The sequence below is a fragment of the Hydra vulgaris genome, chromosome 10 (genome assembly GCF_038396675.1).
Source record: "Hydra vulgaris chromosome 10, alternate assembly HydraT2T_AEP".
Lineage (NCBI taxonomy): Eukaryota > Metazoa > Cnidaria > Hydrozoa > Anthoathecata > Hydridae > Hydra > Hydra vulgaris.
The window spans coordinates 18,705,725-18,947,500 of record NC_088929.1 but is presented as its reverse complement, the minus strand read 5'-3'; the positions used below and the strand labels follow the sequence as shown (position 1 = coordinate 18,947,500).

The 241,776-nt window shown below is 28.2% G+C and overlaps 8 protein-coding genes across 16 annotated transcripts in view; 4 read left to right on the top strand and 4 right to left on the bottom strand.

Moving 5' to 3' along the window:
* LOC100198840 (calcium channel flower) overlaps window positions 1-15,724 on the bottom strand; it is a 26,554-nt gene extending 10,830 nt beyond the window's left edge. Inside the window, exons 1-2 of one of the 2 annotated variants that reach the window (XM_065807418.1) lie at window positions 15,636-15,724; window positions 14,339-14,472 (exon numbers count right to left, since the gene is read on the bottom strand). In XM_065807418.1, the coding sequence (XP_065663490.1) occupies window positions 14,339-14,426 (88 nt within the window). In that variant the 5' untranslated portion in view covers window positions 14,427-14,472; window positions 15,636-15,724. Of the gene's footprint in view, window positions 1-14,338; window positions 14,473-15,409; window positions 15,549-15,635 lie in introns of those variants that run through there. The other variant, XM_065807416.1, reaches the window with a different exon arrangement.
* Window positions 15,725-38,946: 23,222 nt separating this feature from the next.
* On the top strand, window positions 38,947-40,800 carry LOC100209463 (transmembrane protein 180). The gene has a single exon (XM_065807415.1). It carries the CDS (start codon window positions 39,239-39,241, stop codon window positions 40,715-40,717), a length of 1,479 nt encoding a protein of 492 aa, XP_065663487.1. The 5' UTR covers window positions 38,947-39,238; the 3' UTR covers window positions 40,718-40,800.
* A 2,418-nt stretch (window positions 40,801-43,218) lies between these two features.
* LOC100210640 (calponin homology domain-containing protein DDB_G0272472) lies at window positions 43,219-63,318 on the top strand. 2 transcript variants are annotated; one of them, XM_065807413.1, is made up of 10 exons: window positions 43,219-43,628; window positions 49,295-49,560; window positions 49,668-49,733; window positions 52,627-52,826; window positions 52,924-52,960; window positions 53,979-54,257; window positions 56,359-56,699; window positions 59,708-59,896; window positions 62,537-62,696; window positions 62,800-63,318. In XM_065807413.1, the coding sequence occupies exons 1-10, from the start codon at window positions 43,381-43,383 to the stop codon at window positions 62,916-62,918; spliced, it is 1,905 nt and encodes a 634-aa protein (XP_065663485.1). In that variant the 5' UTR covers window positions 43,219-43,380; the 3' UTR covers window positions 62,919-63,318. The 2 variants fall into 2 exon arrangements, with proteins under 2 accessions (XP_065663485.1, XP_065663486.1); XM_065807414.1 differs by having other exon boundaries at window positions 43,247-43,628; window positions 62,803-63,318.
* An 8,226-nt stretch (window positions 63,319-71,544) lies between these two features.
* LOC100214226 (putative leucine-rich repeat-containing protein DDB_G0290503) lies at window positions 71,545-111,539 on the bottom strand. 4 transcript variants are annotated; one of them, XM_065807409.1, is made up of 8 exons: window positions 111,367-111,539; window positions 103,093-103,165; window positions 88,129-91,503; window positions 83,948-84,105; window positions 76,933-77,077; window positions 75,191-75,304; window positions 74,434-74,706; window positions 71,545-73,380 (listed from the first exon to the last, which is right to left on the bottom strand). In XM_065807409.1, exons 3-8 carry the CDS (start codon window positions 91,480-91,482, stop codon window positions 71,728-71,730), a joined length of 5,697 nt encoding a protein of 1,898 aa, XP_065663481.1. In that variant the 5' UTR covers window positions 91,483-91,503; window positions 103,093-103,165; window positions 111,367-111,539; the 3' UTR covers window positions 71,545-71,727. The 4 variants fall into 4 exon arrangements, with proteins under 4 accessions (XP_065663481.1, XP_065663480.1, XP_065663483.1 ...); XM_065807408.1 differs by lacking the exon at window positions 103,093-103,165; XM_065807411.1 differs by lacking the exons at window positions 103,093-103,165; window positions 111,367-111,539 and adding an exon at window positions 91,716-91,874.
* A 14,989-nt stretch (window positions 111,540-126,528) lies between these two features.
* On the bottom strand, window positions 126,529-159,125 carry LOC100205919 (MIF4G domain-containing protein B). Of its 4 annotated transcripts, none has more exons than XM_065807403.1 (4): window positions 158,892-159,125; window positions 149,425-150,152; window positions 148,768-148,948; window positions 126,595-126,720 (listed from the first exon to the last, which is right to left on the bottom strand). In XM_065807403.1, the coding sequence occupies exons 1-3, from the start codon at window positions 158,953-158,955 to the stop codon at window positions 148,775-148,777; spliced, it is 966 nt and encodes a 321-aa protein (XP_065663475.1). In that variant the 5' UTR covers window positions 158,956-159,125; the 3' UTR covers window positions 126,595-126,720; window positions 148,768-148,774. The 4 variants fall into 4 exon arrangements, with proteins under 4 accessions (XP_065663476.1, XP_065663475.1, XP_065663473.1 ...); XM_065807401.1 differs by lacking the exon at window positions 126,595-126,720 and adding an exon at window positions 148,100-148,418; XM_065807404.1 differs by lacking the exon at window positions 148,768-148,948 and having other exon boundaries at window positions 126,529-126,720; window positions 158,892-159,063.
* Window positions 159,126-172,737: 13,612 nt separating this feature from the next.
* On the top strand, window positions 172,738-173,952 carry LOC100203936 (uncharacterized). The gene is made up of 2 exons (XM_065807400.1): window positions 172,738-173,452; window positions 173,599-173,952. The coding sequence occupies exons 1-2, from the start codon at window positions 172,792-172,794 to the stop codon at window positions 173,889-173,891; spliced, it is 954 nt and encodes a 317-aa protein (XP_065663472.1). The 5' UTR covers window positions 172,738-172,791; the 3' UTR covers window positions 173,892-173,952.
* Window positions 173,953-222,900: 48,948 nt separating this feature from the next.
* Window positions 222,901-226,468, bottom strand: LOC136086188 (uncharacterized). Its single transcript, XM_065808469.1, has 3 exons — window positions 226,413-226,468; window positions 225,202-225,448; window positions 222,901-224,708 (listed from the first exon to the last, which is right to left on the bottom strand). The coding sequence occupies exons 1-3, from the start codon at window positions 226,466-226,468 to the stop codon at window positions 224,328-224,330; spliced, it is 684 nt and encodes a 227-aa protein (XP_065664541.1). The 3' UTR covers window positions 222,901-224,327.
* A 231-nt stretch (window positions 226,469-226,699) lies between these two features.
* On the top strand, window positions 226,700-227,424 carry LOC136086187 (putative nuclease HARBI1). The gene is made up of 2 exons (XM_065808468.1): window positions 226,700-227,094; window positions 227,148-227,424. The coding sequence occupies exons 1-2, from the start codon at window positions 226,700-226,702 to the stop codon at window positions 227,422-227,424; spliced, it is 672 nt and encodes a 223-aa protein (XP_065664540.1).
* The last annotated feature ends 14,352 nt before the right edge of the window (window positions 227,425-241,776 follow it).

Below are 241,776 nucleotides of genomic sequence, written 5' to 3'. Positions count from 1 at the left end.
TTTTATATCAAGCTCACTTACATCTTCAGCAATCCCTACCCACCAAAATCCATCATAAAAACATGCAATATAATCCATTTTTTTAATATTTAATGAAATATCTACATAATGTTTGCTTTTTGGAATGATATCAAATATTTCAGTGCATGCATCAGTACTTATTTTTTTATAACTTATAGTGTTTGGAGCTATTGGAATAAAATGATGATACATCCTTGTGCCAGGAACTGTTCTTCCACCTCAATATCTTTTTTCTAATTGTGCTCGTGTTTGATCAATTTCTTCTTTTGAAAATAACTTAAAATAAATTCCATTTATCTTGGCTTTACAAAAGGAGTACATTAAATCAACATCTAAAATCTGCCCAGTAGTTATTTGTTTTAGACTTTCTTGACATACTACTCTTTTAACAGTCCCACCAATACCATCACAGGGGGATTTACCATGACTGGTAGCAAAAAATACCCATTCAGCATTTAAATCAAAGTCTTTACTGTGATGACAAAGATTGATAAAATTTTTAAAATTTTTAAATTGTGCTGCACAACCATCGGAAAAGTATTTCACACTTGATACATCAGGTAGATTTTCTTTGATATATCTAGTTATATCTTTCTGAGTCTTGTAAATAAATCCTGTGTCATGATCAACATCTTCTGAAAGGTAACAAAAAGATTTATGTTTAAGAAGTTTGTTCTCTATAAAATAAAGTACAATTGTATAAAGTGTGTATTGACTTTTGCTCCAGTGATAACTTTGAACCTCATCCTGAACAACATATTGATAGTTTTCAGCAAAATCTCCTAAAATTAAGCATTCGTTTTGGTTAAGATTTTCTTTACAGTTTTTTAAGTATCTACTTTGTATTTTTGCAATATATGAATGAGTGGTAAGGTTGTAAATGCTATCACATAATAAATCATTAAATTCATCTAGTGGCAATGACTGTGAAAGTAGTGTTGTATGATCGGTACTCTGCCATTGCTTAAATACTACATCTTCTTCATGCTCATGGTCCATAAACTTCTGCACTAAAAAACTTTTTAACACTTTAATACCAGGGCATTGGTTACATCGATGCAACATACATTCTGCATTTTCAAGAGAGCAAACAATCGATGCCATGAAATCTTTATAACTTTTATTCCACCTAATGGCATCAATGAGAAATTTTGTATTTTGGTGATGTATGCAAACACATACATTGTGGGACCTGACGCATTAGTTGCAATACACCATTTAGGTTTAAGAGTACAAAATTTTGACAAACTGACTTTGACGTTAGGGTAGTCTTTTTTAAATGCAACATGTAATTCATTAAGATTGAGTAGCAATAATCTTTTTTGAACGTGTTGGTTTTTCTTAATACTTACATAATTTTTTTTTCCTGGCATCATTCTTGAAAATTCATCACTTTGATAAAAGTTAATCACTAAATTAACTGTTTCTGGTGAAAGTGGGTTTCCAGTTTTTTTTCCGGGTAATGATAGAATTCCATTCTCATTTCGAACTTTTCTTGCTGTTCGAACAAGATACTCAGACACTTCAAAGTAGCTTGATATCTTTTTACGTGTCCACGATTTTGGTGCGAGTGTTAACATTTGCACCTTATGGCAATAAGAGTCAGTCTCTGAAATTTTATTTTTTATTTCATACATTAAAATGTCTAGATCATGGTCATTGTTAATGTTGTTGTTTAAAATGGGGCTTTTTATTTCTGTTGTTAAAAAAGTTTCTTTAATATTATATGCTAATGAGACCATTTTTGCAACTCTGTCAATACTGTTCTCAAACTTTTGTTTTGCTACAGGCAATTTGCTGTGTTTTGAAAGACTAGTTTGACTGGTGATATTTCAAGCAATTCTATAGTGGTATCTAACTTAATTTTTTTCTCACTTTTGGATTCCCATTCCTCCTGTGAATTTAAATCTTCATCAGTTTCTATTGCTTTTTTGTAACATTTACTGCAGAATTTCCAACCTGGGGTTACATAAACATTTTTTTTTGCAAATAGTTTGCCATGTCTATGGAAATCTTTATATTACCTAAAAAACAAATTTAGTTTTACGCGGTTAAAATAACTGAAATTATCAAACATTTTATAAATAATAAATTGTTTTCTTTTAATTTCCATATCAATTCTGTTGTAAATAAGGTAAGATTACCTTTTATAGCAACTTTTTTACTTTCCTTGTGTGTTCCAAAAGGATTGCAACACTTTGTAATTTTTCTCTCAAAATATTTTCCATAGAATTGCTCATGATAACAACATATAATTCTTATTGAACTATATTTTTCCTTTAAATTTGCTCGCCATATTATTTCTTCTTGTTTTTCACAAGGAAGATCTTTAAATTGAACAAAACCTTTCTCATATTTCTCCATATTAATTATTTTTATGATTTATTACCTAACAAAATAATATAAAAACTATAAAATTAAAAGTAATTCTTTAAGAAAATACAAACAAGTAAATACCTTAAAAAAGAACAAAACAAAACTTATGTTTGTTTTTTATATAAAAGGAGGTTTTAAGTCACCAATATGAAATAATGAAAATTTTTTTTTTTTCAAAATTAAAATTAAATTGTATGTTTTTGCATTATTTATTCATTTTATGCAAAAAAAAAAAAAAAAAAAAATCTAGGGAGATTGGGGGAGGGGCGTAGGGGCCTCCCGTGGGAGGGGAGGGTATCTCCCTTGGCCCATGACTATAAATGTCCTAAACTAGTCAATAAATGACACTATTTGATGTTTTATTCAAATAAATGTTTAAAAAAATATTTTAATTGCTTTTGTTACAAAATTTAAATTTTTCTAAAAAGACACCATTTTTGAATGCAAATTTTGATCACGTATTAGAGAGACAATTGATGAATCTAATTTTTTTCAGTAGACCTAAGATGAAATAATGATATACAATTAAACTTTTTACTCGGGATTTTGGGCCACAGTCTTCATTTTACCTCCAAAAACCACTAATTTACAAGTCAATAATTTTGAACAAAATTGGATAAATGAGGCATTTTTTGAGATAATCGAGTCTTAAGAGTGCTATTTTTGGATTTCTCAAGTTAAAATCTATTAGAGTACCAAATTTTAGGAAATTTCCCCAAGCCATTATGAAGATACTGTATGTCAAAGTTATTATTTTTTTGATATGGACTGCAAGTGGTGTAAAAATAAACAAATTCTGAGACGTAAGGGTGTCATGGTCTGGATGATTTCATATATTTTTACCCTGATATGATTTTGTGTTTGTTTCGGCAGAAGTAAAGTAAGATAAAAAATAAATGTAATGGAGGAAAATAAAAATGTAAAGTACATCACAGAAATAGATTTATTCACACAATTTATTAAAGCTGACAAAACTGTTAAGTCAAATTCAGTAACATATTCAGCCATTAAAGAAATACTTTATAGAAATTTTGAGCTATCAGTTAATTCACTGAAGTTTGAAAATGTGTGAAAAAACATGGAAACGTTATAAACGCCTGGTGGAGAAACATTTCAAGAAAAATGGATATGCATTTATACTTTCACAAGCATCAAAAGATATTATTTATAAAGTAGAGGATGCTTACATGACAAAACCGTGCTTATGAAAACAACAAAAATCTTTTAAAGAACTGGTGATAAGATAAAAAAAGGAGAGGACACAGAAACTTCTCAATTATATAAACAACTTTATCACTAATTTTACAAACCATGTGGAAACAACAGATATCTTTAGCATAAATGACTCCATTGCTTTAATGCATTTCCTTACATTAAGTAAAGAGCAAATGAGAAAATTAAGATTTATTTTTGCTTCAAAAGGCATATAATTTCCAACAACCAATGAATTGTTTGAAGGAAGAAAATAACTGTGCCCTTCAATTAGTAATGTATTGACTGGAAGAGGTATTTTTGTTCAATACAAAGAGCATGTAAAAATGAATTGATTCTGTTTTGAATGTAATTAAAGATTCTTTTATTCCAGTAGGTAGCGATGAGTATCAGATGTGTTTTAAGGATGGTGCAGGTGTGATGGAGCAGGACAACAAGTATCAATAAAATCAAAAGAAATGATTGAAAGCAAGCAAATATGTTTCAATATGATCTTATTCTTCTGAAACTAATATGCCATTGAGATAGTAAAATTATGACCCTGTGGCAAAATTATTCACCAAATGCATCGAGATCATTATGTCCTGTACTTTTGATAAAACTAATCAAGATTTGCTAGATCTTATTGTCCCAACTACTGATAACGCACAAGAAGAGTTAAATGCTGAAGGAATGTGTTGTCTGTTTGGCAAAAATTATATCAATGTCAAAATTTATATATAAGATACAATGAAGAATTCAAAGTTTAAACAACTCATCAGCGGACTAGGAGGTGCAAATTGTATACTTTGCAAAACAAAAACTACTGAATGGACAGATATTAGGAGATTTAGTGAAGGATTTCCGATTTATCGATTATCAGAAGAGACTTGAATGCTGTACGAAAAGCTAGTTGAGGAGGATGGTATCATTCCTACTAAAACTGGAGATTTTGACACACGAAAAGGACTGACTAAATAAACAACAAACCAACTCTGATCAAAAAAGCATATGTTTTACACATTCATATATAAATAGCACTACCTGGTTTTGAAAACTACTTTGTCTGTGTCATACAGATTATAGACCTTAGGTTAAAAAACAGGACCACTTGGTGAACCAATATATAATGCAAAAGACAGGGTTATTACTAAAATAAAATAAAACACTGGACTGCAATTAAATGTGTGTTATAACTCTGAGGAGAAGGGAGGGACATCTACAACAGGGTCACAAGGCCGTAGATTTTTTTTCTAAAGAACTAATTTCTACCATAAAAGATCTATGCTCTCCTATGTACAAAGATAGCATGCTACTACTACATTCTCAAATCAGTATAATATTTCGTATAGTTTCTTGTCAGCATAAAATTAAAATGGACAAATTTCAGGAGTTATGTAATAATGCTACATTTAACATTATTACAAATATGATATGAGCACAAATAAACAACACTCTTCATGAAAAACTTTAACTATTTATTCAGCTATTCGAATACAAACTACAATTTTTTCTTCATTTTTTATAACAAAATTTTAAAAAGACAAGAACTTTAAGTGACTCGTCGGACAAACGCGATCTAATTTTTGTGCAAAAATTTGTGCAAACTGAAAAAACAGGCTCAACGTCAGTTGATGTTGGTTTAATACTTAAAAGTGCATTGAATAATTTTTGAAGGTTTTCTGTACGTTGTCCAGTGTTCTTATAAAGAGTGAATTTCGATTTTAACCATTTGAAATCTGATCCAGCTGTTGTTGTTGTATGTTCTTTACGAAGAAGCAAGTTTAATTCGTTGTTTAGTGATAGACTAACATTTTCAGATTCGGATTGTATCGACTCATCTATTTCAGTTTTTTCATCAAATCCAAACAATCGAGAAGCAAGACGACCGGCAAATATCAATGTTGCTTTTGTTGGAGTGTTTGAAGGATCTTTTAAACTCTTTTAAAGATTCATAACATCCTTGTTCAATCTTTCGTCAGTACGGATTTTCAAGTTATTGTACAATTCTTCACTGATTTTGCTGCTGACCATTGACAATTTTTTAAACATAAACTCCAAAATTATTTCAGCACTTGCTAATGTTGCATCTTCCTGACTTAAACGTTGAACTGCAAGTTTTATCGGTTCCATAGCATCATAAAGATAACGAAGAGCAATAAAATCAATTGAATCCAAAATGTGTGTCGCATTGAACTCAAATAAAGTCTCTCGAATTGCCATTTCAGTCTTAATAATCGAGTCCAACATGGTTGGAATTGAATTCCAGCGAGTTTTTACATCAAGATGTAGTTCAATTTCACATCCTGTTAAAGCTTTCACTTTACTCAAAAAATGTTGTTGCGAACTGTTGAATTTTTTATGAATTTGACAAGCTTTCGAGAATTTTTAAGCAAATCGTGATAACTAATTTCAGATTGTTCAATGTCGCCATCATTTAGCAAATCAAGGCAATCATCAAAGCAATCACTTTCATCAGATTCATCGCTATCAAAATAGTGTTCCTCAATTTCATTCTCTTTCTTATATAAAGTATCGCAGACACCCAAATGTAGAGCATGGTTTAGGCAAAACTGGCCAATTATATCCACAAGTCTAATGAATTTTTTATTCACTGCTGCTCCATCCTGAGTTGAGCCAACAATATCTTTGTTCATGTCAATTCCAAATTCAGTTAAATGTTGTTTCATAGCGACAACCATGTCTTCAGCAGAACAAGATCCAACAATGTAAACAAGACCAGTTTTAATAGTGACTTTATCATCGCTGCTGTGTATATTAATTCCAAAGAATCGTCTTCCTCTTGATGTTTTATATTCGTCTACGCATACACTGAATTTTGCTCCATTAGCAAGTTTTTCCTTAATTATTTCAACAACTTTTGCTTTCTTCTCGTTAAAATCTTCAATAATTAATTTCATGACATCACGTTCATTAGCTGGAAGTTTGTAACCATCTCGTGATATAGATTGACGAATATAATTGTTTCTAGTTATTGCTCTAATTAAAATACCATCAGTTGCCATATCTGTAACTATTTCTTTGAGGGATTTTCGATTGAAAAATTTAAAAAATGATTTTTTTCTTTTCTCTGCTGTTGGTTCTTCGTTGGATGTGCCAGCTGCTGACCAACAAAATCAATTCCATGTGTCTTAAGATGTGCTTTCAATGTAGTTGTAGAATTTCCAGAACAAACAATGATTTTGTTGCATCGCGAGCATTGTCCTTTGAGAGATTTTGTTTTTGGATTTTTTCGTTTTGTAGCAAAATCCCATACTGACGACATTGCTGAAATATATAAGCATTGTTATTGTATTCTTAAATCAAATTATATAATTTAATACGTACTGTTAAATGTGTTACTTTTAAAAACACCCAAGATTTTACTTTCTTCTCTTTGAAAAACACAAGGAAAAACACTAACTTATCACCAATACGTAATATTTTTTAAACATGAAAAAGTCGTTAAAAACAGTAAAAACAGTTCTGAAAAAACAGCTGTTTACTGTTTTTCATTTTTGACCAAAAAACAGCTGTTTTACTGTTACTGTTAAACAGTAATGAAAAACCCTATTCTTGAATGAAGGTTTGCGCTCTTCAAAATATTTTTATTGATGCTAAGGTTTTGATAGTTGAAGTCATTAATTTTTTTATATTACTGCAATAATATTAATCACTGCAAAACAAGTTAAATATTATTTACCTAGTTTTTTTATCATTACTATTAGGGAATGTTTATTTTCTTTCAACTTTTTTTTATACTAAATAATAAAATTTAATATTACATTTAAAAAAATGTTTGATATAAACAAATTTCTTTCTTCTCCTGACATTTATAATAAATAAATGTCAGGAGAAAATTATTAATAATGAATTTAAATAATTATAATTAATAATAATTAATTATAAATAAATGAAAATATATTAAATTTTTAAAAATGATTATTACTTATATTTCTAATTGTGGCTTTGAAACTAAAAATGATTTTTTATTTTAAAAAGCGAGTAACAAATAAAAAAAAATATGTTAATTTATTTACTCTTTTATTAAAAGTTTATTATTTTATTAGTGATTTTGTTGTGAAAGCAGAGATTATTTTTCCAAACACCATTAATTAAAATTATATCACTGTACATATTATTTATTAAAAAACAATTGCAGAACTTTAATTTCCGTTATAAAAAAAAGTTAAACTTATGTTTTGTGCAAATTTTTGATGCAGCCGTTTATTTAACACATTTATTTAAAATTTAATTTTGAAAAAAAAAATGTTTAGAAAGAAAGCTAAAAAAACAATTGCAATAAAAATGAGCTGATTTTTTTTAAGAATAAATAAAATTTAAATATTGAACAATATTTAGTAATATTTTAAATAAATTTGATAGCTATGTTAAACCCAAGCATTAACTTTAATTTTAATAAACTTAAATATATTTTTTTAATCAGAATTAAATTATATATTTTTTAAATCAAAATTGAATTATATATATTTATACTTTTTTTATCAGAATAAGTTATATATTTCTATTAAATTAGTTTTAAATTAAATCATATATTCTTATCAGAATTAAATTATATTATTATGACCTTTGTGTTGAACTTGTGTAAGATGAATTTGTATTGTTCAAGAACAGAAAGAAATTGGTTGGTGTCTTTAAAATATGCTGGAAGTGATTCAACAAGGGGTTGTATAAGTTTGGTGATAAAATGCAATAAAAAGTCTAATGAACCCTTACAAGTTGAAACTATTGGTTTATTTTTGTATTGGTGTATTTTTGATAGATCATAAAAAAGTGATATACGTAAAGGTAAATTAAGTAGTAAATTAAGGTAAATTAAGTTGTACACAGGTGGCTGCTTCTTTGCCAATTTGATTTTTTTTGTTTTCACTTTAAAGTTGGGATGTATGGTAGTGGGCAGTAAGTTTTGTCATTCCAAAAAATGGGTTAGAGTTGGATTGTTGTTGGGTGACAGGTTTCATTCTGATTGGTATTTTTCTTTTTTGTGGTACAGTGATATTAGGATCTTCATCAGTAAAAAAGTACCTTAACTTCATTTTTTCTTTAAATTTCTTGAGAGCGTCTAAATAGGTTTTATTTGGTATATATTGTCCATCCAGGCTGTAACCAAGCCTCATGGCCAGAACTTGTGTTTCAGGTTTAATGAGTAAATGATTGGAAAGGTTTACAATCATTTTATCATTAAGAGCTGAAGTTGCTAAAGATAGCTCCTCTATCATACGCCTAATATACTCACTCTGTGTGAGATGCTCATGTCGATTAACTGAGAAAACTGTTGTATGCAGTTTTCTCCGTTTGAAATTAAATGCCAGCGCACAAGAAAGCGCTGGTAGGATGGTCATTTTTAGGTTAGCCTGCGCGATTTTAAAAATTCATTTTTTTCTGCCATTTAAATTAAAATTAAAATAAAAAAAAGAATGTTTTGAATAAATACTAGATAAATTAATTAAAAAAAAAACTGGTAAAAAAAAGCCATTTTTCATAAAAGTTGAAAAAATAAACAAAAGAGTTTTGTTGCAATTTAAAACAAAATAATTTCATTTTTTATGCATATCTAATTGAAACAATGTCGTCTTTCTGTAATAAAAAATGATTCAAAAAAAAAATTGTAGCATCTCAAAGAATTGTTCCATAAATGGAACCATAGATCGTTAATTGTTAAATAAGTTTAATTTTGAAGGAATGTAAAATATTTTAGCAACTTTTTTTGCTTATAAAATAATTTTTTTCTTTATATTGGCTACTTTTTTTTTATGATTGTTTTGATTTTTATAAATCAATACCATTAGAAGTTCTTTTAACATAAATGTTATTTATAAACAAAATTATGTTTACAAATACCTGCTTGGTAACTGATAAAATCTATCTATAAATGGTTTATAAATGGTTTATAATCTTTATTAAAAATAGTTCATTAAATACTCATAAAAATAAAACAAAAAAAAAACTAAATTGTGATAAAGCAAACAAAAGACATGTATTAGTTTGTTTTAAGAAATAATTAGTAAGAAAAGTTTATTTCATGCAACATTTGTTATTTCAGGCTCTTAACAACTGGGAGGTAGGTGGGGACAGCAGGGGCATTTGCCCCCCTAGAAATTTTTCAAATAAATAATTTTGAAGTTAGTTTTTAGAAAAAAGCAAACAATTACAAATTAAAAAAGGAAAGAAAAAAAAGGATAGAAAGGACCTAGTTTATTAGCCGTATTTTTGGCATAAGTTCCTTTGACAAAAAAGTTTGACCTACTACTATTTTACCTACCCAGTAGTATTGCCCCCTCCCCTTATTTAACAACCCCCCCATTATAATTTTTGTTTCTATGGGCCTGTAATTATAGTTTAAAAGATTTTTAATGTGGTTTAAAATTAAATTTAATTTAGGGTTGCCAGATGTCCTGGTTTTACGAAGGAGAACTAAGTAAAAAAAATATTTTTACATATTTGGCGCAGAATTCTCCCTCGTAAAATCGGGACATCTGGCAACCCTATTTAATTACAATGCGGTACTTCAAAATGCATTAATGAAAAAATTTAACTTTTAAAGATTTAAATATATTAGCTTTGTTAAGTCACATTTACATGCTTTTCTACAATAGGCTTTTCCGTTATGCAACAAAATGTGTGTGTACAGGGCTCGAATTAAGCATATTGCAATCACAATTTTGCAATAGTTTCTTTTTTATACTATTTATTCTAAACAATCATTAGAAGTCGTTTGTTACTTTATTTAATAAAGTAATATATATATATATATATATATATATATATATATATATATATATATATATATATATATAAACAACCCTCGGAATTAAGGTCAGCATTAAAAAGTGTTTGAGGACAGCAAAAATCCACCAACCTCATTTCTATGTTTTATAGTAAGACCTTTGTATCAAATTTTTTTGCCGACCTCTAAAAGATTTAGGTCGGCAAATTGTTGTCGACCTCATTTTTCATAATTCTGGCGGTCTATATATATATATACATATATATATATATATATATATATATATATATATATATATATATATATATATATATATATATATATATAAAAGTAGAAAATCACTTTAGAAATTTTTTTTTCATTTTACACTGTGTTTCATCAACAAAGATTCATCAGAAATGAATGATCAAATTAATAAAACCTCAATTTATACCAAAAATTAAATTACAGGAAGTCGCAAATGCCTTAACTATTGTGGAATTTGCTGACACTATTGTAAAAAGAATTCTTTAGAAATGATTACTTATGCTTTTTTAAAATTTTTTTTTAAAAAGGGTGTTTAATGTAAATATTATTTGAACTCATTTATTTTTATAGTTTTTAGGAGAAACTTATTTTCATGCCTACATTTAGAAATTAATTCTAATTTTTTGTTTAATAAGCATTCTTGATTTGCATGTGTAATTATTTCAAATTTTTCTTGTTGGCATAGTATGCATTTTTTGGAAAAATTATATGCAGGCGCTGTTTTAAGGATGGACCAATTCAGTATAAAATCATCAATATTTTTTTCTTTTAATTCCCATATATATAAGATAAGAAGAGATATAGAGAAAATATATATATATATATATATATATATATATATATATATATATATATATATATGTGTATATATATTCATTTTATTTATAGTGATACCAGGATTAAACATTTTTAAAAATATGTTTTTAGGAATTTATTTTAAAAAGAAATCTATTTGAACATGAGAATTTTAGTCTTCTACTCTTCTCTTATTCAAATAATCTTGAATTTGAAATTAAAAATTAAAAAAAATTTTAACGCCTGCCGTCAATAATTTCAAATTTAATGGCAGCAAAGTCTGTTAAACGCAGTGAAATAACGAGAATCATTCCTAAAAGTAGATCTAGCTATAGTAACAATATCTGATTTAGAAGATAGTGCAAGTAAGCAAAGTTTTATTTAAAGCAGAAATATTTTTAATAGTTAAATATTTTTTGTAAAGATGCCATTGTTTTTTGTTTCTGGAAAATGGTTTAAAAAGTAGAAACATTCTATTGCAAACATTGAATGAGTGATAAAAATTAAATTAAAAAAAATTTGAATAAATTATTCTACTTCTGTTCAAAATAATTTTTTTTCAAAAAAATTTTTTTGAGCATATACTTAAACTTATGGAAATATAATTCAACTTATTAGACCAAATTTTTTTTTTTTACTGAAACAATTTGAACAAAAAAATTTAATGAAAACATCTATAAATGAAAAAATTTATTATATTTAAATTTTTATTAGTGCGCTAGATTAAGAAGCAATGAACTAGAAAAATGTGGTATCTAATAAGTTAAGTATTTTTTTGAGTTTAGACATTTGTTTTTTTAATTTTAACTTACTCATTTGGTCTCTAGCATGTTTTTGCACAAATAATAAATTAAAAGTTTTATACGAATCATGTTTTAATTTATTAGAAAAAATATAGTTATTTAATTTCTTTTATTTTGAACATGTTTTATGTTATTAATGTTATAAACTCTGAACTGTATAAAACAACAATAGAACAATGTAGTAAAGTTGGTTTAAATTATGACTTAATAATTAAGCCCTTTACAGAACAAATTCTCAGTATTATTTTGTTGTTTTATATAGATTTTAATAATAACAACTTCATATGGTTCAAAAAAAAACATGTTTTATCGTCAGCATGAATGGGGTATTAAATAGCTTTATTATTACTGTTTAAATTAATTTTTGTATTTTTACTTTTACTTTTTTAAGTATCATGTTAAGTAAAAACAAATATTATGAGATATTATTTAAATATGAGAGATACGTTTAAAAAAAAATAGCAAAACTTGAGGCCTAATTAGGGACATTAACTTTACCACAGGAAAACAACATTTTTTCCTCTGATCTGAAAGCACAGTTGCTGTTGTTTTTTTGTGCCGAATGGCATTGAACTTTACTGTGAAAAAGATAATAAAAATAAAATAATATTTAAAGATAGCTCAATGGCCTTTTAGTTTTACAAAAACAGTATTAGACTTGAAAAATTTGTTGATTTTATCTCATGTTCTGATTTTAAGAAAATATTAAACATATTTGATATACCTTTGTTCTTTATTAGCTACCTTATTAAATAAAATAACTTCTTTAGTCATGTGATAGGCAGCCATCTTGTTGTCTGCTGTTTTTGTTTTAAAAACGTATGCTTTTTCATTAATTTTAATAAGTATTTATTTTAATCCTATAAAATGATAATTTTATATTATATTATTTTATATTATAATCTACTATGAATATTACTTTATATTATATTATAATTTTATATTACTATTATACCAAAGAATATATATTAATATATATCATAGTTTTCTACGATATCTTGCTTATTTGAGCTAAATATTATTTGGTGACTTAATTTTAGTATTTGTAGTTTTTAAACCATACGACAATTTTATTTCAACCATGTAATCGCTTTGATTCCATCACAATCATATTGACCATTTATTTTAAATTATCTTTGCAAGTTAATATTTAATTTCTTAAGTTAAGTTTAACTAGGATATAATTTAATTTTAGCTTGTTGCTGAAAATGAGTGAAAAGTTCTTCAAATTTTCTTTTGACACATAATCAAACGGCAATATGGTTTATTAGTCAACCTGAAAAGAATCTACCAAACAATGTTCTTCCAACAATAGTTAATGTGCTAAGAACGTTTTTCCACTACCACAGAGCCTTTAAACAAACAGTTCAAGCCAGTGCAAATGCTACTTTGAATGATTTAGCTCATCTGGAACAAGGCTAGAATTCTAATGACTTACCAGCCCCATATTGTATCAAAAACAAAAACATGTATTGATGAATGTAATTTAATTAAAAAGAATAAAGGAAAAGCCAGTGATTCGCAGGTTACTAGAGAGAAAGATTTTAGTATCAAATTAGACTTACTGTTTTTATTTCACACAAACTAACTAAAATTGATGAAGATATTTCTGACCAACAGAAATGCTTGTATGATAAAGATTTAAAATTATCACAACAAAAAGAGTGAGCAGCAGAGCGCTGACAAGCAAAACTTCTCAATTACAATGACTATTATGAAATGGAAATTGTCACAAGAAACTGTTAACCAAACCGACTGATGGTGAAAAAAGTCCTGAAAATAAAGCTACATATTCTCAATGACATTTTATATGGTACAGTACATTAATTTTAAACTAATGTATTTGTTTAGTATTTTTTTATGGTTGATTATTTTTGATATGGTTGTCGAGACTATACAGAAGCAAATCATTTACTCAATCATATATAGTTAGATCTGTAAAACAATAACTACACCGAAATCAACATCGAAGCAAAACAAAAAAAATTACTAAAAATAGCTAATTTTGAAATCACCATATCTTTAAAACTGATTTGATAAAAGTGCTTTCACAAGGTAATGAATGTGATATAGGTGACATAGATGATGTAGACAAAACAAAGTATGAAGAAAATCTAACATGGTATATTATATACTTGGAAAACTCATCCCACTTTGTTATGGAATACACTATTTCATAAGAACATATTCAGTTATCTTATGACTATGATGATTTTAAAGCGTATAAAACTTGTCTTTAATTAGTGACAACTCAAAAATAAAATTTCATAGTATTTTTTATTTACTTTACAAAGAATTTTATAATTTTAAACAATGCAAAATAAATTATTTTGGAAAACTTCTTAAATATTAAAAAATAAGAGAAATCGAAACATACTAAAAGCAGCAACTAATCCATATATGCGTACTAAAAAACGTAAGGTCTTTGGAGCATTCTCACTGCGTTGTTGATTTTCCCCTGCCATTAATATTGCTTACCATCACAACAAAAATGTTTGTACTTTTACCATTCTAATAGATAATTTTAAAAATTCATAAACTGTTTAAAAATTCACCAAATGATAAACAAAAATAAGTTAAACTTAACAACTTTTTATCTTGGTTTTAGCAAATTAAGAGATTTTATTTACAGTAACTAATAATAGTAATAACAGTAGTTACTTTTTACTCATAATATAAAGATGCTTTTGTTTTGTAACTGTAATTAATTTTATTATCTTAATTATTCTTCAATATTATTATTAATAATAATTTATTGATAATAATAATAATAATAATAACAATAATAACAATAATAATAATAATAATAATAATAATAATAACAATAATAACAATAATAATAATAATAATAATAATAATAACAACAATAATATTCTATATTATTATTATTATTATTATTATTATTATTATTATTATTATTATTATTATTATTATTACATATTATATATAATATAATAATTATTATTACTATTTTAACTTTATATAATAATAGATTAATTATTAAATTTTATATTAATTATTAATTATGTATTAAATTATATATTAATATATTAAATATAACATATATTAATTTTAATTATAATAATTATTCTTTAATATTATTGTTATTATTATTATTATTATTATTATTGTTATTATTATTGTTATTATTATTATTATTATTATTATTAAATAAGTGAAAGCTGTATTTAACGAGAAATAGATGTGGAGTACAATAACATAAGAAATATGCACTACGACATCTATTATTAGTTTTAGAAGTTGTGTTTCTTTATAATATCGTTAATAATATTGTTTCTTTTAAAGAAATAAAGAATCTTTATGATTTCGTTTGTCAAGTTATTCTATGGATTAATTACTTTTCATATAAAAATATTTATACTTTTCATATAAAACAAAATGTAAAAAATCAAATATAATCATTAAAATAAAATAATTTTAACCTTACAAGTTTGAATAATATTATTATACTCATTGAACTGTGTATTTAAATAAACACGCATCGTTTTTCAAATAGGATTCTATATTTAACTAAATTTATTCAAAAATTTCAAAAAGTTATTGAAATGCCTCTGTGCTTTTTATATGATAACATCGATAATTTCCTTTGATAAAGCTTTTACTAAGTCATATTTTTTAATATATATGAGGTAAAGAAAAAAGAAAAAAAAAACCTTATAAAGCAGGTTACACTTGAAAATTATTTACGGTGTTAATATCAACATAGGAATGTTTATATAATGAAGAAAACCCACGGGTAAAAATTTTACCAAACTTTCGTCATAAAACTGAATTTGCGTAAAGCATACGTTTCGTTTCTAAAGTGCCCGACGAAGCGTGTTGAGACTAAACGGTATGTATAAAATCCATATTGGTGGTTCCAATAATTCGGATGAATTTATGGAACCACCAATACCAATTGCTTAAACTATGTTTTAAATTAATTTAATGTGTTTTTACTTACCTCAGAGTAAATTTGCGAGGCCATTTCATGACCTAAACAGGGTTTGTCACACACAAATATGCACAAACACAGAGACAGAATTGCTACCCCATGGTTTATTATATAAAAAATAAGAGTTTCAAATAGCCATAAAACAGATGCCAGTTTTTTCCTTTATTTTGTTGTTGTCAAAATTGAAGAAAAAAAATCTTTCTTATATTATATAAACACATCTTTGTTTTTCGAAAAAAACTATCTAATAAAAGAAAGTAAAAATTTTTACATTAAAACTTAACTTTTTGACGCGCAACTTCTAGATCATAGCAATTTACTTTGTTTAAAAATTACTTTTATAATAAAAACTGGGAAATACTCATAAATAAGATTAAACTTTCCTTTTTCGAATATAGGTTTAGTTTTATAAATATAGGTGGAGTTTTTATAGTAAAAGATTTCAATGAAAATAATTGAAGTAAGTAAAACAATGAAAACCCATTTAAAAACAAATGCAACAAAATTGAAGTAACGAAGTAACAAATGTTTTCAAAACAATCTGTTTAAAACCTTAGCGACTATGCCAACTTTTTTGATGTTTGAGAAAGATAACTTTTAGACATGCAAACATCAAACCTTTCATGGCTATAACTTTTTTTTATACTAATATACTATCAAATGAAACTAAAAAAAATATAGAAAGAATTTTCAGAACAAATTTTAAAGAAAATTCCTTATGCAAACTATTTTTTGTGAAAAACTTGTCATAACTTACATTTTCTATGTTCAATAATGATTTGCTCACAACAATTTTGTTTTATTCAAGCAATACTCTTATACGTTATTAGTTACGTTAAAATGCTACGTGGGTACATGCACGTGGGTATATGATGATAGAATATAAAAGCTGATGGCTGCAAAACAGCCTTTTGGCTACGGCTTGGGTTTTTATGCAATAAGAAATTTGTTTTTATACTCATTATAGTCGTTAATGCTCAACATTGCTCACAACACATGCTCAACATTGCTCACAACACATGCTTAACATTGCACAAAACATATGCTCAATTAACATTTTAATTCAAGAGTGTCTGTTTTTAACAAAAAAAAATTTAATCATACAGCAGCTATTATTTCAAGAACGTCTAATAGTGAGGCGATTCATAGCGGGAGTGATCAGAATATAAAAGCTTAAACAAAAAGAATAAAACATTGAGCTGAAATTAATAGAATATTTAGAAAAGAGAGAGTTTGATCAAAATACGAAAGCTTAACAAATCAAAGTAAGAGTTTGATCAAAATGTCGAAGTATATAATACAGGGGAAAAAATTTAGGCCAGAACTTAATCAAGGCCGGCAATGGTATCCCCTCCCCACGTGACACCTACTGGCGCCGCCTTGAGCCAGAGTATTAACTCAATCGCAATGTGAGAGCTTTTTTCGGCCATAGTGAGAGTAAATCAAATTGTGAAAACTGCAAAGATCAGGCCAGCGTGTAATCACTGTGAGAATAGTGGTGCAGTGGTACAATCACATAATGCTTATTTCTCTACAATCTCGTACAAAAAAATCTAATATATATATATATATATATATATATATATATATATATATATATATATATATATATATATATATATATTTATATATATCATGATAAATTAATCTTTGATGTTAAATTGTTGTTACCTACAATGTTTTTTTCTTTTTGAAAAAGATTTGAAAAAATTTGGAAAAAGTTTTGAAAAAATGCACTTACGGTCAAACACAAAATTTTAATGACTCAACAATGTTATATGGTTCACATGCTCAAAAAATATTTTTATTCATTATATTTATTTGAGTTAGGTAGTGATATCAGCTGCGTTATTTTTTAATGAGGGAACTGCTAATGTTCTGAGAGTAACGAGTCACCTCAACCATGAGAGTGGTGTAAAAACCGCAGTGTTCTCATTTTTTCAGGATCAAAAACGCATTACCGATATAACCAAAAAACATACTCAGAAGAAAAAAGTAAAAGATTGCAACTCAAAGTCGTTAATAACGGTTGGCAAGGTAAAGAACAACAAAACTTATAAACCTCATTTGGATGTTTTTGATATTTTTTATAAGTTATGTTTGTTGCTATTTTTTAGCTTTCGCTTTTTTGTGCGATTCTTCATTTATAAGTCATAACTTATAAATGACAGAAGGTTTTTGCTTCAAATTTTTAGGGTTTGTTCTATATATAATGATAGAGGGCCTGAACTAGAACCGACGTCAAAAGACAAAGTACTTCGTAAGTAATTGACATTTTTCTGTTTCATTTCAATAGCCAATCCTCCAATTTTTGATTTTCCCCCAAAAAAACAAAAAAAAAATTTAATTTTTACCACGCGTTTTGGCAATGATTTTGGTTCAGGTCTTTTATTTTATGCATATAAAACGTTGTACAAAACATTAAGCTCAAGTTTCTGGTAGTTTTTAAGTTTTCATATTTCAATTTCATATTATACTCTAATACCGTATTTAATTAGAAATAATGAAATCTAAGGATATTTTTTTTTACTGATGGTTACCGACAAAATGTTATAAAAAAATATTTTTAAAAATCTTACAAAACAAAAAAAAAGAAACTATACAATATTTTAGGGGTCATTAAAAGAATTCAACTATTCAGAAAAGTGTCATTGACCGGGTTAATCTCAAAAAAAGTTTGTCCTTATTATAAATAGAAGTTGAAAAGAAAGGCTAGCATTGCACAAAGGTTGCATTATACCTTGTTGATTTTCAAAATCTATTAAAACTTCATGCTTTCTCAAAGCATGAAGTTTTAACAGATTATCCCTTATAGTTATAATTCAAAAGACGGATGGCACAAGCAAGTTAGTAAAATAACTTTATGTTGTCCTCTATACCACACGTTTCCTAAACCTCAATTTTACAGTCGCCAAAGGTTTCTAGGAAGTTAGACATAGTTGCTAATCAAATCCTGTAAAAAGAAGTACTTAATGGTTGAAGAATCAATCCGAGAGCTTATTATCCAAGACAAGGCGAAAAATGCAATCCAGCACACGGGTGCTGGGAACTGATATACTTGGGTTAGGTGTAATAGTGGCGTATCTAGCACCTGGGGCGGACGTCGATTGTGTCACCCCTTGAAAACGGTTAAAATTAACATTATGTAAAAGAAAAAAAGCCAGATAAGCTTGAAGTATAATTTTAATTCAACAATTTAATTAAACATTACATCAATCACATCATCAAAATCAATAAATTTTAACATATCACTTTCAATTGGTAATATAGCCAGATCAGAAAGTCTTGACTGTATTATGATTGATTACAAATAGTTCTTTATAAGTTTCACTTTGGAAAAACTCCTCTCACATGAAGCCACAGACACATAGATTGTAAGAAATAACTGTAGGCATAATGAGAGTATTGGGAGAAATTCAAGGAAATCCTAGTCAACTATGAATTTTAAAACATCAAATATTGGCCAGTCTTTAGCTTTGTGGATATCAACATCTGCTGCCATCATGTGTCTTCTCAGCTCGGGTATTTCTTTTAAAAGCTCTACTTCGGATAGCGTATTATAGAAAGTGGTCAATTTTGAAACTGACACCTTCAACTCTTCTTCAGTTGCTGATAGAAGATTTGGCTTATAGCCTCAAACATATTTGCTACTTCCTTTATCGCTGTTGATCTGGTCTGCAGTTCAGAAATAAAGAGATCAATACACTCCATCACCGCCCTATTGTTTTCTTCTTGCATAGTGAGTCCAGGATCTCTGAGTTGTTCCCTGTCATTCTCTTCTTGAACCTTAATCTTTTTTCTACTGTTATTCCAAATTGGTCTGCTTTTAAAAGTGCCTCTTAAATTGCATGCTCCACTAAATGACTGCGCTTCTTCTGCAGAAAAGTTCTTAATGCCTCTAACTTGTTTACTACTTTGTCAGGAGCTAAGCCTTTAGTCTGCAGATACTGCTGTGTCAAATTAACTTCACAGACAGCAGGTAAAATACCTTGTGCTGCACCTCTTGTTTCCACATTTTCACAAAGATCACAGCTTCAATCGCCGCGACACATTCATCAAGCTTATCTTTCACCGGTTTAACAGCATCATGATTCGCACTCCAGCATGTTGTTGATAGCCATTTAACCGACATTGCAGTGTGTTCAATTAAAACATCCCATCAATGGGTGGAAGCAGCAAAGAAGGAATACATTCTCTCAAGAATTTTAAATAATGTTACACATAAGGCATTTTCAGAAAAAGAATGTTGACCAAACAAGTCAAGCGAATGCTCTACGCATCCATTAAAAATACCTTTCTTGTTCTTTCTTTTCAGAATGGCTTAAACACCTCCATGAATTCCAGACATTGTGACAGCATTATCATAACCTTGCACTCTGCACATTATTATGTCAAGCCCATCACTTTCTAAATTTTTAAAAATGTTTAAACAGTGGTCATTTTTTACTCTCTTAAGGAAAAAATCTTAGAAACACTTCTCTCACTTCAACTTTCCCGTTGTGGATTTTCATATATCTGATCAGCTCAGACATCTGGTCAGTGTGTAATATGTCAGGTGTGATGTCAAACATGATTCCAAAATACCTTGCAGTCTTTATATCATTTAAAAGAATTACCTTCACATGATTTGCCAGAACAGTTAAAAATTCATTCTGAGTTTCTGGTAAAAGATAAGATACAGCCACAGATGCTTTTACTGTTGCAGATGTACTTTGCTTTAATATCATTAAGTGTTTTTTCAACACAGGGTCATATTTAGAAAGCATCTTAACCATCTCAAGAAAGTTTTAAAGAAGATCTTTCTTATGGCTGAAAGATGCTAGATTTTGCTTAGCAAGAAGCAATGTGATATCAAGCAACCTGTGCAAGATATCCCTCCATTTTTTTTATCTCTATTCATTACAGCAACACAGTTTCCATCAATTGTTTTGCAAAGCCTAAGGCCTGCTGCCAATATTTTCCTTTTTTTAAGGCAATCTAGATGCTTATCTGATATCTCATGATTATGCAATTTTGGGTTCAGCTTCCGCCACTGCTGAAACCCAGTGATAAATTTTGATGTTTGTTCTGTTACATTAACAGTAAAGAGTCTACAGCAAAAACAGTATAATTTCTCACTGATGAGAGAGTAAACCATCCATGACCGCAGTATCTTCTTACCATTTGGCATCTTCTTGTAGAACCATTCTTTAGACAGATGATTTTTACTATTTTTGATAAAATTATTCTTATTAGCTACCATGACAAACAGGGTAAAGCTCTTTATTTTAACAGGGTGAAGCTCTTTTTAGATGACTATTTTGTCAAAAGAACTAAAAATACCAATACAGGACCATGCTGGTCCTATTGTTTTGCCTTTATCTTCGGTGTCATCATTCGAACGATTTAATTGTGCATTTATTAGCGGGGCTGGAAATAATCAAATTACAATAAAACTTTGTCCTTTTTCTCCAGAACCTGGTCTTGGTATAGAAGCTGATAATTTTACAAGTAAAACTAACGCAGAAATTAATAAAAAAGATTCGATACCCGCGACAAAAAATGATACCTGTTTCCCTATAGACATTGGGGCATTTTAACATGTCAAGTAATGCAATTGGTTTCCTGGTCCAAATTACAAATATCCATATTTTGTGCATTTAAAGAAGGATAGGAGTGTGTTTTTTATTTTTTTTAGGTGCCCCAAAAAGTCCTAACGGTCTTGTCACAGAGCACCGCGGAAGTGCATTTAACCAGGAAGTTCACGCCTCCTTCCTTACCGTGACGCAAAAATAATGCTAATTACTTTTTGTCCAAACATATACATAAATTTCCGTGGATAATGATTTCAGAATGCCTATACAAAATTTTTTGTAAGTGTTGCTTTCTTTTTTCAAAAGTTGGGGGAATACACGGTCAAGTGCAATTACTCAAGCTAGTTACTTTACCTCTTAAAAGTTATTCAAAGCTTTTGTGTAAGGATGGAGACTTACAATTACGTGATTGCAAGGCGTATCACAAAGTTGCTATGTTGGCAGCATCAGACTTCATCAGAACATATGAATGTCCGTCTTCAGATGTACGTAGTTTAGTTAACGAAGGAAGACTTAAACAGGCTAAAGAAAATCGAGAACGAATAAAGCCTATAATTGAATCTATATTATTTCTTGGTCGACAGAATATTGCTCTGCGAGGTCATCGATATGATGGTCAGATCTTTAAAAAAATCAAAACTCTTCAGTAGTTAATGATGGTAATTTTCGGGAATTGCTTCGCTTTCGAGTGAACGCTGGGGACAATATTTTAAAAAACCGTTTAAATAACTGTAATTCCAAAGCAACATACATAAGTAAAAGTATTCAAAATGAAATAATTGAGCTATGCGCTCAACAAATTAAGGACTTAATTGAAATAAGAACTTTTTAGGAAAATTTTATAGCGTTTTATTTAATGAAACAACGGAAACGCAATAAAAAGTCCATGTTACAACCACACTTTAAAATTATCTATTTACCAATGTTCGTCTGTGCAAGCTGTAAGAAATACAAATGGCACAATGAAAGAAGTAATATCATTTTTTAAAGCTTCGCCAAAGTAACGTTCTTAAATATATAAATAAAAGAATGCTTACAAGCTTATGCGAAACGAGATTGAACGACATGATTCTGTGTTAAGTTTTAAATCTTGTTTAATAAATATAGTAGAAACACTTGATTTGATATCTCAGTGGAATGAACGGGATTCTTCAATAAAGGCCGCATTCCAAAAAAATGCAGCATCTGAGCCCATATTTGTAATAACACTTTCATTAGCCAATGTGTTAAATACCACAGTCTCTTTAAGTGAGACTCTTCAAAAAAAAATTATTGGATAAGGAATATGCTAAAACTATTCTTAAACATGTTATAAAGATATTAAATAAAAGAAAACAGAAGGAAGAATACTTTATTGCTATATTTATGACTGCATCAAAGTTACTTGAAGACTTAGGTTTAAAAATCAAGATTCCACGAATTACAGGAAAACAAACTAATCGCGCAAACCTAAATACCAATGATCCTCTAACTTACTATAGATTTGATGTTTATTTACCGTTACTTGATAGCATACTTCTAGATTTACAGTTCAGATTTTCTGATGAAACCTTGAACTCTTTTGAATTAAATGTAGCCTAGAAATTTAATAAATAAAACAAAGACAGAGTTAACAGCATAACTAATAAACTGAGTTTTATGACAGGGCTGCCCAACATAAATTTTGTTGATGAGAATGTCCAATTAATGAAAATTTCTTCAGAATTTGAATTTTGGGAGCTAAAATGGAAAGACGCAATCAAAAAGCAACAAGACCTACCTGAATGTGCACTGGATAATGTCTTCCCTTTAATTAAATTTATTTTGCAACTGCTTTGCACCCTTCCTGTTAGCGTTGCTTCATGAGAACGAAGTTTCTCGGTTTTAAAAAGACTTAAAACTTGGTTAAGATCCAACATAGGACAAGCTATGATGCATATCCATAGAGATTGCATCATAAATGTCGAAAAGATTGTTGATAGTTTTGCATCTTCGAAAACTAAAAAAATCAATTTTATATTCTAGTTTGTTAAATTTATAAAAGTATTAAAAAAAAAGAATATACTAAAGATATTACTTTATTTTTTGTTGCACATTACAGACAGGGCCAGGTTTACCTAAAGGCAGAAAGACTGCAGCCTGTGCACCATGATTTTAGCGGGCTCAATTTTTAAAGGGGTATCGTTGAAAAAAAAAAGTTGTATTTAGGAGTGTTTAAGGCTCCCCAAATTTTTTCTGCCTAGGGCCCTCGAGGATATGAATCCTTTCCTTATAACAGACCAAATATTTATTTTCAACGTTTAATTTTTTCAAGATTTTTCAAGATATACAGATACATTAATTTTTTCAAGATTTCAAGATATACAGATGCATTCAATATATTTATTAGCAAATATTTCTAAAAATAAATTAAAAAAAGTGATTTATCTGAAGAAGAAGAAGAAAGCGGATTTTTTTTTGTTGGTCAAATTACCACCCTAGGACAATGACCTGGATCCAACACTGAATATATATATATATATATATATATATATATATATATATATATATATATATATATATATATATATATATATATAATTAATTAGTAAAAAACACTTATCTAACTTTTATCTTCGACTTTAAGTTTCACCATTGCTGGATCATCAGGAAGAACTCTTCCTGATGATCCAGCAATGGTGAAACTTAAAGTCGAAGATAAAAGTTAGATAAGTGTTTTTTACTAATTAATTATTGCTCTGTTCTTTAAGAACATTGAGCACTCTATTTGTAAAATACACTAACATAATTTACATATATATATATATATATATATATATATATATATATATATATATATATATATATATATATATATATATATATATATATATATAATATGTTGGTAATGATGGCTATTTGACAAACAGCCAATTCTCAGTTGAATATGATTAGTCAATGCTATGATCAATTTTAAAAAGATTTTTTGCAATCTTGGTTGTTCTTTTAATCTTAAAATAATAATAATTAATGGATTTTATTAATAAAGTATATAAATTATAATTTATAAATATATAAGATCAATATACCTTAAATTAAAAGTGCTGCTGAGCTGTAATTGAACAAATTTAAGGTAACCACGTGTTAATTTAAATTAATTAATATTCAAATTAATTTAAAATAAATGTTTATTTTGTTAGATTTTTTGAATTCCTTATTTTTAGAATTCGATTTTAGAATTTGTTAGATTTTAGGTGTATTTCAGTAGATTTCGGTAAAATAAATTTAATTTTTTATTATTATTTCATGTCACCCCTTGATGGTGTCACCCGGTGCGGCCCGCACCCCCACAACCCCTAGCGACGCCCCTGGTGTAATTTTTGTCATAAAAACTTAACGTAACCAAGCAAAAATTATGTTTTCCAGTTTTTACGTTTGCTGCGTCGACAACCATTATTAGAATGGATACCCCAGGTTGAATTGTAATATGTTAACAATCTATTTAGATTTGTAATTTTGATATTTACATATGTATCAATCTATTTGCATATGTAAAAAAATTGTTAAACGGATACATAATCAGAGTTTATATTTTTCAATATAAATTTGAGAAAAACTGCTCAATTTTTTATTCAACAATGTACTCCAAAACGCTGAGTAATTGCTCAGCTTTACGTGAATAAAAATTTGAGCAATTACTGAGTAAAAGCAATTGCTGTTTTTTATTCACCCGGCCTTATAATATACCTATAATAATAATATAATAACCTGATTAACAACAACACAAAAATAAGAGCTAATACAGCATTAACGTTGAAGCGAAAACCTTAAGCAAATAAACTGTCATTAATCTGATATTCAGCAGCAAAATTATGTTAATAATACTGTAATTTTGAAGTTATATTAATTTCTTTAAGACTAAAAGACAAAAGGTACAACAAGCCATAAATGACAGTTTTGAAAAAAATTAAACGTTTTCAAAACGTTTGTTATCTTGCCCCGTCATTTCCTAAGCATTATAGACTTCAAAATGAATAAATAATAAAACCAAAAACCTTGAATAGTCAATGGATGACCAAAAGGCTTAGAAAATCGAATAAAAATCGAACAAAAATTATGTGTAAAATATTTAAAAACAAGTTCAGCTAGTAATCAACAAAAATGTCAAAATTATTCACATTTATTTGAAAAAATACATAAAAATTCAAAGAAAAAAATTATTATTCAAATTTAATCACTAAATTTAAAAAAAAATCAAAAAATTCTTGGAGAACCTTAAAAGAAATAACAGGAAAGCAGAAAAGACAATTAAACTAAATGGTACAAATATACATGAACAAAGGGAAATTGCGAATGAATTCATTACATTTTTCACTAATAAAAGAACTAAACTTGCAAATAAAATTCCTATAACAACAACAACAACAACAATTTATGATTTCTTACAGCCTCTTTGTCAAGTAACTTCTTTACCATTTTGTTAAATTTGCTATTAAATTCCGTTAAAGTTATGTTTTTTAATTAAACTTTATGATCTACCTTATCGAATGCTTTTGATAGATTAATGAAAATACTTAGTGTATGTTATAATTTGCCAAATGAATCGGATATTTAACGAATGAATTGTTTTAACTGCTTGTTTAGTTAAACTATGTCTTTTAAAACCGAATTGATTTTTATTAAGAATATATTCAATATATTCATGTAAAGGTATTCATATGCTTTTATGTATATAACTCTTTCTAAGATTTTCAAAAAAGTTAAGGGCAGAGATATGTCGATAGTTACTAACGTTTGATTTTTTGCCGTCTTTGTAAATTGGAATAGCTTTACTAATTTTTATTTGATTTCCCATGGAGATGATTTCCCATGGAGATAATTTCCCTATTTGTCAATTTGTTTTCTATGGAGATGATATTCAAAGCAAAAATAAAATTGAAATAAAATTTGGTGTTCCATAAGGTTCTATTTTAGGACCACTTTTGTTTTTAGTTTATATAAATGAATATAAATAAAACTTCTAGCCTTAAGAGTTATGTTTGTGGACGATACTAACTTGCTCCTGTCAAACAGTGACATTTATGACCTTTTTTCAATTATGAATAAAGAACTTAAACACATCTCCAAAATGGAGTTTGTTCAACTCCTTAACAAATTTTTTTATTGATAAAATTGAAATAAAATAGAAGCCGTTTGTGAAATACTTAGGCATTTACCTAGATGAACAAATTACATGAAAATATTATATTAACTATATTTCTATAAAATTAGCCAAAAGTATTGGGATTCTAGATACTATCTATGTAAAGAAAATTTAACTTAACTCAACTACTCATTTATTTGTAGCTATTAAAAACTATGCAAATATTTGTTAATAAATATTTTAAATACCTCTTAAAGTAAGTTTCAACAAATTAACTATCGTCAAAAAAATGCAATACAATCGTAATTTATATTGAAAATCGTCTTTCACATTTAAAAGGTTTACTAAAAGATATTAAAGCACTAAACTTTTACGGGCTTAACGTCTACAATTTATTATGTTTTATATTTCGTTGTACAAATGACCAATCATTGTTTGTTTTTAAAGATATTTTTATTCTGGAATCTATAAATATATATACTTTACGAAATAACTTATCAATTGAACCCTTTTTTCAAACAAAGCTCGATTATTTTTGTATCAACAATCGAGCACCTTATCTATGGAGCAAAAATGTCCTACCTAATTTTAATTTTTCCCGTTTTCCGTTTTTACAGCTAAGTTTAAAAACTATATTCTTTCTACTGATAATATATAAAAATATTTTTAAGATTTATATATATTATCAAAATTTATTAATTTCATTTTAATTAATTTCAGCAGGGGCCTGGAAAGCTTTTACAAACTGGGGGGGGGGCAAACTGAAAGGGGCGCATTCCTTTGGTGTTCCCCCAAAAATAAATGTTGTTTTATATGTTTCTTTGGAGTTATACATATTAAAATTACATATTATTATTTTTTATTTGTTGAATAGAGAATATATGGGTACTATAGTACATATTAGATTCTATATAAAATGAGAATACAAAAGGCTGATAATAACCAAAAATAATTTATAATAGTATAAAAAAGTTTAGGTTGTAGGTACATAAAACTGTATACACATGTAGTACTATAATTCAAGTTCAAAATAAAGACACTAAAATCCGAATAAATTTGTTCTATAAGGATGATCCCTACAGAATTCTGTTATCACTTTTTCTGGATCAAGTTGGTTGGCACAGTTTGAATAGATGTGTAACATTGCCAAATTATTCAGCCTCTGCTGTTTCATCGTCGTTCTCAGAAAAGTTTAGAGTCTTCTCATTATTAAAAATGCTTGTTCACTAACGGCATTTGTTGCTGGAGTAACTAGAATCAGCTTGAGCAATTTGACAACTTCAGAAATAGAAGGTAATTGAGATAAGGAAAACTGTGTGAGATGTGAGACAACATCACTGACATACCTTGGAATTTCATCAAACATTGTTCTGTATAGCCCAAGTTGCACATCTAGTAAGTCCGTGTCAATATCTGAGTATATCTTCTTTATCCATGCTATGGTATCTGTGACATCTTCAGAAAGCAAATATTTCTCCAGCTTTTCAAGTTGTTTCTGTCCTGCTTGATCAAAACGATATTTGATAGTGTCAACAGAAGAATCAATTACATTGTAGTTTGTGGCACGATAGTACTGAATGGCTGTCTCAAAATAATGATATGTGTTACTACAACCCTCATATCCTCATACCGTGCTGGCATCTTCCTTTTTCTCGGAAGATTGGGTTTCTCGAGGTCCGGGAAATCATTAACATGCTTCTGAATTTTTTGCCACCACAAATTGAACCACTCCTCATTTCGCATACCCATGAGTGTTTTGACAGTCAACATTGCAATGTCCCTTCCTTCAGAAGCAGACATACGTGTCTGTTGAAGGGTTTTAGATAAGTTACCAGTAATCATAAAAATACGACAACTAATCAGACAATTCAGCTTTCAGTTTGTTTAATAAAGCATCTCATTTTGGTGGTTTTTTTATTTGTTTTTTTTTGTTGTTTTTTTTTAATTTTATTTTCGTCATTTTACACATTTTACAATGTTATCTATAAATTTAAACAAATATATATAATTACAAGCTGACTGGGGCAAGTAGAAGTCAAAATGACTTATCATCAAGCCCCTTTGTGAAATACAAAAAAAATACAATTAAATTTTACATCTTCCAATATTATATAAAAGAGTGAAATTAATAAGTTTAAAAAAAAATAAAAATTTGGTTAGAAATTTTAGAAGGTTAAAAAAGAACTTAAAGTTAAAAAAAGAACTTAAAGTTAAAAGAAGAAGAAATTTAAGATAAAGTTAAAATATAAAATAACAAATAAAAAATTACAAATCTGTACATATTCGAATACATATTAAAGACAATAAACAAAAAAATACATATTCAATACAATATTAAAATTAAATAAAGTACATAAAAAATTAAAAATACAAAATTATTTCGATTTTTTTTAAAAAAATGAGAGAATGTACGTAATGTTTAAATTTAGTGTTTTTTATAGTTCTTTTAAATGTAGCAATAGATTTTATTTTTTTCATATTTTCGTCAAGAACCGAATTCCACAAGCGTGATCCCCGGCATATAGTCGAGAAGTTAGATTTTTTGAGTGATGTTAGTGGGATGTAGTAATTACTCATTGAATGTCTTGTTTCATATTTATGATTAATTCGAGTGAAAATTTTGAAAAAAATATTTGGAATCATTTCATTTTGAAGTTTAAACATTAATAACAATTATGGTATATATTTAGTTTGTATACGTTTAGAGCATTTATTTCCTTGAGTAACGGCTCGGCACTTTCGTACCTACTTGCACCCAAAACTAATCTACTTGCTTGCTTTTGTTTTGTATAAATAATTTTTAGGAAAGATAAATGATTGTTTGCCCAGGCAATATTACAATAGTTAATATGACTATGTATAAATGAAAAGTATAAATTTTTTAAACATAAATTATTTAAAAGATGTTTTGTCTTATACTTAATCCCCAGGGTCTTTGAAACTTTGTTCTCGACTAGCTTTATTTGGCTTTTCCAATTTAAATTCTCATTGAAATTTATTCCTAGTATTTTCATTGAAAAAACTCTTTTTATTTTAATATTGTTAATTGTTAGTTCAGGTAATTTGAGTGGAAGGTTCTCAGATTTAGATGACTTAGCAAACAAAATACATTTCGTTTTTTCAATATTTAATGAAAGTTTATTTGCTTCAAACCACTCATTAAGATATATTAATTCTGTGTTTACAATATAAAAAATATTTTTTAAATTTGAGTCAGAAAAGAAAACAATTGTGTCATCAGCAAAAATAATATAATTAAGTATTTTTGAAGACAAATAAATATCATTAATATAATTTAAAAACAGCAGGGGTCCAAGTATTGATCCTTGGGGAACTCCGCAATTTATTGATTCAAATGGGGAACATGTTAAGTCATATGGTACTCCTTGTTTACAATTTTGTAAATAACATTGCAGCCACTTTAAATTGGAGTGAACTACTCCATAATTGTGTAGTTTATAAATTAGAATCTTGTGGTTGACAGTATCAAATGCTTTTGATAGATCTAGAAAAATTCCGAGTGTGTAACTGTCGTTATCAAAACCAAAAAAGTTTTGATATTTCATGTACAAAATCAAGGCAATCAGATAAAGTGGGATTTTCCGTTTTCTTGAAAACATCTTTCATAGCAAGGCTTAGAGAGTGACCATAACAATGAGAGAATGGAGCAAGCCCTTCTGCTTTATCATTTAAACGCTCAGCGACACCTGTTTTTAGTCCACTCATATTAGCTGCACTATCAAACGAAACACCTCAACAATTCTGAATGCCAATATTGCATCTTAAAAGGCTGTCCATTATAGTATTAAAAATAGTCTCTGTTTATGATACTCTCAATTTCATAGAATCCAATGAAATTTTCTGATACCTCAAGTTTGTCACTAACCGACTTCAAGCAAATCACCAATTGTTCCTTATTGCTGCTCTCAACGCATTCGTCTGCCATAATGGCATACCAGATGCCATCCTTCACTTTTGATATAGTTATGTCTCTGAAAATCATAGTAGACATTATTTTCAAGATTTTATTTTGTATTGTGTGAGTAACATACGCATTTCATTTTTTTTATAGCCAGTCTGCAAACAGTGGATCATCTTTTGCTCGCAATAGACAGAGTCCATAAAAATTGCTAGTATCTTCAACTTTCCCTTGAATTGCTTGTCCATGAGAAGATAAAAATTTAAGGTTTTCAATAACTTTTTGTAGCATTTTCCGATTGTGGACTTTATGTTCTGAATGTTGACTGGATAACATTTCCCCCACATCTTGCTTAGATTTTGATGCATCAGACTCAACAGCGGTTCTATGGCATGCAGACAACTGATGATTTTTAAAAGCTTCAATGCCTTTCTTCTTCCAGTTAATAAATCCTTTATTGATGAACAACATATCAACTGAATGTGTTCCGATAAGTCTCTTCTCATTATATTTAGACATGCACATGTAGCAAAGAACAGAATCATTAGCTTCATTATAATGAAGCCATGGAAAGATGCCAAACCAATGTTGTTGAAAACATCGTCTCTCGTCCTTACCAAATGTTTTATATGGAAACTTGAATGATTGATCTGGTTGATTTTTAGGGCCTGAAAAACCTTGTACACACAGCGACTCGGGGAATGCTTCGGAAGAGGCCGAGGGTTGTAGCCAGACACCATCACCTTGAACACACTGCGACTCGAGGAAGGTTACGGAAGAGGTCGAGGGTTGTAGCACACCCTTATCTTGAACACACTGCGACTCGGGGAATGCTTCGAAAGATGCCGAGGGTTGTAGCGAGTAATAATGAAGAATGTCTCTCGATTTAGATGCTTCTTTAGCTAACAACCGCCTATTATTTGCTTTTTTCACTTCTGCACCCGAAAGTTTGCGTCTTGGTAGCATCTCTTGAATATAAATAAAAATTTTAAATAATTAATTTGTTATTAAATGAAATGGGGTCACAAGTTCGAATACAACAACAGATTAAATTATTTTTTTATTTATAATTAAAAAACAAATTTATTTTTATTAAAATACTAATGATGTATGTAATATTTAATACTTTGATTATATAAATAAATATATACATAATCTATCAAAATATTTATTTTTTTAATATAGATAGCTTGGCCTTTGGCTACCATTATATAGTCTAAATGCTAGGCATGATAGCATATAGTAGTTACCTTTTCTTTAATAGTGACATTTAAAAAATAAAACTTAGTCAATATATAATATAATAAATACTTCTATTATATAATTATAATATATATAAAGAATAAAATCATGATTAGAAATTTTTTGCTTTAATATTTATATATATAGGAATTTTATATTACCTAAGAGCAGTTAATTAAAATTTGATTATTCAATTCAACAAAACAATATTGATTTTTAAATAATAATTTCCATCATTAAATTTCTTATTTTTAGCCAATTTTGGAAGGACTCTGATAAAAAAATAGAACAACATAATCTTTTGAAATATAAATTACTTCCGGGCATATTAACATATGTACCAATTTTGGAATATATCTTTATAGTTACGTTGCCAAAACAAGAGACCGAATGGAATGGAAATTAACCTCGTCCAATATATCAATTATAATCTCTAAAATAATAATGTAAAGCGTTTTAAAAACTTACGTTTAAAAACTGCTCGTTTTTGTTCAAATTTGAAACAGCGCAATTTTTAAATAGATTATTTCCCTATTCGAAAATAAACGTATTTCGAATCGAATAATTTTTACTAACCATGAACGAATAATTTTTACTTTAGTGTGCATGTGTGGTTTTTTCAGATAATCGGCTTTTTGGCGCTATCAAAACAATGTTACTTATCGGTAAATATCTTGTTAATCAATTGTTAAAAAAAAACAAGAAGACCAAAAAAAAAGTAAATACAAAAATGTATATATATTTTTAAATAGATATATTTTAAACAATTTGTTTTAACCATGAGCGAGATCTCGTCTCGTTCTCGTTTTTCGTGAGAAATGGGACTTCTCGTGAGAAACGAGAAATAGAAAATTCTCGCGAGAAGTAGAACGAGACTTAAATATTATATTATTTTCCAAATTAAAAATTATTATAATTGACAAAATGCTTAATAATTTGTTTTTTTAATTAATTAATATTTTGACTCCGTGATTTTAATAAATCTAATTAAAAATTTAATTTGTTTTTGACAAAAACAAATTAAAATTTTGATTAGATTTTTAATTAGATTTTTTTTTTAAATCTAATTGAAAAATTTTAATTAGATTTTAAATATTTTTAATTAGATTTTAAATACAAAAACTTTTTGTATAAAATTTCACTTTCGACTTAATTTCATTAGTTTACCATTCAAAAACAGTTTGACTCTGCAATGCTGTATTTCTTTTGCACTGATCTGGCATCCTTTTTAGCAGTTGAAGGAAAAGGTTTCAAGAAACTGTTTGACATTGCAAACCCTAAACTGAGCCTTCATCACAGAACAACATATTCAAGAAAACTTTCAATTCGGTCAAGAGAAGTTCAAGCTGGAATGAAGAAAATCTAAAAAGTGCTGCATTTACTTCTGACCTTTGGACATCTAGAGCCCAGGACAGCTACATCTCTTGGACTTTTCATGTTATTGACGAAAATTGGAGACTACATCACTGGACACCCCATGTCCAACAGTTCCCAGGCAGACACACAGGTATCTTAATTGAAGGAAAGCTGGATTCTTTCTTAAAAGAACTAAATTTGCCTGCTGATTTGCCAATGTAGTGCGTGAACGACCAGGCAAGAAACATTACGCCAATCTGTTGACACAAGATGGAATAGGGAACTGGATTGCATGGCTTCTGTCCTACATCTAAAGAGTGCAATTATCAGCTTATGTGCAAATGAAGATATTTTTTCTTCAAAGACCATCAGTGCATCACAGTGGAAATCAATCGAGGGAGCAGTAGAAATTTTGGCACCACTTAAAGAAGCTACAGAAACACGGTTGGCTGAGTCTATTCCAACAATTAACACTGTTGCCGATTCTCTTTATTTAATCCATGACAAAATTGATCAATTTATTGAGACGGATGAAAAAAATGGCTACGGTGTCTTGTATGCAAAAAACTTGAAAAGCTGCATAGAGAAGAGATTTCAGAGAGTGCTGCAGCAAACTACTTAAATCCTGCTTTAAAAGGACTTCACTTGAAGCTCTTCATTAAATTTCAAACAACAAAAGAATGGTTAGCCTCACAGGTTAAGGATAATGTTGAGTGTCAACCTGTTGCCAGAGTCCTTTCAGCAGATTTGCCCCCTAATTCAAAGCTGAAGCGCAAGTTAAACGTCAGACTTGAAACACAAGAGCCAACATCTGAACTGAATCCTATTTTGAGCGAAATGTGCCAGTATGAATATCTTCCTGATGCCAAAAAAGACTTTCCAATTCTTGATTGGTGCAAATTGCATTCAAATACATTGCCAGAACTCTCTTCATTAGCTAGACAAATTATAGCTATTTCAGCAAGTTTAACTAAATCAGAGAGAGTTTTTAGCTCAGGTGGAAATGTCGTCCGATCATCTAGACACAACTTACACCCAGAAAAAGTAGAACAAATCATCTTAATCAGAGAAAACATTTTCTTGTTGGAAAAGTTTGGCAAAAAAATTCTGAATTAATATTTGAAAATGTTGTTTACATTTGACAAATGTCATTTGTGTCTATTAGTCAAAACCATGTTTACATTTTTTTTTTCTTCTTGGATTTTAATAAATTTGTTTTCAAAAATTGTTAAATTTCTCGTCTCGTCTTGTTCTCGGTCTCACAAGAAGTACTAACTTCTCGTCTCGGTCTCGTCTCAGTTTGAAAAAACCTAGTCTCGCTCATGGTTAATTTTTTTTTAACAATTTAAAAAAATATATATTTTTTTCAGGGGCAATAATTTTTTAAAGGCACAACTAAAAAGGGCGCCATCATTTTTTTCTCGGGGAGCTCTGGCCCACTCGGACGCCCCGGTTCCGAGGCTCATGTTAAATAAATAAATAAAAATTTATTAGAACAAGTTTAAAAAGAAAAATACATGTTCTAAAGGACATACAGGTCCAATAAATAGACACTGACAATATGCCCTTAAATAAGAAAACAAAATACATAGGAACAAATATATTTTATAATAGAAACATTCAAGATTTCATTCATTTACTTTATAGTTCAGTGTTTGTTTATATCGATTATATATAGTTAAATATATTTTAAATTAGTTGTACTTTTTTTGTATATTCATTTTGTTTATTTTATAGGTTCTAGAGACAAGATGTGATCTCCTCTTAGATACCAAGTTTATATATTGTTACACTGTTATCCCAGAAAACATTTGATTGCCGAATTTTAGTGGACCTATATAGGTATTTTGAGCCGTCTACTGTAGTTTTGCTCATTAGTTACCTAGTAGACCATTTGTGGTAGTAGCTAAAAGTAGCTAGCCGATGAATAGCCATTATAGCACATGTTGGAAAGTTATCGGTTGGACACTTGTAGCTGATGCAACTAATGGTCCACTAAGTTAGCAATAAGCAAAACTCCAATAAACCGCTTAAAATGGCTATATAGATCCACTGCAAATCCACTACATAAATGTTTACATAAATACATAAATATTTTTTTTTTTTTTTTTTAGTTATAAGTTTGCCGTTTAAAATAATTACAACTCTCGTATTGGTAAAATGTACACATTGGGGGGGGGGGGCAAGAAGAAGACAAAATATTCTTATCGCCAAGCTCCCAATAATCCGTAAATAATATAGCTATCAAATCTTGTCATTAAAAATATTATCAAATATAAAAAGAAAAAAAAGCAAGAAAATTTTTTTTTTTTTTTAAAAAACAAACAAAAAAAAACAATAAAAACAAACAAAAAAACAAACAAATAAAACATACAAAAAAACAAACAAACAAACAAACAAACAAAAAAAAAGACAAAAAAATAAAGATAATAAATTCTAAAACTTATTTTCAAATATAATTGAACACAAAGCAAAAATAAAAAAGAAACAAACAAACAAAAAAGATATTCGAAACTATATTAGATATTCGAAACTAGATAAGATATTCGAAACTATATACATAAATGTTTACATAAATATATGCATAAATGTTTACATAAATACATAAATGTTTATATAAATATATAAATGTTTCCTGGGATATTATGATTAACGATGGTAATATAAAAAATATGTATTTAACACATGATACTAGCACAACTCTTAAATCAGTATGGCATTCAGTACTGATAAAGTCTTAGAACAAAGAAATGACCCTTGAAATATAGCATTCTGTGTATTTTTCTTTTTCTGTGTTTAAAGGTTTGGATAGGCAAGGCAAAAAAATTTTTTTTATACAAATTGTTTTAAAAGTTTGATACTTTAGTTTTTGATATGTAAAACATCAAGTTTGTAATTTTATTAAATGATTATTTATCGTTTTAATTATTGCTTTAGTGCCACCTAAAGTTTATTCTGAAAAAAAACAAACAATTAGAGCTATGCCAAAAATGTTGTATATACATTAAACAACAAAAATCTCAATTAGCAAGATATTACAGTAGTAGAGCTTTTTTCTAAATTCTTGTAAGAACCAAAATTTGAACTTATATTTTCACAACAGATTCAAATTTTAACTTTGCTTAAGAAGTAGGAGAGGATGAGAACTTTTTTGAGGAAGTACGCGAAGAAACCCAGTCTCTTTTGAGAAGAAAAAAGAAGACAGACAGACATAGTCGTAAGCGAGTTGCCCGTCCAGAACTAAACAAAAAAAATATTATGAAATAAAAGAAGTTAATAAGGGAAGGATATGTTACAACAAAGGATAAAGTAGTTGAACCAAAGATTTTTATTGACAAAGATTATGGTTGCAATCTAGTGTAGCAGTAAAATATCAGCTGCTAGACGAAGTTAAATTTTCTCTCACTCTTACACCATGAACTGGGATTTAAAAAATGCCTTTGTAATGGGTTCTGTGGATGTAAAAGATAAACACAGGACGTATACTGCATCGAACAACTCTCGTAGGGTATATAAGGGCGTCCCGTAGTTTATAGGTGTCAAAAATCTGGTTTACTTGATAACAAAATGAAGTATTTTTTAGAGGGTGAAGAAAAAAACACTGTTATGAGGGACCTTATTTTTTATGAAGTCATGGCTGAAACAGCAAAGAAAGTATGATACATTAAATACATGCAAATCCAAACAAGAGAGTATTGGCTTTTGACTTACATAGAATTCAACAAACACCAGTATTTAGTACTGAAATAGCCTACTATAAAAGGCAAATGTGGGCTTACAATCTTGGAATCCAGGATAAAAACTTAAAAACAGGACTTATTTATGGAATGTGAAACAAGCACCCAAAGGTACTCAAGAGATTCATACCAAAAACTGTGATTCATTTAATATTGTATAGCGATAGTTGCGATAGTAAAAAAAAATTTAAGGACTAAAAATCTTTTCCGGATCATTGGATAGACCTAATTAAAAATGCAAAGAAGAGGACCACAAAATTTATTGAAGGAAAAATAAATAAACGAACTTCTCAGTACAAAATCATTAGAGTGTAAGCTAGCCAATAGAAAAAAATTACTTAATGGATAAAAAGTTTTATGGCTAAAGACATGCTGGATAAAATTGGAAAAAAGATCACCACACTCATTTCAAATTAAGCAAACGCATTTAGAAAGTAACATTTTGCATTGATGCTGGACGTATAAATGCAAAATCCTGGACGACCATTTAGCACCATTATTTTCGAACTTGAGCCCTTATATTCCCAAAAAGAAATTAGTAGAAAACTCACAAAAGTGATATTTTTGAGCTCATACATTTTGTCCCGCCTGTCTATCAAATTATCTTGCTCTTAAAGCTAACGATGAGGCAACTGATTGTCTAACTGATGATTGTGATGACGAAGACACAAAGTAGTGCATGTTAAATATATAAAAGAATTATTAACAAATCATAGACACAACATCCGTTTAGCCTAACCAACTCTATTAAAAATAATTTTAAAGACATAATCAGGCAAAGTTGCCGAACCTTCGATTATTGCAAAACACAGTAAAATGGTGCCTTTATTTTTAGTAGATATAACAATGTATTTTTTCAGCTGACTTCATAATAGAAACAATTCTTTTAAAAAAAACTTTTTCCTGTTATTTTTTAAAAGATCCTTAAAATCTTTTCCAGTTTAGGGATCGCCAATACATTACGCAAAGCTAAATTTCACTACAAAAATAAACTAAAAAGATCAAAAGTTTTCCCTCGCAGAGCCTTAAGTTATATAAAAAATCAAATAAGCTATTGTATACATATATATATATATATATATATATATATATATATATATATATATATATATATATATATATATATATATATATATATATATATATATATATATATATATATATATATATATATATATATATATATATATATATATATATATCTTCTATATATATAAAAGGCAATGTGTGTGTGTGTGTTTGTTTGTTTGTTCTCTATAGAAATCCAAACCGCCGGACCGATCTCGATGAAATTTGGCATGGGGGTAGTCCTCGAGGAGGAGAAGGTTCTTAGCTGGGTTTTGACCCCGTACCCCAACCCCCGGGGTCAAGGGGGCCAAAAAATGGGCCCCCCTGACCCCGGGATCAGAGGGGACCATTTTTGGGCCCATTTTTGTGTACAGATATCAGGTAAGCCAGTTTAAATATTGGCCCGGGCAACGCCGGGTAACTCATGCTAGTTTATATATATATATATATATATATATATATATATATATATATATATATATATATATATATATATATATATATATATATACATATATATATATATATATATATATATATATATTGTATTTAGCTAAGTATAATTGGAATCGCCGCGTAAAGGAGCCTAAATTCTCCGACTTCTGTTTCTTAAATAAATATAGCGTTGCGTAAATTATGGATGTTTCCATACTAAAATTGAAGTAATTGTGTCTAAGACCACTTTTTCACAGAGCCCCTCAATTAACCTTGCATTTATTTAATAAAATCAAATCTATTAAAAGAAATAGGTACCAAATTTTAAATAAAACATTTTTACAAATTAAAAGCACAAAATGCTCAATTTATGAATATGTTCAAATAGTGTGACCTTTTAGGTGACCCCCTCCCGCAATACTACACCCCTCTCGCTTCACGTTGAGCTTTGTTGCTTTTTTAAAGGTAGATAGGCTTTTTAAAGGTAGATTGATCGATTTGAGTGCGCAAAATTATAAATTGATCTTTTCATAAGTTTACAAACAACAAAGTTAGCGCGCAAAAAACGTTATGCTCAAATAAGCATTGTTTTACAGTTGCAGTGAAAAATTAGTTAGCTAAAGAAAAGAAAAAAAGAAAAGAGGAAAAATGGAAGTAACTTTAAAACAAACAGTTTATAAAAAAACAACAAAGAAATACTTTTAATTGAATTGTACTTGAATTGCAGTGATTAATGTTTACTATCTCCAGGGAAATTATTTTTTTGCGCGTAGTAATATATGTTAGTGTAATTATACCCGTACAAAGTTAATACTTCATAATTAATACGTTAGATACCAGGATATAAAACCTACTTTTTCACTTAGTTTACATAAGTGTTACGTGAAAATAATGTTACTGCTTCCTGTTCATATTGCGTATGGAGCCTTATCAATGTTCATATCACTTTTAAATAATGTATTCATATTGTTCTATGTTACAACTTTTACTAATGTTTTTAAAATAGACAGTGGATCGTTTTACATTGGGGAAACAATATTTCTCATTTGGAATTCAATCAACGATCCCTTGTTTGGTTGGATGAGTGATGGCAGCACACTTTCTGGTAAAAAGAAAGTCCATAATGATGTAGTATTAATGCGAATCAGGGCGCTAGCATTTCATGGTCCTTTGTTTGCTTTTTCATTTTTGTTTTTTTGGTTTAGCATTTTTCCAGTTGGGCTGCAATTTTCACTTGCTCTTTGTTTATATGACAGCTTTCTCACTATGGTCGATTTAAATCATCAAGCTTTACTTGCCGACTTGACAGTGAAAGCAAATGATAGAGTTACATTAAATTTTTTTTGTTCGGTTTTCAGTGCAGCAGGTTCTTTATCTGTATTTGTTGCTTTTGCTTTATGGAACGATAAAAATATTGGAAACTTTCAAATATACTGTGTAATATTGTCTTTTTTTGTCTGCATTGGATTTCAAATATGTTGTAAATCTATGGAATCCCATTATAAGAGTTTTTCTAAACAGATATTTGTAAATTCTTCAAAATTAAAAGACCAACATAGTTCAATTTTTGCTGCAAGAACTTATATTCGTCAAATACTAAGACACAAAAACTTTTTGGTGTTTACAGTGATGAATTTGGTACAAGTCTTTCACTGTCACTTCAACAGCAACTTTTTCCCATTATTTATTCAATATTTACTAGGACATGCACTAACTCCAAGTGGTGGGGCTATGTTACTTGGTTTGTCATTTTTAGCACCTCATATCAACAATCTTTACTTTTTACAACTATGCAAAAGATATGGAGTTTACAAAGTTATTCAAACTCTTTTTATAATAAAATTATCTTTAGCATCATTAGCATATTATCTTGGAACTAGTAATTGGTACTTCCTATGTTTTTTTATTGTCAGTAATCGTGTGTTTACAGAGGGAACATGCAAACTATTAAATATAGTTATATCAGATCTTGTTGATGAAGATTTTGTAAAATTTCAAAGGAAATCACCAGTATCTGCGCTTATATTTGGAACTTCTGCATTACTTTCAAAGCCAGGACAAACTATAGCCCCTCTTCTGGGGACTTATTTGTTGTATCTTAAAACAGGAAAATCAATATTTATACCTGAAGGGACCCCATCTGAAACTGTTTCTAAACTATCATACAACATTGAAAATACATACAACACCAATGAGAGTTTTTTAACATTTCAAGATGGGTTTTTTTCACTTATTGTGTTTATACCAATTACAGTAGCTTTAGTTCAGTTATTTGCATGGCACTTCTTTACATTGCATGGGCAATATTTGCAAAAAATTAAACTCAATCGCCAACAATTTGAGAGTGGTTATAGTGAGTTGAACATTTAGAAGTTTATTTTTTGTTGTGAGAAAAGCTTTTATTTTGTAAGACAAAGAATTATTCAAATTTCTATTTTTATAATTATTTTCAATTATATGTTTTTTTTTTCAAAAGATATACTGAGAATATAGAAAAAAATATTTTGTATTACATTAAATTTTCATATTTATGAATGAATATTTATTTGATTATTATTATTTTTTAAAGTAAGAAGTATATTATAAATTATATTTTATTTTTATTATTAGCATCATTTTGTAACTGATGAAATTTTATTTAAATTTTAAGTATCTTTTGAGTATCTATTTAAAAAAATTATAAATGGTTTTTGCATACATTAGTATAAATTTGTATATAATAGTTGTACTTAATTGATACTATATTAACTTAATTGAAGTTATATTAAAGGTATGTGACACTCATATACACACATGTTAAATATATTATAGTTTTCATGTAACATATCTAATGTATCATGTAACAAATATTATCTTGTAACAAATTATCAATTTTTTAAACTTTTTTTCTCAATGTTTTTTGTTAGTTTTTTAAAACTTATTATATTTCAGTTTTTATAGTTTTTAGAAACTTTAAAATTCATATTATGTGTTTACATTTGATATTTTCAGGGCTACTAAGAGCCCATGCCAGCTAAATTGTTGTTCCCAACTACATACTTTGACTTAAATAAAAAAAGAATTGAAATTGAAATTAGTGTTTGGACTAATGATGTTGTCAATATGGTAGTTGATCGTATGTCGATATCGTAGTTATGTGAAGTTTTATTGGAAATCAATGACTTTCAACTCTTGAACATTTAATCAAACCTTAAAACTGATAACTATCTTCCGAAATGTTGTGATTACTCTTTTTTTTTTTTTTACATTTTTAGTATTAAAAGATCTTTCAATTTGTTGAACAGGTTAAAAAACTTTTGTGTTCTACAATGGCTTAAAAACGATTAACAATCTTAGGAGTTTTAGAATATGAACTAGTCAAACATTTGAATTTTGACAAATTCATTAATGAAAAAAAATCCTCAACTTAAAAAGTATGAAAGTGTTGTAATAAGTAATCAAGTTGCATTTTAAACACACAATTATGCTATAGTAACTTTACATTAGTATATATATGTTGTATAGTATAGAACTAAACAAAAATTTAGTTACAGTTTAAATTCTTAATTGTAGTTGCAGTTAACAGATTGAAAAAATAAACTCATATTTCTATTAAAAAAAACACACACAAATAAAACCAACCTATAGCTTAATAGCGTTAAGAACGTAAAATAACAGATTTTCAAATATTTAGTTTTCGAACATTTCTTTACACCGACTTCCCCCCCCCCCCTCATCCCCCTACCATCATCACCCCAGGGCCCGGCCTGGGTCTTGAAAGCTCTAAGTTTTTTCTAATAAAAAAATTTGTCTATTGTCTTTTTATATACCTATTTTTATTATATATTTACACATTTATAGATAATAATTTTTTTTTCGATAATTTATATACTCTAAGAAAGAAAAATGACCCTAACCAATTAGTTTGATGTAAAGGAATCTGTTGCACCTTTGACCGCGTTTGATTCCATTATTCACGTTACACTGTTGGTCTACTACTACAGTAGAAACTTATTTTATTCTAATATAATCGGTATCATTAAATATTACAACACAAAAAAATAAACGTCATGTAGAAAATTTTATTACATTTTGATCGGAAGATTACAATTAAAATTATTATTTTTTAAATTTCTTTTAAATAAAATTGCAACTTTAATAAAGCCAATAACAAATAAATAATGATAATAAAGATAATGAAATAACATCTTTAATAAATTTCTTAATACTATAAAGACTTTATAGTATTTAGCAATTAAAATGCATCGCATCTAATTTAAGTTATGCTCGTATCCTATTCTAGATGAAAGCTGGTCAACCAAACTAAGATTATTTTTGCTACATTCTTGATTAAAGAAAAGTTATTATAAAATAGCTTTAATAGTTTAAAAGTTATGATGGTATAATTAAAATTTATAATGGTTTAGCGCAGAAATAACTTGATTGAAATCAATCAACTAAACACATTTATTAGTTAATTAATTTTATTAATTTCGAAATCAATGATCTATACAAAACTTATTTTTTTGAATACATTATTACAGTTTGTTTTTGATAACTCGTAATACCAAACCTATATTTTAGGTTTATAATAATAAGTTAACTACAATAAGTTGACTACAACCATGAGGCAGCTCATGGTTGTAGTCAACTTATTGCCGACTATTGACTGACATTTGCCGACTGTCAATAAAAGGTACAAACTTGCTGACTACTGAGGTACAAATTCGCCAACTATTTTTTTAATAAGGTTTTTTTAGAGAGGTTACACCCCCTAGGGACGACTCTTATTGTTGAGTCCGTTCATCTCTCAGTTAATCTTTTGTTCAGTTCGTTCTAATCGTCCGTTCATCACTCAGTTCATCTTAAACTACCTAACCTCTGCGGAAGATAGTTTTTGTACTTAAACGCCCTCCTCAATGGTGAAAATAATTATTTTGACAACAAAATGGCCGACATCATATTTCTAACAAAAGTTACAAGTTTAATTTATATGCATACAGTATACCTATGAATTATTATTACTTTGCATTTTTTTTAAACATAATTTTAAAATGGACGATGCAATTGAAATTTTTCAACTCGATGAAAAAGAAACAGTTATAGATCTTATATATAGCAATTTTCAGACAGAAGAACTTAATGGTTTAACTATTAAACAACTTCAAGTACTTTATAGTCGACTGAGAGAAGGAAATTTATCTTTATCTCAGATTGAAGCTTCTACTAACTATGTATGTGCTTTTCCTTCACTTTGTGATAAAGAAGAACTTTTAGATGTGTTAAAAGAAATGGATCGAAGGTAATTTGCTGAAAATAAAAATAAACTTTTACAATAGTAAACATTTATATTTTGAATTTTGTTTTCAATTTTAATGAAGTTATTATAAATTTCTACTACTATAGAATTATTATTTAGTTTCTCAATTTGTTCAAAAATTATTAAGTTGAGACATTGTTATGTTCTTAATAGTGCTCTTGAAAATTTTAAAAATTCAAAACTGTTGAACTTTTACAAAGTTTTTTTTTTATAACTATGATAAATGTATATATATATATATATATATATATATATATATATATATATATATATATATATATATATATATATATATATATATATATATATATATATATATATATATATATATATATTTATGCTACTAAATATCTAAGTTTTATTGTTTATTAACCATGTGATTTGTTTTATTTATTGTTTTACAAATTGGAATTATATGGTTGTACCTAAAAGCTGGTATGTTCGAACCTGGCCCGACCCAAAAATCTAAAACCTGGCCACGATAAAAAATTTTTCTTTAGTAAAAAAACAAACTAATATAGTTATTATACCAAGCTCACAAATAATAGAAACATTTATTGTTTGAATTTTTTTTTTTTACAAAAATAAATTAAGTTATATACAGTATAAACCAGTTGTATAGCATTTTTCTATTGGCTACATAAAAATGCCATGTGAGAAGACTGCTAAGGTGCGCAGGCATTATGGCAACAATGATTACACTGATCTCATTGTAACTATTTTAAACGAGGACCACAAGGTTTAACACAAAACAGGATATCACACATAATCAACGTTAGCGCACATGAATTGTAAAGTCTAACACAAATGTATTGAAGATTTTATAAGTTTTATATAAAATCCACACACCTACATAATAGTTTCAGTAATCATCTTGTCACTTCCTGGATAATGAATTAAGCGTACAATTTTATAATATTGACACTCCAAAGAATTTTTTTACTTACTATTTTCTTTTACATAATATGTTAAAGAAAGTAGTTCATAAACAAAATTCTAAAAATCAAAAAACTACAGATTTTTAAATATTTTTGTAAAATCTTTAACCAATTAAAAGATAAACAAATGTATTTCTTTTGCAAAAACAAAGACTTTTAGTAAAAGAAATAAAAGTTGGCTTTAAGGTTAAGCCAGATCAGGTTTTAGCTTTTTGGACCAAGACAGGCTGAGTTTTAGGCACAACCAAATTATATTGCCCAAAATTTTTTCATGATGATTTTCAAGTAAAGCCCATATATTTTGTTATTATTCTCTATATTAATGATGTTATGTTTGTATGTTACATAAAACTTTCTGTTTTTAATCAGATAAATATTAGTTAATTATCATTATTTAAATTATTTTCATAGATTTTTTATTTTTTTATCTATACCTTTTACAAATTCAGATAGCTTAATGATAAATTAACATAACGGTGTGTAAAACTAGTTACTAAATACATTTCATATATTGTCATTTTTTAAGCTTAATCCACCAATGTTTATAACTTTTTTTACATATTGATCTCCTGAGGCTGAGATCAGGGAGGTAGGTATGCATGTTTAAGCATTTTTTTATTGTCTAAAGATGACTTTTAATAATCATAAACAGTTAATTTCTGGTAAGTTGACCATCAGTTAACTCAAACTTTTAAATACCTCAAACTGTTTTCTATAGTCTCTTGAAAGCAAGAACAATTGTTTTACTTTGTTTAACTCAAATATTTGTTTATTAGAATCATTTTTTTAGGATTACCCTTAAAGGTTCAAGAGTTATAAAGTTAGTTTCAAAGTTACCAGGATTTTAATATGTATATATTTAATACTCAAACATCTTTAAAACAGACAATATTTGAAAGAGTATAAAAATTTTTGAAAATAATGTTTTTTTAAAATATCTTAACAATTATTAATAATAATTGTAATAGTTTTTTTAGTAATTATTAAAGAACACTGATTTAAAATTGCAACCCTGTCTTGCATTCCAAAAAATCAAAATCAAAAATGCAACTGCACATGTTTAATTACTACATATATTGAAGCATTATTAGTTAACAAAATAATTTTCTTTTGTTAATCTATAAAAATAAATCAGATTTTTTTGCATCTAAGTAATATTTAAAAATAATCATGTGACACGAAATATCGTTAAACAAACATTCAGTTAAGCAGTGTTTTTTTTATTTTAAAGCAATTGATAAAAAGCTTGTTTAATACTATTTTCAAATTTGTAAAAAATGGAATTAAAAAGTTATTTATAAATATATATTTTCAACCTCACCCTTTGGCATGAAAGATTGTGTACAGTTGTTTTTTATGCGTGTTTTAGATCAAATCAAAAAAAATAGTTTGTAAACTATTTTGAAATGCATCAACAGCTTTTATAAAGAAAAAATATGTGGAGCAGATTTTATAAAGTAAAATTTTTAAAATTATGTGTTAAAAAGGTTGATGTCTATGGCTATTTTTATAAAGCAGTCATTGTGTTTTCCACAGCGTGGAAAATGAGAAATCGAATGCGGGCAGTTATTTAATTGGCTAGCAATCAAATAACCTCCCGCATTTTTTTTAGACAGTCGAAAAAAAAATTTTTTTCGTTCATTTTTTTTATATTAATAGCAGTTCTTAATTACAGTAAAATTAAGTAATCGAAATAAGAGAAGCAAAAAAATTAACAAGTATAGTTTATGTCATTATAATATTTGTCAACGAAATGCATTTTGTTTAAATTTTTATATTTATAGTAGTTCTTCATTACAGTAAAATTAAGTAATTGAAATAAATGAAGCAAAAAAATGAATAGGTATAGTTTACGTCATTAAAATATTTGTCAACGAAGCAAATTAAAAAAGCATATTGTAAATCATAAAACTATTTTTAACGTTTTTTCAAAATTTAAATGTTTTTATGAAATTTTAGAATATGCATTTTCTAAATTGATCTATACTGACTATTTGTCAAACCTTGTTTTTCAAAACTCTGATTTTTTTCAACCAGTCAACCATGACGAGCAAGAATTCATTTTTGGAGGTCAAAATAGCAGTTTTAATCATTTCAGACAGTCATTGACAATTGAAAGGCCGTTATTTTCCACGCTGTTGAATTATAATCATTGTTTGTAACACAGTTTGTAATCCTTTTAAGGATATGTAACAAACTTTTGTAAATAATTCTCAATTTCATTTTGAATTAAACTAGAATTAGTGAGTCCAAAAGTAATTCCATTCAGCAGAACATAATGTTTTAAGTATAAAAGTTGCTGAGTTTTATTAACAATTTGCCTTAATTTAGGGCTAATGGAGGTTTAACTCTATAGAGTGATATATCACATGATAACACTCACTCTTCGTTCAAATTGTAATGCACTAATATTTTTTCAGAACTTTGATTTAGGATACACCCATTTCTTTTACAACCAGAAAGCCTTTAGCACCTTTAACGCCTTTTCTAAGAGAGCAGCATAATAAGCATAATAACTAAGATAATTGAATCCCAAAGTTACACATCTTAAAAATAAGTTAAAAACAACCAGGAATACTTCTTAATCAATTGATGGATCAAGAAAATCTTACTTTATATAGTCTCGACTTATTCAAAAAAATACAAAGACATTTGTTGTCATTTTTTTCTATTAATACTAATAATAAAGTATTATAAATTTCTCATTTTTCGAAAAATAATTTTTTAAAAAATTTTTATTTTCAGTTTACATAATCAGTTTGTATTGCATATATATAATATAGTTGTTGGTACTGTCATGATTCTGTCATAATATAATATAAATATAACATAGTATTAATATAAACTAGGTTTCAAAGAAAACGTTGAGTGAATCTTTATAAGATGTGTGCATAAGAGACAAAGTATTGTTTACATTTTCAAAAAAGTTTTGCTCCCAAAGGAGAAACAATAATTGTTTTTTAAATTCTTTAAATTCTTGCTAGAAGTTTTCATATTACTTTATTACTTTAAATTTAGTTAGAAATATAAGAAAATAATCTGACACATTTATTTAAGGATTCTTTTTTTTTCATTTTTTGGTGTCTTTTTAATGAGTCGTTTAAAATAATATTATAAAAGTCAATAATAGTGCTGTTGTAGTTGTGACTCAAGTTTTTATAATTAATGGCAGCATTATAAAAATTTCTAGGATTGCTTCGAAAATATAACCTAGATTTTTATCAGCTAGATTATTTTTAAGGTACTAGATTTTTATCAGCTGATCAACAGAAGTTAACAATCTTGAAAATTCCTAATAGTTATTGTTTAATCGTTATTTAGAGTATGAAAAGTAATACAAGACCAAAATGGGCAATCTTAGTGGTAGTGTTGTAGTGGTAGAGAGCTCGCTTTGTAGGTAAGAAGTTCCAAGTTTGACCCCACACCATGCCCCTGGTAATACTGAGCTTAACTTATTTTTCTGCACAGTTGCATTTCATCAAAGCTTGTATTTTGGAGTTAACAGATTGAAAAAGAATTGTAACAACAATAAAAAAAGAATCTCCCTTTATTGTAATGGGTCCCTTGCATTGGGAAAGTAAATACATTAAAAAAAAAATCTGGAATTCTTGTCAAATCTTTTTTTCTTGAAATGATTACAATGAAGATAGACTGCAAAATTTAGATAAGTCTTGAAATTTTGATAGGTCTTGAAATATTTCAAGAGTGTTGATTTAATTGTTATATTAGTTTTAAATGAAAATTACTTCCAGATGCAGATGCTAAGTAACCTTAGACTTAAATTTATTATATTTGATGTTTTGTTCCAGGTCATTTTGCTATAACTCTGGAAATCAATTTATATTAGTTTTTTCTTTTGAAATTCTTTAGTTTTTGCTGGAAAAATTATTTTTAATTAATATATATATATAAAAAACACATACACACACACACACAAAACTAAAAAGCCTCATTCAAACTGATGGGAAAAATGTCAGAGGGCTTGTGTTTGGTGGTGAGTTTGATGTATATTCTGTTAAAGTTTATAACTTTAGTAAATAAATATTTTTTTTTTAGTAAATAAATTATTAATTACAATATAACTTGATATAATATCTAAAAATATAATAAAATACAAATTAGTTTATCTGAATCAAAAAGAAATCAGATTATACTTCAAAAACTACTTTAGTAAAGTAACTATGAAATATATAAGTAATAAATACAAATATATAGAAATATGAAATGTTAGTTTTATTTTAGTAGTATTATAGTACTACTATTTTATTCATTGTTAGTATGTAACTTTTTAATGTTTTTTTATTGTTGTCTTATTATTGTTTTATTATCCCTTTCTTAATCCTATAATTTTAAAATATTTTATGCACAGGACTTCCAGGAATGTTGTGATTTTGAACTCCTTACTATTTGCTCACAACTCAAAAGCTATACTACTGCACACTGCTACTACACTCCTAGCCACAGTATATATAATATATAATAAAAGCATATGTAATAAAAGTGCTGCTTAGATAAATAAGTTATTTTTTTATGCCCTATATATTTTTTAATGTTTAGTAGAAGACACCCTAAAGTAGTTTTAATATCCAAAAAGAGGAATATATATATTTTTTGGCACACACATCCTGTTGATACAAGTGACTTTACTGATTCATACTGAGTGTGACCAGAGATATATTAATTTATTTTTAATTTCATTTTTGTGTAAAGGTATTATCTTGCTCGTGACTTACAATGGGAGTTTGCTATGCTTGATCGTCAACGGAAAGGTGCAATACCCAAGTCTGATGTCTTGTTCCTTTTTAAGATGGTTCATGGAGAATTTTTTTCTATGCATAAATTTGATCTATTTATAAAGAATCGACCTGTGCCAAATTCAAATATAACCTTTGAAGAGATTGAGGTTGATTTATGCAATATACCCACAAATGATTGGCTAGAGGAGTTTTTCATTGCTGATGATAAGCATCTGAAAGGTATGACATTCTTATAAATATGATCTTATTTAGTTCTGATACTAGGGTATTGTTAGTTTTAAACTTTGATAATGTGTATGAAAAAGTTTTCTTATTATTTTTTAAAGATAGTGATGCACTTCAAGTGGATGCTATGCTTAAGCAAAAAGAAGAGGAAGATCTGAAAAGACAAGGTAAAACACATACACGCATAAATACATACATACATACTTTATGTACTTGGTACAGAAATAATCATATTTTCATATCTATTCTCTTATAACATCATGTATAAAAATTCTTGTTATAAGGCAGCATTGAGTAATACTACAAATATTGACAGGCACAATCAACACCTTTCATAAACATTTTACAGTTTTTCATTGGCTCATCGCTTTGCAATAATATACAATTGTATTTTACAATTTATTTTTACATGATGTCGCAAAGAAGTATGATATAATAAATATAAATAAAATGTCTTATATAATATAATAAAAGTTTAATATAAAAAGTATTATTAATAAGATATAATATATATATATATATTATATATATATATATATATATATATATATATATATAAGTATACAATATATAAATTATACAATTATATATATAAGTATACAATTTGCATCAAAGTGTTAAGCTGTTTTTATTACCGGTTTTAGCTGACTATAAAATTGTGATGTAATTTTTAGCAAATAGTTTCTTTTTAAAGTTATGAAAAATAATTCTGTAATAAAATTAACTTTAACAAATTTTAAATGGTTCGTTGTGCAAAGCGCTGTTTATTAGCAGTTCGGGTATTAGTATCCATTTTTATTTTTAAAAAATTTTTAGTTAAAAAAACCATAATAAAAATTTATGAGTGTTATAAGAATTTTGAGCTGATAATGAAACATAAGCAATTATGTTAGAATACAAATGTTTCAATTTCAAAGAATTTTATAATATTTTATTTTTAAAATTGTGATTTTTTTAATTTGAAAAGTTATATATTGTTCTATATAAAAGTATAAATTTTATGTTTAGACTTTTATATAGAACACTGTATAATTTAGTTCAACTAAAACTTGTTTTTTATTTTTTTCAACAAGTCTTGTTAAAAAAATTTTTCAAAGAAATTTTTTTAAATATCCATATTACATATGTTGTTGAGCATAACATACATAATTTGTTTTTTTTTACAAAAATATAAAAAAAGAAACGAAAACTAAAGGATGTGACAATCGAAATATATACAATCCGTCAACTCAATTTACTTACTAACAAAAAAATGGGTATTAATTAAATCTAAGTTTAAATTATATACTTAAGTTTTGCGCAGCACAAAGCATTATATCAAAGCTGTTTGTAGTAAAATAATATATTATTATATTATATCTACACATAAGTTCATAAAATTTGGTTTAATAGAAAATAAACACTTTAAAAATATTTAACAACAACAGCAACAAGTTTATTTATTTTTTATTTATAATCATTTTTACAATAGTAGTAAAAATATAATAATAATAACAACCATAAAAATAATTATGATAATAATAAAAAGTTATTATAAAAATGTATAAGAGAACAAAATTAAGAGTAATACAAGTTATATTTATAAAAATAATAAATTGCAACAGTAATAACAACAACAAAAATATTTATATATATTTTAATAATCGTTATAAGTATAATATTTATATTAATAAGTTGATGATTTATAGGTCTCGAGTCACTTATACAGAAGTCTTATCAATAGGGTGATACCAGTTTTTATATATATAACTAATAACACTGATCAACAAATAAAATTTTATTGTGCATATCTTGTTAACTAGGTGGTTTTTTAAAACAAATTAAATATGCTGATTTCAAATATGCAAACCATTTTTCACCATCACGTCAAGTTGTAAAGATATTTGGGTTCTTTAGTATTTAAGGTAAAGTCCCTAATATTGTCGAAAAAAAACTTATTCAAAAGTATGTCAACCTGGGTCTCAAAAGAAGCGTATATTCATAGAGATTTTAGAAAAGATCAATATTTTTACTTAAAATTTATTGACAAAAAAAATTATGTGAAAAAATGCTAAAGACTTTTAAAAAAATTTTAACAAAATGTTTCTCAGCAATAATACAAAAAGTACTTATTTTTATTACAAACAAATACCATTTTTAAAATCTCTATGAAAATACACTTCTTTTGAGACCCAGGTTGACATACTTTTGAATAACTTTTTTTTCGACAATATTAGGGACTTTACCTTAAATACTAAAGAACCCAAATATCTTTACAACTTGACGTGATGGTGAAAAATGGTTTGCATATTTGAAATCAGCATATTTAATTTGTTTTAAAAAACCACCTAGTTAACAAGATACGCACAATAAAATTTTATTTGTTGATCAGTGTAATTATTATATAGACATACAATATTATTATACAATTATATAGACATACAAAAAAAATAAACATGTAGAAATCATAATTTGCAGGTAATAATAGTAAAAAAGAGAAAAAATACACAAAGTACTATTAATAATTGTAGCAATAACGATAAGAAAATTAAGAGTATATTTTAATAATAAGAGATAATAATATCAAGAAGTTAGAATAATTAACACACACATATATATATATATATATATATATATATATATATATATATATATATATATATATATATATATATATATATATATGTATATATATATATGTGTATATATATATATATATATATATATATATATATATATATATATATATATACATATATAAATATATAAATATATACATATATAAATATATATATATATATATATATATTAATATATATTAATATAATATATTATATATACTATGATCAAGCTTATAGTTAACATTTTTTAAATGTGTACAATGTTTGTTGCTTTTCCACTATAACTATCCTAGTTTGGCTTTTTGGCATTTTGAAAGCAATCAATGTAGCATCAGCCCTTTTTAGATAAATTTTGCATAATTTTTATTGAGGCAGCACAACAACATAATATTTTTGTTTACAGCAATACAATAAAATATTATTGTTTAATTAGGATGATCATGTTGTTTTATAATTTTAGAATCAGAGGCAGAATTACTATTTAAAAGACGTATGGAACAGCTAGAAAAGAAAAAACTAGAGGAAGCGGAAGCTGAAAAAATAAGGCAGGCAGAATTAGAGAAACAAAGGGAACTTGAGGAGAAACTAAACAAAGAAAAAGAACTTGAAGAAGAAAACATTCGAATTGAACAGCTCAGGAAAAAGCAGGAGTTAGAACAGGTGGTTTTTTAATTTTTTGAAAAGAATTTCATGATTATTGTTTAGTTTATTGAACTTTGAAATAATTGAAAAATAATTGTTAAATTTTTAACATCAGGAAAAAGCAAGAAAAGAAGAAGAACTCAGAAAAAAATGTAATGTCCATATCTTAATATATATTTTTTTAATTTTGATTTTTTTTATTATTTCATTTAAACAGCTAAAGCCAAAAACTCAGAAATAAATGTTAGATATACAACTTATTATATATTTTATTAAAAAAAGAAAAAAAAAATGTTTGTATCTTATTATATATATTCTCTTATTCAGATATTTTGTGTAAAATAAAATAATCTTTTCAAAAAATTACTTTTTAAAAGTCATTATTTAAAGAAAGTACCTTATAAAAGTCATTATTTAAAGAAAGTACCTTATAAAAGTCATTATTCAAAGAAAGTACTTTATAAAAGTCATTATTCAAAGAAAGTACCTTATAAAAGTCATGGTTCAAAGAAATTACCTTATAAAAGTTATTGTTCAAAAAAATTACCTTAAAAAAGTCATGGTTTAAATGTTTTATAATGGCATTGGTTGTTCAATTTATTTTTTATTTTAAGGTTTTTAAAGGTTTTGAAATCTTTTTCAAAAAATCATTTTCAAAAAAATAAAAAATATGATGCAACAGGCAACCATCTATTTTCTCTGATTTATTTCTACTTTTTTTTTAATTTCATTTTTATAATAAAATAGACTTACCAGATATGAATAATCTTTGGTTGAAAAAATGCAGTTGCAACAAACAAAAATCATATGATAGAATAAAAACAGTATATAATGGTTTGTGCCAAACAGTATTATGGTAAACACTGTCTTTAAGAAGAGAGTATTTTTTAGACAATTATAAATACTATGTTTATTTTTATATATTAACAATAAAATATTAAATTGAAGCATAAAAATAAAAATAAGTCAAATTTTAAAAGTTAATTATTTTCCTCTAACAAAAAAGGTTTGTTTTTTTTTTCGTAAATTTTTCTGAAATAGTAAATATAAAGTAAAATATTCTATATTGTTTGAAAACAATACTTTTTTGGATATAAAATTTAAATGATTTATTTTTAATTAAAAGAGTTTACAAATATAATATAAACAGCTTTATATGTATCTTTTAAGTGGAAGAGCAAGCAAAAGAAATAGAAAAGAATGCTATCTTGGCTGCAGAAGCTGAAGAACTTGCTAAAAAGGAAGCTCATGAGGCAGAAATGCGAATTAAAAATGCTTCATCAGAAGTTGATCTTAACCATGCAAAGTTAGACAAAGAGAAGGCAGCTAAAGAAATTTTAGAAAACAAGGAAAAGCGTTTACGATTGTCATTAAATGCTGCTGTTAAGACACGCAAACGATATAAGATTGATGCTACAGTTATAGAAGCTAAGGAAGCACAAATTCCAGGTATAATTTATTGTATAATATTTTGTTTTATGTTTTAAACCTAGCATTATATTTTCAGATACTTTTTTTTAAATATTTACAAATATTGTGGCAGCCATGTTAGCTGATAAATGGTACAGTGGAGTTTTTCTAGGTTTCTCACTATGTTATATATTATGCATATAGTATATTATATATTGTATTAAATATTTTTATTATATGATGTACAGTATGTAAACATATAATATAAAATGTTCTAATCTTTTTTATAATTAGTTTATAATTTAAATTCAACTAGTTAGAAACAAACTTTTTTTTGATTTTTTTTAATGCTTTTAAATATTTAATGATTATATTGTATGATTCTGATTTCTCAGGTGTTGCATGCAGTTGTATGCATACATCTCTACATACACCATAAAGTTGTTTTATATATTACAGTAGTGATAAACTACATTGCATAAATGAAAACATTTGATAAAGTTGCAAACTCTAATTTTTTATCATAAAAAATTTGGTGCAATTTTAGAATATACAACTATTTCAACTTTCTTTTAGGTTAGTAGAAAAACAATATCTATTAGTAAATCCATGTTATCGTCATTGGTACTGTTTCAGTTATTCAGCCATGTCAATGTATCAATTGTTTGTTATGAAGATTGAGTTCAGACTTTATAAAAATTAAATCTCTCATTTAACTATATTGCTACATTCAGTCGGCTGTTTTATTTTTTAAATAATAAACTAGATAATAGAAGAAATATAAATAGATATGCAACTGTATGAACACAGTTCATAAAGAAAATTTTTTTTCCTTAAATGAAATTCATTTTTTCTTTAAATGAAATCTCCATGTAAGTAAATCGATTTTTAAAAAAAATGCTAATTCAGCAAATGTTAAAATTATTATTTCGGCCATAATTTTCTGAAACATTTTCACTCTTACATTAAAAAAAAATATTTTATAAATAACTAAGAAATAATTTTTCTATATTTTCTTTAACTAACTGTATTAAGTTTTATATATTTTAAATTAAATCTTCTTTTGCTGTTTTTAAATCTTCTTTTGTTGTTTTTAAATCTTTTGCTGTTTTTAAATCTTTTGCTGTTTTTAAATCTTCTTTTGCTGTTTTTAAATCTTCTTTTGTTGTTTTTAAATCTTTTGCTGTTATTAAATCTTCTTTTGTTGTTTTTAAATCTTCTTTTGCTGTTTTTAAATCTTCTTTTGTTGTTTTTAAATCTTTTGCTGTTATTAAATCTTCTTTTGTTGTTTTTAAATCTTCTTTTGTTGTTTTTAAATCTTCTTTTGTTGTTTTTAAATCTTTTTTTGCTGTTTTTAAATCTTCTTTTGTTGTTTTTAAATCTTCTTTTGTTGTTTTTGTAATAGAATGAAATGTGATGAAATAAAAAAAATAAAAAATTTTTAAAGAACATAATTTCAAAATTATGCATAAATTTAATGTTGAACTTATTTTGAAAATACTGGCATAAAAATTGATAAATTTTAATAAAATTTATTTTGAAAAATTAATAAATTAGATATTTACTAGATATAAATTTTTATTTAGTAAATATAAGCAACTTAAAGATTTTAATGAAAATAAAAATATAGTGTTTTTATTAATTTGTGTTGTTTCTTGACAAAGATTTTTGCTGCTGAAAGTATTATCCCGAAAATAAAGACTTCAATTTGTGCAATATCTATAAAAACAGGCTTTTATACTCCATAGCACACATCCTTTTTAAAATACCACATGCTGTTCAGCTTGCATGTCATTGATTTTATAAATAAAATGATCCTAGTATAAACAGCAAGTGGGCCATTTTCATTCTCAAAAATTCTACTTGCTTGCCAATTTTTTTGCAAGCAAAGCTATTTTTTATTTTTCTATAGAAAAGTGAAATAAGCAGCTTTAAAAATATTTGATTACGAATAGAAATCAAAGTCAAATCTTGTTTATTTAGCAAAATTTTTTTAATGTTTTACTTATTTACATTTTGTTTTTGTGATTTATTTTGATTTATATATATATTTTTTTAATTTTATTTTGTAGCATAGATTTAAGCACATATTTTTTTTATTTGAAGTTTTAACATGCATGATTTATTTTATTACATTTAGCTTTGAAACCAGACATTCAGATAGCGGAAGAAACATCAAACTCCATAAAGTGTGGGGAGAATCTTGAAGATGCCATGATTAGACGGAATTTAAATGACATTGAAAATTGTGTAAAAACAATCCAGACTTCTGGCTTTGAAAAAGACCATGTTGAACAAATTAAAGCTGCAGATGAATTAGTAGAAAAGCTCAAAAAACTTGAAAAGATTAAAAAAGACATTTTAGCTTTAGATCAGCGAACTATATCAGAGATAAGAAGTTACAAAACACCAATACCAGCTATACATGAAATTATGATTGCTGTTTACATTTTACTTGGTTATAAAGAGCAAGAGCTTCAAGTGAGATATTAATAATTTATATATATATATATATACATATATATATATATATATATATATATATATATATATATATATATATATATATATATATATATATATATACAGTTTTAAATACTGTTTCTTTGATTGAAAAAAACTTCTGTGCAAAATCTTAGGTGTTTTGGATAATATTTAGAGAATTATTAGGCTGCAGAAAGCAGCCAGCCTCTGATCTAAGTTGCTGAAGCTGTGGTTCAGCAAGATGGGTGTTTAGCAAGATGGGTGTTCAGCAAGATGGGTGGTTCAGCAAGATGGGTCATCTAATGGAGCATAATTGGCTTGATTTATGCTTGGCCAACACTTCTGAAATTGTTCAAATTTTGGGCCCACTGCTGGGTCCAAGCAAAACTGAGTATATTTCCCCAATAATTACTTCATGCATATGGTGACGGCAAGCAAAATAGAGAAAATTTTTCTCCATTAACTTCTCTAGCAAGATGCATGCACCATTTTTGGATTCCTTGTTTGACACTGTTGTGTCAAAACACATACCGACAATATAATTTGCAACATTCCATATTGTCAGTAACTGGAAGATTGCTTTTGCTTGTGCCAGTCCAGTGCCAGATAATATCTTTACAATACCCAGTATTTTCTCTAGATTACGACCAGTCACATCGAAAGCAATTATAATCTATGATGGAGAGACTTATGTTTAATATAATGAATTAGTTTGCAGACAAAAAAAAAAGCTTCTTTAACAAAGGTCACTATAAAAATAGTTTTACATTCATTTGAAGCTATATTTTATATTCAATCTTTTCATTATTTTACATTCTTTCGAAACTAAATTATCACAACTAATATAGGGCTATCACAATCTAGCCCTATAATAGTAATGCTACAGTTTAGCAGCACTGCTTGACTGGCTAGGGCTAAGACATAGCTCTACACAAGAAACATTAGTTATAAAACGTAATAATGTAGTTATCAAATAAAGTAATTGAGTAGTTTTCAATGTACAAACAATAACTAAAATCATAAAATAAATACAATATGTTGCAATCTACAAATTATAAGTTTTTATAACCAAAATGTTTAAAGACTGTAAATTAGAATCATTAGAAAACGTTTTTTGTTTAACATTTTTTACCTGTCATACTTTGTATTGGATGTTTATTATTATTGAAAATAAAAATTTTACCTGCCATACTTCTTATTGGATGTTAATTCATATTGAAAATAAATGCTCTTGTTTTTGAACATGCAACATAGTTAGTAACAAGAGAAATGCAGTTTTTAACATATTAATATATTATATTAATTTGTTAAAAACTTTGATAGGATTACTTAATACATTAACTTATCCTATCAAAAGTTTGTTCTAAGTTAATCCTAATCAAATATTTGAACTTGACTTTTCTATGATTATTGAATAAGCAAATTGGAAAGGAAACTGGGGGTGTTGTAAAAGAAAAGTTAAATTAAAGTTTTTAAACAAATTTACATTCAATGAGGCTGCAAGCAACCATTAATTAGGTTGAGAATTAACAGAAAATAAATTTACACCCAACGAGGCTGCAAGCAATTTCTAATTAGGTTGAAAATCAACAGAAAACAAAGAGCATAAAAGCAGTTGATAGAAGACTTAAAAAACTGTAGACTGTATAAATCAGGAAAAAAAAAATAATAATAATTAAAAGTTTTTTTGAGCATAAAGGAACAGTTACAACTTTGACAAGAGTTTGTACAACTTATCAAAGCTGGAAAAATCCAGATTGGCATACAGCAATCCTGATGCAAAAGTTGATCTATCTTTACTTTTCTACGCATACAACTGCTGACCTGAATCTCGAAAAGTGCCAGCATGCAAAAATAAATACATGTAAAAAATATATATTAATCATTCAATATGAGTTTATAATTTATTGTAATTTATTTAATTTATAAGTTTATTGTAAGTTATTTTTGTTTTTTAACTCAGACAAGTTTCAAAAATTCCTTCATTTTTTTTGGATTTATTTTTACTCAACTTTATAACAAGCAACGCAAGGTCATTCAAATATTAGGGGTTGGCCATAAATTACATCTTGCAATTTTTGAATGTTTTTGTCTCTTCCCCTATTACACTTGCTCTATCAGTCATAATACCGACAATACTTTTTTGCAAATCAAGTCCAAGTTATGCAAGTTTTTGTTCTGCTAACTCAATATCTGCAGGTGTTGATCCTTATATATGAGTTAAGCTTAAACTCAATTTTGTAAATTAATATTTATATGGGAACAGTTACATAGTGTCATTAAAGAGGTGCTCAAAAAATCTAATGCAAAGTAATGAGATTGAAAGAAGTGAAAGCAATTAAAGAAGTACAAGATTGACTTCAAATGAAATCAGTAAATGCAACATTTAAAAAAAGCGGAGACAAGACAGTTCCATTAAGAGATGTAAAAATTGTTGCAGATTTTGAAAGAAACATTTTCAACTCAAAACAACATGTGGCACCAATATCAAGCTTCTAGTTGCTTGTCTTGGGTTTGTCAATTGTTTCAAAAAATAAAAAATTGATGAAGAGTTTTCTTGCACAAAAAAATGTTGACCATAAAAAATTCAAATTTAATAGTTTTTTTATATATTTAGTTATTTTTTTTTTTTTTGTAAGTTTAGTTTCTAATAATATTTGTTTTTGTTTTTATTCTTGATTAACTGCTCTTGATTTTTTTAATATTTTAATTGTTGTTATTATTTAAATTCCCCAGTTCCATTCCCCTAAATTCCCCAGTTCCATTCCCCTAAATTCCCCAGTTCCATTCCCCTAAATTCCCCAGTTCCATTCCCCTAAATTCCCCAGTTCCATAAGAAAAAAGTTACATTTTTATTTGAATTTTTTTAAGGATTTTCAAAATACTTTTTCTTTAAAAATTTAACATTTTTATTTATTGAATTATTGTTTATATTAAAAATATTGAATAATATTAAAGAATTATTTGTGAGAAAAAATATAAAATTTAGATTAAATAAAATTTAGTCTTGGAAGTTCATTCAAGGTCTTCTTGGTAGAACAGGAAAGGAAAGTCTAAAAAGAATGGTTACTACTTTAGAAGCCTCCAAAGTAAATATGGATTTGGCTAATTTGGCACATAAGAAGTACATCTCTAAGCATGACCTCATATCAATAACTGACATCAGTGCTGGAGCTGGTACATTTTTTGTTTGGGTAAATGATTTAATTTTGTGAATAAATTCTTTATTGTTTGTGTTTACAATTTTGTCTTTTTAACTTTTCAAAATTTTTTATTTGAAAAAGGCATTTTTAATGTCATGCCATATAAGTTTGTTTGGTACCCAGGATAATCTATATCTTCTTATGTAAATAAGGTTTTATAAATATGTACCAAAGTTGTTTACAAGATCATAGATAGCAAAGTCAAGGTCACTAAAAGTTATTTTGAAAACAGTTAATTAGTATGATAAAATATAATCATGACCATATTAATTTATGCATATATCTACTATTTAATAAATACATGCTGGCATGAATCATGCATATATATGTTTGATATTTATTTTTAGGCTGGCATATTTATAAAACTTAAGTTGGGGAAAGCTGCAATTTGAGCACCTAAGGAATAAATATTTTTTAACCGATAGTTTAACTAGTAAACATTTTTGATTAAATTAAACAGACAATTGATTGCACTTTTATTTGAAATAAATTTGGTTTTGTTAAAGTACCATTTTTTTCTAATCAAGGCAACCGGTTTCCTAAATTGGAATACTTTAGTTCCTTAATTAGAACAGCTTGCTTCTTTTAATTGAAACAGCTTGCTTTTTTTAATTGAAACAGCTTCTTTTAAAAAATACACAATAAATCAATAAAAATCAACAGAAAACAATTAAAAACTATTTTTGTCTTTACAGTACAATTCAATCAATTCATTCAAAACTCATAATAGGATTAAAATTGCCCGGGCAAAACAAAATTCTACAAATAATAAGTTGTACAAAAGCTTTAACTGTTACATTCTTTTATTTTATTAATTAAAAATCATTAAATAAAGTGTTTTTTTGAGGTTTATGATTTTAACTATTTATTTTTAAATTGTGCCTGAACTGTTTCCTCAACTCTTTGATTTTATCATTGATTAAGAAAAGCTTTATAGTTTAGATAAACTTTTGACAATTTTTTTAAATCACTGCAATATATCATGCAATATATCATGCAATATATCATGCAATATATCATGCTTGTAGCAATTTATAAGATAAGTTTATGTTATTACTTGTATTTTAAATTGCATTAAAGATGAAAAACTCATCTTTAATGCAATTTGATAATCAGATGGATGCATGGTATGACTCTAACAAGACAAGAAAAGAAGCCATGATCATAGACAATAGTTTGGAATAGTGAGTGTATCGAATAAGGCTTATCAGAGAAGATTAAGGTGGTTTGGGTATGTTGAGAAATAAGGATACAGATGATTCGATAATTTGTATCACCATGTGGAAAAGTAGCAGCTTTAGGAGAAAAGAATAGAAGTAAGAAAACTTAAATAGAGTGTGTTACATATGGTATGAACAAGATTTAGTTAAGGAAAAATACTTGAGATTGTTTATATTATAAAGAAACAGTATAAATTAAGAAGACCATAGTGATGATGGTGATGATGTTTGTGATGATGATTATAATGATGTATATATAAATTAACCCAGGTTTATATAAATTAACCCAATTTTTTAATATCATATTTCCAGCTTATTATGAATGATGTAATTATAAGTAAAATTGTCATTCAATTTAATTTATATATTACTTGCAGATAATGTATAAATTAAATTGAATTTATTTGTGCAAATATTGATAGATTAGAATGTTCCATTTTAAATATAAAATAATATGTAAACAAAACTTTATCATTATATAAAGAATTAGTTTTTATAAAAATAATTTTCATGTGGTTGATAATCAATTTATTATTAATTTTAATTCAAGTTTTTTTTTAATTGTTACAACCCTCTTTCAATTCTTTAACTCTGAAACACAAACTTTGTCGAACAACTGCACAGAGAAACAATTTAAATGCTTTACTTAGAGAGATCTGGTGAAGATCAAACTCTGGACTTTTCACTTACAAAATGATCACTCTACCACTACATTAACATTTCAAGTTTTTTAGAAAATTTTAATTTTATGTATTTTAAATAATCAGAATTCATTAACCGTGATAACACATGTTAATGAAACTTGGTTACGAAAAGTTATTTATTGAAGTAAAATTACTGCGGTATACTGCGGTACTGAAGTAAAAATATGCGGTAGTGGTGTGGTGGTAAAGCGCTCGCTTCATAAGCGAGAGGTTCCGAGTGCGATCCTCACCACGTCCCTGGTAGTACCGCGCTCAACTTGTTTTTCCGCGCAGCGGCCTTGTTCGCCAAGGTTCGTGTTTCGGAGTTATAGAGTTGAGAGAGGGTTTTAACCACTATTATGTAGCCTCCTCATCTGTAGTGGCTTTCTCAGCCTTGAGGAAGGTGAGTAACAACAACAACAACAAAAAATTCAACTTTTACAATTCAAGGACAATTCAAAAATATGGTGTTAGCAGCTTGCTGGATTGCTTCTAAGGTTCTTGCGATTTCTCAGGACAACATTAGCAATGTTGTTTTTACGGGTCATCTTAAATAAAAAACTTTGAGTAAATTAAAAAACAACAAATAAATAATAATTACAAATAGTTATATAAAAAAAAAATATAAATCTATTAACTATAAATAAACTGAAAAATATTAATTATCTACCAAAACACTATTATTATCTGTGTGTGTATATGTAAGTGTGTATTTATTGTGTATACAGACTTCAGCTATGATAGAAGAGGCTCGAAGTTGGAATGAAGATAGTGCTTTTCGTAAACGAGTTGAAGATAAGAGAAATCAGGAGCTTGAAGAAGCTAAAAAATTGCTAGAAGAAAAGGAATTAAAAAAGTCAAACAATAAACCTGACAGTAAAGATCCTGGTAAATATTCTAACAATTTGATTATTTATTATTCAACTATTTATTATTCAATTTTTTATATTTCTTAACTTTAACTCTTTTCTAAAACTTTATTGAACCAAAGCAGCAAGACCCGTCAGCAAGTCACCTGCTAAAAAATTACCTCCAGATTCAAAAAATATGTTGAGCCCAAAAAGCCCAACAGCTAAAGGACGTTCTACTTCAAGCCAGCACAAAAAATGAAGAAAAAAAATACAAGTTTATTTATTTTAAATATTAAATATGCGAATGCAACACTTTGGTGGGACGACTTTTATATTCGAATCTAACTAATTTTAAATTCTCTGGTGCAATGAACCTATTAAACATATTGAGCAACCCGACATCTTACTCTCTGCATAAGTAGCGAGTTATTGATATTAAATTGTTTTGAACTATCGATATTCGTGCTCATCACAATTGATAATTAAACTTTTTTTTTTAACGATTCAAGCTCGAAGCAACACTAAACTGCGTTTTAATAAAGCCTTATATATCATTTTTATATAAATTTCTTTTTGTTGGTTTTTATTTGTAAATAATTACAGATTTATTAAGTTATTTGTATATAATGAAATAAAGATTCATGATAAGTCTAATAAAACATTGAATTGTATTATTAACCGAGTTCAAACGTTAAGAAATCACTAAGCCCGGATTATGGTGCCTATATAACCCAAATTAGGCAAAAGCATTTGTACTCTTTTTTGTGTTTTTACTGGTATGAAAATAAAAAAGAAAGATATAATGGTTCATTACAAAAATAATAATAAAAAAAAAATTTAGCTTTTATTATTTAACAATCCGTAACTTGCATCCCCGGGAACAAAAGTTCTATAGAATTTTTATAAACTTTTGAAATATATGACCTATAGAAATTTTATAGAATCTCTGTTAATTTCTATAGAACTTTTTTTTCTATAGAAAAAAAAAGTTTTAAAACAATTTCTATAGAAATTAATAGACATTCTATAAAAATTCTTTAGAATTTCTATAGGCCATACATTTCAAAAGTTTATAAAAGTTCTATAGAACTTTTTTTCCTGGGTCAATTGATAAGAAAAAAATTACAAAATTTCAAAGTGTTCTACAATTTCTTTTGCACAATCTGCAAAAATAAGTACATTTTGACGAAAATTCATAGCAAACCTCAATAACTCGAGAAGACCTTATCCATTTTAAATGAAATTTACCAAATGCAGAGAATAAGCGAAAAAAAAAATTCGTTAAAATTCATTTTTTGAAAAACTGCCTTTTTTTGAATTTTTTTTTAGTACAGGGCCGACAACACGAGTTTTGAAATTGCCTAATCGTCATTTTCTAAAAAAAGTTCTCTAATAAAAAAAAAAATCGGGGAGGGGTCCCGGGGGGGCGACCCCCAGAACCCCTCCCCGATGTCGTCGGCCCTGTAGTAGAATAGTCATATAAATATACAACAAAAACTGCTTCGCTTATTCTCTATAGGACATTATTAGGAACATTTTTTAAAATTTTTAAGTAAATTGATAAATTTTTGGCTGAGTTATGATTTAAAGTAAAGAAAAAGTCAAAAATTTAAAAAGTTGTCGTTAAAAAGATTATTTAGAATACAGTTTAAAATTAATTGCATTTCACATAACAGAAATACCAAGTTGAATAAAATTCAAAGACAACCTATAAAATAATATTACCAACGAACTAGGTAGGTCTATATTGTTTTCAAAACGGTAACTAAGACGTTGCTAGAGACTCATTTGTTTATGTAACTAATTACAAGTTTTTAATAAAGCATAAGAAATGACATTAAAAAAAAATTAAAATAGATAGTATCTTCCAACAAATGTAGCTATTCTACGTGATTTTTTATTGTCGATATATATATATATATATATATATATATATATATATATACATATATATATATACATATATATATATATATATATATATATATATATATATATATATATATATATATATATATATATATATATATATATATATATATATATATATATATATATATATATATATATATATATATATATATATATATATATATATATATATATATATATACATAGTGGGGTGCAAAAAAAGTCACACTAACATTTTTTCTTGATTTTAAGTATATAATGTGTAAGAAAGCAAAACTAAAAAAATTGGATTTGGTAGTGGAAAACCTTGGACAGAAAAGGTATATTTATATATACACTAATATTTATTTAAATAAAATCTTAAAAAAACAGATTAATATTATACAAACACATTTAATATTAAAGAAAACAACTAACATATATAGAAATTGGATACATTATTGAAGCTGCTGACCAAGGAGAGTCTCACAGATGCATTGGAAAACGTTTAAAATGACAAAACTCAACTATTAGTAGATTGGTGAAGAAGTATAAGCACACTGGTCTGTTGGATCTGGGAGAAAGCCTAGAACATCAAAAAAGGAAGATCACTATATTCTTAATGCTGTCAAAAAAGATCGTAAAATCACATGTTCTGAGATAAATCTAGAACTGAACCTTACTAATATCTTAAAATGGACAATATCTCGTCGAATAAAAGCATCAGGGGAGTTTTTTTCTGGAAAGCAAATAAAAAAACCTTTTGTTAGTGAAATCGTTCGCAAAAAAAGATTAAAGTGGTGCATTGAGCACAAAGATTGGACATGTGAGCAATGGGCTAAAGTTATGTGGAGCGATGAGTCTCCTTTTGTGTTGTTCCATAATAGTCAATCTTGCTGCTGGAAATTAATTGGGGAAAAATTCAACCCCCAAACATGCAAGGCAACCATTAAACATGACAAAAAAAAATTAATGTTTGGGGTTGTTTAAGTGCACACAAAGTCGGAAAGCTTTACCGGGTGGAGGGTACGATGGACCAGCATTTGTAGCACAAAATCTTAGTTTATCAACTTGGACCAAGTATAGAAGAACTTTTCCCTAATAATGACTACATCTTTCAACAAGATAACGATCCCAAACATACAGCACGGTTGAATAAAAGATATCTGGAATCAAAATTGATACCAGTTATGTCTTGGCCAGCACAGTCTCCTGATTTAAATCCGATAGAAAATCTTTGGTCAATATTGAATAGAAAATTGCAAGATCGTCGGGCAACAAATGAAGATGAACTGTTCCAAATTCTTCTTGCTGGTTGGAATGCTTTACCAAATGACTTATTAAAAAGACTTGTAAATAGTATGCCTTCTAGATGCGCAGAAGTAGTCTCAAGAAACAAAGGATGGCCAATTAAGTACTAATATAGCTAAAACTTGGAAAATACTTTACAAATCCTAAAAAAAAAAAAAAAATCACAAACAGGATTATGAAATACTGTGCACAATTTAATATCAATGTCTTAACATGGATTTGTACATCACTAAGGTTGCGTTACAAACCTGATTGAATCTCGTAACATTTTATCGTGGACATCTGGTTTATAAAATTTTTATCAACTTTGTCAAAGCATTCAACACCGTGTCACTTAACAACTTCCTTATAAGATTCATGCGTATGACATTTGAGACCTGCTAATAGACAACAAAGAGTAATAATTGGAGAATAAAAGTCCGAGTGGGAATGGGTGACAAGTGGCGTCTCTCAAGGATCAGTTCTTACATCACTGTTATTTTTGTTCTTCATGAATAACTTACCAGATTGAATTTATAACCATACCAAATTATACGCCAATAATTGCAACATCACATGAGTTTCGATGTCATTCAATTTTCTTCAGATTATGAAAAGCTGCAAGCGTACATTGACAGCCTTGTAAATTGGTCGCACAACTGCCATGTGATGTTGCTAATGCTTTAAATAAAATCTTTTAAAATTCTTCGAATTTCCATAGATCCGAAGGATCTAATTTTATATGGGTCTGAAAGACCTAAAAATTCTTCGAATTTACATGGATTCGAAGGATTTAAAAAAAAGAAAGTGTAAAAAAATATGGGTAGATAAAGGCTTAGAATTTTATAATAAGCATGTTAAAGCATTAGGAGTAGAGTTATATTCAACTGAAAATGAAGAAAAAAGCTGTGTAATTGAACGTTGGAATAGAACAATGAAAGAGAAAATGTTCAAGTACTTTTCAGCTAATTCTACTAGAAAATATATTGACGTGTTAGATGAAATGGTAAATACATACAACAACACAAAACATTCATCAATTAAAATGACACCAGTTGAAGCTAGCGATAAAAAGAATGAGAATATTGTTTGGTTCAATCAAAATGGAAATTCTCGATCAGAGCCTGTTAGTTCATTTGGGTTTAATTCTTATGGATCCAAAAGATCTGAAAGACCTAAACCCAAGTTTTCAATCAGTGACAGAGTTAGGATAACTAAAAAGAAGACAACATTTGAAAAAGGATACACACCGAGATGGACTGAAGAAGTTTTTACTGTTTCAAAAATTCAGTTAACAGATCCACCAACTTATAAATTAACTGACGATAATGGCGAAGAAATACAAGGTACTTTTTATGAACAAGAACTGCAAAAAACTGATCAAAAAATATTTAGAATTGAAAAAGTTATTCGCAAACTCAAAAACAAATCATTAGTAAAGTGGTATGGATATCCTGAGTCGTTTAACTCTTGGGTTGACAATAAAGAACTGATAAGTCTGATTTAATAGGAGTAATTTACTATTACGCCTGAGCTAGATTTCATTTACGCACAATTTTATTATCTAGTTATAATGTAAAGTTATACAAAAAAAACTATAAAATAAAAATTTTATAGTTTTAAAATTATTTTTCCTTTTTTTTTACTATTTTTCTTTTTTATTATGAGCTCAGAAAAGATGGTTTGTTTAATGGTTAAAAAATATATGAGATGAAGGTTGGCTTGGTGATTGAAAATAGATGATGAGATGATGGTTAGGTTAATGGTTAAAATGGATGATGAGACTATGGTTAGGTTAATGGTTAAAATAGATAATGAGATTATGGAAGGCTTATAGGTTAAAAAAAATTTGTGCCAGGACCCGCCTTTTTCTACTACTGGTATCAGAGCTCTCCAGTTGTGGAATAAGTATTGCATCAAGAGTTTTGTGTGCAAGCCTGGTTATCTCTTCTCAAAAAATTGAAATTTTTAATGCAACGCTCTGTTGGTGAAAGTGACCGAAATTTAAGTAAATTAAAATTGATTTAAAAAAATGATTGTAGGGCCTTTATAGAACATGAGCGTGGATCGGACGTACTTTTTAATCCAGATGCGGTTCATAAAAATACGATATTAGAAATAAAAACAAGTCATTAACTTGTATAGTTGTACATGCTTTTAATTCAAAATATGCTTATAAAGGCGCTTAACTGCTGCTATGCCCCGGACGTCATAAAAGCTCTCGGCAACTCTGACAATGATGGCCCATTTACAAGATCAATTTTTGGCATTGTTTAAGCCAAACGGCGTCCCAAGCAGCCTTTATTTCGATCCAAAATTGGTCTAAATTTGTTGCAGTTGATCAATTTATGTTTCTGTCAACTTCAAACTTTTATAACATCAATCTTGTTAGTTTTAGACCACATTTTAATATTTTTGGCGGTGTGCTTGGGGTCGTTGTCTTATTGGGGTAAAGCTACAGTTAAGCGGCCTAAAATAATTTTATTTTTTCGCTTGTTGCGCTTTCGTGTGAAGACTTGCTCAAAGTAGTGACTGTTTAATATAAACAAAAGGAATATTTATTGGCTTCAGTACATACATCGACTATCTTATAGCCTGCTGCTACAAGGGAGTGCTTCTACATCGACTATCTTTTAGCCTGTTGCTACAAGGAAGTGCTGCTACATCGACTAAGGGTTTGGCACGGGGTAGCATCTTTTTTTTTTTATTATTATTTAACTTAATATTTCTAATGTTTAAAAAGCATCCTCTGACGAGAGCGCAACAAGCAAAAAAATAAAATTATTTTAGGCCGCTTAACAATAGCTTAACCCTTGTTGGAATTTTTAAAAAGATTTTCTTTGGAATAAGACAACTTGAAATTTTCTAGTATTTCTTTGTACATGTGTTAATCCATTGTCCCATGAATTCTATGCAACGGGCCCACGCCACACCATGAAAAACTGCCCCAAACAATCGCCTTGTCACCGCTATGTTTTACAGTCTTTAGAGTATATTGTGGGTACCTTTAGAGTATACTGAGTTCTTTGTTTTGGAAACAACGAACATATTATTTTCTGATTTAAAGCAATTAAACTTTGACTCGTTAGTCAAAAGCACATTTTCCAAAAACACAACTCCTTACGTACGTACTGTTTTGCAAACTTTAAACGACTGACGAGATTGCTTTTTGAGACAAATGATTTTATAAGGCAACTCATCCATATAGCTTATTTTCACGTAAGCAACTTTTGACAGTGCTGACTAACAGATTGACTTGTAAATTTTGAGCAATTTGACCTTTAACTTTTGGTGAGCCAGCAAAAATATTTAGCTTAGCGATACGGACAATGATTGCGTCTTCTTTGGGGGTTATCTTTCGCTTGCAAGATTTGCGTTTTTTGTTGCTTAATGAGCCAGTATTGTTAAATGAATTAATAACATTGATAACTTTTTTACGATAACAATCCAATCTACGAGCTATTTCAGAATTGTTCAATTTTTAATCTCAAAATGAATGTACTTGTCCTCAAAAGACATCTGTTCCATATTTACCTCGTCCCATAGTTAAAAGAATATGATTTTCGCAAAATGAAGTTTATCCTTAAAATACTGAGTATAATAATTTTCTTTTGATATAATACAAGAGCTTTGGTTTTAAAAAAAAAAAAGTAAATGTGTGCTATTTAAAATGACCTCAAAAGTTTAAACGCGACCGCTAAAACGTTTAAAACAAGCAATTTTGATAGTTATAAATATCTAATAAGTTCCGTTCAAAAAAGTAAACACTGTTGATGCTATAAAAAATAACAGCAATTGCTATAAAAACATAAAACTTGATATCAAAAAGTTAAACCCACTGGTCATGAAAGTGGGCTATTTATATCGTTGCCACTGTGTGTATGTATATATATATATATATATACATATATATATATATATATATATATATATATATATATATATATATATATATATATATATATATATATATATATATACATATATATATATATATATATATATATATATATATATATATATATATATATATATATATATATATATATATATATATATATATATATATATATATATATATATATATATATATATATATGTATATAGTAGATTTGGTAGATTCGATATATAGTAGGTTCGGGTAATATGAGCATACCAAAAGATTTCTAAGATGTAAGCAGTAAAGTTAAAGTTGCTTTGTATTTTTTGACTTTATGTGGTGATAATAGGAATCAGAGATTCAACTCCGCATTCCAGGTTGCTCATGAAACTGAAATAATTTGGTATTGTTGGAAAATTGTTGCTATGGTGTAAAACATTTTTAGCAAACCAAAAACAGATAGTTATTTTAGGAGTATTTGAATCAGAATGGGAATCAGTTTGTTGTGGGGTACCACAAGGATTGATTTTAGGAACCACCTGACATATATATCTACATAAGAATAGTAACTACCTTGGATGTACATAAATGGATCAGAGTTTGATAACATTTCGAAAAAAGGGATATCAAGGTATTGGTTAGGGCGGGAACACTTCAAGAGCAGATATCAAAGTGCGTAGATGAGTTAGAAAGAGTTGTTTTATTTGGAATTCCTTATCTTGTTTTGATTGCTCAATATTTAAAAGACTGAAAAGTTGTAAAAATTTTCTTTAAACACTTAAAACTTTGAATGAGTTGAAAAGTACACGTATTCTTGTGTCATATGCAATCTTTTATTGAATACCACATTTGTGAGTTATCGAAGTTTTATGTGGATCAATTATTCCAAATTCAAACCAGTATGGAACAGGTTTAAAAGACATGTTGATAACAAAAAGTATGGTCGACAACGCTTCTCTTCTGTGATTGACTTTATCCGAAAAAACGTTAACTATGTTTAGTTGGATTTTTTTTCTTCATATGTTAGTTATATTTGTTCTTCGAATACACAGGTCAACAATGAATTTTCATCAGAGATAATTATGGGTTGCTCGGATATAGTTTCTGACGCTAGTTTCAAAACTGCAATCAGTTTTTTTGTTTTTTGTTGCACGTTTAGCTTTTGTTAAAAGTGAATTATACTATTATACGGTTTTTTGTTTATTTGTTTATCATCATAATCTTTCATCCAGTCTTTGCATATATACCAGTTTAACTGGACTTTCTGAATAATTTTTTTTTTTTAACTTTATGTGAAGTTTTTATGATAAAAGCATTAGTAGTTTTAGTATAAGTATTTAGGTAGTAGTTTCAAAGACATTTTAGCAAATAGTGTCTGTGCGAAGCAGAATTGCGTATTAGCAATGATACGCAATCTGCTTGACTCAAGAACAATGCTGTTCTTGAGTCAATTTAATTTGTGGCTGACTAGAAACACTTTAACCGTGACCGAAAACAGCGAAAACATACGATCAAACTTTTATACGCAATACACTAACCGTTGACATCATTTCGCTAGCTTAAATAGGATTACTTAATGCAACCGTTCATCAAAAAAACAAAAATAGTTAAACAGCTTAAGCCAAGAAAGAAAATCAATATTCTATCTCACAATATTGGTATTTGGTAAAGTTTTAACGTTGAGTGTATTTTTATGCATACATTCACTTCTACAAAAACATTTTTAACTAAAACAAAAATATTAATTTTTACGTCTACTTTGTTCTATTTGGTTAACTACCAAAATAGAGATGCAAGAAATATGTTGACAAAAAATAAAAAGATATTAATGGAATATTATTTATATTCTTATTCTTATAGAACATTTTTTTAATTCACAAAATAAATCTCTGATATAAAATGAAATAATTCACTTTTTATATAGTTTTTGTATATAGTTAGCGCAGCGTGTTTGAAATCAAACTATGCCGCATTTTAAATGGAATTTTTTTTTAAAAAATTCGGTTAATTATTTCCTGAGTTTTTTATAAAGAGAAGAACTTCTCGTTGGTAAATGCGGAGGCAAAGTCAGGTCTTCCTCTTCTGAATTATGTAAAGACGCTTTGGAACTTATTGAAAAGTTTTGATTCACCTTTGTCAAAGGCGCATCCCCTTTTGCATCGATGCATTCCCCGTTTTGTGTCAATAACGTTTTATTTACAAATGAAGCTGGGTTTGACGTTACACAATCAAAATCGTAATTTGATTGGTTAAATAATATTTTCTTTTCATCAGAGACCAATTTAAGCTCTATTGCTAGTTCATGTTCGTCAAAATTATATTTATTCTTTAAAATCCCTAATAAAGTTTTTAGTTGTTTGTTTTCTCCTTCAAGAGTATCTAGTTGTTTTTTTGATATTTCTTTTTCTGGTTCCTCTTCATCTAATGATCGCTGCAAAAGAATAACATTTCGATTTATAATCCCTTTGTGACGACTTTCGACTTTTGTCATCAAGTCCATCAAAGTTGACAATTCCGAGTCGAATTGAGCAATTTTTTCGTTTCTTTCGTTTGAAAAATCATTTAATGTTGTATGAAATGATCTGGACCTCAAGTTAACTTTTAAAAGAGATACGTTAGCAGAATATTGTGTTAGTCTTTCTTTTATCTTACTAATTTCAATAGCGATTTCGTACACCTCGCTTCGAAGTAGTTTCAACTCTTCAAGTTTTATTTTTGACATAGGACTTTGTACTACAGATATCGAGTCAGGCGACATTTTAGAGTCTTTTAAAATATCTTCTAACTTTTCAACATTATTTTGAAAATCATCTCGAAATTTATCGTGTGACTTTCGCAAAAAGTTTAAATCTAATATCTCGTGGGAGTTGCCGTCGTTGAAAATTTCACGGTGCAATTTTTGTATCCCCTGGTGTTTTCGCAAATCTGCCTCTTCAATCATTTGTTTCAGAAATTGCAAATCATGTTGCGTGCTATCTATTTGGTCTTGATACTGTTTCTTTTGCTTTAGATGCAGCCGATCTTTTTCCATTATTTTATGACTTAACTCGACAATCTCCTCTTTCAGTTTTTTTAGGTTTTCGGCGCATTTTATTTTATGAGCATCAAAATCTTGAACAGACGTGTCATAGTCTTGTTTGTTTGTATCTCTCTCTCGAGAAACGCGCTGCAAATCAAACTTAAACTTTTCTATCTTGTCAGTTTGATCATTGATGGTTTTTCGCAGTTCTTTAGTTTCTGATTCATAAAAATGGACTCTGTTCAAATACTTATCTCGCTGTTCTTTAGAAACCTCTAAACTTCTTTCAAGTTCTCTAATAATTTGAGATCGTTCTTTGGCAACCTTGTTTAAATCGTCAATTTCTGATTTTGACTCGCTCAGTTTTGTTTTAGTTTCGTGCAGATTTTTTTTGGCATCGACAAGCTCAGTTTCTGTTTCTTCTAAAGAAAGAGTTAGAAATTGACTTTGCTCTTTTTCTTTTTTCAAGGCCAATTCTAAATTTAGATACGCTTGGTGATTTTCTAAGATACTCTTTTCAGTTTCCTTCACGCTTTCTTTTAAACTTGTGAGCTCGCTGACCACTTTTAATTTAGACTGAACAGTAGATTTTATATCTTCCATTAACACAGCATTTTGCTGCTCCTTCTCTGCAACTGAACTCTAAAAGAATAAAACTAGAGATTATTAAAAATAATCACAGCACATAATGAACATTTTTGTTTAAATCAATTTACAGTTTCAAAATTTTGTATTGTAACACCAAGTCAATTTTTACAGCATTGATCCGTGGAAATTTAATATAAATTTAAGATTAATATCAAATAAAAGTTGGCACAACCTTTGAATAATGCCAGTAAGAAGCAAATTCATTAATTTGAAGTAGCTCTTGCCATCAACAACAAAATTAGAATTTTTATGGTTGAACTCTTATAATTTGAACTCCTATAATTCGAAAGACCACCTAAATAGAACAAATCCTTAAGGGATTTAGAGTTAGACATTTAGGATTTAACTCCTATAATTCAAAAATCTTGTAGTTTAAGTATATTTTGAGACTCCTCGAGGATTCAAATAACACGAGTTCAACTGTAGTTTTGTAAAAACCGCAAACACTTTGGAAGTTGCTGTACGGAAGTTCTGTTTGGTGTTTTTGTTCGTTTATAGCATAAAATTTTTCTTAATACTCCCTAAATAGTTTTGTCGTTACAAATGAACTTTTTTGCAGCTTATTTTACCAAACTAATTACTTTTCGATTAAATATATAAATTCAAGCCCAATTTTTGGGGTTTTTAAAGCAAAATTTTAAATTTCTATACATTTTAAAAATCTATAGATAATTTCAAATTCTTTACCTATTTCGGTGTCGGATATACCTATAAACAATTGACAATGTACAAACGTCATTTTAAATTTAGATGAGTTTTTGTTTTGTCGATAACATTAATTTCTCAGAAAAAAATCAGTTAAAAACAAAATCAGTTAAAGTTAAAACTCAAAAGTTTAATAATTATAAAAAAATAATTATAAAAAAAACTTTAAAATTTTTGTGCCAATTTTTAATTGACATAATAAAAACTTTTATAATTGTATGCATTATATTTGTTAAAAAAAAAAGGAAACACCTAAATCAAATTTACATCTTAGGCTAAAAAAAGGTAACACTTAAATCAAATTTACATGTTAGGTTTAAAACTGTATGCTAAAATTCCCACCTGCAGTTCATCACATTTTAATGCTAACTCATTTTTCATTTGTGTGAGTTTTGAATTTTCAATTGTCAAATCCTCAATTTTTCCTTCCATGTTTCTTACTTTGCCAACTGTTTCTGTTTTAAACTTTTTATGTTCCATTTCCATCACTTCGAATATTTCTTGAAGGTCACTTCGTTCTTCTTTTTCTTTTTCGAGAGAATAATGAAGTATGTGGTTTGTCTTGGTAAGAGCTTCTATCTGTTCCTGGTAGTTCTTTTCTTTTTTGTTCGCTTGCTTAAATAAAAAATTTAAAAAAATTGTTTTTGTCATGTTAAACAAAAGATTTTCATAATTAAATTAGGCGATTTAAACAATTTTATGACTAAAAAAAAATCTTTGAAAAGTTTTCATTAACTATTTTTCATTAAAGGAAATCATTATTAGTTATCTAGCTCAACATCCTGTATTAACTACATACCCCATTATTTACTATTTCTTTTATATTTACTATTTATCTTATATTTGTATTATATCTATTATCTACTATACATTTACCAAATATCCCATATTTGAAACAGTAGAATGGCAAACTTTATATTTAAAAAAAAAAAACCCTATACATTAACATTTTTGAATGTTACAGTAGCAATTGTTTTTGTTATAAACATTACCATTACGAGTAACTTATGCCTAATTATACTGATTATAGCATTATTGCATATGTCATTACATTTATTCTATTAAACATTTTTTTAGATAAATTTTTTTCTTACCATACCTGTAAACTTTCTGTCACAGTTGAATGTTTTATTGTAATGTCCTGAATTTTATCCCACAATTCCTTTTGTTCTTCCGTTCGTTCTTGAAGAGTGTTCTGTAGCGATTCTTTTTCCTAAAAAGAAGTCTGTTTTCTATTTTTATTTGCTTTATTCTACTTAAAAAATGAAAGTGAAAGTAAATAAAGCTTCTATCCTTAAGAGTTTTGGAAAAGACTAAGAAAACTAAGAAACTTCAACTCAATCATAATACAGATGACAAATAAAAATGTGATCCTTAAAAAATTTCAAACTCAAGATTTTATAGATATACCAAAAAAAGATTTTTAGCAAAAAAAATTCGTGAAAATTTTTTTAACTTTGTGTTCTATTCTAAAAATAAAAAAACTTAACTTTAGTCCCCAAACTCAGACAAGACAATCAGACATTTAAATACTGTTTTATCATTTAACAGTACTTTTTCTCTCATAAATGATCAAAAAAAAAGATTTAAGTTTAGTTATAATAATATTTTTTCTGAATTTTTTTTTTTATTTATCTTTTTATTTTCTTTATTTATTGAATAAGTTAAACTTATCAATAATAAAATGTACTCCATAACTGTATAGTTATAAAGTGCATAGTCAACTTTACTAACTGCAAATTAATATCGAATTATTAATTGATCACATTAATAGTCCCTTATTGTATGTAAAAGCACCTCATTTCATTTCTTGTTTGGCTTTTCTCAATATATTATATTCTGATTTCATTTTCTTTCTTTCTAGTATCCATAATTCTGAACAGATGTTTCTCAAATTAAAAGTTAATTATAAATAGCATTGCAAAAATAGATAAACTCAGGATCGAAGATATTATTGTATATTACTTACTATAAGCAAAACAATTAATCCGATAGTGAAACTCATTTTTTAATAGAGAACAACATTTTCGTGATTTAAATACTTGAACACTAAAACATTAAACTATAAATCTACTTATTATCTATTATGTCATGAAAATTCTATTAACTGCTGTGTCTATTGATTCCCTTAATTTTGCTAAGATATCATTAGGAACACTTAATTTTTCTAAGATATCATTATGAACACTTAATTTTGCTAAGATATCATTATGAACACTTAATTTTTCTAAGATACCATTATGAACACTTAATTTTTCTAAGATATCATTATGAACACTTAAAAATACTGTCAAATAAGTTAAAGATAAAAATTATTTTTATAAAAATGCTTTAAGTAAAATAAATGATTTCTATTTAAATAAAACATTAGTTTCAATTTTTTCTAAAAAATTTTGCATAGTAAATGTTTCCTAAATTCATATCATGTACTGTTGCACTAGTTTTAAAATCACAAAAATCTATAACAAGAAAACTAGTAAATAAAAAAAAAATTCTTTTTTCAAATCCATGCTTTATGCAAGCAGAATTCTATTGGGCCTAGAAATTCTTTTTTTGTTATCTTTTGTAGAAGGAAAAATTACTGTTACGTTTTTAAATTTTTTTTTTATTAATTCAGTGTTCTTATGGGGAAATACAAATTAAATTTTTGTTAACTTAATTAACTTTTTTTGGTCAAATTTTTCCATTTTCTTGTATTGTCATCGAAAATGATTAAGTGTGCAAAATTTGAGCAAAATTGGTTGAGAAAAAAGCTTTCAAAAATTGATTTCAAATTTTGTGGCACACAAACATATATATATAGAAAGTAACCTTATATAAAGCATGGAATAAAACAATTACCTCAACCTCTGCGTTAAGAATATCTGAAAGAGCATCTTTATCATTAATAAGAGCTTTTTGCCTATGTTGCATTTGATACAATATCTGTCCATTATCTTCAAGACACTCTTGTAAATAGTCTTTATCTTTTAAAGCCTTTTCCAACCTATTTAAAATATACAAATACAGTCCTTGGATTTAGAAAAAATAAGGCAATAAAATGCTGACTTTAAACTACTTTTGTTACGCACAAAGTCAGCAAATTTAAGTTTTTCTAAAAAAATTTAGCATAGTAAATGTTTCCTAAATTCATATCATGTACTGTTGTACATGTACTTATGTACTGCAAATTTTAATTATAAACACACACACACACACACACACACACACACACACACACACACACACACACACACACACACACACAAACACACAAAAATTTAATTGTTTTTTAAAAAACAACAAACACACAACTTTATCAACTGAAAAGTTTTTTTTTTTTTTTAATGTTTCATTTTGTTTAATGTTTTTTTTTAATGTTTCAATGTTTTTATTATTTTGCTCTATTTTTATTTTGTTTTATCAACTAAATTAGTTACAATTATTACATAGGTGCAGCAGCCCTCGGAATCAGGATCGACATTTGACAATGCCGACCTAGAAGTGTTTAAGGACGACAAAAAATTGCAATACACAAACTGATATATTTAATAATAATATGACTTTTCTAAATTTTGTAGCAGCAAATTGTTAAATTATTAAATAGCAGCTTAAGTGTCATGCTAGCTTTACTTTCAATGGACATTTTTTTGTTGGTGGTGCAGCTGTAGAAAACAATATTTTCCCTTCCTACACGCTATAGAATAGATACTTGAATTAAGAAATTAACCTAACTTTGTAAATCATAAGTATTGTCTTTCATGGAAAACTCCTTCTAAAAGTTCTACAAGAATTTAAGATCATTCTTTTGGTTGGAACGAATATCTGACTTTGTCAATCCATTTGAGAAAAATGTATAGCAAATAATCTATTAATGGGTTTATTTTCTTAATACTCACTTAAATACTTTTATATATGACAGACATATTCTAAGAATTGTCATAAGACTAGGAACAGCAATTTATATTATCTATACCAATATTTAATGAAAAATGTAAAATAACTTCAAACAAACTCTTTTCTGTGTGATAAAAAATCGAGAAAAATTGAAGAAACTATTCAATAATGTTTAGCCTCCAGCATTTAAATATCTGATAATAAAAATCATTTGATCTGCATGAATAAAATCAACAGTTAAGTCCATAATTATATCAATGTACTTGACATTTTTTGACTATTTATTAAATCCATTTTTAGACTATTTAATAAATCAACTAGCACCATTTCCCTAATAACTTCTAAAAACTGATTGCATATTGTAGACAATAGATAAAATAAAATACCTCTGCTTCCATATCTTTCAACATACTTTGCCGTAAATCCATCACTCTGATAAGAATTCCAATATTTAAAGATAACTTTTATTGTGAATAGAGCCTATTATCTCAACTTTGCCACACAGTGCTGGACCCCATCAATAAAAACAAAATAAACTTTGTCTAAGCAAATTTTACTTGTACTAGTATTCATTAGCTATTCAAAAATTTAAAACTGTTTAAACGTGAATATTGAAACCATTCAAAGAAATATCTAATATCTAACTTACCAGTTAAATTAGAAAATTTGTATATACATAGTACAGCTTTTTTTCAAAATGCATTGAAATAAAAAAAAAATAATAACAAAAATTTTTTGTATGTGTTTGAAACTAATGATTTTTATGAATTTTTTCACAATTCGTCAAAAATGCTTATTCAATAACATTTGTAGGCATTTAAATTAGCTTATTTCTGTTTTTTAAACAGTAACTTATAAGCTTGTGACTTTTTGCCAACAAATTCTCATATGAAACTTGATAAATTATGCAAAATTTTGCTTTAAAGCACTACCTAAAAAATAATATAACAACAATAAGCTATTAGTGAACACAAAAAAATGTTTATTTTTAACCAATATCCAAAACAAAAAACATTCTTGAAGTAACATTTCACTAAACAAATTTATTGACAGGCATTTTTTTCTATTGACAAAATCTTCAATGACTCGCACAATAAACTTTATGGCGAGATTTCAAAAAGTTAAAAAAGAAGTAAAAACACAAATAATTAGTTAATATGATAAATTTATAATAATAAAAATAAATGAGTCTATTCATATTACTATAATACTGTTCTGATGTAAACCTTATAGAAATTTCAGATCGTTATATTCATATACAACAAAACATATAGAAAATTATGTTCTTATAAAAACATATAGAACATTATGTTCTTATAAAAACGTATAGAATATTATGTTCTCATAAAAACATATAGAATATTATGTTCTTATAAAAACATATAGAATATTATGTCCTTATAAAAACATATAGAATATTATGTTCTTATAAAAACATATAGAATATTATGTTCTTATAAAAACATATAGGACATTATGTTCTTTGGTTGATAGGTACTTTAACTCATCATAGACAGAATTTAAACTGGTGGTCACTGGTGTTGCTAACCTTAGGGCTGCCTTGATGTCATTTGCTATCACAGTCCTCCTATTTTAGGCATTCCATATCCAACAAGTCTTTGCAGCTGGCTTTAAAAACAATGGCTTCCATTGGATTGGCTGGGGATTCAAATTCAAACTTGGCAATATCTAGGTATTCTTACAAGCCAGCAAGTTCACTGTCTGAGCCACACAACGATGGTACTTCGGTAGAATGATATCATCATTGCAACCTTTTTAGAAACTTTCTTAAAGATGTCAAGTTGACCATTTCAAGGTCTAGCTTCTCTCTCTGTTTTTCCTATTTGACTAAACTAAATTGGTTGATGACACTAAAATAGTTAAAATAATTGTCTGCAGTTGTTGCATCAGCCCAAGGATTAAAAAAAAACTAGCTAAAATACCAAATTTTGATTGACTATAACACTTTTAAATTAGCAAAAAATTTTCTGTAACAAGAAACAGTTATTTATATTTATTTATATTTTTAATTTTGCCATAGAAAGTTAAAATTTATACAATTTATAAACATAAATAATAAAATAAATGGCTGGGGCAAGAAGAAGACATCAGTTTGTCATATCACTAATCCCTATTGTAGCTTCATTACAGGTTGTTTTTTACAATCAAATATATAAAATCGTGATAAATGCTTGTGATAAAATATATATAAAATATATATAACTACATTTCACAATTGATATAACTGTTTATATATAAACACGTTTTGTATAATAAAATTAGAACAAATAAAAGTAAAAGCAAATAAAAGAAATAAATTGTGCTAGTTTATATTTTTTTACTAAAAAAGAAAAAGAAAATTTAAGTCCATAGATAATAAAAAACACTTTGATTCAGATTTAAACTGTTCAAGTGTATTTCTTGATTTATCACAATAAGAAAACTAGAGTTGTTCTGCACTTAAAGTTTAAAATTCTTTTGATCAACTTTAGATAAAGATTACTTTAATAAGATGATAGAAAAATCTAGATTAACGCTAATGTATGCAATATATATCATAATATGCAAATACATCAAGTTAGTTGCAGACATTCATATAAACCATTAATGCTGCTTTTTCAAAGTTTTAAAATGAAATTGCACGAATCTGAGATTATTTTGACAACAGGAGATTTTTGATATTTTGAAGCCCTTCATTACGGCTTAAGATTTATTAATAGTAATGAGGCAATTCCTTGGGTTATTAAATAGTGTACTGAGTAATATCTATGCTTTGAGTCAAGTTCTTTAAAAAATTTAAAAATGAATAAGGTACCAAAAACTATAAAACACAAAAAACCTGATTACCAAGTTCTCTAAACCATTCAATCATTCACTAATATTTGTGGTCTTCAAAGCAACTTTTCTTCTGTTGAGTCTTATCTCTTGCAAAGTTCACCAAACCGCCTTGCTCTTTGTGAGAATAATTTGAGTTCAGCTGCCTCATCTTGTGATCTTAGTGTTGATGGTTATCTTCCTATAATTCGTAAATACTCCAATAGTCACATGCTTGGCCTGGGCATTTACATTCGTAAGAATTCACCCATTTATCAGTAAAAAAGGTTTGAACCCAAAGACTATTCTTTTATGTGCTTTCGTTAAGCACCACTTCACTCTATTGCCTTTCTCTTTGTTTTATATCGCTCTCCTTCATCTCAAAACTACACTCTTTTTGATGTTATTTCTTATCATATTGACCAAGCCATTTCTCTTTATCCGTCAGTTAATATTGTTGTTGTCGGTGACTTGGCTCTAGTGTCAGTGACTCTGCAGGCGTTAAACCCACAACTTTTGTCTTTCACAATCCCTAATTAAAATAGCTAATTTTCCAACTTGCTTTCCAGACAACCCAAACCATCTACCTTTTCTACTCGACTTATGACTTGTTTCTGATCCTAGTCAGTGCTCAGTTTCTCCACATTCACCCTTAGGTGCTTCTGATCACAGTTTGATCTCTCTAAAACTACTATCTAATTCTTTTTCATCATCATACCTCTTACTACCTTAAAGCTGACTGGGACTCTTTCCGTGTTTTTCTTCATGATGGCCCTGGGGTTGAAATCTTTCGTCTTCCTATTAAAAAATGTGCTTCTTACATAACTTTGTGGATTCAGGCAGACATGGAATCTTTTATTCTCTCTCGACAATTCCAGGTCAAGCCTCACTCTTCTCCATGCTTTTCCTCACATTGTGCTGCTGCAATTGCCAATCGAAACCATTACTTCCATATCTATCAGCAGAACAATTCTCCAGAAAACAGACGTCTGTTTATTACTGCTGGAAACCATTGTAAAAAAGTTTTGTCTAACGCCAAAGCCCACTATTCTGAGGACATGAAAACTTGTATTTCATCACAAAAATTAGGCTCTCGTGACTTCTGGAGAATTTTTAATAGTATCAATAATAAGGGCAAATCTGTAATTCCACCTCTCTTGTATGGTTCAGACTTTGTCACATCACCTAAATACAAAGCTGAATTGTTTGCTAAGAACTTTTCATGAATATCATCTCTTGATTCCACTAGCTGCATTCTACCTGATATAGCCATCAAACAGGTTGATCCAAACAGCTGGACATTTGCATCACTCCAGCTTCTATATCTAAAGTGATTTCCTGCTTAGACTCTTCTACAGCTTGTGGCCCAGACAACATATCTGTTATAATCTTGCAGAAATGTTCTTCGGAGATGTTGTCTATACTTTCAAAACTATTTAACAAGTGCTTATTAGGGTCTTGTATTCCAACCTGCTGGAAAGCGGCATCTGTTATTCCTATTTTCAAAAATTCTGGAGAGCGATCTGGTTCGCCTAATTACTGTCCCATTAGTCTTCCTCCTATCATAAGCAAGGTTTTTGAATCTTTAATTAACAAACACTTAATCTTGAATCAAATAACTTACTTTCTAATCATCAATATGGATTTCGATCTTCTCGTTCTACGGTGATTTGCTAACATTAATAACCATTTTATCATGCATTAGATAAAGGTGGAGAGGTTAAGGCCATCCCTCTTGACATTTCAAAAGCTTTAACTAAAGTTTGGCATGGTGGTCTTCTCCATTAGCTTTCTTCTTATGGTGTATCTGGTAACATCTTTAAGATTATTGAATCCTTCCTTTCCAATTGTAGTATAAAAGTTGTCCTCGATGGACAGTACACTTCTTCTTATTCTGTAATTTTAGAGGTTCCTCAAGGTTCTATCCTTGGCCCTATATTTTTTTTAATTTAAATTAATGATCTTCCAGATATTCTCACATTTAAGGTGGCTTTGTTTGCTGATGATACTACCATTGATTCTTGTCATGATAAGAAACCAACACTGTCTGATTGCTTGGAGGGGCATTTGAACTTGAAAAGGATCTCACTTCTGCTATAGCATAGGGCTCTCAGTGGCTGGTGAACTTAATTCAGATAAAACTCAATTTTTTTGAGCCAATCGTTATTGCAATAATTTAGATCTTCCTATATTTATGTCATCTACCCTTCATCTTCTAGGATTAACTCTTACTTCCGATCTTTCTTGGAAACCATATACCAAATCCATTGCAAAATTAGCATCTGCTAAGGTTGCATCTCTTTATCGAGCTCGTCACTTTCTTACTTTGGATTCTATTCTCTATCTCTATAAATCTCAAATCCGGCCTTGTATGGAATACTGTTGCCATATCTGGGGCGAATCTTCTAATGATGTCCTTTCTCTTTTAGACAAGGTGCAAAAACGCATTATAAACTTAGTTGGACCTGCTCTTGCAGCCAACCTTCAACCGTTATCACATTGTCGTAATGTTGCTTCTCTTTCCCTTTTCTACAAATACTATAATGGGTACTGCTCTAAAGAGCTAGCGTCTCTTGTGCTTGTCATTCATTTAAGTCTCCTTATTTTTCTGTGACTGTTCTTAAGTGCTTCAAAAACTCTTATTCCTCTAGTTTTTTTCTCGAACATCAGTTCTTTGGAATTCGCTTCCTTCATCTTGCTTTTCTGATTTATCTAATTTGTAATCCTGCAAGTCGTCTGTAATTTGTTATCTTGCTCTACAATCTTCATCTTTTCTCTTCCAGTAACTTCCAACTCTAATTAGTGGTTGCTTGCAGCCTTGTTGGAAGCGAAGATAAATAAAAAGAATAAAACAAAAAAAACAATATTATTTTCAGTAAATCAAACAGTCTGTAACTTTAAAAAATTGAAATGGTTTATCTAAATTTAAATGGTAGCAGAGTAGCGTGTTAGATTTCTTTTTTGTAGCAACCTTAGTTTTTGTAGTTGGACCTTACTACGCTACAAAATTTTCTTAGTAAAAGCACTTTTACAACTCCGCTACCAAATGGAAAGTCCAGATGTAGCAGAGTTGTGGACCGAGTCATGCTACCGCCCACCTCTGGTATCTTTACCTGGCATCTCTCATAATCATAATATATGTAAAACCAAAACTAAAAATAATCACCTCTCAGCTAGTTCTTCTTCTGCTTCAGTGAGTTTTTCTATTATTTCTTGTGAATGACCAATTTGCTCATGAAGCTCTTCTTGTTCTAATAATAATTGCCTTTTTTGCTTTTCCAAATGCTTACATTTATTTTCCAGCTCTTCTTTTTCATCTTCAATCTAAATGTTTAAACATCTTATTCATTTAAGTTTTTAAAAAAAGACTGCTGTATACCAAATACCTAGATCAAGTAATTTAGTATACAAATGTGCATTTTTGGAAAATAGTCAACCAAGTAAAATGGTACTAGCAAAAGAATAAGTTATTGATGTAAAGAATATGTATTCATTAGTACAACTAATATTACCCCTCCCCCTCCAAAAAGGGGGTGTTCAACCCCCTCCACCCCCACCCCAAAGGTGATTTTTAAGTTATAGTTGGTTTATTTACGAATTTAGTCGGATATTTGACACAATTCAGTTGAGTAAATTTTAGTTTTGAGGACCTTTTTTTTTTTGTATATTTATAGCTTCAGTCGGTACTTTTTAAGGATTCACCCCCCCCCCCCTTAATTTTATTTGTAGAAACGTCTCTGCATATGTTTACTTAAAAATCCATATTCATGAGTAATCAGAAGGCAGCTTCTGTTACACTTTGAAAAACATAATATGGAGTGTACAAGTAACTAATACATTGTTTGTAAAAATCCTTCTTGAAAAGTCTGTACAATTGAAATCTTACAAAAAAAATACTATACTTTATTAAATATCTAAATACAATCAACAATAGATGTTAAACTTTACTTTAATATTTTTATATGTGATCTCATATATATTTAATATTTTATTGCTTTACAGATATAAATTATTAAATTTGACTTTTTTAATATCTAAACTTAGTCAACATTGCGCAAACAGAGTAATTTCTCATTAGGACTTTTTCAAAAAATGGGAATATATTAAACTTTAATTCAATATTTTGAATTTTGAACCATTCTTATTTTATTTCTCAATTAATCTTAAACAAATGAATTTAAAAACTGATGCTGAGGGAGATAAAACCACAGGCAATTACATAGCTGCACCATCAGTAACAGACTTAATTTTTTTATTGTTATCGGAGTTGCCGACACAAACCTGTTTATTACGATCACCTCCAATTTTTTAACTGTTGTTGTTGTTTTTTTGTTTGTTTGTTTTTTATTTGAAAAACAGGTGAAAAACTGATAAAAAATCACTTTTAAAAATGTACAAAATCGGAGCTAAATGTATGAGTAACAAACTTTATCTGATAATGTTCTCTTTTTTTGGTTGTTTTATAATATGAGTTTAAATATCTTAGTTAACGGTAATATTTTAATTCTAATTAAACTGATTTAATTTTATTTGTTTTCTTATCATTTCTATTATACTAGTATTGTTAATGATGTTATAATTATTGTTATCGTGGTTTTTATGATTTTAAATAAATGTCAAAAAAAAAAAAACTAAATAAATAAAACAATAAATGTCTAAATACAATCAACGATACAAAAACGCTTCATTTTGTTGTTGTTATTTGATTTTGATTTAATTGCCGCCATTTTTAAAAAACGTGATTTTAAAAAGCACAGCCTTGTTTCGCGGAGTGTTTGTTTATTGAAAAGTTTTATTATCATTCGTATCGCTTTACAAGGAATCTTCTGCTTAAGTTTGGTGAATAGCATTTATCTACTTTCTTATTACACTTTTGCTTGAAATTTTTTCTTTTTGCTGTGGTGTGAGGTCAAACCCGACTTTTCAATTAGTCTACTGTATTTTTATAAGCGTTTTAATGTAATATCACTAATAATAAAAAAATAAGGTCCTCGTTTTTTTTAAATTTGCCAACTGGCTTATCGACATTTGCCGACAGACTGTCTAAATTTACCGACTAACTTGTCTAAAGGGTCTACATTTGCTGACTGATTTGGCGAAAAGAGTCAAATTTGCCGGCTAAATAAACGAAAAAAATCATTGATGGGGGGCGGGAGTTTGGAGTATTTGTTCAACTTTACGTGAATACAAATTTCAGCAAAATCGCTCAAATTTTTATTCACGTAAAGTTAAGCAATTTACTCCAAAAACGTTGAGTAATGGTTCAGCTTTACGTAAATAAAAGTTTAAGAAAAGTTGCTGAAGTTTTTATTCACGTAGAGCTGACTAATTACCGAGTAAAAGCAATTTTACTTATTCACCCAGCCTCATTACTCGACATTCTTGTTACTTTGTAAAATCACAGGAAAAGCATCGACGTAAAACGTAGTTTTTAAAAAAAAATTAGAATCTCCAAAATTTCATTAATTTTAAGAATGTAAGAAAGTAAAATTCTTTGTGTTTTGCGTTACATCATTTATTACAGTTGTTGGACTACAAATAAATAATTTATAACAAAAAGAACAAAAGTTTATAGCATGGTAACAATGATAAAAATGGAAACAATTAAAGTTTTTACCCACAACAAAATTGCGTTACAAATGAAATCGAATGTTAAAACATGTCAAATTTTGTTACCTACAGATTATTTTTATACAACATTTAAAGTATCCATTGACAACTTATTAAATAATATTTTACAATGCTCTAAATCGGCTTGAAATTGATTTTGCGAAATTTTTTCTTTTACGTTACGTTAAATTACTTCGTTTAAAATTAGTCTATTAAATTGTTCAAAAAGTTAATTTTCCAAATTTTTTAACAATATTGATGAAAAACTGCTTAAAAAATCTTCAAGAAGTTTTTAAAAACTTACAAAGAAATAATTATCACCTAAGGGTCTTCGCGTCCAATAATTTATTATTAGTGCATGAAAAAAGTGCAATTAAGTTATATTATTTGTTCGATTAACACTTTTTTCAAACTTTTCCTAATTCAAGAACGCAGTAAGTTTTTCAGTATTTGTGTATCTATTTGCATTTAATATTATAGGATAGGTTTTTCTTTGTTTTGTTTATTATAAATTATTTTTAGTTTCGTTGAACGTGTACTTGCGTGACAATTTGGGTTTACATTTGTTAAAATATATTAAAATAATGTTTTATTTAATCAAGTAGCTAAAAACAGTTACTTAGATATAACGTGACTTTTAGTTAATAATGTTAAAATTTGATTAAAAACACATAGTTATCAAATTTTTTCGTCATTGTTTTAGATGTTTCTCGTCTGATACGCACAAGAGATTAGGCCTTAATTACGTTACCGTCAAATTCAATATTTAACTTAATCGCATACAAGTCTAGTTCAATATTTTTTTATGTGCGTGTGTAATTCAATATTTGCTATTGATACTTTTTTTCTGTTTATTTAATTTCTTAATAAAAATTTAAAAAATTTTAAACAACTAATATTTTTTAGACACTAAAATATGTATTTTTTTTTAGAGACATAACTAAACTAATAAAACAAAATGTTATAACAAAAATGAAAACGAGTGCAATGAAATGAACTCATTTTTTTAAAATATATTTAAAAAAATGTTTACGTCTAGGTTACGTAAGCCTTTCATGTTGAAACTTTCTGTCGTTATCCACACTCAAAAACCAATTTCCTTTTAATTTAAAGGAAAACACAAAAGTAAAATTTTCTATGTTTTTAATTAATGAAATGAATGAATTTTCTTTTAAGTTTGACTAACACTCAAAACGTTTGATAGCAAAAAAAAATTTTAGTCATAAGTTTAAAGCCTTTTAAAATGACTGTTTTTAAATGGTACCGAAGTACTAAATTTCAAGTATTGCGTAATTATAAAAAACTATTTTTTATATATATATATATTTTAAGCATAATACTTTTAGGCATACTTTATTACACATAGTATATTATTAAAACATATATATTTAATGATACGTATAATAAAATTTATGTAAAAATAAAGCCAATTATGCCGTCAATTTGTTGGCATGACTACATTCGTCAGTTATTAAAGTAAGACAGAAACTAGGCAGACCTTTAAAGAAAAAAACAAAAAAAACATGGATATTCAAGTGCGATTGTTGATAGCGCCCATTATATAAATTAATCAAAAATAACCTTGATATTGGTCATTCTTAATCTTAACTTGAACATTTAATAATTTGACTGGTCGAGATAACTATTCCTATTGATTTCATGAATAATTTTTGTTGATAACTTCTATTTGAAATATTTTTACTTTAAAAATTCTTATAATATAATAACATTAAATACCTCTTCTTGGTTATGCTTTAAATCCTCAAGCTCTTGTTTCGCCTTCACTAGTTCTTTAGCAATTTTTGACCCTTCGTTGCACTTGATAACTAGCTGTTTTTTTTCTGCTAGACAGACTTGAAGTTGCTCATCCATTCTTTTTGCAGCCTCTAAATTATTTTTTAGTGTTATAGTAAAAGCATTGTTGGATTGTTCAAGTTGGTCTTTTACTTTTTTGTATTGTGACTTTAAACGAATTGTTTCTTTTTCTGTGTTGCATTCTAGTTTGAACTTTTCTGCTTGAGCACATTGTTCTTGCTTCTCTTTCTTCCACAAAGCATCAGAAGGTGGATCTATGGAATCTTGAACTTCGTCCTTTTTTTTTACTATGTTATCAAGTTCTGTTTTATGATTTTGACCAGCGGAGTTAAATCGAGCTAAACTTTCAGTCAAAACTTCTTTTTCATAAAGGCAAACACTTAGATCGCTTTCGATTTGTGTTTTATCATTTTGGACTTTATTAAGAGCATTGTTAACGTGAAGTAAGGCCTTAACACTGCTCATTCGTGCTTTTTCCACTTCCAGCAACAATGTTTGTAATTTGATATTTTCCATTTGAACTTTTTTCAAGTCTATATTTTCTAGAAAATAATTGTCGTCGATTTCTTCTCCGGGTGGTATGAGGTATTGTGGATATGTAAACTGAATATCTTCTAGTATATCCGACCCTATTTCATCAGCGATTTCTTTACTGATAAAGTGTTTGTGTGTCGTGTCAGCGACTAAAATTTCAGTAAACAATATTCTACTCTCTTGATCATTAAGTAAAGAACACTGGATACCACGATGAACCAAAAGATGTCTTTCACTCGGAGTAGGTAAACAAGTGTCGGTTTGAAAGGATTCAGGGTTTGTGCTTAAAAACTTTTCTAGAGTAGTGTCTTGATCTGCATCAAGTTTTTTTGAAACTTCTGATTCTTGGCAAGTTTCTGTTATGGAAAACTTTGATGGGCTAATTTGAGTTTTTGTGAGTTGTTTATTTAGAAAATTTTTACGACTGACTGCGTCAAGAGACGCTAATTGTGTGGCAGAAAAATTTATTTTAACTTCTAACGTGTCACCTTTAGTTATGTTAGTTTTAACTTTTTGATCTGCGTTGGACTTGTCTATCAAATTATTTTTTACTGTTGGATTGTTAAACGACACGGCAGGTTTATCACTTTGATCAAAAGAGTCTGTAATGCATGCATTTTCGGTTTTTAGTTTATTATCATTTTTAAAATTAAGTTGCTTATGAGTTACAAGTTGAACTTCAAGCTCGTTTAATTTTTTATCGTTTTTACGAACGTCTAATAAAGTCTTTAACGACGGCGATGTCACAGTTTTTGCTAATTTTATGTGTAAACCATCGATTTTCTTAACACATGCATTGTTTTCGTGACTCGTTAAATTTGATGCGATTGAGTTTACGTTCAGATTGGTATTCATTGTTTGTTCCAGCTCAGTGACGTTCTTTGAATGATATTCTTTGCTAGAACAAAATTCTTTGCTAGAACAAACGGATTTACTTTGATTATCAGATAATTGCTTATTTTTAGACGAGTCAAAATGTTTAATCCGTTTCCCAGAATTTGTATGGGAATTTTCGGTATTTTCTTGATGCTTTTTTAATTCTGTTGTCACATTTGTAGTTGAGTATTTTTTTTCTTCATCGACGCTTACTACTTTAAGATTATTTTGACCTGTAACATTTGCTTTGCTCGTATCGCAGTTGTTTAACTTTTCTGACAATGTTTTCGAAGTGCTGTCTAAATTTTGTGGCAGAAATTTGTTAAGGCTCCTGCTGTTCTCGACTGAGTTTGAAATAAAGTTATTGTTTAGTTTAGCGCGTATCGGTAATGTTATACTGTTTGTTTTCGTCATTAGCTCTTCATCTGTAACAGTCGTTTGTAGAATCTTTGTCGGTGTTTTTTTACTATTTTCTCGTGTCAACAAACTTTTATCGTTGCTGTTTTTACTCTGTGATACTTTATTAAATCTAAACGCAGAAATAGGTAAACCTGTTTTCAACGAGTTATTTGAATGTTTTAATGTATTATTTGTTTGATTTTTTTTTGAATCAAAATCATCGTCAGGACTTTCGTAATAAGCTGATATACTTTCAGCAATGCTGTCTGAGGCAGAGCTGTAACCTGAATTCAAGCTTACAGAATCTTCGTGGTGGTAATCGTTAAAATTGTACTGCTTAGATAACTGCTGGATGTTTTGAGAAAAGTTATTTACTGCTAAATCAAAAATACCCGAGTCTAATGTTTTATCAGATAAGTTAGAGTTTACGTCATTATTGTTCGTATCATAAGCATATTTTTGTTGAAAAAATCTATCTCGGTTTCGAATATGACCACGGGAACGTCTTTCTAGACGTTGTAATGCTGCTTTTGTCAAATAAGTTTCCTCGGCTTCTGTTTCTGAATCAGAGCGATCCCAACTCATTCTTTTATGTTTACTTATTTCACAACACTGCTTCGATGAGTCATTTTCTATTTCATTGTTTTTTAACGAGTTTTCTGGACAGTTTTCTCTTTTTTCCCAAACATTTTGCAATAAACTAAATGACCGTGACCGGCGTTCCGTCAAATTAGAAATACTTTCTTTATCTGTTTTTTTACTCAATTCATCGTAATTACGTCGTGCTTCGGTAGTTTTTAATTGAGCGTTACTTTTAGAAAGAGGTATCCTAGATAAAACTTCTTTATCAACGTTGTTAAAAGACCGAGCTCTTCTGACAGGCATCGCGTTAAGTTGTTTATTGCCGAGATATTCCACTTTATTTTCGGTTTTATTTTTATTACAAACTTCCCTTTTTTCAAACACATTTGAACAATAATTTTTGGGAAAAACTTTTTTGGACGAAATTTCTCCGGCAGAATTATTTGGATATATCGTTGGTTTTGTGTTACCCAACCTTTTTTTAATTTCCATTATTCGATCGGTTACTGAAAATTGGTTCAATGATTTGGTGCGACGGATTGTCAGATCATTTTCGTACAATTTGCTTTCAGCCTTTCTTACAGGAGATTGATCAGGCGACATTTCGTCGGCAGAATAACATGTTCTTATGCGGTTGCGGACGTTTTCTGGATCTGATTTATAACCCGATGAAGGCAGGCAAACAGAAGGTTCATACGATTCGGAATACAGTGGGACATCTGAAGTATCAGTATCAAGGCGGACACTTAGTAAAAGCTTTTCTAACTCTGCTTTCTTTCCTACTTTTTGATTCCATACCTTTTGATTTAACCGGGGAACACCTTTAAGGCAAAATTTTGAGGTATTACTTTTTGTTTGAAGGCCATTTTGAACATGCGATTGCATGGTATTTCGCTTATGCAAAACCTGAAAAAAAAGTTGATATATAAGCATTGCTCATAGTTACAGAAATATTTATAAATCTAAGACAATATAAAAATATATTTATATACTTCGGTCTTATACGCGATATAACTTTAGATTTTGATTGGTTAAATCAAACCTAATTACTTCTTATCTCTTCTAAAAATACTATAAAAATTTCGTTAGAAGCTTTTTATAAAACTAAGTGAGTATACCAGTTTTGCAACTTTCTTATTTTAGTTATCGGATTTCTTTTTATGTGCTTCTTTAAACTTTTTTGCAAGTTCCAGAAACCATTAAACAGGAAAAATAAACAAATTATAAACGCACGTTGCCCTTATCGCACAATTTTAGAATTTCTTGATCTTTTTATTAAAAAGCTAATTGCATTTATATATCTTATTAAATATAAAAAACAAGTGAGCAATATATATTATGAATGAGGTTTTAAACAAACAATAAATTATACAATTTTTTTTATTGCGAAAACGGTAGCACGTTATCAAAGGTTACAAAAAATACAACAGTTTTTTTTTTGCTGTTGAAAAAACTGTTGCATTATATTTAGTCGACTAGCCGACTGAATTCGTATAAAAAACCAACTATAACTTGAAAATCACCTTCTTTGAAGGAAGGGAACGAGGAGGGGGAGGGGGAGGGGTGGAACAACCCCCTGTAAAAGCGCCTCTACTTTTATACACACAAAAAAAACAACATCATTTACCAATGACGTTATATTAACTATTATACCAAAAAAAAAAAAACATCAATACCAATGACGTTATTTTAAGTATTAACAAAGATTTGTTTGAAGTATTTTATACAATAAATTAGAAGCGTAGTGTAGAATTGATAATTGGAAGAAATCAGGAATAGGAGAGGAAAGTTTTAAATTGCTAATTTTACACTTTATTTCAAATAAAAAAAATACACATTTTAAACTTTATCAAAGTTATATATTTTTTTACTTTTTTTGAGTCCAGTATGTAAATTTTTAGCCTCAAACTCATTATAATTTATAATTAAAATTAGTAATTATGTACAAGACAGGCGCAATCTTTTTTTGGAGTTTAAGAAAACAGCTTCAAACATAAGATTCCAAGCTCCATCTTTTGCAATCTTATACAAAGCATTATATTGATTAAACATTATATGATATGACATAACTATTTTTCGCATAATTATTAATTTTTATATGTTTAGAGTTTACGCTCTGTCTGGAAGTTATTTGTCTCAAATACCAAAACGATGGCGCCAATGATTATAGTTTGTAAACTGTAAGTGATTTTATTGAGTATATGTATGATTTTTTTTGCTGCGTTTTTTTGTAAATTGTTATATTTTTAAACACAGTAGTCAGTACCAGTAATAATTGCTAAATACGATAATAAATAACTTAATTAATTGTTTTAAATCATATAAAATATATGACGATGTATATGAATCCAGTGTTCATACAATATTACCAATTATTTTGCTTAAAATCAGCAAAAGGTTAGCTATTATTATATTTTAGAGACGTTGCAATAATTAAAGGGATTGAGCACACTTCTGTTAGGGGGAAACAAATTAATATTTCTTTTCAAAAATTAAGAGCCGTAAAAAAGATAAATCCATCCAATTGCTAATGACGTCTAAACTGTAATTAATCTGTAACTAAAGAAGTACATTTTCCAATAATTATCTTGTAACTATATTTTAATTGCTATGTAAGTTTTAAACACGAAAATTTTGGTTTTTATACAAAATTTTCGTGTATACAAATACAAAATTAAAAAAATTAAGTTGGAGGTTTGAACTCTGTTTATAGTGAATTAAAACTGTAAATATATCTTATTTGCACACAGATAACAATACATTAAAATGAAAGATAAAAATAATTTTAATAGGTTACTAGGTTTTACTAGGAACGTTATATATATATATATATATATATATATATATATATATATATATATATATATATATATATATATATATATATATATATATATATATATATATATACATATATATATATATATATATATATATATATATATATATATATATATATATATATATATGTATATATATATATATATATATATGTATATATATATATATATATATATATATATATATATATATATATATATATATATATATATATATATATATATATATATATATATATATATATATATATATATATATATATATATATATATGATTTCAGTAAAAAAAATGGTTTTAAATAAAAATCAAATACTTATATTTTATACAGAGGCGATTCTACAAATAAAATGAGGGAGGGGGAGGGGTGGTTGAATCCTTAAAAAGTATCTGGCTGGCTTCTAAAAATAATAATGGTAATAAAAAAAGGTCATCAAAACTAAAACTTACTCAATTGAAATGTGTCAAATACCCGACTGAGTTCGTATAAAAAACCGACTATAACTTGAAAATCACCTTCTTTGGGGGAGGGGGGGGGGGGAGTGGAACACCCCCCTGTAAAAGCGCCTCTGATTTTATACACACACAAAAAAACATCATTTAACAAAACTTAATATGGTCATTTTTTAATGCATTTTATAGCAATAACTTTTTAACTATGTTTTTGATATTCCTTTATACAGGAACCACGGCAACGGGGAGTGGCTGAGGGCCTTAGTCTTGACGCTATTTTTTTCCAAATTTTTAAAATAATGTGCAAAGTGTAATACAATGTTGTTCGACTCGACCAAAATTGAATTAAAATAGTGGGTAAAGCAAAAGATTCTGTGATGTGTAGTAGTAGTAATAGCCAAATAGTAAGCGTATTTTGTTTTTGTATTTATTATTTATTTATTTATTTGAAATTCATGCTATATTTTGCTTTAGGGTCATTCCATATCAAGTCATGATGTAAAGTAAAATATGTTTGATCTGATGGTCCCCAAGGTACCACCTTAGATTTGCTTCAAATTTTGATCACTGACAGGTTTTAAGAAAAAAACACAGTCCCGAAAACTTCAGCTTGATTGGCTAAACTGCTTAAAAGGTATGATCGAATCAACGTTTACCAAAATTGGAAAAACTAGAGTAATTGCTACAGTACATTACATTACAGCTTAAAGTAGATTTTTTTGAAATAAAATAGGTGATACAAGTGATTTTTACTAAAAAAAATAGGTGATTACCTGAAATTTTGTACAGTAATAGTTTTTCACCCGAATAATCTATTTTTGCAGGCGTTTTTAACTGATTTTAAACAGTTTTTAATTATTGTGCCCTATAGTCGCTAAAAATTACAATATTATAAGAAACTTTGGAAACTTTAATGCTTTACAGTTCAATATCTACAGATAAGCAGTACAAAGTTTTTGTTACTTTTGTGTACTTAGGATAACTATCTGAGGTAAAAATCAAAATTATGCATTAAAAGTTAGTTAGACACTTGCAGTAGCCTGTTAAAACATAAATTTTTTTTGAAAAATATGATAAAAAACATTCACTTTGCATGCATAAAAAATAGCGTAAGCAGTTGAAATAAATTATGGAACCTTTTACTGTGGAAGTAAAAGGTTCTATAACTGAATATATTCATTCCCTGAGTGAATATACTCAGTTTTACCTTAAATGATATGATCAGTGTCTTAACTGAATTTATCTGATATGATTTTGGAATATGTATTTAATTTTATGTATATAATATAATACACATATGATTATAATTTGAGTGTAAAACACTTCAATTACATTAAAAGTTGGTTTTAAAATTTTAAATCTACAGTTTTAAGACTGTATCTTTATTGGAAGTATTTCCACTGAAAAGTGTAAGTAAATTCGACAAATAAGGATTTGGAAAAGCAAAAAATTAAAAAACTGGATACAAGAATACAAACCTAGTAGCATCAGGGTTGGATATAGACCCAAAAAACATAGTATAGTATGAAAATAATTACAAAATACAAAAATACAAAAAGTATAGTATTGGAAATAGAGCAAAAGTACATAAACTATAAGGACATTTAGATATTTTAGATGCAAAAAAAAAAAAGATTAAAAATAAGTTTAAAGGAAGAAAAATTTACTCTAATTAACTCCTCGTAATCAATTAAAAAAACATTTTAGTTTGAGAACATCTTGTTAAGAAATCCCTTAAGTTGAAAAATGAGCAAAAGATACTTGCGAAACCTGACGCTAATCTTTGAAAGATTTTTAATCTGAAAGTTATTGAAATTTATGAATCCGAACTGTTAACAAGGCAATGTCCAGGAAAAAAGACTGCTATAAATGTTACTGCGCGTATAAATAATGTAAAAACCCATAAGCAAAAGCGCTTAATATTAGTTTATTTAAAGAAACTTCATCTTGAGTTTCTAAACGCAAAGTTGGATTCAGTCTTGCATTTCAGTGACAGTAGTCACTCAGTTTTTGTATATTCTTATTATCAAAATGCTAAGTTGATTTTCATTACTCTACTTAAGCGCCATTTAACATATTACAAAGGTTTGATGAAAGAATGTGTTTGTAATATAGATTGTTGAAGCTGCATGTTTCATCTATGTTTCAACTGTCCTGTAAACTGAATTTAAAGATTTACTTGGAAAATGTGTTTGAAAAATATAATTTTGATTTTGACAATTAGATCACATACAACCTATGGGTATCAACTGACCAAACTGCGATTGTAACAGTCCAATCAAGCATTACTGTGTTTATCAAAACCCTAAGTAAAACTTTGTATAATTTTTGTCGTCAGCACTTTATCAAAGAAGCACAATCTTCCTACTTATCAGAGGCAAAAATCACATTGAATCAACATACCTGTATTTCTTTTTATGGATTTTGCAGAGAACTATATGTTCTTGTGCAAGATGCTGTACAAGGATTTTACTAGCAAGCTGATCAAGCTACCTTACATCCATTTGCTGTCTATTGCAACAATCAAAAAGATTAACTCAAATGTGAATGCATAGCTTCTGTGTATTGTATTTATTCTTCTCACAAAGTTACTCCCTATAGTCAATATCATACTATCCACAATCAATAAAAAGAAATGCTTCAATAAAATGAATACTGTTTATCCATACTGTTTGCTGGATTTTGTTTACAACATGTATAAAACATATTTTACTTTACATAAAGTATTACAACATATAGTTTATAAAATAACTGCATGCAGAGGTGATTCTACGGATAAAATGGGGGTGGATGGTGGAGGGTAGTGATGGGGGGGGGGGGTGAATCCTTAAAAAGTACCAACTGGCTTCTAAAAAAAATAGGTCCTCAAAACTATAATTTACCTCACTGAATTGTGTCAAATACCCGACTAGCCGATTAAATTCGCAAAAAAAACCGACTATAAATTTAATATCATCTTCTTTTGGGAAGGGAAAGGGAAGAACCTTCCTTCTCTTCCCTACACTCCCCCTCCTAAAATTGGTTCTGACTGCATGGTATACGACACAACAGCGGTTGCCATACAATATAGGTAACAATGTGGTGGTAGAGCGCTCAGTTCATAAACGATAAGTTCCGATCCCCAACATGTCCCTGATAGTACCGCACTCAACTTGTTTCTCTGCGCAGCGGCCTTTTTTTTCAAGGTTTGTGTTTTGGAGTTAAAAGTTAATAGAGGATAGTAGCTACAATAATATAGCCTCCTAGGTTGTAGTGGCCTTTTCGGCCCTGGGGTGGTAAATAGCATAATAAAAAAAAATTATGTTATAAACCATTTAGCGTACTGCAAAAGGTAGTTAAGAATTAAAACGTTCATATAAAAGAATAATGTATAAATCAATGTCATAAAATATATTTATTCATATATTTAATACGTTTATTTTGTTAAACATAAACTATTTTCGTTGTTCAAAATAAAAAAGTTAACCATAAAAATACAAACAACTTTAACTACAGCGTTTTAAATAATTTAAAAAGCATTTTAATTACTTCTAAAATGCTCTACTATTATGATTGTACTATTTCATTGCTGTCAAACTAAATTATTTGATTTTAATGTAAATAAAACTTTTATATCATATCTTTATGAAGTATTATGTATATATATATATATATATATATATATATATATATATATATATATATATATATATATATATATATATATATATATATATATATATATATATATATATATATATATATATATATATATATATATACGATTATATGAGGTACTGGTAACATGTAAACTTATACAACAGGTCTCATTTTCTGGTGTCTTTTAAGATTAACTGTTCTAGGCAAAGACTAGGAGAAGTTGACTTAAAACACCCCCTGCATTGGGGCTCTTGGTTGATTAAAGATTAGAGATGATATCTTAAATAAAGTATTTTCCTGAACAAATGTTAGCTACATCCTGTTTTAGTTAATTTAAGCTGAAGATTTCTGTTGACCAGCCATGCACTCCTACATCATCTAATAAGCTGACGTAAATTTCAACCTTTATACACTACATCTTTTTGACTCTACTCATAGGTTTTTCCTGGTGCATCCTTGGTAGTGCCTATGCAACAACATCTGTTATTTGCTTATTAGGCTACAGCTCTAAAACTCAACTTGATAATTCTGAGGCTGCCTAGTATTTGTCTTGAATTTAATTGTAAACTCTTTGAACATTCTTTGATACGCGTTTGTTCAGCACTTATTCACTCAATCAACCTCACTCATAAATTTAATTAGTATTAACTATTTTAATTATTAAAATAATCACAAAAAAGTTTTTTTTCTTGTGCTGTTGCTATTTCTGATTATAATATTTTCTTTTCCACAAGAACAACTCTCTAAAGAACAACTCAATAACACAAGAACAACTCTCTTGAAAACAACTTAACAACACAAAAACAACTTTTTTAACAAACTCTTTGATAATGCCATTAACAACGGCAAGTCTAACATTCCATCACGCATACATAAATCTGATTTTATTATTTTTCCAATGATAAGGCAAACAATTTGCAAACAAAGTTTTTAATAACTCATATTCTAAGTCTAATGACCAAACTCTTCTTGTCAACGCAAAAAGTCAATCCACTATTAGACATTTATATAACTCCTACACCTGTAGCTAAAGTTATTTCTCATTTAAACTTTTCTACAGCTTGTGGTCTGGACAACACTCCTGTTATCCAGACCACCAGTTTTACAAAAGTGTCCAGAACTCTCTTAATAACTCTTTAAACTATGTTCTTAATGCGTTCTAATGTTCTTCATCTTCTTTAATGTTCTTGTTTTTCTGCATATATGAAAATTGCATCTATGTTATTAAAAATGGCGTGTCATGAACAGGCAGCTGATCTTGATTGATATGATCTCTCATAGAAGCTAAGTCTAAAATCTATGAAAATAGTATGAAATGCTGTTTGGGCTGGTTCTTCTTACCAGACCTTTCTCCTTTAGAAAAAGTTCAAAATTGCATTTCAAATGTTATTGGACTTATTCTCCATTTTTGAGTTTCGAGATAAAACGATTTTAAAAAACTTTAGGAGAAGTCATATAAAAACATTTTTATAATTTATGTTTTCACTTTTTTGCTTATAACTTATGTTTCAATACAGTAGAAAAAAATTATTCTAAGGTACATAACACTATCAATTTAAAAAAAAGTTGAGATAGAGCAAGATAATTCTAATGTCTCAAAATAATTCCATGGTCGTTGCTTAAGGTTTTTTTTACTTTAAATTCTAACAGGTTGAACATCCTAAATCACAAGAACATTTTACTTTTCTTCAAAAAATAACAGAAAGTCTTAAAATTTGTATTCAAAAGCAACAAGGTTATTTTCGAACTCCTAGCAACGGCTTTAGCAACCATGTTGCCCTATTTTCACAATTTATTGGTATTGTAAGAAGCTTATTTAGATACAAAACAAAATATCAAAGGTGCTTAATCATATTTTTCTGGCCAGGTTTTTAGTTAGAGATTTTTTTAGTTAATGACATTTTTATTTTAAAAGCTGATTTTCTCCGAATGATATTTTTCAAATATTTTTAAACTAGAATATTGATATCTTAGAAACTATTTACTCTTTTTATTTAAAATTTTTACAGTTTTTTCACTGATGTTGTAGAAACGCTGGTAGTAGAATAATTAAAAAATAAATTTTTGTTTTGATCAGAATTTAAAATTGTACAAACCCCACGGATCATTTTTTATGATTTTTACAGGTTAATATCCCAGGAAAAAAAGTTCTATAGAATTTCTATAAACTTTTGGAACATATGCCCTATATAAATTATATAGAAATGCTATTAAATTTCTATAGAATGTCTATTAATTTCTATAGAAATTGCTATAAAACTTTTTTTTCTATAAAATAAAAAGTAGAAAAAAAAGTTCTATTGGAATTTCTATAGAAATTAAAAGAGATTCTATAAAAATTCTATAGAATTCTATAGAATTTCTATAGACCATATGTTCCAAAAGTTTATAAAAATTCTATAAAACTTTTTTTCCTGTGATCTGCCATTCTACTTTAGTTCAGTATTTTTAAAAAATTCTACAAAGGGCCCTCCACCAACCATTTAGCTATATATTTGTAAAATTTAAAGCTTTTATCTCAAATATTACTCAAGTTATTTATGTTCTTGTGACTGCATGTTTTTCGCTTTTTTTTGCTGACTCAGCATTTTTTATGTCAAATAACTAAGAAATAGATGTTTTTTATATTCAGTTTTTTAACTACTATTGAAAAATGTTTATCATTTTAAGAAAAAGGTCTTATTTTGGAAAATAAAAGTTGCAGGGTAGTACCACCTTTAGGAACTTATCATTAATTATTCCATCTACTACACCCAACCTTGTGTAACTTGTCATACAGCAAAGTTGCATCCTATATATCAGCACCGTTTTTTTTTTTTTTTTGTGCTTACGATCTTATCACAGAGCACCACGAAAGAGCATTTAACTTGGAAGTTCACGCCTCCTTCCTTACCAATGTAGCTTATTTGGCCAAAGCCGGAGTCAAACTATGGACATTCTTTGCCAGAACTCTAACCGCTTCGCCGCGGCTGCACACTTTTTTGAAATGAGGGAGAAGGGGCTTGATCACGTGCTGCAAGACGGCGGCGAGTGAAGTAGAGCGAAAAATTTTGTTGTAATTTCACAAGTTTTGGTTTTTTAGCTGAAGATATTGCAAATAGTTTGCAATTATAAATTAAAATTTTTATTTTCATTTTGTTTAAAATACTAAAATAACTTAATTTATGAATATATAACTACGCAACGTTTTATAAAATTTCAAATTCGAGAAAAAATTCTCGCTGTGAAAACAGAATAAGAAAGGCCGAGAAAGATGAAAGTTTGAAGTATTTAGGTTTAATAAAAATGTCATTACAAAGTTTTGCCATAAACAAAAAAAAACACACGCAAAAACATAAAGCTTTTAAAAACACGCAAAAACATATAGCTTTTAAAAACTTTTTAAAAGAACTTTGTGTTTGTTTTTCGCGAAAACTGAAATAAGAGTAAGTTCATATTTTAAAAATAATTTGATATAAGCGTAATTAAATTTATTTAGAAATAATTTGATATAGGCATAATTAAGTTTATTTAAAAACAATTTGGTATGAGCCCAATTAAGTAAGTTCAATTACTAGCATAAAAATACACAAATTTGAAGCTTGCTCTAAGTTCTTAATGGTTTTTTTTTTCAGTGTTCTCAAACACCGATAAAAACCTGCTGTAATTCCTGATTATTATTACTTATTTGAAATATTTATTTAAATCATTTTCACGGCTAAAACTACTGAATAGTTTACAAAAAACTCTTCTCAGGTATATAAAAAAGTTAGCTTTATGAAGATTAAGAGCTTGAAACTGCTATTCTTGTTTATTACTCTAAAATGATTTTTTAGCATAGATTTAATGTAAATGTAATAAAATCATTTGTCACCAATAAAATGATTTTTTAGCTTAGATTTAACGTAAATGCAGTAAAATCATTTGTCACCAATAAACAAAGGTAAAATTAATATACTTAACTATAATTCTATTAAAATGCATTTCATAAATGTTTCAATTAAAACGTATGCTCCAAATTTCTACTTCGCCATGTAATCTATTAGCACGACACACGCACACACACACACAAAAATTCTCAAAGATAAGCTTTCTGAGGCACAAAACCTTTTTATTTTATGGAAGCTCTATCAACTACTGTCAACTGATATTGATAATAACAAAAACCTTTAAGAAAAGGTACATCAATGTAAAGTGGTGTCTGGAAATAGGAATGGGCGAGCAACAGGTGTAAAATTGAACAAGTTTATTCAATATTTCACAAAGCATTTAAATCCTCTCTAAAGAATATTGTATTCTGATCCCAGGAAAAAAAGTTCTATAGAATTTCTATAAACTTTTGAAACATACGGCCTATAGAAATTCTATAGAATTTCTATAGTCTCTGTTAATTTCTATAGAAATTCCTATGAAACTTTTTTTTCTATAGAAAAAAAAGTTTCTTAGCAATTTCTATCGAAATTAATAGATATTCTATAGAAATTCTATAAAAATTCTATAGAATTTCTATAGGCCATATGTTTCAAAAGTTTATAAAAGTTCAATAAAACTTTTTTTCCTGTGATGATCGTGGAAAAAAACTGTTATTGAAAAAAAAATTTCCCAAACATGTGGTAACCAATAGTAGTACGACGCTTAATACCGTTAACTATGAATTGAATCAGCATTAAAAAAGTTTTTAAAAACAGGTTTTTGGCTGTACAAACTTATACGTCGTAAAAACGTCCCACGGGATGGAATCGTTAGGTGCTGTTAACACATTACATTGCTTATTTTGCATTCAAACTTGGTTGATAAAGAGTAACTTTTTAGATGGCTTATTTTCTGAAATTTTAAAATTACATTTTTGTGATGAATACAAAGTTACTCCAGTAAAACAAGAATGTATTGGAGATGTTTAGAAACCCATGAGTACCCAATTAGGGAGTATAATAAAATTACATAGTAGCGCGAAAATGGTATTATCAAATTAAATTTCAATATGGATTAAAAACCTGTTAATATCAGTTTGTAAAAGCTTGAAAGACAATTAACTATTATCTAAATGTTTCCATGGTAATACTTTTGTCAAAAAAAAAAAAAAAAGGAAAACAATTAAAATGTGAACTTAATCTGCGTTATTAATTTCAATGATCGTCCCATCTCTGTTCTTTCAGTATTTTCAAAAATTTTAGAAAGAATAATGTCTAATAGAATATACAAACAACTCAACAAAATAACTTACTATATAACAAACAATTCGGCTTTAAACAAGGTAACTTAGAGCATGCAATAACTCAATTTGTACATGAAATCTCGAAATTTTTTGAAAAATCACAGTACTTGTTAGGTATCTTCATTGACCTATCAAAAGCTTACGACACAGTAGATCATTAGATTTTACTACATAAACTTAAATATTATGGAATTAAAGGAACTGCTTTAAAAAATTTTAAAAGCTACTTAACAAAAAGATAATAATTTGTAATTAGTAACGACGGTTATCAAAATAATTATCTTGATATTGTATGCGGTGTTCCTCAAGATTCAATGCTCGGACTCCTACTTTTTTTGATATATATAAATGATTTGAATAAAGCTTCTAACCTTATAATTATTATGTACGCAGATGAGACCAATCTGTTCCTCTCAAGCAGTAATATATGTTAACTCTTTACCACTATGAATAAAGAATAAAAACATATATCAAACTTGTTTAAATGTAATAAGTGAACTTTAAATATTAATAAAACCAAATGGACTCTATTCCATTTGAATGCAAAAAAGCAATTTTTACCTACAAACTTTCCGCAACTTTAACGAAATTAAAATAAAAAAATGATTCCGTTACAAAATTCTTAGACGTTTATCTCAATGAAAACATCTTCTGGAATCAACACATTAATTACATATCTACTAAAATTTCAAAAAACATTGGGATTCTATATAAAGCTCGTGCTTAAGCCAACTTTATTACTCTTTTATCTACAGTTACATAAATTATACTAACACTGCTTGGGGAGTACTGTAAAAAGTAAGTTAAAACTTCTTTATCGTCGTCAAAAACATGCGATCCGTATAATTAACTATGCCGATCGTTTTACACATACAAAACCTATTTTTACTGAAATGAGATTATTGAATTTATTTGAACTCAAAATATTTAAAGTTTTATGTTTTGTATATTTATGGAGAAATAATTTATCCCCTACCGCTTTTAATAATATATTCAAATTCAAACCTAACAACAAATACGATATTACAGCAGCCGTGGCGCAGTGGCTGCGCACTTGCCTCAGAAACAAAGGACCTGTGGTTCAAACCCCACCTCTTGGTTAGTTTTACGACATCGTTAGGAAGGAGGCTTTAACTTCCACTTAAATGCTCATGCGCGGAGCTCTGTGATAAGACCGTAAGGGCTTCTTGGGGCACCAAAAAAAAAAAAAAAAAATGAGAAACATAAATTTTTTAAATAAGCTGTTTTATCACACAAAATAAAATCAATTTCGCATTGCTTATCGTGGACACCTATGGAACAACATTGTTCTGCGGAATATCGATCTACCAACTTCCTTTTATCTTTACAAGCTCAATCTAAAAAAATGTACTTTTTCACTTGATAATATACTCAGATACTTCTAATATTTTGAAAATTGTTATTCAACTTGGATTTTATTACTTTTATATTTTAATTTTTACTTTATTTTTTAGTATGTTATACTTTTCTTTATTTTGCCTACTTGTATTTTATAAGGTTCTGACGACAAGATTTTGTGATCTTCAGGTCATAGCTTATATTTAATTGTTAGCAATTTATGTATGTGCACATCTATATATTTATAAGTGTATATATATGCTTATATTTATATATGTGAGTGTTTTTCGTATTTTAATTATGCTGATATTGGAATTTTTTAATTGTAACACCATATATACGGCATATAATTGTACTGTGACATTTTAATGTAAGCGAAATTTTAAAAAAATAATGGTAGAAGCACATTTCGGATGTTTTAAAGGATTTAATTTGACTGGGTATTTAGCAGTAATGACATCAATTAAGTTTGACAAGTCTCGTGTGTAGCAAATCACAAGAAAATTACCATAAAAGTGCATAAAGCAAAGGAAAAATTTAAGATCAGTAGCAAAAGTATTAATGATAAACATAAATCAAATGAAACTATTTACTTAAAAGTTTCTGGTGAGTATTAAACAAGGTTTTATTTGAATATTGGCTAATAATTTGCGCCTGAAATACTTAGTATACTATAGAAATAAACATTAGATGTTTTTAATAGAAGATTATTTGGTTAACTGATAAAATTTAAATATTCCTGTTTAATCTTTTTTAATAAAGAAGTTAGTACTCATAAACTTTTTTTTTTTTTTTTTTTTCAATTTTTATTTTAGGTGCCCCAAGAAGTCCTAACGGTCTTGTCACAGAGCACCATGGAAGTGCATTTAACCAGGAAGTTCACGCCTTCTTCCTTACTGTGACGCGAAAATTTGTCCAGAGCTCGTTTCGAACCTGGATCTCCTGCTTATAAAGGAATAAAACATAATTTTTAAATCTTTTGATGCTTTATAAAAATAAAAACTGTCTTAAAAAATGCCTAAAATCGAAAAAGTTTTTTTAACAAAGTAGATTTTTTCACTTGTAAAACGTGCAAAAACGTTCCATAATAAAAAATAAATAAAATGTATAATAATAAATATATATTAATAAACAAAATAAGTACAATAAAATAAGTATAATAAAAAGTAAATTTAAATATTATTTAATAAATAGTATTCATGAAGTTAGATAAACCAACATCTAGTCTTTATGTATATTATTAATACAGGGCCGTAGGAGCAAAAATTATATGGGAGAGGGGGGGATGGGCGGGTTTCAGTACTACCCCGAAATAGTTTTAAGGACCTTTTTTTTTTGTAAGTCATTTTTTCAGTTAATTTCTTCAAAATTATTTATTTGAAAAATTATTGGGGGGAGGGGGCCTCTGGGTGCCCACCCAGTTGCTACGGACTAGTAATATATGTAATATATTATTAAGTTAATTTAACAAACAATTCGAACAGCTTTAAAAAGAATATAAATAAAATTTTTTTTCCAAAGATCATATTGAAACAAAAATTATAAATGCCTCAGTTTATTAAACGTTAAAAAAATATTTAGGACTTAATAGTTAATACAGCTTTAAAAACAATGATTTTAATATGGAGGAGCCAATACTTTGAGAAATTTAATTTAGTTAAATAAATTTATTTTTTTTTCTCTAAAAATCTTATATTATCACTAAAAATCCTCTTTTATTATCTCTAAACATCAAACTTTATTACCTCTAAAACATCATCATCTATTATCTCTAAAATATCATATTTTATCATCTCTAAAATATCCTCATCTATTAACTCTAAAATATCATACTTTATCATCTCTAAAGTATCATCATCTATTATCTCTAAAATATAATCGTTTATTATCTCCAGAATTTCTCTAATATATACAACTATAATAAAACTAAAATATAAACTAAATGTAAAATGTTGAAAACACTTTTGATTGACTTCATTCATTTAGGAATCCAAGAAAGATTTATAGCGTTATAAATAGAATAAATAACTTGTTAGTTTTGTTTTTACAAACAGAAAAAGTAAAATTTCTGATTAACATTGTTTTAAACAATTACTTATTGAATAAGGATTAGTTTTAAATTATTTTTAGCTATGCAATTTTATTTGTTATGTCTTATTTATATTTAGTTTGTACAAAACTAAATCTATATAATTTTAAATGCTGCAAAAACATTATTAACTAATAATATAACAAGAATAAAGCATGCTGATCCAATTGACTTTACAACAAAAGAATGAACCTAATTTGCCTTTAACGTTTCTAATAACATTAAAGATTAAATATTTAGCTAAGATAAAGAAAAGTCGACAAGTTAAGTTATTGGTTTATAATATAGTAAAGTTCTATAATAGACAGTATAAAATAGAGCATTAAATAATAATGCTTAACACTGTGTTAAATTAACTGTTTAGGAAGAGGGGGTGAACCATTAAAAATTTTTAATGTTTTATTTATATAATTTAATACATTTATGAATGTTAATAATCAAATAACATAAAAAGTAGAGCGATCAAAGGTTGATGCAATCTTAAGTAAAACTAAAGATGGATTGAAATTTTTGGTGCATCATTGTCATCATTCACTTCTTAGATTTAAGAATTTTTACAGAACCTATTTATAGTTATTTTTTTATTTACTTTTTATAAATTACTCCTGTATGCAATGTAGCTTGTTTGTTACTTGCTCCAAAATGTGAAGATTGAATTGCAGCAAAATTCTTGCACACATAGTTCTCAGAAAAATCTAAATGTATAACAGCTTTGTTCACATTTACTGTTGCTTTTAATTGTTTGTACATTCAACTGGTGTCTTATTATAAAAACATGCTTGCATAGCTCGTTTTGAATTGATTCACAGAATTTTAATTGAAGATCTTTAAGTGTTCCACGCTTTACACTTTACATTTTTTCTTTTTCCCACTGAAACCAAACTATACTACTTTAATCTTTTAGCAATCCTTTTGCTTGAAATTGAACACGAGACATAAAACAAATGTTACATTCTCTGAACATGCATTCTCTTCTATCAGTACTACAACAAACTTGTTTTACTACTTCTTCAATATTTTTTCTTCCAAAACACGCAGGTTAATAAGTTTATCACAAAGTAATTGTATGTTCTTGTGTTTTTTGCACAGACATGTATCTCTATCTTTAGCCGACGGTTTGCGGACAAAAAATGGTCGATAACGAATAAACGTTGTATATGAAATGTTGTTTCTCGTATATTCCGCGCTAAATTTTTCATAAAGGTTTATTAATGAACCGAGTAGTAGTCACGTTTGTTTTTTATCTTTATTTTTTGTTACAGTCTGTTTCTTTCCAGTTGTTATTCTAGAATTGTCATCACGTGTAAGAAACTCTCTGATCAAATCCTGTGTTTCAGCATCAAGTGATGCATTACCACGATGGCATTCGTTGTTTGGAGTTTTACTTTTTGATGAAAAAGAAGAGTTTGGGGTTTTATTACCTGCTAATAAATTTGATATCCTGCTTGTTTCATTTGTAAGAAAACCGTTTTCTACAGAAGAAGTAAATGACCTGTCAGTGGTTGTATGTGAATTTGCTTGTAAACCAAGCAGAAAACTTTTAAGCCTTAACCAACTTTTTTTTATTTTTGGGCTGAACAATTAGCCGTTTCCAACTCGTCCGTTAATGTTTGTATTTTTCTATAAGCCTTTGTTTTTTGGTAAGCAACCTTTGCTCTACCTCTTTGTTTGCGTTCGTTATTCCTACTCAACTCGCGTTCCGGTGACTCTGATAACGATGTTTTAATCTTTCTTTTTGCAGCTCTAAATTTTGCTTTCTGGACGCGCCAACAACGACGAACAATTCGTTTTTTTCTTTCTGATAATTCGGATATCACTTTAACCTTCATCTGCTCACGCCGCATATGCCAACGATTTCAAGATTTACATTTATTTTAAAAACCAAACGTATTAGAGTCAAATGTAAATAAAAACCAAACAATAAATGAAATCCTAATACTAAAATATTAACAAATTACTCTTACAATAAATTGAAAGTAAAAGAACGCAGCGTACATATGGTATTCATATTAAACGCTGCAAGGTAATCATATTTTATCGCTGCAGTAAGTCCCTAATGGTTGACGTGTTTATTTAATGCAGAAAATAGCTTAGTTTAAAGCTTTTGATTTTTTTTATCTTCTTGATGTCAGCTCCGTTATGTTGTTGTCAACTCCGTTATTAAGAGGAAATCACGGAGTTGAAAGTAATGGAGTAGACATAATTATACATAATCAATAGTATCTCATTATTACTCATTGGAAAACATCTTTAAAATCTTTTATTGCTATATTGTCCAAAAGATTTAAGGAGTATTAAAACACGCCATATAAAAATTTGTAATTTTACGGAATAAAAAAGCGTAACGGAGTAGACTTCGAATAAGAATATCATTTTAAAAATAAGGTAATTAGGCTCTCATTTTTATATAAATAATGCTTGCAGCACGATATAACTTTAAATGTTAATAAATTCCATAGAACTGGACTTTTTTTCATTATTTTATTTAGTAAATAAGTAAAAACTACAAACCTGTGACTATTTTAGGATGTAATAACGGAGTGGACAAAAAATGTGGGGACAGCAAGTTTTTGACAAGAGCTACAACAGGATAAGGTGTAAATTAATACATGTATTAAAATACTATATATTAGCATGTCTAAAGCACCAAATTATGTCCTCGATTAGCCTTAATACAAAAGAAAAAAAATTATTGAGTATAACAATATAGTCCTAAATGCAGGACATCTACGGAGTGGACATTTTTAATTAACAATTGTGCACACAAAATTTTTAATTTTAGTTGAAATATCCAATAAAATGCTAGTTTATATTAACGATAAGTATTACTACTCACGGTGCTGTTTTTATGTTACTTGTACGAGAATTGCGTTTTTATAGCTGTAGGACAAAATTTCAGTAACGGAGTTGACGGAATGAGAAAATGACTCATATATATAATTTAAATGACTTTTAAAAAATAGTTTAATAAATTTAATCATTATTTTGTTCATTTTTTATTTTAGTTAACTATCTTTATTATTTCTCTATTCTCTTATTTTAAAATTAATTTATATTTGGTCGTTTAATATTTGATACTTAAATAATTGGAATAGATAATAATATTTTTTTTAATTTTTTAGGTGTCCCCTTTGACTAGTTTTTAACTATATGAGTGACACCAAACATAATTTTGTAAATTATAATTAACTTTTTTATTTTTTTATTTTATGGTTAAATAAATGTTAATAAGAGAATAATTAATTAATAAGAGTTCAAAAAATGTGAATAAGAGATAATATTTTTGATAAAAAGGCATTGGGAAGGGTTCAGATTTCAAAGTTCAAATTTCTTTTTTTGTACTTTAAGTTAAGAAAGTCTTAAATCAGTTTAACTAAGCAAGGTTTTAATGTCATTTTAATGCCATTACCTTTTTACTATTAAAAAAAACAAAAACTTTTACTTGCTTAAAAATATTAGTAGTTTAAATACAGATTAATGAAAATGTGTATTTTTTTATATAGTGGAAACTGTTGTATCTAGTAGATACTACTGTACCTAGTGGAAACTACTGTATTTAATGAAACTGCTGTATTTAGTGACAGCTATATATTGTGAATTCACAAATAAATTTGAAGCATCTTCGAAGCTTAAGCTATCTTCACTTAAGCTTTCTGACACCTGATAATAAAAAAATAAAAGATTTATTAACAAAAAAAATAGGTACTTTGCTGATGCAGAAAATATATTTTGTTTGCGCTACAAGACAAGCGCAAAAACCTTTAAAAGAGCTTGGTTTGTGTAGACTTTTCAACTCAGTCAAATGTAAAGTAAATTTTTTTAATATCTCGTGAAACCTTTTCCATAGCATAAATAATTTATTCGTAAACAAATTTCATAAAAAGTAATTAAACAATTTGAAATTCAAAAATAAAATTCTATGATGTTTGAGGTTAAGGACAAAATACTTATCAAGAATATTTAAGTTAACTTAAAAAAAGTACAAAAAAAAATTGAGACCACTATGTTCAAAAAAGTTAAGGAAACTACTGATTTCATCTGTCGCATATTAATTTTAAACTGAAAATTTAGCTAATTTAAAATACATTTACAGAGTTCTACCACCATCTAACTGGTACAACCTTCACCGCCATTAAAGGATGTTATGCAAATAATAGCAAAAGATTTGGAGCAGCAAAGAAAACAAAATGTAGCTGCTTCAGTATCTAGAGTTAACAAGATTATAAAACATATTTAAAGAGAAAACTTGCTTTACATCACATTACAGAAAAAACTTAGTTTAATATTTGCTCCACTTTAAAATGCAAATGAATTTGCCTTTGGTTAGACATATCCTTGAAGTTAAAAGATTGAACATATAATGTTACAAGGCCAAGTCGGATGATGATAGAAATATTCTCCGTTTTTTTTTACATTTAATAAAAAATATGGCTCTCATTAAAAGTAACTTTTTCTGTGTAACTTTTATTTTCTAACATTAGCTGAACACGCTGAATTAATTTTAAAACTAAAAATAAAGTTATAAATTTGATTCATTATTTAAATTTTATTTTAAGAAGTTATTCATCTAGTATTTAATTTTAGTAACAATTAAGATGGACCTGACTATGAACATAATTTAAAATGTCTCCACAACCTTAATTATATTTTATATAATAAGTTGTCTCTACAACCCTACTTGTGTTTTAAATAATAAAATGTATTCATAACCTTAATTGCGCTTTATATAGTAAAATAACACTGGATTTAAAAAAAAATAGCTTTTTAATATTTTTAAAGGTTGCTCAAGATTCTTTGATATTAGAAGTTTTTTGATATTTAAGAGAGAGAGAGAGAAAGAGAGGGGCGGTTTCAAGGCAGAATGTAAGGAGGGTGTCATACTCCCTTCCCATTTCATAGAAGGTCATATTCAAGTTATGGTCGGTTTTCTCAGAAATATAGACATACATGATGTTGCGTTACCTTTTGTGTTTAAATAAGTTACTTTATATCGCTACTTTACTGCAAATTTTATTTTAGCTGTTATTATAAACTTTATTGTCTGAAAGCTAATCCAGTTTGTTTTATACTAAGTTTCAATTAGTTTATATTTCTAAATAGGTTTTTGACGTTTAACAGATGTATTATTTTAAGATCTATTTTACTTGGTCAATTTTCTAAAAATAATGCCACTCTAAGTTTAAAAGATCTTTCTAACCTTTAAGCTAACTCCTTCAACCAAGTTGACTCCTTCAACCAGCAAAATGTTGTCGTACTTGATGTGAAGGTTTCATTCGTTTATGAAATTTTCTGTGGGTTTTTGATAACACATTTTTATTTCGTATCGTTTTTTTTAAAAGTCTATATACTAGACAAAATTTATAAAGCTTAATCGGAGATAAACATTTCAATTTATATCAACAAAAATTGTTATACGTAAAAATAGAATAATTTATTGCAACAATAAAAACAAAAATAACTCCACCATTAGATATAACAAAATACTAACTCCATTATTTGTATTAAAAAGAAATTGACTACACCATCAGTAACAAGAAAAAAAAAACTGCATCATCAATAAAGTCAGTAACGATATAATATCAATCTCTGGTATTTATAAAAAAAATGAACACTTATTTATAAACGTATTCAAAAAGCTCTTATTGTAAATTTTGAAAAAAAACAAACTAAAATTATTCAGTATTGTGCATTTAAAAGTAATAAATTTTTATAGAATCTATAGAGCTGAACGTCAAAATTTACTTTGTCTTTTTTTGCAAAATGATATTTTACTAGCCCGATTTTATCTATTTATTTTGATTTATAAAACTATAAATCAAATATTTATTTTGATTTATTATCTGATAAAATATCAGTATTACCTAAAAAACATTTACTAAAAACATAAACATAATTTTAACAACATTAGAAAAAAAATATACAACATAAAAAAAATAGTATAAAAACAGTACCAACAACATCAAAAAAACACAATAATAACAGAGTTATCTGCAACGAATAAAACAACTCAAACTAAAACATTACTACAATAATTTTTCTTTAAAATCTATTAAATGAACAGCATCAAAGATTTATGACTGAAAAATCCGCAAAAGCAAACAAACTAGATTTTGAATTAATATCTATAAAGTGTAAAAACAAGATGCAAAAAAACCTTTAATAAAATTTTAGGGCTATTTTATTGATGCTTTTCTTATCGTTTCTTATTAAGAGTACAAGCTCAATAGAGTTATTCGCACTTTGTAAGATCACATGCTGTGCCTATTTATGGCGTAGATCTTTGAATTTTTCCATCAAACTGACATTATTTGAAGTTTGTTTTACTTACGGTATACGACTATTCAATAATCTGATTATAATTATAACCTAATAATTAGGATTACATATATATATATATATATATATATATATATATATATATATATATATATATATATATATATATATATATATATATATATATATATATATATATATATATATATATATATATATATATATATATATATACATACATATATACAATTTTTTAATGCGCAACAAATAATTTAATAAACATTTTTTTATAACATTTGATATGCAAATGTAAAATGTCTATAAAAATAAAACAAAATGCATGTCATGAACACGCATGCGCATAGATACAAATGAAATATATTTATATATTTTTTCTTTAAAGACAAAAGTAGTTTTATCGCTTATTCCAAGGAAAGTTACGTTAGTTTGCATGTAATAATGAGTTTAGCAAAAATGACTATAAAGTGTGTAGCTACAATGACAATAATGAGTGTTGTAGCAATAACGCGGTGTTTAGTTACAATGATTATAAAAAACCAGGTTACTCAGGAAAACTTAAAATGATAATGTTTTTCTGTCACATTTAACTATTCCGTCATTTAAGCAAACAATGCTGAATGTAAACTTTTTAAAAAAACATTGAAATAATTGCGTGTAATAATCGTTAGCATCTTTCTTCAAAATCTAAAATTTGAATGTCAAAAATATTCGATGTCGTTTAATGAAGTTATTTAGTTGAAAAAAGCACGAATCTGTGTTTATTCTCTCTATAATATTCCTTAAAATAAAATATGATCTGAATATTAATTAATTACCACACTCTTTATATGTAGACATTATATTTTAAGAAGTTGTTTCTAATAACAAAGATCTTTGAACAAAATGCTATGCACGTGCGCGTTATTTAACATAAACGTCGATCTATGTTTTGGGGGAGAGGTGTCTTACTTCTTTAAATATATATTAAACAACACTGCTTTCAAATTTAAGCCAGCAAATATGTACTAATATGTACTCCAAGCTCTTGCTATATATATATATATATATATATATATATATATATATATATATATATATATATATATATATATATATATATATATATATATATATTGTTGTTTTGATCATGTAATAATAATCAATTTTTTTTTTCAATTTAAGAGTCATCAATATAAAGTGAAATAATCACAAATAGATCAATAAATAATAAAAAAAAACGTTTTTTTTTATTTATTGATCTATTTGTGATTATTTCATTTTATGTAAAACTAATATCGACTATAAAATATATATATATATATATACTTTCTTAAAGTTTATTAGAACCATAAATATAGAAAACTCTAAAATAGTTTTATAATTTTGTCTTTCGTAAATTTTTGTTTAGTTTTTTTCCCCCTGGATTTTAGGATCAAGGGTGCATACTTTCCCCTACTTAAAGTTTTATATCGTTTACTTATCGTATTACTTAAAGTTTCATATCGGCACTCATCAGCCATATATTTAAATCAAGAAAAATCCGTTCAAAAGTACAATTAAAAAACTGTTACAAAAAAAAAATTCAAAAAAACAATGGAATGAGTTCTGACGTCAAATAATAATAATAATAGTAATAATAATAATAATAATAATAATAATAATATTAGTAATAATAGTAATATGGAAAAACATCTTTTTTAATCGCCAGTGTCATATTGGAAAAGAAAGAATCTATTTCCATGTCTCCACTTAGTAACAATCTCACTCCTTTTATTCAATAAATTAGTATTTTTATAATATAGAATTTCATATTTTATATATATATATATATATATATATATATATATATATATATATATATATATATATATATATATATATATATATATATATATATATATATATATATATATATACATTGAATGTATATATATGCATGAATTTCCATTAGTTATTTCATTAGACCTTTTAGTATATTAATAGGCACATCGACTCGTGAAGATAAAAAATAAAATTTTGCTTATTCTTATGCTGTGTTGTTTGGAATAGTTTATTAAAATCTAAAGAAAAAAAAGTAGATGACTATAAAAATACCTGCTCGGAAACGGCAAAATAGTTTTTAGATTACGTACTGTCACTTGAAAGTGTTTATGACACTTTTTGTCAGAGTAGATCGGTTATTTTATTTTTGTAAACTTGAACAAAGTTTACCAAAAAAGATTTTTTTTTTAACTTTAAGATTTTAGCTGAGGCTTTTTAACCGAATAAAGTTTGTAACCGGTTAAAAAATTAATATAATTAATTTAAATTATGTTAGATGAATTATTATTACATTATTTATTATTTTTGCTTTAATGTTATATAAATACTTGTTTAATAGTCATTGAAAGAATATTTGTACATGTAAGTTAACTTTTGTACATTGTCTTTGTTTTTGTCTTAGATTCAACACCTTTTTGTATCCGCACGGACTTTACGTCATTTGTTTGCGCTCGGACTTGAAAAGAAATATTTTATCAGAGGAAATATTGCAATTTTATCTGTCACTTTAATGAATTACTATTTAAAATTCAATAAAAATTGAAATAAGGAAATGCTTTTGTTACCGTATTTCATATGTAAAATCATTAAATATTAAAACTCTGAAACAAGAAATTCTTCGTTAAAATACTAAATGGTGTACCATAACAAGTAATTTTTTTAACCATTTACAATTAAATCCATTTTTAAGATCAACCACATTTATAAACTGAACAACACTACTTTACGTAAAATAAATAAAACACGTTGGTCTGCAGGCAAGCTTTAAGACATAAAATAAAGGCTTTTAAAATCAATATACTTTGTCGTCGGCAATTATTTCAAAACTTTGCAGAATGTCTCGTTTGAATTAACCTGAGCTTTTCATCAATGATAATGAAATTTACCATAATATAAAAGACAAATATCAGGGGGTTTGTCAGCGCTAAACTAGTTGAAGATAAACTTTTAAATCAACCTTCTTGAAAACCGTATTGAATTACTTTTTCAATTTCCTTTTCCGTTATATGTTAACGTCTTAACGCTAGCGATTTTTCAAAAATCTGATTTACTTTGTTGACATTGCAGTAATTCTAACACTCGTGTTTGTTCTTTTACTTTTTTGATAGTCTTTTTTGTTGCATTTTTGTTTTGTAATACGATTTTTTTTTTGTATTTAATAATAAGCTGTTACTTCTGCTGATTTTTAATAGTATTTTAATAAACTAATGTTATCTACCTATTTATTGTATGAACTTATTGTTGACTTTAACTTATTTTAAGTTTTGTAAAATATATCAAAATCCTTGATTTTTATTGTTGTTTTTATTTGATTGACATTAAATTAAGTGCTCCATGAACTTTACCTTTTTTTTTACCCCCCGTTAAAATTAAACTTTACCGATTTCAAATACATTATTTCAAGTGTACATAAAAATAAACAGCCGTTATCCGAGTACTCCGAGGGCTCCGAGTGCTCCTCAAAATGTAAATTAGATAGTATTTATCTAACTTTTTGTTGTAATATTATGAATACCAATAACAAAAATCCATTTGAGCTTTTAGCTTGGCGTAACTTTTTTAAGCTCTGATTTTATTCAAAGTGAGTTTAATATTCTAGAGTATTGAGTCTTTTCAACGTTTAACCAACAAGATAATATTTATAATCTGTCAAACTCTGCTCACCTAAGTTGAGTGAGATTAAAAATAAAACAGTCCACAGTCAGACAATTAAGTAATAGTTTAATAAACAAAAATAGATTATAATTTTTTGTGGGCTATTCACCGTATATCATAATGACACTTATTGTTTATACAATAAATGAACAATAAACTTTAATCCTATTTTAGCAATCTAAGTAAAAAGATTTTTAATTATTTTGGTAATTTAATTTTTTTCAGGTTGTAAATAAAAGAGTAACAAACATAAGGAAGAAAACTAATCATAATTTAAGTTTGCAATATCTTTAAAAAAAAGAATTGTAATTTAAGTTTACAATATTTTTGATCAGTTTATATTGTAAAAAGTTTTTAAAAATTATATATTTTTTATTATCTATCTTTTATTATATATTTTTTTCACCACAAAGTTAGACCTTTAACAAGGTGAAGAAATTAAAAAACTTATAAAAATCTTTTTTATAGACATTTTATTTTTTCGTAAAAATCGTTTTATACATCATTATGTACGAAACGTTTTTGTTCCGTTTACCGTTTCTGTTTTTACAAAGTCGAGTCTGTATTTTAATATCATAAAATGTGGTTAGACTTCATATATTTGTTAATTAACCCTTATTCTAATGTTTAAATAGTTTGCTACATGCGTATGTTGCACTTATTTTATTTCAAACTTTGTTCACAAAAAAATACAATTTTAGATTCTTGTTATTTTTGTCTCAAAAACCTCAATTTAGTTAGCCAAATCATATTTTTTTTATTCTTTTCTTATATATTTAAGTAAACTGTTATATAAGACCTTAGAAATATTAGGTAAAAAATAAAAACAAACATACAAGTTAATTTTAAAAAAAGGATGCGGAAACTAGCAGCAGGCTATAAGGTCTTGTTATCAAGTACGTTTAAAAGAATCTTAGAAAAGTCTTTAATGCAAAAATCTCTCAAAAAAGCAAACACATAACCATAAGATATACAAATTAAATTAGGTACCATTAAATTGATCATTAAAATATAAATTTCTTGTATTAAGTTAAAATATATAAAGAACTCAAGTATTTAAATACATATGAGAAAAAAAAGCTTCATAATTCTGAGATTATTTTAGGCGATGACAAGACCTTATGGTTTGCTGCTTGTTTTCACCTTTTTTTTAATTAACTTGTGTTTTTATTTACAACTTGTACTAAATTAACTTCTAAATTATGTTAGTTTATTCTAAAAAGAGTGCACGATGTTCTTAAAGAACAGAGCAATAATAAATTAGTAAAAACGCTTATCTAATTGAACCTGTCATTTCGAAAAGGACACAAGCCAATTTATTAAAATTTTTCAAAATCAACAAAAAAATGTCTATGATACTAAAGAAACTAAACATAGCAGTAGATAAATAAAAAACATAACTTTTGTGAGTTTTATTTTTTATAAAAAAACAAAAACATAAATCATACAGAAATGTTCAATTTAAATTTATAAAAGCAATGTTAAAAGTTTTGGAATTGTGTCCTTTTCGAAATGACGGGTTCAATTTTCTTTCACTGTCTGTTTCTTCTTCTGTATGTTCATCATAAGTTGTTTGATTTGAATGGTTGCTTCGAAGGGTGTAAAGTGGTGTGGTTCTATTTTCCTTTTTTTTGATTTATTTTCTGTTGTAATGATACAACGTGTTGTTTTGCTGTGTTTATGCGTAATTTTCTTTTACGTTGTGTTGATGTGTAGCTTTCTTTTATGTTGTGTTCATGTGTAGTTTTCTTTTTGTGTTGCGTTCGTTTAATTGTTTTATTTTTTGATTTTTTGTTTTCAGTTGTGTTCATGTGTAGTTTTCTTTTATGTTATATTCACGTGTAGTTTTCTTTTATGTTGTGTTCATTTAATTTTTTATTTTTTTTATTTTTTGATTTCTGTAGTGTTCATGTGTAGTTTTCTTTTATGTTGCCGATGGATGTAGTTTTAATTGTTTTCTTTTAATTTTTTGTTTTTTGTTGTGTTCATGAGTAGTTTTCTTTTATGTTGCCGATGGATGTTAATTTATATAAAAATATGGAGAGATCAATTTGAGAAATAACTTAGGTTATTTGCAAAACAGTTATAATAAAAAACACTTAATACTTTCTGAAGAAGTTGACATATTGCATGCAATGTTCAGCGAATCAACACAGCAAATTATATCCCTTGCTAAATTACAAATAAGCTTGTTTCCAATTATTGTAAAAATTTTGAAAATGCATTTAGTCAATCCTGCCATAGTTAAAAACTTGTTTTGATTATTAGTAATAATGATGTAGCATTATTTCGTATCAAATAAAAGAAAAAATTATAATGCCAATTCAAAAAAATATTTTCATTTGTCGATATAAAACCCCAGTAAAGACGTAAAATTTGACAGTTTTTTTACGACCATCTCTCTTTATCAATAACGTTAATGGCTAATAATCTCTAGTTTTAGTTAAAACATATTTTTTTTTTTTTAAATCCATAACACCATTTAAGACGTGACAATTAAGTTTTTAAGGGTAATAATATAAAAATAGCTTTCAATATTTTTAACAACGTTTTGGATTTCTTCAACTTTTTGTTTTCAAATAAATTTAATAACAACTAAGATAAAAACATCTTTGAATATAATCGATGAATATTGCGCTCATAAATAGTTTAAAAAATAAACAAAAATTTGTAAAGCAGTATTACATATAATGAAAAGAAATATTTTTAAGAAAGATTATAAAAAAGTATTACAGTAAACAATTTACAAAAACAAATTTGTAATTTAAAAGTCGTGGCGGTAAAACACGATATAATGGAAAGAAAATATAAATGATTATACAACTTCATAAAATATTAAAAGTATTGACTGTTATTTTACATTACAAATCAGAAAAGAATAAAAACAAATAATAATAATAATAATAATAATAATAACAATAACAATAATAATAATAACAATAATAACAATAATAGTAGTAATAATAAAAAGAATAATAAACAAATGGTTTACAAATGATGGTTCAAGTCTTTCTAAAAAATTATAACCATGCTAAATTGATTTCAAATATATTTTTAATTGTGCTACGCAATAACGACCTTACGCCAAAAGAGTATGAAATTGTCTTTCCTTTAAAAAGGAATAAATCACCTGGCTTCGATGACGTTTTTAGTAATATAGCTATTTCAAACAAAAATAAAATTTGCAGACGTATGATTCATTTTATAAATTGTTCAACAAATAAAAAGATTTTCCCTAAAACACTAAAAAAGACCTAAAGTCTCCCTAAAGCTGACCGAAGTCTATTACATAAAGCACTAAAGTTGACCGAAGTATATTACATAAAAATCAACAAAAAATAAGAGTATAAACTTCCCTTCATTCTGCTTTGCACGGATCCAGCATTACTTACGCACATTAGTGGTATCTCCTCAGTCAAGCTACAAAATTGGTGTATAGAAATTGGAATTGAGCCCAGAAAATTCATTTTTTCTTGTACAATGGATGGAATATGTAAGATCAGTTTTTCAAGTTTAAGATGGAATCGTATTCTAATGTCTATAATTATAGATCTCCATTCTACCTTCTTTAAAGTAACTGAAGAATGAACAGTATATGATTACCAATAAAACGAATAAAATTATTTATGATAATTTTGTTTAAAAAAATATTGTACTAGACTAGCAAGGTCTTAGAAACAGATGACCATAGTATGATTTTAAAAAATTAGTAAGGAAACAAAGGTGCAAATATTACCGATAGCCTATAAAGTATAACCTAACTTTTTTTAAATTTTTAACTGCTGGAGAGCAGTTTTTACTTCCAAATTAGGATCACTTTTTCAAAAATCAGTATCGATGATTTAAACAAAGTTTCTAATATTTATGAGTCAATTTTATTTGCAAACAACACTATTTTGTCCTATTCCCATAGTGGTATAAAAATGATATTTAAAACAGCCAATAAAGAAATCTTAAAAGTAAGTGAATAGAGAGCGACACGGTAACGGAAACTGCGGTATTAACGCAACCACCGCGATAATTACCAGGGGAATGTTTAAAAAATTACGGTAATACCGTATACCTATTCTTTGTTCAAACCATGCAGAAATAACTTCATATTGATGATTGAGTCATATTTCTTGTGTCTCAACTATTGTATTTAACACTTGCTATTGTTACCGCGTCACAATATGATTGAACCACGAACAGTTTTAATTTATGAATTAATAAAAATAGAAATAAACTCAAGATTTTTATATATGAGTTATTATTCGGATGTGGTTTACTGGTTGGTAAAACTTGATTTATTGAAAGGGATAGGAAAAAACTAGAGTGGGATAAGGTGGAGATGGTAACAAACTTGATGAGAATGGGGTGGAGATGAAGAAATTTATAAGGAGGGGGGTGGGGGTGGGGGATGACATCAGGGCAGGGAGGGTTTCTGTCACCGTGTCATTCTCTATAAGTATATGGTTTAATACAAATAAACTGTCGCTAAACTAACAAAAACTAATTTTTTTTCTGTCTTCATCAAAAAGATAAAATTTGGTTAAAGCTTCTAAATGTTAGGATTGGACAACATAAAAAAAGAACACTCGATGATGTTTTCTAGACCTTCTCTTTGTGAAAAACGTGAATAAAAAAAATCATATATATTTGATTTAAATTTCTAAAAATATTGGCAAATGGCAAATTTTGACTTACTAAAACAAATGACAAATTTGAAAAATCATGTCCCTCAGATGATCAATAAAAAACGTTAAAATACTGCGCTTCCTGTCTTGAAAAAGATTACAGGTTATCAATAGTTTTTAAAAAGTTTTTACTCCTAGTACTCAAGTAATGGTTAGATGACAAATAGCTTCTAAATGACAAACCCCATTAACAACGCTTTTCATCTAGCAGGTTTTTTTGCTCATTTAAAGAAAGTCAAACTTGTTTCTACTTGAAACTCTATAAGAAATATATATATATTTATATATATATATATATATATATATATATATATATATATATATATATATATATATATATATATATATATATATATATTATTGTTTTGATTATGTAATAATAATCAACTTTTTCGATTTGAGAGTGATCAATATAAAGTGAAATAATCACAAAATAGATCAATAAATAAATAAATAAAAAAGGAAGATGAAAAAAAAACAACTTTTTTACGGTACTTAAAGTACGGCATGAAACATTAAGTACCGTAAAAAAGTTGTTTTTTTTCATCTTACTTTTATATATATATATATATATATATATATATATATATATATATATATAAATATATATATCGAGTTAATCAAAATATTTGACTGGTTTGAGACTAACAAATTATCTTACTTTTATATATATATATATATATATATATATATATATATATATATATATATATATATATATATATATATATATATATATATATATATATATATATATATATATATATATATATATATATATATATATATATATATTTAGGAGTGATTAAAACACATCAAAATCCTTAACCGATGTATAAACTGTGCCTATAGCTATATCTGTTGATGTATGTACACTCCGCTGCGTCTTAGACTGCATCAATTAATGCTTTCACGCTCCACTGCGCCTATGAAGGAAAATATTTTAGAAAAACGTTTGAAAGACAGATTTGTTATTTGAAATAAAAATCACCTATATTTGATTAAATACTAAATTAGGTATTGTCATTAATTACACAATACTAAAGAAATACTAAAAAAAAGGTAGATAAAGGAACCAATTTGGTAGTTAAGCGCCAAACCCAAAATGCGCCTATACAACAAAAGTAAAAAAAAGAATTTATATTTAAAATTGATTTATGCCGTGTTTCTTTTGTTTCTTTTGTTTGTTTCTTAAATGGTAAATTAAAGGAATTCGACGCCCAAAGAAGTTGGTTCAAATAATGGCAGATAAAAGTATGTGCATAATTGAAGACGACAAAACATATTGCAAAGCGGATTTTTCACATCTTTCTGATCAACAATTTTACTATGAGAATAAAGATAAACTAGTCGATGGTCAATTTGAAATATTCGACGAGAAAAATTTGCATTCATGCTCCTTTTGTGCCAAGCAATGTGTAGCTGTGGTATGCAGACCTCTTGTTTTGCCACTAAGAAGACCTTTACTGCGGATCTCTACATAAAAGAATACCTCCAAAAAAGACTTTTTCTATTTATAAAAAAGCACAAATTCTGATGTCTCTTTTGGCCAGATATTGCTGCTTTTCACTATTCTTAAAAGTTCAACAGTGATGCAAAGATAATAATGTAAAAATTGTTACTAAAGATGCGAATCCTCCAAATCATTCTGAAGAGCGCAAGATTAAAGGTTTTTGGCCAATAGTTAAAGGAGTTATTTGTAAGATAGGTGGAGTGACAAAAAATCAAAAGGATAAATCGGCAAAATGATGGTATCAATCCGCTATAAAATTTGATCTCTTACTAAACAGCTATCAAGCCCCTTAAAATCAAGTTGAAACCCTAATTGATGTAAACACATTTAAAAAAAAAAAAAAATTGAAATAAAAAAGATTTATGGTTTTAAAAAAATCTCAATTTAAAGTATTTTTCCGTGTCCACCCGATAAGCTCACTAGATAGCAATTACTTTTACTTTGTTTGGTATAGCAGCTTTTGTGAAATATTTTCAAAATTTGCGTCCAATTATCTCATTTCAACATTCGTGGTATAGACTGGTTTGGTGCTATTTAAATTACAATTCTAATTATTTTTTTTGCGCGTGGCTATTTTCATTGAACTTTTATACGCTATTTAAAATTTTGATTTAATTAAATGCTCTGCAGATCTTTTTCGTTTTGTTTATTAACTGAGTTTAGTGCTTCGTAACTTATGAACGATATGTTCGATATAAAAACGATATGTTCGATAGTTTGAAATAGTTAAAAAAAGTTAGTTCGAAAACGAAAATTTTATAAATCGGTTGTAAGTAAAAAAAGAATATAATTGGTAGATTTTAGAACACTGCACAGTGGGCAAGAATTCACTTTTATTAGACAAAAATAATAATTTGTCATATAAAAAAGGTTTAAGAACCATTTATTTTTGCACTGTTTACTAATTTGAGGGTTGCGCTCTCAATGGTGACTTTAATTTTGGGTTGCTATGGATACCTTAACTGCTTAGTAATTACATATTTTATTACCCTTAACAAATATAAACTGGAAAAAGTAATAACTTTATCTGATTATTCGCATAATTACCACATTGAGTATTTTTATACTACAAATGTAGTGGTATGGATTTTTTATTTGGTTGATAGTGACATCTGAAATGCCTGGCAAAAGTTCATTTTGCATAGTTACTAGCTTAAGGAACTTTTCTTAAAACATCAATGTTATAAACTATTAATGTGTCTGATTTAAAATTATTTTATGCATTTAAGAAATTTAGCACACTCCTAATTACTAATTTTAAGTAATTTTATACAGTTCCAGGGCTTTATTTTATATTTCATGAAACTACTACATAATCCATATAAAAAGGAACCTAAAACTTAAACCTTTTTGTGTATATATTAATATGAAAATTTTGATTTAAAATTATTTTTCGAACCAAAACTCATATATTCTGATAATTGTAAAACAGCTTTAGCTTCTTTTTCTTTACCATCTTGGCGCAAACTACAACCTGATGCATACAATAGTTCCTTAGATGAATATGATGCAACTGATGGTGTCAATCTTCTTTTCTTTGTTTTACTACTTAAAGCATCAAAATTCACCTGGGGCCTCCCAGCTTGCACACTTATGTTGGGCCAACGTATGTAAATACATCGTCAACGTCGGCTTTATTCTCCGATGCAAATTCAACGTTGATCCAATGTTAGTTTTATCGTAGTTGAATTAATGAAAACCTTAATAGAACATAGTTAAAAATAGTTAAGAAAATTACGTTGGTCCAACGTATAGAAAAATATTTCAAAAGTTGGTTGTTTTTCCAATCTAAACCTAACGTTGATCCAACGTATAAGGATCAACGTTGATCCAATGTATAAGGATCAACGTTGATCCAATGTATATGGATAAACGTTGACCAAATGTGTATAACTCTACATTGACCCAAGGTATATGGATTAACGTTGATTCAATGTTTATAACCCAACGTTAATCCAATGTGTTTAGTTTAAATTTGAATTATTTACATTGGATCAACGTTGATTCATATACATTGGAATAACTTTGGATTATATACAGTGGATCGACGTTGTGTTTGCTTCGAGAAAAGTCAGACTACAAATATATATTTGTATAACTTATTAAAATTATTTTTAATTCAAATATTTTAGTTGATTATGGAAATATATTTTGTTTATATATTTTTTCTTACATAACGAAATATTAAGCCACAAGCAAAACAAAAATGAATAATGACTGTTTAATCAGATGCGTCATTAATTTATCATAATTATAACCAAACGTCTTCAGCAATGATTTACAATAAATACAATTGTAAATGTGTTTAAATATATAATATGTAATGTGTTTATTATGCATACTAAAATATAAAACATATAAATTTAATTCCTAAAAAAATGATGTAAAACGTTGTGCAAACGTAAAATATAACATTATATCAACTTAACTTTTCGCCAACGTAAAATACCAAGTTGTGCCAACGTAAAATACAATGTTCAATCAACGTTAAACATTACACAATGCCGACTTAAAATATAAAGTTGGGCCAACGTTATTTTTTGGTTATTGGCGACGTCGCAACTGTAACTAAAATGATAAAAATAACAACGTTGGCGATCGATGTTGGGCCAACACAACACAACAACATTGTTCTGACGTTTTATCAACGTATGTGTGCTAGCCGGATACTACAGTTGGATAAGAGCAGAGTTTTTTTTATCAATGGAAGCAGTTAGTAGAATTTTCTTATTATCAATTTCAAATTGAATTGATATTGGTTCATATTGTAGCCATATTTGTTATTCTCTTCAAAACAAATTTCAGAGTTTTTGCATATATACTTTTATCAAAAGATGCTTTATGAAACTAGACAAATTATTATTTGTTAAGTTAAGTTCATGCTATTTACAACTGTATCCAAAGTATTGGGATTAGCGAAGTTCAAGTTTTCATGTATTATATATGAACAAATATCATATTTTTCTTGGTTTAACTATATAAAAATATGAATTTCATTTACAAAATTTAATAAGTAGGTATTTTAAGATGTATACATGTTAAAACAAATTTGTAACACTAATCTAGTCTTGCTCAGACCCAATTATTACATATTCATTTAGAATAAAATACAATTAATGTTTTCGCCACATAAAATCGGATACTTATAAAGTAACTTTAACTTATAAAAATCATTATTAGAGACCAGGCGGACATCCGCAGATCATAAACCAAATTTATATTGATAATATACATATTGAACAATGTATTTCAAGTCTCAAATTACTACACCGCTTTGGACCGCAAAAGTATTCAACTATATAAGTAAAATTTTAACTAAAAAAAGTACCTAAAGTACACCGTCATTTAAAATTTTATTTGACATAACTTACGTGCAAAATAGTGCTGTAGTAGCTCATTTGAAAGATAATACTTGATTTTATTAAATTATGCAATGAAAGAGAGGCTTTAAAATTAACATCTATTCCATGTTTATTAGTAACACAAAAAGTATTATCAAATTAAAAAAAAAAAATTAGAAAATTTTTTAAAAAAAACAACCTTTTATTCTACAGCTTAGAAGCATACGTCACAATAATTATACATACGTCACAATAATTATACAAAAATATATACATTTTATAAAAGCTGAATGTTTAAGCTATAAAATGGTATACAATAGTGTATTTTTATTACTTATGTTCACCCACCTGGCCCACTGTACTCAGTAGGAAATCAAAAAATTATTTCTACTTTTGGTAGATGTGCTTTTTTTTGAAGATTAATTTGTAAGATCAAAATTTTGCAGATCTAACTGTGACAAGGTTTTAATAATCTATTATTGACATTTATGAATGCAAATGTTTAAGTAATCAATTAGAATAATCGAATAATCCTTTACTTGAAAAAACCCGATTCATCCTGGTTTAAAATATCCCACTGCTATTTTTTAGAGGTTTTTAGTTATTTATTTAACCAGCAGGTTCACATGGAATAGAAATCGTTGAAAAAGAATTAAAAACCGCATCTTTATAAATATATATATATATATATATATATATATATATATATATATATATATATATATATATATATATATATATATATATATATATATATATATATATATATATATATATATATATATATATATATATATATATATATATATATATATATGTATATATATATATATATTTTAAACTTTGAACTTTTAAAAAACGAGGGAGTTCTAAACTTTATGCAGCCGTAGCGCAGTGGTCAGCGTGCCAACCTAAGAAGCTGGAGATCAGTGGTTTAACGCCACCTCTGGGTAAGTTTTATAACATCGGTAAAGAAGAAGGCGTGAACTTCCTTTCAAATGCTCTTCCGTGGTGCTCTCTGATAATTCCGTTAGAACTTCTAGGGGCACCTAAAATAAAATTAAAAAAAAAAAAAAACTTTCAAGAGTCAAATATATTTTGATAAAACCTTAAACTTAAATTATAATTTAATTGGATTCAAGATAAAGATTTTCTTTAAGGACTTTTAGGGTATTTTTTAAGGATATTTCTGTATCTGTGCTCTAATCGCCGTAATTTTTAGCAAAATAATGCCATTTTTAGCGAATATAAGAGCAATAACATTTGCAATCTCCACTGACACATAAAACATAGTTAAATCTCCTATACCAAAATCAGAAGAATGAAATGCCACAAAAGTATTTTAAATATTAATTATTTGCTACAAAAAAAGATATTGTATTTCTTCAATATAAATATATTCTTGAAAAATCCTCGTAAGATCTCGTTGAACCATATTGAACAACCATAGCTTTTGGTTTTTCACCGTGAAAAAACGAACGTTTTTCTAAGAAAAAACAAAACTTTCCAGAGTGTCGTTTAAGTTTTATCCACTATTTCAGATGATTGTTTTGATATGACACCAAAAGAGATCTTCTGCTTATCGAAATACTCTTTGAGATGAAACCTGTTTATGTGAAACTTCCATCTAAGTGAAATCTTCTTTGCGAGTAAATAATGGAAACATATTTTTAAGTGGAGCATTTTAAGTTTCATCCCAAAATTCAGCAGCTAAATCAAACAAAAGTGAACCAGTTATTAACTTTTAAATTAAAAATAATTTAAAAAGCAATGAAGTACCTTCTTTAAACTTCCTTAGGGTTTTAATACATTCCAAAGATATTTAATTGGAGAATAATGTGTCATTTTGTCCAATGATTTTAAAACTTAGGGTTTTACAGTTTGGTCAATTGAAACCACCACCAGTATAGCCAATCCCGAAAAAAGCTTTTTTTTCAAAAAAATTCCCTTCTTATTTGTATCAGTAAAGAGAACAATAATTTTACTTTTTTTTAAAGGTGTTCATAAATATGATATTCAGGTGGTGGAATTTATTTTGATAACACAGGTCAGCAAAATTAAATTTTTTTTCTCATCGGAAACAAAAATAAGCTTTTCTAAATATGTTTGATGCGGAATCCAAATCTGATTACAGTTTTGTTTTAAGCACGTTTAGTTTTTAAATTATTTACATTTTCGTGTACTATGAAAATGGAGTTTTAGATATATCACATTTTATGCTAACCATTTATTTGAGAAAAGTAACATATACATTAAGGTGGGCTGACAGACAAAAATTGTTAAAAATTGCCTTCTAATACCTTTAAATGAATTTTATATAATAAAACAACACTAGATCTTAAAAAAATTTAGAATAAAAAAATATTTTTTGGTTGGCCCCAACAACCTTTGTTATTTATAACAAATATGTTAACTATAACATATAAATTTTTTCTTCTTTTTATTGTGGTTACAACCATCTCTAAACTCTTTAACTCTGAAACACGAACCTTGACGAACAAGCTCATTGCGCGGAGAAACGAGTTGAGCATGGCAATACCAGAGACATGGTGGGAATTGAAAATTTGTTGTCCCACCATAAAATGCACCATACACTAAATTAATACAACACAATGAGCTGCAAACAAATAGTTTACATGAAAGCGAGCTTTCTCTTTCAAATTCCTTGTACAAGAAATGCTCCTAGATTTGAGACTCAACAAAAGTTCCCACCTTCAATTTTGCTGCACTAACTTTTGAAAATTTTGTAAAAAGGTACTGGAATTTTTGTCAATTAACTTTATCCATTGCTTTAACAATACTCCTTATTAAACCAAGTTTTATGCGGAGAGATGGTAGAAAGATCTTTTGCGGATCAACTAAAGGTACATACTGGATAGTGCTTGTTCCTGGGATATATGTAGACCTAAGCGCCCATTCATGTTTGCTATAGTGTTTTGTTGTTGAACAACTGTCCTACAGTCAAATTAAATAACAATATTTTGTAAATCCTGCATATATACCCGTTAACATCACCTATAACCTTAGGATCTTCGCAGATGTGCCATTGATGACTATTTTATGCGATTGCCGTAAATAGTATATCCCCATTTCATAAGTCTCTTTTAGATGCACATAATGGGCAATAAGAATAGATGGCTAGACAATTACATTATGCATAATTACTGCTTCAGGCTTCTATGCGACGAATCGATGAAGAGACGCCAGTCAGATGCCGCATTCGTCTGAGATTCTGTGAATAGTCGAATCATGACAATAACAGAGAGGCCCATCTACTGTAAAATATGTTACGAAGTTAACATTCCCCTTTCGGTAGTGACTGGTACGAACTTTTTTGACAAGAAAGTTGTTTTTCTGCAGTCTCGAGGCAAGAAGTCTAAATGTCATAAGCTGTTCTCAGAGATTCCAGGTAGCAAATATACGTGTTGCCAGACATACAATAACAGTTTGAAATAATAATAAAAAGAACATGTCAACCTATAAAATACAAATACAAAAAATTGTTGAAAAATGTAGTACTTTGCCTATATAATAATGGTAAATCTATTTGTTTACATATATGCTTTTATTATTTTAAAACTTCACGTTAAGCATAAAAAAAAAAAAAAAAGGAAAATCCAGTTAAAATGGTATATATGCAAAAACTGGATGAAAGATTATGATGGTACTTTTACCCAAACTATAACATTTGCAAATAAAGAAAAAGCCGTATAATACAAGTTTATGCCGAAATATAAATCAGTTTATGCGAAAATATAAATTAAATTTGCGGAAATATCAATTTAAAAAATGCGGAAATATCAATTCAAAAAATGCGGAAATATAAATTAAAACAAAAAAATCAAATTAAGAAAATATAAATAAGAAAAAATTAAATTAAAATACGAAATTAAAAAAAAACAACCTATAATTTATTAAATTAACATAACTTCATATTTATATTTTTTTAAATTTAACTTATATTTCCGCATAAACCTGTAATATAATTCATTTTTAACAAAAAATTTACATGCTACAAAAAATCTGGTTACAGTTTTGAAATCAGCGTCAAGAATTGTATCCAGACAACCCAAAATTATCTCTGATAAAAATTCGTGTAACTTTCTCAATCTATTTCGTAACTAACAGACATGGATTATCAACATTTATAATTTTGCATTTGTGCACGACATCTTTTATCAAACTGTTATTTTCCAAAGGGGTGCACTTAAAAAATTAAAAAGGCTCATCGGCATCGACCTTGGTAACCATCGGCTGATGCCGATTGTTTTGAAAAATGAGTTTTTTTTTAATTTTGTGTTTCTATATTGTATAAAAAAATATCCCACACCCAGATCAAGGGTGCCACAAGTCAAAAATTATGGATACTGAGTTATGAATGTCATTTGATAGTATGTAATGTGTTGTACATGTGACAAAATACCACAAGTCTGAAACGAATGTTTACAAAATGACAGATACAAATGGCACTCTTAGTTAGAAAAAATATTAAAAACTTAAAACTTCAACCCTGATTTTCTCAGTTTGACACTTTTTGACTTGTGGCACCCTTGATCTGGGTGTTCGATACAATTATTATATTTTTTTATACAATATAGAAACACAAAATTAAAAACACTGATTTTTTTATTAAAATTTACAATGAAATAAATCGTGTTAATAAATTAGAGAACTGGAGCAAGCAGAAGACATAAACTGTCTTATCATCGAGCCCCATTTACATTGAAAAAATCGTCAGTTTATATACAAAAAAGAAAAGTAGCTAAGTACATAATAAGAATTTTACACATGTTAGTTACAATATAAATATTAATATAACATAAATATTAGTGTTGGAATAAAACTCAATATATCAAAGATTAACAACAATATAGAAGTATAAAAGTTTTTTAACAAAAAAAAAAAAAAAGTTAAATAAAAATAAAACTGCAACAAAAGAGAAGTTGTGTCAATAACTATTTTTTTAGATAATTTATATTATTTTTGTATTTATTTTAAAAAAGATATTTCAAATCAAAGTCATTTTGTAATAAGAGACTTTTAGATTCTTTCCTGAATTGTTCCAAAGAGATGTTTTGAATATTCTTTTTTTTTTGTAATAAATTTTGAAAAGTGTTTCCATAGAAACGGTCCACGGTATTGGATTTGGTTAGAACTTAGTTTTAAATTAGTTTTTGGTACAATAAAGTTGTTAATTGAAAAATTAGGAGGATACTTGTGCGAGATTTCACTAAAGTAAGACTGAAATACAATAGGAGAAAGCCCATGTTTTATTTTAAACATGAATTGTAGAACTTGGTGTATATTAAGTTTATAGATACTTAGGGCACTAAGCCTCCTTCAAAGAGGTTCGCAATGAAAAGTTCTGTGTGCACCAAATACAATCCTCCATGCGTATTTTTGCTTACTATAAATTTTTTTAAATTTACTATAATTAGTACTACCCCATACAATATTACAGTAAGAGATAAAACTATGAATAAATGAAAAGTATATTTTTTTCAAGGAAGCAGTTTTAAGATATTGTTTAGTTTTATATAATATGGAAAAATTTATTGAGATTTTATTTTCTATGTATTTATATGTGGTTTCCATGACAAATTTTCATCTAGTATTACTCCTAAAAAATTAATGATTGGTTCCCTTTTAATAAATGTTTTATTGATTAAAAGATTAGGTAATATTAGAGGAACATCATCACGTTTACTAGGTTTGAAGAACAAAATAAATTTAGTTTTTTCTACATTTAACGAAAGCCTATTACTTATAAACCACTCGTTTATTTTTAATAGTTCTTCATTAAATATATTAAAAAGAACTTTTATGTTTTTGTTGGAATAAAAAAGATTGTAGTCGTCTGCAAACAATATAACATTTAAAATATTTGATGCTAAGTACAAATCATTTATATACAATAAAAATATTAACGGTCCTAAGATTGAACCTTGGGGCACACCACATGTAATGTGTTTTTCTTTTTCAATTTTTTAATAAATAATACATTGTGACCTGTTCGCCAGGTAATCTTCAAACCAAAATAAGTTTTTATTTCTTACTTTATAGAGTTCCAGTTTTTTTATAAGTATCTTATGGTTAACAGTGTCAAAGTCTTTTGACAGATCAATAAAAACTCCTAAGGTAAAATAGTCATTATTGAATGCATCTGATACATGATTAATCAGTTTGATTACCGCATAGTTAGTTGAATTATCTTTTTTAAACCCAAATTGTTTACTGTACAGCAAACTGTTTAACATCAAATAGTTATAAAGTCTGTTGTACATAATTCGTTCCAATAACTTTGAGAAGCAAGGTAAGACGGAAATAGGTGTGAAATAATGACGGTTCAATGATATCGAAAACTGACTTTTATTACTTTTAAGACTATTAAGGTGGAGGCCTATGAAAAACTTTTTTCAAGCATCAAAGTTATATTAACTACAAAACTAAGCAGTTGTTAAAAATAATTATGAAACTAAACATAAAATCAAAAAAATATATAAAAAAGTGCCTCGCTTGCCTCGAAATTTTATTAAAAAATTTTAAAAAAACGAAAACTTCAAAACACAATTTCTCAAAAATGACAATAAATCAAAATTCCAAATTTGGTATGGTAGTTCTACATATGTATAAAATTCATTTGTCATAGGGTTTTTAAATTTGCCTCCCTAGTTCAGATTATATTGACTTTTAAACATGAATATATATTTTTATAAAAAAACTCTGACAGATAAAACCAAATTGTAGCGCCCCAAAATAAGAAATTTTAAAAATCTTATGACAAATGAATTCTTTATGTATGAAGAACATATCCTGAAAATTTCAGCTTAATTGCTGAATTTAAACTGGAGATATCATGTTTTAAAATTAAAAAAAAAACTAAAAATCTCAAAATGAGAATAATCAAGTCAAAAATTGAAAACCAAAATTTATGTCTATAAACACTCCTTAAAAGCTACCAGAGCTATATGAATCTGTTTTTTCAGTATCTAAGTATCCCTTATGAAGAGGTCTAAGTTTTTTTCTTTGCTTTTTGCATATTGAAGTTGATTTACGACTCTTGTTTACAATTCTTTTTTGGTCCTTTAAACCAGTTTTGGAATAGTCACTGATCCTAACAATCCGAAGTAACTTAAAACAGATTTTACACCATCTCCTTCATCATTATAATGAACTATTGCAGAGTTTATACAAAGTTCAAATGTTCTTCTACTTACAATAATATTTTTAGGTCAACGAGTCCATAAAATTGAATGAAATGCTTCATTTGAATTTTGGGTTCAACCATGTAAACATTTTCTAAGCAAATTGTCATCAGATAAATCTTTAAAAATAGGTTTTATTATATTATGAATAAAGATAGGTAAGTTAATTTTGTTAGTGTGAGTATTTGTAACTTTAAGCTTGTCTAATTACCACTTGCACCAGAAATATTTATCCCTAGGACACATAGAATGACGAATGGTATTATCACTGAAATTTGTGCTGTGCCACAAAACTGCTCCTACTGCTTTTTTCATTGCACAAATGTTGTTAGTTTTATTTCTAATTGCAATACCATAATAATTCTGCATTGAGTTAATTGCACTATTAGTCAAGTTTCTTTTTCCGTGTAGGGGTTTCTCTGTTCCTTTATACTTCTGAATGATTTTTCGCAAGCGTGTACCAAGTCGCTTCTGCACATGCCCAATGCATTCTAATTTTATTGGTTGAATATTATAATTTTTGTATAGATTAAATTATTCTACTTCTTTAAAAGAGGAAGTATCACCATCCCCTAGGTATTCATGATAAATCAAATTATATTTTTCAACTGATCGAGAAAAGATTTCCGATGCACCATCTGCTTCCATTGCACCAGATGACTTTATATGGTTAATGTGACATGTGTGATCTGCTTTCCGTAAAAAATTTTGCTTGTTGCTTTTTCCAGAAGACATTCCAATTATACACAACTACAACTTGTTTGATTTAAATCAAGAGTTGAAAGATTCATAAATAATGATTTTATACCACATCCAATATTAAACAGTTTAGTATGACAATTATAAGAAAATGTGACTTAAAAGCATGACCAAAAACACCGCAGATCAATATTATATTGGAAAAAAAAGCTTTACAAGATTTGTCATTTTGGCCATCTAATTTGGGTAAAAAAAGGTTTCAACTTTTCGTTGCTATGGCGTTGCTACGGCAAATAAATAAACTAGCTAATAAAATATGTTAATTTAAACCCTTTTAGTTTGATCAAACCTAAACAAGTCATATATCAGCAGATAGAGGATAAATTTTTATATAAAAACAATAAATAAAATATTTTTTCAATTTTTGATCAAAAATCTCTATTTTTCATAGGTCTACCATCTTAAAAGAATTCCTTATCTCGCTATGATTTAAATTAGATTCTTCCATAATAGTATTACACAGTTTAATATAAGATTCAAACTCTATGGTACTTGGCGGAATTTTACTAGCCAAGTGCGGCCCTACTTCAAAAAAAAATGAGCTTAGTTTTTCAGCTATTTTTTTTTTTTTTTTATCATAAATCATTTCCCCGTCAATTAAAAGCTTTTGGGGGAGATTATTTTTTACACATTTAGTTTTACCAATTATTTGTTTAATTATATTCTACGTTTTTTTAGTGTCGCCGTTGGTTTTTTCCAGCAACTTTGCATAATAAATTTATTTGTTGAGTATTTTTTTGTTTTTTCAAATAAGTTTTTATAGTTTTTGTAATTTATTTCATTTTTATATGTTTTAAGCCTTAAATATTTAACATAAAGTTTTTGTTTTTTTTTAGACGATTTTATTAGTCCCTTGGTCATCCAGGGGTTTAAGAGAGACTTGGATTTTATAATTATATTTTTTACAGGAAATGATATGTCATACTGTTTACAGAATTGCGCTAAAAAGAATTCATATGCATTATTGACTTCATGGGATTCTAAAATAAGATTGAAATCGATATTTTCTGAAGAGTTCGAAAATACAATAAAGAGTTTTCATTCATCTGTCGTGGTAAACTTGTAGAGTTCGAGGGGGGATTATTTTGAGTAATGTTATCAGTAATAAGGAATATTGGAAAGTGATCTGTTAAATCAGTTTTGATTATGCCCATTCCTAAACGACAGTTTTGAAAATTGTTAGTAACTATATTACCAAGTAATGACGATTTAGTCTTTGTTATTCTCGTTGACTTATTTATTGTTGGTATTAGGTTATATTGGCTTTATAAACTATAAACTATCAGCACCGACCAATGGTTACCATGACCGATGCAGAGGCCGATGCATTAGTGTACCCCTAATTTTCCAAACATAAAATTGGCATTTTCCGTCAATCTAATGATCCAAATGTCCTTTGAACGTCTTTCTCAATCATCAACCCATCACAATAGCAACACAAGTTATTTCCACCGATACCCTATATTTTAGAAATAAACCTATAGGTAATACCAGTGGCGTACCTAGGGTTAATAGCGCCTGGGGCAAACACCGAATTCTTTAATAAATGGTGACAAACTTTTAATAAAACTTTATTATTCATTATAAATAAACAATTTGTTTATGTAACATATATTATAAATTTATTTTTCTAGCTTTAATTGCTGCAAATTTCTTAATAACATTGTCAAAATCAATTTCTTCTGTAATTTCTCGCTCTATGCTTAGTAAAGCGAGATCACACAGAGACGGTTTTGGCTCATCGAAGCTCTCAAGTAAGAGTTAATCAGTTTAAGTTTACTGAATGATCTTTCACAACTAGCAACAGACACAGCTATTGTTAGCAATATTTGCAATGCTATACGCATATTAGGGAAAACATTTTCGTCTCCATATTCAACTATAAACATAAGCAGTTGCATTCTAAAGTCCAAAATTTCTTCGTACAGTTCTCGTCCATCCACATCAGAACTGTAGACTTCGACAAATTTTTTACATTGATCTTTTAAGTGATTGATTTCTGTATTGAAGCATAACTCTTCCACATCAAGAAGAAATCCAAATTTTTTTAGGGTCCTGCAACCTCTTTTGAACACGGTCAATTCGGCCAAGAATCTTGTTCCAAAACCCAAGCAATGTGAGAAAGTCATACGTTAAAATTCTAGAAGCTGCATCGCTTTTCGTTTCATTTGACGCGCTTTCGTCTACCATTAAGTTCTGAAGAACTTCCACTATTTCATCAATGTAGGTATGTACAGGTTTTACTGATTCTGTTTTGGCGCTCCATCTGGTATCGGAATCGGACTTCAAAGTAATAGGCACAGCATCTTTAAGTTTTTGTCATCGTCGAGTTGATCTTGAGAAAAAAACGTAAAGCGCATCAATGGTTCCATAAAAAGTAACCATCATTACTTCTTCTTTAGCCGCATGTACGCCTACCAAATTAGGACTATGATTGTCACAATTGACAAATATGGCAAGGTTGTTTTTTTCCTTTATTCTTTGATGCACACCCACTCTTGTGGCCAGCCATAACAGCAGCATTGTCATAGCATTGTGACCTGCAATTTTCTACATTCATATCGTTTTTTTCTAATTGCTCCAATATTTTTTGGGCTAAGCTAGCTGCATCCTTATCGCTGAGTTGGATAAAGCCAAGGAAAAGTTCTTTTATATATAGGGGAGACCGGGGCTAGTTGGCCGCAGGGGTAAGTTGACGAATTGCGTTTATCTTTAGAGCCTTTCATCAGAAAGTGACAAAAATTACTCAGAAACTTCCTTATTGACCATTTCATGATTAATTATAGTATTGTCAGGATTCGCGCATGCGCATGGGAGATATTGAGATTAATGCGTTTTTTAAACAATAACGTAACTTTTAGAACATCGCTTCCTTTTTACTTTACAAAGAAAATAGTTAGTCGTATGAAAAAAAATTTTTTGTAAAAGTTCCAGTCACAATTGGTTTACTATATCCAGTCAGACTTTTTTTTCAAAGCTGCCGTTTTTCAGGATCTATATACTGTTTATTAAAAAAAAACCTTTCGGGGTAAGTTGACAAATTTTTCACGGGGTAAGTTGGCTCATAGCATGTACAATGGAAAAAAATATATATTTTTATAAAATCATTTTTTTTTTTTTAATTTTTAACAATATTGAAAAAATTTATTCTTACAAAAAAATTAAAAAAAAAATTTTTTTAGTTTTTTTTCACAGATAAAAAGTGGGCTACTGTTTGGTATTTATACGGACTAATATTTGGTACCAGCTAAAAGTAATATTAAATTTTGGGGTAAATTTGTTGCAAAAATTAATTGTAAAAAAATTTCTATTAATTTTGCACTTAATTATGCATTAATAATCATTTTTATAGTTTGCGCCAACATACCCCGTGGTGGGGTAAGTTGGCGCAAATTTTTTTTTTTATTTGAAGGCCCGGAAAGGCCCCAAGAATTTTTTTTTGTAAATGAATGCAAATTTTATAAGATACCCTAATCCATACTCTTTAAAACTACACTTTAATATTTTTAAAAAAATGTACTGTTAGGGCTACAGAGCTCATAGAGTAAAAACCGAGCCAACTAGCCCCGCTCTCCCCTACTGTTTTTTTCTCGAAATTGATCTCGACATACCTAACTACTTCAGACATTTGTTCGCGATGGGCTAAATCTGGAGTTGAGTCAAACATTAGCCCATAATACTTTGCTTTATGTATCTTTTCAAGCAAGTTAGCGCGAACAGTGGATGCTATGATGTGAATGAACTCGTTCTGAATGTTGGGTGAAGTAGATCCAGGATGGCTCTCCGTAAATTTTAAATGATTTTAATAACAGGATCAAAATTGGAAACCAGTTTCAGTAAACCAAGTAAATTTCCTGAGTTAGCATTTGATTGAAGTGATCCTTGGTGACCTCGCAAAGCTAAATTTTGCATTGCAAGGTATTTGATGCAGTGCAACAGCCTTTTCAAAATATCACACCATTTTTAATATTCTCCTCGAATTTGTTGTTGAAGTTCTGCATCAATTATTCCTCTATTGTAAAATAAATTTATTTCCAGTTCTTTCAATTGGGTAAAGCATTGTCTGTGGTTTTTTGAATTTTCATGTACATTCATTCTCTCAGGTGCTTTCCAATGATTAAATCCGCTTTCTTGTTCCAAACTAGATTGGTTTTCGCATTTAAAAAAAAAAGACAACAAAAACAAAAGACAAATTTTTTAGAAGGTGAGTAAACCAACCATGAACGCATCACTTGCTCACCGTGATCATTTCCTAATTTTTTTAAAAACCAATTTTTGTTCATAGAAGGATTGTTAGTCGGTAGAAAAGGATCTTTGACGTTTTGGAAATGTTTAAAACCATATTTAATAATTTCAATTCTCAATGGATCAGTTATGATTGCTTTTCCTGTTTCTTCACTAAACATAAGAAATCCGATATCGTTTTCTACAATAATTTTAGGTATGGGACATTTACTAATTTGGACGTTTTCGGATATTAAGTCTTTATCTTCAACTTCATCAACCTTCATTTCTTTGTCAAACTCAGGCCCAATTTCTGTTTCTTCAGAAGTAGCAAGGGTTTTGGAATTATAACTAAAATTCTCTGCATCGCCATCAATAGATGCCGCAACTAATTCTTTCTTGCTTGAACTTGACCCAGTATCTTCTAATTCTTGAGGCCTTGCGCTTGCAGAATTTTCTGAATTATCTAAAGAAGCCGTGCTCGTGCTCGATTTTTGAAAAAACGTCTTAAAAACTTTGCTGCTTTTTTCTTTTTCTTTTGCCTCTAATGAACGTCGTTTTCGACCAACAGCCCCGCTTTCCTTCTTTTTCTCAAAAGAACGATTCATGGTTCTCAGCTAATTGTTTTTAAAATTTTTAAGAATTTACTATATATAATTGACAAAAGCAATATATTTTTTAATTACCTTAAAATATCTCAACAAAATATTTTAGAATATATTTGTAGAAGACGAATCCAGTGATTCAGAAGGCGCCCATGGCAATACCAGGCGCCAGTGAATATTTCAGTTTTGATTTATTTAAGGTGGCTCACCCCTTTAAATTCAACTTTTTATTTATAAATGTTAAAAACTTGTTTTTTGTATTTTATATAAGGAAATTATTTTAAAACTTTAACTTTTTAAAAGAAAAATGAAACTTGCAATTTTTGATGCTGAGTCAGCATAATTTGTCTAAAATCTTACCTTAGCTAAAACAATGATATCTTGACTAAAATATGGACTAAATATACCTTATTTTGCCAAATGGTAGCTAAATAGTTGCTCCAGGGCTGAAACTAAAATTTTTGAAATAACTAAAATGGCAGCACAAAACGTGCAGAAATTGATTTATTGCCTGTTTCAGTCTGACAAACTACATTCAAACTAACTATTATATACTTGAAATACTATAATTCTAGCTCCAGTCTTCATAAATATGTTAATAAATATTCTGTGAAAATTTGAAGATAAAAGCTTTATCCAAACTGAAAATATTAACGTTTTCATGAGAAAAGCATATTAAAATAACAAAGTCTTAAAAAACACATTTAAAAAAACATAAAAACGAAGATTTTTTTAAATAAAAAGTTACTAAAAACTGCCACTAGCGTAAGAGTTCACAACATCTCTCCTTTCCAATCTCTAAATAACCTTTTTTTATCGATCTTAATATTTTTTCTTCAATTTTTATTAATAACAGTCGATTTCCTTGACATATTCGTAACCGCTTTTTTTAGCACATTTTTGAGAAATAAAATATTTTGCAGAACAGTAGAAAAGCATAACAGATCTAACACTGAGAAATATTTCAAAACTTCAAGTGGAAATTTTCAAGAAGTTAAATGAATAAATAAGTTGTTTACACGGTTGCTATGGTGTTGCTAAGGAGTAGGAAAGTGCGTTGACAACAATAAATGTATTTTTTGTTACTTTTAAAGCACATATTAAAAATATATTATGAACTTCGTACTTCAATGTTCAAAAAAACATAATTTAAAAAAAAAAAATTTTTTTTTGATTTTTTAAGTGAGCCACTTGAAAATAAAATATAAAAGTCTGTCTTACTTTTCTTTGTTAGTTTCATTAAAAGTGCATAAGTTGCACTTACTTGCGCATAAGTTGCACTCACTTACGCATAAGTTGCACACACTTGGGCAAGTTGCACAGTTGAGACTGCGGAAAAATGCCACCTTACAACATAAACTAATAAAGTTTTAAAGTTAATTTAAAACCTTTAAACTACTTTAAAGTTTTTTTTAAATCTTAATTTATTCAGTATAATTCTCGCTTATTGTATCGCAACCAAGCCTCTTTTGCGCCCCTTTCAGGTTGGCGCCCATGACACGTGGCCTTCCTGCCCTACCCTAGATACGCCACTGGGTAATGCTTTTTTAAAATTTACATTTCATATTAAGTTAAGGTAAGGAAATAATGCACTTACAGATTATCCAAAGATGTTGATGAGTTTAAAGTCAGAGACGGGGGTAAACTTCAAATGATTGAGTTAGAAAAGTGTTTTAAAATCCTGATGATTCTCCTCTACTTTTCGAACTATGCCTAGTATGATCACTTTTGTTGACCAAGGTATAATTCTGGTTCCTTGGTTTTTAATTTTTAGAAAAAACATAAAAAAGTATGCGGTTTTTTATTTTGTTTTCAACGGTCTTTATTTCATGTGAGCCTGCTAGAAAGATTGGTTAAAAAAATCTCAAGTAAAAAAGATTCAAACTGAAAACCTCTAAAAAAGAGCAGTGATCCGGTTAATGGTTTTATTATCACAAGATTATTTTGAAAATAATTAAAATTCTATATAGCTTTTAAATATTTAAAATTTTTGTTTTCAATTTTAATGAACTTTTTTGTTTATTAGACATTAAATCATGCTCAAAAAGCAGTTTTGTTCAAAATATTTTTTTTGTTCTTTAGTAGGGAACTTAGACAATTTTTATGGCAATTTTAAATTTTTTTATTTTAAATGCATTGGATTCCCTAAGATATTTCATTTTGAAAATGGTTTCAACCACCTCTGTAGCTTAATTAGTTCCAAAGATATACGTGTTTTAATACTTTCAATGCATGGACTTTTTATGAAATATTTTCTTAAAGTATATCGTTATAATAGTTTGTCAGTGATTCCTAACGCATGAACTTCAGCAATAATTACAAGATTTGTGATATCTTTATAGTCAATACTTTTATAGCTTTAATAAGTTATTTGATTTGGCCACGCATTACATTATTATAGCATCCTTGTGATAACATAGGGTAGCAATACAAAATATTAAAAAAATTTATCTCAAGTAAATCCCAATTATTGATTGCAATTGGTAAAAGTTTTTCTCTTAATGCTTTTAATTGCGAGTTTAATAGAGGATTAACTCGACCAAGGTCAGACATTGTCGATTTAATTGATGTTATTAACTAAGCAAAATTTAGTTTGTTTTCCATGGCAGAGTTGCTTACAACGTTACAAATATCATCTACTATGTTAGTATAGTTCTGCAAGATAGTAGCTGCATCACCACCAACCACTTCTGCCAAACCAAAAGATTATGTTTTCTTACTTTTTGTTGCAATTTGAAAGTTTTGATGCTTATATGACAACTTTAATGACATTGTTGACACTATTCATGCCTACATTCATTGAAAGCAATTTCATAATGTTTTGCCGAATGTCATCACAATATCTACCATCTTCAAAAGTTATTATTTCCTCATCATCTAACAAAGAAACCAACTCATGAAGTTCTTGGTTCTCCTCTTTCAAAACACTGGTTATAAAATATTACGTTGCAACTTCTTCGAAACTTAAAAGATTTTTCATACTGCTTTTATTGTGGTAGTTGTTTTTATTTTGTTATTTTTTTTGTAAAGCAATTTTTTAATTACTTGTTTTTTTTTTAAAGTTTCTCTTTTTTTAATTCAGAAATGTTTTATATCAAAACTTTCAAGCATTAAATTAATACCATTTTTTTTTAAATTGTGATATTTTACAATTTGTTTCTTTTTTAATGGAAATAATTTCAGTCGATTTTCAGACGGATTCAGACTATTTTTAACTTATCAGTAAATAAATAGTTTAATTTATTTACTAACTTCAAATTTATGTCTAAATATAAAATTAGAAACAAATTACTTCTAGATATATCAGGCTTACTATATATAATGAAGTAAAAATCATACTATATCAATATTACCATTAAAAAAAGTGCTTGCTCAATAATAATGTTCAATAAAAATAACAGATTTTTAAGATCCGCAGAAAGTTTTCACTTCGCTGACTTATGTGAATAAAACGAGGAAATTCTACAAATCACCTTAAAGATAACAAACAACCCACCCTATATAAGCTTGACAAAAAAAAATTAATTTGTATATATATATATATATATATATATATATATATATATATATATATATATATATATATATATATATATATATATATATATATATATATATTAGGGGTAGTCAGTTAGAAGAAATGTTTAAATCTAAAATACCATACACTCTAGATTTGGAGCAAATGTTGAAAAACAATTTCCAAAAAATTTGAGCTCAACAGGTCCACTCTATCCTTACCCCTAAGCACTTTTTTAGAAAAAAAATTCTCAAAAGCCATCAAAAACAGCCGATTTTGCAGGTCCAGGGGGAAAGCTAAATGAAAAAAATTTGAAGTTTTATTTTTCTGGGATGTTTATTTTTACCTATATACAGGGTGACCGGAATGTTCTGTCAGTACTTCACAATCAATTGGTTTTTAATGTAATATACATTAACTACTGAAATTACAGTAACAGATCAAGTAACATATGTAAGTATACCAAGAATTATTCAAACCGCTCTCCTTTTCGGTCCACTGTCAATGATAACCGATGACGCCATGATTGTATGGCGGCACGAATGGTTTCCATAGGAAATTTTTCCCATTCGCTTCATGGAGGCCAAGTTGGGATGTTGTTTAGCATTGACCTTGGACTCTAAAATACCCCACACGCAAAAATCAAGTGGATTCAGGTTGGGAGAGGACGGAGGCCACTCCTTAGCAATAAACTTAGGGCAATTCTGTTGAAGCCATTCTTGCGTTGTTTTAGCTGTATGAGCTGGTGCTGAATCCTGTTAAAAATACCAGTCTCCATTGGGATATAACAAATTGGCTTCTGGTTGCAAAATTGCCTTCAGGACACTCTCTTGATAAGATACTAATTTTGGTGCCACGTTCGATAAAGACCAATGGCAATTTTCCTTTGCTTCACACTGCTGCCCATACCATCACCGAACTTTGATTCTGATACCGCTGAACTGTTCCTGAAGACTGAGGTATGTCCTTTAATGATGTCGACCACACGACACTGTTTTTAGCATTAAAACTTTGTTCCATCACGAATAACTTTTCATCAGAAAAGATAACGTCCTGTACCGCACAATGACCATACTGACGTAACAACGTTTTGCATCTTTGCAACCTGGCCAGCATTTGATTTGCAGGGTTCCTCCAAATTTTTTTGCGTATTCGTTTAATACGATCTGAGGTTCAAACTGTTCGTGGACGACCCGACCTTTCACGGTCTTCAACACTACCAGTTTCACGAAAACGTTGGATAGTTCGATAAACACATTTCTCAGTAATTCCATGCACCTTTACTAATTTGAATATTTCAACACCCGTAAGTCCTTTCTCATAATGTCGTTGAATCAACAAACAATGAACATTTATAATGACTACAATAGAAAGAACAAACCCATTTACTATTGACAAATTCAGTTACAATTGATAAGCATCATTGTACAGTTACAATTGTACTAAACAGATACAAAACTGATAAAAAATTTAATGATAAACACTTGTAAATAATGAAATATGGGAGACCAGAAAGTATGCACATTGATTAATGACAGAACTTTCCGGTCACCCTGTATTTTAGCAAAAACACATGGTACTGTAGTTTTTTTCAAAAAAAAAAAATTTTTTTTGTATTTAGATTTGAAAAAACTACAATATTTGATAATGTACTTACCATATTTATGTTACTGACAAAGGATTATAACTATATATCCAAAATATATACTTTTTACTTTTTTAGTTAGTTATGTAGATCTACAATAAAATTTAGTAATTTCTATAAGGTGGAGATTTAAAGAGACCCAGCTTAAGTAGCTCAAAGAAAAATTGAACTGTTCCATTTGTTGTAGTAGTAAATTATTTTACAATAATTATTTTAAGTTTAATTTTTTAGGTCAGTAAAAATTAAATAGATTAATCGAAATATGTATAAAGAAGAAGAGTGTGGTCAGAAAATAAATATGTATAAAGAAGAAGAGTGTGGTCAGAAAATAAATATGTATAAAGAAGAAGAATGTGGTCAGAAAATAAATATGTATAAAGAAGTAAAAGAACACTAAGGTCTAAAAAAAAACTATTCATTATTGAAGAAGCAAAGCCAGCCATTAAAGGTAATAATTAGTTTTAGAATGAAACCCTTAAGGTAAAATATTTAGTTAAACTTTTTATTTCTTATTTTTTGTAAACAAGGCTGTCAGCTTCCAACAGGGATGGAAATACTGCAGCACTTAGCTTACAATCAATCATTTTTCCCAAGAACATCAAAAAAAGCCACTATTTTTGCTTGTTCTCCTCAGAAAAACTTTGAAAGATATCCAATGAAAAGTAAATATGATTGTATTTTGGATGAGGTAAAAGAGCCATGGATTAAAGCTGGATTTTTTATACCAAACGATCAAAGTCTAGTAAAAAATCTTTCAAATCTGGACTATGAATATTCAAAACTTAAGAAGCATGAAAAAAGGGGATCCGCTGCAGATTTAGCAAAGCAACAAAATTTTAAAGTTTACCTGAACAAATTATTCTGGGCTGGCATTCCTGATCTTAGGAATACAATAAAAAATGACAAAAAAAGATCTGATTCAGACAAGCTTGAGGATTTAGAGTTTCTGGAGGACCAAGAAGGGGAAAGAATACTTATGCTTGGATCAGAAGATAAGAAGTACAGAAAAATAGTATGTATTTCTTTTTAACCAAAAAAAAAAATTGCCAGACTTTCTAGCCAACTTACTTACAATTTAAATGCCACTTAAGACGGTTTAAAATAAAAATAGCTAATCAAATAAAACAATGTTTACTCACTATTTCAATCTCTCGTGTAATTAAATTAATTTAATAAGTAGTAAATTTTTTGTTACATTTTTAAGCCATGGAGAGTAGCAGAAAGAGAAAGCAGCAAGTGAAACAACAATATAAAGAATTAGAGGGTACAATTAATGTTGAGATTAATGAAGATACTAGTGAGGACTCCTTGAGTGATACTGATTTTGGTCCTGGAGAGTGGTTTAAAAGAAAACCTTCACAACCAAAAGTCACTGCTGAAATTCCCATAGATGTTTTTGCTGGTAATGTAGTTTTTATGGCTACAATCAGTGATATTTCTCCAAGTGTTTTACATAAAGTTACAGGTGCAATTCTAACTCAATCAGTAGCAGATCTGACAGATTTCAAATGTAGCAAGTCTACAGCAGCTAGAAAAATAAAACATGCAAATCATAATATATGCATGATATCAAAAGAAGATGTTGAGAAGAAGCAATGAACGAATCCCCATACCCATGCATAGTGCATTTTGATGGCAAAACATTAATTGAACTAAACAAACGAAAAAGAATTAAAACTGATAGACTGGCTGTACTCGTAAATATTGAAGGTGAGACACACTTGCTTGGAGTACTTCCTTTACCATCATCCTCTGGTGAAGATCAGTGTAATGGTGTAATGGACCTTCTTAAGGAGTACAACCTTGAATCCAAAGTAGGAGGAATATGTTTTGATACTACTGCAAGGAACACTAGGTTAAAAAAGGTTCTTTAATTAGAATATCCAGCAATATAGACAAATATCTTTTACTTATTGCATGCAGACATCATGTATGTGAATTAAGAATGGTTCATTTTTGTAATTCAGTTTCAGATGAACATTCCACAGGACCAGATAATCCCATTTTAAAAAAAATAAAAACAAATTTTGAAAGTCCTGATTTTAATTACAATCAAACAGAACTGAAAAAGTTTGAATAGAAAGTAGTAAAGGGAACTATTCTTGAGAAAGCTGCGCAAGAGTCTTTGAACTTTTGTCAAGAAAACATTACAAATGGAAAAGAAAATAAAGATTTTATTAGAGATGATAGAAAGGAGGTTGCAGAACTCGTCGTAATTTACCTTTCTTCATCTTTAGTAACACTAAGAAAACCTGGAGCAGTTCATTATGCTAGGTTCTTATCCAAAGCACTTTACTACCTAGAGCTACAGCTTCTTTCCAGCCATCTTGAGTTTGTAAACCAGAATAATAAACTCAAGACAGAAATCAGGCTAATAAGTGAATTTATAGTTTGCTTTTATGCCAAATGGTATTTACAGGCTGATGACGCTATTAGAGCTCCCTTTCTTGATATAAAAGTAATACACCAAATGCAACAGTACCGAAAACTTTGTGCCAAACCAGATGCTGTCGATGCAATTATAAACTTTCTTTACAATCATAGTTGGTATTTAGATTCAACAATGATTCCTCTTGCTCTGTTGGATGATAATATTTCATTTGAGGAGAAAGCAAATCTTGCAAAAGCAATTCTTACTTTTAAAATGCCAATTACAGCATGGTACAATACTAAAAACAAATCAAAAATAGATATAAAAGATAAAACAGAAATGGAAAACAAAATTAGTGAACATACTTCTTCACTTGCTCTGTTGATTAATGAATTTTCATATCTTACGTTTGATAGAATTGGATTAGAGTAACAAAGGATAAAAGATTGGCTTTCGCTTCCCCCTGAGTTTTGGTTTACTCAATCTACCTTTTAAAGCTTTCAGAATTATGCCAAACTTTTTATATGTAGTAAATGACCATTCAGAAAGATCTGTTGGAATGATGCAGCAATTTATTCATCGATACAATAATGAGGAAGATAAACAGAACACATTGCTAATTATTGAAAAAGTTCGTTGTGCTTTCGGAACACCTGGAAGACGTTCAAACAAACTTTCTAAAAGTAAATTTGCAGAAAGCTTATCTTCACTTGACAAAAGGAAGAAAAGTGGTGAAAATGAACATAAACACAACTGAATTTCTTTGCTTTTGAAACTTAATCTAATAACATGAAACTATTATAAAATATTGTAATTTTTTCAAATCTAAATACAAAAAAAAAAATGTTTTTTTAAAAAAACTACAATACCATTTATTTTTGCTAAAATATATAGATAAAAATTAACATCCCAGAAAAAAAAAAATTTCAAATTTTTTCATTTAACTTTCCCCCTGGACCTGCAAAATCGGCTGTTTTTGATGGTTTTTGAGAATTTTTTTTCTAAAAAAGTACTTAGGGGGTAAGGATAGAGTGGACCTGTTGAGCTCAAATTTTTTGGGATTTGTTTTTTTAACATTTGCCCTAAATCTAGATTGTATGATTTTTTAGATAATATATATATATATATATATATATATATATATATATATATATATATATATATATATATATATATATATATATATATATATACAATTAATTTGATTAGTGGGTTTTTATTCTTCATCACTCACATAAAAAATGTTTTTGCTAATTTTGGACGGAGTTTCTCAAAAAACAAAGTTATTTTTTCCGCGATATAAAGTCCCGTGACTAAAGTTCCTACCTTTAGAGCATTTGGAAATGTAAGTATTAAAAGTCGCCAAATTCACGGAATTTTACTTACTCTATCTTTGTACGTAATGAAAGTCTTAATTAACCCATATTTCAATAAAATTATAACCGTAATACTACCTTAATTCCACTTTTATATATATATATATATATATATATATATATATATATATATATAAGGCAACTAAGTATAACTCGTTTTTATTGGCGCCCAATATTTTCAGTCGTTGACTTTAATAGATATTTCAGGTTGTGTACACGCACGAAGTTTTTGGGTCCCATGAAATAGTTTATTTTTTACTTTTTAGTCCATTTTTAAAATGTTATTTTTGAAAAAGTTTCTTTATATCTTTTATTATTTACTTTTTAGTCTGTTAAGAAAGTTTAATTACGTTAAACTAAAACGCTTAAAGTTTGTAGTTCATTTTTTTTTTTTTTTAATTACTTTTTTTAACGATTTCTTTCACTTACGATAAACCAAAATGTATCGTTTTGCGTTGCTCGTTTTAATTACATTTTTAACGATTTCTTTAATTATTACCGCTGACCTCGGGTTTGTTTTGCGCGGAAACCAAAAAAAAAATAAACAAACCGACAAGAAAGCAAGTTAAATAAAGTGTTGTAATAAAAAGAAACTGAAATCATAAAATAAACATCAACACTAGCCACAGTATGAATAGTGTACTCCTGTGTACTAAAGTATGAAAAGTATACCAAAGTAAAACTTTAGACTTCAGTACATATAAAAATTGATTGTTGCGGGTTATTTTGTTAAATATTTATTCATTATTATTTACATTTTTTTTTTTACTTATTATTTTACAGAGTTGATATTAGCCTTCCATGAATGTTATTTATGAATAAGTTAATCCGCACTCACCCATCCACCACACATAAAGACGTTATTATTTACCTGCACACATTTTTTACACTACTTAGCATAACATCAAGGCGCCCCAAAGCTTTGGTTTAGCTAGAAAATTGTAGATATATGAGATGTTTTAATACGTGTTTTTATAGGTGTACTATATTTTTGTTTTTTTCTCTCGCTGTTTTATCGCCATACTGAAAACGGATTTTTTCGAATCTAAAAATGGAATCTTTGCAGATATTTGTTATGTTTCCATTTAAAAAACTTAAATTTATCCTTAAATTTAATAAAAAAAACCTAAATTTATCTGAATTTATAGGATTTATTATAATTATTTTATAAAATTACCATCTTATAATTTATACGAATTATTAATTATTTGTTATAGATTATATTATATCTTATAGATATATATTTTATATTATATTAGGTTATAAAATTTAAGAAAGATTTGGTCGCTTAATTAAAAAAAAATTTCGGTACACCCCATTACGGAAATAACTCCTCGGTGGTAATCGAGTAAAAAGATTTAAAATATAATTAAAATTAAAAAATATTATTTTACTAAATTTTCATTCTATGAGTTCCATAAAAGTATCTTCATAAATAGATTTAATGTCATCGCTCATTTTCCAAGATCCAGCACGTAACTCAATGAGCTGAAGAAGCCGACATCTTGCAGATGGAGAGACAGTAGATGATATCGCTAATTGACGTGTCATATTAATAATATCATCCATATTTTCCTAATTTTAAATGTGTGCGTATATATATATACACACACACACACGCATATATATATATATATATATATATATATATATATATATATATATATATATATATATATATATATATATATATATAAATATATATATATATATACATATATATATATATATATATATATATATATATATATATATATATATATATATATATATATATATATATATATATATATATATATATATATATATATATATATATATATATATATATATATATATATATATATATATATATATATATATATATATATATATATATATATATATATATATATACACACACTTTAAATTAAAGCCATTAAAATAATGAGGAAAAAATTTAAAGTAAAAATAAAATTAAAAAATGTATCTAAAGATATAAAAATAAAAACAAAACCTACTATGTCTTTAGCAGTCGAGTAAATTAACGTAAACAAATATCAAAAACTTACCGGGGAGTACTTTTCTATGATTTCACCAACACTTTCAAGCTCTTGGTAAAAATAAAATACATCCTCGGAAGATGGAGACTCTGATTGTAAAAGTTCTTTGAGCAAACAACATACGGGATTAGTAAGCGGTTTAAGAGGAAGATTTTTTGAGCGCAGTAATTTATAAAGTTCACATAAGAGCACACACAACCCAAAAAATGAATTGCGTTTATTTACATCTTTTTTTTTGTATTTATCTTGTATTGCCTTCATAAGAGGATTAACTACCAAGTTATGCAGTGATTCAGATATCCATATTGCATTGCAGAGTTTTGCAATAGTTGGTCCTAAATCAGGTTGATCCAACGCTTTTTCACAAAGCAAGTTCACAAGTTTTTCTATATTTCCCTCTGATTTGTATTCATCTATTTTACTAGGATATGTTGATAGAATTTCATTTTCAGTTAACTTATCGATATTTTCAACAAGACTAGATATCGTTACTGCTGGTTTAAAATTATTTGCACTTGTAGATTTTGAAATTACAGGAGAATTTGAAATTTTAGATTCCGATATTTTTGAGACTTGCTGTGAATTTTGAAACATTGTTTCACTCAGCGGTTGAGATATTTTTGGAGAACTATCTGCTACACTTTTTTGTGAAAGTGATAAATTTGGAGGCGTAAATTCCTGACTTCCCTGTGCCAGCTGTTGAGAATTAAATATGACTCCATTTTGAGGTTCAAAACCTTAATTTAAAACTGTGTAATAAAATATAATCTAAGAAATGTTTTGAATATTGGAAAGAATATATATATATATATATATATATATATATATATATATATATATATATATATATATATATATATATATATATATATATATATATATATATATATATATATATATATGAAGACCTCAGTGGAAAAACCGGCGTTGTCACATTTAAAAAGTATTGAGAAAGTATTTATTGATCATTAATAAAAGTCTTTACTTAAAGTAAATGAAACTAAGCAATTTATATTATAATTATTTTATTTAAAATTTATTTAAAAACAAAACATTTTGTAATTTTTTATACAAAATTTTTTTTTTCTTTGCTTTAAATAAAGACATTAATGATCAACAAATACTTTCTCAATACTTTTTAAATGTGACAATGCCGGTTTTTCCACTGAGGTCTTCATATATATATATATATATATATATATATATATATATATATATATATATATATATATATATATATATATATATATATATATATATATATATATATATATATATATATATATATATATATATATATATATATATATATATATATTTATATATATGTATATATATATTTATATATATGTTTATATATATATATATATATATATATATATATATATATATTTATATATATATATTTATATATATATATATCTTTTTTTTTTTTTTTTTTAAACATCTTCGCTTCCAACAAGGCTGCAAGCAGCCACTAATTAAAGTTGGAAGTTACTGTAAGAGAAAAGATGAAGATTGTAGAGCAAGATAACGATTGACGGACGATTTAAAAGATTGCAAATTATACGAATCAGACGACGAGTAACACGAGAATGAATTTTAGTAGATGGCACAAGCGACGCTAGCTCTTTAGAGCAGTGCCCATTATAGTATTTGTAGAAAAGAGAAAGAGAAGCAACATTACGACGATGTGATAATGGTTGAAGGTTGGCTGCAAGAGCAGGTCCAACTATGTTTACAATGCGTTTTTGCACCTTGTCTAAAAGAGAAAGGGCATCATTAGAAGATCCGCCCCAGATATGGCAACAGTATTCCATACAAGGCCGGATTTGAGATTTATAGAGATAGAGAATAGAAACCAGAGTAAGAAAGTGGCGAGCTCGATAAAGAGATGCAACCTTAGCAGATGCTAATTTTGCAACTAATTTGATATATGGTTTCCAAGAAAGATTGGAAGTAAGAGTTAATCCTAGAAGATGAAGAGTAGGTGACTCATCGAGTACATCACCGTTCATAAATATGGGAAGATCTAAATTATTGCGATAACGATTGGCTGAAAAAAATTGAGTTTTATCTGAATTAAAGTTCACCAGCCACTGTGAGCCCCATGCTATAGCAGAAGTGAGATCCTTTTCAAGTTCAAATGCCGCCTCCAAGCAATCAGAGGGTGTTGGTTTCTTATCACGACAAGAATAAATGGTAGTATCATCAGCAAACAATGCCACCTTAGATGTGAGAATATCTGGAAGATCGTTAATGTAAATTAAAAAGAGTATAGGGCCAAGGATAGAACCTTGAGGAACCCCTGAAGATACAGAATAAGAAGAAGAGTGTTGTCCATCGAGGACAACTTTTATGCTACGGTTGAAAAGGAAGGATTCAATGATCTTAAAGATGTTGCCGGATACACCATAAGAAGAAAGCTTATGGAGAAGACCAGCATGCCAAACTTTATCAAACGCTTTTGAAATGTCAAGAGCAATGGCCTTAACCTCTCCACCTTCATCTAATGCACGATAAAACCTGTCAGTTATTACTGTTAGCAAATCAGCTGTAGAACGAGAAGATCGAAACCCATATTGATGGTCAGAAAGTAAGTTATTAGATTCAAGATGAGAAATTAAGTGTTTGTTAATTAAAGATTCAAAAACCTTGCTTATGATAGGAAGAAGACTTATGGGACGGTAGTTAGACGAATCAGATCGCTCTCCAGAATTTTTGAAGATAGGGATAACAGATACGGCTTTCCAGCAGGCTGGAAAACAAGACTCTGATAAGCACTTGTTGAATAGTTTTGAGAGTATAGACGACAGCTCCGGAGAACACTTCTGCAAGACAATAACAGGTATGTTGTCTGGGCCACAAACTGTAGAAGAGTCTAGGCAGGAAATCACTTTAGATACAGATGCTGGAGTGATATGAATGTCAAACAATGGATCAACCTGTTTGTTGGCAATTTCAGGTAGAATGCAATTAGTGGAATCAAGAGATGATATTGATGAAAAGTTTTTAGCAAACAGTTCGGCTTTGTCTTTAGGTGAGGTGACAAAGTCTGAACCATACAAGAGAGGTGGAATTATAGATTTGCCCTTATTATTGATATTATTAAAGATTCTCCAGAAGTTACGAGAGCCTAATTTTTGAGATGAGATACGAGATTTCATGACCTGAGAATAGCGGGTTTTGGCGTTAGACAAAACCTTTTTACAGTTGTTTCTAGCAGTAATAAACAGACGTCTGTTTTCTGGAGAATTGTTTTGCTGATAAATATGGAAGTAACGGTTTCGATTGGCAATCGCAGCAGCACAGTGTGAAGAAAACCATGGAGGAGAGTGAGGCTTGACCTGGAATCGTCGAGAGGGAATAAAAGATTCCATGCCAGCCTGAATCCACGAAGTTATGTAAGAAGCACATTTGTCGACAGGAAGTTGAAAGATTTCTACCCAAGGGCCATCACGAAGAAAGTCACGGAAAGAATCCCAGTCAGCTTTACTGTAGTTGAAAGAGGTTCGGTAATAGGGGGATTCAGGTGATGATTCAGGTGATGATTCAGGTGATATATATTTATATATATTTATATATATTTATATATATATATATATATATATATATATATATATATATATATATATATATATATATATATATATATATATATATATATATATATATATATATATATACATTACTTATTTGCTATTACATTATTTATATTGAAAATTCACACATAAAAACTTTATGTTAAACGATAATTTTTCTTAAAGCAATAATTTTCATTTAGTCGACGACATTATTTATTTACTAGTGGAGAAGGAAACATCTTATTAGCAGAGTTAATCTAGACGAGTTCCTTTCGTGCCGAAAAACTCATACCTTGAGTAGGCGGAGCCGGGATTTGAACCTGCAATCATGCTGCTACGGTCAATAATTACTCTGAACTTTTTAGCAGCACTTTAACCAACTGAGCTATACCAGCTCATATTCAATATAGCCTAGAATTTTTTTTACTTTCATTACGTTTTTAATTGATATAGTTCAGAAAATTCACTTCAATTAAAAAATAATTTTTAATTTAGGAGAAGATACAATTAATATTGGTCTGTTTGCCAATATGGAAGTTAAAAAATACAAAAGCATATCCACATCAAAAAGAAGCACATATTAGAAAAATCTCAACTTTAGTCTTGAATCCAAAATGCTTTATACTTGGAAAAATATTTGTGATATAAGTCATTAGTTAAAAAATACACAAAATGTGATTGAAAATTAGAAGACTAAAACTGAGATAACAATTAATTTCTTAATTACAATATCCAGCCTGAAACCAAAACTAGATTTTGAGAATTTATTTCAAAATGATAAAAAACTGCATGTAAAAGATCTAAAGAAACCTTCTAGATAAGTATAAGCTTTTAAAGTATGACCATTAGTTTAGCAGTAAAGTATGAATTTAAATTTTTTTTTAAATTCTGATTCACTCCCAACAAGGCTGCAAGCAACCACTATTAAGTTGAAAGTTACTAGAAAAAAAGAATAGAACTATAGTGCAAGGAGCTGGTTGACAGAAGACTTAAAAAGTTGAAGGTTGTATGAGCCAGGAAAACATGAGGATGAGGGTTAGTTCCAAAGCGTAAGTTATTTGATTCAAAATAGGATGTGAGAAATTTGTTGGTCAAAGACTCAAAGACCTTGCTAATAACAGAAAGAAGACTGATTGGGCAATAATTGGTGAAGTCAGAATGTTCACCAGAGTTTTTGATGATTCTAACAACAGATACCATTATCCAGCAGGCAGGAAAACAAGACTCAGTCAAGCACTTACTAAATAGTTTAGAGAGAACTGAAGAGAGTTCTGGAGAACAATTTTGTAAGACTATGACAGAAATGCTGTCTGGACTACAAGCCATAGAAGAGTTTAATTGAGATATGACTTTAGCAATGGAAACTGGAGTGATTTGAATGTCTAACAATAGGTTAACCTGTTTAATTGGAATGGAAGGAAGAGAATGGCCATAAGATTTAAAAGTTGAATATGAAGAAAGGTTTTTTCCAAATAGTTATCTGCCTTATCCTTGGGAGAGGTAATAAGATCAGTACCATGAATGAGAAATGGAATGTTAGACCTACCTTGTTAATGACATTGTTGAAGAAGTCTCTAGAGCCTAACTTCTGAGATAAGATGTGAGATTTAGTGAAATGAGAATAATGGAGCTTAGCATCAGAGAACACCTTTTTACATCAATTTCTTGCAATAATAAATAGCCATTGTTGGAGTCCAATAATAAATAGCCAGTTGTTCTTTTGAAAAAAAATAAAAAAATTATTACAAAAATGAAAATCATGGAGTAGGATGAGGCTTGACTTGGAACTAACAAAAAGGAATAAAAGCTTCCATTTCTGCCTGAATCTAGGAGGTTATGTAGGAGACACATTTATCAGCTGAGAGAGAAAAGAAATCAGCCCATAGAAAATCACAAAAAGTATCCTAGTCAGTTTTATAGTAGTGGTAAGTAGTGCAATGATAGGGTTAGTCCAGAAGAAGTACGAGATTAAAGATTTATAGAGATCATGTAGGGACGAACCCAGACCTGTTTTTGTACCGCTGGAGCGGCAAGGGAGCCCAAAAATTACTTTGTCTTTTAAATTTTCTTTTGCTTTTTCTAATTAAAATAGGAAAAAAAAATTTTGGTTTTAAATGCAGTAGTATATAAATAATTTTCAGTTTATTTTAGCTACTTCATTTTTTCTTGAGGACGATAAAATTAAATTGCTTTTCACACATACTTATGTGAGGTAACTGTCCTTCAGTAACTAACTGAATGTTATTTTTATAAAAATGAATGTCATTATGAAACTTAATTTTAAAAACTGGTTACAAAATTTTATAACAATGGAATGTATAAAAAGTTTGCTTTTTCGAAAGATTTTAAAATATCCATTCGGAGTAAAGTTAACTTTTGTTTGTAGGCAATTAAGAGTGAACTGCTTTCGATAATAAATGAACAAAAGTAAAAAATTTCAGTCTTAATCATGCAATTTTTGTTAAAATATGACAAAATTTAATTTTGGGATGAACTTTTGATCTTTAGCTTAATTTTAATTTAGGTGAGGAAAACAAAAAATGAAACATTAACTTTTTCAGAAAGTTTTGGTCCTTTTTCAAATTCTTTTTGATTTTAAAAATAATAAAAATAACGATTACAATAAAAGATTTATTAAGATCTTATTTTTAAACTTCTTTAATGTTTAAAAAAAAAACCATAGTAAATGTAACTTATTTATTAAACGCAATTTTTTTAAGTTATACTTAATGAATAAAAAAATATATTTTTTAAAAAAAATATGTTTTTAATCAAAAAAATATAACATATTAAAAAATTTGGATTACCGTAATTATCTCTTCTTTAATCATATTTAATTTAAAAGGGGGCTTAAAATCACATCAAAAGTTATTAATCTTTAGTAAAGGTTAAATGAATAGATTTGCTGATATTTAAATCAAAATTTTAAAATTAAAACAATATTAAATATGTTTATTAAATGATTGTTTTTTATTCAAATAGTGATTCGATTACAAGGCGTAAAACTATTTTGTTAGTTTTACAAATATTATGTGATTTAATATATGTAAATATATTATGTTTTGTGAATATTGATTAAAAATTGATTAAAGTATTTAAACATTTAATTACTAATTATTTAAAACATTAATAACTACTGAAATTAAATTTACTAAAATATAGTTAATAAATGATTAAAATACTTTGAACAATTTTCAATAATTATTTACAAATAGTATGGTTAAATTCTCAAGTAAAATAGTTTTCTTATCGCAACTAAAGTAACATGGTTACATTTACTGGTAAATTCATGTATTCAAAGAAATGCTTTTAAATCACAAGCTGAACACAAGCTAGAGTCAGAAAAAAGACATCAATCAAGGAGTGAAGGTTAATGAATAGGGTTCATTTTGAAAACAAGTTGCAATGTTATCTAAGTAAAAGATTGAGAAATGCAGAAGTTACAAGCTTTAGTACCAGCAGGGTCAGTGGCATTAGAGCCAAGCCATTCATTGTGATGAGCATTCAGTGTGATGAGCAAGTCACCAATAACAACAATATTAGCAGAGGGGTAAAGAGCGAGGGCAGATCAAATTGACCATAATTTGATCAGAAATTACACCTAAAAGAATGCAGTCTTGGGAAGAGGAAGAACAATACAGCACAAAGAGAAAGGTGATAGAGTGAAGAGGTGCTAAGCCAAAGCACATAAAACTATGGTCAAAATATTCTAACCTGATTTCTTGACAAATAGATGAATTGATGCTTATGTAGCTATGAGCTATGCAATTATCTCAGTCCTGTTAATTAACCCTCAGTCGTAACATAGAGATCCTTATGCGGTCTTGACAATGCGTACCAAAAGCATTAATTGGGACACCATACATGTGCAACATGGTACTGTTAATACTCTGACATTTTGCAGCTGTTAATGGAATCAGCCTCTTTGAGAGCTACCATAGAGTTTGGGAAACTTTACTAATAGCCTGCATCAGAACCATGAAACTGAGTTTTAGAGCTGTAACCTCATTAGGAGATAAGAGAAAGAGTTGCATAGCCACTATCAAGGAGGCACAAGTAAAAACCTATGAAAAAAGTCAAAAAGATCCAGCATTTATTATCCTAGGCAGGAAATCATGAAACACAGGTTTTTATCTACCCCAGCCTAATAGATAAAGAAGGGGTTCAAGGCTGGTTAGCAGAACTTTTCTGCTTACCCCTAAAGTAAAGTCTAATGGAACTAGTTAAATAAAGTCTTTGCCTAGGAGTCAAAAACTTTACGTAACTTGTTCCAATTGTATATAATTTTTTTAAAGAAGAAACTATATTTGTATTTCACCTGATGATTGCGATAGCATGAAACTTTAAGTTGCGAAAATCACATTTTATTTTCTACTATATATATATATATATATATATATATATATATATATATATATATATATATATATATATATATATATATATATATACATATATATATATATACATATATATATATATATACATATATATATATATATATATATATATATATATATATATATATATATATATATATATATATATATATATATATATATATACATATATACATATATATATATAAATATATACATTAGGGTGTCCCAAAAAAATACAAAAACACTAGATTTAAAATTTTTTTGAATAAAAAATATTTTAAGGGGTCCCTCAAGATCCTTGAAAATTTAATGGGTCCCTAATATTTTCAAAAAAAAATTTTTTCAAAAATATGTCAACCTGGTACTCAAATGAAGTGAAATTACATAAAAATTTCAAAAATAATATAGATTTCAAATAAAGATTTGTTATTTTTGGTTTTATTACATGAAAAACGTTTGCATTTTACGTTTTTTAACAAAAAACAAAAAAAATGCATTTTTTATGTATTTTTATGACAATTTCAATAAATAAGTTAAAATTTTTCCAAATTAAATATTATTTTTGAAATTTTTATATAATTTTGCTTCATTTGAGTACCAGGTTGACATACTTTTAAAAAACTTTTGTTTTGAAAATATTAGGGACCCATTAAATATTCGAGGGTCTTGAGGGACCCCTTAAGATATTTTTTATTCAAAAAAATTTTAAATCTAGTGTTTTTGTATTAGATAGAACACATTAAGGGAATCTCTGCATATATTTTTCAAAAATGTTGTTTTTTGGGACACCCTAATACACACACACACACACACACACACACACACACACACACACACACACACACACACACACATACACACACACACAGATATATATATTATATATATATATATATATATATATATATATATATATATATATAAATATAATATATAATAAAATATTACATATATATATAAATGGAATATCTATATAGAGCATATATAGATATTACATTTGGTAACATTTTTTGCTTACCTAATAACATACAGTTTTTTCAGAAAAAAAGAAAAAAGTTTTCAATAAAAGCTATTGACCTATCAAGCTAAATATAATATTCAGAGACCATCAATATAAAGAGGAAAATTTGGAACTAGAAAAAATGTAAAAATCTTGGAAAAACTAAATTTTTCATCAAAAGAACATGCATGGAATGTTATATAACATTTATTATATAACTCTCCCAACAACTTTCAAATTTAACATTTTTGTTAACTGATTGTATCAGTTAACAAAACGTTAGGTTGCTTTTTTTAATGCTACCAAGCTTTATATGCATTTGTGATGCATTTTACAGCATCACAAATGCATATAAACTTTACAGCATTCAGGTATAAAAATTTAAAAGATTAGACAATTGTAGAAGAATTTAAGAAATTTAAATCTTGAAAAAGTTTAATTAAATGAAAACATAAAGATTGCCTAAATTTAAATTTACTACTTATATTATAAAAGCAGATAAAACGTTACCTCTTCCTCTTCCCCTACCCCTACCACGACCAATAGCAGAAATAATTGAATTATTATCACTCATCTAAATGGTTAAAATTTAATTTAGTTAACAAAGGAGCAAGTTAAAGCTTCTATTCACTGTTAAATCAACGGCACATAGATGACAAAAAAAAAAAAAAAAAAAATAAAAAAAAAATTTAAAAACCGCCGTTCCGTTACTGTTTATCGGATTGTCGGATTGTGCAACGAACTATATTTGCTGAACGGTTCAAATTATTTACGGATCGATTTGATCCGAAAATAATATATCGGAAAAAAATTCGTTAAATTTTTTTCGGATTATTTTTTCGGACTGCAATCCGTTTCAATACTTTCGGATCCGGATTTCAATTAAAAATTTTTTTTCGAATTTGGAATCCGAACCGATATTATTTTTACGGATTTTAACGGATTCAGAATAAAGAATGCTTTTGAAATAAAATTCATTTTTATTTATTTATAATATTCAATTATACAATGAAACGGAATGATTTCCATGTAAAATTTTGTCCCCATTGTAATTTTTTCGAGATAAAAGCAATTTAAACGTTTTGAAAATTTTATATTTGAACTTGTATATATGAAGGGTTCCTTTTATAATTTTTTTTGCTGAATTGTATTTTTGTTTCACCAAATCACTTTTTTTTTATGATTGATTCAAGTTTTATTTTATCTAGTCAGTTTTTCATAATCTTTTTTCATATTGTTTAACTAGAATAATAATGTCTGGCAAAATGTTTGTATTTTATCTCTTTTTAATAAACTTGTTTTAAACAACTTTATATAGGTTTTTGTACACTTTCTGATCTTGGCAAACGATAGTATTTTGAGTAGACCATTCGAGTCTTTTGATTTAAAATTATTATAAAGCATAAAGCAGAAGCACAATACAATTGAAGCAATTTAAAAATCTAGCCAGAAAAAGTAGAAATATTAGGATGCAGAACACTTGTTTTTAATTTTTTATCAAACTGAGAATCTACCATATTATATTTTTTTCCCTACATCGTAAATATATTATAAACAATATAAAATGTTACTACTTTATGTTAATAAGTTTCTTTATAATTAATCATAAAATTTCTTTATAAAAAAATCATAAAGTTTTTTTATAATAAATTATAAAGTTTCTTTATAACTAATTTCAAAACAACAGTCAATTGTAAAATAATTATTACTTTATAATTGATTGTACTAACGTTTTCTTATGATAATTAAGGCTGCAGCTGTTTTAAAAAACGCATAAAGATGCTATTTTGAGAAAAACCCCATTAAAAAAAATTAGTAGGAGAAACTCATTGTAAAACGATTTTAAACTAATAATTTTTATGAATTTTTTCTTATAATTGTTTGAAAATACTTATTCGATGACAATTGTAAGCATCTATCATCGTTTGTCGTTATAAAGAAACTATGTTACTTTAATTGCACTAATTACATTACGTAGTTGAAAAACAAAAATTAAAACTAAATTGAAAAAATGTAGTTGTAAGATTAATGTACTTGACGTAGTTAAAAAATAAAAAAAAAAGCTGGTCACAAAATATTTTTAAATTTTATTTCTTTTCTTAATCGATTAGTAAAAGTAAATTGGTAGATTCTTTTTTTTATCAAATAAGTCAATCAATCTTAAAATTACATTGAAAAATCCTTGTCGATATTTACGTTTTAATTCGTGTAAAAAAATGTAAATGAAAAAATATCTTTTAGCGACACTTTAAAAAAAGTAAGGACAAGGAAACTAAGTCGTAATAAAATAGTACAAAACTTATTGTTTTAGCATTAAGTGAAACACAAAGACGTGGTTTGTATGTAAACTATGTTCTAGTGTTTCAGATTACGTTATCTGAATATATTACGTCACTGTAATAACACAATTAAAAGACATCATTTTTTTCAAATTTATACCGCATAAATCAAAAACTGAATATAAATACGTTAATATGAAATAGTAAAATTGAACAAACTTTCTTTTCAACAGTTTTATTATATTTTCTACCTTCCAAATTTATTTCAAGATAATATTTTACAAACGTACACAGACGGAAATAAAAAGAAAATGATACAAGAATTTGAGAAAACTCGATGGGCTGACGAGTAGACAGTTTCAACACTAAATACAGGCGATATATCAATTACAGGGTCGTAAACGATTTTGGATTGAGAGAAAGGAAAGCGCATGATGAATAAACTATTGTTATTTTTATTATCGTAACGCGGATATCCTACTGGCATATCAGTCCAATTACCATCAATAAAAACCTAAAGAAAGTAATAAAATATGAAAAATTTAGATAATTCAGTTTTATTTCTATTTTGATTATTTTTTTTTTAATATATTAATTTCATGCTATATTTTGCTATATAATGCTCTTATCAGCAACTCCATGACACGCGTTATTGCGTTTTTAATCGAGAAAACAAAAGTTTGCGGTATTTAGGTTTTTAAAATAGATAAAAAACTTTATTATAATACTAAAATAGCCTAATTGTATTATAAAAACTAAACTTTTCATAATTTTTTTAAATATCTTTACAGATATAGCTAAAAGTACGCGCGTCACAACGCGACATCGATTTGTCGCGCCGTGACGCTCTTAATTGTGCAATAACTTGTAAAATAGAAAGTAAAAAATTATCCTAAAGAACTTATATTTTACTGAAATAATATAAATTTAAAAGGTTTTTTATACACATAGATATTATAAAATTGTATTTCCTCGATAAAAGCAAAACATCGAGGCATGTGGATTGCTGTTATGTCCAAAGATATTGTTGGTTTAGCATAGAAACAGCAACAAACAGTCTTAAAGACTAATCCAAAGCAGCGTCCCTTATTTATCGGCAATTGACACACACGCACACGCACACACACACACACACACACACACACACACACACACACTTGCACACAAATCAAGAAAAAGCCGTGAAAAATGAAATGAAATATTCAGTCAAGAACATTCCAATTCCATCGAGAAAAGGCTATAAAGAACAACTGCTTGTTACCAAAACACTAATGAGTTAAAAAACTTTCTTTTTAATAATATTATTATAATATTAAAAAGGATCAAAAAAATTTATTATTTATAATGGTATTAATAAAGATCAAAAAAATAAAAGCAACATTTTTATAATAGTTAGGTAGACCAGGGCAGGTTGATTATAGGGGTAGGTTGACCCACTCAAGTTTATTCAAAGAATATCCGTTTTAGCGAGTTGGTAATCTAGTTGAAGATTAAAAGTAACTCAACACTCTTTCTGAAAAAAACATAATATATATAAAATCATAGTTAGAAATGTTGTGCTGTTTTAAAAAATTTTGATACATTGAAGTAAATTTTAAACAGTTCGACAATACTGCATTATCCAAGTTCTAAATTTAAAGCTTATTGTTTAAGAATTATTTTAGTATATATTGTTAAATAATATTGGTTAATGGTTCAAGAAAAAAAGTGTTTATACTCTAAACATTACGACGTGGCAGATTGACCCAATGCAAATGGAACACATCGGCCATATGTTAAAAGCATCTCATAAAACTTTTTTTTTAATTAGTTGCTTGATTTTTATTTCTGTTAATAATTTGTGTTTTGAAATGTTTTGAAAATAGAAATAAAACATGGCTATTAAATAAATAAAGACTAAATGTTTTTTTTTTTAATATTTAGATATTTATTAAAAAAAAAAAACAACATATAATAATGCAAACTACAAAAACTAGTTAAAAATAAGTTTGCATTTGTATAACCCTAGGCCAACTTACCCCGGATGGGGGATGTTAGCCAATTAAACATAACCAAACAAAAGCAATTTAAAATGATTTAAACGATTATGAACTTTTAATAATGTTACATATGGGTAGTCTAGCTGATAAGACACTCTAATGAGGTCAAATTTTCTTTATATAAATTATATAATTTACAATTTATCTAAAAGTAAATTTCACCCATCTATTAACAAATAATATTACCTTAATATGCTTAAAAAATAGTATGGAGAATCAAAAATGAATTAAATAAAAAAGATAAACGTGTTTGCAGGGTCATTTTTTATAAAATAGAGGTTAACACATCTTCTTCTTCTTTCTATATATTTAACGGTTTTTAAAACTCAATTTAAAAAAAAAAATATGGCTGATGATTGCTAATTGGGATGAAACTTTCACAATGTGTGTGTATATATATATATATATATATATATCGATGTAAATTTTAAATAAAATGACTCTTAAACAAAAAAGAGGATTTACATCAAATCAAATAAATGTATTTACAAATATAAAAAAAGAACATGAATTGGATTTTATATAACATAATAAAATCTTAATTAAAAAAATTCAAAAACTTTTTTCAAAAGTGTTTAAGTATATTTACCATGCTTGAGAATGTAACAGATGATTGATCTATATCAAATGATATCGGGAGAGACTTGCTTTTGAGAGATTTTTGAGCTTTAATTTTATTAGATTTTTTTGTACATTTCTTTTCTCGATTTTTTCCCGTTGCTAAAGATTAATAAGAATAGATTTATAAGATCAAACGAAAGCCCTGTAAATAACAACAAACCAATAAAAGCAAGCAACCTTTTATTTCTAGTTGTAAGTCAAGATAGCTTCCATTTGTGCCAGTTTGGCAGGAGGCTTTTCGTGTTCCGCAAAAAGCCCAATCTCTATATTAAAATAAATAGTTAATAAAGGAAATAAGAACATAAGTTCTCAGCTTTCGATTATTTATTTATTGTTATAAGTAAAAAAGTTTAATACCTTATTAAAATATTAAACTTTATTGTACCCGGAACTATATAGTACGTTTCTCCTGACTCTACAGTAATGTTCCCGGCTGTGTTAAAAATCATAAATTCAGCAGATATTAATGCATTTTCATATAGAACCGTGTAATTAAATACTGTGGTACTTATGCCATAATTCAATCCCGTTGAGAGTTGAGAAACGTTGAAATACTGATTTGTGAAGTTTTTAATGAAATGACCCTTTTCAATTATCTAAAAGCAGTGAGAAATAAAATTGAAATTAAGTAAGTTTTTACTTCAACATAATTTTTTTTTTATTAACTTAAACAACTTTACTAACTTTTTACCTTATTTCCCAAACTGTCAACTTCTTCAATAGAATAAATTTTGATGTCTAGTACTTTTGCTTGCGTGTTATCTTTATTTTTTCGGAAAACAGAAGCCAACCCAGACTGTCTTCGCACTTGCACAGAGACGTTATTAAAAAAGTTATCTAGATTCGCAGTTGTATTTTTCTTTCCATTTTGTACTTGCAAAGAAGCGTTGTTAAACAATTTTATTATATCCTGCGTTATATTTTTGTTCTCGTTTAAAGCCAGCGAATAGTAATATTCCGATTGATTGGCTGGAAAACGAACTGTAAAAATGTCCCCTGCTGTACTTGAAGTCATTTTTGGATATTCTAAGTCCATATTAAACGAATAATTACTACCATTGCGATACTAAAATTAGTTAAAGAACTGTTAATTTTTAACTTATTATTTTATTAATAGTTAATTAGTTATAATGAATAACTAAATAACTATTATTAATCTAAAATATAATTACCCAGGTAATCCTGTAATTACTACTCAGCTGTTAATTATAATAATGAAGATATATTACTTTCACTCGCTTTAAGTAATTAATCAATAAGTTTAGATGTATTCATCCGGTGAAACATTTTGATATCGTTTAAACTTAAAAAAAACTTCATAAAGTAAATAGTTAAAATATAAATTATATATTTGTATAATTTCGAATTAATATAATCCTAATTCTAAATAGTTTTTTTTTATTAGTATTAACTTTAAATCAATTTTTTTTAAACAGTTATATTATTGATATCAAAATAAATAAAGTCAATGGGTGCTAAAAACGGGCGCATGGACTTTAATATTTATTAAATATTCGTAATATATTTCTTTGGCTTTCCCAGCTTCACTTTACGTCTAAATATAAACAAAATTTATTTATGTAAATGATTGCAAAAACGGGCACCGAGGGCAGGGGTAATTTTCAGGGTGTGTGTGGAGGTGTACATATACACCACCCACATTCTTATTCTTTTTTTTTTTTCATTTTATTCTAAGAATCTTCCTTAACAACGGGCATCCCTGAATTTACTAGTTTATATTTTATTCTAAGAATCTCCCTTAACAACGGGCATCCCTGACTTTACAAGTTTATATTAACAAATGAGCTGTTATTAAAAACTAAGTATACTTAAAAAGATGATAAAATAATTAATTATTTTGTTAATAAAACTCTTTAGTTCGTTAAAAAGAAAAGTTTTAGCTTTTATAAAACTTCTTACCGAAGAAGAAAATATAAGATCATTGCTGCCGAACCGAAAAGTTTTGTAACGAACGTCATTTTGCGCTTTTTTCATAATGGCTGTTGTAAAGTATGGAGCTAATAATAGGAACATGCAGCAAAATTAACTTATAATTTATAGCAAATAACAATTAAAATAAATTATGTAACCATAATATTAAACTCAATAACATTAATAAGAATATAATAATAAATAAAAATAAGAGACCTCTGACTTGAAATACGACATCTAAAAAGCTCGCAGTTTTTTTTTGACGTTTTATCACGCATGATGTTTTATTGTCACAAAGCTTTAAACCTCTAAGAAGTAGAAGAGAGAAAAAATTGATTTTTTTAAATTTATAATTAGATTAAACTTAATTTGAAAAATGAGATTTATTCAACTTAATTAGAAAATGAGATTAAGTAACTTTAGAAATATGAAAAAAAGTGTATATGTATATAAGAGAAAGAAAACTTACTTTATAGATATCTCAAACTCAATAGTTCCTTTATTAATTAAAAAATACGTCCCTGAAACGTTTTTGCGAGCCCTAGACTTATATAAGATGCAATCAACATTTAATGTAGCATTGCCTCCGAATGATATTGACAATGATCTGTATACAGCTGCAATACCGTATCTTTCAATGACAACTCCATTTGAAAAATTAAATTTGGCAACGGAAAAATTAAAAAGATGGTGCAACAAATCAACCTTTAAATAAAAAAAAAGTTGATAAAACTACTAACCAAATATAAATACACGTGCATATAACATATACTACATATAATTATATACACGCGCGTGTGTATAACTATATGTAGAATAAAAACGTAGTTACGATTTACCTTGCTCTCATTTTTACGAATTTTATCAAATTCAACTATTGAAAATTCAACAATTGAAAACTCAATAAAATTACTTTTATTTTCACCAATTGACTTCAGAAGCCTAATTTTTCCCGAGTTTTTTATTTCAAAAGAATACTCCTCATCTCCTGCGTAAAATAGCTCAGTTTTGTTTGAATTTAGAAAAAATGACAACGAGGTGACAGCATAGTTCAACGTAAACCAACATATTGATAGTAAATAAATTTTAGCTAACGGTGAATTAGCCATTTTTTAATACAAGTCCAACACAGAAGTTTTTAACTTACAAAATTTTAAAAATGGTCGTTATTTAAAGTTTTTTTCCTAAAATCGTTTGTTCAGCGCATTTCCTGTTTCATTTCAGACAATTGCAAAAAAATGTTATTAATTTGCAATTTAAAACCAGTTTTACCCGAGGCTGATGTATTTCAAATAACTCTTTAATGTTTATTACTCATTATTAAGAAGTTAATTGCTTATAAATATCATAAGTAAAATTTGATGTAAAAAAAAATTGATCGATTGTCTATGAAAAAAAAAAAAATTCAAGAAAGTTTCTTTCTTTTTAAAAGAAATAGGTTCAAGAGATTCCAATATGTGTCTTGTCTAAATGTTTTTTTAATGTGAAACTCCCGACTTCAAATGCTTTTTTTTAGTATTTACTAGGCAAGGATTGAAAAACAACTCCTTTTAACTAAATTTTTGTTTAGTCAGGTTATATCAGCGGATAGTTCATATATTTGGAAAAAGTTCTTTAGTCGTATTCCGCATATACATCCATAATTCATATAATACGAATACAATTCCCATCATTGAAAGATACCGCATCTCCCGTTCGCACATTGTTTACATAAATTTACATGCATCACATGATTTTTCGCATTACATACTTTTGAAAAGCATCAGTATTATTCCTTTCAGTTAAATTGGCTTTGCAAATAAAGTATGTTTGAGAAGATGATTTTGACGCTACAAACATTACCTTTTATCATAGTGAAAAATTAAAAGTAGTGAATAATTTTGATGGAACATCAAAGTTATTCACTACTTTTAATTCTTCTCTGAAACATAGAGTTTTTTCTTTTTCGTTGGAAGTCCGTAAAACGTCCGACGGACGTCCCCCGGACAACGCGTGCCCATAGGGCTAGACCGGTCTCGGTTCTAAACTCTTTTTCTAAAGTTTTAGAGCGTGTTATGCATAATAAATATTATTCTTTCTGAAATGTTAATATTATTTATAAAAAAGAACGATTCGGAATAAATCTGGTCATTCGACCTATCACACGATCAATCATCATAAACAGAAAATATTTAAAGCTTTTGATGAAAAAAAAATTTGCTTTAGGAGCCATTATTGATCTAAGACTAGTGTTTGATACTGTAGTTTATAATATTCATCTAAATAAACTTATAATTTACGGTATTATAAACTCTAACACAGCTTGGTTTATGAATTATTTAACTAATAGGAAACAATGCTTTTTATCTAATGGTGACACCGAACTGAAGGCAATCTTTACATCCGAGTTAATAACGAGAAGGAGTCGCTGCACTTTTTTTATAAGAAGATGTGAACGAAAGTGTATGCAAATATCTAAGTTAACGAAACTTCGAACGAAAAGTTAAAGAAAAAAAACGAAAAGTTACTTTATGTATTAAAACTTATATAAAACAATTATCTTCTAGTTTATATATTTACGTCTTTACAATAAAATACTTGTAAATTACGATTTTATAAAAATAGTGCTCGGTGATAAGACATTATGTCTACTTCTTGCTCCAGCTATTTATTTTATTGTATATGTACGTATATGAAAATTGTATTTATAGTAAAAGGCAAAATAAAATTAAAAAAAAATAAAAAAGTTTACAGTTTTACTTTTAGTTGAAAATCGCAGCGATGCAAATATCTCCTTAATTGAATTGGTTTTTGTTGAAATCACAAAATACAATTTTTTCAAAAAATAAAAAAAAAACTTCATTTGAAAAAAACTTCCTGTTAAAAAAATTTTTAAAAATTAAGTTGAAAGTAAAAATTACTGTTTTATAATATTGGTGAAGTTTCATAAAGTTTAGTACAGTTCATTTTAAATAATTAAATGCAAAAATATAAAAAAAAAATAGTCCTTTTAACAAAAATTTAAAAATAATGAAATTAAAACATTCGGAAAAAAACAAAAAATTAAGTTTTGAAAGCTTGTTGTACTTTTATTCATTGATACATAATGAACATATTAATATATATTGAACATATAATATTTCAAAACATTTCATGGAAAAAAAGAGAAACGTAACAAAAACCACTTTAACAGAAACTATGATGCTTGCTAGTTTATTTAGCAAAAATAAAGTATTAACTTAGCAAAAACAAAGTATTAACTTAGCAAAAACAAAGTATTAACTTAGCAAAAACAAAGAATTAACTTAGCAAAAACAAAGTATTAACTTAGCAAAAACAAAGTATTAACTTAGCAAAAACAAAGTATTAACTAAGCAAAAACAAAGTATTAACTTAGCAAAAACAAAGTATTAACTTAGCAAAAACAAAGTATTAACTTAGCAAAAACAAAGTATTAACTTAGCAAAAACAAAGTATTAACTTAGCAAAAACAAAGTATTAACTTAGCAAAAACAAAGTATTAACTTAGCAAAAACAAAGTATTAACTTAGCAAAAACAAAGTATTAACTTAGCAAAAACAAAGTATTAACTTAGCAAAAACAAAGTATTAACTTAGCAAAAACAAAGTATTAACTTAGCAAAAACAAAGTATTAACTTAGCAAAAACAAAGTATTAACTTAGCAAAAACAAAGAATTAACTTAGCAAAAACAAAGTGTTAACCCCCTTTACTTACCCCCTTTAACAAAAACTAAGAGGTTTGCTATAAGCTCGGACAAACTTTGAATTCGACTCAAAAAATTTGGCTAAATTCAGAATTGAATTCTGAACATATTTCAATTGAATGTAACTATTTAAAACTACAAATGCTTACTCTGAAAAAAAAGTGAATAAAAGTTAATATTTGTGAATGGAGCGAAAGAGCTGCATCTTGAAATCGAAAGAACCCACATGAGGCCTGCAAGAGAATTGTAGTGTTTTACAATCATTATTACATCATCAAAGAGCAATTCTTATATAATTGTCCATCGGGAATTGTATATATAGCAATGATTATAATATAAATAAAAACACTTACCACTAATTTTACCAAAGATAAGTTCTATTTTAAACTAAAGTTAAGCTAAAATCAAGTCAACATGGTTAAAAAAACTCACCAATTGTGGTCTTATTTTGAAAAAATCCAAGCTCTTAACGAAGAGTACAAGAGTAATCTTAGATCAAAGTGCCCGCAGGAACAGGACCAATTTGTGGAAAGGTTCTGTCCAAAGTTGAGTTTGGTATGACCTAGTTTGACAAGTTTTAAACTAAATTTTAACCAATATTTCTTTTAGTTGAGTTTGTTAAGATCATTGCACTTGTTGAATCCTGCTGGAATTTCAGTTTGATGATGATGCAATCCACTTTAAAGTTGAGACCAGCACTTGAGAGGATCAGAGAGGACTTCGGTAACTGATTACAATGAGATGAAAAACGATGCGAGAAAAACTTCCCAGATCAGAGTAATTTGAATAGGTGAATGAATGAAAGTAAACAGGTGAATGAGCAAGATTTTCTTCCGTATTATTAAAATTCGTTATTCCCGATAATTCTTAATATTGAAAATGTTTCTCAAGCTAATTTTCTTTTTTCAATTGAAGTATTCAGTTACTTTTTTTAATTAAAGTATTTAGTTTTTCAATTGAGTATTTAGTTACTTACAATCATTTTTTTAATAGTGAAAAGTTTTGTTCCTGTTTCCTAACAATTGATATTTGGGTAATTGATTTTATTTTTTGGGTAAATGTTCCTCTTGATTTAAAATCTTGATTACTTTTGATTAAAATAACTTTCTCACCTTTTAAATTAATGTAAGGGGGAGAGGTTATTAATGGGAGGGTCTAAGATAGTATATATAGAGTTTCTTAATGGGAGGGTTGAAGATGTTACATTAAAACTTTTTCATTAAAAATCAATCAACGGGTTAAGGTTTCCAACAAGCTCTAAACGCACTATAAAAAAAAAAAATGCGTTCCTTTTTTAGTTTATGTAAATGACTTGAGCAAATTTTCAAGTATCTTAAATTCAATTTTATTTGTTGACGATACTAAGTTATTTATTCTAATAAAGGTATTAACATTTTATTTTTGAATCCTTGTTAGTTTTTTTTTAACCCTTTAAGGCATGACTCTGAATTGCTATTTAATTAAATTAGTTTAAACATATATATTTTTGTAACTAGTTTTAAATAAAAAGTTAACGACAGTATAACTTATCATTTAATGTAAAAAAAATTAAATAGCTAGCGCATCCATTATTAAGTAAATATAATATTAATTATGCCATGAACCTTTTTCTTAAAAATTACTATATCACCTAAGCACAATGTCAAAAAAAAAATTTTAAAAAAAGCTTTTTTAAAAAAAAAATTAAAAATACTCCAAAATGAAATCCTTAGATGGAGTTTTTTTAGATCTAGCAACCTTGAAGCCAATCAAGTTTTAAGTTAATACTTATTCCACAGGCTGTGATTGGTAAATATTAGGTAAAATATCACGCATTTACATACTTTTTATTTACTATTGAATAGATATATTTACATATATCTATTTACTATTAGGAGATATATTTACATATATCTATTTACTATTAGAAAATATACAAAAACTATCAAATATCTGGTGTGAAAATACTTTTTGTAAATTTTAAAAATTTAAATTTACAAACACTTTAATTAACTTAGAAAATTCTTTTCTAAGTTAATTTAAGTATTAGAAAGTATTTTGTTTATTAAGAATACTTTTAGTATTCTTAATAAACAAAATACTTTCCAATACTTAAAAAACGTAGTAATACACGTAAAAAATATATTTCTATTAGATATTTACAATTTTTTTTTACTATATATAGCAAGTTATTTATTATTTCTTGCTTTACATGTTATATATGGCAACCCAGTGGGCATGCGTTGTCCGGGGGATGTTCGATGGACGTCTTACGGACGTCTGGACGTCCCCGGACGATGAATGCCCACTGGGAAGTGTTATTGAAGTATATATAAAGTTCGTGTCTAATTATATGAAGTAGTGTGTAACTTTTTCCTTTCGGTTAAAAACCGTTAAGGTTAACATTTATAAGAAAGCTTTAAGTAGACCTTATGGTCTAATGGCACTAACACACGCAGAAAAGCACTTATTAGGTTGGTTTCGCATTTCCAGTCTCATAGATGACGCTTGTTATCGAGTGAAACTTGAACCAATACCAGTAGTAAGAATAAAACCATAGGCCTTATGATTTGAAGTCGACGTTTCAACTACTGCGCCAACACTGTAACACGGCTTCTTCAACTTCAAGTTTCAACAATAGCTGGGTCTTCAGAAAGATATATGTAAACACACACACACTCGCAAATCAATTTTTTTGATGACCCATTAACAACAATACTAACCGTTATGTACTACAGATATTTCAAGATATTACTGGTTTAAAAAGAAAGCTTTAGGATAACGCATACTTGCCTCTATGCTTTTTAATAATAACTTTTGTTATTCTAAATATTTTATGTTTGTACTTTGTTTCTTTTTATTATCAAAATACAAGCAAAAAAGTTCTAAAATTATTATTTTTTATTGTTATATAGTGATATGACTAACTATTTTTATACATTTACAGTATAGTTTGAAAGGCTTGGTTACAAGACAAATTATTCCCCCCTGTTACTTGTATTTACATTTTGTGTTACGATTTAAATAAATTTATACGGCTAAAAAAACCATACATACATACATACATACATACATACATACATACATACATACATACATACATACATACATACATACATACATACACATATATATATGTATTTTTAAATAAAGTTAGTGTTAAAACACTAGCTTTACACAAAAACACAGTGAGCTTCTTCACATAGTTAGCATATTGTTTTTTTTAGCTACTAAAAGTCAATGACATCATCTGGCATCATTTGGGTTAAATAGATTACAAAATGTTTAAACAATGAAATACATTGCTATTTTAAGTCAATGACATCATATGGCATCATCTGGGTTGAAAAAATTATGAAATGTCTAAATAATAATGAAGTACTTTGAAACTCTACTAATGGTCAGGGTTAAGGCCTTACAAATTATCTTCGTGATTATGAAAAAAAAAAAATCACGTAATTTTTTCGTGATTTTGAAAAAAATCAAAATATCTTCGTATTTATGAACAAAAAAAAAAAATCACAAAATTTTATTTAAATACAATTCTGATTATTTAAAAAACCGTAAATTATTTTCGCAAATTATGACAGGTTTTGATTATTTTTCGTAAATTACGTATGTACTTGTTTAGTTAAATTATGATGATATAAGTATGAATATGTTCTTATACAACTAATATTTATTTAATAACCCTAACTGGTTGTTTCAATATTTAAAATTTAAATATTGGAAAAACCAGTTTCAATATTTTAAGTTAAATAGATTACGTTGTTTGTAAACAAATATTTCCCATAAATATGGAGATACTTTTGACACTTCAAAATATTTTAACACTTTAAACCAGAACTTTCTAAAGATGGTGCACTATTTACTTATACTTCTTTTGGTGACATTCGTTGCAACCATCAATGGCGATTTACTTTTTATGTATGCAGAGAGTAGCAAAATCTCAATTTGGAAGACTTCATCGGTTTTCAAAATCAAAGAGATAACAATTAGTCATTACGACGCAATATATCTTGCGCCACACTACAAAGAAGACCTTATATTTTACGCCTACGACAAAAAACTATACAGAATACATTTAGTCGATGAAAACGGCAACCGAAAAAATTCTGGAAAAGGTGAATTGCTTATAAACCCTTCTGCAGATCACAAGGAAATATTGTTTGCTACATTAAGTTCAAGAATCACAGGAATACAAGTCGATGGATTTAATAATAAGCTCTATGTTTCGACATATAGCGAAATACTGCAATTTGATTTAGAAGTTAAAAATGAAGTCAAAATTCTGGTCAAACAGTCAGCATTGAATAATATACATTTTTATCAAGGGTTGCTTTATTTTAATAGTGATAGTGGTATTTTTCGAATAAATGCAAACGGTCAAAGCAAAATTGAAACCTTAGTTTTCGCAAAAAATGTTTATATAAGTTCGGTAGCAATCGATGAAGTGCGGAAAAAACTTTTATATCGGCAAGGTAGCGAAGTCAGAATGATTGATGTTAATATGACAGGTAATTTTTTTGTTTTGTCCATTAAGTTTTGTTATTTTTTTTAAATTTTAAGTTTTTATTAATGTCTGTTTTTTTGGAAAGAACAAAACAAATAATATTAGTCACAACAAAGTGAGTTTATTTTAAAATATTTATTTAAATTATAGAATCCTCCTATCCAATAACCAATCCTCTTATTCTATTGAGTGACAGTTCTGTTACTGGTGGGGGTGGACGACAAGCTGTGGCAGCAAACGATAGGGTAATGATCTGGCTTTCTGATGAGCAACTTTACCTTGGAGTGATCAACTCAGATTATAGTTTCATTCCTAAACAGAACATTTACTTGTATAGAAGTAAAAGTTACTCATTTCGACCATATGATATTGTTATGTTTCACCATGTGTTTGATCAATCAGCTACAGCACCGCCATATAGCATTTTAAAAATTTGCAAATAAATATTATAAATAAATGTATATTATAAATAAATGAGTATTATAAAAAAAGGTATATTATTTATTTAAAAAGTGGTTTAACCGATTTTATCAAATAGTAATTCTGCGCAATGTCTTAAGACATTGCGCAGAATTTTATTTGGGAAATGTTTATTGGAAAAAATTTTTAAAGTATTTGGAAGTTTTCAGTTTTGATTGGTTTAAATCAATCAAAACCAAAAAAAACATTGCAACTTTTTGTCCGAAACGTTTCGAACAAAAAATCGCTACTGAATTCTATGCTGAAAACTATAAAAAAAACATTAAAGATTAACTTTAAGATTCAGAAAAGTTGTTTTAAAATAATTAGTTAAGCAACAATCCATATTTTTTTTTCATGAAAAAATAATTCATTTTTTATATAATATGGCTGTTCCATTATCAGAAAAAACAAAATTGTTTGAGGACTACAAAAAAGAATTCGAATTGATGTTATTAACTTTTCGGAATTACACTCCTCCTTGATCCTTACGGATCATCCAAATAGCAATCAAAGTATTTCGAAGGCATGCGCCGTTCCCGACCACTCCGTCGCAAAAGCATGTCGATTTCTTGGGGTCTATCTTCAGCTTCGACATTTTCCTCGTTCGTCTCTAATACATCTTTAAATTGCTCTCCTTGATTTTTAGCGTTCTCTAGACCAGTTTCAGTATTCATCTCTATTTCCACATCAGGGATAATGCAGGACTGAGTATCATTTCGAGGTCTAACGTGTTTCACATGACGCGGAATGCCGTTCACTTCTACGATTTGTTTCGACGCATTCCGAGTTATCGTAGCTGGTTGCCACTTTGTATAGCACCTCGCATTTGGTGGTTTCAGCCAGACTTTATCGCCGATTCGAAACCTCTTGTTCGTGACATTTTGCGCAGGAAGATTCTCTTTTCCCAATCCTTTCACACCAATGGTATAACTGTATATTTTGTCCATCGGACTTGCACCATTTTTGTCGGCTGAGACATTGTACCAATATAGTGCTTCCGGTATCGATATTTTCAATCGTTCTGCTATTCTCTTGATCGTGCTGTGGTTTCTTTCTACAATTCCATTTCCTTCAGGATAATAAGCGGCTCTAAATCTAATTTGTACTCCCCAACTATCAAGGAAACTCCTTATCTCTTTAGTTTTAAATGTCGGCTCATTGTCAGTCAATATTTCAGACGGTGCTCCACGTTCACAAAAAATAAGACGGAGTATTCGGACTATGGCAAGACTTCCGTATGAGCTTGATAATTGTCGCCACAACGCGTATTTTCAAGGTCCGCAATCAATTAGACTCAAGATTGTGCGGCCGTGGCGCATTGATTAGAGCATTTGCTTTATAAGCAGGAGATCCAGGTTCGAAACGAGCTCTGGACAAATTTTCGCGTCACGGTAAGGAAGGAGGCTTTCTGGTTAAATGCACTTCCGCGGTGCTCTGTGACAAGACCGTTAGGACTTCTTGGGGCACCTAAAATAAAAATAAAAATAAAAAAAAACAACAAGAAAAAGTTTTTATTGATATTATTAGTGGAAGCTTGAAAATATTTAAATGGCAGGTTGGAAAAGGACGAAAAAGAAATTGAAGAATTGAAACATTAAACTTTTATGAACAACTAATTGATGAAAAAGTTAAAGCAAAGGTTTGTAATAAAGAAGACAATTCAGTGTTTACACGCATACAAAAAATTTAAAGGAGATGGAAGTTCGAACGAGATGAAATAATTTATGAGTAGATGAAATGAAAGAAAATGAAGATGAAAGCTGGGAAGAAAGCGAACATAAGGTAAAAAACTTTTTGAAGATTTAAAATCTGTTAAAAATCTCAATTAAACCATGAACAGTGATAAAACTTTTAGACGGTAAAGATAAAGTCGCAATTTAATCTGAAAGAGTGATCTGAAAGGGAGAAACATTTATATAAACGAGGATTTCTGATCTCAAACAACGCAAATCAGAAAAGGTTTGAAGGAGAAAATGAAAATAGAACCTGCAGCAAGTAAGCTTGAATACATATCTTATGATAAAATAAATCGCAATTAGGTAGTAAAGAAAAGCAAAAATTTATATCATAATATTTGTCGTTAATTAACATTAATTAAATTTTATTTTTACTAATTTCAAATAAAACTGTTATAAAAATGGAGGAAAATTTAATTTTCAAATTGAATGAAAATTCTCGGTGATAATAACTCAAAATTTTTTAATCACAAAATGTTAGAAAGTAAATTTTACTCAGTTTCTGTAATCTTTGCAATACCTTAAATCAATATTCAAAATTTGAATAAAAACTTTGTAGATTTACAAATATCATTAAATGAGCTCAAACACGATTTCAAAATTAAATGTCTAACTGAAACTTGGTGTAAATGCGGTGAAACAATTTATAAATTATAACTAATTAATTACACATTAATTCATAAACCACGTGAATTTAATGCAGTTGGGGAAGTTATATTTTTATAAAACAAATCACTTGATTATATTTTACGTAACGACCTCTGTGTTAATGAAGCAGATAGTGAATCATGCATTGAGTTAGTACATAAAACTAAAAAAAAACATAAATATAAATAGTATTTATATACCACTATCTTGTAATATAAAAAAGTTTAAAATTATCTTAAAACATTATCAAACAAAATTAGAAACTCAAAAAAAACATATTTATTTGGTCAATGATTTTAACATCAACGTGATTAACAATGCTTCAAATAATTTAGCGGCCGTGGCGCAGTGGTTAGAGCGCTTGCTTTATAAGCAGGAGATTCCGGTTCGAAACGAGCTCTGGACATATTTTCGCGTCACGGTAAGGAAGAAGGCGTGAACTTCCTGGTTAAATGCATTTCCGCGGTGCTCTGTGACAAGACCGTTAGGACTTCTTATGGCATCTTAAAAAAAAAACTAAAAAAAAAAAAAAAACTAATAATGCTAAGAATTTTATAAATGCTCTTACAAACAAATCAACAAGAATTACAAATAAGTCTTCTACTCTATAACATTAAAACTTAAATTTTTTACAATAGTCCTCTTTACACAGCTATAGTTCAGACTTATTTATCGGATCATTTTCCCACATATTTAGCTACCAATACCATTTTAATTAACAATGTTGGGCAAAGTCCGTAGTATTTTGACGACGCATCAATAAAAACTCCTTAAAAAATTTTTTAAATTGTTTAAAAAATTATGTTGATTGTAACCTGGTTTTGTAATCAAGTAAGGCTAACAATGCATATAAGTTGTTTTTTTGTCAATTTTGAAAGCAATATAAAATAGCATTTCCAGAAGAAAAAAATCATTTATACCAAGTCACTTCAAAGTCCCTGTATGTCGAAAGGCTTACTAAAATCTATAAAAAATTATATATAAATATTCCAAAAAAAATTTATAAAAATGAAACAATTTATAAAAATTACGAAAAATTCAAAAAAACGAACAGATACTTAAAAAAGCTTTATCATGTTCAGTTATTAAAAAATTATAGATGAAGAGCTAAACTACCTTGTTAACATTCGTCCAATTTTGACTTCTAAAATTCCTTTTGACTCCACTCCTTTGATTTATATTTAAAAACTTATGATAAACTTTTGACTCCACTCCTTTGATTTATTTTTAAAAACTTATGATAAACTTTTGACTCCACTCCTTTGATTTATATTTAAAAACTTATGATAAACTTTTGACTCCACTCCTTTGATTTATATTTAAAAACTTATGATAAACTTTTGACTCCACTCCTTTGATTTATATTTAAAAACTTATGATAAACTTTTGACTCCACTCCTTTGATTTATATTTAAAAACTTATGATAAACTTTTGACTCCACTCCTTTGATTTATATTTAAAAACTTATGATAAACTTTTGACTCCACTCCTTTGATTTATATTTAAAAACAATTTTGTACTTTTCATTATTATTCATTTTAATAATTCTGCCTTCAAATTAATTTTTAACTGACTATTTAAAGCACAACTTAAATTTCCAAGGTACAACAAATGCAAACGAGGGGGGGGGGGGGGACAAAACTAACGAGAGCTGCGTCTCAAAAGTAAAAACAGGTTTTGATAAAATTAGTGTTGATATTGTCAAATCAGCATTTGATTTATTGAAACTTTCTTTACTTCATGTTTTTGATCGTTTATTTAAGTCAGGTATAGTTCCTGACAAACTAAGAATTGCCGTAACACCAATTTTTAAATCTACCTAAAAGTCAAATATTTTAAATAAAGACCTATATCTATCCTATATTGTTTTTCAAAATTGCTTAAGAGAATAATGTGTAATAGACTATATAATCATCTAACTGAAAAAGACATTTTGTATTGCAACCAGCTTGGTTTTCAAAAAAAATTCCACTGAACGGGTGGTACTTGAACTTTCCAATCAAATATCTAACGCCTTTGATAATGAATGTTTTATATTAGTTTTCATTGATCTGTTAAAAGCTTTTGATACCGTAAATAACAATTTACTAATTAAAAACTTCATAACTACGGAGGAAAAATAAAAACTTTTTGTTTAAAAGGTTTTCTAATAAACTAAAAGTGATCTATGATCAAAATAATTCCATTCTCCGTAACTTGCGGGATTCCTCAGGGCAATACTTTAGGACCACTGTCATTTCTACAGTGCATAAACAACTTATACTCAGCAACAAATCTTTTAGACCTAATTTAGTTTGTTGATGATTCCAATCTATTTAATTAATCCAGCCGAGGAATAATGATAGTGAATAGGAGCATAGCCAAATAGCTTTGAGGCTGAGGGAGTAAAGACACTGTGCGCTATACTTTTGGCATGCTTTTATAAATTAGATTAGTATAAAATCAAAATAATAGACATTTTAAAAATTGAGAAGAAAAGAAAAAAATTTTATTGTTAAAAAAGCTTATGAAAATATTAAAAAATTAAAAAATTGTTCAAATATTATTATTCATAACTTAAAACTAATAAATTCATTTTCATGTATTTTAAAAATGCATGAGTTTAATCTTTAAGATCATTAATGGGGCATAGTAAATCAACCTGTTCACTATGCCCCACCATAACAAATTAAGTTTAAGTCTAATTTTTTGGTACATGACTGTTGTTAAAAGAAAAGCTACACTACTGAAAGGAAGCATAAATATCGATAATCCGAATGAAAAACTTTAACTTTTGAAATTATTTCAATCACGATCTCCATAACAAACACAAGGACGGTAAGAAAATTTAGGTTAGTTAGCTAAAAACAAAATTTACCTACCAAAAAGCGGTAGTCAAAAGTTATGTGGTAACAACTATAAATAAAGATGGCTAATATATAAGCACATAAAATGATTACATTATTAATATGAACAAAATTCTAATCTTTGAGAAAATGTCTCTTATTCACTGTGCCCCTGGATCCACTCTACCAAATTTACCCTATCGATAGATTTTATTTTTTTTCATATTTATTTATATTCGTATTTATATTCGTCAAGAACCGAGTTCAAAAAGCGTGTTCTACGACCCGTGATTGAGAAGTCAGATTTTTTTAGTGATGTTAGTGGAATGTAGTAATTACTTATTGAGTGTTTTGTTTCATATTTATGATTAATTAGAGAGAAATCCTTATAAAAATATTTTGGAATTATTTCATTTTGATTTCATAAATAGAAAACACGTAAAAACACATATATCCTCCCCTGACATTTTTTGGTAGTTCCAAAGAAGGCTGAAAGATTCAGAAATATGTTTTGTGGCGCTAAAAGGAACTGTAAGGTATCTTATAACATTATTCAATACTGCATAAAAAATTAAATTTTTGGAACCACGATTCCAAAGAAGATTCGCCTGTCACGCATTGATACTTTATATCGTGGAACTAGTGTATGATATTGTTTCTATATAATTTTATTTCTATATTAAGGTTAAATGCAGCAAATTTAGCTTTATTCTACATTACTTTACATTACTTTCCAACTTTTATAGCTACAAGTTGTCAAAGAAATTTTGATTATTTAAAACTTCCATTCCTAAAGTCACGTTACAAGCTTAAATGACTTTGTTGCAAAAGTCAATTGGAATTATTATTATTTTTTTGTTGTGGTTGTAGTTTTTGTTTAAGGTCCCCAAGAAGACCTAACGGTCTTGTCACAGAGCACCGCGGCAGAGCATTTAACTAGGAAGTTCACGCCTCCTTTCTTAAAATATTTCCAGAGCTCGCTTCAAACCCTGAATTTTCTGCTTATAAAGCAAGCACTCTAACCACAGTGCCTCAGCCGCTTCTGTGTCACACAATTCACATAATGATGCAGGTATAGGTACTGATATAAGAAATTACACTGCGAACCTCGTTTTCTAAAGCCATCTTTACTCCTAGAAGGTGTGCTACAATTTTTTTAACACTCTCAACTCGATCTGACTTCATGGCATATCATGTGCCAGATATGCCATGAAGGGTTAGAACAAAAGATGTATATCGTTTGCATTGTTCCAAAGTGAATTATGACTTTTGGATTACATTTAGCAGTAGCATTCCAAATATGTTAAGTGTGTGGCAGCAACAAGGAGAAATCTTATAGCTTGTGCTCCTTTGTATTTGCCTGATACATTTAGTATATTGTCATAAACTTGCGCCATACAATCAGAGAGTGAAGTAACATTACTTCTTAACGTTTTTGGAATCATTTGAGCAAGTTCAGAACCATTCTTTTTATTACTATCTACAAATTTAAAAAATCTTTCTACAATTTCATATTGCGATTCATGACAAACGTCTTTTTTTTCAAAAACATGCTGCTAAACAAAATCCAAACAATCTGCAAAAGTTTTATTTTGTGAATTATTTGAGATGTAATTTACGTGCAGTTTTTTGCCCTTTTTTTGTGACTCAGGTACTTTTAGAACGTGTGACTTAAAAATAAAGTCTCACGCAAAAAGCAACTCTGTCAGACCAAAAAAGTTTCTGTTATTTGAGTCACTAATTCGTTGTAAAGATTCCTGGAGAGCAAGGCTACGTTCTCCTAAGAAAAAGATAGCAATAATTTTTGTCAAAATTGGTTTTCTGTTCTAATTTTAATTGATGATTCAATAAAATTATCAATGCCGTCTTCAATTAACAAACGCTCTAGTTCACGCCATGTAAGATACCATTCTCTATGCCCATTACTCTGTTTATCTGGAATCTTGTTAAACAACTTCCGCCAATTAGCAATGGCTGGTCAGTCTTACACTTTAAAAGCTTTAGTTAATGCAGATTTTGAAGCAGTACTTATCTTGGAACAGACACTGCTCTAAAATAACCGGCAAGGAAGACAATATAAAATAAGTTTTGCATTACACTGTTTTGCATTTTTGTTTCTAAACTTGAATATACTTTCAAAAAATCGAAACTTTGAGAGTGACTAAAAAGTTCAAGACAAAGTACATTGACAGGAAAAATCTAATTCAAAAAAAAGTATCATTTCAAGATCTGAAGGAGCAAAAATCAACACAATAGGTAATGTCTGTTACAAGGCATTTTCATAATTAGCTTTGTTAAGTTAAGTTCTGAATATAGATGAAAGTATGATAATAATGTCTAATATGGAAGCGTACCACTGTGAGATATCTTTGAGTTTTCTTGTTTCGTTCATTTGTACAGTTTTAGACCCTTTTGTTAAAAAAACTCAAAATAGTTTTATAACAAAATAATTTGAATAAAATCGAAAACAGGTTTCTGTTTACTTTGTTAACGGTGAAAATCCTAGATATGAGCAAAGAAATCATGAGCGAGCATACTCAAGAGCTCTTAGACAAAGCCAATGTTTTGTTACCTATACACAAGGCAGACATTTTTAAGTTAATTAGCCAGGATCCTAGAAGGAGTGAAGAGGCTGTAAAGGAGGATTCAATTTTTTTGAAATAATGTTTGAAAGGGGACATGATCAAAATGTCGTACAAAAATGACAAAACATTTGCTGAAATAGTTGCTGAAGGTGAGGAAAGAATGAAAAACCTGCTAAGAAAGATGGTAGAAGAAGAGCAGCAGGAGGAAAGACTGAAAGTAATTGTTGAGCAAAAAAAAGAAAGTCAATTACTGGAAAAAGCAGCAGAAGAAGAAGCTTTGAAAAATTTTGAGCAGAAATTCTCCAGTGGGTGTAGTGGAACAGATTATGGTTCAGACTTTGAAACTCCTATTGTAAAGAAAAAAAAGTTGTATGATTCAACCAAGATTAACCTTCAACTCAGTCTAAATGATGTTTTGGATTTCATTTATGACTTCATATAATGAAGGTAAATAAGTTTATGTATAAAAAAGTTAAGTATATCACAAATATATATAAAATTTCAAGTTAAAATAACTTAAATGTTTCATAGTTTAAAAAATGACCATGTTCTGTTTTTTTTTAGGTATCAAGTTAGTGTGAGAGCTGAAACAGCAATGTTGTCTTCCCTATTCCAAGCTAGGGGAGTAGATAATGACATGTTGAACATTTATAAGTCACAGATGGCAAGAAAAAACCAGAGAGAAATAGAGAATGAAGCACTTATAGTAAGAGAGCAGAACCTGGATAAGATTAGGGGTTTAAAATTTGTTCTTCACTTTTACACAAAGTTGGTCAAGCAGTACAGGATGGAGGAAAAGATTTCGGAAAAAGTAGAAAAGTTGGCAATTAGTGTTTCCTCTCCAGAGACCCGTTCACTTGACTTTCTTTTGGGAATACTTGAAGTACCCTCCTCCAAAGGGAAAGTTCAAGCACTGGCTATCCAAAGTCTTGTGGAATATTATGTTTTAACAGACCAGATCAAAGCTTGTTGTGCTGACACAACTTGCTCAAACACTGGAAAACATAATGATCCAATTAGAAACATTGCAATTTATTCTCAATCTAATCTAATTCTTTGACTAATGTGCAAGTATGATGCTTTACTATATAAATTACAGGAATTTTTTTCTTTTCATTTTTTCCGAGAGTAATAAAAGAAAATGATAATAATAAATTCAGGCACCATATAATGGAACGACATGTTCATCATGTTATGATGGAATTACAGGGAAAAACAAAGGAATCCAGTCAATCCTTATACAAAAAACATAAAGATCTAAAATTGAAAAAAACAAAATGGTCTAAGATTGAAAAAGGTGTGAATACATTGGCGCACATTAAGAAATTTGATTGGAACAGACCCAAGTTTGCTCTTGGAACCCTCTTTTACAATCTTGCAAATGAAACAATGGAGTTCTGCACGACAGCTCTTAAAACAAATATTTTTGACAGAGGTGATTACAAGAATTTATGTCAACTAGTAACTTTTTACCTTGGAGCAGATTGGTTGAACTTCAGGTTTCTACAACCAGGTGCACATCACGAAGCAAGATTTATGGCTGAATTATTGTATCTGTTAGCAATAGTCCAAGAATAACAACAAGCAACTCAGTATCAATGAGGTTAAGATGATACAGAATGCAACAGATTATATAGTAATCTTTCACTGTTTATTCTTTCTGAAGAGCCCAATGGCAGCTCAGGCTCCATCCAATGATCTTAGAGCATTCAATATTTAATTGCAGATCATGATAGATTCGCTTTATTCCAAGAAGTACGGAAAGATTGGCAAAGCTCTTAATTATAGTATTCTCAGACACATTTGGTACTTTACATCACAGTGCTATCTTTGCTTTAGCTGACCAGCACTTAGAGGAGAACGAGAGGATGGATATTCTTGTGGAATAATTAAAATATGATGTTCCAGAGATAAAGAGCTTTGACAATGAACAACCAAAAACTTTTACACATGTCTGTCCTCTCTCAAAGCTATCAAACTTTATTTCTCAGGAGTTTTATTTCTTTTTTCTCCATCTTGGTATAACCAAAGATGACATTTTCTCATGGAAAGAAGAAGAAATGTCAAATTTTGAGAAAAATCTCAACAATAATTCTTTCAAGACATTCGTTTCCAGTGTACGTCAATTGGCAATTGTTAATGACAGGGCTGAAAGACACATCAAAGTGGTGCAGGATTTCATTGAAAGGACACATTTTGATGACAGGCTCCAAGACACGATGATGATGGTTTTAGACAACCGGCAAAAGGTGTCTAAACGTGCCACTAAAGAAGACTTAAAGAATATTTAGATTAAAAAAGCGCATTATGCCTCTATTTTTATTTTTGAAATATATTTTTTCCAACAAAAGTTTAATAATTTTTGCACCACCTATTTTTTGTATTCCCAAGTATTTAATTTTAAAAATCATTTAAAAAAAATGCAATTATAATAAAGAATAAAATAGTTATAAAATTTTGTCAAAGTTGCAGTAAGTATAGCACTGCTATACTTACTATTAGCAGTCAGAATTAATGAATTGGATGATTAACTTTAAGTTAATTTGAATTTTTTATAAAAATATTGAATACTACCGGAATTTCAATAAATAAAGGGAAAAAAACTCATTCAAATTTATATGCAAGTTTTTTCTAAAACACCTTCTTCAGCTAAACAGTGACTTTGAGCCCGGATATTTTTACGGTGGTCTACTGGGACCAAATAAGGAGGATTGACATAGTGCACGATATTAAATTAAAATTTTTTTTTTTTGGAATACCCTAATGAAGATGTATGGTTCAGCCAAAAACGCTTTTGATAACTTGAATACTTATGAGATATTTAATGCATATAATCGTGTAGCGTCAAAAAGCATAAAAAAAGCTGTTGACAATCTTCAAGGTTCTTCAGATGGTCCAACACAGCAACGTATAAAAAAAGACGGATTGTGACAGAAAAGAGGCCATTCATTTCTCAGTGGAGTTGTTACTGGTATTGTTGAAGATAAATTGGTGGATGTACAAGTTTTTTTCAAACATCGTAAAGGTTGTCTTATGTGGGAAAAACAAAAATGGCCTCCAAGTTGTGAATGATGAAAAGCAGAACATGTATTTAAATACATGTTAAGTCATCTGGAACTATAGTGGGAGCTGGAGCAGTAAAGATTTTTGAACGTTTTATAGAAAAGAACAACTTAATTTACCATAAGTACTTAGAAAATGAAGATCCATCATCTTTTTAAAAATTCATAGCAGCAAATCCCTATAAAGATTTTGGCATAATACCTCCCAAATTATCGAGTGTATTGGGCATGTTTTCTTAAGTACTTGTTTTACAAATCTTGTAAAGTCACATAAAGGTACAAAGAATCCCATATCACGAAAGGGGAAGTTAACTGAAAAAACAATCAACTCTATGTAAACCTATTATTGAAAATATTTAAAAAACAACTTAGACAATGTCTACGCCATAAAAAAAGCAATCGGCTCAGTGTTGTTTAACTGTACTGCATTTACTAATGAGAATCAGCATCATGGAATGTGTCCACGTGATGACACTACTTGATGAAAATGGCAGTTAGATAAAATTAATAAGGCAAAAACGTTTAAAATAATCATAAGTTTATTAATGTCGATTTATTATCTTTTAAAATTCAATTTTTGTAAGTTTATCAGATGACGAACTGTTGAACAAATGTGTTTATGGACAAGTCTTAAAACACAAATGAATCGTTCAACTCAGTTGTATGGACTCGCATTCCCAAAAATGCTTTCATTGAAGGAAGAACAATTAAAATTTCAATAAAATTAGCTGTTTTGCATTATAATGATGAAAGTGGTGGAGTGAATGCAGTTTTAGCTTATATTTTAGCTATATGGTAAGATAACTGCTGAAAAATCTATTTTACGAGATCGTCAACGCGTTGCAAGAATGAAAAAACGATCCAGTCCAACCATTAAAAAAAAAAAATTACGAGCAATCAAAACAGGCTTGATGGTTTTTAACATATCCTGAACAAGTTTTTTCTGGAAAATCTTAAAAACTTCATGTTTATGATTTTAATTGATTTTAAAGGTTTTAAAACATGGTAACTCAAGATTGAAGGGATCCAAGGGGAGGTAAAAGGGGACATCCCCCCCCCCCCCACTACCACCACCAGAATCTGAAAGTCCTAAAATATCTAAGGAATGGTGGACCGTTCTTTTTTTTTTAGAAGACTTAAATATGATACAAAATACAAAAATATTTTAACATCGACACCCTCAACCCCACCCAAACCCTTCACTTAAAATTTTCTAGATCCGTCACTGCTGCATACACAATGGTCTTTTTCTTTTTTGAGTTTTAACACTTTTCAATTTTTAACATTTATATAAATAGTGCATAACTTTTAACTTAATAAGTCAATAAAAAATTGTTATGATAAATGGATTTTACTATCATCTTGAAGCTATGTTGAAAATTTGATGTAGTTGCTTTGATATCTGCAGATATCGTGTTTTAAAATTTTATATATTTTTGTCTTACTTTAACGATAAAATAGAGTATTCAAGGTAAAAAAAAAGTTCAGTGTCTTTAAAATATTTTTTTAATCAAGGCCATGTATATAGATCAAAATTTGGTTTTTTAAATTCACATGGGCAAAAAAAATGTTGTTTCTTGGGCAACCACCTTAAGTCTGAAGCTCATTTTTTTGTATCTGATTCTGTCGGAACTTTAGAAAAAGCAGCTCCAGTATAGCTTCTTAAGGCAGAACATCCGTAAATTAAACAGTTTTTACTCGGCATTTTATCATTTATAATTTATTCTTTTACAAATTACAGGTAAAAAAAATAAAGTGTATACGACTAATAGTTTATACCATAAGCCAGGGCTTATGGTATAAACTATTAGTCGAGTAATTAGGGGCGCCTAATTACTTCTATGCCCTGAGCTTTCATAATGCCTAATTCATATTTTCAGGAAATTCATCTGGATTAATAACACTTTTGAACACGTTCACTGATTAGGATTAATAAGACTGTAATTAATATTGAAGAAACTCTTGACCCTTTGAGTATAATTACTTGAGAAAGCCTAAAGTGTTTCCACTAGTAAAAAATGAAGGCTCCTTAACTTAACCGTGTCCAATAACGCGAAATAAACAATATTATGCGTTATGGGGCACGTTTGAGCAAAGAAATTCACAAATACAAACTCTAGATGCGAACTAATTTACACCTCTAGATGCGAACTAATTTACACCTCGTACAGTTTTTCTATAGCTAGAGAGCTCTGACACCGAAATGACTTCTTTAGACAGCCAAGCATTCGACTGCCAACCCAAGCTGCTGCTTCTACCTGTACTTTTAGGTTGTTAGATTTTAGCACTCCAAGGTCACGCTTAATACATGTTGAAGCTAGGTTGCTTCCGTTACCATCAATTTCAACCATGTTATTATTAATTAATGACAACCAACTTGAATAACCTTGCACTTCTCGACGTTGAAATTTACTAGACAGTTGTACGACCAATTTACTGCGCAGTCGGTGTCCGCTTGCATTTTTTCATAATCAGAGAAAAATTCATTGACATTTATAACTCATATGATCTTGCTATTATTGGCGTATAATTTGGTATGTTTATAAATGCAATTTGGTAAGTCATTGATGAAGAAAATAAATAGCAGTGATGCAAAAACTGATCCGTAAGGAACGCCACTCGTCAGCCTTTTTCACTCAGACGTTTGTTTTCTAATTATTAAACTCACTGTTGCCCATTAGCTAGCCAACTAGAAATACAGTTTTATAGCTATTTCATAGGCATCAATTATATAAAGAAGTTGTTTTGTGACATTGTATTGGATGCTTTGGCAAAGTCATTTAAAATTATGTCAACTAGGTATTCATGGTAAACTGCTTTTGTTAAAATGTTACGGGATTTAATCCGGTTTGTAAGCGATCTTTGTGATGTACAAATCCAAGTTGAGACTTTGATATTTGAGACACCATCTTGAAGCTATAGGTCTTGAATTTTTTCTCTTTTTTGAAGGTAGGTCGTGACATTTGATTTGCATTGAGATTTTAACACTCCTTATAGAGTTCTTAAATCTTAGCAAATAAAGTTAATTAATTTAGTTTTTTTTTAATTTTGCTATTTAAAATTGTTAATAGATTTTTTATAGAATAATTATATAAATATTCTTTGAAAAATGCTATTTTAATAGCATTTATTAGATATATGTTAAAATGTTTTGTTTGGATAAAACTTAGTGTCTTCTTAAACATTTTTTTTACTTTTTTCAATTTTATTACTTTTTTATAAAAAAATCTAATGTTGTTTTTTTGGCGCTCTTATTATTTTGGCACCCGGGGCACATATACCCCTTTTGCCTCTCCCTCTCGGCGGCCCTGCTATTAGCTAATGGCATAAATGGTACCATCAGACTAATTAGTCTGACGTTTAATTTTTTTTTTTAATATCTTCTTCCATCAAGTTTTTAAATATGGTTCTTCGTTCTTTGATATTCCAGAACTTGAAAGACTTTTAAATTTCTCAGGCGAAAAATATCTGTTAAAATTCTTTTAAGAAATACAGTTTGTTAAAAAAACGTGACGTTAGACGGAACAATTGCGAAGCAGTTTACGAGAACTAAATAAATTAATTAAAAGATTATGCTATAAATGACATTAGTAAAACGCATAAAAAAAAAAGGAAGATTTGCTAATTTCCCCTAAAATTAAAAAATTCGTTAAACTTTGTCAAACGAGCGCGACTTGAAAACAATATCTTTAAAGATTGATAACAAATTATTAGTAACAAATAAGTTTAAAGTAATAATAATAACTTATTTTTTTCTATTAATTTTAAACTTATTTATATTTAAATCAACAAGATGTAATAATAAAAGAATGTAACGGTTTAATAATGTATACACTATACATATTAAAAAATACACTAAACTATAGAAGAAGAAAAAATTATATCTAAAACGTACTCCCGTGCCGGGGTTCGATTCCCCGCACGGCGGTGAGAGCGCCGGATCCTAGCCACTAGACCACACGGGACTTGATATGTTTAAGTTCTAGATAAATTAAGAACTAAAAGTTTGCACAAAAAATATTTTTAAATAAAAAGCAGTAAAAGTACTAAAGAAAATATAAGATTACAATTAAAAAAACCTGACATCCATTAAGATAATTAAATTTTTCAGTTTATATTTGAAAATGGGAAAAGTAAAATGCATGTCGAAATTGGACAAAACAATTTTATTCCAGAGATAGGGTGCACGAAATGCAATACAAAACTGGTTACACTTGTTCAACATAAAGGGCCCATATCAGGGTTGGAAAAAATCATGAATTTTTAAAAAAAATCAAAAAAATCTGATTTTTTTGATTTAATTTAAATCAAAATGATTTTAGATTAAATCAAAATTATTTTAGAATCCTGATTATACTTCTGATCTGTTTGACCACTGCATTATGTACAAAAAACACAGTCAACCAATTTCATATTACTTTAAATTATATTAAAAGTTCATCAAAAAATGTTTTATTTAAAATTTAAATAAAACATTTTTTGATGAACTTTTGATGAATTTAAAATTTAAATAAAACATTTTTTGATGAACTTTTAATATAATTTAAAGTAATATGAAATTGGTTGACTGTGTTTTTTGTACATAATGCAGTGATCAAACAGATCAGAAGTATAATCAGGATTCTAAAATAATTTCTTTTAACCTTATACCTCCACAAAACTATCCACACTATGCGATTGTTTAAGGATTTTCTGGATATTTATAATATAAAGTTTAGATTGCACTAAGTTTTTTTTTTTATTGTTATGTCATAATTTAATATTGACTATTTGTCAAAAATAAAGATATTACTCTGAAATGGTTTAAAAATCAAGCTATATTTTTGCACAAACAAAAATGTTTAAAACATAACCAACAAAAACAAAAAAATGTCTGGAAGAAGATTTAACCCAGTGTGGTGTAAATTGGAAAAGCTTGAAACAAAAAGTGGCAAGGGATGTAAAACAAGATGTAGGATATGCAAAAAAGAACTGCAGGGTCTGGTGGTAAGAATGAAAATACACTTAAACAAATGTTGTCACGAAAGCAATGCAGAAGGTGATATAATGTTCACTTTATAACAATTTTTTATTATTTTGTAATTAGTATTATTTAATTCAAATTATTTTATAGAAATTTCAAACTACTTTCTCCAACATTCAATTTGCTGTTACCTAGCAACTCTCAGAATTATCTGTTTTAGCCGGAAAATGTTATTTAAATAAAAATCACGGACAGAAAATATAAATAATAATGGTCCAATAAATAAAAACACAAGTTCTGGGTTATTGTCACATTTTGTTTGAACAAGTCTGAGTCAAAAAGCCGTATTTGATGAGCAGATTGCAAGAATGATTTTTGCAACAAATTCATCATTTCAATTATTTGAACATCCAGAATTCCAAAAACTTATGTTGATGTTGAGGCTAGGCTATAGTGGCCCAACAAAGAACGTAACTGACAATAGTGTTTGATAAAGAAAAGGGTAACATTAAAGACGCTCTAAATGGTGAGATTGTAAATATAGCACTGGAGGCTGGTCAAACGTTCACAAGGAGCCTATAATTTGGGTTACATTCACAACTGAAACAAGTGGTGTCTATTTAGACTGACAAAATTGAAAAAATTGACACATCTGAAAGCTCGCACACTTCTGAATGTCTTGAAGAACTAGTAGTTTCATCAATTAAAAATATAGAGCTTGAATTTGGGTGTCATGTAGGAAGCATTGTTACTGACATAGCAACTAATGTATCAAAAATGAGGCATAATATTGATTCTCGTCTATTCAGTGGTGGAGATCACATCGTGATAAAATTGAAAGTAAAACATTTCATACAATTTTGCAATTGATGACTACGGTAGCTTCATCTGCAGGAGTTGAACGTGTGTTCTCCTCTTACGGCTTGGTACATTTAAAACTGCGAAACAGATTGGGTACGAGATTGGGTACGGAAAAAGATGCAAAGCTTTTGTTTCTCTTCAAGGCAATTAGTCAGCAGAAAATTATTCAATTTGATGTTGATGATTAATTTTAATGCTGCACTCAGGAGAAAAATTTTAAGTTTTAATTGATAATTATGTTTATTAATTTGTTTTGTGCACAGTAACATTACCTGTTTCATTTATTTTTATTGTATACTTTGAGTCATTAATTCTATAAATAGTTCTGCTATATTTAATTAGTTTTGTTTTGAAATATGACAAAAGTAGTTTTTAAATAAACTTTTATTATTCAAAAATCAAACATAAAAGAAAAACTTGATTTAAATTATTAGTCATCCAAAAAAGTCTTTTGACCTAAATCTTGATTTAAATCACTGATTTAAATCGATGTGATTTAAATCGGCCATACCTGGCTCATATATAAAACTATTGTTTCAAAGTATATATTTATTTATTGGTTTCAAACAAAAGAGATCTTTGAAAACGGGTAAAGATATGTAATTTTTCCACATATGCATTAAGGACAAAACATTAAAAACATTAAGCTCATAAATATTGAGAACTTTCATTTCAATAAAAAATAGTTTGGAATGAGAGTATCGATCCGCAAAATTTATTAAACGGATAGCAATGTTTCTGACGGCGATGAAGGCATGTCAATTTTAGGCAAACTTCGGAGTAAATATTTTTTTGAGGCTGGGTGGAAAAGAACCTAATTCATTTTTTTTTAACGTAAGAGTTAGTTTATTGCATTTAAACCATTTGGATATACTTTTAAGTTCATTATTCATAGTATAGAAGAGTTTGTAAATGTCATTATCGGAAATAAATAAGTTAGTGTCATCAGCAAACATGATACTCATTAAATTCGAGGTTTTATTTAGGTCATTTATATAAATCAAGAACAATAGTGGTCCCAAAATGGAACCTTGTGGAACGCCACATGAAACATATAAAAACTTATTCGGGTGATCATTATTGCTGAAAACAATTTGTTTACGGTTGGATAGATAACTTTTGAACCATTTTATAACTTAGCAATTTGTTCTATAATACTTTAGCTTGTGTTGTAAAATTTATGATCGACAGTATCGAATGCTTTCAAAAGGTCGATGAAACACCTAATGTATATTTAGACTTTTTAAAAGAATTAGAAATTTCACATATAAATTGGATAATTGCATGTTCTACGGAATTATTTCTTTTTAAGCCGAATAGATAGTTGTATAAAAAATTGTTAGAATGAAGATCATCGTATAATCTATTGTACATAATACATTCTAGTATTTTTGAAAATATGGAGAGGACAGAGGTATGGCGATAATTACGGATATTTGTTTGATCACCTTTTAAAATTGGAGTAACTTTAGTAATTTTTAATAGTTCAGGAAAAACTCCTTGGTGTATAGATGCTCAATAGACTTTAAATAGGATATCTTTTAAGTATTTAAAACATTCTTTGACTATATTACCGTTTATGTCATCTGCTCCGGTTGATTTTTTTTTTTTTAAGAGTTTTGAAAGCTTTTTCAAACTCTTGAAAAGATGGTTCAGAAGATAACTCATACGAACCAGTGCAATTATGTAGGGTAGAACTAGTTGAGCACTGGGGCGAGTTGGGCAACTAAAATATCTCAAAAAGTACTCATCACATAGCAAAACATCTAATGGATAAAAGAAAGGTATTTAGAATGGTTATAAAATGCGCATCAAATGGTTGTTGGACCCCAGCTCGGTAACATGCACGGACACTTTTTTGATTTTGGACCAAAAAAGTAAAATAAAATATTTTTGCTATTTTTGTCTTAGATGTTTAAAAAAGCATTTATCTGTAATCACTTAAAAGTTTACATTTTACCCATTTATTTGGCTATTGATTATACTTATCCTTTTTTTCCCCAAGTCTTTTTATAACTTAACCGATGTGTCGCCTTGTCTGGTAGGGGTAAGTTGAGCAGATTTGTCAACGATTAATAAAACGGCTCTATCAGACGCGAAGATAAAATTTCGTTTGGTAAACATTTTAAAGTCCATTCACATTTTTAAATTAATCATTATAAAATACTCATAACAATTATAAGGTAATATTTGAAAACTTTTTTTTTAATATGTTATTATAGGTTAAAGTTATTTGATTTTTAAATATTTTTAAAATATTTTTACTTCGATATTACTTGGTCAATAAAATCTTTAAGTTGAAAAGTTCTTGAATAAATTATTTAAATTAATCTTGTTGACTATGTTTATTATGATAATAACATTATGATAGTGTGCTTATTTAAAAAACATATAACCAATTTAAAGTATATATAACTAAAGCATATATAAAATATGATATTTCATTTTGTATATTAATATGATATTTCATTTATATATTTCATTATAAAATATGGTATTTCATTTATACCATATATAAATAATTTATATACATTATTTAATATTACTATATTTATATAGAAAACTTTAAAAATTGGTATATAACAGTTAGAGAGAGTGTGCAGGTGTGTATACACACATACTAACACACACACACACACACACACACACACACACACACACACACACACACACACACACACACACACACACACAAACACACACACACAAACACACACACACACACACTAACACACATATATGTATATATGTATATATATATATATATATATATATATATATATATATATATATATATATATATATATATATATATATTATAATTACGCATCCTATAATATATATATACATATATATGAAGACCTCAGTGGAAAAACCGGGTTGTCACATTTAAAAAGTATTAAGAAACTATTTATTGATCATTAATAAAAGTCTTTATTTAAAGCAAATGAAACTAAGCAATTTAAAAAAATTTATATTATAATTATTTTTTTTTTAATTTATTCAAAACAAAACATTTTGTAATTTTTTATACAAAAAATTTTTTTTCTTTGCTTTAAATAAAGACATTTATTAATGATCAACAAATACTTTCTCAATACTTTTTAAATGTGACAACGCCGGTTTTTCCACTGAGGTCTTCATATATATATATATATATATATATATATATATATATATATATATATATATATATATATATATATATATATATATATATATATATATATATATATATATATATATATATATATATATATATATATATGTATGTATATATATTATAGGATGCGTAATTAATGGTGCTTTCAAAAGCCAGAAGCTTAGTGATGTAGCAAGTTCTGTTTTGAAGGGGGAAAAAAATGTTCTGCAGCTGCTAAAGAATTCAACATCAAGAGAATGACATTAACAAGATACATTTTAAAACTTAGCTCTGGTGGTTACCCATCCATGGGTTATTCCAAACCTAGATTAATTTTTTCCCAAGAGCAAGAAAGCGCCATAAAAAATTATTTATTGCAAGTGACATCTATATTTTATGGCTATGCTCCTAAAGATGTTCGTTCTCTTGCCTATGAGTGTGCTTTTCAATTCAAATTCAAAATACCAGATTCTTGGACAGTAAATAAGATGGCTGGTAAAGAGTGGATGACTAGTTTTTAAAAAGAAATCCTTAATTATCTATAAGGAAGCCTGAAGCAACTAGCCTTAGTAGGGCAACATAGTTTAATGCTGCAAATGTAGGCATTAAACGATAAACTTATCAAAAAACACTTATGTAAAAAAAGTGTTTTTGATAAGTTAAGTGAAATTATGGTAAAGTTAGGATTAGTTATATATACAAATTCAGAGCTTCACAAATATGGGACGTTGACAAAACTGGTGTATCTACAGTTGTGAAACCTAGTAAAACTGTGGCTGTAAAGGGCAAGAGAAATGTTGGTGCTATGACATCTGGGGAAAGAGGCACTAATGTCACAATGGTAACCACTATATCTGCCTCCGGAAATACAGTGCCTCCAATCTTTGTGTTCCCTCGCAAAAATTACAAAGATTATCTTGGTAATAATTGTCCACCGGACTGTATTGGGGTAGGTAATGGAAGTGGCTGGGTTACAGATATTGAATTCAAAAATTTAATGCAACATTTCATTAGGCATGTGAAGTAGGGCTGTAAATCCTGGCTCGTGTTTGTGAACGGCTCGGTGATCGGCTCGACAAGAGCTCTTTCATGTTCGGCTCGAATGGTAAACGAGCCGGGCTTGAACAAAAAATTAGACTCGTTTATTAAACGAGCCGAGCTTGAACACCATAGGCTCGTTCATATAGGCTCGAATATATATATATATATATATATATATATATATATATATATATATATATATATATATATATATATATACATATATTTATTAAATGCAATGAGAGTAAGACTTATATTTGTGAAAATGTAATTTGAACTATTAGAGTGCAGTGTTTAATAGGAATTATTATGTTAGTGAGAGTTTACATTATGTTTGAACTTTGAACATTAAGTTTGAACATTGAACTATTAGTTTTAACTTTTATTTTGAACTATTAGACTTGTGGGATCTTATTTCATTATGTTGTTTATTTGCATGTTTAATTGACTGTAGGATTGTTTATGTTGTATGTTGATTTGGACTTGCATTATTTACAGACGAGCCTTTAACGAACAATTTTTTTTTACTAAACGAGCTTTAAACTAACAGGTTACAATAATTATTTCGAGTTTAAACCAGCCGAGCTCGAGCAACATGTAAAACGAGCCGAGCCCAAACAATACTAATCCTTAACGAGCCGAGCTCGAACAAAGAATCTCATGTTCGAAACGAGCTCGACCCGAGCCTGAACACTCTTAATATGTAAACGAGCCAAGCCGAGCCCTGGCAAGCTTGGCTCGTTCGGCTCGATTTACAGGCCTAATGTGAAGCCTTCAAAGGAATATAAAATTCTGTTGATTTTGGACAATCACTCTTCTCACTTACATTTTGAAACACTAAACTTAGCAAAGGAGAATGGAATAGTCATGTTGTCTTTACCGCCACTAGATGTATCAGTGTTTGGACCTTTTAAAAAGTACCTATCAGTTGCACAAGATGCATGGATGAGAAACAATCCTAGAAAAGCCATAACAATTTATGATATACCAAAAATTGTATCTGATTCAATGCCATTAGCTATAATGTGTACTAACCAGGGATGCGGAGTCCCAAAAAGGACTCAGGATTTGAAAGTCACAAAAAGATTACTTTACTGTAGCTTTTGGTATCCAAGAGCTCTGAAAATATAAATAAGTTTATGTACTGCTAATAGAAAAAAAATTAAGATTTTTAGGTTATTGGAACAATTGTTTTTTGAGCCCAAAGTCTTTAGGTATAATAGCGGCAAGGACTCCGGGACTTCAGGACTCCGGGCTTAAAAACAATAAGTTTCAAGTTATTAAATCTCGTGAATTTTTTTTATTATAGCAGATAATAAGTCAACAAACATGTTTAGAGCTTATAGACACTACAGACTTGGAAAAAGTAGAGATATAAAGCCGGAGTCCTTTTGGGACTCCGCATCCCTGGTACTAACATTACAAAGGGTTTTCAAAAAACTGGTGTATACCCGTACAATGCAAACATTTGCTGATTATTTTTTTACCATCATTTGTCACAGGCCGTATAGAACCAGCAAATCTTGTATTTGAGCTATCAAATGGAGCTCATTCTGAAGTACATTTAATACCATTTCAGGTTAATCTGTTAAAAATAGTATTAATAATGAGAAAACATTACTTATTCCTAAAACTCCTAAAGCATTTTCTCCAGAAACTGTACGACCTTACCCAAAAGCAGCACCAAGAAAGTTACATTTGACGAGACGAAGAAAAAGGAAAACTGCTATTCTAACAGATACTCCAGTAAGAATTATATTAAAACAGCAGCAAACTAAAAAACTTAAAAAAGTTGAGAAACAAAAATAATTATCTACCAGTCAATCACTTTCAAATAATAATAAAGAGCAAGGTAATAAAGAGACTCAGTTACTTTGTATATTAAAAAAAGTAAAGAAACGAACAAACAAAAAAACTGAGAAGAAAGAAATTTTAAAGAAAACAAAAAAGTTCTGCCTGTCAATCTTTTGAAGATCATGGTAATAAGGAGACTCTGCTGTTATATATATTAATATATATTATTGCTGTATATTAAAAAAAAGTTAAACAACAATCAAACAAGAAAACTAAGATAACAAAAAAATTAAAGACAAGTGCAGAACACAATTATGCTTGTCTTGTATGTTGGGAAACTTATTCTGAAAGTCTACCAGAAGAAAGTTGGATCCAGAGTCAAGGTTGCAATCAATGGTCTCATTCAAAATGTGATTCATTCTGGTCAAAACTATATTTGTGTTAACAGCAAAATGAAAATTGAAGACTTACATTAAATGTTTAGTTATTAATTTATAATAATATTAACAAGTTTTGTTTAAAAATGTGTTTAAAAAGTTGTGTTTAGTTTTAAGATTGAAAAGTTTTGTTTTGTTTTTATTTTAGTCTCTAAATTATTTGTTTTTACATTCATATCTTAAATAATTTGTTAAAATTGAAAGTATATATTTAATTTGTAAGGTATCAATGTTTTGGTTTTATAACAGAGTTAATAGTTGTCACAGAAATTTATTTTTTTATTGCTCAACTTACTCCACACAATTGCTCAACTAACCCCGCTTTTTTTTTTTTAAGGTTTATTAGGCTGCTCAATTTACCCCGGGGTAAATTGAGCAGCCTAATAAACCTTAGACTATATTTTCTAAAACAAATCGAAAAAAGTTTTTTTGTCTCAACCATTTTTTTAGCAGATCAAATTATCTTTCTAATAGTAAAAAAATTATATTAATCCGATGTACCGTTTAAGAGACCTGTTAGACTTAGTGAAAACTGCCCAACTAGCCCCGCCCTAACCCACTTAAAAAGTGCACCTGTACTAACAAATCTCTGAATATAGCATTTTTTATTTTGAATAATTTTATTTTTTTTTATTTTTTTTTTGTCATTATCAATATAAATTTTTTTGTCATTTTTTTCAAAAAAGAGAAGCTTAAATTTTTAAAGAGATTAGCAAAATCTTAATGTAGGGAGTAATGGTTGCCAACAACCTCTAGTTCAATCTATAAATGATCTATGATATGAACTACAACACGAAGAAAATTCTTTTTACTTTAGAATATTCATTTTAAGTATATCACATATTGCATTTTTACAACAATCTTATTATTGAAGTCAAAATTTTTTTACAAATAAATTATTAAACAAAGCTTTTATAAGCACATAGAGTTAATATATGTTTTAAACTTAAGTAAGTCGTTTAATGAAAATCGTCCGTAATTATGCGTTACTTAAATATACAGAATAATGTAAATGATAATATGATTACATACTAAGTATACTATGTAAGTATATTTTGTAGTATATTAATTCAAGTAAAATACTTTTGTTATATTGAATGTGATTTAGAGAAGTTAAAAGTTAGTTTATTATTTTTTTTTACTAGTTTATTATAATTTAATTTATTAGTTTGCTCATAGATATTTCGCTACCAATTTCACATGATTGAACTATGATTATACCTCAATTTTTCGGTTATCATTTTCATATATATATTAGATTCATTTTATTTTAGGTATCATAGTTTGCTCTGTGCTCTGATATGCAAAGTTTTGCTTCAGAGCACAGAGCTTTAACGAGATGATATTTTCGGTTAAATGCTTACAACGAGATGATATTTTCATTGATCTTGATCAATGCTTTAACGAGAAGATACACATCTTTGGACTTCTTTCTATTAGGCAGCTAAACTTTTCAAAAAAGAAAACGTCTATTTTCATAGCCACAATTCTCTTAAGAATATTATTAAGCAAATAAATGAATGCATAATCAAGATATTTAGGTTTATTTGGGGTAATAAGTAGTTAAATTAAGCACCCGTGGTGTAGTGGTTAGAGCTCTGGCTTCAGAACTGGAGGTCCATGGTAGGGAGCCGACTCTGGCCATATATGCATGGTTAAAAAGAATGAGGCGTGAAATTTTAGTTTAAATGCTATTCTGTAATAAGACCCTTGAGACTATACAAAAAAAAGCTTAAACGTAGTTTTGTGTCAAGCATAAATGCCCCCTCCTCACATATATACCTCTGACGCTCCTAATACACCACACTTTTGCATATTGAAAATATGAGTTTTTGTCTAAATACTTAAAAAACAAAAGGGGGGGGCAGATAATCTTCCCCCAGTTGCCCTTTATGAAATTTTAATATGTCTTCACTGTATCTCTAAAAACTTTTATTTGGTACCAATTTGTGTGTATTTAGATAAAAGATAACAATAGGACAGTTTAGCCAGTAAAAAATTCTAAAATCGGTCACAGTTTTCTTAAGTGGTGCGGCCGTGGTGCAGTGGTTAGAGCGCTTGCTATATAAGCAGGAGATCCATGTTCGAAACGAGCTCTGGGCATATTATCGCGTCACGGTAAGGAAGGAGGCGTGAACTTCCTGATTAAATGCACCTCCGTAGTGCTTTGTGACAAGACCGTTAGGTCTTCTTGGGGCATCTTTAAAAAAAAATGTTCATAACTTTTTATAGAATCATCCAATTTTGATAAAATTTTCACCATTGTAATACTAATTAGAAGCTCTTTCTAAAGATATATAACATTTTAGTATATAAACATTTTGTAATTTTTACACACTAGTAGTAGTAGTAGTTTACTAATAGTAGTAGTAGTAGTAGTAGTAGTAGTAGTAGTAGTAGTAGTAGTAGTAGTAGTAGTAGTAGTAGTAGTAGTAGTAGTAGTAGTAGTAGTAGTAGTAGTAGTAGTAGTAGTAGTAGTAGTAGTAGTAGTAGTAGTAGTATATATTTGCTACAACAAAAGTAAAAATAATTGAAAAAATACAAATCATAGATTGTCAGATTACAGTAAGTTTTTGTGAAGCTCATACTGCAACTTTCACCAAGGAAAGCTGCAAGCTGTAGTAACATTAGAGCTTATCGAGGCTCACTTTAAAACTGTTGACAGTTGGAGAACCGATTACTTTATCTGGTAACATGTTCCATGCATTGGCAATGCGATGGTTAAAAAAGTGGAAACGAGCTAAATTATTGCTGTACTTTTCACGGTGAAGTCTTTCTCTGTGATTTGCTCTTGGTGGAATTGTGATGAGGGGAAAGTGCCAGTTGACTATGTCCTTGTTATTAATAATTTTATATTTTTGGATGAGGTCACCTCGTTTACGACGTTCAACAAGAGAAGATAGGCCAAGTTGTAAACATCTGGTCTTGTAGTCTAACTTTTTCAGTTTGTCTGGTATTTTTGTGGCTCTGCGCTGTATTAATTAAATAGTTTGTTCATCCTTCACCAAATGAGGGTTCCAAGCTGGAATAGCAAACTCAAGTAAAGGACGGATGTAGGTGGAATAGAGTTGTTTCCATAAAAAAGCATTGCGAGATTGGAAAGTGTTTTTTAGGATGCCTAGCATTTTATTTGCTTTACATGAGGCAATGATGGATTGGGTTTCTACTTTAAGATCATTGGTAATTTGAATTCCCTAGTCAAGCTCAGAGGTGGTTGCTTCCAATGTAGTTCGAGCCGTTAATGAACAAGGGCCTAATTCCTCCATCGAGTACTTGAAAGAAGCTAATTTTTTTTGGCCAAAGTGCATGACCTTGCATTTCTTTGCGTTTAGCTCCATGAGCCAAGATTTAGTCAAATGAACAATTCGATCAATATCTGATTGGAGTTGAAGCAGCAAGTGAGTTGACAATGCCTAGAAACTTAGTGTCATCAGCGTAGATCTTACAATTTTTTTCTTTGCTTATTACATCCGGTAGATCATTGATGAAAATGACAAATAAAATTGGACCCAAGACTAATCCTTGCGGAACTCCACTTGTCACAGGTAACTGATTCGATTGAATGTCGCCAAGGATGAATCGTTGAGACCTGTTAAGTAGAAAAACTTTTATCCAATTGAGAAGATTGCCTTCGATTCCGTACATTTTTAATTTGTAAAGCATTCGTTGATGTAGGACTTTGTCAAAAGCTTTATCAAAATCCAGAAATACGACGTCAACTGGTAGCTTTCTGGCTCTATTTCCAGTCAAGAAGTCCATTGTTTCAAGGAGATTTGTAATGCGTGCTTTTTTCTCTAAAAATCCATGTTGACTATTTGATAAAAGATTGTTTGATTTTAGATGCTGCATGATTGCCTTTTTAACTAATTTCTTCATTATTTTACACGGAGTCGAAGTGAGGGATATTGGCCTGTAATTTAATGGGTCGATTCTGGAGTCCTTCTCAAATAAAGGTGTTACATTTGCTTTGGACCATGAGCTTGGAATTTCATCATTGTTGATTGTTTTTTGAAAGATGAGAGTAAGTGGAGAAGACATTGAGGTAGAACAAAAGCGTAAAACGTGAGGACTGACATTATCTACACCAAGTGATTTAGATATATCTAGTGCTGAGAGTTCGATTAGAGTGGCCTGAGTATCAAAAGATATGCTATTGAAGATTGTGTTAGTTCTACGATCAAAACGGGTAAGATTGTCATTGGATGGCTCTTTGCTGAAAACTGATTGAAATTGATTGTTAAGTGAGTTGGCTATTGTAATTTTGTCAGAGTTAATGATCTCACGGGAACTGGTGATTCACATAGATGAGATCTGATTTATTACAGAGCGTTTACTATTTATGTATGAAAACAGTCTTTTAGGGTTACGCTTATCATTGGCAACGGTAATTTCGAAGGATTTCAGAGAAGAACGACTTAATTTTTTAACAAACTTTCTAGTTTCTCTATATTCCCCAGCCAGGGATGTGATTTCCCATTTTGAACTGACGTTACAAGCCCAGAGCTTTTTTTAAGACAAATAAGAGGTAATAGTTCTTTTTTCATCCATGGTTATTTTTTAGGGGATGGTTTATTTGGCATACGAAGGATGAATTGAAGACAACATTCATTGTATTTGTTGAGCCAAAGTTGGAAACATTGTTCTACGTTTAAGTCTTTAAAAATAGATGACCAGTCAACCTTATTGAACTCTTTGTTGATTTTTTCGTAGTTACCAAGCTTGTATATAAATTTAGAGCTGTTGAAATGTGATAATTTTATGCTGGAAGCCAGTTTGTAATGCCAGGTGATAGAGCAATGATATTGATCAGACAAACTGAGTGGAGGACCAATGTTGATTTCGCTAGCACGATATGGAGAGTCACATATGATGAGATCAAGAGTGTTTGTCATAGGGCAATTAGCAGGTTTGAAAGTAAGGACAGTGACGATTTGGCGAAAATGACAATCTTGGAAAAGAGAGATAAATGAAGAACTGAGACCAATTTTACTAGAAGAAAAGAGTGAATTGGAAGTCTAAGTAATCTCTGAGAAATTGAAGTCACCGGCAATGATGATACCATTGTATTTTTTATTCGATATTAAAGTTTTGGCATGAAAAATAGCACTTGAAATCTCTGAAAAGGCTTTGATACCGGAGGATGGAGGTCTATAAATGCAGCCTAGGAGCAGAGTTTCATTCAGAAGCTTTAGTTCAACCCATATTTGTTCTGAATAGTAACGAATAAAATCTTTGTGTTGTAGGGATTCCTCTATTTGGTTTGAGATAAATTTACTGTTTGTGTATATAGCTACAACTCCTCCGATTTGGTTGCGACGGTTTGAACGATAGAGGTTGTAGTTCTGAGGAGAGGGAGTTGAATGGTCATTGAATCATGTCTCGGTGATAAAAATAATGTCAAAAGAGTTTTTTTCTGCTAGTATGGACAGTTCGGTGAATTTTATTGAATTGAGAGAGGTTGCATTGGTGTAGAAGCACGAAAGATGAGATAATTTGATGGAAGAGCTGGCTATAGTTAAAGAATTTTGAACTTGTGAGATGTTGAGAGCGACTGAATGGCTTCAACCGCTGATTTCCATTTGAGGAATGGGTTCCTCTCTCTTCCATTGATGTTGACTGTTATGGATGTGTCAATGCATTTGATTTTTTTGCTGCGGATGACAAATCAAAAGGGTTTGTCAAGTAAATCTTTTTCCAATAATTCTGCATTTTCTGTAGCACGCTTTTTGTTTAAGTTTTTGAATGTTTCTTGTTCGAGAGGTGTACGGTCTGGGCGAATGTAAACATATTTTAATTCGTCTATTGAGGCAAATCGCTTTGCATTAGATAAGAGATCATTGCGGTGCTCATTCGAGTCAAACTCAATGATAATCAATTCATTTGGTTCAGCTGCTGTTGTAGTTAAACTGGTGGTAATGTTGATCTTTTTTGTGAAATGCCCAATAACTTAAAAAAGCAACATTATAGTTAAGTTTTTTGAGCATACTTTGAACTGAAATTAGCCTCTGATTATTGTCAGAGGATTTTGGAAGACCTGCAACTATAGCTCTTTTTGATTTTATTTCTGTGGATTACCTCTTGGTCGAGAACTTTTTGAACTTTTTATTCTTTTTTATATCTTATTACACAAGGCCTTATTAACACAAATAGAACTGTTAGTTTTTTGTGTTTTTTTCCTATAATTATATATAAATATATGTGTATATATATATACATAAAATATATACACATATAAATATATAAAATATATACACATATAAATATATGTATATATATATATATACATATATATATATATATATATATATATATATATATATATATATATATATATATATATATATATATATATATATATATATATATATATATATATATATATATATATATGTATATAGATGTATGAGGGGCTCAGCGGAAAAGTTGTCTAACCCACATTTTTGAAATTTTCCGGAAAATCACTGCAAACTGTACATTGAGTATGTAGTTTGTTGTGGAAAATGTGCCTAACCCCAAAACCCATCCATACAGTGCTACTACCTATAATCATATTTACTTTAACAGAAAAAGAAAACTTGCATTGTGGAAAAGTTGCCTACCCAACAATCAACATGGCGAAAATGAACTGCTCAGATTTGGAAGAGTTTCTAATGAAAAGTAATTGTGATGATTCAGATAACAACACTTCTTTAGAGGATGATGTTAGCGAAGGTATGTATATAATTAATGCAGCATCAAGATATACTTTTCCATGAGTTTATCATACAATAATATAGTTTCTAGCCTCAATGTTGTTTTCAAAACTGACATGCACTTTTTTATTTCAGCTTCAAGTATCAATATGTTGAAGAAAACGCAAGACCTATATCTATACTAACAGGAGTTAATGGTATGTACAATTTTCCTAAAACTAAATAGGCTTATAAAAGGAATTTTTTAGTCCTATTGATATGGCCTAGGACTGATTGTTTACATTGGTGTTAGGCCTAGCATTAGACTAGCTAGAGCCACTCAGTTTGTTTTGTTAGGAATTCTTTTCTTGTAAGAAAATAATTTTTACCTAACATTTTCATTGCAGATTCAAATGTTAACCTTGTTGGAGAAGTAGGAGAGGACGACAGCTTTTCCCAGGAAGTACAAGGAGAAACCCATAGTCATAGACAAAGTCGTAAGCGAGTTGCCCATCCAGAACTACACAAAAGAATTATTTTGAAACAGAAAAGGTCAACAGGGAAGGGATATGTTACATCAAAGGGCAAAGTAGTTGAAACAAAGATTTTTATTAACAAAGATTGTGGTTGCGATCTAGAGTGCAGCAGTAAAATAACAGTTGCTCGCCGTAATCAAATTTTTTATAACTTTTACACCATGAACTGGGATTTAAAAAACGTCTTTGTGATGGGTTCTGTTGATGTAAAAGAAAAACACAGGACGTATACTGCATTAGATAATTCCCGTAGGGCAAATAGTTGTTCCTATAAACTAACTGATGAATGTGGAAATGTTAAAAAGGTTTGCAAAACTTACTTCAAAGACACATTGCAGATTCCTAATGGGACAATAACAAACATTTTAGCAAGGAAAAAAACAAATAGTACACCTATCAAAGATCGCAGAGGTAAATCGGCTCCAAAAAATAAAAGTAGTAATGAAGACACAGAATATCTTCAAATATCGTTCGAATTTTTGTATTTCGACGCATATTCAATACAAAATTCAATTTACATTTTCACCATCCGCAATCAGATACATGACAAATATGTTATCTATTTAACAATAAAATTAGGTGTCTTTCAGAGGGTGGAGGGACCTTATTATTCATCAAGAGATGGCTGAAAAGGCAAAAGAAAAAATGAAAGAAGATACACTAGATGCACATACAAATCCAAACAAGAGGGTATTAGTTTTCGACTTACAAAAAACTCTACCGACAACTGTGCTTAGTACAGGAATAGCCTACTATAAAAGGCAAATGTGGACTTACAATCTTGGAATCTACGATAAAAACTTAAAGACAGATTTTATGTATGTATGGAGTGAGGAACAAGCATCCAGAGGTACTCAAGAGATAGGTTCGTGTATCCTCGAGCATGTTTTTCGACACATACCAGAAACTGTGACCCATTTAATATTGTATAGCGATAGTTGCGGTGGACAAAATCGTAATATAAAAATGTCACTTATGTTACAATATATTTTGCACAAATCTCCATTTCTAAAAACCATTGAACAGAAACTTTTTGTACCAGGGCATAGTTTTTCCTCCTGCGACCGAGACTTCGCTGTGATTGAAAAAGCCAAAAAAAAGAAGAGCCAAATTTTTGTTCCAGATCATTGGATACACCTTATTAAAATGCAAAGAAGAGGGACCCAATATTTATTGTAAGAAAAATGGAGACCCATGAATTTTTCCGTACAAAATCATTGGAGAGTGGGATAACCAATAGAAAAAAATTAACAAATGGCGAAAAAGTTTCATAGCTAAAGACATGCTGGATAAAATTGGAAAAAGGATCACCACGCTCATTTCAAATGAAGCAGACACATTTAGAAAGTGACACATTCATGTTGCTGTACGTAACAAAGCGAAATCGTGGACGGCCATCTAACACTATCAGTGTTGAACTTGAGCCCTTATACTCCAATGGTAAAAAACTCACAAGAGAAAAGCTAAGTGATCTTTTTGAGCTAATACAATTCATACCACCTGTCCATCATCTCTATTATCTTGCTCTTAAAGGTGACGAGGAGGCAACTGATTTGGGTCTAACAGATGATTCTGGTGACAAAGATATAATTTAGTGCATGCTACATATATAAAAGAATCATTAACAAGTCATAAACAAAACATCCATTTAACCTAACCAACTTTATTAACAATATTTTAAAAATTTTGAGGAGGCAAAGTTGCCTAATACTTTTGCTATTGCAGAACACAGTAATAATAGTGTCCTAATTTTTTAGTAGATATACCAGTGTATTTTTTCGCCTGTCTTTATAATAAATACTATTTTTCTGATAATGATACTTTTTCCTGTTATTTTTAAAAAGATCCTTAAAGTCTTTTACAGTTTACTAAAAATGAAGTAATTGTGGCTTAGACCACTTTTACGCTGAGGCCTTCATATTGATATATATTTATATATATATATATATATATATATATATATATATATATATATATATATATATATATATATATATATATATATATATATATATATGTATATATATATATATATATTTATATATATATATATATATATATATATATATATATATATATATATACATATATATATATATATATATATATATATATATATATATATATATATATATATATATATATATATATATATATATGCAGAGGCGTAGAAAGAATTTTTTGGTGTTCGAGATAGGTAACTTCCAGACGTGGAGCAAATTCCAAACATTTATATGTTTATACTTATGTCAAATAATGAGGGTTTGCAAAAAATTGCGATGATTGGAGCCAGGGAACAAAAAAGCCCCAAAATTTTCGCCCCCCTGCCCCAAAAATAGTACAAAAAATACTTCATCAACTTGTTGCCCCTGCAGCAAGTTGATGAAGTATTTTTTGTACTATTCTTAACTAGACTTATATTCATCGATAAATTTTAGATTTCGTTTTAAAATATTTTAGCGTTCAAAAATTTACTATTATTATTATTATTATTATTATTATTATTATTATTATTATTATGTATTTCGCCGATAAGAAAAGTTTACAAGTTTATGCAATACAAATATATAAATACATGGCTGGGGCAAGAAGAAGACAAGTTCTGTCTTAAGCCCCTTTAAATAAAAATGTCAATAATAAAAATACAAAACAAAGTAACTCGTTATATAAACGTTAAACAAAACGTTGCGTTAAAATAAAATAACGATAAATAAAAACTAAAAAACATTTTACGCTCTATTACAGTGTAATATATCCAAAAGTATACGAAGATTTTATAATTAATTATTTTAATTAAATTATTTTTTTCCTAACTAGATTTATAAACCTTTTGAATTTAAATCATAAAATAACAGATAATACACGAACAACAAACAAACAAACAAACAAACAAAAAAAACATTTTTAAAAGCATTTTAGTATCTTAATGAGTCTTTTATATATGTAGAGTTTATTATATCAGATAAAAAACAACGTCATAATGTACAAATTGAAATGTATATAGAATATATATTTAAACCACATTTATAAAGAAATAGACAAACGTGATTACTCCTAATCAAAGGCTTCAGAAAAAATTTAATTCGTTGTCATTTATTAAAAGCTTTTGCTTAAGTTTGTTTTTAAATTGTTTAATAGAAGAAATAGTTTTTAACTCATTATTTAATAGCATGTTCCATAGTTTAGGACCTCTGTTAGCAATTGAGAACTTAGTAACAGAGTAATAGGTTTTAGGTTGAACATAATTGTTTTCTGAAAATCGTGTTGGGTATAGATGATATATTTTTTCCAAAAAAGAGTTAAATAAAATAGGTGCTATTTTTATATTAACTTTGAACATAAAAATAAGAATTTGATAAAGATTTAGTTGAAATACGTTGAGAATATTAAATTTAATGAATAGTGGTTTGGTGCGTGAGAAACGATCTACATTTCTAATAATTCTTAAACCATGCTTTTGTTTAATTAATAGTTTATTTATTTTAGTTACGTTAGTGCTACACCAGGCAACGTTTGCATAACTTAGGTAGCTATGAATAAATGAAAAATAAATGTATTTTAAACAGGTTTGATTTAATAACTGCTTAGCTTTGTAAAGTAGACCAATATTTTTCGAAATTTTATTTAGAATTATATTTATGTGCTCCTTCCAACTCACATTTTCATTAATAACAACACCAAGAAATAACAATGAACGCTCTCTTATTATACAAGAGTTATTTACAACTAAAATTGGAAGATTTAATGGGATGAGTCTCTTTTCATGAAGACGATGGAAGAAAGTATATTTTGCTTTTTTTATGTTAATGGATAATTTATTTGCTATAAACCATTCACTTAGTTTTGCAAGCTCTTTGTTTACTGTTTCAAATAAAGAATTAATATCCTTATCAGAATAAAATAAGTTGGTGTCGTCTGCAAATAGGATTGAATTTAAGATACTTGAAAATTTATTTAAGTCATTTATATAAATGAGGAATAAAAGGGGCCCTAAAATTGATCCTTGTGGGACACCGCAGGAAATTGTCGCTAAATCCGTTTTACTATCATTAAACGAGATGTACTGTTTCCTGTTTGCTAGATAACTTTTAAACCATGCTAAGTTATAACTTATGATACCATAATTTTTAAATTTGTGCAGGAGAATATTATGATCCACCGTATCAAAAGCCTTACTTAGATCAATAAAGACGCCTAAAATAAATTTGTTTTCATCAAAAGCTTTAAATATTTCGTGTACTAGATGAATGATTGCATGATCGGTTGAATGGCCAGATTTAAACCCAAATTGTTTATCGTAAAGAATTTTATTATTAGTTAAAAAAGAAAACAGTCTGTTATACATAACACGTTCTAAAATCTTGGAAAAGCAGGTAAGAATTGAGATTGGTCTGTAGTTTGAGACGTAAGAAGGATCACCTGTTTTATAGATTGGTGTAACATTTGCACATTTTAAGTTTTCAGGAAAAACTCCGTGTTTTAAAGATAAATTAAAAATATGTAAAAGTGGTATTTTTATAAAACTTATAAATTTAATAATGACAATACTACTGACATCATCAGCACCCGAACTTTTATTAGGTTTTAGTAAAGAAACTGAGTTTAATAATTCATCTTCTGTAAGTTCATGATTAGACATGACAGATTTATTTGGTGTTAGGTATGAACGAAAGTTTGTCTGAGATGGTCCTATTTTAGAGGCTAAATTCGAACCTACATTAACAAAAAAGTTATTAAGTGTTTCTGCAACTAATGATTTATTTACAATTAAGTTATTATTAATTTTAAGATTAGTTGGAAGTGCATTTCGGTCCAGATTTTTCTTGCCAATTACCTCTTTAATAATGTTCCATGTTTTTTGTGTACTGTTGTTTTTCTTTAATTTTTCAGAATAATAGTTTTTTTTTGAGCGTTTTAGAACAGATTCAAATAAACGTTTATAACTTTTATAAGTAATTTCATTTACCAAAGTTCTATTTTTAAGAAACTTACAATATAATCGTTGTTTAATTTTGGAAGATTTAAGGATTCCCTTCGTTATCCATGGGTTTAAAAGCGTTTTCGATTTGACTAATTTAGTAATTTTAGGGAATGCTTCATTATAATGAGTAAGAAATTCAGTTAAGAAGATATCGTAGGCTTCATTGGCATTTTGATTTTTTAGCGTCTTGTTCCAATTTACACACGATATAAGATAATGAAAATATTTTATGGATGTATCATTTATAATTCGTGTTGTAACTTTTTTTTTATGAGCATCAGGCTGAATGCATTTATTTGATATTATAAAAATCGGAAAGTGATCCGAAATGTCCGTTTTAAATATTCCAGTTTTAATTTTTGTATTGATAAATTCATTAGTTATAATTTGGTCTATTGACGTTGCACTACCGCTAGTCACACGCGTAGGTTTATTTATTATTGGAATGTACCCACTTTGAAAAATGACATTAAAGAATTTATTTGTTTGTTTATTTACGTCATAATCCAAAAAATTAAGGTTAATGTCACCCACGAAATAAACACTTTTATTCAAATTCAATTTATTTTCAATTAAATTTTTAATGTGATCTTTAAACGCATTAATATTTCCTGATGGTGGTCTGTATAATGCATGCACGACAATGTTTTTTGAGGCTTTTTTAATGATTTCCACACATAATGACTCATAATCATTTGTGATTGAACTTAAATTTGAATTAAATTTGAATAATAATGAATTCTTAATAAACATACATAAACCCCCGCCTTCCTTGCCCAGGTCTCTAATTTGGTGGACTACATTGTAATTGGGTATTTGGAAATATGAATCGTTCTGAGCATTTTTGACCATGTTTCACTAAGACAAATAATTTGAAAATTAATTTTAATTTTATATAGAAACTGTTTTAACGATTCAAAATTTTTTTTTAAACTCCTAATATTAATATGAAGAATTGAAAATGAGTTATCATCCATTCCTTTGGTAATGTCTTTTGAGTATGGGTTATAATATAATGGGCTAATATTTTTAATTAGTTCATCATCATTATAAAAATTAATATCAGAATCAGAATTGCGATTTAAAAGGATTGAATTTTTAATTTTAAATGTTTTAAATTCAAAGTTTGACAAATCAGTTTCCTCAGCCATTTTAAATAAGAGTAATTTTAAGAACAAAAAATATAGAAATTTAAAGAATTTAATTGATGACACTCGTTTTCCTAAATTCCTTTATAATTAATTTATCATATACAACAATACAATATTTACCGCTTGTCCTGTGCAACTTTCTCTCTTCAAAAAGCTTTTTCCGTATCGACGCTGTTTCAATTGAATAATCTTCGTAAATAAATATTCCGGAGCCTTTAAGTTTGTTCGCATTTTTTAGTATTTTTATCTTATCTTTATAGTCAAGTAATTTTATCACAATTGTTCTTGGCTTATTTAAATCAGGTTTAACTGTCCGATGGGCTCTTTCTATATTTACTCCAGTTACATTAAGTTTATTTACTAGTAAGTTTTGTATTTTTGTTTCAAAATCATCCCAACTTTCTGAATCGTTTTCCAAAATTCCTTCGAAACGTAAATTGTTTCTTCTTTGGCGATCTTCAAGCTGTCGAATTTTAGTTTTATCTTCATTTCCTAAATTAGAATTCAAAGAAATCTTTTTCTCTAGGTCGATAACCTTTTTATCATGGCAATCTTGTGTAAACGATAAACTTTCTTCAATGTCTTTTTGAACTTTTTCATAATTCATCAACTTCTTCTTTGTCAAAATAAGTTCCACTTTCCTGTTTTCATTTTCTTTTGTTAAAGATTCGCAAGTGTTTTTAGTAAAGTAATATCATTTTGTAATACGTCGATTCTATCGTTTGTAATTTTTAAATTACCGCTTATCAGTTTAAAAATATCTTTTTGCTGTTTCTTAAACATCTCTTGAAAAATTTCTCGTACTAACTTAATTGAGATTTCGGAGTCTTTAATTGCATCCATGTTATTAATAAAGAAATATAGTATTTATAATTATTAGTTATATAAATACTAAGAATTAAATATACTGCAATTTATTTCCTTTAAAATTATAGCGCTTGCAAAAAAACTTCTTCAACACATCTGCTCTGCTCAAAGTGCGTAGTGTGTGTGACCATATAAATTATGACCATATAAAGTTTAAACCCCCCTCAATTTAAAGGGGTTGCAAATTTTATATGGTAATAATTTTTAAACGCTAATAGATAATACTATGAAACTTAAAATTTATCGTTGAATATAAGTCTAGTTAAGAATAGTACAAAAAATACTTCATCAACTTGTTGCTCTCACGTTTGGGGCAGGGGGGCAAAAATTTTGGGGTTTTTTTGTTCCCAGCCTCAAATCATCGCAATTTTTTGCAAACCCTCATTATTTGACATAAGTATAAACATATAAATGTTTGGAGTTTGCTCCATGTCTGGAAGTTACCTATCTCGAACACCAAAAAATTCTTTCTACGCCTCTTTATATATATATACAGGGTTAGTCAAAAGTTTTGTCTCCCCCACTGGTCTAACAATTTCAACTTTAATACAAAAACAAGTAATGATTTGCAAGAAATACATATTTATTAAACACAACAATACATAAACCAATAAAATAAAAATATAATTCATGCTTAGTACTTAGTATGTCCTCCATTTGTAGCTCGAACAGCCGCAACACGACTCGGCAGAGATTCCGCCAGAGCCTTCAGATAATCACCATCCATCGATTTCCAAGTTTTTTGAACACGGCGTACCAGTTCTTCCCTATTTTTTGGCCGTGGTTCAAGCAGCACACTGTCTTGAAGTTTTGCCCACAAGTGTTCGATACAGGTCATGTCAGGGCTGTTACCTGGCCACCGACCTTTTGGGATAAAGGCGGCAAAATTTTTACGACAAAATTCCTGGGTCTTCTTCGCAGAATGTGCTGGAGCACCATCTTGCTGAAATAACACATGTTGAGGGCTAAACACAAGTTGGCGACAGTCAGCATTATTACCGGCTTGTTTTCCTACACAAGCTTCTTTATAAACTGGAAGAATATTATTTATGTAATAATCAGCATTGATCGTAACTTTTTCTGGGACAATTATTAATTTTGTCAAACCATACCCTGACATTCCACCGGCAACCATAATTTTAAGTCCATTTTTTGGCTTCTGCGCCGGGATAATTTTAGTTTTGTCGTCAGTGCGAATGCGGACATTTTGTCGGTTCGGAGTCGGGAAAAGTTCGATGGGCGACTCATCCGTCCAAAGAATGTGACTCCTCTTGATACGCCCCAAATGGTTATCATCCAGATACCCGTTTTCGTCTAACCACTGGCACAGCTTTAAGCGATCGTCTTTATTTTTTGCAGTTAGTAGGGGTTTTATTGGCTGTTTATAAGCAATTTTACCCCACGGTTGTTCGCGAACGAATCTTCGTACAGTTGACTCTGATACGATTTTATTTTTTTCCCGATATCGATGCGACATGTTCAGCTTTCTTGCGCAAGCACCTGGAGATGAACCCCACTTATTTTTTATAGTTTCGGTGATGATTTATTTTGACGCTGGTGACAAAGCCTTCGGACGACCAGAACGAAACTTGTCGTTAAACTTTGACGATGGTGATTTTGTCCAGTACCGCTGAACCGTTCGTGGATGACACCCCAACACTTTGGCAATTTGTGTCTTCGTCATGCCGGCTATCTGCAGTTCCGCCATTCTTTTTCTTAAAGCAGGAGCTGTATTTGTGACACCAGCTATTTTTCCCATCTAAAATAATAATACAAAACATAAGTTTTCCAGAATACTTCGCTTGTAATTGAAATTTAATTTTAGGGTGGGGGGAGACAAAACTTTTGACATGCATGATGAAAGTTTCACCTTTAAAATTTTGAACACTAAACTAAACCCTAACAATCCGTGTTTTCATTTTATAATAATATAGACAAAATACTATCTATTAATCATCCTCATTATAAAATAACTACGTTTATTTAATAACAGCACCTTATTAAATATTCTTACCTTCCTGCTTTATAATAAAATCTTCGTATATTAAATTAAATAGTTTTTATGTCAAAAACATATTTTTAAAAATAACATCAGTAAACAACAGTATTAAGGTCAAGGTTAGATACTGAAAATAATTATCTATAAATTACAACGCTGACAAGAGATAAAATGTACTTCAAAAAAAGTGCCACTAAGGGGAGACAAAACTTTTGACTAACCCTGTATATATATATAGATATATATATATATATATATATATATATATATATATATATATATATATATATATATATATATATATATATATATATATATATATATATATATATATATATATATATATATATATATATATATATATATATATATATATATATATATATATATATATATATATATATATATATATATATATATATATATAGAACCCTTAGATGTTGTCCGAAAGTTTTTTCGATATTTTGTTGACAAAAAGTAAAAATTAAAATGCAAGACCGGAATTTTTTTTTTTATAATGATAGACTGCCTGCCCCAACCAAACCCTCAGTCGATGTAGCAGCACTCCCTTGCGGGTCAGGCTATTTGTCAGTCGATGTAGCAGCACTCCCTTGCGAGTCAGGCTATTTGTCAGTCGATGTAGCAGCACTCCCTTGCGAGTCAGGCTATTTGTCAGTCGATGTAGCAGCGCTCCCTTGCGAGTCAGGCTATAAGATAGTCGATGTAGCAACACTCCGCGCATGATTTACAGTAAAAAAAATAAAAATAAAAACATTTTATTAAAAAAAATAAAAATAAAAACATTTTATTAAAAAAAATAAAAATAAAAACATTGTTTATATTGTTAAAAACATTCAAAATGTTATAAAAACATTCAGAATGTTTTTAAAAACATTCTGGTCAATTAAATTTGCGTTTTTGTGGTTTTTTTAAAAAACGATTAATTTGTAATTAAATTAATGGTTTTTACTTTCGTCCAACACGGAAATGTTGGACGAAAGTCAAAAGTAATTAAAAGTGACGTATGTGTTGGCGTAAGAATCACTTTTTTCCTTCCGCTCTTCCTAAAGCCAACAAACTATAGAACTATATATATATATATATATGTAAATTATGTTAGTGTATTTTACAAATAGAGTGCTCAATGTTCTTAAAGAACAGAGCAATAATAAATTAGTAAAAACCACTTATCTAACTTTTTTCTTCAACTTGAAGTTTCACCATTACTGGATCATCAGGAAGAGTTACTAAATCTCAAAAAAAATTTCAAAAAAATTATTTTTTGAGATTTAGTAACACTTCCTGATGATCCAGCGATGGTGAAACTTCAAGTTGAAAAAAAAAGTTAGATAAGTGTTTTTTACTAATTTATATATATATATATATATATATATATATATATATATATATATATATATATATATATATATATATTTAATAATAAATGAATGAATATATTTAACTATAATTATATTATTATATTATCATAATTGCTGTTATATTTATTAGGATTAATTAATTAACAATAGTATTATGAAATAATACTACTATCTAAAGCTATAAATATTCAATTCAAATGTAAATAGAAAATAAAACTAAATAAAACACCGCCATATTACTTTTATCAATAACGACAAACCAACGTCTTTCAAAAGTTGACAGTTCCAGCTCAACTTTATTGCAGAACCCTTTGTTTTTTTCGACAGACATAGCGTTAAATATAAATATAGAAGTTTAATGCAAAGCTTTGATATGTTAACTTGTCAGATAATCGGGAAAAGATTTACAATAAACATTAGTTGATTGGTCATAAACATTAGTTGTTAAAACTTTACAGTTATTTCAATATGGTTTCCGCTGTAATAAAGTTTAATTTAAAACACGCTTATATTTCTTGCAAATTTTAAAACTGGCAATCGGGAGATTTTTTTGCTATTGTTAACGCCGTGCATGGGGGCCCACAAGATTTTTTGATGTTTCAGATAGGACACTTTCACACATTGTGCAAAATCTAAACTTAAAATGTTCATACCTATGCCAGATGAAAAGGGCTTGCAAAAATTTGGGACGGTGGTGGCCTGGGAACAAAATAGCCCTAAAACGTTTGTCCCCCTCCCCCGCCTGTACGGAAATTTTGCAAATTTTGCGTTTTCCATGAAACAAATTATTTTGCATAAGCAGATGAAACAATTTTGATAATTTTACTGATCAAAAATATTGCTTGAGCAAGAAAAAAGTCTGCTAAATTTTTACTTTTTTCTTGGATTGTCAGAAGCGAAAACCATTTAAATTAGTCTTGTAAATATTTGTTTTTATAAACTGAAATTGTAAATTAATTTCTTAATGGCAAGTAAATAAATACACTAAAATTAAAACTTAAATATAACTCACTTTATGTCAACATTTAAAAAATAGCGCTATCACGTTTTTCAACATGGCGATCGATCAAAATAATGATCTTGGTAGTTTTATCAACTTACAAAAAATCTTGAGAAATAATTTGAAATAATTGAATCAAAATCAAATAATATACAAGAGCCGTTGCTAGACAAAATAAATGTAAGTTAAATCCTGTCTAAATAGATTAGATTATATCTGAAAACATAAGAATATGATAAACACAAATTAATATCTAAAAGCAGGTAGCTATTTCAATTTTTCTAAAAACCGAAAAGAAAAAAATTACTAAAAACTCTGAGACTTGAATAATAAAAAAGATTTCAAACTATATTAGCAATTCAAATAAAGTTTTATCGACTGATAAACTACCAGTTATTTCATTTTTTACTCTGATTATATAAATAATGGTCATAGTGTAGACACATTGTATTGAAGAAGTTTAGATCTTATATTTATAATTTTCTTGCTTAAACAGACACATTATCAGGGCCGCCGAAACGGGTTTCAAAATGGGGGAGCACAATTGTCAACTTCTAAAAAAAATCATCTTTATCTAGAAATTTCTTAAAGAAAAAAAAAAAAGGTGACGACACTGGAGGAAGAGGGTTTGATTATATTGATAAAGTTTAGATCTTATATTTAATTTTTTTTTTTTTTTTGCTTAGAAAAACAACCAGCAGAAACAAAAGCATTTCAACTCTTTCATGAATTTAGAAAAAATGATTTAAAAAGTTGTGTAACTGCTTTGTTTAGTAAACAAAGCCTAACAAAATTTAAACTCTGCCTTCGTTAATTTAAACTCTGTTTTTGTTAAGGTTCGTTATTTATAAAAGTAATTAAAAATATAATGATTTTTGTATTTATTTGCACTGCATTTATTTTTTTATGCTACAGAACTTCTAAAAAAAATATTCTTTCTAAAAGCACGACCAGTAAACTTATTGCCGCCACTTTATTTATTGATGGCTAATTTTACACGCATTTATTTGCGAAAACAAACCGCAGTTAAGGAAAAAAAAAAAACTTGAGGAAAAAATAAAAATAAAAAATCGAAAAAAAATATATAAGAAGCCTCGAGATAAAAGAACTCGAGAACTCACGTTACGTGAAAGAAATTTAAACTTTTTTGAAGACGATTTGTTGTTGCTGTTGATGTTGTTTTGCTTTCTTTTTTTTAAGTTTTTAATTTTTTTTTTTAGTTCATTTATTTGATTTTTGTTTTTAATTCATTTATCTAATTCTTTATAATAAATTTAAATTAAATGCTACTGTGTCTGAAATAAAAGAAAATGGATAAATACAAATTATGTCCAATAAATAACGTTTCTCGGCGAAACTATCGGTTCTCGATACCAAACAACTATGCAGGTTTTAATTCCAAAAGTGAAACTAGATGTGCCGGCTGGGTATCGGCAATAAAATTATGTTTCTATCTGTAATTTTTATGTTTTAAAAATTTAACTTTCAACATTTTTTTTGTTAAAATGGTTTACTTCAGTTATTCTTTATAATTAGGGGAAAGTCCCGGACACTTGAGGAAAAAATAGATTGTACACATGTACTAACAGAAAAAGTGTCGAAAGACTTTTTCATAAGAAGAAATATTTATCTAATGAATTAGAAACAAAAAATTAATTATTGTGTACCTTAATAATATACAAAACATAAAAAGAAAAAATGTAAGAAAAAAGGCTCGTTTCAAAATTAGAGGGTAGCCCCGGACACATAGTTTAACCATAATTTTACCTCTTTTTTACCCGTGTGACACAAATAAAATATATAATTAATTAGCATTGGAATGTTCTCATCTCAAAAAATACTTCACTATATAATTATATATTTATATAGATTAATGTCATACGTCATAGATCATACGTCAACTCTTCAACAATCAAGGTAAACTAGAAAGTTCGGCACCGTATAACGGGTCGTAATAGGTCTGGTTCACAACTCCTACATATCCTTTATTTGTTTACAATAAGTTACAAAAGTTGTAGAAAATAATGGTTTTAACCTCATTAGAGATTTTTAATAGACAATATTAGTACTTATAAAAATCATGCAACTTATGAGTTTCTTACCAACTTAGTTACCAACTTAGTTAAATAATGCAATAATATAATGTTCAAATAAATAAAAAGTATGAGTGATAAATAAAAAGTACAATTAATAACTAAAGTCAACAAAAAATGCAACTTGTGCTTGCGAACTATAAATTTTCGAAATAAAAAGTCCAAAGAACTTCAGAACATCGCAAAGTATAACATTATTTGTACAACATTTTTTGCCTATCATTCCTTAAATGGGATGTTTATCACTTTTGAAAAACAAACTTTTAAATAGTTGACGATGAAAAAAACGCAAATTTTTTATATATCCATCCATCAAACGTTTGACCTGACGACTTTTCAAAACATAAAAAATTTAGAATCTGAGTCCGTGTCAACGGAACTCGATTAACAAATACACGTTTATCACCAAAAGCAACTGTTAAAATCTCAGCATCAACAAAATTATTTTGAAAAGCACAAGCTTTCATACGAGTACCATTGCATTGCAAGTTTTAACAAATTTCTAAATAACATGATTACACAACCGATTTTAAATTTTAAACAATGAAGTGGCACAACTGTAGAGATAAAGTTGTTCAAAAACTGAACAGGAGAGTTATTTCTTTTATAAAGAGTCGTCCATCTCAATTTAATCAGCACTTTGCATAATGCATTGATCTCCCGGTAAACGTTCGAGCACTCGCTTATTGATTGACAGTGAATCCACATTAGTGAGTGTTAAAATAACTCGTTTAGCATAATCATCTTACTCATCATCTTCAAATATGTCATGATTTAATCTGGTTTAATTCGTTTTTCTATTAGCCCAGTAAATATTGAACAGTTGGTAAGTAGTTGACCCGATCCTAATAACCAACTATTAGCTACAGTTGGGCCAACAGTCAATTTAGTTGGTACCGTGAAAAAAACGTAATGCTTTTACAAACACTTAGCCAACTGTTTTATAAACTGTTGGTACCATTAACGACTCAACAGTAATAAAACAGTTGGCTAACAGTTGGTACCATTACCGGGCCAACTATATGATTTTTTTCGCGATTTTTTAAATTCGCTTTTGCACTTTAATTGAAAGTGCAAATGTTATAAATGTTTACAACTTAACGTGATGGTGAAAAATGAGTTGCATATTTGAAGTCAAAATGAGAAATGCTATACAAAAAACAAATTGTTTGCTCGGCACAAGAAAAAAAATTTTTTTGTTGACCTGTGTAATAATACATTAATAATACATATACACAATAATACATATCATTGTAATAATAACAGTAGTAATAACAATAACAACAGTTAATAATATAATAACAACTACAATTATAATAATAACAGTAGAAATTTACAACAGTAACAACAATAAAAAACTAACAGTAAGCAACCCCTAATACGGGTTATGAGTAATTAAATCATTAATAACAAAAACACATTAATAACTTGATATATTATCTAAAAAATTAAATACAAATTTATCTAATTTATGCAAATACCTAAAAAAAAAAAAATGAAAAAAAAAATTACTATTTTTAATTAAAAAAGTATTATTTGCATTTTATTGTTAGTCGAATTAGGATAATAATATAACAGAAAATATAAAGAATAAAAAAAAAGCTATAACAGCCTAGGTCTATCAACACAAAACACAGTAACAATAGCGCATAGCATAAAATATTTGTAATCACACATTACTGTCTCCAGAGTAATTAAAAAAGAAAAAAGATTATAGAAAGGCAAGACACCACAATGTAGTAACCCTGGCAAATAACACCACAACTTAATAAGATATTTTATTAACTAAAATACTTGGACTAAAAAAGATTTTATTTATTACAATATTTGAACAATCGATATATAAATGGTCATTATCAATTGTGGTATTAAGAAATACATAAGAGCTCTGTAATTATATAAGTTTTATCGATTCTCCCTCTCATTTAAGAGAGAGAGGGAGAGAAAGAAAGTGTTTCCAAAGCAGCATGTTAAAAAAAGTTAAAAAACACGCAATAAATAGTAGTAACTGGTTTTATTATGTTACCAGTAAACAAAATTATTTTTACCTTGATTTAATTTCCAGCATTTCTTAATTAAACTACAGCTTCTTTCTAACTGCTCTATCCGCTGACTAATGATTAATAGAGTAAATTTCACATCATATTAAATTTACAAAATTAAAACCATGTTTCAACAGTAAGCAAACTAATCAAGTGATGACAAAGGCAGCTAAAAAAAAAAAGAGCATAATTATGTTTGAAATTATAAAAAAATTTAAAATCATTTAAATTTAAAACTGTTATTAATTGTTATTATAAATAGTAAAATTTATACTTTGTTTTGTTCTAAACTGTCTAAAGTAAAATCAAATTAACAGACATTAACACTGCTTAACACTGAATTCTGGCAAGTAAGTTTTCTGTTAGCTAAGCAGCATTTCTTACATTTCGACAAAGATTAATTTCATCTTGCCTCTTCAATTTCACTATTATCATTAAACATATTATCAGTAATATTACTATTGTTACAACTGAATAATAAAAAAAATGTAAAAGAAACTTACTAATTGTGATCTTTTCTAATCAAAGACTATGTTTAAACTTAAGATTTATTGAAATCTATATCTTTTTATGTTTATATACATAAGTTATTTATCAAAAATATTCAACAATATTTATTTACATCAATTATCTTTAATTTAACAAAGAATCTAGACTACAATGCACAAAATTATTAAGTTAGTGATCAACAAATTACAGTCATTTTTTAATGTCAAATACATAAAATATATATCTAATATAAAATAAATCCAATATAAAATAAAATAAAAATAGTAAACTTACTAAAATCAGTACCAGTTATACTGTGTGAAGTGAATAAAAAACACTTTCTTTCCAATTGCACTAAAAAAAAACTTTCAATACTTTCCAATTGCACTAAAAAAAAACTTTCAGTTCTTTCCAATTGCACTAAAAAAAAACTTTCAATACTTTCCAATTGCACTAAAAAAAAACTTTCAATACTTTTCAATTGCACTAAAAAAAAACTTTCAATACTTTCCAATTGCACTAAAAAAAGACTTTCAATACTTTCCAATTGCACTAAAAATAAACTTTCAATACTTTCCAATTACACTAAAAATAAACTTTCAATACTTTCCAATTACACTAAAAATAAACTTTCAATACTTCTCAATTACACTAAAAATAAACTTTCAATACTTTCCAATTACACTAAAAATAAACTTTCAATACTTTCCAATTACACTAAAAATAAACTTTCAATACTTTCCAATTACACTAAAAATAAACTTTCAATACTTTCCAATTACACTAAAAATAAACTTTCAATACTTTCCAATTACACTAAAAATAAACTTTCAATACTTTCCAATTACACTAAAAATAAACTTTCAATACTTTCCAATTACACTAAAAATAAACTTTCAATACTTTCCAATTACACTAAAAATAAACTTTCAATACTTTCCAATTACACTAAAAATAAACTTTCAATACTTTCCAATTACACTAAAAAATAAAAAAAAACTTGCTAAGCTAAGTTGCTAGTTTTTAAGAATCTGAAAACAAATAAGTAAAAAACCAAGAACAAACAAGTATTTATTTATTACAACTACAATATTTAAACAAATTAAATTAAAAAAGAACAACATCAATTCTCCTTAAAGGCTAAGAAAAATTTTTCAGCTCAAATTTGATTGCAGACCTTGCTCGTAAAACCAGGTGAGTAAAAAACACATTTAGAAAAGTCTAAAAACTACTTAAAAATGACATATGCAACATTGAAGTTTAGACTGGACTAATTATTAGTAGATGTTTTTAAAAAATTCATACAAATTCATAATACTTTGTTCTTCTATATCACATAAATCCATCATATGATAAATCTGAAATGAAAAAATATAATAAACAAGTAAATACAAAGAAAAACATCATATATGAATCGAAAATCAATGTATATATAATACATATATATATATATATATATATATATATATATATATATATATATATATATATATATATATATAACACCTGTTAAAGAAAATTTGAGACTAACTTGAATTAGCGATATTTAATTAGTAAGCTTAATAAAATAATTAGTTTTTTGTATCAAATGAAAGTTCTATCTTTCCTCTTTCAATTAGCATATAAATTCTCTGATTATTTTTTGTTTAGATAACAATTTAAAATGCCAAATCCAACAAGCCCTAAAAAGTCGTGTGTATAATTTTTATAAAAAAAACATGAAGATGGAAAACACGCTGTTTGGAACCATTTCAAGATAGAGGGCTACTCAAAAGCTACAATTTATAGATATATGAAAAGTTACGATCAAAATAAACCATTGGGTCGCAAAGCTGGAAGTGGAAGAAGGCCTACTCTTAATACATAAAACAACCGCATCAAATTAAGTAAAATGTTTAACAATCGAAGAGGCATGTCACTTTCAAAGGCTTCTAGAAGACTTGATTGTAGCAAAAGCACCATCGGACGAATCTTAAAATGCTTTAAAAAGCCTATTCTTTGTTATAAAAGAAAAAAAAGACCAAGCAGAACTCCTGAACAGAGGGTTTGGGGTCGCTGAAAATGTGGTCGACTTTATTCAAAATATCGCAACCATGAATTTATTATTGACGATGAGTCATACTTTACTTTGTCGAATAGCACACTGGCTGGTAATAATACATACTATTCAAATGATCAAAAATTGACACCAGGCATTGTTAAGTATTATGATGTTGCAAAATTTGAAAAAAAATTACTTGTATGGATGGCAATTTCACCTCGAGGGGTCACATCTATTTACATTGTTCCTTCTGGCCAAGCGGTAAACCAAGAGATCTATTTAAAAGAGTGTTTACAAAAGCGCTTACAACCTTTTATTAATGGATATTACCGAGACACCAAGTATATCTTTTGGCTCGATTTAGCAACATCTCACTATGCTAATTTGGTAACAAAATGGTTAAAAACCCAGAAGATACCATTTATTCAAAAAAAAGACAATCCAGCAAACTTACTAGAAGCTTGTGCTATAGAGGATTTTTGGGCAATGCGTGTGTATTTCTGTATGTGTATATATATATATATATATATATATATATATATATATACATATATATATATAAATACACATGTAAACATACTACTATATACACACCAGTGCTGCGCAAAATACTTTTTAAAAGTATTTGAAATAAAAACAAAATAGTCTACCTAAAAAGTATTTGAAATGAAAATAAAAATAAAATACAAGGAAAGTATTTCAAATAAAAATTCTTTATAAAACTATTTTAAATACAAAATACAAAATACTGGAATTGTACCGACTCAAATCGTACATCATAACTTTATTGACATAATTTAACCTTTAAATCAACATTTATTGGCTTTTAAAAGTAACAGTTTTTCGAATGTTGCATCACTAAGACAGTTCCTTCGTGGCGTCTGAATTTGTCCAGTGGTGCTAAATAACCGCTCAACAGATGCAGATGAAGGTAAGGTTGTATTGTACCTCACAAATACGTGTTTTATAACTTCATATTTTGCCAAGATTTTAAAATCCGTACCAGAGTCGATTAAGTAGGATAAACATTCGTTGTTGACTGTTGTTTGTTCTGCAATGTTAATTTTGCTAAACGAGAAAAAATCATCACTCATGCCACTGCCACCAGCTGATTGAGTACCTGGAAGTGGGTCAGGGTCAGAAATAGTATTAGCTCTGTTCAACAACTGTTGCTGCTGAGACTTAGCTGCACGAATGAAGATATCACGACAGAGATCTTTTTTATCATCGAGAACCCATCTTATTTTGAAGTAGGGATGCGATACTGCTGCAAGTATCCTGCTGGCATTATGTTCAGAAAATGATAGATGACCCTCAAATCTTGTTTTCAAGCTTGTTAGCATAGATTCTGCAAATTTCCTCACATGCTTCATTGATTTCTGCTGCAGGTCCTGCAATTTCTGCTGTACGGTGTGCAGCGTTGAAAATACATCACCAAAGTACACATTGTCACCTTGTAGCCTGTCAATGGCAACAGCAATAGGAGCCATTATCATTACATACTCTTCTAGACGTTCCAACTGCTGCTTTTTGAACTTTGGCAACTTCAAAACGTCGCATATTTCGCCAAGCTTATCTTGCAACTGGAGAATGCATTTCAATGCATCATACCGGGAGTTCTATTGTGTAGGGACAGGTATAAGTATTGCCCTTGCGATGATTTTTTTCACAGCATCCGGTGTCTTGGAACTTCTATGAAGCAAATTCCAAATGCTGGTACACTTGGCCAATGCAGCTCGATAAAGACATTTGAAATTAGCATCAGAACCACATGCTTTATCTGCATCAGTAGTTGATGTGAGGCTGAAAGAGTGACTATTGCAAGCTTCATGGTGAGGCAGAACAACTTCAGTATCAGCATCCGTGTCTTCGCCTGGTAAATTTAGGACTGCAGTCATTTCCGCTATTTCAACATTGTCGGAATTTTGTGCTTCATCATCATTACCAGTTCCTGTTTCCTTAACTTGTTCTTCAGTAGTTGCAGAGACCCCTGTACCAGATGCAGTACTGCTAGTATCTATAAAATATTCTCGGAAGGCTTTGCCGAAGTTAGAGGCATTATCTATCTCAGTATCACGCAGATATGCATGATACTGAGCATTCAGTACTAATATCAATATAGTGAGCTGTCATTCCTAAGTAGCTCTTTCGGTTCACTGACCAAATGACAGCTGTGGTACAAACAAATGGTACTTTACTGAAGACTGTTCTTTTATCATCACACATTTTTTGCAAACAGGCATTTAATTGCTTGCCTAATGTTTTGCGACAAGGTATACTGACATTGCGATTGAGTCCGTGGATCAAATTTTTGAATGCCAGCTTTTCCACAGATTCGGCAGAAGGTCCACCTCCAACTCCAGATTCCATCTCAGCTACCGAGCGCTTACGTTGTTTTGCAACTGAAACCTTGTGCTGCTTGTATTCATTGATTCGCTTTTTGCCATGAGCATTCTGCAACAACAACAACAACAGTCAATCAACCAAGATTATTGCATTTATTTGTGTTATGTTATAGCATTAGTATTTGTCTGTGTTGCTTTATGTGTTTATTGTTTTTACTGTTTAGTGCTTGGTTTAACCGTTTCGTTTAACTTTCAATGTTTTTTCTTTGACTAATTGACTGGCTGTAAGTACTATGACTTTAAGATGAGAATGATTTATTACATATTTTATTCATTGTTTGCTTTGTTTGTTAAATTAAATGATTTTGTTTAATATTTATATTTATACTATACCACATTAATCAATAAATTGTATTTGGTCTGGTCACTTTCTTTTTCAGTAAATGTACACATGCCTCAATATAATTTTAATTTAATTTCAATATTATATTGAAATTAAATTATAATTTTTCTATCTAATGACTAATGAGTAATGATTACTGATTATGTAACAAACATAAAATACACATTATAATATAGTATTTTTGTAGTTATATACATACCTGAAGAGGTTGAGTAAAATTAGAAGTTGCTTTCAGTGAACCACTGTAAGTTTTTTTGCCAACACATAACATACACTGTGCAATAATTTTAACATCCCCGATAGTTTTACTTTTAGATATAATTTTGAAAAATTTTCCATCAAGTATAGCAGGGACGGCTTGTTCACTCTCAGCATTTTCATTTTCTACAATTTCAGTCGTTTCCCCCTCTTTTGCTATTTTGGGATTTTTGGTAGATTGGTACCCTCTAATAATAGTAATTAAATAACAAATTAATAGATACCATTACCAAGGGTGGTCCAAGGTAGCACAACCAGGCCAAGGAACTTTTGGAAACCAAGTTTTAATTAATTTGCTGTTGGTTGAAAAGTATTTTGTATTTTGTGTATTGGTGTGTATTTTGTGTATTGAAAAGTATTTTGTATTTTGGTGTCATCATAAAATTAAATTAAAAACTCTAACAAATGTCAAATTTTATATCTGAATGTGTAACTAATGGATAAAAGTGAAATATTTGTACTTACCAGCTTAATGGTTATATTATAAGTTGAAGGAGAGTTTGAGTTTAAAAGTTTAACTAAAAGATAAGAAAGCATTTTAAAGAAAAAAATGATAAATTACTTCAAATTAAACTAACCCTATTCACTTAGACCACGCGAGTAAACATTTATATAATAAAAAAAACAAAACCAAGTTTTAATAACACTTGCTTTTAAAACAGTGTTTAGTTGAAACTTATTTAAAAAATATTCTGTCACACCAGAATAAATCAGATTTATTTTTACAAAATTAAATAGAACATAAATTTGATAACTCAAGTAAAAATTATTTTATGTAATACTTCGGCCACATCAACTTTTAAGTGTTTTTTAAAAACAACAACAAAATGGAAAATTTACGAAATGAAGATTTTTTGGAAATTTTTTTAACTAAAGTTAATTTGCTAAAGTATTATAGAAGACGACGCTGGCGAATTAATTTTCTTTTGCAATTAATAAATCAAATTATCTTCAGCCATGTCTCAAGACCTCGGTTAGTTTGGAAAAAATTGAGATATCAAAACTTTTATTATGATAATATGAATAAGTATTGGACAGAATCTGATTGGGTTGCGAATATAAAAATGTCAAAAGAAGCATTTATATACTTATGTTCAGAATTAACTATATTTATAAAAACAAAAGACACTAACTTTAGAAAGACTCTGAAACAGTCTTGAACAGAAAGTTGCAGTAACTTTGTATTTTTTCTCTGGAACTTCTGACATTTGAACGATAAGTAACCTTTTTGGACTGGGTCGTTCAACAGTATGTCAACCCAAAAAACACACGACGTCTAAAAAACGTTTTTTAGACGCCTAGACGTATAAAAGACGTTTTTTAGATGTCTTTAAGACGTCGTGTGTTTACTGGGAATTAATTCACTTGGCAACAAATGCAATTGTTGATAATTTACTAAAAAAATATATCTACTTCGAGAAGCAGAGGTAAAAGAAATAATGAAACGATTTGAAGAAATGTCAAGTTTTCCGCTTGTTATTGGTGCAGTTGATGGATGTCATATAAGAATTAAAGCACCGAAAAAAAATCCAGAAAATTACATAAATCGCAAAGATTATCATTCAATTATTCTTCAATGTTTTGTTGACAGCAAATATCTTTTCCGAGATATATTTGTAGGTTGGACAGGCAAGTCTCACGACTCTAGTGTGTTTAAAAACTCTCCTTTATACTTAGAATGCCAGCAAAAAAGTTTCCTACCAAATGATTTCTCAAGAAGCATAGCAGAAAAAGAAATATCTCCTTTAATCTTAGGGGATTCTGCATACTCTTTGGAAGAATGGCTAATAAAACCTTATTCAGATCGTGGGAATCTTTCAAGAGAAGAAAAAATGTTTAACTTTCACTGAGTAGATCTCGTGTAGTAGTGGAGAATGCTTTTGGTAGACTTAAAGGAAGATTCCAATGCATATCTAAACAAATTGACACATCTGTTGAAAATTCTGTTAAAATAGTAAGTGCATGCTGCATTCTTCATAATTTTTGTGAAATCAGTAATCAAAGTTTCTCAGAAAAGTGGTTGCAAGGTATCAATGTTAATATGGTTAATATGAACACTGGAAGAAATGATTCTGCTCGAATTGAAGCAGAAGAAACTCGGTCTGCAATAAAACAATATATTTCAAGTTGTATAAACCTTATTAACAATAATTGCAAAACATAATTTTTCATAAAATAAAGATCTCTTTATTCGAAAAGGTATTAGGAGGTGATACTAATTTAACTAAATTTAAAACTTTTCTCACTGCGTTAAAACAAAATTATAAAAACAAGTACAAACTTAATTTTAAAAACATAAATCTTTGATGATCTTAGACTAGCTAGCTAGACAGCATTGTATATTTGAAATGTGTAAAACTTTGAGGGGGGAGGGGGAAGGCTACTTCTCCATTGCTTGGAGGAGCAGTTACAGCATCTTCATTTGTCTCAACTTGGTTTAGATATCTTTTCCCAAGTTTTAGGGCTTTTGTTAAGATGAGATTACTATGCTTAATGTCTTTAAGATCCCAATAAAACTCTCTCACTCTTTTTTAGTTTTGAGATTTTTTGTTCGGTAGGGGGGGGGGGGGGCGTTTTAATAAGGACTCGAGAGTATGTGGAACAAAGATAGTGTATCATTCCAAGGAAAACAATAGAAATATAACAAAAGAACTTTTTTTAAGAATTTGTACTTGTTATATATATATATATATATATATATATATATATATATATATATATATATATATATTATATATATAAATATATATATGATTTGAGTGTAGACATCGTGTATAAGAGTGTATGTTATATTAATAAGAAAACATCAAACAATACCAATTCTCTCAATACAAACAATAATTTATTTTGAGAAATAACCACTGGGTTAAATAAACAACACCCTGCAATACAATACACGATTGAGACAGAAAACCATAACAAAACTCTGAATTTCCTAGATATAACAATAATAAATAACAGCAAAGATAAGTATGAGTTTAAAGTCTACAGAAAAGAAGCCATTACAAATATTCAAATAAAACCACGCTCGAATCATGACCCCAAAATTTTTAATGCGCAATATTCAAAGGTTATGTTCACAGGGCATACTCCATATACACATTTAAAAAATGAGATAAACTTTCTTATTAATGTTTTTAATGAAAATGGATACACCGAAAGCCAACTAAAATGTAATGCAAATCAAATTAGGAGAAAACAACAAGTAAAGAACAATAGAATTCAATCCAAGAACAATGCTTTCCAACAGTATCATTACCATGGATACCTTCACTATCACCAAAGTTAAGGAAAAAATTAGAAAAGTTGGTTATAGAGTAGTTTTTAAATCAAATCCTAATTAGGGTTGCCAGATGTCCCAATTTTACGAAGGAGAACTAAGTAAAAAAAATATTTTTACATATTTGGCGCAGAATTCTCCTTCGTAAAATCGGGACATCTGGCAACCCTAATCCTAATTTAAGAACAATATTAACATGTAAAAACAAATCTAGGTTGCCCCAAAATAGCCAGCCTGGTACATGATTCGTTGAATGCAAATGCTCAAAAAAATATGTAGGAGAAACAAAATTACAAATTAGAACAAGAATTCAACAACACAAAAAAAGTTTAAATGATGGCAAACATTATCAGTCAGTAATTGCAACACATAGCAAGTTTTGCTCTGAAAAAATAAATTAGGAGAAAACTAAAACTCTTAAAGTTGAAATAAAAAAATTCGACCGTAAAGTACGAGAAGCACTCGAAATACAAAGGCACCAATGTTTCCCATCGAATGGCGGAATAAATCATGATAATGGGCAATTTGTCAAAACTAATTTTGGACTCCATTTTTTATATTCTTGCGTAACGAAAAAAGAAGCCATTCAACTGCTTACGTCAGTTAAAAAAAATTTTTATTAAACTGTTTTTTAACGTTCAAAAAATTTTGTTATATTTTACGAGCTGATGATGCTGGTTAGTGTGATTCTATTTTTTAGTTTGTCATGCAAACCTTTTCTAAAACATGAATAATTGTATTCTAAGAGCAACTAAATAAAAAATAATTAAAAATTTGAAAATTTTACTAGGTCAAAAAAAAAAGTTACTTTATGGAAATAAGACAAAATTATTTTTTTTTTTAGTCTTTTTTTATTTTATACATAAGCAAAAGTAATACGACAAAGTTTATAAAGTGAAGTTATTTTTTATTCGACATTTGCATAAACATTTCTGTTAAAAAAAGTCTCTCAAGAGCATCATCAGACTTAGCCCGGGAACATCGGATGTCCATAGCTCGGAGTCCTCTCTCAGCTACCTCATTTGTTCGATGCACATTCTTGAATGAGATTTTAACACCAAGAATATGTCTTGTCAGAGCTTCTTGGGCTTTAATGCAACTTGATGTAGTTTCTTTTAAGTTTTCCCAGTTGGGTTCCTCTCTCGTTTTAATCCATGCAAGTGACCAAAAACAGCTAATAAACTTAGCTATTTCTTTCAATAATGGTCGTTCTTCAGGAAGTAGAAAGTAGCCTAACAAGACATGTATTGCTCTGCTGTTCCACCTTGCTGAGTGAGAACTTGGTAATTTCGTTGGTAGCTGCAGTTTGGGTAAAATATTGGTGTCCAAATAGTGCCTAAATGCAATACATAACCTGGAAAAATAAACAATAAAATGGATCAACGCATTCATCACATATACAAATCATTGATATTGAAAATAATAATTTTTAATAAAACAAACCTAGCCGATAGCTTATAATCATCTCTCCAGGTTTTTACAGTAGGAGGAGGATGAGGTGTTTTATGCAGGATATTGTATGATTCTTTCAATTGCGGATACTTATTTTTTAGTTTTTGAATGAACTTAAAATCAGTTAGAGTAGGCGATTTTGATGGTGTTGGCAAGTGGAAAATTACCATTTTTTTCAAAACAAGGTCCAAAATGTGAGCATTGCATCCATAATAAGGAACAGGCCTGTTAAATAGCTTAGATCTTAAAATCCCTACTACTCCTCCAGAACCATCATAAGATCCACCTGAAGTAAAATGGAATAACTTATTTAATTGTATTTTTTTATTATTTAAAAATAAATAATTTTAATTTTACTAACCTGTATTGACAGAGCAGGTGTCACAAATTATAAGGGATATTTTATGCACAACATTATACTCTAACAATGTTTCCGTTATCATAGCGGCTAGATTTTTAGAAGTTCCGCTAGTATGTAATGTTTTGAGGCCAATGTACCAAAATATTGGTCCATCAGACTGAAGGGCGATGACCATGCGTTCCACTTTTTTAATCCCATAATCATATGGTGCCACACCTTTTCCATCAAAGTGTAATATAAAGAATAATTGAACAGACAAAGCTTCTTTAAGTTTAAGTAGAGTTGTGACTTGCAATCTTTTACCAGCTTTAAAAATAGCCGATTGATTTGGAGTTGGAATGTCACTATGGAAATAACTTAATGAGCGAGTTACACTAACTCCTTTGTGGGTTGAGATACCAGCTTCTGCGCAACTTCTGAAGTTTAAATCAAAGGTGAGTAATAATAATTTTTAGAAATAAAAAAACTTTTTTTATTTCTAAAAATTATTATTACTCACCTTTGATTTAAACTTCCGTTTGGGTCGTTCAAACAAAGGCTGAAAATCATCAACGTTATCATCATTTTCAGAGATTGACTCTGTGTACAGTTGTTCTACATAATGTTTTTTGGTATCAACTGCCTGTTAGCAGGATGCTCAACAACTGTTTGGCTGGTTAATACACAGCTCTTTCTATCATCCATTTGATGATTGTAGAAGATCTGCTCTTCCCTCTTCAGCTTTATATTTTTATTAAGGATATCAAATGGCATAAAAAAATCCATATTCGATTTTCTCTTCAAACTTAATTTATAAGCATTCACAACTTCATTCAATTTTTTTGTGATGCCAGCTCTGGATACTGAGGGCATGCTAAATTTCACATTCCAGAGCTGCTCAAAATCTTTTGCTATTATTTGCATAACAGCTCTTGATGGTGGTGCGGGGCGTGTGTCAGCTAGATGGTGATAGTAGCCAAGAATGTGGCGGACTTCTGGAATAGTCTTGAAATTGGCTAAGGATTTAGTCCGTAATCCATAAGGCGCTGCTGAAGCAAGCAGTTCCCGAGATTCCTTTGAACACGGTGGTATTAAGTTGTTTGCTTTTCTCTTTAATGCTCCTTTAGCACTTATGTGGGACATATTTAGGTAAATATAATTATAACTAAAATAGAAAATGGAATACAGTTATTTTATTTCTAATCCACCAATAATTGTTAAGCTAATTTTATATTATATTCACTATTAACTTCAGCTAATTAAAAAAATATCATACAAATTATCCATTTTTTTGCCTAAGTATTTTGTCTTATTTCCATAAAGTAACTTTTTTTTTTGACCTAGTAAACTTTTCAAATTTTTAATTATTTTTTATTTAGTTGCTCTTAGAATACAATTATTCATGTTTTAGAAAAGGTTTGCATGACAAACTAAAAAATAGAATCACACTAATGCTGGTGTCCATAACCCAGTGAAAATTTCTCAAAATAAATTATTATTTGTATTAAGAGATTTCGTATTGTTTGATGTTTTCTTATTAATATATATATATATAAAAACACAAGTTGAGATGGATAAAGAGTTTTTTTCGACATTACTTGAAAGTACACCTAAAAATAATAAATTATAAAGAGATATTTAATTATATTTTATTTGCCATCCAATTATATATATATATATATATATATATATATATATATATATATATATATATATATATTCAATTGGATGGCAAATAAAATATAATTAAATATCTCATTATAATTTCCAAAATTCTAATTTGTCACCATCATACAGCCTTTATCATTCCTTACACGTACATTTGGAAGTTTTATTAAAACTATATTTTGATTTAAATTAAAGTTAAACTCATCCAGAATCAATTTTGTCAATTTTTCCATACTCATTTCGGGCAATTCTGTTTCGATAAAAAATTTCTCTCCTTTTTCTTTTTTTTTTAACAATGATGTACTTTTTTTTATCAGTTGAATTATTTTTAGGTGTACTTTCAAGTAATGTCGAAAAAAACTCTTCATCCATCTCAACTTGTGCTTTTATAAAACTTTTCATGTTTGCATCAAGCTTTCAAATAAAAATTCAAAAAAACTTTTTTTTTTGTTTTTATTTAAAAAAAAACTGTTGGAAGTTAATGTGGAACATTCAGGTGAATTCTTAGCTACATAATTGACTGGGTTATTAGCAGCAGAACTTATTTCATTTTAAAAATCAATTTGATCAGGTTAAGGTAGCTCAAAAGAAGCATTATCTAGAGTTGTTGAAAAACTTCCAGAAGAGCTTGTTAAATGTGATGGAAATGTATTTGGTATTTCTCTTAAAACTCCATCAAATTCATTAAAACGACAAGGCACTTTAAGTGCTGATGCAATATATATATATATATATATATATATATATATATATATATATATATATATATATATATATATATATATATACATATATATATATATATATATATATATATATATATATATATATATATATATATATATATATATATATATATATATATATATATATATATATATATATATATATAGGGTGTTAGCCACCAAAAATTCATACAGCGTTTTAGCGAAATTGGGAATTAGGTGGCGCCAAAAAAAAAAATATTACATCATTTATTTACATTCTGACATTTAAAAAAGTAGATACAATTTTTTAGAAACAATTAAGTTTCAATAAAAATTTTCTATTTATGCTGGGTTATTCATAGGAATATTTTTATATTTTATATTTCAGGAATATTTTTATATTTTATAAATGTTTAATTCTAATTATTCAACTTGTTTCATTTTGAGCAATCTTCGTCAGTTTTTATTTTTAAATCGCTTATCTCCTTTGTTTAATATTGTAGAGAGAAAACAAAAACAAAAGACAATTGTTTGCAATTTTTTTAATGAATGAATTAATAAATTTATTCGTTGAACTTTGATCTATTTTAATTGCGTACATCGCTTTTAAATACAGTTTTAAAAGGTATATACTTAGGAACGCCAGAATTTTACGGCTTTTACGAAGGAAAACACTAAAAAAAATTGTTACAGGTTTTTAAAATCCGTAAAATTTTAATTTTCGTAAAATCCACCCGTTGGCAACCCTAATTATATGGAAAGATTTTGAATGTTTCAGTTTTTAAATACTTTAGCATTTTAAAACTAAAAATTTTAAAATACTTAAAAAAATTTTCTTAACTTTCTTAGATAGGTAATTGTATTATTGTTCATCATATTTTATATTACAATTTTTATCATAGATAGGGGAACCTGTTGTACCTTTGACCACGTTGTACCTTTGGTCACTCTAATCTGTTGGCTTACTATTATTATTTAAAAAAAAACGGGAAGTGTCATTTGAAATAGTAGTCCATGACAACTCTTCTTATCGTAAAACATTATACTTGGGATAGATGGTATTGATCCACAAGCAATTATAAGTTTTGACTCTTAAAAAGTAAATATTTGTGTTAATCTTATTCTGATTTTAAAACTGTGATAAATTGTTGTTTGATTCATCTACGACATTATAAACATTACCCAACATCTTTTTTTTGTTATGGAAAATTTTGGATGATTTTGTCTGACCGTAAATGGGGATTAAGACAATAACTGTTAAAGAAACCCATCTTTAAGAGGGCAAGATTATAAAATTTATAATCTACCTTATTAGGCGTCGTCTGTGCTTTATTGCTTTTTAATGCAAAATTGTTTCTAGTATTATGATGATGAAATAATTTCATTGAATTTTAATGCAATTCACTATTTATTCTTGAACCACTACTACACTTAGAATAATCAATTTTGTTAATTTAGTTAGTTGGACAGCTGAAGCAATATTATTGTCAAGTTCATTTTATTACCTAGTTTCTGCTCAGCTATAGGGAATTAAATGTATCGAAATAGTTAATTAATTTTGTTAATATATTTTAGTTTTAAAATGCCAAGGAGCAAGATTGGTGTTTTTCGCAAAAAGATTTCCGAAATGGATATGCTAAATGCAGTGAATTTTGTGCTTCAACAAAAAACGAGTTTAAGTGAAGCTGCAAGACATTGCAACATTAAAAAGTCAACTTTAATATATCAGTTGAAGCAGTTTAAAAAATCTGGTAGTTGCGAATATTTATATTCACATACCAAACCAAAAAAAGTATTCTCAACTGAAGAAGAATTAATTTTGGTAAACTACTTGGCAGATGCTGCAAATATGCATTATGGACTTACATTAAAGCAGATAAGATCCTTTGCATATGAGTGTGCTTTAGCAAATCATAAAAAAATTGAAACTTCATGGATGAAAAATAAATGTGCAGGTGAACAATGGCTGCGAGATTTTCGCAAAAGATATAATAACAAGCTATCTCTACGTAAACCACAACCTACAAGTCTTGGTAGATCTTCTGCATTCAATAGAGAAACTGTAAGAATTGTATATAAAAATTACAAAAATGTTTTAGTACGTTATCATTTTGACCCATCAAATATTTGGAACTGTGATGAAACAGGAATTACCACAGTCCACGTACCATCAAAATTCTAGCTCCAAAAGGTAAAAAACAAATAGGGAGCATAACTAGTGCTGAACGAGGCAACAATGTAACAATGATTGCAGCCATTAATGCTACTGGAAATAGCATCCCACCATTACTTGTATTTCCACGTGCTAAATTCAAAGACTACATGTTAAATAATTGTCCTCCTGGAAGTGTAGGAGCAGCTAATAAGTCTGGATGGTCAAATGAAGTCATTTTTGTGCAATTTCTTGAACATTTTATTAGTAATGTGCGACCGTCAATTAAAAAACCTGTCCTTATATTAATGGATAATCATGAGAGTCATGTAAACATTTCTGTTATTGAGTTAGCAAAAAAATCAGGCATAGTTTTAATGACATTTCATCCTCACACAACACATAAAATGCAACCTCTTGATCGTGGTGTTTTTGGACCATTTGAAACTTTTTATAACAATGCCATGAATAACTGGATGATATCACCAGGCAATGCTGGTAAACCAGTCACAATTTATGATATATCTTACCTTGTTGGTCAAGCTTATCCTCATGCTTTTGTACCAAATAATATTATAAACAGTTTTAAATGTACTGGATTTTATCCATTTAATGAAAATATTTTTACTGATATTGACTTTTTAGCTGCAAATGTTACTGATAGGCCAATAGTGAATACTGAAGCTTGCCTTTCTAATGAGATTATTGATGTTAAAACTGCTCCATCCAGTGTACCATCAACGTCATCTATTGTTTTAGGGGAAATCCCTACTGTGAGTTTACCATCAAGATCAATTGTTTCACCTGAGATAATACGACCTCATCCTAAAGCCAAATTAAGAAAAACAAATACTTCAAAAAGACGTAATAGAAAATCATGTATTTTAACTGATACCCCTGAAATTAAAGTTATTCTAGATTCAAAATCTAATAACCAACAATTTAAAAAGACCTCTTCAAGCAAAAGAAAAAAAATGGCAAAGCAGATTATTTTTAGTCAGTCTGACATATGTTTAAATGATGAAAGCTCTAATGAAATTGATTTTGGAGTAAATATACTTGATAATGAAAGTGAAATTGTTTCTGGAGATTTTTTAATTGTCAAGTTGGCTGGAAAGAAATGCTCTAGATTTTATGTAGCAGAAGTTTTAGAAGTTGTTGGTATAGTTTACAAAATTAAGTATCTTAAGAAATCAGGAGACTTTTGTAACAAGTTTATAAGAGAAGATGACAATCTTTATGATTTGGAACTTAAGGATATTATTATGAAACTTCCACCACCAAGTATTGGTCATGGTTCATCTAAGCGTCAGTATCTTATGTTTGATGTTGATCTGACTATTTGCAATAGTTAATATATTTTTTTCATTGTATTTTTTGTTGTCATCATTAAGATATTTTCTATAAAAAGCATTATGATCATATGTAAATGAATATAGACCGCCAGCTAACATAAGTTATAAAAATATATTTTTGCTCTTTTCTTATCTAAAATAATAAAAATAACTGTATATATTAGAAAATATGTTTTGTACAATTAAATCGCGTTTAAAGTTTTGGACCTTAATCCTAATTATTTCATGTAAGTAGCATCTAACTAAAGAAAATATGTGACTTTATCTAAATAGTTATAATAACTGATTTTATTGAAAAAAATTAGTAATACTGAGTATCGTAACTTTAATACACAAGTCTTTGCAAGATTGTAAGGATTGATTTTTCTAGTTTTTTTTTAGACAATTAGGCTTGATTACAAAATAATTAGATTTTTTTTATTGATATAAGATGGACCAAAAGTTTCTATATAATATATAACAAGCTAAAATATTAAAAAGGGTTCAAACATTGCATGATTTTTTAATAATAACATTTTGGTCAAAGGAACAACGCGCATCGGTCAAAGGTACAACGTACGTGTTGTACCTTTGACCAATAGACTTATTTTTTTAAAACGCGGGAAAAAGATACTTCTTGGTCAAATGAAAAAAATGTTCTAAGTATAATTTTTGGGCAAAATATAAGAGAATATTATATAGTTTGAATGGTTTGGATTTACTCAATAGGCTACGCAAAAAACGCCTTAAAGCAAAAAGTGGTCAAAGGTACAACAGGTTCCCCTACATTCAAAAGTTAAAAAACTTATTTAAATCGATAGCTTTTAAATGAAAGTTAAATTAAAGTTTCCAAAATTTTAATAACTTTTAATTGAAAAACTTGGTTGGCTCGCAAAATTATTATTGGTTGGCGATTTACAAATTATTCGAACTTATTTATTTGAAATTAGCATGATTTTATAAGCGTATTTTGTCCAAACAAAAGCTTTAGATGTTATATTTTTTTTCGCTTCAGGTTTTTTCAATATTTGAAGAAACTTTTCTCTTTTTTATATAATTTTCTAATCCTTTTTACTACCCATAATAATGAATTTAAAGAATACCATTTCGGAGTCTTTAGATCACTTTCGCTCGTCGGCGTTAACTAAATTTAGTTAAAAATCTTTTAAAAAACGATCGGAACAGATCAAATTTTCAATCTATGATGTTGTTCATTTTACCAAATGATGTTGTTGTTACCAAATGATGTTGCTCATTTTACCAAATTTTCAATCTATGATGTTGTTCATTTTACCTAAAAATCGTGTTTATTTAAAATCTTATTCAAATTTGGACAAGCGATTGGGATTTTAAAAAGATTTAAAAAAAAAAAAAAGAATCTACGGTCTAGGTTTTTTCGCTTCAAACATTTATATTTTATGATAACGCAAAATTTATCATTTTATTTTTTTCGTCTTTTCATGAGTCACAGACCTGATCATTTAAGGGAAATATGTCGTAGTCAACAAAACATCATACAGACGCTATAGTATTTTAAAATGAGGGCATCAACTAAATTTAATCGGCATATTTAAATATCTAGTAAATTAGGTATTTAAGTAAAAAAATATATTTAAATACAAAAACTTTTTTTTTTTTTTTTTTTTTTTTTTCAATTTACAGATATACATTAAATATCTACTTAAATTTTGTATTTGTAAATTTAAAAAAAAAAATAATGTTTGTAATTATTGTAAATATTGTTAATAATTAATATTATAATATTATTTAATTATCTTCGTTTATGTTTTACGCAAATATAAAATATATAATACGCTTCATTGCATGTTTTATTTTTGATTTTTTTGTTGTTATATTCGGTTTACTTTACCAGCTAACTTATTTTACCGAAATTATTAATAAATCTTTTAATATAAAAACGTTATTAACTTATTTTAAATTATAATATTTATTAATATGCAAATTTTATTTGTAACTTTCCTAACTTAAGATAAACAGCAAGAATGTAAATATATATATATATATATATATATAAATACAAATACATATATATATATATATATATATATATATATATATATATATATATATATATATATATTGGGTTGGGGAATATATTCGTAGCGTTTTTATATTTTATTTTATTTTACAACGATTTGTTTCTGTTTGACAAAGTGTAAATATTCATTCGATAGAGCTCTTTCTGCTCTACAAAACTGTCCTAATCGTCTTTTGGAATAATTTAATTTTTTGTTACTATTAAGGCTTAAAAATGGAATATCCAGGAGGTAAAAAACAACATTTTCGACACCTACTTTTCTTCGCTTTTCATCGAGGCCAAAAGGCTGCTGAAGCAACCCGGTACATTTGCAACGTATACGGAGACGGTGTCATAGGTGAGTCCACTGCGCGAAAATGGTTTGCAAAGTTTAAAAATGGCGATTTTGACGTCGAGAACACACCTCGCAGCGGGAGACCTTTTGACTTCGACGAAGAGCGTCTCAAAACACTTTTAAAGGAGGACGGTCATAACAGCGCTTTTTGTATCGAATCGTCACGGGAGATGAGAAACGGTGTCTATACATTAATATGAAGCAAAGGAATGAATGGGTGGCACCAGGAGATACGCCAAAGCCCAGAGTCAAGCGTGACCTTCATCCAAAGAAGATCATGGTATGTGTTTGGTGGGACTGGGAGGGCATGGTGCACTGGGAAATGCTCGATAGGAATGTCACGATCACCAAGGAGCTCTACATAGCCCAGCTACGCCGCGTAAATGAAGCTATTCAACTGAAAAGACCTCATCGACAAGGCCAAATCATACTCCTTCACGACAACGCCAGGCCCCATGTTGCACAAGTCGTCAAAACCACACTCCAAGAGCTCGAATGGGAGGTCCTTCAGCATCCGCCGTATTCTCCGGATCTTGCACCCACAGATTACTTTTTTTTCTAATCTCTGTCGAACCATATGAGGGGCGTTACCTTCGATAATGAAGAGGACCTTAAAAACTGGGTCAATAACTTCTTCAATACTAGACCGGGCGATTTTTGGCGGAAAGGCATTGACAAATTGGTCGAGAGGTTGGAGGAGGTCGTAAACAGCGATGGCGAATACATAATCGATTAATTTATTATTATAAGTAAAGATTTCCCTTAAATAAAATTTTTGATAAAAACGCTACGAATATATTCCCCAATCCAATATATATAAACATTAAATGTTTACATTTTTTCAATTTAAATGTATATATATAATTATTATTTTCAATTTTTCACTGCAACTTTTTTTTCATGGAGATTTAAAACAACTTTTCGGTTTTCAAATAATAAAAGTTTTTAAATAAGACAACCTCGCGATGTTGTTTAATTTAGCAACTGTTATTCAAACTCGTTTTTTTCAAACAAGGCTTTAAAAAGTGGTGTGAACGGAAAAACGCGCCACTAGTTTAAATAACTGCGATTAAACCAGGTTTTAATTTTGGTGTGAATGGGGTATAAAATATAATTATAAATACATTTATAAAACTTACAGGAAACTTTTACGATTCAAAAACACGCGGTATACAGTCGGTTAATGGTTGGCACGGAATGCCAACAGTTAGCCAACTATAGCCAATACTGGCCCTAGGAATTTACTAGGAATGCACTGATCTAGTGTTTTAATACACTCTTTAAAAGAATCTTCTTATTTGACAGGTATTTTGTTTCGCAATGCGAAAACTCTCCTTACCCATCATGTGCTCTCATTTTTCAGTTTTCATTTGAAAACTATCCTTACCCTTTATGTACCCTCAACTTTAAGTGAACATTTTATCCATACTTCGATAATTTAAAAAAAAATGACTTTCCTACCAAATGGAATGTTTATGTTGCAAAAATATAATCGAAAGTTGTTGTGAACAAACTATAAATTGCATGTTTGGGTATAATGAATTTCCAGTCCATGTGGCTGTAACAAATTAAACATTCATACTGCTGGTTTCAGCTATCAAATAATTATATTTCAACGTTCTCATACTTAAAGCTGGTCGATCCAAAAAAACCAATCAAGAATGTTGATTACGAAGGTACTAGATAGTCCACAGGCTACCAGCCCAATACATAGCTATTAAATAGAATGCTACTACATTACCTGCTGCTACATAGCTACCACATACCTGTAACTACATAGCTACATAGTACCTGGTACTACATAGCTACCACACAGCCTGTGGCCCGTAACATAACTACTTTATATAAGATGTAATATTCAATATTTTAAATAAATTTGATTAAAATATATCAAGTTTTAGTGATAAACTTTAGTGATATAAAATCAAAATTTGTAAAATAAAAAAACGATTTAAATAATTAAAATAATATTATCAAATTAAATATATTACCTAATTTTTGCAATATCAAATCAAAAATTTAAAACAATTTAATTTGATGTCTGTTAACTAATAATCATCATTAAAGGACATTAAATTAGATTTTCATAAATAGCCAATTATACGTTAGTGATTCTATTTTAGCCAATTTACATTCGTTATAACAATTGTAACTAAGCGCATTAAACAGTAACTAAGCGCATTAAAATATTAAATTACAGTATTGTTAATTAGGATTTTAAAACAAGAATCAAATATGGTATAACATGAAAAAAATAATAATGATAATAAAAAATCTTAAAATTTTTATTATAAATATATATTTATACAATTTTATAACTGAATTATAAGAATGATATATTAGATTCAGTTGTATTTTTAATTTCTTATTTATTCTGCAATTTTTCAAGATGTAATTGAGAACTTGAAAGTGGTAATTAAGAAAAGTAAGATGTAATTGAGAAATACAACATGTAATTTAGAAGTCAAAATATGTAATTAAGAAACACAACATGTAATGAAGAAATTTTAAAATGTTGTTGAGAAACCCAACATGTAAATAAGAAATCGCAATATGTAATTTAAAAAACAAAAGTTGTAATTAAGAAATCGCAATATGTAAATGAGAATATATTATTTGTAATTGCGAATTCAATGTAAGCTTAAAGGTCATTATAAAAGATCTTCTTGGACATGCATTTTAATAAGTTAATAATATCAAACTTAGTATTTGTATCCACCAGCAATACAGTAATACAGAATGGAATTGAAAAATCATTGTGTTATTTGTCAATACACTATGAATAGAAAGTCTGTTATTAAATTGAATCCGTGCAAGCATTTATTTTACCAAATTTGTTTACAACTACTTCTTTTTTACAACTACAAATATAATAACTACAAATTTGTTTACAACTACTTCTTTTTTACAACTACAAATATAATAACTACAAATTTGTTTACAACTACTTCTTTTTTACAACTACAAATATAATAACTACAAATTTGTTTACAACTACTTCTTTTTTACAACTACAAATATAATAACTACAAATTTGTTTACAACTACTTCTTTTTTACAACTACAAATATAATAACTACAAATTTGTTTACAACTACTTCTTTTTTACAACTACAAATATAATAACTACAAATTTGTTTACAACTACTTCTTTTTTACAACTACAAATATAATAACTACAAATTTGTTT

Bases quoted from the DNA above. Each gene is read 5' to 3' on its own strand.
- LOC100209463 (XM_065807415.1), top strand. From the start codon at position 39,239: ATGTTACTGCTTCCTGTTCATATTGCGTATGGAGCCTTATCAATGTTC.
- LOC100210640 (XM_065807413.1), top strand. From the start codon at position 43,381: ATGGACGATGCAATTGAAATTTTTCAACTCGATGAAAAAGAAACAGTT. The intron at 43,629-49,294 runs GTAATTTGCTGA...TTTTGTGTAAAG, and splicing joins TTAAAAGAAATGGATCGAAG to GTATTATCTTGCTCGTGACT. The intron at 62,697-62,799 runs GTAAATATTCTA...ATTGAACCAAAG, and splicing joins ACCTGACAGTAAAGATCCTG to CAGCAAGACCCGTCAGCAAG.
- LOC100214226 (XM_065807409.1), bottom strand. From the start codon at position 91,482: ATGCAATCGCATGTTCAAAATGGCCTTCAAACAAAAAGTAATACCTCA. The intron at 84,106-88,128 runs GTATTTAATGTT...TTAAACATTTAG, and splicing joins TAAAGCATAACCAAGAAGAG to ATTGAAGATGAAAAAGAAGA. The intron at 73,381-74,433 runs GTGGGAATTTTA...TTATTCTTTTAG, and splicing joins TAAAATGTGATGAACTGCAG to AGTTCAGTTGCAGAGAAGGA.
- LOC100205919 (XM_065807403.1), bottom strand. From the start codon at position 158,955: ATGAGTGATAATAATTCAATTATTTCTGCTATTGGTCGTGGTAGGGGT. The intron at 150,153-158,891 runs GTAACGTTTTAT...TTTTAAATTAAG, and splicing joins GGGTAGGGGAAGAGGAAGAG to GTTTTGAACCTCAAAATGGA. The intron at 148,949-149,424 runs GTAAGTTTTTGA...ATTTAAAATTAG, and splicing joins TCATAGAAAAGTACTCCCCG to GAAAATATGGATGATATTAT.
- LOC100203936 (XM_065807400.1), top strand. From the start codon at position 172,792: ATGGTGCACTATTTACTTATACTTCTTTTGGTGACATTCGTTGCAACC. The intron at 173,453-173,598 runs GTAATTTTTTTG...TTTAAATTATAG, and splicing joins GATTGATGTTAATATGACAG to AATCCTCCTATCCAATAACC.
- LOC136086188 (XM_065808469.1), bottom strand. From the start codon at position 226,468: ATGTCAGAAGTTCCAGAGAAAAAATACAAAGTTACTGCAACTTTCTGT. The intron at 225,449-226,412 runs GTTTCAGAGTCT...TACTATTATTAG, and splicing joins GCAACTTTCTGTTCAAGACT to AGGGTACCAATCTACCAAAA. The intron at 224,709-225,201 runs GTATGTATATAA...TTGTTGTTGCAG, and splicing joins ATTTTACTCAACCTCTTCAG to AATGCTCATGGCAAAAAGCG.
- LOC136086187 (XM_065808468.1), top strand. From the start codon at position 226,700: ATGAAACGATTTGAAGAAATGTCAAGTTTTCCGCTTGTTATTGGTGCA. The intron at 227,095-227,147 runs GTTTAACTTTCA...TGCTTTTGGTAG, and splicing joins CTTTCAAGAGAAGAAAAAAT to ACTTAAAGGAAGATTCCAAT.